The sequence below is a fragment of the Papilio machaon genome, chromosome 29 (assembly GCF_912999745.1).
Source record: "Papilio machaon chromosome 29, ilPapMach1.1, whole genome shotgun sequence".
Taxonomy (NCBI): domain Eukaryota; kingdom Metazoa; phylum Arthropoda; class Insecta; order Lepidoptera; family Papilionidae; genus Papilio; species Papilio machaon.
This window is the reverse complement of record NC_060014.1, coordinates 92,537-380,894: the sequence shown is the minus strand read 5'-3', so window position 1 is coordinate 380,894 and position 288,358 is coordinate 92,537. Positions and strand designations below refer to the sequence as shown.

Genomic DNA, 288,358 nt, shown 5'->3' with positions numbered 1-288,358 from the left:
TTGCATTGCATTACTCTAATATATTTCGAATTAAAAGCGCCTGTTTAAAGTTACTTACGACTATAATTAGTTAGAGTTACCAACCAGTTCAATCAGCGCCATATTTCGAAAATCAAATCGGCACAAAATATAATCTTTCTAAAGAAAAAAATGGTTATTGTGAGATAATTATAAAAGATAGATATATGCTATCGCGGACTTTTATTTAGCACATTTAAAGAGCTACAATTCGTCCATACATCATTTTTATGTAGGTCCTATAGTTTAGCCTATGTAAGCGCTGAAAGCAAAAATGTCCCTAATTTTCGCAACAAATTTTGAAGCTATATTCAAAATCTACTAGTCTTCTAGTTGTTTAAAAAACAAAAAAATGGGACCCATCTGCAAGCACTTCCTTTCGATTAAAATAATTTTTATCAAAATCTTACCACCAGGGGCGGAGATTCGCAGTAACACACATAAAAAAAAATACAGTCGAATTGATAACCTCCTTCTTTTTGAAGTCGGTTAAAAACGACTTATAGCCTGTCCAGTAGTATAAAGGTATAAAGGTGAATGTCAACTTCACTTGAAAATGTGTGGTGTCATTGAATTCATATTCCCCGGAGTGTCATAAGTCCGCTTTTGTTGGTTTTTTAATTAACGAATACGTCATCGGCTTTACATCAAAGTTAGAGATATATTTCCATACATTTGACGTTTCTAAGCATTTGTGCGGGAGCTAATTAGTCTACAAACTGGGTCAACACTTTCAACTTTTTGTTTTCAATTAATTAAAAAGAACTGTTTATTACGGATGAAAACATTTGTAGAGCCAGCTATCTCGATTATTTAGTTTGTTGGAAGTTTTTTTTTTAAATTTTGAATTGATAAGTGAATTATTTTTTTGTACCTTTTTCATTTTACTTAGTATTATTCCATCCATCCATACAAATATCTATATCTATATATATAAAAGAAAGTCGTGTTAGTTAAACTATTTATAACTCAAGAACGGCTGAATCGATTTGACTGAAAATTAGTGGGCAGGTAGCTTAGAACCAGGAATAGGACATAGGATAATTTTTACCCTGTTTTCTATTGGAACGAAGTTCCTTATCGCGCGTTGTGAAAGGGGGCTAGACGGAAAAAATTCTTACGAAAAGTTGTCACGACACTTTCTGCTATAGTAAGTATGTTAACGACGAATGAGCGCTACTTAACCATGGCAATGACGTGACAATATATAACGAAAATTCATAGAAATAAAATGTACTTCTTGTGAAGACTCAAATTTTTTATTCATAGAATAAACATTGGTTCCTTCACTAATTAATTGAAAGGAACTTCGTTCCATCCGGGTGTCCCTTGACACCTCTCAAGTTTCTTTTTTATTCCGCGCGGACGGAGTCGCGGGTAAAAGTTAGTATTATATAAAAAATAGTATACCACCGGCTACGGAATCCCATGACTCAAGCAACCAGTGTTGAGGGCTACAGAGACAGGAACCTCCTCACTATGCTCGCAGTTTCTAAAATAACTTTTGTATCATGCCCTTAATCCAACTATTTAGAGAGAGCTTCTTAAGATGTTAGTATTATTATAATTATTAAACTTTACATTATTTAATACTAGCTTTTTCCCGCGACTCCGTCCGCGCGGAATAAAAAAGAAATAGAAAACGGGGTAAAAATTATCCTATGTCCGTTTCCTGGTTCTAAGCTACCTGCCCACCAATTTTCAGTCAAATCGATTCAGCCGTTCTTGAGTTATAAATAGTGTAACTAACACGACTTTCTTTTAGATATATAGATTGTGAAATGTCAAGCAAAGGGACCACCTGATTTCACTAATAGCGAAGTAGTTGCGAACAGACATTACCAATAAATTGAAAGATGTCGAGGCGTATTACGATGTTTATTTTCATAGAATTAGTAATCGAAAATTTCGTGATTATTGTTTTTGAATTACTGTATAAATAAAATGAATAAAATTCCTTTCGCAATTAGTTAAGAATCCACCAAGCATGATAACTGGATTTATATAAGGCTGTTTGCTGAGTTTTGAGGGGTTTAGTCGGTAGGGGGTCATTAACTATGTTAAATTATCTGACTCCATCTTTAATTAGCTATCCTATCTCTTACATTTAAAGTCTTACGTCCGTATAATTATGAATTTTGTCACGTAACATATTTATCAAGAGAAATGTAGGTTAAAAAGATAATTGTAAATGCATTATTTGTACGTTTTTAATTTAACAATGTCTACAATTTTATGGTGACGTAGTTGAAAGTGATATGCAGAAAGTATTTTCAACTAAAACACAAGTAATTATTAATATCGACAATGTTTTACAATTCTATTAAGTTTTTAATTTATTTTTTAATAGGTTTTTTTTTTAAATCACAAGTTGATAAACGAGTAAGCTGTCACGAGAAGCGACCGTTGCCCATAGACATCCGTAATTACAGATGCGTTGCCTACCTTTAATCGACACAGAAGGGAATGCACAGAAAGAGTATATAGCGTCTTCCTATGTCTTATATCCTCCGTCAAATCCACTTCCCCTTCCTAAAATTAGGCCTCCGGCACCATACTCATCAAACTGTACGTGCAATGGCTTCCACTTGAAGTCTGTCTTCTGTGTGGTAGTGGTATTTCATCAGTCAAGGCCCATTCGTACACCCAACAAATATTGTTGTTACGGGATCTACAACTTTCCGTCTTTAAATATCACTAGTCAGTTTTAAAAATGTACATTTTCACGTAACATCTAATATATAAAATTCTCGTGTCACAGTTTTCGTCACCGTACTCCTCCGAAACAGTTTGACCGATTCTCATGAAATTTTGTGAGCATATTCAGTAGGTCTGTGAATCGGCCAACATCTATTTTTCATTTTGTTTAACTGCGCGCGGACGGTGTCGCGGGCGACAGCTAGTATTAATATAAATCTTAAAAATGTTTCCAACAAAAACAACTCAACCCAACCGGAAACATAGACCTTTAAATGCGCAGAGTCGGCAGCCTAAAAACTGGCAAATGTTACAATTATGAAGATAATTTCAACTTAATTAATGGCCCGTGGCAAGTCTAAATGAAGGAACTTCGTAGAGATATTACATCTTTTATACAATTTTATTCGCTTCGGGTAGTTTTGTTCGGTTATATACGTTTGGCAGACTTCTATGTACTTATTTTGGACGTGTACCATTTTGTCTAGTCTTGTTTAATTCATTGAAGTAGTTAAACGAGATTATATCATCTATACATATTCGTATATAAATAAAATTGGAATGTCTGTATGTATTATAAAAAAAAGTTTTTGCTTAACTTGTAATCTATATATAAAAATTTAATTGCTGTTCGTTAGTCTCACTAAAACTCGAGAACGGCTGTACGGATTTATCTTATCTTAGTCTTGAAATGTTCGTGGAGGTCTAGGGAAGGTTTAAAAGACGAGGAAAAATTCATACCGCTATTAAGTTTTTTTTTCCTGCGCGCGGACGGAGTCGCGGGCGATAGCTAGTGAAAAATATTTTTTTGAAATTTATATCTGTTTTGTCGTCCACAAATCAGCGTTTATTGTGAATAATCTCGGACTAATTTTGACGGGACTTCTACTGGATGTTAGCTTTTGTATGCGGAAGTAACTTAGTCTACTTTTTTATTTTTTAATTCTAGAGACAGGCTACAGTTAGTTTCACATAACAGAAATTTTGCTATTTAGTAACAGCGCCATCTATTGACAAAATTTATCCAGATAGTCAATCAACCAATCAATAAGTATTCATTGGGCATTCATTTGTACTGCACGCTTGTCGCTTGTCCCTTAGAATTGCATAGATCGTCAACCTTTATAGTAACAGTTCGCTCTTGGTTTTTCGATTTACTTGAAGTCAAAATAAAATAAAATGAAGTTGTGTGCAATGTGTAACAACAAATTCATTGATGGGGTTCAGTGTGGATCCTGTAAGAAGGTCCTTGACTTTGGGTGCGCGAGTATCTCTGAAACCGGGTGGCGTAAGTTAGGAGCGGAAAGAAGAGCCCAGTGGAGATGTGCCTCGTGTAAACTGTCCTCTCCCGCTACCAGTGTACTTCCGGCACAGATTGAGGCCCCTGATGCAGCTGCCTCTTTAGAAACCATCCTCCGCGAAATCAGAGATATGAAGCGTCAGCTTTCAAGTTTACCAGCTCTGGTCGATGACATAAGACTTATCAAAGATGAACTGTCGGTGCTAAAGATAGCCTGTGATTTCTCCCACGCGAAGGTAGAAGAATTCAATGCCAGGCTTATGGACGTTGAATCTAAGGTCTCACAGATTGACAATGCTGATTTAAGCACACTTCATGCCGAATTGGCAAAGGCAAAGCAAGATCTATCTGCGCAAGAGCAGCGATCTCGGCTAAACAATGTTGAGATCAAGGGGATCCCGCTTAAAAAGGGTGAGAACCTATTCTCAGTAATGGATGCAATTGGACGCAAGATCGGTTACGCATGTCCGAAGTCGCAAATCAATTATATATCTAGAGTCCCCATGTATAACTCTAATGAGAAACTAATTATCGTTAGTTTCCTCAACAGATATATTAAGGAAGATTTTATTGCTGCTGCGCGGTGTGTCAGGAACCTATCTACCACCGATTTAGGACTTCAGGGAGTACCACAACGTGTCTATGTTAACGATCATTTAAGCACGGATATGAAAAAACTGTTATCCAATGTTAAAAACATTGCTAAAGAAAAGCAATACGAATATGTTTGGGTTAAGCATGGTAAGATTCATGTTCGCAAAAATAGTACTTGCAAAGCATTTGTCATTGTTAACTCGAGTAATTTAAACAAAATTGTATAAAAAATTGCCAAAATGTATTAGGAGATTTTTCAGTTCACTATTTTTAAACTTATTTTTGTACTTATCTAAATCAGTCATTTGTTCTTGTTTTGTAAAAGGTTTTGCACGCCTGCCTCGTTAACTAATAGGACACCTTTCTTTTGTTCTCGCATAATACACTTTTGTATTCGATATCGCGCTGTTAACGCAACAACATTAACTAACAAAAATATAGTTTTTTCACTTGCACTTGCGCATACAGCGTTCTATTGCTTACCTCTTCGCGCTATTGTTTTTAACTATTAGTTTTTATTTGCCCTCAACCGGACCTTCTACCTTCATTTTATGATGTCTATTAAATATAATAAATAGTGCACGTTAATTTCGAATTGAATTTGTTTACCTTAATCATATCTGTTACATATACAAATGTTGTATAACATAACTTACATTGTTAAATATTATTTTATTTTAATAGTTGCGGCATTTGTTTGCTCATCTCAGATATAAAATTGCTATAAGTGAAAACTTGTTATTGGCTTTCAGTCATCCATTTTAGAGTTATTTAGATTTATATAGCTGTAAGTTTTCCATATCATAAATAAATAAATAAATAAATAAATAAATAAATAATTTTATTCTGAAAACCCAACATACGAATTATACGAAATACATAAAAGTAAATAAATGTAAAACAAATACAACTGTGGGAATTAAGTGCGCGGAATAAAGTAAATTTGCATAGTAATTACTGTCACGTACAAAGCGCGTGATGGGAACGAGCGGAGCAGGGAGGCGGGACTAGCGTCAGTTTCACACGAGGACAGAAGATAAAGTAGAAATTGCAGAACAGAAAAGCTTAACATCCTTTGTTTTGTCTATTAAAAATGGGTAAATAAGAAAAAAAACCTCGCTTTCTAACTTTAAAAGTCCCATCAAAATGGACCCAGCTGTTTCAAAGATAATCTAGAACAAACGCGGCCTGCGGAGGGACGAACACACAGACGAGCAGACAAAATTTCTGTCTGCCCCACAGACTGTCAAAAATGTTCGTGACATATTTTTTCGATGTTTCTTTAGTTTTCAGAATTTTTTTTTAATTTTATACATCTATGGGTAAAACAGTTGTTCGCTTGCTTATTTACTGTCTTGTACTATATAAAAAATGTCTACAGTTCTATTCCATTGTTTTACCCTCGTGAGTAAAAGCTTTACAGAATTTTTAAGTTATCTAGCTTCACTTTGTAATCATGTTTTGCATTAGGAATCTTAAATAGGTACTAATTCTTTTTGTTTGCATTTAAAATAAATAAGAGTCTGTTCCATGTAACATTTAATTTAAATTAAAAAAAATCTTTGTTTTAAAACGCAAACAATAGATGGCGCTTTTATCTATTAGAGCCTGAGTTAGTTTACGTTATTTTTAATTTATCTAAATCCAGATATCTATACGGTGTTATGTGCTAACATATATACATACAAAATTTCACATTTATTATATAATATTAAGTAAGATAAGTATTATTGGATGTAGTAATTTTGTGAAAATTAGCCACATCGTACACAAAGCAACGTATTCCGAAACTATTACATCCTTGCGTAGCGAGAATCGCGTTGCGTACGCTCCGTACACAGAACGTTGAATCGTCGACACACGTCGTCTATTCAATTAGTATAGGCTATATAAATTGCAAACCTGGTTTTTGGTGCAGCCAAAAATGCTTTTTATACGTTGTTAAAATCATTTATTCTAAAACTACTTATATACATAATAATTATTAGTTAATACTTCTTCACCTATCTTTTAGAAAAGACAAAAATCTTGTTGGCCACTATGCCACCAACTAATATACTGTTCGTAAGAAACGGGATTCTTACCACAATTATGCTGTGCGGATTTTATGTGCAGTGATAACGCGGACAGTTGTATTGGTCGCCGAAGCAGAAAGAAGGTAGACTGATACGGCTATCTTTAATATTTTTCACATTACCGCACAACACCAGTCAACCCGTGAACATGGCGCATGCAACTATGGTAAAAACCACCAAAGTTTGAAGTTATATGCCTTGTATACCAAAGATATGGAATACATCATCACACAGACGTAACAAGAACTTGTCTACTATATGCGCCGCCATCTTGAAAATTGCAGCGACTTTTAACAAAGAGGTTGATTTTGGTGCATAAAAAACATGTTTATGACGCCTGTCTGTGTACGTTCTACGGAACAAAATTCGCCGGTTTTCATAGATTACTAGTATAACGAAATCAGTTACAATTTTTGATAATTGAAAACATTTTACACTTCAAATCTAGAAAAGTTATTTTCTAGGCTTTTTCTCATCAAGCGAGTAAACGTCGCGTCGGCACACAAATTGAAATATTAATTAAAAGGGTCGAGGAAGTTTATTTTAATGAAAGCATTAAAATTCTGCAAATACGAGAAATAATTTGATAACTTCAGTTAAATAGAGAAAAGCCTACATATAGAATGCAAAATTTCCATTTATACTGAAAATTTAATTAAGCATCTATTCAGAAAGACCATATTTACTTTACAATAGTGTGAAAGAGATAACAATATGTACACAAGTTTCACTTTTAATTTTGGGTATACGCCTTTCTCTTTTGCTCTCCATCTACATTATATCTTGTATCTCTTTCATGTAACGAAATGAGACTAATTGATGGAGAGGGAGCTTAGAACTAGGAGACGGACATAGGAACTTTTTTATCTTCTATATATCTATATATATCTATATATATAAAAGAAAGTCGTGTTAGTTACACTATTTATAACTCAAGAACGGCTGAATCGATTTGACTGAAAATTGGTGGGCAGGTAGCTTAGAACCAGGAAACGGACATAGGATAATTTTTACCCCGTTTTCTATTTTTTATTCCGCGCGGACGGAGTCGCGGGTAAAAGCTAGTATATATATAAAAGAAAGTTGTGTTAGTTACACCATTTATAACTCAAGAACGGCTGAATTGATTTGATTGGAAATTGGTGGGCAGGTAGCTTAGAACCAGGAGACGGACATAGGATAATTTTTACCCCGTTTTCTATTTTTATTCCGCGTGGACGGAGTCGCGGGTGAAAACTAGTATGTTATATATCAAAGTACGTGTTAATAAAATATTGTAGTATGTTCTAATAATATATTAGAGGCGTAAAAACATAAATAGGTATGACAAATATGTCATTTAAACGCAAACATAGTCATAATTCAGTAATAAAGTACGCATTCATTCATATCTGAGGAATTCCAACACTCCCAACGTAATTCTTTATTACTAACGAACACGCGAAATTTTTTAGATTGTCATCAAATGAAAGTGTTTTCAAATTTTATTTGTGTCGCATGTTTTTATTAAGTTTTTTTTTTTGTAATTTAACGAATGAAAATTCAGTCATTAAGAAAAAATGCTTATAGTTTAAAAAAAATTAAGTTGTATTTTTTTTTATAATAAGCCCAGAAAGCAAAATTGTGCTTTTCATGTAGCATTTTTCGTTTCCGCGTAATTTTATTCTTACGATATCTCCTAAACTATTAGACAGAATTATATACTTTTTCAGGCAAATATAATCTACATTAAATTCTCTTCATAATCAAATCAAATCAAAATTAGTATTAAAATTTGATCATAGAGAAGCGTTCCAAAATATATTAAGGAACTGTTCACTCTTACGAAAATTCTTTAAGTTGTAAATTTATCACAAAATACTTCTCAACTTTGGTAATTTAATGTCACATTAAAGTTTTACAAAGGTATTTGCTAAGGAGAACATTTTAGGAGAGTATTAATTTATTCTAACTAGTAAAGATTATTTTAAAGTACTTAAAAATTTGTATCCGCCAACGTAACGGATAGTTCTCCCGCTTATTCTCTCTGAAAAACTGTGATACTAATATCTTATTTACAGAACATGGTAATTCAAAACAGTCTATTCAATATTATTCAAAACAGTATTAACGAAATAAATAAATAAGATACAAAAAATGGGACCCATCTGCAAGCACTTCCTTTCGATTGAAATTTTTTTGTTATCAAAATCGGACCACGAGTGCCGGAGCATCGCGGTAACACACATAAAAAAAATACAGTCGAATTGATAACCTCCTTCTTTTTGAAGTCGGCTAAAAATAACTTTTATTTCGGACAATTTACATCCATATAGTGCTAGTACAATAAAAAAACAGATCCTACGTCTTTGTTTTAATATAAGATAAAACATTTCATACAATACCTATATTTTGTTACCAGGTTATTGTTCGAAATTCATCTAAAGTCAATTTTTAGTAACAGCATAGAGTCAAATCTGTATGCTATGGTGCTCAGGATGGAGTTGGAGCTAGCTCTCAGTCTTTAAATGTTCTAATTTATACTTTTTACAATTACTTAAATGCTATTCATCTCTCTGGCCTTTTCCCACTCATGTGATCGGTACAATTTTTTATAAACCTTAAAGTTTTGCCTTAAGATTTTACAGCTGACCGCCTGCCTATCGCTAACCCTACTTTAGAGGAATATCTTAAAATTTAATATTATATCAACTAAATAATTTAAATTACTACTAAAATAAACCAAAAATAAAAAAAGATAAATAAATAACTCTTTAAGCTAAATGAAAGTTATTAAGTGTTTTTCTAATTATTATCTAGATAAAGCTATGAATAAAATGTATCACATGAACAAAGAAAAAGGTATAAAACATTGTATTAATCGAAGTAAAGATCTAACACAATCAAAGTACAAAATTCACACAAAATGTTAAAAAAAAACTCCAAAGGTTATGTACTAAATTTTGATAAGTATCGTAATACGAAAGATCGCGTGCGTACACAAAATAATGGACACTTACTTACTCGTTAGTAAAGAAATATAAAAGGAATGTTGCTTTTATATGACTTATTTAAAATTTTATCAAACACCATTGAAACATTGTACGAGTATTTCGTAGTCCGAATGTCATAATTTTTAATAAATCTTCTGATTTAATTCGATAAAAATGTATTTAAAAAAAGCGTCCAAGATTCTTTTATAAAATGTTATGTTTAAGGCATTCAGTGTATTTTTTTTTAGTATAGACAACCGACAAGCTGAAATACCGAAGTTATCGCTGCCCATAGACATCCAAAATTACAGAAGCGTTGCCCACCTTTAATCGACGCTTCTTACAGACCAAGCCATCTTAATTACTTGTGCAATGTTGCCACCCTGGCACACTACAATCAACCTTACATCCAATTATAATAGGAAAGTGTTGCCTTATACTACACACAGAAAGAGAATATTTTTCCTTTCTTATGCGTCTCTTCGTCTTTCAAATCCATTTCACCTTCACATCCTTTCCTTATAAAAAAAAATTGAGAGGTGTCAAGGGACACCCGGATGGAACGAAGTTCCTTTCAATTAATTAGTGAAGGAAACAATGTTTATTCTATGAATAAAAAACTTAAGTCTTCACAAGAAGTACATTTTATTTCTATGAATTTTCGTTATATATTGTCACGTCGTTGCTATGGTGAAGTAGCGCTCATTCGTCTATAGCAAAAAGTGTCGTGACAACTTTTCGTAAGAATTTTTTCCGTCTAGCCCCCTTTCACAACGCGCGATAAGGAACTTCGTTCCAAAAGGATGGGAAGAAATAGGGGTCTAAAATTAGGCCTTCGACACGAACACTCATCAGACTATGCGCGGAATTGCTTCCACTTCACAGCTGTCTTCTGACCGTGCAACAGTTGTTGTTGTATTCTTAAAGTGTTACAGTGGTTTTCGACTGTAATGACATTTTTATTGACACACATCAGGCTAGCGAAACTTCGAACAAAATTATTTTGTATGAGTTTGGCGGCGTTTTCATGGCTGCCAACCCTTCTCACTCCATCATTACGCGTTCTTTTTTATCACAACTGACATATTTGACTTAAAATCCTAACTTAACTAAATTATTTCAAAATTTAAATTTTTAGTTTTAATTGAAGATTGTATTTTTAACTTTAGCTCTAAATATTTTTGTTCTAAGTCCCGACTCTTACTACGAAGTAGTTACATACTCTTTGACACACATTATCATCCCTTACATTCGGTTTGAAAAAAAAATAGAAATAGTCAATTGAATTGTAAACTTATTAAATACATCGATGGATATAGGTCAAGTCAGATACTATTTATAAGTATCTGTTGTCTTTTTATAAAAAAAATAAGCCTGATTCAAGCATTAAATATGTAAATAGAATCCGTCACGCGACCGTTATATCGGGCGACACGTTACAATAGAAACAATTTGAATTTACAATCAGGTGACAAGGATCTTTTGTGATTCTCGCATGACATGCGACTATAACCTGACAATGATGTTAGTTCACAGCTAGGTATTGTAAATAACTAGTAATTAATTTTATAAACACAGAATTTTAACACGGCAGAATAAGCCGGCTAAAAGTTGACAGATTTTGATGATTAACCTGTTATTTGGTTCTGTACATACGAATATAAGAAATATTCACATATGTGTGTTTGTGAGCTCTTAGTCTTTAGTGCAGATTGCGTTGTTTAACTGAGACCTAGTCACTTAATTAGGCACTATCCCCCACAGCTCTTGTATTAGGTGATGGCGTATTATTCGATGCATAATTTTACTAAAATTACAGTTGAGGTTTTTTTGGATTTCTAATTAATTATTTAATTCTAAATACAATGCACTTTGTGCTTTTTTATAATCAATAAAACTCCTCTGACAGACAAACCTCAAAGTTTTATATACGGAACAATGGCGAGGAAATAAATCCAATTTAGTCCTTTATTGGAATCGACGATTTTATCCATGACTGCGCTCTCTGTGAATACAACTCTTTGTTATTCGTTATGGTATTAAACCATAAAGTTTTTTTTTCTATATTCCAATATTTATGGTAACATTTAAATTTAGAATTATATTTTACATTAACATAAAAAGAAAACATGTAAGCTATCAAAATCGCTGGACTGGTACAGATAAGACAAAAAAAAATAGTTATTTCATTAAAGACGAAGTTTTGGTTGAAATATGAAATCAATATTTTTTGGTTCTTAAAGCAATGACGTCATAATAGGACACGTGAACATGTACATACTTATTTGGAACGTAAGATATATTTCTTTAAATAATAAAAAAATAATTAATGGAAAGATAAATGACCAGTATCTATAAATAAAAGTGTACTCTGAACTCGCTCCATTGAGTTAGATGCTAGATAACTTGGACAGTGATGCATAGCTGTATAGTGCTATACAAACTTTATGGACGCTTGAAATTTAGCACGATTCAAGTCGCACAATTTTAGATACCAATCTTGTCTTATTCTATCGTAGTGTCTGCACAGTATGGATTCTAAATCATATCTGGATTTCGCTTTCTTCTCTAATATATCCTCTTTCACATAGTACATAATTTTTCAGTGTTTAAGAGAAAGTCAGTCAGTTCAGTGTTAAATAAATTTTTGTATTCTAATTTTAACAAAGCTCTAGGCTAGTCGTAACTTGGTACGACAGCTCTAAGCTAGTCATATGGTAGTCGCATGAAATCGAACTTAAGATCACATAATCATATGACCGCACTCTTAAACATTTGACTATTTGCATATCTTCAACGTTTCAATCACAGACTATTACCAACTAGAGCGAGAGTAGAAAAAGGTAACTTTTTCTCAAAGGCCTGCAATGCAACAGATTCTTCAAAATAAAGATGTCTTTGAGCATCAATAATCTTCACAATATCGTACATACTGCTCGTTTGATCGCTCATCATATAAAAGATAGGAATTGCGCTCGCACGAGCCGTCATAAAGTTTGAACATTATTATACAATTCAAAGATATTAATTGGGAACAGTTAAACCTTCCGTTCACTGGAGTTTTTACGTTCCTCCAATCAACCATTGATTAATTGACTGAACGAATAAATGACAGATGGAAAAAGTCGCGTGAAAACGCTGAGTTATGCGGAATTTGAATTGATGATACTGGCTGCTAATTTTGCTAACAAACAACAGACCGGTAAAAAAAATATATTTGAAATCATTCTTTAATGCTTCAATCGTTGATTATATATTCGGGTATGGAATTTACAGTGACATTTAGATAGATAAAAACTAAAAAAAAACTAATTTTAAAATTAAAAACACTATATTTAGAGGTAAGAATAACATAATTAATTTCGTACTTCAACAAAACTTTTTAACTGGTTTCAAAGTCATTCAATGGTCTTGTCAACAAATTTTTTAAATGTTAGTAATTTCTTGTACCGTTCCAATTAAGCCTACTCTATAATATGGTTTGCGAAGAGTCGAATGGAGGGTTCCGATCGACTATGAGCGGATCGTATTTTCAACCATAGACTATAGGCGCTTTAAAAACCACCACATAGACATAGTGTAGATTTTTACAAACGTTCAGTTTTAACAATCGAACTGTTCAGTTAAAACTGTGTATGTATAGGCAAATCTTTAACTGTCCAGTACAACTGACGTCTGAACATCTATAGTCTTCATCTTTAAGTGCATTCTTACTTTATCCATTCGTCTATCTATTCAATCTCATAACGCCCACTGCTGGGCATAGGCCTCCCCCAAAGATCGCCACGATGATCGGTTCTGTTCAACCCGCATCCAGAATACTCCCGCAACCTTGACCAGATCATCGATCCATCTTGCGTCACCCATTCATCACTTTACTTACTAGAGGTTTACAACAATTCAAAAGAAAGTATTAAAAAACAAAACTATCTTGTAAGCTCGTTGCTTACAAAGATTTTAGGTCTTGTTATGAATAGCTTTATATTCTGTGAGTAAGCACTACACTACGTACAGTCTGCAAATTTTGATTTGGTTTCATTTTGCTTTGAGTTTGATAACCGAGCGCGCATGAACATTGTTAATTACATTGCATCCGCATTGATGGTTTAGTATTCGACCTGCCTTTGACTATAGAGAAATGGACTAGGCAAACAGCCATCATTGTACTAAATAAAATACTCCCACTTTTTGCAGGGGGTTGAGGTTAGAATAACAATAATAAAAATCACACTGACACATTATATAAATTCTTTATTAACACAGATTGACTAAAAATAACACAAAAAAAACTTGAGAGGTGTCAAGGGACACCCGGATGAAACGAAGTTCCTTTCTATTAATTAGTGAAGGAACCAATGTTTATTCTATGAATAAAAAACTTAAGTCTTCACAAGAAGTACATTTTATTTCTATGAATTTTCGTTATATATTGTCACGTCGTTGCCATGGTGAAGTAGCGCTCATTCGTCGTTAACATACTTACTATAGCAAAAAGTGTCGTGACAACTTTTCGTAAGAATTTTTTCCATCTTTCACAACGCGCGATAAGGAACTTTGTTCCAAAAATGTGGATATAAGAAAACCAGTTTATAACTGTTTCTTTTTTAATTGAAAGAAATGAATGAGCGCGCTTGACAGATCCTGTCTATTAAAACTCAAAGAGACTGGCAAACGAAATTTCCCAAATATAACGTATCTCTCGAATTGTAAACGTAACTTCATAGTTCGTGGAATTTAATCACAATACCGAATGTTTCCGCAACTCATTAATGCTTATACGTTACATGGCACATACATTGATGCTTTAAAATAGATAGCTCTTTATATAAGAAGGCAAGCGGTCACCTTAATTCGCCAAAATAGATAGATAGGTAATAGACATCAGAAATTGCAAATATGTTGCCTATCTTTCTTCAACCAATGAGAACAATACAGTAAAAGAACATTTCCATTTACTCGTATAAGAATGGGACGGGAAAGAGGACAAATAAAAATTAAATGCGGAATAACTTCCACTTGACGTCTGTCTTCTGTGTGGTCGTGGTATTGCACCGGTCAAACCGGCCCGGCCTATTTCTGCACCCAAATATTGTTGCGGGATCTGGTTGACGTTAGTCTTTTAGTCGCGGTATTTTTAATGCTCATAGAAACAAAAAACTTGAGAGTTGTCAAGGGACACCCGGATGGAACGAAGTTCCTTTCTATTAATTAGTGAAGGAACCAATGTTTATTCTATGAATAAAAAACTTATGTCTTCACAAGAAGTACATTTTATTTCTATGAATTTTCGTTATATATTGTCACGTCGTTGCCATGGTGAAGTAGCGCTCATTCGTCTATAGCAAAAAGTGTCGTGACAACTTTTCGTAAGAATTTTTTCCGTCTAGCCCCCTTTCACAACGCGCGATAAGGAACTTCGTTCCAACATTAAAACATCTTGTTGTCTCTATTTTAACTAATTGTATGAGATGGATAGCAATGTTTTTGACAGTGAAAATTCACACGACTAATAAACCGAAACAATAAAAAAATCAACCGCACCAATGATATGTTTGCCCTCTGGACTGAAAAGCGCTCCCCCGACATTCAAAACGACACGACGCAAATAAATCAGTATCGTAGACGGATGTAAGCTGTGGTGCACTGGGAGCGTTTGATGGATGATACTACGTTGTTGCTTTTGTATTGCTCACAAACAGTACTGTGAACCTACTAGGGTCAATGATTGACCGATATGCAATGAATTAAATTTACGTAAAATTTTTATTAATTATTAAATATTTAATTATTATTTTTATTAAATATTTTTATTTTATTTATTTAAGTCACCAAGATTTATAATGCACTATGTTGCTATGACAACCTAAATGTGCACTCCAATGTAATCTTAGGAGATGCCTGGTTTTATACTTAGTTTAACTTTAAATTAAAAAAATGGTTATTGTGAGAAAACTATAAAAGATAGATATATGCTATCCATTTTATTTAGCACATTTAAAGAGCTACAATTCTTCCACACATCATTTTTATGTAGGTCCTATAGTTTAGCCTACGTAAGCGCTGAAAGCAAAAATAAAAGTAAAAAACCTCCTTCTTTTTGAAGTCGGCTAAAAAAAATTGGAGCCATGACATAATAAAACTTAAACAAAGTACTTATTACTGAAACAGTTTGTGTGATTTACGATAAAACATACTGTTTTAAAACCACGTTGAAGTCTATAGTATCAATCACACGATCAAAGAATAAAACACGTGCTAAAATACGGTAAGTAATTTTGTGTTTTAACATAAACAAATATATTTTTGTTTAAGATATAAAAAATTTAAGTTAATAATTTTATCATACACCAAGTTACATTTATTGTTTTATTTCTTTTATTTAATTTATCCAACGTTTATTTTATTCTTGTGATATCAACATCAACGTTCCAGCCACTAACTTTGTTGAAAGGAAACATTAAAAATAGAAGAAAATCTCGTCTAAAGGTTTTCCTTCAAAGAAACAGCTTTGTTACAAACATAAATACAACATAAGTACAACTCTAACTGGAAATAAACTTGTATTTTTGTATTCTTATAAAACAAACGTAATATTGACAGCGGAGAAAAACCTTTTGTGGATTTTGTATATACAGTATGATCTATACTACGTATTGTACGCGACTGTACGCGCAAAAATCTTACTAATATTATAAATGCGAATGTTTAGATGGATGTTTCTTTGAAGATATCTCCAGAACGACTAAACAGATCTTGATAAAATTAGTCACAGATGTAGAACATAGTTTGGAAGAACACATAGGCTACTTATTAAGTTTTTTTTAATTCCACGCGTACGTAATCGCGGGCTAAAGCTAGTATTAGTATAAATAAATAAAATACACATTGTAAATTTGCGTTATTAATAACAGTAAAACCAATCTTTTGTCTGTCTATTCGCAAGTCCGCGTTTGTTTCGGGTAAACTCCGAAACGAATGGACCGATTTTAACGGGACTTAAACTGGATGGTAGCTGATGAAAGTACAAATAACTGAGGTTATTTTTCAATTCCACACTGACGAAATGGCAAGCAACATCTTGTGATTAAATAAGAATGCTAAATCATATCAGTGCTTTTCATATCCCTATTGGACCCCTTTACAACCGTGATACCGTGAGAAGTTATTTTTAATAAATTTCTACATAAAAAAACCTATTCTCATAGACAACCCTGCAACATAAATTGCACGATAACTAGACAAAAATGCAGCCAACAAACCACCCCTAATAATCTATGATCTATTGCCGCACGCGTTACACACGTGACAGCCACGTGACTTGTCACGGATGTGTCATGGATATGTTAAGGGGATGTCTTGTACCCATTTATAAGGGGTCCTGTGAACCCATGATATAAGAACGTATGGTAAGTAAATGGTTGAATGATTAAAGATTTTATAACGTTACAATTGTTCAAAGTGTAATTAATAATAATAAGTATACTAGCTGTTCTCCGCGACTCTGTCCGCGCGGAATTATAAAGAACTTAATAAGTGATGGATCATGAACAAAAAACTGCATGCATTCGAGATAATTAGATTTATTTTGAAATAACAAAACATGAGCTAGCCAGTTACAAAAGGAAGAGGAAGAAAGCGTAACAGTGTTGCAAGTATTTAAAAAAATATAACACATCGTAAACTGACAGTTGCATGTCACTAATCATAAATGTCAAACTTAGAACATTTTATTATTTGTTTATATTTCTATCAATAATTAGCCTATGTGTTCCTCCAGACTATGTTCTACATCTGAGACAAATTTCATCAAGATCTGTAGAGTCGTTCCGAAGATACCTTCAAACAAACATCCATACATTCAAACATTCACATTACACGTATAATATTAGTAAGATTTGTAGAACTTAAACTCAACTAAACAACTAAACAGAACAAGAAAAGGTCGTAAACAAAATCTCAAGAAAAACTAAGCAACTTTAAGATAAACAGATTCGTAGCTTAAATGTCTTATTGTGTTTGACAAGTCTGAACAAAGTTATTTATAAGTTGTAACTTGAAAGCTCGAATGTTGAACGCAGATTTGAAAAATGTTGAAAACTTTTCCTGCACGGTTTTGAATACAATGTTTATTTGTGTGGGATGCGTTTTTTTATAAAGCGACATGACCTCGTTATATTGTGCAATATGTAAACAAAATATTCAGAAGCTCGCAACATTTGGTTCAATATATAAAATTATTTTTTAGTTGTATACTATTCAACTATAATTTCTTGATACATTTAAGTGGAAGTTTATATTTGTAAAAAATATTACTTTTATATTGTCTCTTTGTTTGTTATTTTAAATAATGATTGTTTCATACCTTTTAAAGTCTTCGTTCAGTATGAGAAACTTACATGCACCAGTATTCCGTACTACTTGCACTGCGGGCGACAGAGCCGCGCATTGTATCAATTATCTTTGACATTATAATTTATCTCTGAGATTCGTTTTCCATCTGGAAATGCAATTCACGAGATCAACTAAAGTCCTTTGAGCCGGATCTAAACACTCAAGAACTAGTTAGGATATAAACATTTTTAATGAAACATTTAAATCATATATCGCATTTGATATTTCACACACAATATTATAAAATGCTCTTAATTAATTAAGAACGGCTTAATTCCCGTATGATCGTCCGGTGATGGCACCGACTAGTTTCAAACCCGTCGGGGTCCAAGTCAAACTAGTCGGTGCCGTCACCGGACGATCACACGTGAGTTAAGCCATTCTTAATTAATTAATTATTATGTCGCACGAAAGTTTAAATAATTAAATAAAATGCTCCAATACAAATTAACCGTGAACTTCCACTGCCGTAACATTTCTATTCAAAAATATTACTATCTCAAAATTATCAAAAGAAAATTAAATGACAATATGTTTGAACACAAGTAATCAACAGTGGTAATATAACAGGACTTCGGAGGTATGTTCCGGTTATATAACAGTTAGTAAACCAACCCCTAAAAGCCTTCATCCCTTATCCGAGACGTCGTCCTGACTGTGAATTAGCGAAGGATGTAATTTTGCGGCAAACATGATACAAACTTTATGACATTTGGCTTAAACTTCAAGTTAAAGGCTTTACTAAACTTCATGCTAATAAGTTATATTACTTATATCAAGTTTTGGTTGTAATTTTATATAAATACTAAGTGTGGCTCCCGGCTACGTCTGCGCAGAAGAAAAAAAACTTAATTAGTAACATAAGTGTTCTTCCAGATAATTAATAGTTTTTAATAGTTTATTTGAACAAAAAACACTTACACATACATCAGTACAGTCAGATTATGTTGTACATTTAGGCCAAATATAAGAGAGATCCATATCCAGAAGATATGTATTAAGGAACATCCATCCATCCATCAAAACTTACCCATTTATGATATTAGTAAGATTGTGAGGAAATACTACGGAAAATTTAATTTCCTCCACATTCTTTCATAGAAAAGTAGCTGTCGCCCGCGACTCCATCCGCGCGCAATTAAAAAAACGTAATAATAGCCTATATATTCTTTCAGACTATAATCTACATCTACACCAAATTTCATAGAGATCCGTTGAGCCGTTCTGGAGATACCTTCAAATAAACATCCATCCATTCGTATTTATAATATTAGTAATATTGCGAGTATCCCATTCGATCGACTGAATCCATAGAATCAAAAAAAAAATCCCATTGGGTTGATTGAATCCATAGATTTGCCGAAGCAAAATTTCAATATTGTTAACCTTATGAGAGAAAAGAGTATATTCATTAACGTACATTCATACGCATATTTTTGTATGTACGTTTGGTTGTCCATTCCACAATGATATCAGATTTATATTGAATAATATAAATTAATGATGTAACAATTTCTAAATATTCAATTAAAAATCTACATCTTATTTCCTAACGATTATTTTAATAAAAATTACCTATAAATATAAAGCCAAAATGTTTGTCACCCCTGACTCATGTCACGGTCGGTCACGTCGAATACATTTCCACAGTTAAATAAATCACGTTACCCTAATCTTTATTCAAATCGATACAAATGTTAGAGTCGTAAATCTTGTAATAAATGCTTAAATAATACGAACATACAGCAGAGTTAATCTTCGTTTATTTATCAATTATACTTCTAATGGGTACTTAATAATGAATTGTAATCTTACTAATATTATAAATGCGAACGTTTAGATGGATATTTGTTCGAAGGTATTTTCAGAACGGCTCGAAGGATCTTGATAAAAGTCACAAATGTAGAACATAGTCTGGAAGAACATATAGGCTACTTATTACGTGTTTTATCCCGCGCGGTCAGAGTCACAGGCGACAGCTAGTAATTAAATAAATGGTAAATTATCTTATAAAGTTCTAGATTATTTCTTTATTTAAATACTTCATTTCTTTCTAATATATACTAGCTGTCACCGTCGACTCCATCCTCTGGTAATTAAAAATTTATCTTAGTGGCTTAAGTGTTCTTTTAGAATATGTTCCATCTAAACATTGGCATTTATAAAATTAGAAATATGAAGGTTTGAATGTAAATTTGTTACTATATAACTTGAGAACGGTTCAACGAAACTGTATAATATTTGACAGAGACATAAACTATTATCTGAAATAGTTCATAGATTAATTAAAAAAAAAAACGTACTGTTACTGTGAGATTTGTTTTTTTTTTTGCTCATACAATAACTTAGGATAGCATTAATAATTAGTTTTTTATTTCCATTCGTATGAAATCGCAGACTATATTTAGGATGAGAAAGATAATAGACAGCATTTTAACTGCTCATTTTTAACTCAAGTTAACCACACGTGTTGATATTAAGATTTAAAGTTTAAACGAAAGGTAAAAGTAGGGTAATTGCTAAAGCTACGAGTATGTCACAGTATACCAGAGAATCCCAAAGCGTATATAATTCCGTTCAAACTTCTGTCTAAAGGTGGTTTAGTTTAGAGATGAATAGAATAGTCATTCAGACTAAAAATATCATTTGGCATACTAGTGGTCGCCCGCGATTTCGTCGAATAAAGTAGTCGGACAGATATAAAAAAAAATTGGTTTTTCGTTTTAGGTAAAGTATTTTTTTTGTTCAAATAATACATGCAGAAAATCTTATTTTATTATAAATGCATTTCTAAATCATTTTTTTAAAAAATATAAAGAGATTTTTTTGTTTGATAATTAAGTACAACGCCATCTATGTAGGTTAAAAAATTCTAAAAATTGCTTATTTATAAAAATGTTTGTCACCACATACTTCCGTAATTTTTATTGATGTTATTAATTCAGAGCGAGAACGTCAGTAGCTCAGGAATTATACACTTGACTTGCAATCTGCAAGTCTTGGGTTCGAATCTCGCCAAGTACCAATGTGTTTTTCGATTTAAATATGTACATTTATCCGACGTTCTTACGGTGAAGGAAAACATAGTGATGCTGCACATATGTGTGAACTCCCGGGAGAAAAAGACGATGACGCGGCTCGCCTCCCGTCACGTTCTGTCTCGGCATTTCGCCGAAAAGTGGATTGCGGAGGTTCATTTGGCCACACCAAATGGAGGTCTGTGATCTCTGTCTACCCCTCTGGGTTACAGGCGTGAGTTGTGTGTGTAAATGGTAGTAGAAAATTCTGTCTACCTCAATTGAGTTCAGAGGGTTTAAAGTTAACCTCAAATACATCATACTACGAGCCCTTAGCCATAAAATGGATTAATCTTAAGGTCAGGTGTAGGAAATGGTTTTAGGAAATAGTTCATTAACAATTTAACACATTGTTCAAAATTAACTACGCAATTAGGATTATCAGGGTTGATGTACTTAAAGTTGAATACATAAGTAATATGTACAAAAGTTAATAAACTTTTTTTTTGTATAAAATATTAATTTAATACAAAAAAATCGCTTAGTAAAATAAAATGTGTTTCGTAAAAAAATTACAAAATGAAGAACACGACAACACGAGGGGAGGTCTATTAGTCAAAATTTCTTTTTATCCTAAAAAAATTATTTATCAAAAATAGGGTCAATTTTAATAATAACTTAGATAACTCAAAAACTGAAAAGTAGTTTTTGAGTTATCTGGGTTAGGCAGCTGTCCTCCTTCGACACCTCGCTCGTCAAAATCGGTTAAGTCATTTAGACTACAAGATTTATGGAATTGACATCGTAATAATATTATAAATTCGAATATTTAGATCTACTAACGGCTCAACGGATCTTGATTTGGCACAGGTGTAGAACATAGTCTAGAAGAACACATAGACTACTTACATTCTTACTACGCTGGCGCAGTAACCCAAACTGTGTCTTGGCCACACGAGAGATTGCTAACGCCGTCTGTCCTACGCTATCTCCTGCCAGTTCATTGCTTTACCGAAGTCGATAGCTAGTAAGTGTATAAAATTATGCAAGCGATAAAATAAATACTCTCCTAAAACAGATATGTCATATAAGAAGTCCAAGCCGATTGTCATTATTGGCAAATATCCCCATCTTAGGTACATTCCAATATTTAGACAATATGTTATTCAGTGAGTTGGATAAACACACAAACACGTGTTTATTGCTTGTAATATGTAACACATTCTTGGGGGTGATTTCGCGTGACTGACTTCACCCTTCAAGGGTAATATAAGGGGATGTTCGGACTTACCGACTTACGCTCGAATCGATCTCGAAACATTACATATCCGTGGTACTTATCTATTATTAAGAAGGCGATCAAATAAGTTGTACTGTACACAATTTTTGGATTTTAAATATGACTATTAGAAATACGAAAGTTTAGATAGATATTTGTTTGAAGATATCTCCGCAACGACTCAACGGATCTTGATGAAATTTGTCACAGATTTAGAACATAGTCTGGAAGAACACTTATTTAGATTTTTGGAACGAAGTTCCTTATCGCGCGTTGTGAAAGGGGGCTAGACGGAAAAAATTCTTACGAAAAGTTGTCACGACACTTTTTGCTATAGTAAGTATGTTAACGACGAATGAGCGCTACTTCACCATGGCAACGACGTGACAATATATAACGAAAATTCATAGAAATAAAATGTACTTCTTGTGAAGAATTAAGTTTTTTATTCATAGAATAAACATTGGTACCTTTACTAATTAATCGAAAGGAACTTCGTTCCATCCGGGTGTCCCTTGACACCTCTCAAGTTTTTCTTAATACCGCACGGACGTAGTCGCGGGCGAAAGCTTGTACTTTATAATTTAAAAAATCAGTATACCGAACTGACTGATACCTAGGCTTAATTTTAGTCACCTTTCTCACAACCTTTTCTTATAAGACAGAAAAGGGAAGTAGATTTGACGAAGAAGGAGACACAAAGGAAAGCAATTTATTCCATTTCAGTGCATTAAAGTCAGGGTCGTTTCTCTATTCTGGCGAATTATGATGACCGCTTGCTGTTTTATCACCTTATTGTATAAAAAAAAACTAAATAAACCTTTACGCGTATATATTAAAGATATAAATTGGGAGTGCAGACTTCCATTTGGAACAGTCTCGTCACCTGTCTCTTCTACAATTATATTAGAGCATTCTTTCTGTCTACCCCATTTACAAGCGTTCATAGTTCAATACTGCTTTTATAAGCAATTTTCCAACCCCCATGATTTAACCCCCGCCCTTACCAAATGGAATTACCGATAATCCATTTACAAATGTAAAATGCGATCGATTTGGGGGTTGCAAATCATTTCTGACAGCACCTTTCAATATTTAATTCTTGATTTTAAATTATAATACAACAAACATATCTGACCCGGTGGATTAAAACATAACTAGATTACTAAGAGTTCACTAGTGACTCTGTTAATGTAAACCTCACAAGATCCTTGATGTACGGTATAGTCAAACAAGGAAAAAAACTTGAGAGGTGTGTTGGGACACCCGGATGGAACGAAGTTCCTTTCAATTAATTAGTGAAGGAACCAATGTTTATTCTATGAATAAAAAACTTAAGTCTTCACAAGAAGTACATTTTATTTCTATGAATTTTCTTTATATATTGTCACGTCGTTGCCATGGTGATATAGCAAAAAGTGTCGTGACAACTTTTCGTAAGAATTTTTTCCGTCTAGCCCCCTTTCACAACGCGCGATAAGGAACTTCGTTCCAATATAAGCTGATGAGAGAGGCGCTGCTGTCGCGGTTAGTTCTGTCAGAAAATATAGTAAAACACACATGGGTATTGAAAATGGCATAATAGAATATACATCCAAAACCATTACAGTAGTAAAAGTATCTTTTGATGCTTTTTGACGTTTATAGGGTGGCCCTAATGAGCTGTCAATATTTAATCATCAATGTCAGTTTATAGTTGGCGTTGTCTTGTTTGTCATTGAGTTATTTGTTAAAAAAAACATCATCATCTTCCTGGCCTTTTTTCCACTCACGTGGGGTCGGCACAAGAGGTTTATAAAACCTTAAAGTTTTGGCTATAATTTTTACGACCGGCCGCCTACCTGTCGCCAACCCTACTTGGGAGGAATTTGTTGAAATTAAATATAATATAAAATAAATATATCAAAATACAGCAAATATAAAAATAAGTAAGAAAACATTATAAATAGAAAAAACTTTAAGTTCTTGCCGGTGTAGTTAAAAAAAATTATATTTTGCGAATAATCTAAGAATTTACGTACTATTTTACATAATGTATAATTTTTATTTGTAAAAAAGAAAAACTATTATGATTAATAGACTCATCAAAGTATATTATTCTAGTTTCGTTTATCTATTGTTTCAAAACCCTAATACTACTAAAATAAACTTAAATACATTTAGCAGTCCAAAGATTTACCACCCCTGCAACAACAGTTCAACACTGAGAAGCGGTGACCTGTGAAATAAATGGGGTTTGAATCAATTGAATTAAACATACAGTGGAATTCAATAAATCCTGCTCCGAAAACTCCAAAAAACCATTTTGAAAGTTGCATACGTAAGAAACTTTATCAAAGTAGGTGTAGTGTACTTATTATGTGTATGTAATAAACTCAAAAACTACTGATCAGATTTCAACATTTCTCTCACCAATAGAATGCTACAATATCCCCGAGTATGCCATATTTAATCTATATCGATGCATATAAATAAAAATTAAAATAAAATGTCCATAATAACAATAATAATTCATTTAATCCATTCAGAATGCAAACAATAATTATAACAGAAAACAAACATACTGAAAGGAGGGAAAATACACAAAAACTATAGAAAAAAGCAACAAGCATGTACATAGTAACAAGTATAAAAAAATCAAAGTTCCTACTAGGTTTGCAATGCTGAAAGGACAAGGCCTTTACTCAGCATTGTGCTTATTACTTTTCAGAAATAAGCGCTGATATTCTGCAAAAGCCTTTGCGTCAGTGCGTCAGTTACAGCAGTAAATGATTGTTAATCTATATATATAAAAAAAGTCGTGTTAGTTACACTATTTATAACTCAAGATCGGTCGAACTGATTTAGCTGAAAATTGATGGGGAGGTAGCTTAGAACTAGGAGACAGACATAGGAACTTTTTTATCTTGTGTGCATTTTTTTTATTCCGCGCGGACGGAGTCGCGGGTAAAAGCTAGTTAGTAATAGTAATAAAGTGTCTATAGTATGTAATACGTAGAAATCATGTAGCTGATAGCGAGAAACCAATATTTAAAATGTTTGTCTGTCTGCATGTCTGTACGCAAGGCTGTGTTTGTTCCGGGTAATCTCTGGAACGGCTGGATCGATTTTGATGGAACTTTAACGTGACGGTAGCTAATAAATGCGGGCATGTTATAGGCGAGTTTTTTCTTTTTTTTTTTTTTAATTCCGCGCTGACGAAATTACGGGCACAAATAGTATTATTATAAAATCGTTAAATATAAACAAACACCTATACAAAGTTGGGGGTTGCTAGTACGATAAAAATAACCATAAAACTTGAGAGGTGTGTTGGGACACCCGGATGGAACGAAGTTCCTTTTTATTAATTAGTGAAGGAACCAATGTTTATTCTATGAATAAAAAACTTAAGTCTTCACAAGAAGTACATTTTATTTCTATGAATTTTCGTTATATATTGTGACGTCGTTGCCATGGTGAAGTAGCGCTCATTTGTCGTTAACATACTTACTATAGCAAAAAGTGTCGTGACAACTTTTCGTAAGAATTTTTTCCGTCTAGCCCCCTTTCACAACGCGCGATAAGGAACTTCGTTCCAATAAAATTTACCAACTATTTCATGTCCGGTATAAATTAAACTAATATTAGGGTTGTATTTATTTGAACCCTGACAGCTATTTGTCAAGATAATCCTTTACACAATTAACAACCCTGAGAATATCAAAAAAAAATCTCGAATAAACGCTCCCAATATTTAACCAGTTAATCTCTATACAAAAGAGCCCTACTTTAAAGCATAAAACTCCAACCTCGTATTACATACTAGTGGCCGTCCGTGCCTTCGTCACAAAAAAAGTATCGTGTTACATTCCCGCATGCATCAGATACCTTCCCTTCAAAGTCCTGTCAAAATGGGAGCAACCGTTTAGGAGATTACCCGGAACAAACGCGGACTTGCGGACAGACAGACAGAGTACAGACTAGTTTAAGACAAGTACTCTAATTTTATTATATTGGACTGTCTCTGTTCTTTTAAATAGAGTAAGGATCGAGAACACAAGTATGACAGTGGAATACTACGGTTAATGGAACGATTTGTTTTATAATTTTTATGTCACGTGACATAACAAAAGACTTTCATCGTGGATTTGATAAACCAGTTGTAGCCCTCAGTTTCACACGCTTTAATTTTTTACTCGACTGTGTGTATGTACGCATTATGTATGTGGATTTGTGGTACAATAGCCTTCGTATCTTCATCGTAAATTACCTCAACATTAGAATGAGTCTTTTGGTGTACTTTACGCCCGATAGGAGCGCTGTCTTCTTCTTCTTATAGTGCCATCTTCTTTCGAAGATCAGCGATCATTAAGGCAACTTGCAACTTGAAAAGCGAACGGGTACTATTTCCAAACCACTGGCCTATTTTCTTAAGCCAGAATGTTCGTATTCGTCCTACACTTCGCTTTCCTGTCATCTTTCCTTGTACGATGAGCAGCAGCAGTCTGTATTTTGTGTTCCTTATTATGTGACCTAGGTACTTCAGCTTTCTATTCTTTATTGTAAATACCACTTCTGCCTTTTTCTTCATGCGTCCTAGCACGTTCATATTTTTAACTTTATCTCTACAGGATACCTCATTTTCCTGTATACCCACATTTCTACTTTCTTGGACAATCATTCTGTGAAGGTCCACACTTCAACGCCGTACAGGAGAATAGAGAAAATGTAGCACCGTGCTAACCGCATCCGTAGCTCGATGTTAAGCAGCAGACTCAAATACAAGTGTTCTCTATGACGATACAATGGCGATTGTCACAAATGTTTGTACTTCACCCACTGTAAAATAAGCGACTGAACCTACTTCGACGAAGTAACATGTCATTAGATTTATATTGTCTCCCGAGTTTCATAGACTCAAGAGATTCTTTTTAGTTTTTTTTATTAGGAAACAGTTTTTAATATTTTGAAATGTTGCGAAAGTTTAGAACAATAACAGAACAGATATGAAGTGTGAATCATATTATACAAGCATACCAGAATGTCAAGCATACCTCTACCTATTACTGCAATAAGCGTTCAATTGATTTTCGAGGCGTAGAATAACAACTAGCATACTAGGCGTATTCGTACTCAAGCATACTCAAGCATGCTTCGTGTTACACGGGAACTCAAGAGATACGATTTGCTTGTTTTGATATTTGGAATTCGTATTTACCAAACAGTTATGTCATGGATCAATTTTACATATCTTTAATTGATAATTTAAATAAAAATAAAAATCATTTAATTCAGACCAATTATGAGTCCATACTCGTATATTTTTAGTAGAGTAATACTTATAACTATGTTAGTAAAATTAAAATTGACAAAATTATTAAAAAATTTAATTAAAAAATCTGCGTTGATTTGAGGCACCAGGCACATGGGCATGTGTATGAATCCAGTGTCTCAAAACAGCACATTCGGGTTTATTACCTATGCAATGCAATGCAATATGCAGTGCAATGAATTGGAGTTTTTTTTTTATAATAATAATCAATTTATTTGCCAGAATATGGTACAAATGGTGTTACATGATGAGGTACAAATGGTGTCAAGTTTGTCTTGACACATCCAAGTAAAGTGCTGGATAACTAATTAGAAAATAAATCAACGTATACATAATATTTCCTGTCAAAATAGTCATCGTTCCAAAAGTTATTTGGAGATTAAAAACGTCAACGAAGAATTTATTTGACAAGTTCCAAGTAACTTATTCTGGACTTAGACATCGAGAAAAGGGTCCTAAATCTATTACACTCACCAATGTAAAAAAACAAAATTTTATAAACAACGGTAGACGCTAGCAAAAACGCCTGTTACATGAATAGGCCTGCTCGCCCGGTGAAATACCACGACCACACAGAAGACAGACATCAAGTTGCAGTAATTCCGCATACAGTCTGATGATTGTGCCTGCCAGAGGCGTAATTTAAGTCCGTTTTTCCTTCTCAACCTTTTAAAGAAAGGATGGGAAAGGGAAGTGAATACGATAGAGTAGGGAACGCATAGGAATATCCTCTTTCTGTGCGTCATCTCCGTCTATTAAAGATAGGCAACTAATCCGCAATTGTGGATGACATTTGGCCGCTTGCTAGTTTGTAGCTTATTCCATTTTATAAACTATAATTTGCAAGCAATCCTATTTATTTATTCAACAAAGGAAACTAAACAATTGAATGTATTCTTTGTGTGTTTGTGACATCTAACTGAAGTACTGCAGACACATGTGTACATACTATCATCTCTTTCATTATGTTAGAAAACAAGAGAGACAACAATATTAACACAAGTTACTGTTGTGTTCTACGTTAAAGAAAAACGTTTGGACATTTATAATTACAGAGAGCTTTGTTCTGTATTTCAAAAGACTTATAGAAAGCCTGTATTTACTCGGAAGTTTTTCATTCCTCAAAGAAAAGGTAGCGGTCAAGACATCCTTATCCTAGAAAAAGTTAAAAGGAAGTTTTTACTATTTGAACTAGAAATTCTTTTTAAACAAACTGTTTTTTTTTAAATCTGCCTATGTATTTAATCATACTTATATTATAAATGCGAATGTTTAGATGTATGTATGTTTGTTTGAAGGTATCTCCGGAACGTCTCAACAGATTTTGATGAAATTTGTCACATATGTAGAACATAGTCTGGAAAAATACATAGACTACTTATTAAGTTTTTTCTTTATTCCGCGCAGATGGAGTCGCGGTCAAAAGCTAGTAATAATATAGGAAAGACTAGACTCTTTGCTTGTTAATAGGCTTCGAAACTTCTCAACTATTTTTTAAAATCTTTCACTGTTAGGAAGTTACAAAAGAATTACTGGATTCCATTCGATCACTGGACTGGATTAATGTAAAACGGACAATAGAAGGCTATATTATCCCTGAATAACATAGCCTAGTTAATTTAAAAATTATTCCACACAAAAAAGAATTACTATTGAAAGGGACTGCAAGCAGTCTAACATAACACCTAAAAAAAAAAAAAAAAAAAACAACACCTAAGTTAGCTAAGCTATACTTATCTCTCTCACTCCTTTTAGGTATAAAAGAGATGAAAATATCAAATACCTTCATTGTGAAAATCACTCGTAATAAAGAACAAGATATCTTTAATGAAATATTTTCCATCTCTATTTCTCCTAATAGTGATGAAAGAGATGTACAATGAAGATTGTGGTCCATTTTTCTGGCAGTTTCAACCGCGCCGTTTTGGGCAGAGACTGGACCTAATATTACCCGAGGGAACGATAACACGGTATAGAATAGTAGATAGAAAAGGGAGCGCAATTTGTACTACGAAGAAAATATTCTATGTTTTTTTTGTAATATATTATTATATTACTTTGAGTCTGTACTAATCTATATATATAAAAGAAAGTCGTGTTAGTTACACCACTTATAACTCAAGAACGGCTGAATCGATTTGACTGAAAATTGGTGGGCAGATAGCTTAGAACCAGGAATAGGACATAGGATAATTTTTACCCCGTTATCTATTTTTTATTCCGCGCGGACGGAGTCGCGGGTAAAAGCTAGTCTATATATAAAAGAAAGTCGTGTTAGTTACACTATTTATAACTCAAGAACGGCTGAATCGATTTGACTGAAAATTGGTGGGCAGATAGCTTAGAACCAGGAATAGGACATAGGATAATTTTTACCCCGTTATCTATTTTTTATTCCGCGCGGACGGAGTCGCGGGTAAAAGCTAGTCTATATATAAAAGAAAGTCGTGTTAGTTACACTATTTATAACTCAAGAACGGTCGAACTGATTTAGCTGAAAATTGATGGGGAGGTAGCTTAGAACTAGGAGACGGACATAGGATTTTTTTTTTTTATCTTATGTGCATTTTTTTTATTCCGCGCAGACGGAGTCGCGGGTAAAAGCTAGTTATAGATATTTCAGTTTGTGTCGAGTAAACTCTAAAACTACGCGACCCATTTCAAAGATTCTTACACCATTAGAAAGCTTAATTATCCCTGAGTAACTTAGGCTATATTAAATATAGTCGAACCTAGATAAGCGAGAATTTTTTATAAGAGAAAGTCTTTGTTCGGTCCCGACGGACTAACTCCATAAGCGAAAAAAATTACTGATTCCTTGGACTCTCACTAATCCAGGTTCGACTGTATTTGCTAATTGTACAAAGGAATTTATTGAATAACTAAAATATCTTTATTTTGTGAATAAAATAAATTTTGAAACAATATTAAATGCCTTTAATAGATAAAAAAAGGTTGAAAAGGATATAAAGTACCATAAAACAAGGAAATAATTTAGGGGGTCATAAAAATTCATTCAATCTTTCCCAACCACGCTTAAGAGCTTTTATAAACCGAGCTTTTTCTTTGAAAGCTCTCCTAAGAGGAAATCGATTTGGATTTGAGGGTATTTTTAATTCAATTATGAAATCCCAGTGTACTTTAGACTTTAGTTTGAAAGGTGGGTAGTTGAATAAAGCCCTTATTCAACTTTACAATATTATAAATGCGAATGTTAAGATGGATGGATGTTTGTTTGAAGATATCTCCCGAACGGCTCAACGGATCTTGATGAAATTTGGCTCAGATATAGAACATAGTCTGGAAGAACACATAGGCTATTTTTTTAATTCTGCGCTTACGTAGTCGCGGGCGACAGCTAGTTGAACATATTATAACATACACTAGTAATATTTTGAAGGTAGCAATTAATTCCAGAGCGAATTAAATAATCTGGATTAAACTTGGATCAGAAATAGTTTACAGCTTGGATAAGAAAATAGTTATTTTTTAAATTCCACACGAACAAAGTCACAGGCAAAAGCTATAACAAACCTTGTAAAGTTAGTATGCATGTGTTAAGTTCTTTTAGAAGATAAAGTTAGGGTTCAGTTTATTATGTTAGTAACTTGGGATTGAGTTAACTGAGAGGTTACTTTACCTGATTCCGGTTAAGTTATCACAAGTAAATACAGGTTAAGTTAGAACTTAACTGTGAAACTTTATTCATAGTCCAATGCTATTTCTATGTAGAGTATGTTAGTTGGTATTTCTAAGTTACTGATGTTACCGTTCGATTGTGAACTTTGTCAGTTTATAATCTGACCGAGATCATTATGAAATTTAGCCAAATTTTGAATGGTAGAAATTATCTGAAAAAAAAAAACTTGAGAGGTGTGTTGGGACACCCGGATGGAACGAAGTTCCTCTCGATTAATTAGTGAAGGAACCAATGTTTATTCTATGAATAAAAAACTTAAGTCTTCACAAGAAGTACATTTTATTTCTATGAATTTTTGTTATATATTGTCACGTCGTTGCCATGGTGAAGTGGCGCTCATTCGTCGTTAACATACTTACTATAGCAAAAAGTGTCGTGACAACTTTTCGTAAGAATTTTTTCCGTCTAGCCCCCTTTCACAACGCGCGATAAGGAACTTCGTTCCAACAAACAATATTTAAGTGACAATTCAATCGACAGTTTATAAAATGTCTATCAGTCAAATTGTGATATGATTCTATCAGTAAGACAGTTTACGAAAATAATATAAACATGCGTGATTTCAGTTTACAATCTGACGCGTTTATTCCGTGGAATTATGAAAATACTCCCATAGAAATCAGATAATCGAAATGCTATTAAGCAAATTAAAAATGTCTACACAAAAAACATCCCTTGCGTAATTACAAGGGTTGATTATTAATTTGTACGACAAGGGGGTTGTAAATCAAAGGGGTAGCGATAGGGGCTGGTCGTAGCTCTCAATAGGGTGCTTAAAGTTGTGTGTGTTCACATTGTAAGATACGATACGAATAAAAACGTTAAACGTCATTTTAACGAAATTGTTTATGTAGATTTGTTTTTATTTTTCTACTTGATTATTTAATAATTTGGTTAATTCTAGTCAATTAAATAAACATTTCTAAACTGATTAATATTAATAGACGTAAATTATTTATTATATCCAATAAATGCTTATTTAAAATGCCTTAATGCATGCGTCATAAAACAAGAGAGAGGTCAAAAAACCTCATAGTTACAATCATAACGCATATGTTCTAAATCTCGTGTAACAATGGATACCAACACCAATATATCGTGGGAATATTGCTAATTTTAAAGATCAAAACGCGGCGCGATGTCCTCGCGTCGCCTAATTTGACATTTAACTTGATATGAGGGGTCATAGGGAGATCTCTACCCCGCTGACCTCACCGTCCCCTTCTAAACGTATCCATCCCTTTCTAACCTCAACATAACGCCTAACACACTAAAGTACGAAAGCGGAGCGGAATCGAAACATAAAACTACGACTGCGAAATACCTACCGGTAAATAAAGGAAAGGGGGGAATAAAATTCGGTCTTTAGATATTATTTTGCTGTAAAAAATTATCAACCGATATCACACTAAATGCCGATGCCAAACCAGGACACAAAGAAGATAAAACAAAAGATAGAAAACACACAGAAAGTAATGGAAAGAAGCATATCGGATCAGAAAAATTCTCAAAGTACGAAGCGAGAAGATAAGGCAAAAAACAAAGATTAAAAATGCACTGAGAGACGCACTATCAATAAAGTGGAAGTGGGCGGGTCACATAGCACGTTGCAAAGACAGAAGGTGGACAGTAGAAACCACCAAATGGAAAGGTCCATCAGGCGCAAGGAAAGTCGGCAGACCAAAACAACGTTGGGAAGATGATATAGTACAAGAGGTGGGAAGAGATTGGATCAAACAGGGAAGAGATAGGGCCAGGTGGAAAAGGTTGGAGGAGGCCTATACTCAGAAAGGGGTCCAAATATTGGAATAAAAAGACTAAATAAAATAAAAAAAACTTGAGAGGTGTCAAGGGACACCCGGATGGAACGAAGTTCCTTTCTATTAGTGAAGGTACCAATGTTTATTCTATGAATAAAAAACTTAAGTCTTCACAAGAAGTACATTTTATTTCTATGAATTTTCGTTATATATTGTCACGTCGTTGCCATGGTGAAGTAGCGCTCATTCGTCGTTAACATACTTACTATCAAGTCTATGACACGGTAATAATAATACCGTGAGTGAGAGAGATACAGTTATACCCAATTCCTGTGACGTGACAAAGACAGGGATAACTATCTTCTGTCCCTTTCTGCGTACCAGGCTTTGGAGTTTGTTTGGAACAAAGGTTGTCCCCTACAAACAACCTAGGTTGTCCCTAACAAAGTTTGACATTCGTGCTATTTTTCGAAAATTGTGAGTACTTAGTGGCTGTAATTGTGCAAAAATATTTTGATATTACAGTTTTAGTGAGATCAAGTGTATAAAACATGGTATACTGCTGTCTTGTTGGTTGTAAAAGCCGTAGTCAGCGAAAAGAGAAAAACATAACCTTTCAATCGTAAGTACTGAAACTACGCACTTATTCACATGTATTCATACAAAATAAGGAAGAAAATACAAACTAGTTGTTTTTTACAGTCTTTGTAATAACTAATATGTTAAAATACGGGTAAAATTAGCTAAAATAAAATAGTATTTTTCGAACATTATGCGCCCAAACGCAGATGTCATTTGTGTCAAATAATATACTGTAGATCTGGGAAACAAGCGGCCATATTAAACTTCTTTTCAAATTGGTTGGTTATTACCCGTAAAAATAATACCACCATCTTGTTGTAAAAATTACCCTGAATTTAGGGGAAATAAATTATAGTATGTATAATGTATATAAATGAAACAATTCACATTTTTTATACTATTTTCAACAGATTTCAAAAGGAGTTTTTAATTCTGGTATATGCTGTGTTTTTAAATATTTGATACTTTCTTATCCCGTTGATTTTAAAGAGTATGCTTTTTAATTTGTCCCATGTAAATTTTGTTTCTTAGAAATTACAATCAAAATAGTTTAATATTAAGTAGTTTTACATGTAGTGTTCACTGTAATGATATACAGAGTAATTTAAAATTATATGACTATAATATTGGTTTTTTTTTTTTTTTTTATAAGAGAAGGGGGCAAACGAGCAGCGGGAACACAAAGGTGTTCAGCGACGCCCATGGACATCTGCAATACCAGAGGAATCGCAGATGCGTTGCCGGCCTTTGAGATGGTGATACGCTCGCTTCTTGAAGGACCCTAAGTCGTAGCTGTTTGGAAATACCGCCGAGGACAGACCATTCCACAACGCGGCGGTACGCGGTAGAAAGCTACGCGAAAACCGCACGGTTGTGGATTGCCAGCCATCGAGGTGGTGTGGATGGAACTTGGCGGTCTGTCGGGTCGTCCGATGACGGAACTCGGCGGCAGGAATTGTTCCAAACAACTCTTCTGAGCACTCCCCGTGGTAAATACGGTAGAAAATGCAGAGGGAACTAACGTCCCTCCGCAACGCCAGAGTGTCGAGCCGATCAGTAAGACCTCTGTCGTTGACGATTCGAACCGCTCTCCGTTGTATGCGGTCAAATGGAAGAAGCTGATACTGGGGTGCTCCCGCCCAGAGATGCGAGCAGTATTCCATGTGGGGCCGAACTTGCGCCTTATACAGCTGAAGGCGATGGCCCGGTAGGAAATACTGCTTCGCTCTGCCGAGCACACCCAGTTTTTTGGAGGCCAGCTTGGCCTTGTCTTCCAAATGACCGCGAAACTGAACGTCGTTCGATATGTCAACGCCGAGAATACTGATACTGGCTGAGGCAACCAGGGGAGTGCCCTCGAAACGAAGATCCACGACAAAGGGTTGTTTTTTAGCGGTAATGGCGCATACTTGTGTCTTTTTGGGATTGAAATCAACGAGATTTCGTCGACCCCAATCCGAAACTTCACCCAGTAGGGTCTCCAGTTCAGACACAAGTTTGGTCCGGTTCTCATCGGCAGTAGCCCGAGAAACGTTAGCGCGGGACGTGTACAATGCATCACCCGTGCTATCGTCTGCATAACAATGAATGTTGCTAATTTGCAGCATGTCATTGATATGCAGAAGAAACAGGGTGGGCGACAGTACACAGCCCTGTGGGACACCAGCATTAATTGGTTTGGGGTCCGAGCATGCACCGTCGACAACGACCTTGATGCTTCGACCCTCCAAAAAGCTGGCAATCCAGGCGCGTAGTTTCTCGGGCAGCCCGTAGGAAGGCAGCTTCGAGATAAGTGCTCTGTGCCATACCCGATCAAAGGCCTTGGCCACGTCCAAACTAACCGCCAGGGCCTCCCCCTTGCCCTCGATCGCCTCCGACCATCGATGCGTGAGGTACGCAAGAAGATCACCAGCTGAGCGACGCTGTCGGAAACCGTACTGACGATCGCTAATCAGCTGATGCTCCTCAAGGTACCTCATGAGTTGGCAATTGATGATCGTTTCCATGACTTTCGAGAACAAGGTGGTAATGGCGATCGGCCTGTAGTTTGACGGGTCTGAGCTATCGCCTTTTTTCGGGATCGGGTGGATTATGGCAGTCTTCCATGATTTCGGGACAACGCCTAAGAAGTAGGAGAACCGGAACAGGCGCGTTAAAACCGGTGCCAACTCAGGAGCGCAAGTCCTAAGCACGATGGGGGGTATCCCGTCAGGCCCACTCGACTTATGGATATCCAGAGATTGCAGCGATTTCCGCACTGATCTCTGGATAAACTGGATTTCGGACATAGAGGTCTCACCGCGTGGGATTTTTGGCGGCGAGTTACCTTTGTCATCCAGAGTCGAGTTGGCCGCAAAAAGAGAGCCCAGAAGATCGGCTTTCTCTTTTGCGGTATGGGCCAACGAGTCATCCCCCCTGCGCAAAGATGGTAAGGACGGCTTACAGAAGTTCCCCTGGACAGCCTTGGCAAGAGACCAGAACGCACGAGTTCCCGAAGGAAGGTGCACTAGCCTCTCACCAATGCTGGCCACGTGTTCGGACTTTGCCTTGGCAATCACTCTTTTGAAGGACCTGGAGGCAGAGTTATACTTCTTTTTTAACTGGCTGGTATTTACATCCCTAGCTGCTGACGCCTCAGCCCAGGCTCGATAACAATCCTGCTTGTAGCGCGAGGCTAATTTGCAGGATTTACCAAACCAGGGTCGAGAACTGCCTCCGATGGGCACAACTGAAGATGGAATAAAAAGATCCATCCCCTGAAGCACCACATCAGCGACAGAATCGGCAACAGCGTCGGGATCATCCAGCCTGAAGCAAACTCTCTCCCATGGGTAGGATGCAAAAAAGGACCGCATCTCATCCCAGTCTGCTGACTTATAGTGCCACACTCGGCGAAGGCCATTCGGTTTAAACCGTGGGCGACGCGAGATGGGCACTGTGGTCCGGATCAGGCAGTGGTCTGACGAGCCCAAAGGGGCTTCGACGGAAACCTTATAGCTGTCCGGATGTGAGGTCAGCAGAAGGTCCAACAGGGAAGGTGTATGGTCTTCGACATCTGGGATTCGCGTGGGCGAGGTGACCAGCTGTGTCAGGTCATAAGACAAGGCAAAGTCGTGGACAGATCTCCCCGCATGATCGGTGGTACGAGAGCCAAGCCAATCGGCATGGTGGGCGTTGAAGTCGCCTAGTACCACGATTTCAGCGGAGGGGATCTGTGCCAAAACGGAATCTGTAGCCGTTTGGACTTGCTCCATGAGTCGGTCTGTTTCGGCATTACCGCTATGGGACCTATAAAGGCACGCATAGACCCGCGGATGGTCGTCGCCATCTACGCGCAGCCATAAAAGAGATAGGTCCCTACCTTCAAGAAGGCTGAGGCGACGAGAACAGATATCCTCTCTGACGTACACGCATACCCCAGCCCGGGACAAAAAGGACTGTTCTAATTTGTATCCGGGGCAGGACAGATACGAGGTGTCCGCCGGAGAGGATATCTGCGTCTCGGTTAGGAAAAGCAAGGCCGGCTTTGCCGTCCGGAGATGGTAGTGGACGGCTTCCAAGTTGGAATGGAGCCCCCTGATATTGCAGAAGTCCACGGCATGGGTGACAGGGAGTGCTGAAAGTGCCTTGCTTCGTTTGCCCCGACCTTTGCAAGCGAGCGGAATGGTGCCCCCCCCAGAATACGCGGGGCGGCCCGTGCGCTTACCCCCAGACTCAGAGCGGGAGTTCAGGCGTAAGCGCACGGAGGGGGATTCTCCAATACCAGGGGTATTGGTACCCCCCTGGGGTATTTTATCTTTCAATCCCACTGCCATGCTGTATTAAGGGGAGGGGGGGGTTTAGGCCTCCGGCACCACACTCATCAGACGAAACGCGGAATTTCTCCCACTTCACGCCTGTCTTCTGTGTGGTCGTGGTATTTCACCGGGCGAGCCGGCCAATTCGTGCAACAGATGTTGTTGTTGCTGGCGTCTACCACTGTTACGTTTTTGGTATGTTTTTTGTAGCTTTTTATGAAGACTTAGGGCTTCGTGCATATCGAAGAAAAATAGGACATCGTTTGAATGCTCGTCTAATGGACCTAAGACTGAAGAGATGCCGCGCTTTGTTGAAGCGGTACGCGGGAAAAAAATATCGGGAAATTCTTTTTTTGGAGTCACTCAAGACATCCTTGATTAAGGCAGCCGCCGATATTGACATGGACCTCGTTCGTGCTGTGATAGACGACTGGCCGAGCAGATTGAAGGCCTGTATTCAAAATCACGGATGTCATTTTGAATAAACTTTAGTGTCATAAGAATCTATGTTTTTTTAAGTTCAATTTGGTATATAAATGGTCACATAATGAATAAACTTATTTCAATTATTTTATATTAAACATGTGACAGAATTTATGACCTGACTAAGTATTACTAAAAAAATCTGTTTACGTAATCTTAGTCACATAAACAAAAATTACGCATTGTTTTTTATATTTATTACGTTTATTAATTACAATTTAATTAGGAATATATAAATTGGTCTATATTAAATTATATCGTAATTATTCATTTTCGGGACAAAACAAATAACTGGTAACCCCAATCCTTTTACTTATATATAGGTATAGTCTATAGTACTCTCTATCTGTCCCTTACGGGTGAACGCGCATGCCATATCTATATAATTCTTCATCTGAGCTTACTATAGCATAAAGTGTCGTGACAACTTTTCGTAAGAATTTTTTCCGTCTAGCCCCCTTTCACAACGCGCGATAAGGAACTTCGTTCCAATAAATCACACTATACATTAACTTCGGTAGTATCTTATTTCGGATTCCCGGCAGTGTGGTCGGGGCGTTAGGTTCCGTTATTGATGTAGCCTCATTTTGCACAACGTTGAGTGAAATTGTACGCATAAGTGTTTATATTTGACAGCTCGTTTATGGTACAAGGGTCTCTTTTAGAAGATTTACAAATTAACGTGTATTGTACTGAAGATTATGATTAACATAATGAATATTGTAAACTAGTTTTTACCCGCGACTCCGTCCGCGCGGAATAAAAAAAATGCACACAAGATAAAAAAAATCCTATGTCCGTCTCCTAGTTCTAAGCTACCTCCCCATTAATTTTCAGCTAAATCAGTTCGACCGATCTTGAGTTATAAATAGTGAAACTAACACGACTTTCTTTTATATATATAGATTAATTAATTGTAAATTAATTTAACAGAAGCACTTCAATTTCCATCATGGTGGCCAGTAAGATGACTGTATCTGGTGGTCTTGCTGTGAGTGTACGTATAGTCTAAGAATATCTGAACCGATGGGCATAAGTCAAACTAAATTATGACAGCTAACTAGCGCCCTCCTGTCAACGTCAAAAAAATGTTACAAGATCCTCTTTATACTATAACTGTCATGTAATTTTCTTCATTTCTGTCGACCAACCTCGATGGCAACACCTCTCTCACCGGTCCAGCATTCGCCTACAATGTCGTCGTCAATTTTATCAATATTAGTATGACATTTTTGGTGTACTTTAAGCACGGGCGCTGTACAAATCTAATACAATTGTCGATCGCGCTACGAACACTTAATGGCAAATCGTCCTAGACCCCTGTTGATGTGTAAAAATTGTGAGTTAAAGTGAAGTGTAGCGTATGTTATTTAGTTAAGTATGTGAGAAAAAGTATTTTTTCCACAAACATTTTGGAATTTTACAAGTTGTATCGAAAAATTTGTAGTTTTTATAAAAACTAGATTTTACATAGCATTTATTTTCGTGCAATTAATGTAAAAGGTATTGTAAAATATGTATTATATCTTACAAATATTACAAATGCGAATGTTTAGATGGATGTTTATTTGAAGATATCTCCAGAACGTCTCAACAGATGTTGATGAAATTTGTCACAGATGAAGCACATAGTCTGGAAGAACACTTAAGCTACTTATTAAGTTTTTTTTCGGAGTTTCGGACAGCTATTATAAATATAAGTCTCTAATTACCTAACCAGTAATAATTTAAGTTATAACGCTGGTTAAGTTCAAACTAGTTCCCAGCATGAACTAACTTGAACCAATATTGATTTGTTCGACTTAGGTAGCGTTAGCACCAAATGAACTAACTTTTCAACTAACATAGTTACCGGTGAGGACCTAGCACGAATACTCGTGAAAACATTTTGCGTAACTACATCGACAAAATTTCAACAAATCTTATACTGTTCGCGCCAATTCGCCGTTGGGATATGTGCCTGCCATTTTACGATGAGCAACGGCGTAATTTTAGGATCACCGTCATAGAATTAAGATTTGTTAATATAAATTAATTTTTAACTCTATCATTCTGTTCGCTGTTATCGATCAACTCGCATTACACGTCTCTTCCCTCTCTGGCAAAAATTTGTTTTATTCCGTAGTTTAAACTCACTAACTTTTACATATACATTCTCTTATTTCACAGAATTGGTTATCAGTTATTTCAGACGAATATGTTCTTATGACAACCTAAAAAACTAGTTTTTTTTGGTCTAAATTTTTTATTTCCGTCTGTCTGACTGTTCGCAAGTTCGCATTTACTTTAGGTAATTTTCGAAACTGCTGGGCAGATTTATGAAGAAAGGTAGCAGCCGATGAACGACATAACATGTTATTGGGTACTTTGTACGCAGGCAACCGCTAGTTTTGTTAATAAAACTATATTTTACCCGCGACTTCTTCCGCGCGGAATTAAATAAAATCTTAATAAGTATTCTATGTGTTCTTCCAGACTATGATCTACATTTGTATCAAATTTCATCAAGATCTGTTCAACCATTCGGGAGATATCTTGTAACAAACATACATCTAAACTTTCGCATTTATCTATATATATAAAAGAAAGTCGTGTTAGTTACACTATTTATAACTCAAGATCGGTCGAACTGATTTAGCTGAAAATTGATGCGGAGGTAGCTTAGAACTAGGAGACGGACATAGGAACTTTTTTATCTTATGATTTTTTTTTGTTCCGCGCGGACGGAGTCGCGGGTAAAAGCTAGTTTATCTATATATATAAAAGAAAGTTGTGTTAGTTACACCATTTATAACTCAAGAACGGCTGAATCGATTTGACTGAAAATTGGTGGACAGGTAGCTTAGAACCAGGAATAGGACATAGGATAATTTTTACCCCGTTTTCTTTTCTTTTTTTTTATTCCGCGCGGACGGAGTCGCGGGTAAAAGCTAGTTTATAATATCAGCAAGATGAAAACGAGTAGTTTTAATCAGCTAATTGTATGTTCAATAGATGGCGCTGTTTTCAAAATATTTATTTAACGTTGTTTTTCCTGTGTTTAAAACAAAATCATTAAATAACTTAATTAATTAATCGTCGGTTTCTGAAATCGAAACCTATCACAGAAACCTACGATAAAAATATTATTTTTATTGCATATATAAGAGTTAAACTTCAATCTACATATATAAAAGAAAGTTGTGTAAGTTACACCATTTATAACTCAAGAACGGCTGAATCGATTTGACTGAAAATTGGTGGGCAGGTAGCTTAGAACCAGGAAACGGACATAGGATAATTTTTACCCCGTTTTCTATTTTTTATTCCGCGCGGACGGAGTCGCGGGTAAAAGCTAGTTACATATAAAAAAAAACAAACCGAACCTAACTATTTACCTATTATCAGTCAGCTTGTGAAGTCAGAAGGGGATTGTAAGCTTATAAAGTCACACAATACTGAGTGGTTGCGGGGGTTGAAAATTACGACAAAAACCACCCTCGAAATCCAATTGATTTTCTTTTAGGGGACGTGAGACGTTTCACTTTAGATTATTTTATTTATTGATGAAATTTATAAATACTAAATGCAAGTCACGTTAGAGATGAAATTTAATATAATGGCCTTAAGAAAAAAACTTAGACAGTGTTACAATTACCTGTTGTGAAAGGGGGCTAGACGGAAAAAATTCTTACGAAAAGTTGTCACGACACTTTTTGCTATAGTAAGTATGTTAACGACGAATGAGCGCTACTTCACCATGGCAACCACGTGACAATATATAACGAAAATTCATAGAAATAAAATGTACTTCTTGTGAAGACTTAAGTTTTTTATTCATAGAATAAACATTGGTTCCTTCACTAATTAATTGAAAGGAACTTCGTTCCATCCGGGTGTCCCAACACACCTCTCAAGTTTTTTTTTTTAATTTCGCGCGGACGGAAACATTAGCAAATGCTAGTACCTCAATAAATCTTAACACATATAGGTTAAACTTAACTAGTTACTCGTAAATGTAATAAATAACTCTGAGAACGAATTATTTCCGATCTTGAGTACCAGGATAACATAAATTTAAACGTGTAACAGTTAAGTATACGAACATATCAGTGTTAATTAAGATCGTATCTATAAAATAGTGTAACAATTATTACTAACTAGCTGTGCCCGCGACTTCGTCCGCGTGAAATACTGTTTTCGGGCAGTATTTTTTTTGGCTTATTATTTTACCTAACCGTCGTACTATTCATTGATGTATGGATGAAGAAAAATATAGAGAGAGGTGTGCCAGGTGTTCATTAGTCTCTGCCTACCCCTCTGGGTTACAGGCGTGATTTTTGTTGTTGTGGTGGTTTTTGACTTAAACTTATAAAAAATACAGCAACATATTAAACTTACAAAACATTCACATAAATATAATATATTCTCATATAAACATTCATTCCCTATTCCCTTTTGTAATATTGCACCGTCGAGGGAAAATTTTTGCAAACTTTAAATGTCATATTTATTTATTTCAAATTAGCAGCCTTAAAAATAAGTTTCAAGCTGCTAACTGTAAAAATGACGATAATTCTATACAAATATCCACTCCCACTTTCAACCCCTTACAAACCCTTTTTCGCGTGGAAAAGTAGTCTTTGTCCTTTCTCGGGGTGAAAACTAAATGTAAGTAAGGGTAACAGCAAAATACATTAAACAAAACCTCACATATTCCCAAACAAAATTTCATCCCTTATTGTTATTTTGCACCCTTAATGGTTACATTTCTATAAAAATGAATTTCAAATTTTTTTTATATCAAATACGCAGCCTTAGAAAGAAGTTTCAAGCTTCTAAATGTAAAAATAACGATACTTACATACAAATTACCACCCCCACTTTCAACCCCTTGCAACTCATTTTTCGCGTTATAAGTAGACTATGTTCTTTCTGAGGCTCAAGCCTTAATATAAGTAAGAGTAACAGCAAAACATATTAAACAAAACATTCACCAAAATCTACAACATTCCCAAAAAAAATTTCATCCCCTATTGTTATTTAGCACCCTTAAGGGTAAAATGTTTTCAAACATTGAATTTCATATTTATTTATATCAAATTAGCAGCCTCAAAAATAAGTTTTAAGCTTCTAACTGTAAAAATGCCGATACTTCCATAAAAATTTCCACCCCCACTTTCAACCCCTTACAAACCCTTTTTCGCGTTAAAATGTGCCATATGTCCTTCCTCGGGCTCTAGACTAAATATTGGTAAGGGTAACAGCAAAACATATTAAACATAACATTCACCAAAACCTCATATATCGCTAAACAAAATTTCATCCCCTATTTTTATTTAGCACCCTTGGGGGTAAAATTTTTACAAAAAAATTATTTCATATTCATTCATATCAATTTAGCTGCCTTAAAAATAAGTTTCAAGCTTCTAACTGCAAAAATGACGATAATTCCATACAAACTTTCACCCCCCCCTTTCAACCCCTTACAAACCCTTTTTCGCGTTAAAATGTGCCCTATGTCCTTCCTCAGGCTCTAGACTAAATATTGGTAAGGGTAACAGCAAAACATATTAAACATAACATTCACCAAAACCTCATATATCGCTAAACAAAATTTCATCCCCTATTTTTATTTGCACCCTTGGGGGTACAACTTTTACTAAAATGTAATTTCATATTCATTTATATCAAATTAGCAGCCTTAAAATAAGTTTCAAGCTTGTAACTGTAAAAATTACGATAATTCCATTTAAACTTTCACCCCCACTTTCAACCCCTTACAAACCCTTTTTCGCGTTAAAAGGTGCCATATGTCCTTCCTCAGGCTCTAGACTAAAAATTGGTAAGGGTAATAGCAAAATATATTAAACAAAACATTCACCAAAACCTCACATATTGCCATACAAAATTTCACCCCCTATTGTTATTTAGCACCCTTGGGGGTAAAATTTTACAAAAAAATTATTTCATATTCATTCATATCAATTTAGCTGCCTTAAAAATAAGTTTCAAGCTTCTAACTGCAAAAATGACGATAATTCCATAAAAACTTTCACCCCCCCTTTCAACCCCTTACAAACCCTTTTTCGCGTTAAAATGTGCCCTATGTCCTTCCTCAGGCTCTAGACTAAATATTGGTAAGGGTAACAGCAAAACATATTAAACATAACATTCACCAAAACCTCATATATCGCTAAACAAAATTTCATCCCCTATTTTTATTTAGCACCCTTGGGGGTACAACTTTTACAAAAATGTAATTTCATATTCATTTATATCAAATTAGCAGCCTTAAAATAAGTTTCAAGCTTGTAACTGTAAAAATTACGATAATTCCATTTAAACTTTCACCCCCACTTTCAACCCCTTACAAACCCTTTTTCGCGTTAAAATGTGCCCTATGTCTTTCCTCAGGCTCTAGACTAAAAATTGGTAAGGGTGGTAGCAAAACAAATTAAACAAAACAATCACCAAAACCTCACATACTGCCATACAAAATTTCACCCCCTATTGTTATTTAGCACCCTTGGGGGTAAAATTTTTACAAAAAAATTATTTCATTTTTATTCATATCAATTTAGCTGCCTTAAAAATAAGTTTCAAGCTTCTAACTGCAAAAATGACGATAATTCTATACAAACTTTCACCCCCCCTTTCAACCCCTTACAACCCCTTTTTCGCGTTTAAATATAGCCTATGTCCTTTCTCAGGCTCTAGACTATCTGTGTACCAAATTTCATTTAAATCGGTTCAGTAGTTTTGGCGTGAAAGCCAGACAGACAGACAGACAGACAGACAGACAGACAGACAGAGTTACTTTCACATTTATAATATTAGTAAGGAAGTAAGGATTAGTTAAAATTTATAATATTAGTAAGGATTAGTTAAAACATATATTCTTCTCTTTCATTTTGCTTGAATAAAAAGGAGACAACTATATTTTAACAGTGTTTGTTACGAATAAATTCAAAAACTACTCGACCGATTTTAAAACTTCTTTCAATATTAAAAAGTCACATTATATCTGAGTACCATAGACTATTTTAATCTTACTAGTTTTATAAATGTGAATATTTAGAGGATGGATGTTTGTTACAAGATATCTCAATTGTAGAACATAGTCTGGAAGAACACATAGACTACTTAATAAGTAATTAAGAGTTTTTTTTTTATTCCGCGCGGACGGAGTTGCGGGCAACAGCTAGTTGCATATAAGTACAATTTATTGCAAAAATATTAGGGGAAAAATAATTATATTACAAACACTAAAAATAATCTTTTGATTTTATAAATTGGTTTAATTTAAGTATTAACGAATTTAACGATCCGTTTTTAAACAATTGCATCAAATAGTAGATCAAGTGAACCATCAAAAAAATACATTTTCGTTTAACCTTTATTCGATACAAAACAAATAATACCTCAAGTTGTATTTTCTTACCCCAAAATTCCAAGCGTTCAAAAGAAAATTGAACAAAAAAAAACTTCGCCAAAAGTTTCCAGTACCTACGCACATTCTTTTGATATACTAAGACGAGGGGAAGAAACGCTTTATCTTTTTATTTATTAAACAAAATTCCAAGAATTAAATGTTTAAAAATTCACACTCAATTCCTATTGGTATTGAAAGAGGCTGTTAGGTAATTTTTTGATGTGAAACATCTATAGGAATTGATGGCGTGGCGACGCTTGCCGTGGCGACGGGTCGCCAAGCTATACTAAGGTATACATATATATACATATATGCCAGGCGTCCCATGACGGCTCACAAGTTTTTTTTTTTATATCATAAGTTGACAAACGAGCAAACGGCCACTTGGATTCGCCACAGTAGCGAGGCGACGGAGAACGGAGAAGGGGACGCACAGAAAGAGGATATTTCTCCTTCCTATGCGTCCTCTTCCGCCAAATCCACTTCCCCTTCCCATCCTTTACTAAAGGATAGGAAGGGGAAGTGGACTAAAATTAGGCCTTCGGTACCACACTCATCAGACGAAACGCGGAATTGCTTCCACTTCACGTCTGTCTTCTGTGTTTTACAATAAGAAATCCACGATAAAGAAGTGAAACTTTATCTGAACTTAGTGTTCCCCTTCCTCTTAGTAAACTTATAACAGTGATAGACCTTAAACAACATCAGTTGCACGAATAGGTCGGGACAACCACTCAGAAGACGTCAAGTGGAAGCAATTCCGCGTACAGTCTGATGAGTTTGCATGGCGTAATTTTAAACTTCTTTCATTTCTCACAATTTTCTTGTATGAGAGAATGGGAAGGGAACGTAGATTTGTCGGAAGAGGGAACGCATAGGAGAAAGATTATCTTTCTGTGCGTCCTCTCTTCCGTCGAATAAAGGTAAGCAACTCATCTGTAATTGCGGATGTCTATTGGCAGCGGCTCATTCAGTGAACTTAAATGGCCTCTTGTTAGTTTTCTACCTTGTGATATAAAAAACACCTTAGTAACAATCTAAGAACTAGTGTGGTAATTTTCTACTTAAATTCATCCGTCTAAAGAGTATATTCTTTGCACGTACGATTTGTTCCAACAATGTACCAAGATTCGATTCTTCGAAATTCAGTTGCAAGATCAATACGCGAACGCCCGTTACAATCCAATATACTCGCTGTACACTTACTTTCAAAGTAAAACATTCAACCTTTAGGGAATACGGTTTCGTGAGATTTGTTGAAAAAGGCAACAAAGCTTTTCTTATTTAAGCCTCTATTTTCCAACGCTTAGGGATTTTCCACGCTTTTCTATATTAATTTCGAATTTAAATACAAGGCAACTACTTCTTTTTAGTTTTACGTAGTCCAATATTTTATTATAACAATACGAGCTGTCGACCGTGACTTCATCCATCCGAAATTAAACAAAAAAATTAGTAACCTATGTTCTATCCCGTATAGTAATCTATAAATCCTCTGTTTAATCGTTTTGGACTTACTTTCTAATAAACATCCATACATTTAAATCTTTCGCATTTTAACTAGTCCAGTAGTTTTCAACTTCATTAGAAACATACAAAAAAATATCCATGTTCAAAATAGTAATGAAAATGAAATTCCAACTTAAGTCAACTACACCTTTGTCTTGTAAGATAATTATAGGAAGGAGAAATAGATTTGTGGAAGAAGGAGACACATAGGAAGGGGATATATCCTCATACTGTACGTCCCCTTCTCTGTCGATTAAAGGTAGGCTACGTATCTACAATTTTAGATTTCTACAGGCAGCAGTCACTTCGCTATTTCGGCGAAAACTTAAAATATAAAAAAAGATTATAGACCAGTAAAATTCTCTAAAAAAACATTCACCATTATAATTGAATGAAACTACAACCCCTAGCACTCACCCCCTCAGGGGAGTCAATGGTATGGAAACACCCTTAGGGTGTGCGCGTGTTATTTCGTGCTAATGACATATTTATTTTTTTATTCAAACACCATGAAAAGATATGCCGCGGTCAAAGGTTGTAGGGAGAGTTTGACCTTTGAGATAGCAAGTTTTTTTAAATATTAGAAAACCGTAAATACTGGTTATTTTGAGTGCTTTTTTAATTTAACTAGACGTATATAAAGTGACGGAAAAATTTGAACTGAAGAAACAATTCACAATTTAACAAAATGTTTACGAATATTAGATGAGGTTCTTTAGGTTTTTTTTTTTAGTATATAACATTATTTTATAATAGCATTAGTTAACCTTTTCAATGCCATTGCTTCAAATTCCTTAAACCCTTAAATGCATAGTGTTAAAATGTAAAAATTGTAATAGCATTCAAAGTGTTAAACTCCACTGTCATTACGAGCTTCTTACAAAAAGCTTGAAGTCTTGAAATGTTCGTTGCAAACGTTCCTTCAGATAATTTATGTGCTTCTTAAGATATATTTAAAATTAGACTAAAAGCGAGCGAAGCGAGCTCAGAGCCACTCCCCCCGACCCCACCTTGCACCCCCTAGACCCCCTACAACCTCCAAACCAACCCCCAGACCAAAGTAATCCCATGTATCACTTACAGTTTTAGAGAATAGGTACACCATATATACCCGGAAAACAGGATAGTACTGCTAAGTTAGTCACTAGAGACAGACAATAAAGATTTCTCATATTAAATCTACACTAAGGGGAACACTTAAGGACTGTAAGCACGTTAACGGTAACCTCAGTTTTATAATGGTTAATTTGACAATCCAGTAGAGGTTAGAGTTTGGTTTTAGTGAAATTGATTATAAATGTTTTCGATTTTCTATGGTTCTTCTCATAGAATTTGGAATCTATAAGTGTTTTTGAATTACAATCGATAGGAAGTGCTTGCAGATGGGTCCATTTTTATAAAGATTTTGTGTTTAACTTCAAAATATAATACGTTCCGAAAATTATGGACTTTTTTGCTTTCTTCGCTTACGTAGGCTAAACTATAGGATCTACATAAAAATAATGTACGGAAGAATTGTAGCTCTTTAAATGTGCTAAATAAAAGTCCATGATAGCATATATCTATCTTTTATAGTTTTCTCACAATAACCGTTTTCTTTACAAATATCAATAGAGTTTTTTTTGTTCATTTAATTTTATTAAGAGGCCGATTTTTAATGACTCATAGTTGTTCATTATATGCGTACGTTGTATCACTACAATTCCGTGACTAAGGCCTAGTGACTTAAAGTGTTATGGTCACCCTATCGTATATACTGCAGTGCTTAAGAAAAGTTTTAAACAACATCTGGACATCGCAGACTAAAGTATGCGAAGCTTAAATTGAAAACCTAAAATACGATGCTTATAACTAGTAAACATTTTAAAAATAAACTTTGTTCACTGAACTAAGGTAACCTAAATGATGGGTTAGAATGTTTTATAAACTATTTTTATATAGGGCCTTACCTTAAAAAACTTAGACAGTGTTTCAAATACATTTTAGGTTAAACATACGTCAACCATTTTATACTGTGACTCCAGCACAGTGATTGTCAAACTTTTTTCTTTCACCGCCCCCTTTGAAAATCAATTATATTTCAGAGCGCCCCTAATTTTTATTCAGCCCTAAAACTGAAAAACCACAACTTCATTACTTTAATTAATTTCAATTCCCCCCATTTTTTGGGCCTCTTATCGCCCCCTCCTAGGTTTCAAACGCCTGTAAGGGGGCTTATCGCCCACTTTGGGAAACACTGCTCTAGCACCTGGCGAAGATTTTTGATCATAGTCATTGAAACATTATTATACGTAGCCTTGAGAAATGAGATCTTTATCAATAAATAATGATGTACTTATACAGAAAGTATTGTTGTGATATAGATATTATATATATATATATATATATATATTTCACTGTTTCAGTGTTACGTAAACTAGAAAACGGGGTAAAAATTATCCTATGTCCGTTTCCTGGTTCTAAGCTACCTGCCCACCAATTTTCAGTCAAATCGATTCAACCGTTCTTGAGTTATAAATAGTGTAACTAACACGACTTTCTTTTATATATATATCAGATATAGATTTTCTTTAATAAAAAAAAATAATTTTTACAGTTGGAAAATGTAACAAAATGAAATATAATACCTATATAATACAATAAAACGTACAAATTAGTTTTCAATTACAGTTTTATTCATATTTTATCTACTATACCCTTTATTTTATTGCAAAAAAAAAAATTATCCCCGTCCCAACAATCCGCTTCGTTAACCCTAAAAAATAAGGCGAAGGGATGATAAGGGTTGGCTATTTTAGATTATCCCTTCAAGACATTAATATGAAGCAACATATGAATAAATCTCTGCTAGTGTTGGGTTATTTTGAAAGGATTGGGTCTTCTTTTTAAGGTAACTAACTCAATGGAGGACGGATTATTACATGTTTATTTTATTTTGAATAACTGTTGCTTGCGTCTTGAATTAACAAAAGCGGTTCTATGGAAGGACTCCTGAAGCTTTTTTGTTTTGTCATAATTTTACATTATATAAGGAACGTATGCTATATTCTTTCTAGAGCGTCGGTAGCTCAGTATTAAGGAACTTGCAATCTGCATGTCCTGGGTTCGAATCCCGCCATGTACCAATGTGTTTTTCGATTTACACATTGTACATTTATCCCACGTTCTTACTGTGAAGGAAAACATCGTGATGCTGCACATATCTGAGAAGAAATTCAATGATATGTGTGAAGTAAACCTGCACTGTGCCTGCATTGACTATGGTCTAGTCACCCCTAACTTGGGGTAGGCTCCGAGCCCCTCAGTGAAGACGTATACTGAGCTGATGATGATGATGATAATGCTCTTATTCAAGTAGATACAGTTTTATGATGCAAGTCTTCCTACTAAATGAAATGTTGAAATGAACAAAATGCTTTTGCAGATTAACTTTGGTTCGCTATTTTCCAATCTTAACATTAGAAACCAAAATTTTGTACTCTTTTTTTGTACAGTAAAAGACAACGTTAAAGTTTATGAAAGGAAGGGCATACAGTGATTTTTTTTAATATTTATAGTCGACTTTCTACCAATTTGTAAAAGCAGTAGTTCCATGAATTTTTTACTTTTCGAATAGCAATATCGCTAAACGTTAATTTGTCTAAGGGGTTCTATTAAGGCGCGCTGCGTCGTCGACCACGGGACATCGACTTTATCGCATTAGTCAGATTGGTAAGCAAATTGTTTCAATCAAATTTTTGCTTTAATAACAGAGAGCTACAAAGCTTCGGTACTTCAATACCAATTCAATTTGCGATACTTCTAAACTCGTACAGCTGTGCAAATCGAGCTCTCCGCCATCTGTGCGCAAACAGTCAATCAATAATATCGAGTTTGTTCGAATTGACGTATAGGGTCACCATCATTTCAACAATGGAAGTCCACTGTATGTCTCTGCACCAATATCTCGCTCGAGCGATGCAACACAAACACATAGACAATACCTGACAAATGACAAGCCCTCATATTCTTTTTTTAACTTTAAAAAGAAAAGGAGCATCTACTTGAATCTCCGCCAACGCCAACGACAAAGCTATAGAGATCCGCAATTGCAAATTTACCTTTAATCGACGGAGGCACATAAAGGGAATATTTTCCCGTCCTCTGTCAAATGCACTGCCCCTTCATGAGAAGTATGAACTTTCCTTATAAGCAAAGAATGGGAAGGGAAAGAAAACTATAATTAGGCTTCGGTACCCGCACTCATTAGACAAAACGCGGAATTACTTCCACTTCACGCTTGTCTTTTGTGTTTGCATGCTATCCACCAATCGAATCCTACCAATCTAACCGGCAAAGTCGTGCAAGAGATGTTATTGCTGCTTTTAGAAAGTTCTCCCAACATTCATCCTTCACAAGGATTTCTTTTAAGGAAAGTATAGGTATAACAAGTGGATTTGGCGGGGGAGGGGACGTATAAAAATAACACATATTTCATTTCTATACATTGACTTTCCATTAAATGCAACGCAACAGAAAGCATTCAACTTTTTATAGATAAATTCGAAAAATAAAAAAAATCATATTTTTCAAAAAATCAATTATGAATTTTTTTGATATAAATATTTATTTGTTATGAATATTAAATATTACAATAAATCGACTTTAAATGACTATAAAAGTTTTTAATTTTTTCATAGATGTAAAAAAATACACAAAACCATTGTCACCCTACAACCTGTGTTTATTATTCGTAATTCATTTTCGCCAAAACCAATCAAACATGCACATTAATTAAAATTTTGTCACAGCAGCGACTGAACGGTTAACCGGTTACGGCCGGCTAGGACCGGTTACAACCGGATATATCAGGATAACCGGATAATTGAAATTGAACATCGACGTATTTACATTTGACGTTATTGGTCATAGTATCGGTTAAGTTAGGTTAAATTTATTCCAATTCATTTTGCTGTCGTCATACTTACGTATATATATTTTTTAATTATACCAATAGAATAAACCGCATACTATGACCAATATATGGAATGTTTCGTACAAGTTTGACTTATCGACAGTCGATTTTTCGAAACATCATTTTGTACTGTAAATTATAACTATTATTAGATATTTGATCCAAAAGTATTTTAAAAGAAATAAACTAACAGCTAAATAATGAATTTAACTCTACTTCTAAATAATCCTCGCAATAGTATAAACTCAAACCGAACGTAAACAAAAATGTTCCGCAGTGACGACGTAAAGAGACGGCCTCGAGCAGCAGCGCACGCTTCCTTATAAAACCTTTTGTGAGACTACCCTCAACAGTCCTTCCGTTCTTAACACTATAATAATGTTAATGATAAGGGGGGATAATATAATGACAAGCAAACAATCACTTGACTTCGCCGAAATAGCGAAGCGGCCACTACCCATAGACATCCGTAACTGCAGATGCATCGCCTACCTTTAATCGACAGAAAAGGGGTCGGATAGAAATATAATATTTTACCTTCTTATGCGCTCCTTCTCTGTCAAATCCACTTCCCCTTCTCATCCTTTCCTTATAGGAAAATGGTGGAAATGAAAAGAGGACTAAAATTAGGCACGAACACTCATCAGATGAAACGCGGAATAGTTCTATAGGTTATATATCTATATTATATATTTTTTTCTACATTTTCTCTCTTCCAATACACTTAAATTTTAACGAATTCCCTTTACACCTGCCACATGGAATTTTTTGGAACGACGATTTAAAAATCTAGAGTAATTCATGTCTTAAATCCAAATGCCACATCTAAAGTCTACGAAAACTAATACATAAATAAATTTTTTATATAGAAAAGTTTTTATACACCGACTGTAATATTCCAAACCACTTCAATACTGTCCTTGTCTCGCACGTGAGGACAATATTTTTTACTCCGACTGATACAGAAGAAAGCAATTATGTTTTCGTGCGTACGTACGCTGCTAAAACTCCTCTATTGTAAAAATCAAAACCAGTTTTAACCGCTTAAAACCAGTTGGAACCAGTTCAAAACAATTCTTTCTATCTTTACAGATGTGGCTATCGTATAGAGGAAGCTGAGAGAAGATGGCGGGCTGCTGGCTCCTGCTCGCTCTCATCGCCGTCGTACACGCGCAGAATAATCGCAGTGAGTTCTCTTATTACTTCTTTTTAATTCTTTACCATTGTTGATATAGGTCATTACAAATATCTTAGCGACTCAAGGTCATGTGCGTGCTGCACAACTTCTCCTCGCATCGTGCGTTGCTAGGCGTCAGAATAAAGCCGGATAGGTAGGCTTTTGATTGTTTGTCCGGCCAAAATGAACTGTATCCGGGTTGTCTGGCGTTATTAGACTATAATCTACATCGGTGCCAAATTTCGTCGAGATCCGTTGAGCCGTTCTAAAGATACCTTCAAACAAACATCAATCCATCCACCAAACATTTGCATTTATAATATTAGTAAGACAGGGACCCCTTTTAATGATATATTTTAGTTTTTATGTATTATATTTAATCTAATATTTTAATTTTCTATATAAATGAATTTTACTAACATAAGACTAGTCTTAAAATATCCATAGTCCGCTGAGTTGCCAATGTAATGTAAGACAGTAAGATCTGAATGTCGAGCAGTTAAAGTGACAGATCAACTGACTTTATAAAAAAAATTAAATTGACATACGCGGTTATTTGTTAACTGTCAGAAAAAAAAAAGTATTGTAGAATATATAAGTATTAAGTAGTATTGTATAAGTGTTAAGTAGTATTGTAGAATAATAAAGAAGCTGGAATATTTAGGCCACATAATGAGAAACAGAAAATATGAACTGCTGCAGCTCATCGTCCAAGGGAAGATTCAGGGAAGGCGAAGTGTTGGACGAAGAAGGATTTCCTGGCTAAAAAACCTACGCCAGTGGTTCGGAAAAAGTACCCGTTCGTTATTCAGAGCCGCGGTTTCGAGAATGCAGATTGCCTTAATGATCGCCGACCTTCGCGAGAAGATGGCACCGTAAGAAGAAGATTGTAGAATATATGTAAGATCTTAAATGTCAAGTTATTATGTTTTTCACTCATCAATAAAAAAGTTATTAATTGGAACGAAGTTCCTTATCGCGCGTTGTGAAAGGGGGCTAGACGGAAAAAATTCTTACGAAAAGTTGTCACGACACTTTTCGCTATAGTAAGTATGTTAACGACGAATGAGCGCTACTTCACCATGGCAACGACGTGACAATATATAACGAAAATTCATAGAAATAAAATGTACTTCTTGTGAAGACTTAAATTTTTTATTCATAGAATAAACATTGGTTCCTTCACTAATTAATAGAAAGGAACTTCGTTCCATCCGGGTGTCCCAACACACCTCACAAGTTTTTTTATTATGGACACAATAGTATTTAAAACAAAATACTATTATTCAAAATGGCTTTTTCCGTTGCGGGGTGAAATGATTTAGTGTAGATTAGGTGCAATTCATTGTACCTTTTTATAAATATAAACCGACAATGGTATGTGAACCGGTGTGCATAAGACAAACTAAATTGTCACAGCTCACTCACTAGCGCCCCTCTACCAAAGTAAAAAAAATGTAACCAGTTACTCTTTGTACTGCAGTTGTCATGTTTTTTTTCTTTAAAGTAATGTTCTACATCTAAGTAGGTTTTATATATATTCAGAAAGAACAAACCGCGATAGTAGCGCCCCTCTCACCTGTTCGAATATTCTTGTTTTACTAAAGAATGTACGGAAACTATTATTATAAGCGTTACCTTTGTGTGTGACAGATGTAAAAGAGATATGTAGCGGAAATATACACGTTAAGATGGATGTATGGATAAAATCAATAAGATACGAAACGAGTTTATTAGAGGAAGTCTGTTAATAGCTTCACTGTTCGACATTCGTGTGTAACTGGCTTTATATCTCCACTACTTTATATACGTAAAACTAAAAGCGTACTAAAAGGCTTGATTTTTCTCGCAAAATTTCCTTTTAAATGATCACGTGCCCGGTCGAAATAGTCAAAGTTACTTGCACCAGTTCAAACCGGTTCAGACCGGTTCAGACCGGTTCGGAGTGCTTCAAAGTGGATTTATCCTGAAACTAGTTCTAGTGAGACGTGACTAACGAATCTGACAGCTTTGATATTGCTTCCTTTGATTCCTGATTTTGTTTATGCTTGTTTAAGCTATGGAAGTGGAAATTTCGTAGACAAGATTTGAAAATAGATATAAAAAATTTGAACGTCTTGAAATTAAAATGGTGTATATAAAGTTACAGATTGATAGAGAGCTGGATATACGTCGAGTCTTTTTTTATAAGAGAAGGGGGCAAACGAGCAGCGGGAACACTAAGGTGTTCATCGACGCCCCCATCTGCAATACCAGAGGAATCGCAGATGCGTTGCCGGCCTTTGAGTTGGTGATACGCTCGCTTCTTGAAGGACCCTAAGTCGTAGCGGTTTGGAAATACCGCCGAAGACAGGCCATTCCACAACGCGGCGGTACGCGGTAGAAAGCTACGCGAAAACCGCACGGTTGTGGATTGCCAGTCATCGAGATGGTGTGGATGGAACTTGGCGGTCTCTCGCAACATTGTTATAGTATAACGAAATATTGCCTTCCTTTACATTCTCTATACATTAAAAAGAGATAACTTTATTCCTAGACAAATTTTACAATGGAACTCGATTGCCTAGATTGCATGTGACACTTGTATAAAATCATAGTTTATAAATAAACAAAAAAAAACATTCAAACATCATTAAATAGTTATTACATCAAACGATAAAATAAACTACCAAACAACTTAACCGAGAAACATATTTCTTAGCCCAATATTGGGGAGAATAAACTACAGCCTGGCAACACCGGAAGAGGCGACGCGGCGCGTTTATGCCGACTTCCGGCGGCCATTACCCCACGCCCGAAACGTTTTCCCGCCTTATTTCATTTTTATTTTTTTCGGTTCACCTTTGTTGCTTTATTTTATAGTAAACTCTATTTATTTTTCGCTTCCTCACACATTAATGTTACGATATGCAAACGTAGAAATAATGTTTTGTTGTGAATGTCAAAGTTTTTACAGGCTTTGCCATTAAATTCAGTATTTATCTATACGATAGGTACCTCGTGTCCTTTTTAAGAAAATTACGCGAATTTTTTTACTGATAAACGTGAGACATAAAATAGAGATAAATTGAAAGCTCTTAGTAGATGGCGCTAGCGCTAAGAGTCATCTATCATCTGACATCCGTCAAAGTTTTTATACGTCATTCTAGCGATTAAAAAAAAAAAAAAACTCTTTTTTTAATTACGGCACATTCAATAAAGAATATATTGAATGCGCCGTAATTAAAAAAAGAGTTCTTAAAACGAAATGCAGCAACGGGTGAAAAAAAAAAAACATATTTAAAAATTGCTTATTTTTGATTTTTTCGAGTGATATTTATCGGAAGTCTTTACTGTGACTACCGTTCACAGAGTATTTTGTATATTAAATAAAGCAACAGTCACTGTTGATAATGCAAACATCTATAGTGAATAAGACAGTCCTTTGTCCCTATTATAATTAACTAGTTGTCGCCCGCGACTCCGTCCACGCGGAATTAAAAAAACATAATTAGTTACCGATGTGTTCTTTTAGATTATGTTCATCTTTGCCAAATTTCATCAAGAACCGTTGAGCCGTTTCAGAGATACCTTCAAACATCCATCCCTCCATCCATCCAATTATTATATTAGTAAGATTGTCAAACGAAGCGATTGAAGCGCCCTCTACTATGTGTCTTAGGATGCATTTCTTAATTTATGTTTTTTTTATAATTCCGCGTAAACGAAGTCGTGACCAACTTCTAGTATTAGAAATACATTATAAATTTTATTCTTATATCTACAAAATAGACAAATATAAGTTATATAGTAATACTTTGTATAGAATAACACAAGAAACATTCTTCCGATTCCATAAATAATAACGAAAGGAAATATGTTCAAATCGAACTTTCCAGAAAAACTCTTTCAAAGATTCAACTTTGGATATCGAGTACAAACGGACAATACACTCTTGTATATTATTGTACATTTAAATATTGTATTGTATTGTATAAGAATAATGTGGCTATGAAATAAGTTCGTTGTTCGAATGTTCATTACTCTCACATTAAAACTTCTGACAGGTTACATGTGAGAAATTATTATAAATGCGAATGTTTAGATGGATGTTTGTATGAAGTTATCTCCGGAACTCAACAGATCTTGATGAAATTTGGCACAGATGTAGAACATAGTCCGGAAGAACACATAGGCTAATCTTTAAGTGTTTTTTTTCCGCCCAGACGAAGTTGCCGGCAGAAGTTAGTTATCAATAACTTGAAAAATAATACTGTCTTGGTTATAAATAACAAGAATTTAATCTTCGTTTCGTTTACCCAAATAGAGGTCAACCGTTTGGTTTACAAACTCATCAAAGTTTGTTTTTAAAATAAACAAAAACGTAAATTGGTTAAATTTCGAATAAACCGTTAACAAATACTATAGGACTTTAATATCTGTTTATGTCACCAATCATTTTTGAAATCCGAACATTTGTAATTTGCCTAAGCTAAATATAACGAGTCGGTAAAATTGAATATAGCACAAATTCATTCACTATTTAGACAATCATACATTGATAATATGAAGTTTTAGGCCCTTAGTACACAAAACAACGTAATCGTCGAAATTTTTTGGTTACGTCGCGAGTATCGCGTTGCGCACACTTCTTACACAAAACATTGAATTGCCGACGCGAATCATATTCGGTCAATACAGACATAGCGACTCATTTCAACTGTATATATTTGCTCCGCCATCTTGAAAATTGCAGCGACTTTTCTCACGAAGATCTTGACAAAGAATTTGCGAGCGACTTTGTCGATGACATATAGAAATGTCGGCGACGCGCTGTGTATGAGCCTCTATAACTTTGGTATGTGTAAGTCGTCTAGCGATTAATGTCGACAAGTTTCGAAGATTTACATTACTTTGTATACTTTCAGCAATTTAAAGCACCAAAGACTGAAAAAGTTACACTGTCTTTTGTGCCTGGAAGGCCCACGATTCTTTATTCGGTTTACAAAAAATAACAGCTAATAATCCGACACATTTATAAACGTCAGTAAAATTCATTCTATATACAGTCAAAATCTGTTATAACGACATCGAAGGGACTACTCATATTGAGTCGTAAAAACCGATAGTTGTAACAACCGGTGACAGGTATTAATAGGAAAGATATGTATATAACATTCAGCCAGGACCTTTGATTTTGGTCATTTTAACCGGTATGTTGTTCTAAACGATGTCGCCATAAACGGTTTTGACTGTATTAGGTTAGACATATTATAAATAGCCGGATTTGCCGATTTGCCGGTGACATTGAAACGATCCTGGGACGTTTTACAATTTAAATGTTGGAAAACCCTCGGGCTATCAAATAGAAGTTAAACTTGGAATTGTTATTGGCACAGATTAATCTGTTTCATTACGTTTCTAGATTACAAAAATTTCTCTATTTCTTAAATACTTAGTTACTTACTCCGCTGGCGCAGCGACCCAAAGTGGGTCTTGTCCTCCGACACAAGAGATCGCCAGAGTTGTCTGTCCTGTGCCTTCTCCTGCCAGTCCATCGCTTGTAGCTCCAGCAGGTCTAGCTCTACAGCGTCACTCTAGCGGTATCTACGTCGGCCAATAGGTCGGCGGCCAGTCGCGGTCCCGAGATACGCTGCTTTGGTATTCCGATCTTCCCCCATCCTCATAAGGTGGCCAAGCCATCGGAGTCTATGAGCTTTGGCTTCGCCTAGGATATTCCCCATTCTTAAATACTCTGTTAATTATAATAATACTATATGAATGGGACAACCAAATATTGTCCTCGTGAAAAGTCATAACCAGAAAATTCCCGTTGTTTTTAAATCTTACTAATCTTACTTAATATTATAAATGCGAAAGTTTAGATGTATGTTTGTTTGAAGTTATCTCCGGAACGTCTCAACCGATCTTGATGAAATTTGTCACAAATGTAGAACATAGTCTGGAAGAACATATAGACTACTTATTATATTATTTTTTTAATTTTAATAAGTTAATTAAATTGACGGAGTCGGGGGTGACAGGTAATTAAAAAACAAAAGAAATTTAATTTTTTTATAAAGTGTACTAGTAATTTTTGGCGTCTAGAATACTTTGATTGTATTATTGGATCTCTCGATACAGGCTGCGCCTAGTGCGAGGATCCTGGGTAATTCATTGTATTTTTGGATGTCAATAAATAATTTTTCAATTTTTCAATCTCTAGCAGAAAATGTTATAACAAAAGAAGTCATAAAAATTTATCATTTTTTATTTATACACTATCTTAAATTAGAAAATAAGGGGCTCAGCGTACCTAGTAATATTTTGAATGGAGTCTGCTATAAAATAAACAATTATATATCTGGTTTAAGATTATATATTAAACAAAACAAAATAAGAGACAAATTAATCTAAATGATTTATTTTCCAAAAGTAGCCATAACGTAAACTGCTATAAGTAAGAAATTTTCATTACTTGCCAACAAGAGAAAATTTACAATTTCCGACTTACCCCCCCCCCCCCACCCTAACCGGAAACATCCCTCCCACCAGACACGTAAAAACAAATCCCTACAAAAGGGGTGGCGGATTGTAAAACCAATTAACCCATACAATTTATTGTCGTTCCAAAGAAAAACAAAATATAACGCAATTAACGCGGGAATCTTAAGCCAGTGCCGGAAGTGACGTAACGAGCGGCTCCCGACTTCCGGTGGTCGACAGACATATTTACTACTTCCGGTACAGAGCTGATCCTAAGCTAGCGGCACAAAAGGGACTGAAAACACTGGTTGTATTTTTTGCATTTGTAATGCCAAAGTAATTATTTAAAACCATCTTTATATAAGACTAGCTGTCGCCGGCAACTATGTCCGCACTTAATTAAAAGAAAAAAAACTTAATAAGTAGCTTATGTGTTCTTCCATACTATGTTCTACATCTTTGACAAATTTCATCAAGATCTGTTGAGACATTCCGGAGATAACTTCAAACAAACATCTATCCATCTAAACATTCGCATTTATAATATAAGTATGATTATAAAAATAAGCTATACATGTACAATCACATTTCTTAAACTGCTTTTTACAAGTAGAAGTCGCCAGCGACTTTGTCGTGGTATTAAAAAACATTATAACCTAACCAATAATATAAAGATCCTAGTCTGGAGGCACTTCAATCGGCTTTTTTATTACATCAGTCAACAGTGGTAAATCCCGCAAAAACAATATATTGTTGCGTGCACGCTCGGAATAGGGGACGCAAAGGAAGGGGAAATATGCTCTTCCTGTGCGTCCCCTTCTCCGTTGATTAAAGGTAGGCAACGCGTCTGCATTAGCGGATGTCTATGGGCAACGGTCTAGAGAGGTTAGAGATGACTAGATCATAGTCAACCACAGTCAAGTGCGAGTTGACTTCACAAATATCATTGAATTTCTTCTCAGATATTTGCATCACGGTGTTTTCCTTCATCATAAGAACGTCGTCTTATACTTATTATTTAACGTAAATAAATAAAATTACATAAACAACATTTCTAACACAAAGGTCTGTAATATCTCTATAGTACCCGCTTCAAAGCTTCCCTCTTCAAGAATACTAAAGCTCTTTGTTAAATGTATTCTTGAATAAATCCCTTTCCTTTGCAAAGCGCTGAGGCACATTGTCACCGGCAAATCTTGAATAAAGACTATTTGTAATTTGTCTAGGTTTGAAAGATTTCTTTACCAAATTAAAACTAGATCCGTTCAATTGTTTTGGAATTACCTACCATCAAAAATTCATTCGTTTCGCATTTGTAATATTAGTAAGAAGTTTCGTTGGCGCGCTATATTTCTATATACAGTCAAACCTGGATAAGCGAGAACTGAATAAGTGTGAAAACTCTATAAGCGAGAGTCATTTTCTGTTCCCGACGAACGACCTCCATAATCGAAAAAAATGTGAGCCGTCATGGGACGCCTGGCAGATGTGAAACATCGTGTGTGTACAAGTAATCATCATCAGCTCACTATACGTCCCCACTGAGGGGCTCGGAGCCTACAATAAATTTGGGGTAACTAGGCCATAGTCAACCACGCTGGCCCAGTGCGGGTTGGTTGACTTCACAAGTGTACAAGTAATATGCTTAAATTATATAATACTAATAACAGTATAGCGTGGCGACCCGTCGCCACACCGTACACTCTACTACACATAAAATATATATATGTACACCTTAGTATAGCGTGGTGACCCGTCGCCACGGCAAGCGTCGCCACGCCAACAATTCGGTTTACAAGTGAGCCTATAGATGTTTCTCATCAAAACTCGTGTAAAAGAGGAAACTTTATAAATATCTCGGTTCCTTTGACTGTCGCTTATTCAGGTTTCACTGTATTATTAAAGGTAACACTTCTTTGGCTGTCATTTCTGCGTAGCCAATAAAGTGTTATCGTGGGCTTCTGAGACCAAAATCCCAGTGTAAAACATATCGTAATCTGTGTTTTTTCAAAGATAATGACAAGGATGTGAGCAACTGCCAGTGTCATCTTTACAAGATTTCGAAACACGTAATTTTGTGAATTTATTCTTTCAATATGGATTTTTTAGGCAAATTATAAACGAGCGGTATTCACGATTTACCTGTGACTTATATAACCAAATATAAATATAGAGAAAGATACTGTAACTAGATAAATGCTTTGACAGTTCTTACACATTGAAATCTTAAATAGGTTCCATCTAATCCATCCATTTAAAAAGTTGTTATGTCCCTGTCTATTTCAAATAGAATGAAAAGAACAAAAATATTTTTGTATAAGTGAAAAAAAAAGCTTTTACTATGCTCTCTTCAATTAAACTACTCGTCATGACGATTCAAATGTGTCCAAACTCTATTAGATTGTATTTAATTGTGAAGTTCCTATGACCACCTTCCAGTTCCATCATCAGATCAGCGACATTTCATCATTATATTGTATTGTCATCAGATTTATAAATGTATACAGAATTTCAAATCAATCAGTTAACGGGAAGTGATTCAAAATTTGCATGATTTAATGACAAAGATCAGGACAGAAACTACATAAATCCCGCCTATCCTTATCCCGCTCATGTAACAACGCATCGTGTTATCTCATTTTTCGTCCTTTTTAGTTATTAGCCCCTTCTGAATCATGTAACCTTTAATAATCCATCATATCCTAATAAAATTACTAGCTGTCAGCCGCGCCTCTGTCCTAGAGGCATTAAAAAAACTTAATAAGTAACCTATGTGTTCTTCCAGACTATGTCCTACATTTGTACCAAATTTCATCAAGATCTGTTGAGTTCTGGAGATACCTTCAAACATCCATCCATCTAAACATTCACATCTATCTATCTATCTATATATATAAAAGAAAGTCGTGTTAGTTACACTATTTATAACTCAAGATCGGTCAAACTGATTTAGCTGAAAATTGATGGGGAGGTAGCTTAGAACTAGGAGACGGACATAGGAACTTTTTTATCTTGTGTGCATTTTTTTTATTCCGCGCGGACGGAGTCGCGGGTAATAGCTAGTCTATATATATAAAAGAAAGTCGTGTTAGTTACACTATTTATAACTCAAGAACGGCTGAATCGATTTGACTGAAAATTGGTGGGCAGGTAGCTTAGAACCAGGAAACGGACATAGGATAATTTTTACCCAGTTTTCTATTTTTTTTATTCCGCGCGGACGGAGTCGCGGGCAAAAGCTAGTTTATAACATTAGTAAGACATAACAATGAAATGTACAGCTATGTCGTAACCATTTGAAAGTTTTAAGAAACTTTTAAAAGATAAATGCACTTCGGCAGGCTGTTTCTAAACTTTTACGTAACTTTTACACCTGATAATGGTAAAGGAAAGATTTGAAAATAGTATTAGGTTAGATAATGGTTTTAAATCTTTAGAAATTATTGAATTGAATTGAAAACTTTTATACATATCATATAAATGTAAAAATTATTTAAAAAACACCTTAATTATAATAAAAAAAATCTGTAAATTTAGTTTTAATGCGTTTACCTTAAACACCAATATTCGTATCTAAAAAAATAAAACTATTTTCATTTAACAGTCTTTTTTTTAATATTAAATTTATAGATATTACATATATATATTTCGTGAGAGAATATATGTTCTAAAAAAAGGTCCTTATTCTTATATAATAAACGCGGATGGATGGATGGATGTTTGTTACAAGATATCTCCAGAACGGCTTAACGGATCTTGATGAAATTTGGCCCAAATGTAGAACATAGTCTGGAAGAATACATAGGTTACTCATTAGTTTTTTTAAATTCCGCACGAACGAAGGTATCTTAGAACCAGGAGACGGACATAAGTTACTTTTTATCCTGTTTCAGATTTTTTTTAAAGTTTTTTTTTAATTCAGAGCGTACTATTTTGGGGGCAAAAGCTATTACTTAAATCCGTACTTTATTAGCCTACTTCAAAAAGAAGGAGGTTATCAATTCGACTGTATTTTTTTTTATGTGCGTTACCGCGAAACTCCGCCCCTGGTGGTCCGATTTTGATAAACATTATTTTAATCGAAAGGAAGTGCTTGCAGATGGGTCCCATTTTTTTGTTTTTTTTTAAATAACTAGAAGACTAGTAGATTTTGAATTTTCTAACTTTAATGCTTTAAAAATGAAATTTAATTCCAAAAACATCACAGCAATTTTTGAACAACCTATATAATATTGCTTATACTAATTATACCAACTTTGTACAGTGGTAAATTTAATGAAATCATTTGGATTTTCCTTATTAGATAACCTGTATAATATATCTGAGAATAAAATATCTAAGCTAGATCTAGGAATTAACTCTTGCAACCGGAAACGCCACAAGGAATGGTATTACTTCCGGTCTAGTAGACATATTTATTACTTCCAAAGCAACGAATACACCTGAAACTATTGTTTTGTTATTAAGGCGCATGTTACAGTAAAATTGTAAAGTTAGTCAGTTTATAATCGTACTAGTAATTCAAAGAGATTTGTCAACTGAAATAATTAAAATAGTGTTTTGTTAATTAATACAGTTCGATCATTTTTATAATCAAGGGAAAGATTTTAAATGGGTATTTTTCTTCCTTCATTTTACAATATCGCCAGTGAAAATGTAAACTAAGTTGTTACAACATGGTGTTAACAAAATCGAAATACCTACAGTGTGTTCTAAAAAATATTTTACATTTTCCAACTCACGTTGTTGGCTTGAAAAAGTGTCAGATAAATTGATTGTCACTTCGAACAACACGCGAAGCGACACGCTATGAAAAATTACATTTTTTTGTACACGTTGCTTTTAATTTTTCATTTTAGAACAAGTCTACGCGGCACAAAGTTTGACATTGTTTTACATTCTAATTTAAGTTTCATAGATGTAAAATATACACCAATCTTTCTATATCATATGGTGACAACTAGCTAGCGACCATCAGATTTTGCCAAAACAGCGAAATGACCGCTGCCCATATACATCCGGAATTACAGATACGTTGCCTACCTTTAATCGACAGAGGAGGAGACTCTCATCAATTCCTTTTAAAAAAAAAGTGTGGGAAAGGGAAGAGGACTAAAATTAGATCACCGGCAAATTCACTCATCAGACTATCTGCGGAATAGCTTCCACTTGACGCCTATCTTCTGTGTGGTCGTGGTATTGCACCGTGCGAACTGATTCATTCATGTAAACAACAAATGCTGTTGCTGTCTACTATAAACCTGCATATTAAACCATTTAAAATTACATAACAATTGGAAAGAAAATATCACAAGAATCTTAAACAATAAAGTAAAATATACCAATAGAAAATTGTCAGATATGTTATTGTGCAAAAGTTTAGTGACAAATAGCTACGGAAGACAGTGCAAACGCTGCCACAAAAATCTTTTATCTCTCGTTTCCTGTTGTTTAAAGAAAATAGTCATAAAATACCTTTTCCACTGTCTCAATAATCGCACGACGTTAACCGCATGAGTGCTGACTACTATAGTGCGACACACTTATCTGATCCGGTGGGTAAATAATTACAACGTCTTAACTCTAATTCAAAAGTCATTAAACTATTTTTTAAGCATCATATAATATCTTACTAATATTATAAATGCGAAAGTTTACATGTTTGTTAGAAGGTATCTTCAGAACGTCTAAAATCAGCTTAAGTCTTTCTAGACCAGTGTTTCCCAAAGTGGGCGATAACGCCCTCTTGGAGGCGTTTGAAACCTAGGAGGGGGCGATAAGAGGCCCAAAAAATGTGGGGCATTGAAATTAATTAAAGCAATGAAATTGTGGTTTTCAAGTTTTAGGGCTGAATAAAAATTAGGGGCGCTCTGATATATAACTGATTTTCAAAGGGGGCGGTGAAAGAAATAAGTTTGACAATCACTGTTCTAGACTAGAGATCTATTCCACATACATAGAGTTACTAATGAAGTTTTTTTTTTATATTACGCAGAAATAGTCGCGGGTGATAACTAGTAATATCATAAAATCGACATTTTAAAAAGAATATCACAATTTTTATATCAATATAAGTAGGTGTTAAATAAATAAATTTCCGTGCCATTTACTTCAACGTAAGCACTAAATCTCTTCACAGAACTTTCCAGAATAAATCTTAGTAAAATGGAACCGTCCAGAACTTTGCACATTCATTAAAAACTGATAAATAGTTCTCGAAATCAATTCTTTTATCATTCAGTTATTCGTTCGTAAAGTCTTTTTCATTCAGTTCCAACGAAGACATAAGTACTAATGAAATCTTATGTTTTAGTAATAACAGTATTTTTAATAATAATATTTATTAATAACTTTAAAAAAATAGATGAACGAAGACTTAGGTATCCAAAACGATCCAGGTTATTTTTTAAAGGTCACAGTGAAAACATTAAACAAATCCCACGTGTGAAAAACAAAAATCAGTCGGATATTTTCATACCAATTAGTGACAGTTCAATGTTTTTTTTTATATATTTTTTTTATATCATAAGGTGGCAAACGATTAAGCGACCTGAATTCTTAGGAAGCGACCACTGCCCATAAACATCTGCAATTTCACATGTGTTGCATAACTCGAATCGATGGAAGAGGGGAAGTACAGAAATAAAATATTTCATCTTCCGATGCATTTCTTCGTAAACCTAATCTATCCTCTTCCCATCATTACCTTATAAGAAAAGGGTGGGAAGGGAACGAGAATTATAATTAGGCCTTCGACACCACACTTATAAGACTATACGCGGAATTGCTTCCATTTGACGCCTGTCTTCTGTGTGGTCGTGGTATTATACAACAAATATTGTTGTTGCGGGATCTACTACAGTAAAAACTAATTTTTGTTCCCTATTTCATTGATTATTTCAAGTAGTTTTATAGTTTCTTAGTCTATATCAAACTTCAAACGTTCCCCCTTTCAATTCTTTTGAATTGTTCTCGAACATTCAAAGTTCTTGCATAAATCCTTCTAACAATAGTCCAAAACTTTCTTTTCAATAATGGATTCAGAAATTCGTAGAAAAAGATTTAATAATAATAATAATAATAATGTTTATTTAATTCAGACTACAAAGATCCATATTATTATACTAGGGTTAGTAAAGACTTAATAAGTAATGTTAGTAACAAAAATAAAGAGAAAAAATAAATAAAACAAAATAAAATAAACTATAGACTATTCGTGACCGGGATATGGTTGTTACTCAGTGATACAAGAATACGCTAGTCTACATGTATATTTATCCAGCGAGCCAGCATCACTGAGTCCCACCTATCCAACAAAGCATTCAGGATAACGTTATGGCTGTCACGCATTCGGCGCAGTAAGGAGGCGCAGCGCTTTCGCATGATGGCATCGAACCCATCTGTACGAGCCTCCGCGAACATGCCGGAGGCGCTGCAGTAACGTGGCAGCCCCATTAACACCCTGAACGCGTTGTTATACTGAACCCGCAGATCGCTGTATGCCCTCCGCGTATAGTCAACCCACAGACCGCAGGCATAGAAAGATTGACAGTATGCCTTAAAAAGAGTCAACTTAACATGTTTGGTACATTTGGCAAATCTGCGGGCCAACATATTGCAGCGAACAGACAGCGATCTACGTTCTTTTTCAATATCTAGATTATCTTTCATATCCTCAGTGATCCAGTGACCCAAATACTTAAATTTGTCCACCTTTTTTAATTGAGTTCCACAGAGCAAAATGTTTGGCACGTTAGTGTAGCGTTTACGATCCGGACAGAAAATCATAAATTCGCTTTTCACTGCATTATATTTGAGTCCATGTGACACCGCATAGGATTCACAGATCTTAATAAGCTGTTTCAAGGCCCCTATCGATGGGCTCAGCAGTACCATATCATCGGCGTAACTAATATTATTAAGACAAACTCCGTCAATATGACAACCGATTCCCGTACTGCTAAGCTCATCGATCAATTTGTTCATGTACAGATTGAAGAGCGTGGGTGAGGTCAAACCGCCCTGCCGCACTCCACACTCCAATCTATACCCTTCCGAGAATGCACCTGCCCATCTAACTTTATTATTTTGATTATTGTACCAAAACTTAAAAAGTAGTGTTACATCATCTGTCAGATTTGTTTCGGTTCTCATTTTATTCCAAAGAACATCATAAGCTACAAGATCAAACGCCTTCGACAGGTCAAGATAACAGGCATATACTGGCGTTTTCCGTGCAGTATAGTATTGGACAGTCTGCTTGAGGCACATGATGGCACTCTCAGTAGACAGACCTGGCCTGAAACCGAACTGCGCGTCGTTGAGCGAGAAGGTACCATCCATGCGCTGGCCAAGCAGACTGTCCAACACCTTTGCAATAACTGTAGCAAGTGATATTGGCCTGTAATTGGACAAATCGGATGCATCGCCAGTTTTGTTTTTTATGATGGGTACAACAACAGTACGCATAAGTTTCTCTGGTAGGTATGAATGACCCACACATAAGTTAAAAAACAATGACAAACATTCCGGCAGTTGCACGCCAGCATGCTGCAAATGTTCAATGCTGAGACTATCAAAACCAGGTGATTTACCTCTCACCATCCCCTTTATTATTTTCTCAACTTCTGTAGAAGAAAAAATCACACTTCGTTTTGGAAAACATGTGTCAGCATTGCGCACATTGCACTGGCTTGGACCAAGCGGCGATTCAACTTTAAAATGCTGCCTAAAAAGATTAGCTATTTCACCTGGCTCGTGAACACCCGAGACGCTCACGGGGGGGCCTGCCCTAAGATTTAATTTATTAGTTTTTTTCCAAAACTGACTGAAATTTTTACTTTTATGATGCTCTACTAGAATGTCCATTTTTATTTGTTCTTCATTTTTTTGACACCATTTTAGTTTAGCTTTAAAAATATGCCTTGACTTAGACATGTCGTCGTAAAACCTTCCACAACTAGGCTTTCCATGTAATTGCCATAACTGAAAATATAGTCTAGCCGTCTCGTGAGCGTCCCGGACATGTTTGTTCCATCCAGGCAAATATTTACGCTTACGCTTTTCTTTCATACAATAACTATGTATTGCAGCCTCCGATAGAATATTAATAATATTATCATACATCTTATCAATTAATGTATTATGCGAATCATTACTACACATACTTTCATAACATTTCTCAAGTTCCAAAGGAAAATCTAATTTAGTTAACCTATTCTGACATTCGTTACGATACCCTGATATCTGGTCACCATCTCTTTCTCCCCATACAATTTTATTTATATTTTTGCCGGGATTAATGATTTTTGCTGTTAAAACATTAAAATTACATTCTATTAGTATTGGAAGATGATCAGACCAATAGGTGTCATAAAGAATGGATGCTGAACACACAGACGGTCGACCAGCACTAGTAACTATACAGTGGTCGAGCCAGCGCCGACAGCCATGCGCGTCACTTACAAAAGTATAACTATCCGACGACAGAATGTCCGTGTCTATACAAGACCACATCTGTTCTGCGCAAAAAGAATTAAGTTCTTTGTGAAAAAACTCGCCGGGATGAGCATTGTAGTCCCCAAGCATAAAAACTGAGCTCACATCATTATTGTCTATAATTGCAGTCATCTCACTAAGACACTCGGTAAATTCAATTAAATTTTCACTTGACTGTGTCGGCATGTACACTGAGAAAAACATAGCGCAACGATCACTGAGAGTAGCCTTTATCGCTGTAAGTCTTACATTGCAACATTTGACGACAGTTATATCAGGAAACATTGCCTTTCTCCAGAGTAAGGCTACACCTCCGTATGGCCGCCCATGCAGAACGCCGGTTGAAGTATCGACGGCTGATGTGCCCGTAAAGGCGAAGTCCTGGTCGATGCTGCCAAGAAAAGTCAGGTCATGAGGCAACAACCATGTCTCCTGTAGCGCGATTATATCAGCTGAGCGACATAGTCTACGCACACAGTCCACCGATCTAATTATATTTTTACAGTTGAAGCTGACTAATTTAACTTTACTTGTCATTATTTACATTATTTTGGTTCTCGCTTTCTTTTGGGACAATCCCTTTCTCACGGTATTTAAAATTAACAAATCGCCTATAAGCAACTCCCTCCGGCCAAAATTCTTCCGACAAGAATATATTTAATTTTTCCTTAGGTACAAATATCTTATAAGATTCATAATTTTTATTTATTTTCATATTCATTTTTTCTATGCTAACCTCCATATTAGTCTTGGTTTTAATATAATCATTGATGTCACACATGGTCACATCCTTCGCCACATTGTAAACGTAAATAGGTATTTTAATTTCCGCCGCCTTGAAATTATTTCCAGGTTGTATAGTTGCTCTTCCTGTCTTCCCCATAAAACGATTACGCATCCTTTTTCTTTGAACTTTTATCCAATCATCACTATGTTTTTGCTGCTTCCATTCGCCTCCTTTAACGACTTCAGCTGTCGATTTAATTTTCTGAGCATTACACTGTTCGCCGCGCGATGCGGCCGTGTGTCTCGAATTATCGGACTTGCTTTCACATACAATAGGCGGTGGCAGTCGCTCGCTCGACTCGTTCGTGTGAGTCATCGCTGTAGTCGCCGCGACGTTATTTTGTTTACAAAATTCGAGCTGCGGCGAGTTGTGGCTACCCTCATACGAACAAATATCATGATCAATATTGCAATAGTTTGTATTTTGTAAATATAACTCATGTTGTTCATTGTCGGTTCTCGTGACAGGAGGCAATCCCATAGGACCACTGTGTCGCTCAAAACTGTCAAGTAAACAACCCGCGCCCCTTCTTATATTCACATTACGATCGTAATTATTTAGTGCGCAAGATTGTTTATGTATATTCAGTTCAGATTGAAATTGCTTTAAATGATCCATAGTTACGTATCCCTGTTTGATATCTTTAATATCTTGCTGCATCTTCACGATATCTTTTAAAAGTCTAGTGACGTCGACGTGATCAAATAACACTGGAGGTAATTTCTCCAGATCCTTTGCGACGAACACGGGAATCTCCTCGGGGTCGGTATCACGTAGAAGACACACTATATCGTCTATATCTCTAAGAGATTTGCCACTTTTTTTGCGAATTATCTTACGTCTTCTTTTTGGCAGAGAATCGAATAGTAGATTTTTTGCTACCACTATATCTTCCTCAGAGAAGGAACTAGTACAAATCTTGATTATACTTTCGTCATCCATTACAGCGATCTTATTGTTCACGAAAGCAAGGAGCTCATTAATTACAACATTGCAATTTACACATTTTACCACATTGGAGGACATTTTTTATCACATGACACACCCTCACGGTACGCGGGCGGACGCGCAACTGGGATTTGCTTTGACGCCTCAGCCAATGTCGGATTTAAGAAAATCAATTCCTGCATCGTACAGCTTGAGAGATTTTTAAAAAGTTTTCATATGCTCCAACTGTTGTGGCCGATCAATTTTGAATTCGGTTATTTTATAGTCGGTCTAAGTCGGTCGTACGATACGAATATAAAACCAACCAATCGAACCTTTTCTATTTTTTTATTATTTCATTTGTTATTTAGGTGTCGCCATTAATATTTTATTTATAATAATAACTAGCTCTAAGAAGGTTCGTGAAGATTTGAACCTTATCATAATTATTTAATAATTAAAATAGTATATATAGATTACTAGTTGTCGCCCGCGACTCCGTCCACGCGGGATTAAAAAAACTTAATAAGTAACCTATGTGTTCTTACAGACTACAATACAATAAAATTAAAATGAAAGAAGTGCAACACAAAAATTTGAACATTGTACGACGTGGGGGGCCTTCAAGAGTAGAGTGAAAAGGCATTTACAAAGCTAGCATGTATCATCTTTAGACCACATCATCACTTCATCGGATCAAGCGCTAGCTTATTCAATATAAAAAAAATAGTATAGGGCTGTCTACTCTCGCCCTAATTTGTAAAATAAATGGTCAAAAGATAAATCTATCTTTGATAACTAACACTTCATAAATCTTTAAAACTATCTGAAAAACTTTAGTTCATAAATCTTTTAACAATCGTCTAAAAACTTTTCATTTGCACAAATAGATTTATAGAAAAAGTTTCCCGCTTTCAAATGCATTCATTCAATGTAGATAAGAAAAAAATGATTAATTTCTTTGTAAAACAATTGATTGACTCTTCCTTATAGAGTTCAAGCATTTACTCTATACATCCCGCCACAAATCTTACTAATATTATAAATGCGAATGTTTAAATGGATGTTAGAATGTATCTCCGGAACGGCTTATTGAATTTGTTACAGATGTAGAACATAGTCTGGAAGAACACGCAAACTACTTTTTTTTTTTAATTCCGCGCGGATGGAGTCGCGGGCGACAGCTAGTATTATATATGACGGCGTATCCGCCAAAGTCAAATGACTGGTTGACTTTTTCAGCCAAGCGAAGCGTCACTGTCGATGGTTGTGAGGGCGGCCATTGAACAGTGTTGTTCGAGACGGCGCCCGCGCACCACGCTTGCGACGAATCGCTTAGCATCTAATTAACAAATTAAATCTACCGCTTAATTAAGTTGATGTCGCGTTGGTTAGACACTACAGTGTTCATTCCACTGTGTATTTTTGGTTACCTAACCCTTATTAAACAACTGCGATTGCAACAAGGACTCGTGATCTGTTCACGCCCACCTGCCGACATACCCGCTTTTATACTCGCACAATATGATTTCTGATGAAGGCCCTCCTGCCCCTTCATATACGCGAATGTTTGTATTGATGGATGGATGTTTTTTTTAATACCGTCGGAGAAAGTCGCGGGCGACTAAAATGTTTGAAATTATTATCTAATATGACAACCAAGCACAGGGTGAGCTAAAGCTACGAGTAAGTCGAGTACACCAAGACCAAATAAAAATAACATCCACGTACCCCTTTTATAACATGTCAGGTTTATTTATTCTATTTAAAGTGATAAAAACACTTAAAATCTTTTGACGTTAACGGACGCGTTCTCTGATATAATCTGTCAAGCTTTCCCGCCAAAACACGAGTGCGAAATAAAACAAAATGGCGCTGTCAGTAATCATATCACGAGCTTTTAATATTATCATATTAGAAATATGTCTTAAATGTGAATTATTGAATTTAAAATTGATTTTGTATTAAATAAAGTTTCATTTTAAATTGAGATTAGATTTAAAGAACATTGGAATTTTATTGATAAATATAATAAGTTATTTTATAAAACTCGCCATATTTCTGTCATTATACATTTGTAATTTTTTGTCATTATTGCCTACACAGATTATAAATTCGAACAATTCATATTTTATCTGTTACATTACTTAAATTACAACTAAAAAAGGACACTACATTAAAAGAAAATTCAAAACAAATTAGTTTCAATCAATCTGTATTTGTAAATCTTTGAGAATAGTTTGGGACTGTACGTCAACCCTTGTCTGGAAAAGGGATGCTTCGATTTTCTCGTTTAAGTAAATTGTACAATTACATAAATCTTTATGCAAATCTATATTTATATCACACTAGGTGTCGCCCGTGACTCCGTTCGTGTGCAATTAAAAAAAACTTAATCAGCAGCCTATGTGTTCATCTACATCTATGTCAAATTTAATCAAGATCTGTTGAGACATTCTGGAGATAACTTTTAACAAACATCCATCCATCCGTCCACACATTCACAATATTAGTAGGATTAAAAAAATAGATTTCGTTGTAATTTTTTTTATGTAACTTTTAAATATTCCAACTAGGACCTAGACTTGTACAGCAGTAAAATGTTCGTATTCGAACATACGACATGCCTGATAACTTACACTTAACCACAAGGTTGCTTGCAATGCTTCTTCAAAATAGATTCTGTTCTTTTCATTCCAGATGACGGGCCGCGATTCCTGTCACGTGGCCACTCTTTCAGGACTGTTGTGGGTGACACACTGCTACTGCCATGCCAGGTCCAGAACTTGGGTAAGTCAGTCTACTCTTTCTACTCGGCTTACTCGGTCTATTCGATCTACTCGGTCTACTCGGTCTACTCCTTTAGTAACAGATACAGTCTGACTAAGATCTTGTGAAACTTTTGACGTCTCTGCCCACCGTTTCGGAAAAGGTCACTCTAAATAACACTCTCTCCTTAGGTTCCTTGGTGTTGCTGTGGAGGCGAGGACCTGCTGTTCTCACCGCCGCCAGTCTGATGGTGACCAGAGATGAGAGGTTCAGACTTGTCGATGGTTACAACTTGCAGATAACTGATGTTGGGCCTCAGGTATGTGTATAGCTTCTAGAACTTTTGTTGTAAACCTAAGATTCATATAGTTAATGATGCATTTATTTAAATAAAAAACTGACGCATAATTTAATAGAAGGGCAAACAATAGTTAAAAGCAATCGTACAAAAAACCTAAAGTTAATCGTGACCCTACATAATATTAAAATAAAATATAACAATAACATATTTTACACCGCGAAAACCGCAAAAATGCTAAACACCACCCTAAATGATAATCATCCGACAAGGAAACCATAATTGCCATATAAAATATACCAATTATGGTTTCCTACCAACGCTCGTTATTTTTTATATGCGGCAACACTGAGATACGGTTCCCGCGCAATTTGCCACAGACATCTTGTGACATTTCGTTCATCTTGATTTTCGATATGTGCCAGCAATTGCCTATAAATACAAAAAGTGGATTATTTTGCGACAGAATCAGCTATTTTACTTCGTACTATCTTACTAATATTATAAATGCAAATGTTTGGATGAATAGAAGTTTGTTAGAAGGTATCTTCAGAACTGCGTAACAGATACCTATGAAATTTTGGTAGCGATGTAGAACATTTTTCATGTTTAATTTACTCGATAACATCGCACACCATATTGAAATTTGTCTCTATGCCTTTTTAAAGCACAAATCAGATTTTTGCAGTATGTTTCAATAGCATAATCCCATAGTTAGCCTTCAATACATTATCCAAACCGAAAGGAATTAATGTTCCAAAAGGTCTATTGTTGCGTGAGAGTACACTCAATTCAATACATATTGTGGCTCCCTCTAGCCGAGTCTAATGGGGCAGAGGAATTCTGAGTTCTGACTGTACACACAATATGCCCCAATTGGGACAATGCGTATCATATTGATGTCACCGGAAAATTGTGTTTACCCGTTTGTTACTTATATATATATGCTTATGCATATTAAGTAAAGTCGGAAAAGTTCATATCCAATTCAATCCCAAAGTGACATTTCATCAATTCGTAAAGGTGATATTTCATTCGCCAATCCGCCATTTCTTATTGACAGCTGAGAATGATAGCCAATGAAGTGTCACCTTTACAAGTGTCAAAATCTAACAGGACAACTTTTACATAAACAAGGATATCTGAACCATCTGAACCGATGAGAGAGGTTAGTTCTGCCGTAAAATATGTAAAACCTACATAAGATTAGAAAAAAGAATAAAAGAAAAACATGACAGTTACAGTACGAAATGGATTTTGTTACACTTTTTTGACGTTGACAGAGGGGCGCTAGCGAGCTGTCTTAGTTTAGTCTAACTTATGCCCATCGGGTAAGATCTTTATCTATATATATAAAAGAAAGTCGTGTTAGTTACACTATTTATAACTCAAGATAGGTCGAACTGAATTAGCTGAAAATTGATGGGGAGGTAGCTTAGAACTAGGAGACGGACATAGGAACTTTTTTTATCTTGTGTGCAATTTTTTTATTCCGCGCGGACGGAGTCGCGGGTAAAAGCTAGTTGGTCTATAAATGATTCGTTCGAAATGAAAACGCCAATTGCCTAATGGTTAAGGGTACAAACTATTGATCTAGCGGCCGCGAGTTGGAATCACGCCATTCAACTATTGTCGTAAATCAGATCCTAGCATCAGCTTCGAGCATTCAAAATCTATCTAGTGCTTTACAAACCCATAGAGGACAAACATGTAAACATATTTTTACAATTAAAAGATAGACCATAGACACAGTGAATTGTTATTAGTCTCCAACAATATATGTATTACATAACTTCCTCATACATACGATACATACGAGCGAGAAATTCATAATTTACTTGTTCAAGCATATGGTATTGAACAAATTTTATCACTCCTTTATATTTCCCGAGGATATTCTTACATTTTTCTCTTAACAATATAATCCAGTCAAGAGCTATTTTGACGGCAATAAACTGAGCCGCCATTTCCTCGAAAAATCAAGATGGAAGACACTTCCTGACAAGATGGCCGTCACAAATTGCTTGGTTAAGGGATGGGCGAAAGACACGAACAATAATAACCGTTGAACGTTAAGCTTATCAAGCGTTAACCGTTTTTATTTTAACCAATTGAATTCAACGAATTAAACAGTTACACCATAGACAAAGTAAACTTTACACTTAAATTCGTAAATTGAAAAATAAATCTAGTTACACAATTTTATTCGTATAACATTATAACATTTTTACCTTTATTATTTACAAATCGCATGTGTAAATTATAACGATGCTATTTCGATGGCTCCTACGAATAAGGGCCAATGTGCAAGTTAACAACTTAACTGGAGAGGATCTCAAAGTTTCCATAGAAGAAAATAGACAGCAAAGGCCCTTTTACTTCAGCAAAAAAAAACACGTTTTCACGTATAAATGTGTTTAGCGCATGTTGCTAACTAGACTAAGAGGTAGCTTTTAACAAAAAAAAGTAATAACCGTCAATTTGTTACTTTTGCGCTTATACGTATGACCCATCGATCTATGAATTTTTTTTTTTGTTGACATAATTTCGGCGTTGAATCGAAACGGAATATAGTTGGCAAAACAAACTACGTTTATTCCTTATGTGTCTTCGTTCACGATAAAAACCGTCAACTTCCCATCCCTACTGACAAAATGGCTGTGAGAAATTGCGCGAGAATCGTACTGCAATGTTACCACACGTAAAAAATAACGAGTTGTTTTTTATACGCCAATTACGGTTTCTTCGCTGCCAATTATCGTTTAGGGTGTTGTTTAGCATTTTTTCTCATGCAAAAAATATTATAATTGCGTTTTAGAATTACGGAATTTACATTTATAGTGATATATTTAATTAAGTTGTTGTAATGACAACATTTTGAGGTTATTTTTGTTTTTGTAATCCTATGGATTTAAGGCATGCTTTCTTTTTATTTATTAACCAAAATTGTGTGATCTCTTTTCATATTAGATTATTTAAAAAAAGTAAAGTTTTAATACAATGTATTTATAACCACAAAATTCAATAAATCAGCAAAAAAAAAATGGCAGTCATAACCAAAAAGGTAAAAAGCAATTCAATCATTTAGGAAACCGAAAAGAATTTGATAAGGTTATAAGAGAAATATTCATCTTTTATTAAAATCTGAAATCTGATTAATTAATGAGGTGGAAGTGGTTCTTGACTTGATATTTAAACGAACCGCTCTTCAAATATTATTTGTGCTCAGGGGAAATTTCTTTCCGTTCATTCCTTCATTGAAAGAATTCTAATATATTTAAAATCACTTCACATTGTTATAAATATTAAGATTTTTCTGTAATTCATCATAAAAAAAATCGTGCACTAAACCAAACCAAAAACCCGACTGACTGAAATCCTACGATACTGAGGTTCATACTAAGAGAATGAATGACACGTCAAAATCAGTTCAGTAGCTTAGATTAGTCAGAACTATTCACTTATCGGAGCGTCGGTGGCTCAGGAGTTAAGCACTTGACTTGCAATCTGCAGGTCCTGGGTTCGAATCCCGCCATGTACCAAGGTGTTTTTCGATTTACATATGTACATTTATCCGATGTTCTTACGATGAAGGAAAACATCGTGATGCACATATCTGAGAAGAAATTCAATGATATGTGTGAAGTCAACCCGCACTTAGCCACCGTGGTTGACTATGGCCTAGTCACCCCAAACTTGGGGTAGGCTCCGAGCCCCTCAGTGGGGACGTATAGTGAGCTGATGATGATGATTCACTTATATCCAAACCTAATTTTAGTCCACTTCCCTTTTCTATCCTTTTCTTATGTAGAGAAAGTATGGGAATGGGATCGGGATTTGTCGAAGGGGGACCCTATAGAGGATATATTCTCTATTCTGTGAGTCCTCCGTCGATTAAAGATAGGCAACGCATCTGTAATTACGAATATCTATGGGTAGCGGTTGCTTGATAAAAAAACCAAAATCGAAATAAAATACATTTAATTAATTTTTCTTATTACAATATCTGGTAAGAAATTGTCAAACCCAAAGTGGTAACGATACGACGACATTTAATCTTTAAAAGGGGACCGAAATTAATAATTGAAATTGATTTTCAAGTTAAATAGGCCATAAAGCATCGCTTGCTGACCGTACTTAGGCTATTACGTCATTGTACGGTCAGCACATTAATCCGTGTAATTACGAGCATTATGAATGTGGTATTATCCATATTGATCACGTCCGAGTTTATGCTCGCCTGGTATTTGTTAATTCATTTAGCATAATATTGTCCATACTCTGACTTTCCACTGCTTTATCTTCTAATTCTAAATACATCTTACTAATATTATAAATGAGTAAGTTTAAATGTAGTATGTTTGAAGGTAACTCCGGAACTGCTCAATGGATCTTGATGAAATTTCACACAGATGTAGAACATAGTCTCCATAATTTCAATGATATGTGTGAAATCAACCAAACCGCACTTAGCCAGCGTGGTTGACTATGGCCTAGTCATCCCTAACTTGGGGTAGGCTCTGATCCCCTCAGTGGGGACGTATAGTGAGCTGATGATGAATCGAATAACACATCGGTATATGACAGGGATTGAACCCGGATGTGTTGATTTCTGTCCGGTTGTATAGTCTTGTAAAATAGGTCCTGTTGGTTTATGCGTACTTAATAAGATTTCAGTACGTATTATTAGAGGCTAAACGTTAACCAGATTATACTTATCCAATACAAAGACCTAAATCTGTTGTTTACTAAAAAAAAAGTCATAACCTAATAAAGCTAATTTTAGTCCTCTTTTCATTCCCATCCTTTTATTATAAGAAAGGATGGGAAAAGGCAGTGGTTTGGACGGGGTAATGTACGCATAGGAAGGGGAAATATCTTCTTTCTGTGCGTCCCCTCCTACATCGATTAAAGGTAGGCAACTCATTTGCAATTACGAATGGGCAGCTTCACAATTTCTGCGAAGTCAAGTGACAGCTTGCTTATTACATTTTATTATATAAAATAAAATACTTTATTAGTATGAGAAATCACTAATAACGAAATAAATTGTTTGTAAAACAAATCACTTACCTTTTATATCTATTCTCTCCAAAACACGGACATAATCCTCTTACGTTTTCCATTAGTCGATAAATTACGATCACTCAAGGACCCAGTTAATGGCTCACATTAAATGTACAAAAGATAGAGAAATAAATCATTTTATTTACCACACAAGATAAATAATTATACTTTATATACTTAGTAGTTATCATGATGAAGAAACATTAACTTTTTGTCCGGCTCGGAGGACCAATTTATTATAATAATGGAGCTTTTTGCCTAATTCTTGTTAATGTTTATTATATTTTATGTATATTTCTGTAGATTAGTTTCTGAATATCTATATAATTCTTATAGTAGCTGTCAACGCGACTTTGTCTGCGCAAGATTCAAAAATGTAGCATACAACGACTTTCTCGTCAAGGTCCTGTCGTACCAGAGATTACCCGGAACAAATAGACAGAAAAAATAAAAAAATTGGTTTATCCTTATCAACAACGCAAACAAGATGTATACAAAATTTTACTATTAATACTAGCTGTCGGCCGCGACTCCGTCCGCGCACAGTAAAAAAAATGGGGGGGGGGGTTAAAAAATAGATGTTGGTCGATTCTCAGACCTACTGAATATGCTCACAAAATTTCATGAGAATCGGTCAAGCCGTTTCAGAGGAGTTTAAGTTCGAACCCCGTGACACGAGAATTTTATATATTAGATATAGACACTTCAATTGTATAAATATGTATAGATAGTCAGTTATTTGAAAAATATTTTAAAAAAAAACAGACTCTGAATTAACTGAGTACTTTATACAGTTATAGGACGATATGAGTGTAATTATAAAAAGAAAACCTTACTTATTCTATTATTTTACAGGACGCAGGCGATTACGTGTGCCAGATCTCGGACCGGATATCCAGAGACCAAGTGCATACAGTTGAAGTGCTGGTGCCGCCGAGTGTACGCGCCTCGCCGGAATCTCGCCACGCGGCTGCGAGGCGCGGGGGCGCTGCTGTGCTAGAGTGTAGAGCTTCGGGAAATCCCGTGCCCAGTGTTACATGGCATAAAATGGTGAGTGATTTCATTGTGCGACTGTGTTTTCTAGCCCAGTGAAAGCAGTACTGTTAATTTAGGTCAGGCGTAGAATAAGGCATAGTGACAAGACAGCTACAGTAAGACTTTATCTTATCACCCTTTAGTCTAATATTATAAATGCGAATGTTTAGATGGATGTTTGTTAAAAGGTATCTCCAGAACGGATGCACATATTTCGGTGTTTGGTAGAGATGTGGAACACAGTCTAGAAAAATACATAAACTACCTATGATCCGGGGGATAACTCCGCAACCGTTCAACACATCTTATTCAAATTCAGCACACATCTAGAAAATAATCTCGAGTAACACATGAAAAATTCACGAACGAACGAAGTCGCAGGCAAGAGCTAATTAACAAATATTGTTTGTTATTTAGATCGACAGCTACAACACGCATTTGAACGAATCCAATCTCCGTCTGGCAGACGGTCCCCAATTACAGTTGTCGCGTCTTGAGCGCGCGCACAGCGGCCGCTACGCTTGCACTGTCGATAATGGTGTCGGACCCCCCATGGTTACTGAGTTCCAGCTGCAAGTACTATGTAAGTACCTTTATAACCGTAGTTTATGATTACTACATTAGTCTATAACAATCGAATCGTATTATGTGCCTTTAAATAAATTATTACCAAAGTAATCTAGGACCCCCTGTAGATACAGTTAACCCGGCCGGTGATGCGTTAGTCTAAATATCGCAATGTGAGGCCCTTTTAATCAATGAATTCCAGAATAATTCAAGACCCCCAGAACCCCCTGGGTTACTTGAAAGACCCGGTAAGGCAGTGATGGTGGTTACAGGTGTGACACTTTAAAGAAATGTAACAGCAGAACGTTGACAAAAACCAGTAAATAAAAAAAATAAAAAAGTTGTCTATGAGAAAAAGGCATAAACAAATCTTAGACTGCAAATTGAATATCGAACGAATTCATTCAAATATGAATTTTGACACTGAAGTTGACAGTCCTGTCAGTCGAATTAAAACCTAGAAATATAACGTGTGATTTAAATCCATTATCTCTGCTTACCTCTTAAGTTTGCAGGTGTGAGTATAATAGATAAATAACTGAATGTCATTGTGAACAATATTTTAAAACTATAATTTTTTGCATAACCTCTAAATTGAAATAATTTTATTTAACGACAGAAATAAAGATATATCAAAGTGTTAAACTAACACTTGACAAATTACATGTTAACCAAACTAAATTGAACTAAACTGCAATTTATTTCAACGCGGGAAAGGTGTGAAAGGGTTGAGGGTCAGTTACAAGGGTAAATTGCTTACCCTTTTGTACACAAAATCTAGATAATTGATGTAAAACATACGGCATGTAATTAGACTGGAACATTATTAAAACTTTAAAAGTAACATTTCTATATTTCTATTCGGACTTTTAACACATCTGAAAATAGGTAATATTATTTTAAAATGAAAAAAATCGTGTCGTATCATAGAAATCCGCAATGGCAGATGCGTTGCCTACCTTTAATCAACGAAGAAGACCCACAAATTGGTATACATCTCCTCTTTCGCCAAATCCACTTCCCCTTCCCATCCTTTCCTAATAAGAAAAGGGTGGGAAGGGAAAAATGACTAAAATTAGTCCTCCAACACGCACACTCATCAGACTGTACGCGGAATTGCTTCCACTTGACGCTTATCTTCTGTGTGGTCGTGGTATTTCTCCAGGCGATGCCCATTCGTGCATCCAACAAATATTGTTGTTGCAGGATCTAACACTGTTAATATGTATATTATAATGAAATAACTACTGTCCATTTTTACAACAAAAACTAATTTCATTCATAAAAAAAAATTCCACATGACACCTCACTTGTTAAAATCGATTGTCGTTTACTGAACATTGGGTAACAAATATAAAGGAACTATTAAACATTAGCCTTTTGTCAGTCAGTCGGGTTTAAAAAAACATGTAGCAAGAATGGGGCATATTATTATTTTAATTCGATGCCATAATTCTCGTCTCCCATCTCGCGGATTCGTGAGAATTTAATTTGTCGTTGCAAATCCAATTTCCGTCTCCGACAAACACTCGAGCTGCGACTTGATAAGATTAAAACGTCCCCCAGGTGCTCGTGAACATTTTTATATGTTATACTGAACGTATTCTAGTGATGTAGTATTTATAAATATTTTTAAATAAATTGTCGGTTCTTTACTTTGTGAGTCGCTGCGTAGAACTAAATTTTACGTGTAGCGGGGCGTAACGGGCTGCGGGGGGATACGCACCGCGTCGATGACCTTTGACCGCCATGTTATTTGAAAAAAGTTATACCAAGAATTAAATTTTCTTCCCACTTAAGATCGAATATCTAATACAGTAGAAACTCGATATCTCTAATGTCAAGACAAATGGAAATAACTAATTTCAGAGTACTTTTAAATACGACTTTCAGAGTATAAATACGTACTAAAATGTCTACGCAGAGAAATGACATTTTTACCAGATAAGAAGTCTAAAAAATTCAAGATACCGAGTTTTTTAGGGGTTCAACGGTAGAGCAGCTTGTTTAGTAGGTCTAGTGTTGTACCCATATATCGGTACAGTATCGTTTTTTTTTAACAATAGATATTAAAAATATTATAATACAATAAAAAAATTACGTTATGATTTAATTGCAGACCCTCCAGAAATAACAGTGGAACGATCTTGGGTCCACACAGGGGAAGGGTTCAGAGCTGAGCTGCTTTGTACCGTTCTTGCTGATCCTCCCGCTGAGGTAACAATATATATTGAGTGATATTATTTTCTTTGAACAAATCTTTGACCGCATCATAAATATCCGACTAACAATTGTTTTTAACTATTTTTGGCGTCTACCACTGTTAACTGTCTCGATTCATATTTAATTGATTGTCAGTCATAGGCGGACAGTAAATAGATATTTTTAACTGAGACATTAGTGTTGTTCAGTCATAATTCCTTAAGTCAAAATGACAAACTTTCAGGTTTCGTGGTACCAAAACTCATTCCCATTGAGTGCGTCGGAGCGGGTCACTATGTCAGCGCGAGGGAACAACCACACCTTGCTTATAGCTAACGTGCAACCTGAAGATTTTGGTAACTATAGGTAAGTTTAAACATACCTAAGCATCTACATATTATCAAAGTGGTCCGAAACTCCCTTAGAAAATAGAGTTCCACGGAAAACTCAGGAGGGGTGTATGTGGCGCTTGAGCTGCTCCACCCAAGACCTACTTTAGTTGCATTTCAATGGATATCTTTGTAAACAGTTGCGTGGCAGACAACAGTCTAGGTCGAGCGCGTCAGCACGTGGAGGTGTCTGGAAGGCCGGGCCCCGCTCGCTTCACATCACCGCCAGTCGCGCGACGCCCTGACGCCTACACACTCGCCTTCGCTGTAGACAGTTATCCCCCACTTGATGAACTGAGACTGCTGTACAGACAGTTAGCGGTAAGTATGATGGAAAACATCGTGATCCTGCACATTAGTAGCCTGTTAATGTCAAAGAAGTGTCAAGTGGCACAATTAAAATCAATGGAACTGAAAATTATTCAATTAAAGTATGTCGTCATCATCTCTATGGTCTTATCCCACTTACGTGATGTCGGCTGTCTAGGTTTTATTGCTTTAATGTTTTGGCTTAATTTTTTACAGCTGGCCGCATGACTCTTGTCAACCCTACTAAATTAAATCTTTACTTCGAACTTATATAAACATGTCTTTAATACGGATGTTGATTTGACTAGTCGAAAATAGTTGATTGATGCAGTCTTGCGCTTGACATTCAGTTGCATTTCGAACATGTTAGTAAACGGACGTTCCTTGTAGTTCAACGAGTCGTACCAGCAGCCGGGGCGTTGGCACGACGTTGTGATCCCCGCGCCTCAGCCGGCGGGCGCGTTGACACACCGCGTGGCGCATGAACTACGAGGTCTACAACCCGGAGCTGTGTATGAGGCTATTGTTCAGGCTAAGAACAGATATGGATGGAACGAGGTAAATAAACGAACTTGATGATCGACATTTTATTTTTTATAGTAGAAGATGGAAAACGAACAGTTGACTACAAAAATTGGGTGAAAAAACGAAGAGACCTCTGTCTATAGTCTATAGAAATAGAATATCTCCTAATCCTCTTTCGTCAGTTCTCTCTTCCGCCAAATTCTTGCCCATACTTTCTTAAATGAAAATGGTGGGAAGGTAAAGGGAACTAAAATGTATCCTCAAACACACAGACATAACACGAAATTACTCCCTATTCAGACCTGTCTTCTGTGTGGTCGTCAAATTACACCGGGCGAGTACCCACTCTACAACTGTTGTTTATAGTGCAGATTGAATGGCATATTAGGCTGAAAAGTAGTCTTTTTTCTGACATGCCAAACCAAATATAAATCTAGAAACTATTAACCATTTTAACCATTAAATTCTATTGTAAATACTTATTTTTTTCTTTCAGGTCAGCGATATCTTTCAGTTCCACACCCTGGGTGGTGAACACACAGCGCATGCGGGGGAACTGACACCTATGTTCTCTGGTCAAATAAAAACCTGTTATAATATTTATACAGTGGTCAGTCTGACCTACCTTACTCTATGGAACCTCGTCCATACCGGTTAACCGGTTTTATATTACTTAGAGAATTGAAATGACTTTTTTATCGGTTTTATAACATTTTTACACAATATGACAGGTCAGTTACTATGGCTATTAAATAAAAAGAAAAAAATATGGATAAAATCGACAATCGTACAAATTCCGGTTTTTGTACAACACTAGTCATAATTGATTGACTATTTAAAGCGTCCTGTCATTTTGTGACATTAGGAAAGCAATAGAAATGAACACCAACATGATCTAAAATATTATAGTCTATTATTGTACGTGACCGATGTTTTAGTTTTATAAAAAAAAACATATTTCTTTTTGTTTAATTAAAAAAAAAAAGAAATAGAGATATTTTTTTTTCATTTATGTGTTTTGAATTGTAACATTGCTTCATTCTGAATGTATAGATGTTCTTTATTGTTGACCATAAATCTTATTTCTTCTCTATTACTCTTCTTCTCTATTACTACATATTTGTTTAAAATATAATTACTGTTTCAAATATGTAATCCCACCAGAAATAAATTTTTATGAAAAAATCAAAACGCTATATAATTTTAAATACATATTTTATAAATATTTATATCAATTTATAGATCGTGAGCGCTTAATAGATATAAAATTGTAAATAACGCTTCATAAGTATGTTTAAAACTTTTAAACCCGAACCAACCTAAAATGTTCAAGGAATGAACACGCCTTTTTTATTAGTTTTATATATACATGGCCTTAATGTATAGTCGGTAAATGTTTTTTGGTATCTCTAGTATTTACAAATTTAAGAAACATTTTTAAATAATGCCCCAATAGAATTACGTAAGCTTTTTTAAACACATAATCACATTGCCCACTAATTAATCATTCTGTATTGCCATGCCAAATAACATTTTATTATTTTACACTTTTCAGACACACAGTGTATTAAATTTTTTTTTCTGACAGTATACATTCTTACAATATAGATATAAATCTTAAATTATTTATTTTTTAATTTACAGTAGAAATCGCATAGAACATATTTTTTATGGCGATCTAAACTGCCTCGTTATATAAACTACTACTAAATATTATCCTTTAGATATATTGAGTTTAATTTAAAGTAATTTTATATTTCTTAATAACATAAAACTTTACTTTTTACATTTACCGGTAACTTATCGATAAAATTCACAACACTATTTTGCATTGCCCGCCATCTTGTATTCTCCGATATTTTAATAATCGCATGACATCCATATAAATGAATTTATTATTAGCAGTAAATTATTATATAAGCAATAACTCGTGTTAGTGATAATGCTATTTAGAAAATAATATAGTCTGTATTTTTCTCCTTGATGTAATTCTAACCTATAATTTGATATTTTGGCGCGAAATGTGCAATAATTATGACGTAATCCAAAAGCAATATGTAAACACATCATTAATTTATATTTTTATATAAAATTAAATTAATTCTTTTTAAGTATTTATTTAAAATATAATTTGTGATTTCATAATGAGTTGTATTAATTAGGTGTAAAATTTTCTAGTCAAATCTAGTCTGAATGGATTTTGTATAAATTGAATGGTTGTAGAAATCGCGAATTTCATTCGACAAATGTTTCTTGTAAGTAGAGAATAAACGAGTTTATTACAAAATATATTGTCGTTTTATTTTTATTCACGATTGACGATCGTCCGCGACTTAGTCAGTGCAGAATTTATATAAAGGTATTGTCTAAACAAGAACATAAAAAATGGCTCAACGGATCTCGATGAACACATGGGGTAAATATCACGCTTTTTTTATTTCTGCGCAGACAAAGTCGCGGGAAAAGCTAGTTCATGACATATTTTCGAAATATGGCGAGTATTTCTATTATTAGAAAACAAATACATCAGGTACACAAAACATTTTTTTCGACATTAAATGCAGATAAATAAATAGATTTTAACAGTGGTAGACGTCAGAATATTCTCTTTCTGTGCGTCTCCTCCGTCGATTATGATGTCTATGGGCAGCGGTTGCTTCGCCATTTCGGCGAATTCAGAAAGTCGCTTGCTTTATAATATAAAACAGATCGTACAAGTACTAATTTTAATTCATTGTGAATATTCTTACAAATCCGGATTGAGATTTGATGAAGTTAATATTATTTAAAAAAGAAAGTTCAAGATCAGTAATCACTCGAAAACTTTGATATTTTGAAACAGTAAAAAATAAGTGGAAAATTTCTTTAAATAAGGTTTAAATAAAAAACACACTTTTTTTGTTATAAATATTGTTATATTTTCCGTGTACACTAATCTTAAATAACTCTATTGTTTCAAATAAACAGAACTAATTTCATTTTACTAATTAAAAAAAACAAGCAACAACATACATATATAAAATCTAATTTAAAAAAGACAAGTTTTAATTTTTATAGAAATTCAAGTATAAATAGTTGCAAATTAACAGCATTTTTGTATTAAAAAAAAAAGTTTTTACTTGTGATAAAGTGAGGTTATATTGAAAAAAAATCGTGTTTTACCACAATTTTGTTTATTTTTTATATGTAACAAGATTTAACATAAATTGAGTAATATAATGTAAGGCTTTTAATAAGATACATGTATACAAACTTACGTAGTAAAACTAAAGTCAAACCTGGATGAGCGAGAAACCTCCAAAAGCGAGAAACTCATGTTGGAGTGAAACCTCTATAAGCGAGAAAAACATCACAGTCCTTTAAATTCTCGCTTATCCAGGTTCAACTATATTTATACTTGAATGAAAAATCATTTATTACTAATAATCTTTTTATTTGTGTAGATTAGTATATGTTTTTATAAAAGAATTACATCAGTGGAAATACACGCTAATACAGTCAAAACCGTTTATAGCGACATCGTTTAGAACAACATACCGGTTAAATTGACCAAAATCAAAGGTCCTGGCTGAATGTTATATACATATCTTTCCTATTAATACCTGTCACCGGTTGTTACAACTATCGGTTTTTACGACTCAATATGAGTAGTCCCTTCGATGTCGTTATAACAGATTTTGACTGTATTAACATTATAAAGTTTCTAGATTCAGCCACGTTTTCCTTGACGGGGGCATTGCCACGCCCACAGATAAGAAAACAACATAACTTCGCTTCTAAACTTTTTAGAAACCACATTTTTAACCGACTTCCAAATATATAACACAATGTTTTTTTTTTCATAGCCCATAAATAAAAAAAAAATCACAATTCCACTTCATAAACCTCTTCATACAACTCTTCAGGTTTCTCCAATTTGTACAAATTAGCTTCGGGATTATCAACAATTTCCTCGTGGTACAAATTATCTTGAAACACCTCGTGTAAAACTTCACCGTCTTGAAAATAGAAATGTGCCATCTGTTCTTGATTACCTTCAACGAGAACATCACCCTCTTGATATTCAATAATTTCAGCTTTAATTTCAGGCTGCAGTTCAATTTTTATCTCCTGTTGGTACATGTCTAGATCTTGAGCTTGCATTATCTTCATTTCTGGAATTAAACAAAGATTTTTTAATTCTAAGACCAAAGAAAGTATGTATGGATTGTGTAAAAAAGGATATATGTAAGAAGGTGGTGTAGAGATGTATGGAGGAGTACATACTGTGCCGACCCTCCATAGGGATAAGGACAGGTTGATGATATTACTAGCAATAAAAAAAACTAGTAATAAATATAGCCTATATCACCTAAGGATAGTGTTTTTCAACAGGGAAAGAATTTTTCAAATTACATCAGTATTTTTCTACATACAATCAAACCTGAATAAGCGAGAGTCTAAGGAACTATGATAATTTTCTCGCTTGCAAAGGTTTTTTTTTTAATACGAATTTCTCGCTTATCAAGGTTCGACTTTATTTCTATCAATTAGTCCATACAATCATTTACGGCTGGTTTCTAAAATAAAAATCTCTACATAAAACATCTCTATCAATATCTTTGACATGAGAGATAAAAAATATGTCTAAAACGAGGAATTTAGTCTCAGAAACTAATAATTAATGTTAAATTTAACTTAAAGATAGTGTTATTTACATACCTCTAGTCTTATTCCTTCTATTCTTGCTCTTGTACGGAGCTGGCATCTTCAGATGTACAGTCTTCACGTGTAACTTCATAGAGTTTGATTGTGTAAATGTTTTCTTACAATGCGGACACATGTAAGGTTTTATACCGGTGTGTACCTGAAATTATCAAGTTATTTGTGATCTTAGTCATTTTGTGAACTGACGGTATTTTGTGAGAATGAGTTGTGTCACAGTGAGCGATATTAAGCTTATTCAGGTTTTTAAACATGAAGCGTATTTAAATGGCTCAAGGGTTAAGTACTTGACTTGCAATGTGCAGGTCCTGGGGTCGAATCCCGCTATACCAATGTGTTTTTAGATTTACATATGTACATTTATCTGACATTCTTAAGATGAAGGAAAACATCGTGATGTAAATATCTGAGAAGAAATTCAATGATATGTGTGAAGTCAACCCGCACTTGACTGTGGTTGACTATGACATAGTCATCTCTAACTTAGTGTAGACTCTGAGACCTTCAGTCGGGATGTATAGTGAGCTGATGATTAGATTTTTACACTGATAGTAATTTATTATTATATTGTTATACTAATATTATAAATGCAAATGTTTAGATGTTTGTTAGAAGTTATCTCCGGAACATCTCAACAAATCTAGATGAAATTTGTCACAAATGTAGAACATAGTCTGGAAGAACACATAGGCTAAGTTTTTAGTAAAGGTAACTGCTAGTGCATTATAAAAAAAAAAGAAATATTGTACTACAGTAGTGTGTACAAGCAGTAGTCCGGGAAGAGTGGAGGCGTCTAGTCAAACGGGTCACGGCACCTACTTGATGACCACGACCAGTCTGTAAAGACTGAAGTGACTGAGAAGAAGAAGTGTGTACATTATATTATATAGTTTTAATACATACCCGATCATGTCTGAGTAATGCAGCCTTGTTACTGAATGCTTTGGGACAACTGGTGCATTTGTACGGCCTCTCTCCTGTATGTGTTCGCAGATGGATCTGAAATTAACATTATTTACAGTGATAACTGCTGAAAAAACAAACATTTACATGAAACTTTTTTTTATATATTACAAGATGGAAAACAAGCAAGCGACCACTTGAATTCGCCGAAAAAGCGAAGCGACCACTGCCAATAGACACAATTGTAGATGCGTTGCCTATCCTCAATCGACGTAGGAGGAAACGCACAAAAAGAGAATATTTAACCTTCCTATGCATCTCCTCTACCATCAAATCTACTTCCCCTTCCCATCTTTTCCTAATAAGAAAAGGGTGGGAAGGGAAAAAGGTCTAAATTTAGGCCTCCAGCACACAAACACATTGGGTTTTAGACAGTATTGCTTACACTTGACTTCTTTGTGGTTTTGCACAAGTTAAGACAGTAAATTCTTCCAACAAATGTTTTATAGCTCTATCTCTGATATATGTCATATTTATAAAAAAAAGCATTGCTATTAATAATTTTGTACTGAAAATTCAATTCACAACAAAAAAATGTACTTGTAAATTTAAAAATAAACTCGCTGTACAAATATATTGAACACATTGTCCCGAGATAGATGTAATAAAAGAAAACGTACAGGAATAATTAGAATTTTGAATATCTAACCTGTAAGAAGAGTGGCATGGTGAATGTTTTGGGACACTCCGTGCAGTGGTATGGTCTCTCTCCAGTGTGGACTCTCTGATGATAACGTAGGGCTGCGTTAGACTGAAATAAGTGTAACATAGAAAATATAGCATATTTGCAAATATTACACTAGAATCTCGATATCTACAATGTCAAGTGGAAATGCAAAAAACTTCCAACTTATTGCGTCTTTGAGATTGAGAGACTTAACAAGAAATTCAGGACGTGAAGTATTTGTTGGGGATAAGTTATAAAGTTACAAAGTACATAATTCAAGATATTGAGTATTTCAGAGTTCAGCGGAAAAGAACAGCTATTAATTTCGACTTACTAAGGATTTTGACATAACAAGTTTCGAATTAGAGATCCCACTGTTTACATAGTCAATTTCATAATGCGTACAAATGAGTAGAACTAGTTTCCATAATCTGTGCTTCCCTCTAATTATCTGCCTTCCAGTGTAAGGTAAATAGGCACTTATTAATCTAGTAATTATGTTAAACTCACCGCATATCTCTTGCCACAAACTTCACAAACAACATTCTTCGAGTTGAAGTAGTCCTTAACAGCTTGTTTCTTCTGGCGCTTCTCTCTCTCTCGTCTCACTTCTCGTTCTCTCTTCACTTGTTCTCTCTCTCTTCTAACTACATCTCTCTCTTGTTTCACTTGTTCCTTCCAATTAACTTCATCAATGTCACTTTCTTCCCTTTCTTCTATGTTGGGCAGGGTATGGATACGTTGGTGGATGATACAAGCTTTCTCTGTGGGGAACACCTTTTCGCACTGGAATGGAGGGCAACTGGTAAAGATTAATTTTATACTCAACATTTGTTAGACGGCTTGCCTGTAATTCAAATGTATAGGCAGACCAACTTCCATTTGACATGGTTTTGGTACACCTTCCCCTTCTTCTACTTTCGTACAAGTGACAAGTAATTAAGCAAATTTCGTACTGATAAGTCAACTGGGTTGATAATTAAGTACACCAAAACTTTTTTTTTTTAGCTAGAATGTACAAAATTGAAAAGTACTATTATGTAAAGTTAGACATTTTTCATCAAAATTGTTATCATTTAGTGGACATTTGTATAGAATACAGATAAATTTCGTAATTTTTCCTGTCTAATTTACGCATTTTAGCTTTCTATTTCATTGTAAATTTAGAGTTAATACATAACCTACCAAGTTTTTCATTTTAACTTACACTTTTAATTACTAATATCCTACAATAGGAACACTTTCAAAATCAAATTAAATAAAAAAACACAAAACAAAAGACGTATTTTTGAAAAGTTCTAACAAATAATGAATCAAGTAATATTTTTTATAGGTTTAAGTTATAGGCATGTGTAACTATATTTCATATTTACATTTTCAAAGCGCGTAATTTTTGCACAGCTATCACAAAAATTCAATCCTAGCACAGACTAATGATTTGTAGTAGACTATTGAAAGGATCGAACACAGTTAATATACATTTATATTTCCACAGTAACTTACTGTTGCGCAGGAGAATTCTTCAAGTTTCTCGACCTCTAATTTCTGATTATGCTCCTTTTCTAAATGCTCTTTTAACGCGTCTTCAGTTGGAAAAGTATCTCCACATTCACAGATAATATAATGTATACTAACAAATGAGCAATAGAACATTTTTATTTTAGGGTTTAAATAAAGGCACAGATTACTAAGTTATCCGCTATTTGATATCTGATATGAAATGATCTTATTTTTCTATGCAATACGTAAAACCGCCATGACAGTATCTGTGGACAGGACGTGCGTTGTGTAACGCCTAGTGTTGTCACTTGGTTGTCATTGTGGAACAAATGAAATTAATCGATTCTCCCAAAAAATCGATTCATGGACCCGAAAAATTGACATTTATTTTATGAGTACATTAAAGTTAAACAACAATGAATTCAAAATACAATTTTGGCGACCAAATGAAAATTGTTATGCTTCCGTACGTAAGAAATAATCATGTGTCGTGGTTTTAAAATGAAAGTTTTTTTGTTTTTAATCATAGCTTTATCTTAGTGCTGTGAAAAGTTTGACAGATATTGATTCAAAGTGGGTTCCCTTAAAATCGATTTGTCAATTTAAATCGACTTTCATTCGTTTAAAAATATTTTTAGACAAATGAAATTTATTTCATTTCATGTCTTTCATGACTTGCCAATACATATGCCGTGCCGCGCCGTGAAGAATGTACATTGTAATGCGAAGTACTGGCTGTATAATACTAGGACCGAGTATTCTTTATCTGAGATATAATAAGTGCCACTTTACGCCAGTAAGTGCAGTGTGGCATATAGTTGTGGAACTATTAACAAGTATTTGGTTTAAATAAAAAAAAAATTGGTTAAATAAAATAATTTTATCTTACAGTTTTACAATACATTTTTCTACTGGATCAGTAGAGTTTTCGTAATTAACATATACAGTAAGACCCTTCGTATTCATACACAAGGCAACGTAAATCTTCAAAACTTAGAGTTCAGTCGCTAAGCGACGTACCCAATACAGTACAATACAATATCATAGACGACCATTAGGTTCGTACACAGCACGCGTTGCCAATGCGTTGCCGACGTTTCTATCTGTCGTCGCCTGAACCCGTCGCTCGCAACCTGATTGTTAAGATCTTTGTGAGAAAAGTTGCTGCTATTTTCAAGATGGCGGAGCAAATATATACAGTTGAGTTGACATTTAGTCGCCAAGGCTGTACTGGCCAAAAGGACGTTGCACTTCGACACTTAAAACTGGTATATACAGAGCACGCGCAACGCTATGCAAGCAACGCAACTGTACAACTTTAGTTTCGACGATTTACATTGCACTGTGTACGAAGGGCCAAGATTCAAGATTACGTCGTGAAGAAAAACTTTCTTTCCTCAATCAGCTTAAAAAATAATTTGATAAAATATTAATTCCTTTTTTAATAAAATAAAATTCTAGTATTATTTTATTTTAAAATAAAAAACTAAATGGCACATTGTGGGTAGGTTAATTTTTAATATGATCGCAAGTCAAAAGGTAAATTGGCTGAGGCGCCGCTAACACGTACACAGGTGGATCTGAAAACAAGTAAAATAAGATTTTATACCCTATAAATAAATCAAATATACAAAAATAATGAGATATTTCTTACCACAAGCTGCGATGCAGTTGGATTTAAAGTTTTCTAAAGAGTTGCTATGGCCGCCATTGTTGCAACTAAAATAAAAAAAAATAATGAGACAAAAGTTACGCTATAATGTGGTACAGCCACTGATGCTGTATTTAAAAAAAATTTAACACTTACCATTGATTTCCTAAGCTAACATTATTTAAAGACTTCGAGAGTGAACATGTAGAAACTGGCGTATTCTGCAGATCCGCCATAGAACAAGCCTGTCTTAACTTCGTTACTAATTTATGTTGTATAGTTTTATTACAATTTATTGTACAATTATTATTATCAACCTCCGTATCTTCTACAAGAATCTGTGGCATATTTATTTGTTGTTGACTTCCGTCACTATTTAATCTGTTGTGACAGTTGCAGTTGACATTACCAATGTTGCCAGCAGATAAATAATCTACTGATTTAGTAGGAATTGTTGGCAATGTAGAATGTTTGTTGCTAAGTGTACGATGAATATTAGGGTCTGATGGGAATTTATCATTACTCTGTATATTTCTTTTGCTTCTATTCATCATTGAGATTTGGTATTGCCCTCTTCTACTTGTAGTTGGAGATATATTTGGAGATCTTTCTGGTGATGTGTACGCGGAAACACATTTAGAAGTTCTTCTATTCGTATCTTTTATTTCGTATTCTGTTGCGATCGCTTCGAATACCTGAAATTAAATAATTACTAAAAGATCTAGCATTATTATTATAAATCTATAGAACAATACTATGACTTAGTTTACCTGTTCAGCTACCAAATTCCTTGAATACGGAGAATCCTTTGATGGTAAATTCTCTCTACATAAAGCGCAGCGCTCTAATCTGCTCCAACAGGCTGCAATATCAAATTTATAATGTACAAATCAATATTTTAACGTCGATGGGAGCTTATAAGTGACATGTCTCTTAAATTCTCAACTGTACGTTGTATTCATTTGAAGAAATAGATCCTCGTAGAAGTCTTCTATCTCGGAAAAAAGCTAACAATAATACTCTTATGTTATTATTTTCGACAGAGGAGACTTGTTGACGAATCACTCACCTTCACAATATAAATGTGATCGTGCGCATGTGAGTGCTTTAGTTGCGGTGGCGGCGCACACGCAGCACGACAGAGCTTTGAGAACTCCGGCCAGCGCACGTCGCGATTTCTCCCCGCGGGAACCACCACCACAACTCCAGAGCAACTGGAATTATTACAACAATTCAAAGTTTCTATATTTATCTTGAAAAAAAAAACGGAAGTGTTCGTACCACTAAAGGAAACCAATTTATCTTAGTTTATAACAGTCAAATAAAAAGGTACAATATCATCAGCTATCTCATCACAAGTTGTGTAAGTAGACGCAAGTCACAATTTCGTATAAAATTTAAATGATGAAAACAGCTACACATTGTTACCATCTGACTAGAATCAAAACCTATAATATTAGGCATAAAAATATTGCCAGATTGTAAAAAGTCAGTTCTACTAACCTCTGGATCATCATTTGGATCAACGCCGCAATTCCACACAAGGAGTGTGACTCCGCCCCCAGTACCATCCCCTCTGATCAAACCTGCTACTTGACCTACCTGTCAACCATATATTAATAAACTGACTATTCGTATTAACGAATTTGCACGCTTTTAAATTAAAAAAAAAAAACATAAAAATCCAACTGACTGGAGCGCTATGTCAATTGGAGGAAAATTACACCTCAATCGTCAAAATACTCTCACAGTGGAATTGACTGTATACAAAACAAGAAACATACACGCAAAAACATAACCCTCAGTAGTCAATTGAACAAAAGCACCAACAAAAAACAATTAAAAAATGATAGTAGTAAATTTTTACCGGCATCCCCAGTAAATCCCTTCCATCAGCTTGTAACAAGCAGTCACCAGCTCTCAATCCTGCTAAGTCTGCTCTAGCTCCAGATGTCACTTCACGAACCTTTAACACATAAATGAATTTTTTGTTCGTTGCAGGTGTCTTTGATACGCTTAAACTACGGTTTATAGTAAGAAATATAAAGTGCACATCATTATGGAACTATGTCAGAACTCTGCCCGCTGCCGAACACACTAGCGCCAAAACAAAGGAAGGATCTTATATAGTCACTCACAACATTTTACTTGACTAAAAAGTAGCTATATCTTATTTACAAGCTGTCGTCCGCGACTTCGCGCGGCAAACAACGTAATAAAAAGACTATGTGTTCTTCCAGACTACGATCTACATCTCAGCCAAATTTCATCGTGATCCGTTGAATCGTTCTGGAGATACCTTCAAACAAGCGTCCATCCATACATCCACCCAAACATTCGCATTTATAATATTATAATATTATATTAGGATTATTACAGCTTCTAAAAGAAATATGTAACTTACCCAAGGATATGGATCCCAAAGAGTCCTAGTCAATCTAAATCCGAGACCTTCGCCTTCGTCCTCTGGTAGATTCAGCTGAAAATTATAATCATATCTAGAGACATTAAATTGTTTAAACTTTCGTGAGACATCATAATTAATTAATTAAGAAACGGCTTAACTCACGTTTGATCGTCCGGTGACGGCACCGGACGATCAAACGTGAGTTAAGCCGTTTCTTAATTAATTAATATCTAGAGACATTTTAAGCTGAAAAAAACTTGCTTAATAAATAAAGTAATAATAATTCCTTCACAATTAAAAGCTCACTTAGGAACTGTTTAAATTATTTTGAATAACGACTAATTGAAGGTAGATTTAAACCGGCCATCATAACCATAGATTAAGGTTTTTGGCACTTCAAGAGGAAACAAGAATTTGAATAACGTACAACAACAACTCTGACGCCCGACGATCTCTGTTCATCTCCACTGGTGCATGGCTCGTTTATACACGCCTCCATATTTACTGCATATGAAATCATAAAAAAATTAATAAACAATTATATTGATTATTTAACACTTTTGTTATAATAATTGGAACAATAAAAACATCGTAAAAACAATTAAATATATCAATTAAAATTAATATGGGATTAGATTAGTAAATTATATCATCTGTTAATAGTATAGACAATTATTAAGTGACGTAAGATTGGGCGGGAAAGTTAACTTTTTAAATTATGAAAGTTTTTACGAAAAGATGTTTTTTATATTCCGATTCTTGTTAAATTAATTAATTATAAACTTACTGAAATTTTGTCCAATTTTGTTTATTTTAAACAAACATTTTAAACATTATTTAACACGTAAACAGTTTAGAGTGGAGCTTTATGTTAAACTTACTTAATCGAACTGTTGCTTTCAATATTGCAAAGTTATCGTAACTTGATAAATAGGGAAGTTTTAATAATATCGATAGTGTTTAATTAAAATAAGTTTTGTACTTCACTTGTAGGTTCCATTTTCCAGTAATAGTCACTTTTTGAATTAGGTTAGGATAGATGATTAGTATTTAGAGCTATCTAAATCAAGAAATGAAAATAAACTTTCTATTTATGTATATAAATTTATTATACAAGTGTAAATATATTCTTAAACTAGCTCTCGCCCGCGACTCCGTCCGCGCGGAATTTAAGACTTAATTAGCTGTCTATGTCTTTTTCCAGATTAAATTCTACGAAATTCATCAAGATCCGCCGTTCTTATATCAAACACCATCAATTCAAATTTTAGCATTTATGATATTAGTAAGATTGAATTATTTACTTACTACACTAAATTTTTTATTTGGTCCATTTATAAACCACTCAATATCTGTACCATGTTTGTTCTATAATGTCGATATTTGTAAGTAATGTTGATATTTGTACATCACTAAAGCAAACACGTTAGCCTCTATCCTCACGGTCGGCGCGACCTACAACATGTCGATTGCGTTACAACATCGCCTTTCACAATATACGATGATCTCAAGATTTTATAAATTCTCAACTAATTTTGATTATTGATTTTGTTTGGCAAGAAGCCAAGTTCAAGGTTAGAAATGTTATTTCTACTTTAATTTAAATACATATACTTTTAAAAATGTTTTTTGTAACAATATAATTGAAAAGTTAAATGAAATCAGTGTTTTTATATTCGTTAAGTAACGACATTTCTTAAAAACTATGTTATTATAATTGTAATACACGACGCCAGATGGAGAAGGACAAATTTATACCGCAGAAAAATATTCTTTGTAAGTAAACAGTAAAAACTTATTAATAATAAAAAAGCTTTTATTTTAACTTCTAAAAAACTACAAACAACTTTACTGAGTAGGTGTATTGGTTAATAGGTGCCTATTTTTTTTTAATTACTCGGTCTTTTTAGGATTGTCATATAAATTAAGATTTTTTTAACTAATTTCGTTTCGATTCAAGACCCTATAACAGTGAAATGATGTCAAATTTAACATATATCTAAATATTTTACTATATCTAAGCGCCCGAATATTTTCTTTGCAACGTATTTTGTAAAAAGCTTCTTCTGTCTAAGCAAAATTCCGAAAACGTATTTTTTTCTCCCTTTTTAAACAAAAACATACTTTTTGTTGTATAGCGTCATCTAACAGAAATTTAAATTAACAACTTTTGAAAATGGTACAAAAGATGGCGCTTTTTTAAACTAATGTCTTTTTTCAAATTTAAAAATATTTTTTTTTAAACTCATGACAAGCTGTCAGTTGACATCACGGATGGATTACAAAATTAGGTTAAAAAAAACACAAATAAGAACATAAATATTAGTTTATTGAATACATTTATAAGTTTTTCTTCCGCCTATTCCTGTAAGGGTCGGGCATTTTCAAATGCACCGTATTGACGTGTAGTTTCATAGAGTTTGATTGCGTGAAAGTTTTCCCGCAATGAGGACAAATGTACGGCTTCACTCCTGTGTGCACCTGATAATATGAAAATTATAATAACCTTACTATATTTGGATGTATGGATGGCATAAATGTAGAACATAGTCAAGAAATATATAGGTTATTTATTAAGTATTTTTTTAATTCCGCGCGGATAGTGTCACAGGTACTAGACTGGCTATAGCCTGTGGTATTTTGTGCCTATTTGATTATCGCCATTTTGGCGCTGACGGCAGCGGTGAAGATACACGGTACTAATAATGGCGAAAGAGAGTTGAAATTGTTATATCTAGTCTAGTAGACATATTAGGTTTATCAAAGTAATTTTAATGTCTAAAGACTATAAAAGGAACATGGAAGAATATATTTTAAAAAAATGTGTAAAAATTAAAATTTATATCAATAAAAAGTTTTTTTTTCATACAAAGACTAGCTTTTACCTGCGACTTCGTCAGCGCGGAATAAAAAAAAAATAGAAAACGGGGTAAAAATCCTATGTCCGTTTCCTGGTTCTAAGCTACCTGCCCACCAATTTTCAGTCAAATCGATTCAGCCGTTCTTGAGTTATAAATAGTGTAACTAACATGACTTTCTGACTATATATATATAGATAATAGACATACTAGGTTTATCATAGTAATTTTAGTGGCTAAAAATGTGTTAAAATTAAAATTTATATCAATAAAAAGTTATTTTTTCATGCAAAGACTAGCTTTTACCTGCGACTTTGTCCGCGCGGAATTAAAAAAATGCACACAAGATAAAAAAAAGTTCCTATGTTCGTCTCCTAATTCTAAGCTACCTGCCCATCAATTTTCAGCTAAATCAGTTCGACCGATCTTGAGTTATAAATAGTATAACTAACACGACTTTCTTTTATATATATAGATAAGTATTCTCACCCGGTCGTGCCTGTTGAGAGCGGCTTTATGTTTGAACGCTTTAGGACAATGTGGACATTTGTAGGGACACTCTCCTGTGTGGATACGCATGTGGATCTAAAGGGAGATATAAATAATTATTTAAAAAAACAAAAAAATCAACTGACTGTATGACAATAAGGAAAAGAAAACGTATCAAATGACACCGTATTCGTTAAAATCAATTTAATATATAACAAATATAATATTACGAATTTATCTGGTCTGATGCAAGCTGTTATTGCTGTTCTGATAGAAAATGTATAAAACTTACACAATAATAAAAAAGATATAATAATAAAGCTACAATAGAACAAGAATGATGTAATATTAACATTGACAGGGGGGCGCTAGTGAGCCGAGTACAGTATCACTTGTCTGGAAAGTTGGTACAGATTATAAACTCACCGTCAATTGCTGCTGTAAACCAAACTTCTTCGGACACTGAGAACATTGGTAGGGTTTCTCTCCAGTATGGATCCTCTGATGATATGTCAAGATAGCTTTGGACTGGAAACAAACAACTTGAAGTATGGAAAATATCGTATAATAGAACAAAAAATTCACTTAAAAGATAGTTACTTTCGCATTTATTATATTAAGTAAAGACTATAGTCCAGTCGCGGAGCACGAAGAATTTCGTACATTGAACTCGCATTACCTGTCTCTGTCACTCCCGCGTATATACAATGAGTCTCGTTCGCACAGAAACAAAGGCCGCCGTCCTCAGGGATTGTAAACCTTTTATTGGAGACTATAAGTTTAATTTTTAATAAGAGGAATCGAAATTAGCTAGACTAGATGATAATGTTGACAAAACTGTTGATTCTTTTGTAATAAATGTGACAGGCGAGACGTCTTTGGAAAACAGTTACTCCGAAACAGAGGAATCGGATTCTGATTTTTTATTTTTTATTATTAGATACTTGTCTAGATTTTTATTACTTGTATTATTAAATCTAAATAAATAATTTATATAATAATAATAACTATATTTTATAAATTGGTAAATTTTCTTTCTCCTTCAAATAATTCATGTAAATCGCACTAAATACAAAAATGTTTGTAACCTCTGTCAGTAGGTAGAGTTCATTGTACGAAATTCTTCGTGTTCCGCGACCGGACTATAGTAAATATTGATGAACTTTAACGTATTTTCCTTTGTCTATGGTTCAGTGTTTGGCTTGTGGTATACTCACGACACACTTCTTGCCGCAGACCTCACAGACGGCGCTCTCTGCGGCGTGTTTGAGCGTGGGTTTGTTCTGGCGCAGTTTGAGGCCGAGGTGAACGCGCTGGTAGTGGGTCGCCTGAGAGCGCGCTGTCGCGAATGTGCGCGGGCACTGCCCGGACAGAAATATTGCTATTTATGTGACACAATGGTGGATTTATGGAGTTTTGACACACATTTTATGAGGCTTTAACACATTTTAAGACGTTTAACCTACATACATTTTGAAGGGTGGTCTGTGGTACGTTTCAAATTGGGGGGGGGGGGTGTGTTAAAACTAATTTTTTGTTGTTTATCTTTATTTTACTTGACTTTATTTTGGTGGATATGGACTACATTTTGAGGGTTGGTCCTATGTTAAAGGTTTTATGTCCATAACGCAGGGACTTTGTAAGTCGTAACGTAACACATATATCAAGAAGATCAAGAAAGAGTAAAAAAAAGTTTAAAGAATGTTTAAAAAAAACAAAAATGCTTTAAATAGTAAAACTTGACATATAGAAACATCCTGTAAAAATCAAACTTACATCTTGACAGGGTACGATTTCTTTTGGATGTACTTTGACATGTTCATTGTAGGTTTCCATTGATTCCAAACCCAAACCACAATATGGACACCATCTGTAATTATGTAACTAGTATATTTAATACAAGGATCTAATCATAAACAATGGACCCAAGATTTTTTTTTAAATCATTCAAGAATTTATTACAATTACTATAAACATGCATTAATATCTATTTAACATTATACATAAATTCAGACAAAACAATATAATTTGCTCTTAATTACAGAAAAAACTAAGTCCCTCCGTACACAAGACAATGTAAAACTTCAAAACCAATATTAACGTCCCGAATATCGAGTTTCGCGCACTCGAGTTGTCTTTGGATTGTTCCGCCATCTTGAAAATCGCAGCAACTTTTCTCACAACGATTTCGACAAACAGGTTGAGAGCGGCAGTTTTAGGCGACTAAACAAAATGTATACGAACTTCTGTCACTTTGTATTTTTTAAAATCGTTGGATTTCTTAAGTTCACGTTGTCTTTGGTACGAAGGGTTACATTGCAATTTTTTTTAAATGTCGCAGTGTAAGCCCATACCTTAGATCAGTATCACATATACCATTCTTTGCAACATCCAAATGTCTCTTCATAGCATCTAAATTGAAGAATTCAGCGGAACATGTTTCACAATGTGATAACACTTTTGTTTCTTGATCCTGAACGAAAAAAAAAAAAACGAAACAGAGTAAACAAGCAAGTTGCCACGTAAATTCACCAAAATAGAGAAGCGGCTGATGCCAACAGACATCTGCATTGCCTACCTTTAATCGACTGAGGAGGGGATGCATCTAAGGAAGATATTTCTCCATCAAATCCATCTACCCTTTCCGTCCCCCCTTTTCAAGAAACTATTGACAAGGGGATCAGGTTTAAATTAGGCCTCCGTCACACATTCATAAGACTGTAGACGGAATGAGGTCGTGCAACACCTTGTTGCTGACTTTTCTTATAAAAAAATGGAAGGTTTAGTGAATTTGGCAAGTGGGAATATTCTGTCTCTATTCATCCCCTCCTCTGTCCATGAAGTGTAGTCAGTTTTGTTGTCAATGTAATAATTACCTGTTCATCTCTATGAGCGCGTCGTTTATGCATTTTAAGTCCATGTTCCCCAATGAATGACTCCCCGCAAATATCACACGAACTATTTGAAGGATGTTGTAACCTCATATGTGTTAGATGACTTGTTGATTTACTACAACAAGGTGGAAATATTTTGGGATTGCGTAATTTTCTTCTATCCATTACATTGTTAGTTAAAATATTGAAAAAACTTACACAAAAGAAGCCCCACATATTTTACATATAAATGAAAATCCTTTATGCCAATTTGAGTGTTCCTTAGCTTTGTAACTGCAAACATTAATTAATTAACTAATTAAAGATTAATCAATTAAATTAATAAAAAAAATACATTAAATTATGCGTTACTACATAATTTTTCTTCAACAAAATAAAAAAAAAAACAATAACCAATAAGAGCTGTTTCTGATGTTAATTAGAAGGCGTTGTTCTGAAGTCAAAAATAAAATAGTTCCTAGAGCAATGAACTTCATAATCCATTGGACAGGCTATAAACCGTAGTATTTTGTGCCTATTTGACTTCCTCCATTTTGGCGCTGACGGCACAAATTGGTAGCGGAGAAAATTCGAACTAATAATATCGATAGAATAACTGATAGTAACTTTTAAGTCGGAATGAAGCGAAAACTGTCTTTTCAAAGCGGCGACCTGTCCAGGGATTATAGAGGTACTGTCAGTACCGAAATGACGAAAAATCAAATAAGCACAAAATACCACTGCTTATAGCCTGTCCAGTGAAACAGAAATCAATATCCCAAACACAATATAAACGAACCTTTCTCGTGAGACATGTCCGCATATCTTGCAGATGTATTTGCGCGCGTGTGAGGAGAGCACGTGCGCGCGCAGCAGCCGCGCGCTAGGCCGCCGCGCCCGGCACACCTCGCACACGTAATCACCATTTTTCTTAAATAAAACTCAAATTAAAATATCTAAAATAGAGTCCACAGCAGCACTACCTAACATTTAAAAGATATTAAACTACGAACTATGTGTTTCCTTTAATATGTGTACTTGTCGGAGAACTTTTTAATTCTCCCATTCCCTAGATTTTTTTAAAGGGATGAGAAATTGATTTGGCAAGGGAGGGAAATTATCTTTTTTTTTTGTCCCTTCTGTCAATTAAAAGTAAGCAACAAATCTACAATTGCAGATTTTTATAAGCTGTGGTCAACAAGCAATTTTAGCAAATTCAGTTGACTATTTATTTACCCACAAAGTATTATAAAAAATAACTTTGTCTATGTTCCTAACACATTGACTTTAATTGGATCAAAACTCACCGGATCATATTTTGCCATATGATTCCTAAATGTTGATTCAGTTATAAAACCTTTGTAACATTTATCACATTTATAAAAGGAGTTTAAATAATTCACAGACGTCTTCCTCGCTTCCACTTCATCTATCTGTTCTTGTTTACTTAATACAACAATTTCTACATCCTGTATAACTTCTGGTATTTCCGCTGTATCTGTCACCGTGAAGTCCAAATCATCGTAATCAAAAACATCCTCTTCTTTCTTAACTATTACATTTTCAAAATTAATAACTTCATTATCTCTTTTCCTTTTCTCTTTTTTTATTTTCTTTTTACTTACAACTCTTGTATCTTCAACTAATGTTTCTTCATCTAAAGTATCTTCTAATTTTATCTGTTCTTCCTTATTGTCTACGGTTAATGTGTCAGTTTTAGTTATCTGAGAGAAATTTAAATCTTTGTTAAATGTATGTAGATAATTAACAGATACCTGAAAAACAAAATTATATCCTATTAAATTATTACCAAGATATGTTTGGTACATATAAAAAGACAATATAACAGAATTGAGTAAATTCAAATTAATATAAATTTGTACATGGTCAATGTGACCATATGTTACACAGATTAAATTATTTCATATTCATATCTTATTATATATTTTTATTAGAAATTAGAAAGTGGAGAAATATAGAGTGAGTAATACATCAAATTAAAAAATATTAATTTAACATTATATTCAAAAGCTAGTGCTTTAACATTTTAACAGTGTGTATCTATGACTTGGACATCAGCCAACCAATCCTTTGCCTGCTATTGAAAAAAAAATCAATGTCATTACCATTCCATGTTCTAGCACAGAGTATTTCAGAAATTCATGACTGCTCAAGCATTTTTCTTTAAAAGTCACACATTTCTGGAGAAGAGTACTGCAAAAGCTGCATATCTTATGTGGCAAACCATCACATTCGGATATCTGAAATATTAGAGCATTTTTTAGTAAAAAAAACAGTAAGTTAAAATCCTAGCTTGTAAGAGGAAGGAGTATAGTTAGGAAGAGAAGAAGAATAAGATTAATTTTTTGGCTTTCATTAATCATTAAACTTTATTATTAAATGAAACAGGAGTTAATTATAAAGAGAGAAAAAATAAAATAAAAAAAACTTTAACATCCATATATTTACTTCTATATGTACATGTAGAGTAACAATATGATTTAAATAGATTGAGCCTAAAAAAATAAATAGTACAAACTTGTATTCCAGTAAGAATTTCAAATGGCTCCGCCAATTTGTTTTTAAATAAATTAACCAACTTCTTGTCTTTCGACAAACATATACGGCATACTAATATGTCTGCCATGTTAACAAAAAAAACTGTTTGATTTATAACTTAGCCATGCCCGGCATTTAACAATAAATAACTTAATATTTTGTGTTTACAAATATTTCAATGCACAGAGCAAGGAATTACAGAGACTTGTGAATTGATATCTCTTGAAGTTACACTACAACAATATGGCGACAGGAGGTGACTAGGGTTGACAGAATTTCCGCATTATAATTCCTTTAAAAACACAAATCTTGTTAAAATTTTATTAATCATGTCCTGGCATCAAAATTTGGAAACAAAATAAAGCTAAACTCTAATTGATACAAATTCATTGTTGTTTCTTGTTTTTTAATGAATGCAAAAAATAGATATAGTTCGAACCATTCGATTAATCGCAAAAATTGTTTTCTACATTAAAATGGATTTACAACCTTGTGACATTGTTATTTTTTGGATAACTCTTTACTGTTTTCTTTAGTTTAAATTTAACAAACACGCAATGAAACAAGATTTTCTGGAGATATTGTTAAAACACGATTTACAGATTAATAGAAAATTTAATTTATCTGTGCCAAAATTGACATTGACAAAGCGGCACGCCATATTGTTTTCAAACCACCACAAGTTGATATTTTTAGCTGTGTTTATATTTTCCTCGTTCTAACTTAAATGATAAAAGATGGAAGTTGATATTTTAAAGGATAACCAAGATTTAAAACCAGAAATCGAAATGCTGAATACTATTTGCCGCTGTTGTTTATCTAAAAACAGAAATGGGAATAATATAATGATGTATAGTGGACTATTTTTTGATTTGGCTGAAATAACTGTGAGTAAAATTTTATTTATTTAAACATAAAATACTAATAAACAACTATATTGTGACTGTTATAATGTACCAAGTTTATTTGTACATATGTGACTCTTGTCACGTTCAATAATTAAACACACTTGTGTACTTGGATAAATTACCACGCAGAATACATATATATTATTATATATATAATGATAAATTTATGTATGAATACTTAGCCCGAATATTTATGACAATCATCATGGAAGAATTTTGTATAGTAATGTAATAAAAATTTGTGCAATGTAAAATATCGGGGGTAAAGTACACCAAAAATCCAAGCCAAATCTTTAAGCTTTTTTTTTATATTACAAGGTGGCAAACGAGCAAGCGGCCACATGAATTCGCCGAAATGGCGTAGCGACCGTTGCCCATGGACATTCAAAATAGCAGACGCGTTGCCTACCTTCAATCACATACACACAAATAGAGAAAATTTAACCTTCCTATGCACTTCCCCTTCCCATCCTTTCCTTTGAGTAGGGGGGAAGGGAAAGAGGACTAAAATTAGGCCGCTGGCATCACACTCATCAGACTGTACTTGGAATTACTTCCATTTCACGCCTGTCTTTTGTATGGTCGTGGTATTTCACCTGGCGAGCCGGCCAATTCATACAACGGCTTTTGTTGTTGCTGGTGTCTACCACTCTTATATTATATTATTATTATAAATATATGGTTTATAATACCTTGTGTGATGACCTCATGTGAGTGGGATAAGGCCAAGGAAACGATAATGATGATACAACAACGATTGTCATAAATATCCGTGGTAAACCCAAAGTAATGACGATCAAAATGTATGGATTATAATACCATGCTGATACTTCATAAGAAATAAAAAGTACAGTTTTGTTCTATTAGACATGGAACTAACATTATTTATATTATTGTCTACAGGTAACAGAATCAGATGGTTTACCGCAATGGCTGTGCTGGGAATGTATAGCGTTGCTGCATAAATCTGTAAGGTTTAAACAAAAGCTGCAGAGATCACACATATTATTGTACGAATATGTAACTAGATGTGCACCGGTATGTATACACAGCAGAAAACATTAAAAAATTACATCCTGTCCTGGATTAACACCTTAGCCAAGCTTTATGCAGTATTGATAAGAAAGGCTTGCTTATTATGACAGAACATTGACAGTCTCTTCAATAATGTTGTAAACAGATTTGATTTTATTTCTCATTTCTTTTCATAAACAAAAACCCTTGATAAGTGTTTTTTGTATTAAGGAAGACAACAGTGTCGCCAGTCGATGAACAAAGGGCTTTGTAAAAAGTATTTTTGTTTGTCTCAAAGAGAATGCTTTGTAAGATGTGGTCTATTTGTTAATGAAAAACTTACTAACCATTCTTGAGATACCTACGCAAGATTGTAGGCACCTTAATATTTCAAAATACATACAGTAAAATCTGGATAACTGTGAAAACTCTAAAAGAGAGAGTCAATATTTGGCCTTGATGGAAAACCTCCATAAGTGAGAAAGTAAGGTTAAAGAGTAACTTTTATAAGCAAGAAAAAAACGCGGATCCTTGGACTCTCCCTTATCCAGGGTCAACTGTTTATCTATTCTATAGGAGTGTGGATAAATGCCCACCCATGATAACAATGTCACACGGATTTGACTCTAATTATTATCAGAAAAATAATACTGTTAATATGATCTACTACATATTCTTTCCAGTTCCCTATAGATGGTCAGGATCCGGAACTAACAAAATATGAGAGTCCACAGCTAAGTTCTACAACAACACTAGTCTTTGATAATGATACCAGAAGTAAGAATGGATTTCATAGAGTACTAGAGGTTAGTAGAATTTAAAAAAAAACTTAGTATCCTATGTGTTCTTTCAGACTATGTTCTATATTTGTGCCAAATTTCAGCAAAATCCGTTGAGTCGTTCCGGAGATATCTTCAAACAAACATCCATACATCTAAACATTCACATCTATATATATAAAAGAAAGTCGTGTTAGTTACACTATTTATAACTCAAGAACGGCTGAATCGATTTGACTGAAAATTGGTGGGCAGGCAGCTTAGAAGCAGGAAGCGGACATAGGATAATTTTTACCCCATTTTCTATTTTTTATTCCGCGCGGACGGAGTCGCGGGTAAAAGCTAGTTTATAATATTAGTAAGATTGAGATAGACTTACAAGGCTTTTTGAACTGGTGGGCATATGTCAAAGTAAATTATGACAATTCACTAGTGCCCCCATCTAAGAGAAAAATTGTCGTACGATCCTCTTTGTACTGACATACTGTAGCTGTCCTGTCATTTTTTCTTTTGTTATTTGCTATGTCTAAATAGGTTTATATATATTCTGACAGAACCAACCGCGATAGCAGCGCCTCTCTCACCGGTTCAAATGTTCTTGTTTGACTTTAAATTCTTGTAGTAATTTTAATGTCGCAAATTTACTTTACCGTGCATTTCCACTGTAGAATATAGAATTTCCACTTGCATTTTTTTATATGAAAAGGTGGCAAACGAGCAAACGGCCACCTGCATTGTTGAGGCGACTGTTGAACAGAGATATCCGCAAGTGCTGATTGCCTACCTTTAATCAATGAAGAAGGGGACGCACAGAAAGAGGATATTTCTCCTTCCTATGCGTCCCTTCTTCCACTAAATCCACTTCTGCTTCGCATTCTTTCTTAATAAGAAAATGGTGGGAAAGGAAAGTGGACTAAAATTAAGCCTGAAGCACCACACTTATCAGACTGTACGCGGAATTGCTTCCACTTGACGCCTGTCTTCTGTGTGGTTATGGTATTTCACCGGGCGAGACTCATTCAAGTTGTTATTTTTTTTTATTTGTAGCATGAAAAGCAGATATTAAATCCAATTAAGGAAACAATTAATGTAATTGTTGAAAAAATTGAGGATAATATTAAAGAAGAAACTAACTTTTCCGATTTTGAAGACAATTTGACATTAGAAGAATTTAGGTAATAATTAAATATAAATTTTATTTATATAGAATATAGAGTCAAACCTGGATAAGGGAGAGTCTCATTATTATCGGCTCATTATACATCCTCAATCATGGGTTCGGAGCCTACCCTAAGTTAGGTAATCTGTAGGTCCTGGATTCAAATCCCGTCATGTACCAATATGTTTTTCGATTTACATATGTACATTTATCTGACATTCTTAAGATGAAGGAAAACATCGTGATGTAAATATCTGAGAAGAAATTCAATGATATGTGTGAAGTCAACTCGCACTTGACTGTGGTTGACTATGACATAGTCATCTCTAACTTAGGGTAGACTCTGAGACCCTCAGTGGGGATGTATAGTGAGCTGATGATGATTTTTTTTCTCTTATAATTGTGTGGTAAAAAATGTATTTGTCTTTATAATAGTACAGTTTAATATTTTGTTATTTATATATTTCCAGATCAAATGTAACGAAATTAAAAGATGACGTGAACGTAATATTTGAATGTGAAGAAATTACAGATACATCAATAGAGAGGAAAAGAAAAAGGACAAAAGATAAAGTGGAAAAAGTGAGAAAGAAAAAAAAAGTGTTGGTAGATTTTTACTAATTTTTATATGAAGCCACACCGTGTGGCTAAAAAAGTTAATGTAACATCAACAGTCTAAAAAAAATAACAAAAAAATCTTACTGGTTTCAGAGAACATAATTTCAGAGATTTTTTTGAACTTTTTTTCAAAATCTTTGATTTTTTTTTTCTTTTTATGTTCAATCAAAATAATCTATACAAAGATGAGAGATTTGTCTGTTTGTTTGCATTGAATAGGCTGAAAAACTACTAAACCGATTAAAAAAAAATACTATTGAGAAGTGACATTATCTGCGAGTGACATAGACTATATTTATTAAAAGATTTTCTTTTAAATTCCGCGCAAAGTCGCGGACAAGTGCTATATAATTTCACATTGAAATATTAGAAAAATAAACTGTTTTCCACAGCACAGAAGTAACCAAAGCATTAGATGGTAGTGATGAAAAAAAATCTCGCAAAACTTCAATAAGGAAGCCTCCGGAACTGGATCCTAAGAAAATAAGAGTAATTATTTTAAATCCGGAAGAACAAATTAAGATGAAAGAGGTGAGTTTGATTTAAATTAGCTATTTCTTTAATTCACAAGTTTATCTGATTTTTTGTTTGTCTAAAAATATTGTAAATTTCAACAACTGTCAATCAACCCGCACTTGGTTGTGGTTGACTATGGCCTAGTCACACCTAAGTTAGGGTAGGCTCCGAGCCCCTTAGTGGTGACATATGAGCTAATGATGAACTTTCACTGTGAAAGTATACTATCTTACTAATATTATAAATACAAATGTTTGGATGGATGTATGGACATTTGTTAGAAGCTATCTCCCGAACTGCTTAAGGGATCTGCCTAAAATTTGACACAGATATAGAACATAGTCTGTAAGAACACATAGGCTATTAATTATTTTTAATACCTAGCGAACGAAGTCGCGGGCAACTGCTAGTTCGTTATAAAAAGGTTACTTATTTAGCTTTCTTTTAAATTCCACGCGGACAGAGTTGCGGGTGACAGCTAGTATTAATAAATTTGTTACACAAAAAAAAACATACAACACAAAATTAGCAACATGTTTCATATTAAAATTTCTACAATGTACATATTAATGTTTGTTTTCAGGAAGAAAGTAAAGCGTCAGACAAATTTCCCTTCCAATGTAAACTTTGCTTCAAAGGTTTCAACTTTGAGAGCAAATTGCAGAATCACATGTTCAAGCATAGCCCCGTAAGTTATATTTAATTTCGCATAAATTATATATAATAAATACTTTTCATTTTTTTTAAATAAGAGAAGCGGCAAACGAGCTGCAAGAATTGTTTCATTCTCAACATATCTATTCTAAACATGTTCCATCATTAATTGTAAACATGTTCCATCATCAATTGTAAACATGTTCCTTTTTAATTCACAACATGTTCCATCATCAATTTTCAACATGTTCCATCCACAATTTTCAACACGTTCCATCATCAATTCTCAACATGTTCCTTCTACAATTTTCAACATGTTCCATCTACAATTCTCAACATGTTCCATGATCAATTCTCAACATGTTCTATCATCAATTCTCAACATGTTCCAGTCTCGGGGTACATTCGAGTGTTCCCTGTGTCACATGTACTTGCCGAGCGCGTACAGTGCGAGTGTACACGCGCTCATACACACTCGCAGATATGAATGCCTCGAGTGTGGACGTAGAATGATTGATAGAGCTTCTATATTGGAACATTACAGGTATGTTTTTTTTAATATATATATAACAATGTTACAAATAAGCAAACGGACATCTGAATTAGACTATTTTTGATGATTATTAGATGCTTTGCTTTTGCCTTAATGTTTCCCCTTTCTTAAGTGTCTCCTCCTCTGTAAAATCCCTTTCCCCTTACGTACAAGGAAATTAGACCTCTAACACCACAGTTACCGGACTGTAGGCTGAATTGCTTTAACTTGAGGCCTGTTTTGTCTATGGTTGTGGTATTTCACCGGACAAGCCGGACAATTCTTGCAAACAGTGTTATTTATGGTTTAAATGATTCTTTTTGGAATTCTTGATATTTTAGCGCACAACATGAAGGTATCGTGAATCAATACACATGCAGTCAATGCGGTAAAGTTAGCAAGTAAGTCTATTTTTATGTCTTTTTAATGTTATAAGCTCACTGTAAGTTCCAACTTAGGGTCTCGGAGTCTACACTAAGTTAGATGTGACTATGACCTAGACAACTACGGTCAAGTGTGGTTTGATTTCATATATATGTTTGAATTCCTTCTCAGATATTTGCAGCATCATAAGGTTTTCATCTATCTATATATATAAAAGAAAGTCGTGTTAGTTACACTATTTATAACTCAAGATAGGTCGAACTGATTTAGCTGAAAATTGATGGGGAGGTAGCTTAGAACTAGGAGACGGACATAGGAACTTTTTTATCTTGTGTGCATTTTTTTTATTACGCGCGGACGGAGTCGCGGGTAAAAGCTAGTTAATTATAAAAATACATTAATATAATGCGGGATTCGAACCCAGCACATGTAGATTGCAAGTCAAGTGCAACTTATGCTCTGTATAACTTGTACTATCAGGGAATCTGATGGTATACCATTATTATAGTGAAAGTTGTACAAATTTTTTTTAAGTATTCACACAGAGATTATGTAAGATGATGTTTTTTTATTTATATGTATAGGAAAAATATTTTGCTAAGTAATTGTTTATTTTGTTAGAATGAGTGGAATTTGTTTCGTTGCAAGGAACGAGGCAAATTTTTCTGTAAATTGAACACCGCGAAATGACGTGATTGTACATATGTCTTAAATTTTTACCTGTAGCTTGAACGAATGAGTTTGACGAGTTTGGTGTCATTCGATTTATATTCCTCCTTTGAGTGTCATAGGTGTATAGCCAGTTAAGTTTTTTTTTTAAACTTATTAATTTTATAAATGCGAATGTTTGAATTAGATATCCAATAAGACTGAATGGATCTATGTGAAATTTGTCACAGACGTATAACATACTCTGTAAGAGCACATAGCCTAATTATTCAGTTTTTTTTTAAATTCCGATCGAACGGAGTCGCGGACGATAGCCAGTTAATTAATACAGTCGAAACCGGATAAGGGAGAGTCCTAGGAAAAGCGATATTTTTTCGTTTATAGAGGTTTCTCGCTTATGTAAGTTTGAATGTTATAATTTGAACATATTTATGTTTGTCAGTAATAAGAAAACACATCGTAGTCATGTTCGCAACCATCATGAGTCTGACAGACCTCGTTGTGACCAGTGCGGCAAGAGCTTCGTCAATAAGGACTCCCTCGTTGAGCACATGCAGTGAGTACCTCACACCACCTCACACCACCTCACACCACCTCACACCACCACACACCACCTCACACCACCACACACCACCTCACAAGACTAAAGACAATACCGTCTTACACGACCCACATAACATCGCTTACTGTTGTACTGTCCTACTGTTCACCTCACACGTGTGAGGCCATTGCGACCTCACATCAAATTATTTAAATACAGCTTACATCATAGTAGACCGCTTCAACCTACATCTAGCATTATATTATTAACACCTCACACGACCTCACTTCGAGTTATTTTATCTAATACATTTTGTATGCCTTCAACTTAACTAATGACATCTAGAATTATAGTCACATCACTTCATATGATTTTACTTCCCAAAGACCTTCTTACATGATCTACCTAACGTTGCTTACTTCGCTCACCACCTCACACGTGTGAGGTAAATGTATGACGACACACGACCTCACATCAAGTTACTCTATCTATTACTGCTTTACACAATTTTAGACCTCTTCAACTTATCTCGCACTTACAGCACCTCATACTGCCTCACATGACCTCACACGACCTCACCTCCAGTAACTAACGCCGTTTTACACCATTTTATCCCGCATCAACGTAACTCATGACTTGTAGGATTTTATCACCTCAGACCTCACATCACATCTTACGTCGTACCTCATCTCAGTGACAGAAAAGGGATGACGTTTTACCTTAAATGGATTTGAAACACTCTATTTTTTTAATGGTAACACTGTAAGGATGTTCGAAAAATAATTTCAAGTCTGTTAAATGTCCTACCTTAGTATAAATTGCAATTTGAACTCTACACAGACACAATAAGGTACATATTCCAGGATACATGATGGTGTGAAGAACTACGTATGTCCCGAGTGTGGAGCTCGCTTCAGGACTAGGACACAGATGAGGGACCACAAGAGGAAACATTCCGATGAAAGGGACTATTACTGTGTCGAATGTGACACTAGGTGAGTGTTACACACGAGATATATCGGTTATAACGACTCAAACCTGCTTCGCTGATTTGGCTTTCTTTTGCTGTATTTTTATATCACGTTTTATGCCTTGTATGTGTTTAAATCCATTTTTTTGTTTCCTTCTTCCTGTTTTTCTTTCTTTCTGCCTTTCTTTATTTCAACTTTTCTTTCTTTCTATCTTTCATTCTTTCTTTCTGCCTTTCTATCTTTCATTCTTTCTTTCTGCCTTTCTATCTTTCATTCTTTTTTTCTGCCTTTCTATCTTTCATTCTTTTTTCTGCCTTTCTATCTTTCATTCTTTCTTTCTGCCTTTCTATCTTTCATTATTTCAGCCTTTCTTTATTTCTTTCGATCAGTTTGAGTTCCTGCTACGTCGTTATAACTGATATTGATTGTATTGCTAGTTACAAACATATGCACATATAAATGCTCCTATAGTGCGGGCTATACGGCTTCTTAATATCGTATCTAGGGATATAGATATATTTAGTTGCAGCGAGCCGAAATTCACAGAGGCCGCCTACAGATGTGTGGAAGACGTTTGAATTTTAAATTTATTGATTATTGATTAATAATATTGATGTGTAGTTACTTACGCGTTGATATATTCTTGCACTGTTTATCTATGTATTTTTTTTATTTTTTTATTTGCTATTGTTATGTGTTTTTACTGTTATTATAAATATTATCGTGTAAACTAGTATGTATAGTGTCAAATTGGTTGCCTACTGTAAGGATGCTATGCAGTTGTTTTTAAATAAATAAAAATAAATAAAAAATAAAATATAAAATTGTTATATATGTCTGTTATTTGTATATTTTCAGATTCAAATCGCCCAACAGTTTGAAACAGCATTTGTTGAAAAGTCGAAAACATGTCGACTCTCACAGTCTAAAGTAAGTAAACATAAAAAAATCGATTATAACAACATAAATAACACTCTTAATTTTCAGTCGTAATAACCAGAATTAGTTTTATTATATCACTGTAACAGATATGATGCGATATAGCTTTAAATACTACGAAGAAATCTAGCTAAATATCGCCGTTACTTTCATTCTATCTATATATATAGTCAGACTTAATATCCTATGTGTTCTTTCAGACTATGTTCTATATTTGTGCCAAATTTCAGCAAAATCCGTTGAGTCGTTCCGGAGATATCTTCAAACAAACATCCATACATCTAAACATTCACATCTATATATATAAAAGAAAGTCGTGTTAGTTACACTATTTATAACTCAAGAACGGCTGAATCGATTTGACTGAAAATTGGTGGGCAGGTAGCTTAGAACCAGGAAACGGACATAGGATAATTTTTACCCCGTTTTCTATTTTTTATTCCGCGCGGACGGAGTCGCGGGTAAAGGCTAGTTTGATACAAACAAGGACGGCAATAGTTTGTATACAAGTGTGACGTCACACTGTACAGATACTCGTGCATGTGCTGCGACAAACGTTTCCCAACTGAGCGCGCGTTACGTCACCACATCGGAGTGCAGCACGAGGGTGTGCGCGCGCATCGCTGTGTCCAGTGTCCCGCAGCGCTCGCCACGCGCAACTCACTCAACAAGCACGTGCGCGCCGTGCACGCCGGAGCACGACCACCCGCCAGGCATGTCTGCGACACGTGCGGCCGCGCGTTCAGGGTGAGTAGGGTTTACACCACACAGACACGCGTCTGTACAACACATAGATACGTGTCTGTACAACACAGAGACACTTGTTTGTACACCACATAGATACGTGTCTATACAACACAGAGACACGTATCTGTACACCACATAGATACGTGTCTATACACCACATAGACACGTGTCTGTACACCACATAGACACGTGTCTGGACACCACATAGACACCTGTCTGTACACCACATAGATACGTGTCTATACAACACAGAGGCACATGTCTACGCCACCGAGATTCGTGATGAGTGTGAGATGATACTACTGTATTCAGGAGACACATGCGTAATACAAGTCACCACCTAGAGAGCACATTTACTCTCTTGTGTACAGTAAGCACGTGTCCAGTCAATACTGAGACACTTTCGGGAGAGAGTTATAGTAAAAACAGTACACAGTAAACATTTGTATTGTATTTTCTATATGTTAAAGTGCCTTCTTGTGTCTCAAAATTTACTGAATAGCACAGATATTTTGTTATAATTTTTTACCCGAATGACTGAAGCTTAAATGACAAATTATTTTGAAGAGTGATGTATCCTTCGATGGGAAAATAAACTGTCTTTTGCTAAATATAGATGTCAGCATGATCAAGAGTGTCAGTAGCAATAAATATTCCACAGATTGTACAAAAATATAATTTATTTTATATAAAAAGTACTCTGTCATAGCATGTCGTCTGTGACTTTAGGCAAATTTTAGTCGAAAAATTCATAAATGAGTATTTTTTAAAATAGTTCATAAGTTAATGAAAAAATCACAAGCATGACTTATCAAACCTTTAAGAAATGACATTAAATTCTTGACGCTGGCGTCACCTGCTTATAGCTCTCAATTTTTCTTCTCATTCGTATTCTAGCTCCTAAGTGTCGAAGAGATAGCTATGTCGTTGGTGTCCGTTTCGTTTTTTCAATGAATTAACAATTTATAATGTTTCTTGTATAGGGTAAAAGTGTACTCATGAACCACGTGCGCACTCACACGGGCGAGAAGCCGTTCTCGTGCGCTGAGTGCGGCCGCCGCTTCACGCAGCGCACCGCCATGCGCACTCACACGCGTCTCGTACATCTCAAAGTGCGCCGCAACGCCAAGGTGAGTGTGTACACAGACAGACACGTGTCTACATGTACACTGTACTCGTGCGCTGAGTGCGGCCGCCGCTTCACGCAGCGCACCGCCATGCGCACTCACACGCGTCTCGTACATCTCAAAGTGCGCCGCAACGCCAAGGTGAGTGTGTACACAGACAGACACGTGTCTACATGTACACTGTACTCGTGCGCTGAGTGCGGCCGCCGCTTCACGCAGCGCACCGCCATGCGCACTCACACGCGTCTCGTACATCTCAAAGTGCGCCGCAACGCCAAGGTGAGTGTGTACACAGACAGACACGTGTCTACATGTACACTGTACTCGTGCGCTGAGTGCGGCCGCCGCTTCACGCAGCGCACCGCCATGCGCACTCACACGCGTCTCGTACATCTCAAAGTGCGCCGCAACGCCAAGGTGAGTGTGTACACAGACAGACACGTGTCTACAGGTACACTGTACTCGTGCGCTGAGTGCGGCCGCCGCTTCACGCAGCGCACCGCCATGCGCACTCACACGCGTCTCGTACATCTCAAAGTGCGCCGCAACGCCAAGGTGAGTGTGTACACAGACAGACACGTGTCTACATGTACACTGTACTCGTGCGCTGAGTGCGGCCGCCGCTTCACGCAGCGCACCGCCATGCGCACTCACACGCGTCTCGTACATCTCAAAGTGCGCCGCAACGCCAAGGTGAGTGTGTACACAGACAGACACGTGTCTACATGTACACTGTACTCGTGCGCTGAGTGCGGCCGCCGCTTCACGCAGCGCACCGCCATGCGCACTCACACGCGTCTCGTACATCTCAAAGTGCGCCGCAACGCCAAGGTGAGTGTGTACACAGACAGACACGTGTCTACATGTACACTGTACTCGTGCGCTGAGTGCGGCCGCCGCTTCACGCAGCGCACCGCCATGCGCACTCACACGCGTCTCGTACATCTCAAAGTGCGCCGCAACGCCAAGGTGAGTGTGTACACAGACAGACACGTGTCTACATGTACACTGTACTCGTGCGCTGAGTGCGGCCGCCGCTTCACGCAGCGCACCGCCATGCGCACTCACACGCGTCTCGTACATCTCAAAGTGCGCCGCAACGCCAAGGTGAGTGTGTACACAGACAGACACGTGTCTACATGTACACTGTACTCGTGCGCTGAGTGCGGCCGCCGCTTCACGCAGCGCACCGCCATGCGCACTCACACGCGTCTCGTACATCTCAAAGTGCGCCGCAACGCCAAGGTGAGTGTGTACACAGACAGACACGTGTCTACATGTACACTGTACTCGTGCGCTGAGTGCGGCCGCCGCTTCACGCAGCGCACCGCCATGCGCACTCACACGCGTCTCGTACATCTCAAAGTGCGCCGCAACGCCAAGGTGAGTGTGTACACAGACAGACACGTGTCTACATGTACACTGTACTCGTGCGCTGAGTGCGGCCGCCGCTTCACGCAGCGCACCGCCATGCGCACTCACACGCGTCTCGTACATCTCAAAGTGCGCCGCAACGCCAAGGTGAGTGTGTACACAGACAGACACGTGTCTACATGTACACTGTACTCGTGCGCTGAGTGCGGCCGCCGCTTCACGCAGCGCACCGCCATGCGCACTCACACGCGTCTCGTACATCTCAAAGTGCGCCGCAACGCCAAGGTGAGTGTGTACACAGACAGACACGTGTCTACATGTACACTGTACTCGTGCGCTGAGTGCGGCCGCCGCTTCACGCAGCGCACCGCCATGCGCACTCACACGCGTCTCGTACATCTCAAAGTGCGCCGCAACGCCAAGGTGAGTGTGTACACAGACAGACACGTGTCTACATGTACACTGTACTCGTGCGCTGAGTGCGGCCGCCGCTTCACGCAGCGCACCGCCATGCGCACTCACACGCGTCTCGTACATCTCAAAGTGCGCCGCAACGCCAAGGTGAGTGTGTACACAGACAGACACGTGTCTACATGTACACTGTACTCGTGCGCTGAGTGCGGCCGCCGCTTCACGCAGCGCACCGCCATGCGCACTCACACGCGTCTCGTACATCTCAAAGTGCGCCGCAACGCCAAGGTGAGTGTGTACACAGACAGACACGTGTCTACATGTACACTGTACTCGTGCTCACAGACACGTGTCTACGTGTACACTGTACTTGTGCTCACAGACACGTGTCTACGTGTACACTGTACTTGTGCTCACAGACACGTGTCTACGTGTACACTGTACTTGTGCTCACAGACACGTGTCTACTTACACAATGAATGTGTACATGTTTAGTTACGTTATTTATAAAATTAAATAAAAATTTTATTTTATTGTGACATAATCTTACTGTTTTTTTTCTTTCAAATAGTTTTAAATATTTTTCAATTTATGACAGATAAAACCAGAACCGGATCCATCAGAAGAGATCCAACTCAAGATAGTGGAAACGTACACTAAAAAAGAGAACCAACAAATTAAATTAGTGGAAACGATAGCTAAGCGAGAGAATAATTTAGTGTTCGAAGATTGGCAAGGACCTGTCAATTCTGATGTCTACTTCCATGTCACTGCTGGACCCTGACCTTAGAAAGGAGATGAAAGAAGATAACAGAAGATTAGCGTCATAGATGAACAATTCTAGAACGCTATCTCTTCTCACTATTTCTTAATAAAGGATGGCAAAGAGACAGTTTTGGGCAGAGGATGGATTGTAAAAGACGAAATTGTTATACCAAATTATTTAAAAAAAATACATATATTCGATTTCTGTTTTTTTTTATTATTTCAATGTCCTCTTTCTGATATTTTTTTAATCTAATAAATAATTTTGTGTGATAATAATTTGTTTTATTTCTTAGTGAAAACGTCTCCATTACTGATGGTAAAAACCTTTTTTTGACATGGAAAGGATATGACAACATTCTCTTATAATAATACATAGTCTTTCATCTATTCATTACCCTGTCTTTTATCATGTAGGGTAAAAGTACCAGTTTTCGTCCTACAGATCTATCTAACATCTCGTACTTGGCCTACTTCTGGGTATCTATATACCCTCTTACCTTCATATTAAGGATCACCGGCTCCGGAGGCCTAATTTTAATGTTCTTCCCCTTCCGATGTTTTCTTATTAGGAAAGGATGGGAAGGGGAGGTGGATTTGCAGGAAGAGGGGACGCATAGGAAGGGAAATTATCCTCTCTGTGCGTCATCTTCCCTGATGATTAAAGGTAGACAACGCATCTGCAATGTCTATGGGCAACGATCGCCTCGCTAGTTTGGCGAATTTGATATAAAAAGAAAATTACCACAAATTTCCTTCCTTTTTAAATGAACTCTAATTTATCTACCATTGGTTATTTCAGACATATTCTAATACTTGTTTCGTATCTCGTCCGTTTCGGTTAACCCAAATATTCATCTTAACGCATTATATTATATCTTATAGTAAGTCTTTGTTAAAGTTACGTGTTCTTCAGGAATCTAAGCTTTTGGTTGCTATAACCGATGTATTGATTTCCTACTGTATAACAAAAACATGGGTAAAAAAAAGCCTAATTAAAATTGAACGATGGAACAAAACTCATGTTAATTGAAATAAAAAATAAATATACCAAATAACCGTTTTTTTTGCACAATTTAATAAAAGATTTTATATTTACAACAAAATATTAATTTTTACAAAAGTATTTTACGCACAGTTTATGATATTTGGAAACAGTATACCAAAGAGTATGTAACTACTTCGTATGCAGTTTACGAACAGTTTTTTTTCTGTCAGTTTAGATTTATTATTACCGTAAAATAGGTTGAATAGACACAAAAATCAAACATAGAAACAGTTTTACATCGTAAAATTTAATGATTTTTCATTAAATCAACTATTTACAATTCAAAAACCAGTCGCTAGCAAACTGTTTATCAAGATCGTCGTGAGGAAAGTTGCTGCGATTTTCAAGATGGCGGAGCAAATCTATAGTTGACATGTTGTCTCTATGACTGTACTGACTGAAGACTCGGGTCGGCAATTCAATGTTGTGTGCGCGACGCCATAAAATATTAGTTTCTATGATTTACGTTGTCTTGTGTACGAAGAACTTTACAATATAAAGGCTTTTCAAGATTTGTCTATTTACTCCTTGAATTCAATTTCCCCCGTTATACTGTATAAAAGTTATTAATTTTAAAAAAAGAACTCTGCATTCCAAAGTGCAATAACTTTAATATTTTTATTATATTAAAGCTCTACAATAACAAACACCATAGTTTTCATCATCAAATTTTTATTAGAATAACATATAAGAAAGAATATAAGCTGAAATACTTTCTAATTCTAAAGTAACAATATTATACAGGGTGCATATTATTGCTCATATTTTACGCACATTCCGAGACACCTATATCTAAAGAAATTTTTATTCAATATCTATAGTCCCACAAAGATATTATGACAGTTCTTTAAAAGTGATAGTTACTACAAGTTTTAAGAGTTACAAGTGAACAAAAATTTCCTAACTTCCGAAAGTCGTCCATGTTGCAATTCCAAGCATTTGATTTGCAAATTATGATCTGAGTTCTCATAGTAATTCCTTGACAAATAAACCTACATATCATAACATGTGTGTTTTTATAGAATTTGTAAAAGAAAATGGCAACATTCAAACTGTACAGCTAGCTCCCTCATTGGTTAAAATGTCGCTGTCAAAATGACATTATTACTTCACATATTTTGCAACTGCCACAAAATCCTTGTAGGACTACAAATTTATTTCCCGATGACAGGCGACTTAAAGTTTACAAAATCTATATCAAAATTTATAAAATCCTAATATCTTCTAATTTATTTTAATTGTTAATTTGTAATATTAAACATTGCGAGTTAAAGAAGCAAATATTTCTTAAACGAATAACATTCCAGTCTAACAAAACATTTACAACAATTTTGTTAAAAAAAAAAAAAACATATTAACAAATTGAAAAAAGTGTGGTAATTAATTATTTTAGCTAATTATGGAGTAAAATAGTTGAATATTAGATTTAAAAAATGTACCAAACATTAACCACGTATTTCTGAGACCAAGATCTGCGTTTAAAACATATTGTTAAAGATAATGACAAGGAAAACGATGTTTTATACAGAGATTTTGATCTCGTAACCAACAAGTAGTGTTTTCTGCACTCGCGAAAAACTTATACATAAACATGTTTCTGTACTGGTCTTCTAACCGTGGTAACAGTAAAACTCAACATCAAAGAATGCAGCATAGATCAAATAACTACAAAGAGAGAGGAAGAGCTAAGAAAGTATGAATAGATTGAGTGAAAGAGGACATACTAGAGATGGGAGTGAATTTAGACATCTAATGGAGATGTATGGCAGAGTATTGTGCTAACATTACAAATAGCAAAGGGCAGGTTTAATAATTTGCCGAAATAAGGAAGTGACCACTGCATTGCCTATTTTTAATCAACAGAGGAGGGTACGAACTGATAGGACAATTTTATCGTATGTATCCCTTATTTGCAAACTTCCCTTCCCATCCTTACCTTATAAGAAAAGGGTGGGATGGAAAAGGCGACTAAAATGAGGCTTTCAGTTGGTGACTTAAAAGCGTATGTACATTTATCTCAAAGCATCCATACGTATGAAAACATTTATCTAAACTACTTTATATATTCTCTAAAATAACTAACACTTAAAATATATATCTAATTAATAAAAATCCCCGCAATATTATGTACAGAAACAAATTATTATGACCCTTTTACTACAATTGACAAAATTCACTTTAAAATAAACCTCGGCAAAAGTAATTTCAACTTTAATAATAAAAGCAAAAGTTACTACGTATTTCAGTTCATAATATAACTAATTAGTTAGTTATATTACAAACTGACTGAATACACAACTGATTAGTAACAATTAAAAAATACACCACAGAAAAGATAGATGACAAGTGTAAAATTTTTACACTTTACATATTTTGCCTAAACTTTTCAAAACAAACTTAATTTGCAAGTTTGTACCAACTTGAAAATACAACTAATGCCAAACTCAGAAACGTTAATTGGTCACTAAGGGGCCATGAGATTTCTATCTATCTACAAGAATTAAGGAAAGAAGATCTCTTATACATAAAACAGTCAAACCTGGATAAGCGTAAGTTAGGACATAGGAGGTGCTTATGGAGGTTGTCTTATGGTACTGGACAACTACTCTCGCTTATAAAGGTCTCCCGTTTATCCATGTTCAACTATAACCCTAAATTTAATATTAGACAAATCTTATTGCACTGTTAAAAAATTATTTCTCAAATTACTTCCGCAGTTCCTACTTATTTCACATTTGAAATATTAGCAAATAATTTATTATTTACTAACCTTGTAACTATTCCAACAAATTTCTAGAAACATGACTGTATGTGTGCGCTTAGGGCACTGGGAGTGTGTTCACTGAGGCCTACGCACTGACTTGAGATAGGATCCAGCGCCCACACACCCCACACATGTTAGCTGATGACAATAACATGGCAGTTTCCATTTTCGAAGTAATTTCACTCAGATTCTGTCTCAGTATCTTCGGATTCCGATTCGGAACTACTAACAGGTTCACATTTGATAAATTCAAATTCTTTGTGAACTTTTCTCGGCCTACCACGTCTCTTCGGTGGATTGCCTGCCTTATGTTCATCACCCATCACCGTCTTCACCATCTGTGATATCCGTTTCAAATGTTGTTGCTCATGTCGCTGCAAATGGTTGTTCAAATATCTTTTAATTTTGAATTTCTTATTGCACTGAGGACATTCGTGTTCATATTTAGTTTCATCAACGTCTAAATGCACAGAATTATTGTGCCTTTTCAAATAATGAGCGTGTGCAAACTCCTTGTCGCATTTCTCGCAACGTAACTTCGGTTTATCTGGATGTACTATCTTCTTATGCTTCTTTAAACGTACAGCTGAATGAAAATATTTGTCACATTGATCGCATTTCACTTTACTTTCAAAAGACGTATGAACTTGCATATGCTCTTTTAAGTACTGATCGTTCTTGAACTCTTTCAGACACTCAGGACATTGTACTTTAGATTCTAACGGAGGATGTATATTTAAAATGTGCCTTTTCATATGATGACGTGATTTAAATGTCATCGGACAGAACACACATTGGTGTCTTTCAACTTGAGAATGTTGAAAATGTAGATGTCTGTTTAAATTCAAATGTGTTTTATAAAGTTTTTGACAAATAGGACACTGATATTTATCTTTGTCATCTATATGACAGGAATCCATGTGATGCCGAAGTTTGTACGGCACACTGAACTCTTTACCGCATACAGGACACTTAATTTCAGGTAATGTGGCGGGGTGGGCACGTTTAACATGCATATGTAACGCTCTTCGCGTCCTAAACTCTTGAAAGCAGAACTGACAGTAACATTTTTCCGATTCAGAGTAATGTTTGTTCATTCTATGCATATATAAGTAGTGTTTATTTTTAAATGTTTTAACGCAAATGTCACATATAACCGCAGAATCTTCTGAAGAGTGTACTCTCGTGGTATGCAGGTACAAATTTTGGTAGTTTTTGAATTCCTTACTACACTTCTGGCAAATGTACTGTTTGGTACGTTTCGGAAACATGACTGGCTTCCATGTTGATAGGACAGATTCATACATTTCACGTTGTTCTTCTGTGAGCATTGAACTTGTTACGCTGATGAATTTGAGAGGTCCAGAGGGTGCTGGAGAATCTGTTGGTGTCTCCTCACCCTCCTCATTCTTTTCAGCTTCTGATTTTATTACCGATTCCATTTTTATCTGGAAAACACATTTAACGAAATTTAAAGATTATTTGTTACATTTTAATATGATTTTGCTCAAAAAATAAAATGTTCATAAAGTGGTATAAGTGGTGTGGCTTTTTAAACTACCCTGTATGGATGCTTTTTGAAGTCACAGAAATAGAGCATTTTTTAGATTATAGACAGTAATAAACCTAAAATTCTTACTATTTTAACAATAACAGAATGTAAAATTTTCTCAGATTACTTACGTATCAAGACAATCTCTACACTAAAGAAATAAACCCTCACAATACGTCATAAAGTTTATCATGTACGATCACAAAAGAATTATCAACTTTGACACGAAAATATACAAATTTTCCTGCAGTTTAACAATTTTACTACGTTAAATTGATATCCAGACATAATTACACACAAATAAACTGCACGAAAGTATGATAAAGAATTTAAAATTATTTATTTTCTACTAATAAAAAACTAATCGATTTTCACAAAATAAAATATTCTATTTCTATATGCGAGTTTTTTATTGACAGATAACATTTCAAAGAGTATGTAACTACTTCGCATTGTATTTGTTCACAGATTATAGTTAGTTACTAATGTAGATTATATAAAATTACTTTTTTTGTTTCAAACAAAAAAAAAAAACACGAATTTTAAATTTAAACAAAAGCTTTTACTTTTCTCTCTTATTTAATTAATTTAAAGAAAACAATTATTTAACTGGCACCACTTTAGTTATAGTTACTTTTAGATAATACACAATACTATATTTTGTAAAATAAGTACTTCCTGAATGCTAAGTATGTTAAAAAATTTATGAATTCACTCGTAATTTTAATGAAATAATATTAGGGCATACTTTATTTATAATTAGACATCAAACACGCATCCGACGTGCCATCTTCTCTTATAATAGTACCACTAGTTATCATTTCTTGCTAACAGATAGTTTATAAAAGACTTAAAATAATGCGTGAGATAGTTCATCTTCAGGCTGGGCAATGCGGTAATCAAATAGGATCGAAGGTGTGCTTTTTTTACGTTTCATTTGTATAAAGACGCAAATAGAAGTGGAATTCTATTTATATTTGTGTTACGCTCTACTTATTGTGAGTCGCAGGATCATGGTTGAGCGACTGGGAAAAATGTAAACTATTAAATAGGTATATAAATGTTGGGCTGGATTAAATGTTATAGAACGTTATTTTGCAATATTAACATTTTTAAAACATTTAATCTTCATATTACGTTAATTACAAAAAATAATGAAAAGTTAATTTTATCTCTATTTTATTTATATTTACAAATAATGCATCGTTTTCCACCAGTATTTTATAAATTTTTTTATTCGCTTTTACCTTAACAGCTTATATTGGTTCAAAATGGAGGGAAAAAATTAGACATACAACTGAAAAGGGCCCGAATTAGATTGAATTTTGAGATAGGAATCGAATGACGGTGATTGAGCGTAAAAATAATTTTACCGCCATTTATCATCAAACGAAAAAGCGTCATTTTTTCGTTGCATCTAGTCGTATAGCATATCGCACGCTTGCCTACAAAAGTTTTGTAGTCTAAATAAACTATTTATCCGTACTCAGTTCTGGGAGATAATATCAGATGAGCATGGGATCGATCAAACTGGCCACTACAAAGGTGACAGCGATCTGCAACTGGAAAGAATTCAGGTTTATTACAATCAAGCGGCAGATGGTAAGCAAAACCTTCGTTTGAAGTCCACTAATGGGCGTGGATTCTAAAATGAACTGATCCGTCTCTTACTATCTTTATCAAATGATCTTCGACGACTTTACGATCAAAAAGAAGACTGGTTAGTGGAACCTTCTAGTCTTAATCCGTGAACACTCCATCGATCCTATATTTAAACAGTATCGTAAAGCTGGTCTTTGGTATACAATACAATAGAACACTAACGCCATCTATTGTATATCGACTCTTCTTAGAAAAGTAGCACCAACTTCATCTACTGTTGATTAATTCTAGGTAACCGCTATGTCCCGCGCGCGGTCCTGGTTGACCTGGAACCGGGGACAATGGACGCCATCCGTTCCTCCAGCTACGGCCAGCTGTTCCGACCTGATAACTACGTGTTCGGACAAAGTGGAGCTGGTGAGGAACCGAACCCGGATCTATGAATTACAAGTATAATGTTGCGCCACTAACGCTTTTTTATTTCATAGGAACTAATATAATTATCTGTTATAGGCAACAACTGGGCTAAGGGTCACTACACAGAAGGCGCGGAGTTGGTTGAAGCCGTCATGGACGTCGTGAGGAAAGAGGCTGAACCCTGTGACTGTTTGCAAGGTTATATTTAGGGCTAAGATCTTCACCTTTTCCTAAGTCCTGAGATAATTTCCAAATAAACAAATAAAATAATAATAGTTCTTTTCCTTTGCAGCTTATCGTACCATAAGTTGCGCGTAACGAACTCAAAATGTGATATTTTTCTTAAAAATAATAGCTTAATAATATGATATATCTAATTTTACTAAGCCAATAATTGAAGGCATCATCAGATTTACCTTAGTTACTAAAAAAACTGATTCATTCTATCGTCAGCCACCGTAGCGTACGGACGTGTCTGTAGGGTTCCAGCTGACGCACTCTCTGGGCGGTGGCACGGGCTCCGGGCTAGGGACTCTGCTCCTCGGCAAGTTACGCGAGGAGTACCCTGACCGCATCGTCAATACATTCAGTGTTATGCCCTCACCTAAGGTAAGGGTAGACAGTAACAGGAAAATACCTTAGGAAGTTAGGATAATTAGCGTGAAAGATTTTTCAATCCGACTAACAGTAAGCAGTAAAGAAGACGAAGTCGTTTAAGCTGAAAGAGATTACAACGGAATTAACTCATATATCTATAAACTTCTTCTCAGATTCATTCGTTAAAAAAAGAAAAAAAAGATTTGAGAACTTCTTGTCTACTCTTGTGCTTGTTTTACAGGTGTCAGACACTGTAGTAGAGCCCTACAACGCTACTTTGTCAGTTCATCAACTTGTAGAGAACACAGACGAGACCTTCTGTATAGACAACGAAGCTCTCTACGACATCTGCTTCCGTACGCTTCGCCTCGCCAGCCCTACATATGGAGACCTCAATCATCTTGTCTCTGTGAGATACTTAAAAATTATTAATAACTTAATAGCAGTTCAAAATAAAAAAAACTGAGTTTTAATAGTTTAGTAGTCTAAACACTATCCGAGACTGTACTTTATCTGTTTCAATTAATCTTTATTTTATCGAGATTCGTTCAGCCCTTCTGGAGTTGATAATTTTTACTTTTTTGTGTTAAAACCTACGTCTTTGTTTAATTAACAACATACACTAAACAAAATACACATTTACAGGTGTTGATGTTATTTTTTTGCTGAAGTAAAAGTGCCAATGCGGCTTATTTTCCCATATGGTTGAAACTTTGAGAGCCTCACCTGAAAAGTTGTTAATTTATACATTGGCCCTTATTCATTTTATAATTCAAACTTTCGCCATTAAAATATCAACTAAATATTAAAATGTTTTGATTTCTTTATGTTGTCAGCTAACGATGTCAGGAGTGACCACATGTTTGCGGTTCCCCGGCCAGCTGAATGCAGACCTTCGCAAGCTGGCTGTCAACATGGTGCCATTTCCTAGACTCCATTTCTTTATGCCAGGTCTATGATTTAATGTTAAAAGACAGATGGTTGCAAGTGAACAGCTTTTTTATTGATGTAGAATCTCTCAATCTCTAGGGTACTCTGGTTTCTCTTCAAAAGGGTACTGGCACTTTGTTAACTGGAAATTAATTATTGGTTCTGCTTTGTATAGGTTTCGCGCCGCTGACGGCTCGCAACAGTCAAGGCTACAGAGCTTTAACAGTGCCAGAGTTGACTCAGCAGGTATTAAAATTCATCAATAATATTGTTCCACTGCTCACTATTATAAATTACTCAAAATTTTTTTTTTTGAATTCATGGAAACTTTGGAGAGAAATGTTTGCGTGTTCTATACTGTAGAGTGACGCCATCTATTATCACGGACAAGACATATGTTACTTTTTCAAGGTTAATTACAAATTTCAGAAATTGTTTTTAAAATTTATTTCCAGCCTTCGATAGCGCTTAGGGAATAACATGAAATTTCAGATGTTCAGTCCAGTAAACATGATGGCGGCGTGCGACCCGCGGCACGGGCGCTACCTCACAGTGGCGGCCATCTTCCGCGGACACATGTCTATGAAGGAGGTCGACGAGCAGATGCTCACAGTACAGGACAAGAACTCTAGGTGAAAAGACATTGTGCATAGTGGATTTTTTTTATATCACAAGATGAAAAACTATCAACCGGCCACATGAATTCGCCGAAATAACGAAGCCACCACTGCCCATAGACATCCGCAATTGCAGATGACTTGCATATCATTACTTGACGGATCAGGAGATGCACAGAAAGAGAATTTCCCCCCTCCCCAAGTATCTCCTCCTCTATTAAATCAACTTCCCTTTCTAACCTTTCCTGTAAGAAAACGTTGCGAAGGGAAATAGGACGAAAATTAGACCTCCAGCACGTATATATATCCAGTGGGTATTTCAGTTTTACCCAAGGAAAGGGAGCGCCTTTCCTCTTTTACCGTAACTTTTGGGGTAGGAGAGCTAACAGGGTTACGGAGACTGTTCAATTCACAGACCTGTGGAGTCCCTTTCTGTCCAGGGCCCCGGACAGTTCAACTGCGCCATACCGACTATAGGTATTGATAACTTCACCTAATATGACCTTTACGTGTTTTACTCAATTCTAGACAATAGACATAGGCCACTTCTCTTTCTATGAAACGTACTAAGGTAGTTATTGTAAATTAATTTGGCGGAAGAGGGGGAAATATCCTCTTTCTGTGTGTCCCCTTCTCCGTTGATTAAAGGTAGGCAACGTATCTGCAATTACGGCCGTCTATGGGCAACAGTCGCCTCGCTATTTCGGTGAGTTTAGATTGCCGTTTGCTTGTTTGGCTTTAATTCAATGCGTACATTATGGATTCTACAAATCCTTTTGCGTTTTTAATAACGAGTTTTATCAGATTTTGCTACGTGGTGTTTAAGTAAGTGGTAAGTTTCAAAAAAAGGTATTTACTCGTAATATTATATGCTGTTTGCAGTTACTTTGTGGAATGGATCCCCAACAATGTAAAGGTGGCTGTATGCGACGTTCCGCCGCGAGGGCTCAAAATGGCCGCCACCTTCGTTGGCAATTCCACCGCAATACAAGAAATATTCAAACGAATCTCAGAACAGTTCACGCTCATGTTCAGGAGAAAGGTAAGACTAACCTAAATTAAACACATAATTTTACCAAGGACCCCAGTTGACTATATAAGGGCCCTAAATAGATATTTAGAAAACTAAGGGCCCTAACTAACGACTAAAAAGTCAGAGTAAAAGCCCAAAAATAAGGATAATAAAGAACCGATGATCGCTAGACCCAAATGCTTTACTATGATTACACTTTCCTTAGCAATAAATCGAACAGAGGAAGGGCCCTAATTATTACATAGTCTACTGATTAGACTCTAATCTCTAGTTTAGACTAGCAATTAAACATCTTTAGGGCCTTCCTAAAGTGTCTATGTGTTCTTCCAGACTATGTTCTACATCTGTGCCAAATTCCATCAATATCCATTGAGATGTTCCAAAGATACCTTTAAACATCCATCCATTTGCATAAACAGGCGTTCCTGCATTGGTACACGGGTGAAGGTATGGACGAACTGGAATTTACTGAAGCTGAGAGCAATATGAATGATCTAATCGCAGAATATCAGCAGTATGAGGTAACTTAAAGCCTTTTTCTTTTAACTGACACTCCGCAGTGACGTTACATTATAACTGTTCTTACAGGAAGTAGGTGTAGAAGAAGGGGAGTTTGATGACCAAGAAGAAATACCCGGAGATGATTATCCTGAAGAATAACTAACTAACACTTTCAAAATTTTAATGGTCATCTTGTCTTCTGCTATACAACAAACATTATATTCTAAACATGAGACAGCTGTAGCCAAGGACTTTGGGAATCACTGAGTTAGACGTATTTATAATGTTGCCAAATGAAATTATTAGATTACTAAGATTATTTATTTTAGTTAGTTGTTTTTCCCTCAAATGTAAAAAAAAAAATTGTTTATTTTATTGTTGAATTAACAAATAAAACACGTTTTCATTAACTTTTTTTATTTAAATTGAACACAATCTTATTGAGAGGTTTATTTTTAATTTTTCTAATATCTTCATTACCAAATTTATCATAACTCAAATGTTCATTTATATTTGTTATTATTTCTGTCTCCGTAGATGTACAATCTACAATTTGTACTGGAGTTTCTATTTTTTTTAATACGGGTTCTTTTTCTATAACTTTAGGTAATTTTTTATCTATACTTTCATTATTTGATTTATTAACATTGTCTATGGTTTTCTGATCAGCAATAAAGCATGGTTTATACTTTTTTATGACTTCATCAAAAGATTTTTTCCTTTTGTTATTTCTAATTGATTTATTACTTAAAGTAATTGTATTTATTTCTCCCATGTTTAGTTTTTTAACATCTTTTTCCTTTGATATTTCTAAATCTAATGTCTTTTTTGGTTTTTCTTTATTTATTTGTAAATTACGAAGCCTGTATAAGACATCTCTTTGTCTTTGAAGTATTTTCTCTTTCGTTTCTTCAATAGTTTCCATTTCCGGTGCGTAACATATATGTAGAGATCCACCGTAGAAGTTTTTGGTATCCAACATTCTCTTAGCGATCCTAGATGATTGTATTCTTTCATATTGAGCATGATATGTTTCAGTAAATGGTTCTGCGGGATGTTCTGTTGATATGTTAAACTTTAAAAGTTTACCAAACTTCATGAATAACGCTTTAGTCTCTTGTCGAAGATTTAGGCTTGGTACTCCAAATATTAGAAGATGATTGGATTCACTGGCTATTGTGTATACCTTAAAAGTGGAAGAAAAGTGAATTACGTGTAGAAAAATAATGAGCACAATTATATTTGGTTTCGTAAATTCTTTGAAATTTGTAAGTCTTAAACAAAGAAAAAAAAATACATCATTGCAGCAAAAACAAAATACAATAATTTGACATCTAATAACATTTGTGAAGGCTGCAAGGGTTAAAACCTCTTAGTTTAGTTAACAACATGCACTTAACAAAATACATATTTACAGGTGTTAATGTTATTTTTTTGCTGAAGTAAAAGTGCCTATGCGGCCTATTTTCCTATATGGTTGAAACTTTGAGAGGCTCTCCTGTAAAGATGTTAATTTGCACATTGGCCCTTATTCGTAGGAGCCATCTATTTACATGCACTTCTTAATTTAATTCAAGATTTAATAACTTACCTTTACAGCAGTTAATTTTCGTCCTTGTCGGTACGGTAGACGATTTGTACAGAGCGGTTGTTGTTCGTGATGAGGTAAAACTATTTTGTTTTCGTTTTCAGTTTTATTTGTCTGCATAACTAAACTATTTAATATATTAATACATCGGAAGACACCAAATTAGTGATTTTGTTATTGTTTGAAAATAAAATAAATGTCTGCTGGCTGTCAGTAGAGAAAATGTTGCCATCCAAAAAAAATTTTTATAATCTCTAGATATTGGTATTTTGATCAATTAATGCAAATTTCAACGAACTTACGGTCATTCAAGTAACTTATCTGAATAATGAATATTGATAGTTTTCTATTAATTACCCACTACAGAGTTACATTATTGGCGACATAAGTTTACTCTAATTATAAATCCTTACAGTTTTGTTTTACAATTTTTAACCAACTATCATCTATCGCCCGCGACTTCGCGCGGAGTTAAAAGAGAATTAATAGAACTGTGTTCTTCCAGACTATAACTCTACAAATTTCAAATTTATGCCAAATAACTACGAGATCTATGGAGCTGTTTTGGAGATAAATTCTAACCTTCCCTATATTTAGTCCTCTTCCATTCACAATCTTTTCTTATTAGGAAAGGATGAGAAGGGGAAGTGGATTTGGCGGAAGAGGGGACACTTGGGAAGGGTAAATGTCCTCGTTCTGTGCGTCCCCTCCTCCGTTAGTTAAAGGTAGACAACGCATCTGCATTTGCGGATGTCTATGGGCAACGGTAGCCTCGCTATTTCTGCGAATTCAGATGACTGTTTGCTCGTTTGCCACATTTTCATATAAAAAAAACACCATAGTATAAACATATTTTATTGAGACGTTAACAGAATTTAAGCAAAATGCGTTAACTGTTTTAATTAGCTTATGTTTGTTTTTTAAATAAATAACATAGTTATGAATAAAAAAAATATGTAAAAGTAAATAAACAAAATAATTCAACATATATTTACTTTCTTAAAGCATTAAAATGTAAGAAAAAGAAATTGTTACAATCCAACCATAAAGCTCTCTTTTTTCATAGACATTGAGAGGTACATGTTGTTATACAAGTATCTATACAATGTGAACGCACAGCTATGTTTCCACGTCGTAACCTTCGGTCTTCATATCATTAAGACCAAGTTCATCATTTTGTTCATAAGATCTCTCGTAGTGAGTCACTTTAAGACCTGGTGATAAAATTTTCAATATAAAATTTAAATTATCAACTATTTTATTAAACAAGTAGTTATCTATATATATAAAAGAAAGTCATGTTAGTTACACTATTTATAACTCAAGATCGGCTGAATCGATTTGACTGAAAATTGGTGGGCAGGTAGCTTAGAACCAGGAATAGGACATAGGATAATTTTTACCCCGTTTTCTATTTTTTATTCGCGCGCGGACGGAGTCGCGGGTAAAAGCTAGTACAAGTATAATTGACCCGGTGATAAAGACGCTCCTATCGAAGTTGCCATAAAACAAAAATACAAGATAACACTAACATTACGAGGGGGGCGCTAGTGTGCTGTCATAATTTAGTTTTATTTTCGTTACTGGGTCAAATAGCCTTATTAGTCACACAAGGATCTTGTGATAGTTTTTTTTACATTGTCAGGGGGTGAATACAAGTTTTAGGGTCAACAGTGAGGAAAAATTTCCTAATTTCTTCCAAAATATATGTATGCTGCAACTCAAAGCATATAATTTGCGTTTAATGACCAGAGTTCTAGTAATTCCTTGGCAAATTAACCTACATATCATAACATGTGTTATATTTTATAAAATTTGTAATGAAAATGGCAACATTCAAACTGTACAGCTCCCTCATTGGTTAAAATGTCGCTGTCAAAATGACAGTTATTTCACATATTTTGCAATTGCCACAAGATTCTTGTACAATAATTTTTATTTATAAAGTTTGGAATATTTTCTGAAATACTGACCATCATCAGGTACTTGAGGGTCATCAGAGAGGCTCTGTACATAAGAATTTCCAGCCGGGTCGTCCAACACCAGTGTAATTGCTCGCTTTCCTTCCAAAACTTCTTCTAATTTCTCTAAGAAACTGTAAATAAATATCTGTGAATATCGTATTTCTAATTTGTCTAGACAAATTGTAGACTGCTACTAAAAATTGTCAATTTCGATCTTTTTACTGAAAGAATTGAAAGCTTTAAGTAGGTAGTGCTAGCAACTCTCCTTTCAAATTTCAGCCGTTCCGGATATTGTCCGGAACAAAGACTACCTTGCGGACAGACATACAAACATTTAAAAAATTAGTTTAAATTATCATCAAGTGTATATCTGTCGTTGCTGATAAAAAAATACAGTTTTTAAAATGTTTTTCTCTCAATATGTCTGGTAAGGTAGTGTTTGTTCCAGGTAATCTCCGGAATGGCTGCATAAATTTTGACAGAACCTTGACTAGAAGGTAGCTGATGCTAGCTCAGATGTCACAGGCTATATTTATAATTATTTTCTTTATTAAGTGAAGCTTTTTCATCTATATATATATATATATATATAACTAGTCTGGCCATAAATACTGTTACATAAAAACATTTCTTTTTTTCAACTTTTTAATTATTTTTAAATTTGAACACGTATATTATTTTAAAAACTTAATTCGTTTTTGCGCCATTTCACATATTTTTTTGTGTTCATTATCAAATTACAATATGGAATGGGGTATTAAAGAAAATAGGATTGCAGTGATCGCCTTGCACAGAGTGGGTATGGAGCCGTCGATCATATTCCAGACACTTCAAAAGCTTGGTATCAGCCGTATGTTCGTATATCGTACTATTAACAGATACAGCATCACTTCGTCTGTCGAAGACCAGAAAAGATCGGGGCGGCCGCATGTTATTAGAACTACAAAGGCTGTTGATGCTGTTAAAGCCAAAATTCGTCGAAACCCCATTAGGAAGCAAAAAATCTTATCGCGAGAAATGAAGATTCCCGCTAGAACTCTGTCGCGAATTATAAAACAAGACCTGAAGCTCGGTGCTTATCGCCGATATACAGGACATGCCCTAAATCAATCTTTACAATTAAAGAGAGTGGATCGATTAAAACGCCTTCTGTCGCGATACGCAGGAGAAAGGCACAGAAATATCCTCTTTACCGATGAAAAAATTTTCACGATTGAAGAACACTACATTAAGCAAAATGATAATGTGTACGCTCACAGTTCTAAAGAAGCTGCTCAAGTTGTCGGAAAGGTAAAACGTGGTCATCATCCTGCATCAGTGATGGTTTGGTGGGGCGTGTCTTATCAAGGAGTCACAAAACTACATTTTTGTGGAAAAGGAGTGAAAACTTCAACCAAAGTATATCAAGATACAGTCTTGGATAGTGCAGTGAAACCTCTCAGCAATAATATTTGTAAAAATATACCGTAGACTTTCCAGCAGGACTCTGCACCTGGTCACAAGGCACGAACTACCCAAGGCTGGCTTGAAACCAACGTTCCGGACTTTATAACAGTTGAAGACTGGCCCTCATCTAGCCCAGACCTCAACACTTTAGACTTCAAATTATGGTCAGTTTTAGAGGACATGGCCTGCTCTAAATGACACGGCAGCATTGAGTCTCTTAAAAATCTTTGGAGCAAGCAGTGGCGAAATTTCTCTTGGATACAGTGCGTAAATCCATAGATTCGTGGCCAAACAGATTAAAGGCCTGTATAAAAACTAAAGATGGATATTTCGAATGGAATATTTTTTTTTTTTTGCTGAGACCTTAATAAATATGTAGGTATAAATTTTATTAATGTTACATTACTTCATTTAAAAAAAAAATGCATTTTCATTTGTAACAGAACTTATGGCTGGACTAAGTATATATATATAAAAGAAAGTCGTGTTAGTTATACTATTTATAACTCAAGAATTTTTACCCCGTTTTCTATTTTTTATTCTGCGCGGACGGAGTCGAGGGTAAAAGCTAGTTAATTATAAATGTATATACCCGGAGAGCTTTGCCTGTGCGAGTCCTGGCGCGTCTCCCATCAGTCCCGGCGCCTCCCGCAGCTGCTGCACGGCCGCCTGCAGCAGACCCTCCGGTGTACTGAACCTGCCCCCCAGAGCTCTGCCCCCCACCTCGAACTCCAGCTCCGGAATGCTCATACTGCATGTCTCCGACTGACATACAGAACATTGTATTCAAACTTACTATCGTTGTATATAAGTGAGTCTTACATAAATTATGTGATAAGTTTTTTATCATTTTTTTGATACCACCCCCCCCCAATTTTGCTTTTGTTGTCAATTTACACATTGACCCTTATTCGTTAAAGACTTACCTTCAATATATCTCTAGAGAAGTCATCTCTGCTCGCAATACGTACTTCATACTTCACACCTTTATCTTCAATACCACCACCAGATTTCACCTGAAAATATTCAATCTTTTATAACAACATAAATCAATATCGGTTACTACGACTTAATATAGTCAAGTTTTTTTCAGAAATAATTTAACACTTTAAATACCACTAAAAGTAAAATTTCACCTCATTAGTTCTGTGACCGCAAGCGTCACATACAGTCGCCATTATCACAACCTGCTTGAAGTGAGGTATACCTGAAAATAACAACACTATAGTAGCACTGATCATTAAAAAAAAATATCCTATAACATGGCCGCGTACATCAGCTACCTTCCAGTTAAATTCCCATCAAAATCGGTCCAGCCATTCCGGAGAACCTCCAGAACAAACAATACCTTGCGAACAGACAACTTCGCATATATGGTCATAACAAATAAACATTCAAATATTTTGTCCAAGTCGTTGCATTAAACACAATTTTTAGATATAGAAGGGTAGGGGAGTAGAAAGACACAGAGGGGTAATCATTTAAAATATTTACACCAAGCATTTGACTTGACACATTGGTAACAAGTGTTCTAATCTATCTGACGTGCCAACTCAAGCGATGGCTCTTGTCTTTTCTATAAAAAAAAACTTGAGAGGTGTGTTGGGACACCCGGATGGAACGAAGTTCCTTTCAATTAATTAGTGAAGGAACCAATGTTTATTCTATGAATAAAAAACTTAAGTCTTCACAAGAAGTACATTTTATTTCTATGAATTTTCGTTATATATTGTGACGTGGTTGCCATGGTGAAGTAGCGCTCATTCGTCGTTAACATACTTACTATAGCAAAAAGTGTCGTGACAACTTTTCCTAAGAATTTTTTCCGTCTAGCCCCCTTTCACAACGCGCGATAAGGAACTTCGTTCTAAAAAACAAGAAACCTAACAAATCAAAACCAACAGTTATCTAACCTAGTAATCACAAGTTAAACTAAATTGTGACATATCCTGTCAATGTCAAAAACAATGTCACAAAATCCTTGTACCTCGGGAAAGGCTTTTCACAACAATTGATAGCAGTAAAAGTGTTAACTCACTTGTTAATTTCATATTAGTCTCGGCAGGTGCATTACAGTCCGGACAGTTAGTTTTGAATTGCATCACTTCTTCCGATACCATTTTCTCATAGAAGTCTGCCTCCGCTTCTATCTTGCTCTGAGCTAGACCGTTCGTTATACCATGTATCTAGGAAAATATAAACAAACTTATGTTTTATTTTATTAATATTATAAATGTGAATGTTTAGATGTATGTTTGTTTGAAGTTATCTCCGGAACGTCTCAACAGATCTTGATGAAATTTGTAACAGATGTAGAACATAGTCTGGAAGAACACATACACTATTATTAATTTTTTTTTTATTCTGCACAGACGAAGTAGAGTGCGACAGCTAGTATTTTAAAATCATTATGAGCTTAGATAAAATAAAAAAAACAATTGCACTTTAAGCTTAAATGCGTTAACTAAATAATTTAGCAAAAAAGACCAGAAACAATTCAATTTACGCCTATAAAAAGATTACATTAAGCGGAGAAAAATTAAACAAAAATATTTAATATAAATTTGATTCACTATAATAAAGCTTTAAGCTTCCTATCATGTTTTTATGACGTTAGTAAAAGACAGCGATGGCCAGGTTTTTTTTCACAATCTAGACATACTTACCTCTAGCAACTCTAAAAGACTATCTGGTGATTCGATAGGTGTTGGCTTGGAAAAATATTTATGTATTTAACATATATCACTTATTTACTAATCTATATATGTATATAAAAGAAAGTTGTGTTAGTTACACTATTTATTACTCAAGATCAGTCGAACTGATTTAGCTGAAAATTGGGGAGGTAGCTTAGAACTAGGAGACGGGCATAGAAACTTTTTTATCTCTTGTGTGCATTTTTTTTATTCCGCGCGGACGGAGTCGCGGGTTAAAGTTAGTTATATATATAAATAGTCTTATTTCTTGTCATATCAAAGTTAATATGATCAAAAGGTCAACTTAATTACATAATATTTTACATGAAAACTTATAAATTAAATCTGTTTTCAGTAAGATTAGTATAAGAAATTTTACTGAAGTGACTCGGAAAGATCATTTGTGAAAAATTGAACAAATTTTGACGAGTGAGGTACCATTGAATTAATTCCTGAGTGTCATAGAAATACAAGCAGATATTAAATAATCAAATAAAGTTACTATCTTACCTCTTCTTGTTCAAATATACCAAGTGTATGATTTTGTTCTTTACTCCGTGTAAAATCTGTTCTGTCACATCGAGGATCTTTAGCTGGTGCTTCAGGATTCTCTACGAAACAGTTACCTGCCAACAACAGATTTAATACTTAACAGGATATTCCCTTTATGCACATCTTCTTGCCAAACACATTTTTCCTCAACCATCTATTTTAGGGTTCTGTACAAAGGAAAAACGGAACCTTTATAAGATAACTTTGTTATCCGTCTGTCTGTCTGTCAAGACCCTCTCATGAATGGGTAGAGATATCTAGCTGGAATTTATATCAAATAAACAGATATGCTGTCTCTTGAAGCAGTGAAAAAGTCAAACTTCTAAGCCAACGCAATCAAAAGATACGGCCGTCTTTGCCGCAATTTTCCTCCAGTTTTTGGCGATCGCAAGCGAATCAAAACCTAAAGGGTACTTCCTACAAACTCAGAATCTTGTAATTTGGTACGAGGCAACGTCTTATAGCACAGATAAAGGAAAAAAATTTAATTACGTAACATAATAAAAATATCTTACTAATATTATAAATGAGATATACTTTAGATGGATAGATGGATGACACGGATGAAAAACATAGCATGGAAGAACACATTGTCTACTAACTACGTTATTCTTTTAATTCCACGCAAACAGAGTCGCGGGCGACATCTAGTCATACAATAAAAATAATTTTAAACTTACTACCTATTTCATCATTAAAGCGTAAATGTACGGAACACTCGGTGCATGAGTCCGACTCACACTTGGCCAGTTTTTGGAACGAAGTTCCTTATCGCGCGTTGTGAAAGGGGGCTAGACGGAAAAAATTCTTACGAAAAGTTGTCACGACACTTTTAACGTCTACTTCACCATGGCAACGACGTGACAATATATAACGAAAATTCATAGAAATAAAATGTACTTCTTGTGAAGACTTAAGTTTTTTATTCATAGAATAAACATTGGTTCCTTCACTAATTAATAGAAAGGAACTTCGTTCCATCCGGGTGTCCCAACACACCTCTCAAGTTTTTATTTCTTATTTAGGTACAAAAGTAACTCACCACTGATATCTTCAAGCTCCAACGTCCATGGTGTATTTACAGTTTTGAGATCTTGTAATCGAGTAATAAATGCATCAATTGTGGCCGCATCCTCTGGATGCTCCTTTCTCCGTGTCTCCTGGTCTTGTTGCAGACCGGATATAGCCCGAGCTATTATCCCCTCCACTGTTGTAACCTCTGGATAACAATGTTTATGTATACTAAAGCTTTAATAGTATAAAAGAATAACTATATAAGTTGAAGTCTATAACATTTTGTCTAGATAGTCAAAAATAACATAATTCATTCATTCAACTGCCACTTCACTAAAATAGTGACATGGCCTCTTTCTCTAGCCATAGACGTGTTTGTCTACTTATTTTGCAGTATCATTTGGAATGGACTATAGGTATAGACATAAATCTAGAATTTATAATTATACTTTATCTTTTTTTTAATTAACAAAAGACAATAACAGTGGTAGATCCAACAACAACAATATTTGTTGGGTGCACGAATGGGCCTCGCCTGGTGAAATTACACAACCACACAGAAGACAGGCACGAAGTGGAAGCAATTCGCGTGTCGTATGATGTGTAGTTCTGGAAACCTAACTTTGGTCCTCTTTTCCTTCCCACCATTTTCTTATTAGGAAAGGATGGGAAGGGGAAGTGGATTTGGTGAAAAAGGGGACACATAGAAAGGGAAAATATTCTCTTTCCATGCATCCCTTTCCCTGTTGATTAAGGGTAGACATCACATCTGCATTTGCAGATGTCTATATGCAACCGTCACCTTGCTATTTCTGAGAATTCAGGTGGTCTACCTTTTGATATTTAAAAAATACATGCATGCTTAGGTTGATTTATTTTTTAATATACAAGTTTTAGAATAAACAAAAGGTATCATATAAATTCTTAACTATCATGCAAAATGCCAATTTGCACGATTTCACTTATGTACGGACAAATCTGACTGATGCGGGTTGCACAGGACCGATCATTATGGCGATCTTTGGGGGAGGCCTATGCCCAGCAGTGGGCGTTACGAGGCTGAATGGATGGATGGACAAATCTAATCAAAATGGAGATATAGGTGATGACTACTTGTTGTAAGACTAACCTCCTTTCTGACTCTGTGCAGGTATCTCAAAGTCCAACTCTGGTATCCTCACTCCTGTGTAGTCACTCTTCACCACTTGTCGGTTCAAGTCCATCTGACATTCAACCCTCAGTTTCCATCTGTAAACAAAATTATTGACATCAATTAAATAATTTTAAGAGCTTTATAAACTTATGACTTGCTTATATTAAGCCAGTACAGTAGAACAGTAATGCTGACCTGGCATGGTATATTGGCTCATTGGTGCCATTTAGTTCCAATTATATGCCAGTAATAATTTTGAGAAATACTGTCTGTTAAAGTTTAGAAATCATTGACACGTTGAACTTTGCTGGTTCACTTTAATATTTGTACATTGTTTAGAGTTCAGAGGCGGTTATAAAAGAGGACTATTATTAGGCCTCCGACAAACAGACACGGTTATGTGTGAAGTCAATCAACCCGAACTAGGCTTGAGGTTGACTATGGCCTAGTCACCCCCAACTTAGGGTAGGCTCCAAGCACCTCAGTGGGGATGTAAAGTGAACTGATGATTAATTTAATGTCTAACAGTTGAATATCCAATGACATGGTATCATAAAAGATCAGTCTCACCTTACCCCAAGCTCTGCGAAGGCCCCACCCGGCTGAATCTCATTGTTCTCGTACCCGCAAGCCTCACAACTGAATGACATTATCACCACATTCTTATAGTAAGGAATACGTGTCAGAAGAAGACGAGTCATGCCCTAAAAACAAATGTAAAGTAATTTCAAGTATTATGACATTGTTTAAAATTGATTATTTACGTTAAAAGGTGCTTTGACGTTTATTACGTAACCAAAACAAAGTATTTTCTAGTACTGAAATCAAAAATTTATATAAAAACACGACGTTTCAAAGGTTATGATTTCATGTAAAAGTGTAGAAAATATTTGAATAACAAGATTTACTAATGTAGTTATCTAATAAGATTTTAACGTTCTAAGATATGCATGAAAAAAATTGTTTTTCTAGAATAAAACAAAATAACAAAGAATTCCGGCGATACTTCTAGAAGTATCATAATTAATTACCTACATTTGCGTGGCAATTCATACAAAACGACTCGATTTCAGTGACTTCTGGTTCCGGATCATCTCCAGCGAGATCACGGAACATCGGTTTCGTTTCTGAAGTACTCATTTTTCACTTAATTTGATAAAAAATATCAATGAGTTGCGCACATCGACAAACCAAAACACCAATTCAAAGTGAAATACGATTTGACGTTTAGTTTTCTTAACTACGTTATCATTTTTTGATGTCATTGTCCTGCTTTGAATACTAGCTTTTTGCCATTTTCTATGAAAATTTTTCTTCACAGAAATGACGCTTTTAAATAAAATTAATATTTTTGATGGAATATTTTAATATTAGTATAATTTCAAGTCGTCTTTTTTTTTTAAAGAAACAACAATCAATAATACTTAAATTGATAACACAAAAATCCATAATCTTTTTACATAACACTACAATTACAACGAGACTTGTAAATAGTTACATCAATATGTGTTTTGTATACAAGGTTTTGTAAAGTCAAGGGCAGTAGATAAATTACAAAATATAAACGCATTGACTTCGCGTGATGTCATTAGGGAGAAATAACCCGACCTTGGACTACCAAAGCAAACTCAGCTCAGGTGACGTCATGCCGTTATTTTTGTCGATTTGTAGTTTCCATTTACTATCCGACCAGTTTAAAATCTACCTGGAGCTTTAACACAATGTTTTTATAAAGTGATAATCTAAATTTCGTCGGATTAAGAATAAGTTCCCGCTTTGCGATATAACATTTGAATTCACTGCCACAGTCAAAGATTTCATTCGAAGAAGCGTACCTTACATAAAAATAAAATAGTCATTACAAAAACACGTAACGTTTGTGATAGTGTGTCTATTTTGTGATACTAATTGCGGTTAAGTGTAATAACTTTAAATGTAAGTACTAAAAACAGTTTGTGGTAAAACTTTACAATAGCTTATAATGACGAATTTTCATAAAATTAATTTTAAACGATAGGAAATGATCTCTTGTACACTGTTTCTTTTTTTAAATTTGTTTGCGGTATTTTAAACAATTACAAGCAGATATTTTTTTTCTTAAGCACCATTCCAGCCAGTATAATACTTTAATTTCTATTTACCATATCTATTATTACAACAAATATACATCAATCTTTGTCTATTGTTTGACGATAAGGTCTTGCTTTAATGTATACCAAACAATATTTCATCCAAAAGAAGTATTTCAGTCATAACAGAACTTGTTGTTAGACAACCTAAAAAAAAACTACTATTATTGTTATTACTGACTTTTTCAATAGTGTTAAAAATCAAAACATCATACGAAATTTTAAATTGGTGAAAAACATGTGTTAGTTGTCATAATTTTCAACAGTTACCCGGGTTTTTAGGTTCGCCGGTTTGTGCCTTCATAAAAAAAAAACAACCGGACTTGTTCATTGTGTGATTGCGTGACGAAAAACAAATATTACCTCTGTTGCTAATTGTTTTTGTACACCAAGTCAGCATATAGTCGCACTTTCGTCTGGCGTGTTTTTATCTTGTTATGTTTATTTTTGCGGCAGTCTGTGCGTGTTTTTATCTTGTTATGTTTATTTTTTACGCATAGAAATAAATTATTCAAATAAAGTCATGGCTTTTAAGAAAAGTTTGTACTAGAACGTCATATGGTCAATATGACCATAAAACTCTAAACAAATAAAAGCCGACTGTCATTTAGGCAAATATAAAAATTAAATAAGGTTACAATAAAAATTAGAAAATTATTCGGGAATTATATTTGCCTTCAGACTACCTGTATCTTACGTTAACTGGTTATTGTTATTAACGTCAATATTTCTCCAAAACAAACATACAAATGCCTACACAATTTTAAAAATCCGTTTGCATAACAAATCACCATTTGACATGTGTTTTGTTTTGATATTACATGCCAGATTTTTTCTTTTTTTACGTATGGCGGCAAACGAGCCAGTATTCGACCAAATACATAACTATAACAAAGGAAATAACAAAAAATACGCTAGCGTTCGATACGAAAGTATTGTTTAATTTTATTTAAATTACGTACATCATCGTGGCAATGGGCCGGTCACATCTGTCGGGCCAACAACGCCAGGTGGGGAAGGAAGGTCTTAGAATGGATGCCACGGCAGGTGACCAGGAGCGTCCTCCTTCCAGGTGGACCGACGACATAATTCGCACGGCGGGAAGTTGTTGAAGACCGCGTACTGTGGAAGGCCTATGCCCAGCAGTGGGCAGATAAAGGCTGATGATGATGATGACGTACATCATTAGAATTCGGTAAATGAATAGAATGGACGTATGCTTCATTACAAACTTACAAACATGTCGTTTTCGTAACTAGCTATAAATATCTATATGTTCAGTAACAAAAATGTTTGTTAGTATTATTACAAGATCGATAACCTCCCGCCCTTCAAAGATTAAGTTAATACTTAAATCTTTCATAATGATATTATCTAATGCCAATTAATAATGTAACCTAAAACAAGTACCTGTATGTTATAATGTTTTACCTATAATCGTGAATTTCAACTATCGTAAATTATTGCTATCTCTGTCTTTTCAAACGGAATGAAAGAGATGAGTTGTATTATAGATGTTAAAGATTCAACGTAAATTCGGCCATCATCCCAACACGTATACGAAATAGCTACGCGTCGTCACTCGGTCAGTGATTGTTTGCATTTAAATATATACAGCGGCGCCAGGAAGACCGCAATTAGGGTTCTCACTAACTTTTTATTATTTGTAACTACGTAAAAATGATACGACCAGGGGTTACTGTCGCTAAAGACAAATTGAAAAGAGGTTTAGAATTTTGCAAATAAGTGAGAATAAAAAAATAAAAAACCTTACTCGGGTTTTTTGTTGCAATAGTGGTTGAATATATCTGAGAAACTCTCTCTCTTTTCTCAAAAAATTACCTAACTATTTTAACTGTTTCTAACGCGTACAGGGCATATCCAATAGCATTGTATCCAATGAGTTTCATAGATTTGAAATAAAAAACTGTCAACCCTATTAAGTGGAACACGTGCGCTTTCCTAACGACCCACTTTCGGAGGATTTTATATCTGTTGAAAGATCTAATATATTTATTTAGCCCTTTTTGGTATTTTACGTTTTAATTTTTATAATATAATTATATTTTTAAAATGTGCGTCATCTTTGTTTCGGTTGTCTTCCTTTACCTCTTTCTGTCATCAATAAAAAAGTAACTGACGTAAATGTCATTGCCGTTCGCGCCCACTTCTTGTTGTTACAAAAGTGCGGGAGAAAATTGAAATGCGAGAATTTTCGGAAAATAATCTCAGGATTGTCATGTTTTAGTGTTTTCTTTTAACAATTACCCTTGGAGGTTGTTAATTAGTTTGTAACGCCACAATCATCGTACTTGTGTACGTAAATACACTCATTGTTAGTAAGTTTTTTAAATATATTTAACGCAAATATTAGCTTACGTATCAAAGACTATCCTTGAATTTATTGCATTCTTAAATGTGTTTGGGCAGGTGACGCGGCATTACATCACCATGTTTCCCGCAAAACCAATAATGTATGCGGCGTAGATAATAAAATGTACATCTTTAATTTGATTCGCCACTGAAAATACAAAGTAAACATGTTTCCAAGGTTTTTCAGTCTGGTCACGAAAATTTATGTCAAATAAATTCGCTGACAAATTAAGTAGGATCGAATAAAATCTAATAATCAAATTTTTTGACTTAAATGCAATGTGAGCTTCAACACTTCACCTTCAGGATGTACTTCCTCGACCTTATAATAAAAATTATATGTTTTTAGAACAATGGGCAAGGAGGAAAAAGAAGACTCTGGCTTCGGATTCAAGGATAAGGCGAAGGCTGAGGAGACTCTGCGACTATTGGAGGAGCATGACCCCAACTACAGGCGTCTAACTGTGCGCGGTCTGCTAGGAAGAGCTAAAAGAGTACTCTCAAGTGAGTATTGAACCTCTCTCTCTTATATAGAGGCTAGGGGTCTTTCCAGAATCTGTTTACCTCACTTTCCTACCATTTTGTATCGTATTTGTCTCTCTTTTACTCTTCTTTTGAAAGACGTCATAATCGAAGGAAAATATCGATTTCGGCAATTTGTTTAAGCTATTGTCGTCCATTGTACTGCATCACAATGGGTTATGGTTCAATTCAATTATATTTGTTCAAACTTGAGATAAGTTCAGACAATTATTACGATTGCACTGAGAATAAGTCTGTGAATACGCGGGATAATGTAGCGCGGGAATTAAATATGATAGTGGCTCTTTTAGTTTAACTATTATAGTCCGATGCAGAAACATATGTATACATAGTCATCTCTTTTGTTCCATTTGAAAAAAAGAGACAACTATATGTTTCGTTCAAGTTCAGTAATCAAGTGAGTAACTTCATATTATAATAATTTTATTAACAGTGACAAAAGCGGAAGAGAAAATAAAGAATATAAAAGAAGCGATGGAAGTGTTTGAGAACTGGCTCGCGGAGCTCGAGAAGAACAAGGAAAAGAAGACTGACAAGAAGGAGAAAGAAGAGACTAAAGAAAAGAAAGATGATAAAGAAAAGGTAAGCTATAGAAGGTAGATAAAGTGAAATTATATGTTATTTAGTTATTTAACTTGAATTTTATTATATGGCGTCTAATGTCTATTGTTAAAATATACCACATTTGTATTGAACTGAAGCATTAATTAATATATTTCTCTAGGATTCAAGTCCCGATGTAGAGATGGAGGATAAAACAAAAAAAGAAGACAAAAAGGATCTTCCGGCAGACACAGTACCAGGTTTAGGTTTCAAAGACAAGGCGACAGCGGAAAATACGCTCAAGGAGTTAGAAGGAAGAGATCCTGATTACCAAAAACTTGCTGTGAAGGGATTAATTGGTAGAGCTAAGAGAGTATTGACATGTAAGTCACAATTACAAATTATAATAATTATGTTAGTTAATTAAAAACAAAAAATCTCTCTCACTGTAACCCTGTGATACCGCACTTGTCAAAATCAGTACAGGAGGTGACAATTGATACGAGAACCCACAAACATAACCTTCCTATAAAATTGGATAAAAACATAGTAAAATATAGGTAAAAAGAGTCTCCTATCCTGTCAAGTAAAAAGGAATGACACCATCTGATTAAGTGAATGTACAGCACATTCCTCTTTTCAGGTTCCAGGTTCTCAATTACTCCTTTGCCTGTTAATTTCATCATCATCAGCTCACTGTACGTCCTCACTGAAGGGCTCGGAGCTTACCCTAAGTTAGATGTGACTATGTCATAGTCAACCACAGTCAAGTGCGAGTTGACTTCACACATATCATTGAATTTCTTCTCAGATATTTACATCACGATATTTTTCTTCATCTTAAGAATGTCAGATAAATGTACATATGTAAATCGAAAAACACATTGGTACATGACGTGATTTGAACCCAGGACCTGCAGATTACAAGTCAAGTGTTTAACCCCTAAGCCACCGATGCTCTCAAGTGTGTTAATTTAGTGCAATATTTATACTCCAGGTACAAGAGATGAAACAAAAATATCCAACATCAAAGAAGCGATGTCATTATTTGATAAGTTTCTTGACGACTTCGACACAATGCATCTCAGCAAACAGAACAACCCGTACATAAGTCTAGGTATTGTGAGGACATGTGTTGCTAAAGCTGAGGGACTGATCTCTGAGCAACAGGTTAGAGACAAACAAACTGACCGTAATATAAAAGCCATTACGATAAAGTTTTTTAATAGTTAAAGTGTGTAGACCGACAAGGCTATCTGAAATGATGGGCATAAGTCTAACAGCTCACTAGCTGGTAGCTGCAATCAAAAAGTATTTGACAGTAATGTTTTTTTCTTTTTATGTCAATTTGTATGTCCAAGTAGGTTTTATATATACTGACAGAACCAACCGCGATAGCAGCGCCTCTCTCCAGTTCAAATATCCTTGTTTAACTATACTATGAAATAAAACAATCAACAGTTCTACTTATAGCTTTAGATAGACGCAAATATATGTACTTTATAAATAAATAAGATAGCACTAACGCTAAACCTTCTTTTTGACAGAAATCATTCATAGAAGCATACAGTAGTGTGAACGGCGAGTACAAACGTCTGCGAACTGTGACTGAGAAGGAAGGAGGGAAGACTTGGGACATCGTCAGAAATGCTGCCTTAAAAGAACTGAAAGAGAAGGTAGGTAATAAAATATTAATATCCGACTCCAAGGATCAGAAATATAGGATTTTTTTAATAATTCTGTACTTTCTACAATAATAGTATAAAAAATTTAGCTATGATCTTAAACCAGTTAAAGTCTGTGCGGAAAGAGAATGGGTGTGGCGAAAAATGGAACTAACATTAATAATTTTATATGGCAATCCAACCCAGCCATCTGTTAAACGTCAAAATTTTGTATGGATACGGATTTGTTGGTTAACGTGATTTTTTTACGGTTTTTTTGTATTTATTCATGTCTAAAAGGGGTAAAACCTTACTACAACAAAGCACTACTGCGCCCTCAAATCTAAATACCATTTTCCCTACTTTATTATTGAAAATATCATTAACCTTTTTATTTCAGTATGCAGATGTAAAACTTTTCGATGAAAAAGATGAACCTACAAAGGAGCATTTAGAAATGTTACTCTGGGCTTACTCTCCGGAGCACGCTAGAGTGAAAAAGACAATACAGGAGACAGAAGAGGAAAGCGAGAATAACAAGAGTGAAGAGGAAAATAACAGTAGAAAGAGAAGAAGTAGCGCAAAAGATGAAGAATCTCCTAGTAAGAAGAAGAAGGAATAAAAAAAACAGGGATACCATGTTATTTGTAAGATATATATCTGAAGCATCTAATGCATTGTGCATTTATAAATTGTTTAATTATATAAATAATTAAATTTCTTTGTTTCATTTTATACTTACGTTCCTTTGCTAAATGGCAACAGAGAATTCATTAAAAAAATTATTAAAAAATAGATGAACTGTGAAATACAAGTCAGATATGAATAAAATAAAAGATTATTTGCATAATCCAGTTAGAGATATTCAAGTAAAATTAAACAGAAAAGATAAAAGAATAGGTAATTTTTACTTTACTTTTATATTCATAATAGCACTGCACTAGCAACACTGAACGACTTAATGTGTGCAGTCTAAATTCAAGAAAATATTTTAATTTTAAATAAATTAAAACAAAACTTGGGAACTATATTAACCAAAAACGTTCTTCGTAAAAAACATATTAATCCGAATTTCATTTATACCATTTATATCACAAAATGCAAATCAGACAAGAATTTATAGTCTGTAGTGGTACAATTTCCGGTCCATCGATTTGACGTTCCATTGTAAACACCGAGTACATTGAACTTTTATCTATTTATCGGAAAATATATGTTTTTTGAATAAATCATAAATGAAAGGTATCTTATTTGGTACACGGCAATAATTTACCGCAACTTTTATATATTTCCTATGCGTAATTCATACAAATTTCGATAGTTCTAAATTGGGCGTTAGTTGTTGAAAAAAGTGTAAAATGAAGTGATTTACAATGTTATAAAATAAATTAACTCTATATTAGTTATTTAAGAGTGTTTATAACATTCTTGTTATGTTTCACGAGACTTGTTTCATGAAATTTGTATTTTATAGAGAAGTTTCAGTGCAGTGTACGAGTAAAATTATAAACTCGAATTTCCACTGTTTATTAAAATAAAACGTTGAATGTGAACAAGTTATAGTAATTATTAGTGCGTTAAACAGTGAAATAGTTTATTAGTTTAAATAATACTGTTACATTTATGTCACAATGTGCGCAAGTTTATAATAGTTCAAAGTTAAAAATGGAGCCAAGGAGCGAAGCTAGTTACTGTAAGTATTTTTCATCTTTATATTTATAAATAAATAAAAAAATATAAAAATTATTTGTAGATCCTCATTAGACTGAAGTAATTTTTGTATTCCTCTATCCTTCCTCTATTTCGCAAAACGCGCGAAATTTAAACATAAAGTAAAGCAGTTTTGAATCTTCTAAAAATAAATTTAAAAACACTCAAAAGCAGCCATAGATTATTTCTGATAGTATAAAGAAATAAAACACATTCATTGACCACCTTGATGGACAAGATTTGAAGTCAGTAAACAATTATAGATATATAAGTTACTAGCTGTCGCCCGTGACTCCGTCCGTGCGGAATTAAAAAAGTAATAATTAGCCTATGTGTTCTTCCAGACTATGTTCTACAATTGTGACAAAATTCATCAAGATCTATTGAGTCATTCCAGAGATACCTTCAAACAAACATCCATCTAAACATTCACATTTATAATATTAGTAATGTTTAATACAATTTTGATGTCTATAATCTAAAAAATATATTAGGCCCTTGATAGAGGTGCTACTTCTGTTAGTTAAATTATGAAGTATGAAAAACCTATTTAGGCATAGAAAATATCATTAAAGAAAAAACATGACAAGATAGCACAGTACCAGTACAGAGTACAGTAAGATCTTTTGACACTTTTAGAGATTGACCCCTGTCAATGTGGCATTGCCGCCCCCTGGTCACTGACTAGTGATTTTTCACTATCATAATTTAGTTTATGCTCATCAGATCATATCATGGTTATACAATCTTATTTGGATTGCAGATCAGTTTCTTGATTATGGCTCTCCCTTAGGGAATTGGGCCATCTGTCGAGTGTTTATAGTTTTATTCTTGTATTAAAGAGACTGGCAACACTCTGCTTATGGATCTCGTGAGCACACAAGTGGTACAAACTCTAAAGTTATCTAAAAATGTTAATTCATATTTGGATTACTTAGTCCCAAGTTAGGTATCATTTATATCAATAAAATATTGCCACTCCTTTTGTTTTTTATTGAATACTAGCTTTTACCCGCGACTCTGTCTGCGCGGAAAAAAAAAATAGAAAACGGGGTAAAAATTATCCTATTTCCTTTTACTGGTTCTAAGCTACCTGCCCACCAATTTTCAGTCAAATCGATTCAGCCGTTCTTGAGTTATAAATAGTGTAACTAACACGACTTTCTTTTTATATATATAGATTTACATACAAACAATAAGCATTATGTATAACTCGTTTTTTTTTTGCTACAGGTGAAAGGGAATTGTGGGATGAATGGGGAAGTCACTCCTCTCTCAGCCAACAGGAAGAGGTAAATTGTCTAACTTATATTTATATAGCTATTGTTGGAGACTCTTTCCATATGGAATTTAAAAAAAAACTATGTTTTCTACCAAGATATGTTCAACATCTATGCTAAATTTCAGTGAGATCCTTGTAGCCGTTTTAGAGATATCTTCTAACAAACATTCCTCCATACATCCAAACATTAGTATTTATAATATTAGTAAGACATCTAAATGTTTCCCAATAAAACTGAATTGTAAGGAATGTAGGTGGCTCAGTTGTTAAACATCGGACTTTTTAATCTACAGGTTCATTCCCCGTTAATTACTAAAGTATCTAGGATTTTATGTGTACAGTCAGAGACTTTTATTTCCTACCCGTTCTATTGGATTCGTGTTCAACATGTCAAAACCAGGGTCGGCGTTAGGTAGGGCGCAGTTGGGCAACCGACCACTGTCAAATCTGTGTCACTGTGACAGCATCATTGACATAGTCATCCCTAACGTAGGATAGGTTGGGATTCCATCCTAAGTATGAAGTGAAATGGGTAAGGAATAAACGTTCTCGACTATAAATGTACATGGAATATAATATGTTACGTCATGATCTCTATATGTTGAGATTACGCAACTCGTCCCGACTCTTCTTAGTTTTATTTAATTGACCCGGTTATGTTTTACGATAACGTGGATTTAACTGCCAGTTAAGTAATATAGGTTAGACAGTTGTAATACTCGGTGTTAACTGATTTTACTTTACTTTATTATACTACAAGCTGTTGCCCGCGACTCTGTCCGCGCGGAATTAAAACAAACTTAAGTAGCCTATGTGTTCTTCCAGACTATGTTCTATCTGTGACCAATTTCATCATGATCCGTTTAGCCGTTTCGGAGAACAAACAAACATCCATCCATCTAAACATTTGCATTTATAATATTAGTAAGATTAGAATGCGGGTTTCCACTGTTTGACAACTTGTATAAAATATATGTCGCTTGCGACTTCGTCAGCGAGGTATGAAATAGATAGCCTAAGTGACAAAAAAAAATCTTTTCGCTTATGATTTTTTAACTGCAACATTTAGTAACTAATTACCTGTATAGATAAAAAAAACTTGAGAGGTGTGTTGGGACACCCGGATGGAACGAAGTTCCTTTCAATTAATTAGTGAAGGAACTAATGTTTATTCAAAGCATAAAAAACTTAAGTCTTCGCAAGAAGTACATTTTATTTCTATGAATTTTCGTTATATATTGTCACGTCGTTGCCATGGTGATATAACAAAAAGTGTCGTGACAACTTTTCGTAAGAATTATTTTCCGTCTAGCCCCCTTTCACAACGCGCGATAAGTAACTTCGTTCCAAAATTCATTCCTCTCATTTTTTGAAAGACACAACATATCTTACCATCTTACTAATATTATAAATGCTAAAGTTTAGATGGTGATGTTAAAGGTATCTCCGAAACGGATAAACGGATCTTAATGAAATTTGGCACAGATGTAGAACAGAGTATGGAGTGGTCGCGGGCGATACCTAGTTATGTTATAAATGTTAGGGCAATCGAATTTCGTTGAGATATAAAATACACGTCGTACTTTAACCGGGTTTTAAGATGGCGTGACGCCAAATCAGTGAACTTGGCTAATATTAAATAGAGCATTGGGACAATGCGTTATGCAGTTTTGTTTTAAAAAGCAAGCCAACAAATACTTTTTAAAATTATATATTACCCTTCTTTAATGAAGAAAGATATATCTGCAGGGCGATAACCTATTGCGACCCTACATAGAGTGGGGGCCCTATATAGAGTGGAATCGTATATAGAATGGGACCCTAAATGGGAACCCCCTGTCAAGTATGTCCCTGGTAAATAAGGCGGTATTTATCAGTCCTTTTTTGTTGACTTCAAGTTCGATTTCTCTAAATAAATCTACGCAGGCAATTAATGAATTATGTTTAAATTTAGACAAATAGAATAGTTAAATCTAAGTACAGTCGAACCTGGATAAGCGTGGATTCAAGGGAACGCGTTATTTTTTTGCTCTCTTACCCGAGTTTCCGAAGTTCGATCTTCGAGATCGGATAGTGACTCTCGGTCGTATAGGTTTCTCACTTATCCAGGTCCAGGATTCACTGTACTTTAAAATGCAAATCTCTTTATCATTATAAGAGTCGCCGCAGCATCGGGTTTGCAATATATTCGGGTTATAGGTTTGACATCGATGTATTTGAGTCAGAATTATTGGGTGTCTTTTTTTGGGCAAGGGTGGATGCTTTACTTAGTTTGCAAACTGCAAACTTGTTCGGATCTACTTCTTTTTATGACATAAGGGGCAAACGAAAAGAGACGACATTTACACCAGGTTTTTTTAATGTTGGTAGTCCAGAATGTTAATCCAGAATATTTATTTCTGTACTAAACCATTTTAACAGTTGCTTGCTATGTTTTTTTCATAAAAAAAAGCTACATGTCATGAAGGAGACCTTCTCAAGCACGTGCCCTAAATTCACTGTACGTCTCGCCAACTCTGTCCTTCCGACCTCTATGTCGAAATACGCCATCTTGTTAAGATTCGGTTAAAAGAATTTGTCCATTATTGTGTTGGTCATAGAGTTTAAATCGGTGCGTTAGATGTTTTCCCCTACTGTGGTAATTCGAAAGGATTTTTATATTCTCGATGGTATTGTTTTTGTGGCCCATTTAATATCAGAAATCCCCTAATCTAATGTAATATAATAAATACTTTATATTTTGGCGTTTGGTTTCATAACTTAAATATCTTACTTCTTACTAATATTATAAATGTGAATGTTTGGATTGATGGATGGATGGGTAGATGTTGGTTACAAGGTATCTCCAGAACGGCTCTCCGGATCTCGATGAAATTTGGAATTATTTATTCCGCGCAGATGGAGTTGCGAGCAATAACTAGTTTTAAATAAATTCACTTTCTCATTTCATTCATCGATTTATTTCAATTAAATACTGGAAAATTACTTCATTTACAGTGAAAATGAATGTTAAAAAAAATAAAACTCGAATTTATTTTATGACAATGGTAGGGGCGATACACTAAACTTATTTATTGTTTTAATATAATACGTCTACAAAGAAAATTACATATAATAGTTTATCATCTATATATATAAAAGAAAGTTGTGTTAGTTACACTATTTATAACTCAAGAACGGCTGAATCGATTTGACTGAAAATTGGTGAGCAGGTAGCTTAGAACCAGGAATAGGACATAGGATAATTTTTACCCCGTTTTTTTTTTTTTTTTTTTTTATTCCGCGCGGACGGAGTCGCGGGTAAAAGCTAGTTAATAATAAATATTACCAACCAGCTGTCGCCCGCGACCCCGCCCGCGCGGCATGAAGAAACCTAAAAAGTATCCTATGTGTTCTTTCAGACTATGTTCTACATCTGTGACAAATTTCATCAAGATCTGTTGAGTTGTTCCGGAGATATATTTAAACAAACTTCCATCCATCAAAACATTCACATTTATAATCAATATACATAGTATAAAACAAAGTCGCTTTCCCTGTATGTCCGTATGTATGCTTAGATCTTTAAAACTACGCAACGGATTTTGACGCGGTTTTTTTTAATAGATAGAGTGATTCTTAAGGAAGGTTTGTATGTATAATAAATGCATAATATAGTAGAGAAACACTGATAAATTTAAAGTTTTCTAATGTGATGTCGTAAATAAGCACGTTTTTTTGCGCTTATATTGCAAACGCTGGCTGAACCCTACGAGATAGACCAAAATAATGTACTACAGTATTGTTCACCTTAAAAAGTTCAACAAAAAAGTCCGCGATGGTATATGTCTATCTCTTAGGGATAACCCAGCATAACCATTTTTATTCTTTTACGAAGTGATTTTAAACAATACAGCATTAATCCTTATCCATTTAAGTACCTTAAATAAATTGTGCATTTATTATAGATCAATATGCTTTTTACAGCATGTAATTTAAGTGAATATTACCGAAGATATTACAAATTTAAAATGCAGGGTCGTAGTTGTTTGCGCCGTAGTAGGTATATTTTGCATTGCACCCGTGCGAAGCCGGGGCGGGTCGCTAGTATCTATATATATAAAAGAAAGTCGTGTTAGTTACACTATTTATAACTCAAGAATGGCTGAATCGATTTGACTGAAAATTGGTGGGCAGGTAGCTTAGAACCAGGAAAAGGACATAGGATAATTTTTACCCCGTTTTCTATTTTTTATTCCGCGCGGACGGAGTCGCGGGTAGAAGCTAGTTAGTAATATTTAAAGCTATATTTTAATGCTCGTGCTTTTCGTTTCGTATCTTGTTACTATAGACAAGCGGGTAATGTTTTTCTCTCGTATGTAAGTTTGTTTGTACGTATGCAAATTCCATTGTGACGATCTAGAGCCTAAACGACTGAACAGATTTTGACGAGTGAGGTGCCGTTCGATTCGTCTTCTTCCCTGGAGTGTCTGAGGGTACATAAGCACAATACACGTAGAGTGGACGTAAGTGATAAATTCTAAAAAAAATGTGAAAGAACCGCTACTACTTTTTTAAATTGCTAAGTTTTTTTTAATGATATTTTCGTGTATATCTTACTAATATTATAAATGTGAATGTTTAGATGGATGTGTGAAGTTATCTCCGGAACGTCTCAACAGATCTTGATGAAATTTGTCACAGATGTAGAACATAGTCTGGACGAACACATAGCATACTTATTACGTTTTTTTTTATCCTGCGCGACGGTGTTGCAGCCGACTTATTATTTTATAATAAGAAAATGTTACATATTACATTGTAATTTATTAAGCGATAATTACATTTTTGTTTTAAAAAACAGACACCAGGTGGCGCTATTTCATCTATTAGAGTCTTGGTTGTTTTTTTTTTAATTAATGTTACTTTATTTTATCTTTCTAAGTGCGAAGCTGTGGCTTGGTAGTTTATTTATAACTACGTAGCCTACTTACTAACAATAGTAGTTTAATATTGTCTCAATTAGTGACATTTTTCACAAGAACTTAATGCACTTCGAAACCACCGCAACAGTGTTTCGATGTCGATTGGAAATTCAACTTTATGCGTTGGTGATACGATATAATATTGAATGTAATTTAAAATTAACCTCGTTTTAATTACGAAATTAACCGAACAGCGTACACGTGCCGGCTTTTATAGAATATCTTCACGACTGTCTCTAGTTCCGGGGTGGATTGTATTGTTTATTGTGTGCGTTGATGTATAAGTAACAAGAGATGTTTCAGGTTTAGAATCAACTATCTTAATCTTACTTATATTATAAATGGGAAAGTTTAGATGGATGTATGTATGAAGGTGTCTCCGGAACGGCAGAACAAATTTTTATGAAATTTGGCACAGATTTAGAATTTAGTCTGGAAGAACACATAGGCTACTTATTAGTTTTTTTTAATTCCACGCGAACGGAGCCGCGGGCGACATAGCTGTCGCTAGTAGTGTAGTTGATTTGACTATTCTATAATGGATCCAAAAATTTATTATTTAAAAATAATTGTATTAATGCAAGCAAAATTTCATTAAATAATTTGAATTCGTTAACTTACAAAATTCTTAAATTTGTTGGTTAGTAAGATTATGGATTGACTATATTTAAAATTGAACGGTGACATTAATTATAAATTAACGCATGACATGTTAGAGTGCAGTCTATTGCCGTAATACAAATTTTATGTAACATCTCTGTTTGTTACAAAGACGACGAGAGAGATGGTAATATATAAAGATTTAAGGGCAGTGGAGATTCTGTACTACGAATGTTTCAATCCGCGACATAAACGAGACAAACCTTTAAGTTTGATGTTATTTATTCCGTACTAGTTAAAAATTTAGAGTACAGCTCAGAGTATATCCCCTACCATTGTAAGTTCTCGAACGATAATCGCTGCGTATTCACTTATAATTCACCATAGATGAACTGCACATTTTACACTTAAATTCATAGGGTTTTTTTTCATGTATTAATACAATATCGTTTCTCTTCATCACACAATTTTTATAAAATTATCTACGGCAAAGGGATATAGCTTAATAGGTAAATTTTTGAAACTGAGAACACAATTTTAGGAAAGTTCGTGATCGAGTTAACAAATGGTACTGGCCGGAATCTCGTAGGTGTACAAATGACATTTCTTTAGTGCTGCCAGTATCAAATAAACGCTCACATTTCGGGACAAATATATTTTATGTTGATTTTTAAGATTAATTTATAACCTTGTAAATTTTGGATACTTTCTGGATCTTTATGAAAGCTTCGCTGTCAGTATCGAATAATAGTTTCTGATTATTTAAATTATTTCTAAATAAGTTAAAATATTAACAAGCATTAAACATACGGAGACGTTTGACTTGATAATTCTGGTACAGAAATATAGTTATTAGAACTATTTTATTATTACAATGTAAATGAACTATGTCAAATAAAGATAAGGATACGTTTTGTTATTTAATTGCTGAATTTGTCCAAATGCAAAGTGACTCAGGGACAATGTTAGCTTTGTGATGGCTAAATAATTTTTGAAATTATAACAGTAGTTTTGAACAAGGTCTATGATTGTCAATTATTTGATATAAAGATGATTTTAAAGCATTAAATAATCGACCTCAATAGTATAAACATTTTCTCACCCTTTTAAATATCATATTGTGTCGTTATGATATTTACAAACACACAGTCCGGAAGATAAATGTTAATTATATTACAGGCTAAATTCCCACGATGGCAACACTCAGGAAATGCGCCATTCCGCGCCGCGACAGCGCTGCTGCGCTCGTGTATATACTCGCGCCAAGTACTTGATTTAATAAATAAACAGTGAAAAATTAAAGCTTTTGTAGCTCGCTTGGATAACCGTTGCAATTAGACAGTGATTTTAGAGATAATTAAGTTATTAAATTGTGTTAATTTAACTAATAATACGCAAAAAGTGGTGTTAAAATTAGTTTTTGTTGTGGCAATTTAAAAGTTTTGACACCAATTAAGTGGTATTTCACTTTGTGTTGGTAGTATTTTATTAAGTTGAATAGTTTATTAAAAGTCAAAGCTTGTCGAAGCGCTTTTCGTGGCCGGTTTGTGAGAGTTATGAAAAAAATGTAGTTTGGTTCTGAGATGGGAATGTGTTGCTACGCAGTTATAAATGCATCTGGACAAAAGTAATTCTTTAACTAACGTTCTCTCAACAAAAAAGCTCTTAATTAGTTGTTATGAATAATTGCGAAGATTGTATAAAAATTTCTTATTAACTCAAATTTAATTAATAAAAATACTTGAACGTTAATAGCTTTATTTCATTCTACAAATGCAATTAAGTATACAAATTGAAACATAACGAAATAAATGGTTAATAAAACATATGTAGTTAATGAAAATCAGCTGTTGTAATATAACGGTTAACTGTTAAATAATAGGTTATATTATGCCCATCTCTTTTAACGGTATATTTGGTGACCTACTTATGGAGTGCAGTGTGACGTCATAGTATTTGTCGGAATTTCAGTGCCCTTTTCACCCCCAACGGTAGCACTTCTCGTTTTAGTGTGTTTATATATTTTTTTTAAATGCTAGTGAAAGGTAATGTGTGAATATTATAATTTAAACGAATTTGTTTATGGTTCGTTTTTTTTCATCTTTACGCAATTTGGCGGTAAAAAATTTGATATATTTTTTTTGAATGATTTAAAATTTATATTATAGTTTTGGGTTTAAATTAAAAACTCGTCTTCGAATATTAAAAATAATTTTAATTTAATTAAAAATAATATAAAAAAAAATTAAAATAATTGAACATTAAAGGAAGAAAAAATAACTGGAGTAATCTAAAGGAATATAAAACAGAAAGTGAAATTAATAAAAAAATAGCAAAAATAAAAATAAGTTTTTATTTGAATGTAGATAAAATTATATCTGCATTTTAACTTGTACTTGAAGTAGGCTAAAAAGAGGATGGATTTATATGATTGTGTCAATAAACTCGGAGACTACTAGAGCCATTTTTAAAAAAAAAATCACCATTATAAAGTTACATTATCACAGAGTGACATAAGTTATATTTAGTATTGTTTATATAAGAAATAACTGCACAGCTAATATGAAAAAAAAAAAAATTCATCACCATACATCCGTACCGAGGGTCTCGGAGAATACCCTAAGTTAGGCGCAACTAGGCCATAGTCAACCGCAGCCAAGTGCGGTTTTGTTGACTTCACACATATCATCCATGATCCTTGCACTAGGCGCAGCCACTGTATTTCACTGTATTTTTGGATGTCAACAAAAATTTTTTTATATTAAAATAATATCTATATATATATCAAAGAAAGTCGTGTTAGTTACACTATTTATAACTCAAGATTGGTCGAACTGATTTAGCTGAAAATTGATTGGGAGGTAGCTTAGAACTAGGAGACGGACATAGGAACTTTTTTATCTTGTGTGCATTTTTTTATTCCGCGCGGACGAAGTCGCGAGTAAAAGCTAGTTTTATATAAACATGAAAATCAGAGGAGTTATATCTTTGTTAATTTAAACTGCACCAAATATTCTTTGGAAGGATTCCAATTTGCTAGTTTTATTGTAACAGTATAGGTAATTGATTTTATTTTTTATTGCTATTGTACTTTGAGTTCTTGATACATTCTGCGATATATAAATACATTGGAGTTGCTAATGGAAAAATTCTACTGCAGTCGCACTTTCAGCCTACTTTTAATGTAGAGTAGACATATGTACTCTTGCATATATCTCTGTAGTTCTGTTTTCTTTTACACAATCTGCCGCAGAACTTGTATATTGTCTCTGGTTTTTCAACGAGACGTGACATATTTTTATAGTGTGTCTTATCTCTCAATTATATTTCTGTATTAATATTAATGTTTAATAGCCTTCATATATCTGTTTTGGTTTTAACATTGTTTATTGTTAAGACATTTACACCTAACGTAATATCGTAGTCGTATCGTATCCGTTTAACATATCTATTTATTATATTTGACTAAGAGCATCCATGGCTCAGGGGTTAAGCACTTGACTTACAATCTGCAGGTCCTGAGTTCGAATCCTGCCATGTACCAATGTGTTTTTCGATTTTAGATTTACATAATGTACATTTATGCGATGTTCTTATGATGAAGGAAAACATCGTGATGCTGCACATATCTGAGAAGAAACTCAATGATATGTGTGAAGTCAACCCGCACTTGACTGTGGTTGACTATGACATAGTAAACCCTAACTTAGGAGATTTATAGTGAGCTGATGATGATGATATTTGAGTGTTTCCATAAAAAAAAAATATTATAAACAGCCATGTTTCTATTCACGTAATTTAGCTCATAGATGTGACCACTGTGGAGGCTGGAGCCTGTCCTAAGTCACACATGAAATACTGTAGAATCCAGATAAGTGACAGTTATTGTCATGTCCAGACGGACAACCTCCATAAGCGAGTAACTCGCGTGAGAGTGATACCTTTACAAGAGAGAAAAATATCTCCCTTGAACTCTCGCATATCCAAATTCGACTGTAATCAATTTATTAAGTGCACCAGCGTACTGGTATGAAATAAGTCGTTACCATTACGTCGTCGTGTAAATTAAAGAGTTCATGACGTCAGTATACCATATAATCATTGTAATGGCGCATTCTTTGTATTCTTTATATGTTTTTATGCACAGTCAATGCGTTGACAAAAATAGTTATGTGCATGTTTCTTCCGTATTTAGATGGTCAGTCAACACGTATGGTAACAAAACTGTTATGATAAGGTACGTTGCATACAGTTTAAATTTAATTTCGTACGTATTGTACGTACAGTTAGAACTGTCCCGCGATGACCTTAGTTTCGGTATAGCGCTCTCTTGTATTCCCATACGTTTCTCGCTTTTAAATGAACTGCCGAACGTTGGACGTACGATACCGGCTTATGTCTAAATGAACCTTATGGAACGTGTGATTTCATCTGGTCTTAATGCCTGGTTTACATTATTCCAGTATAGTAGGACAGTAGCGCTGGCATTCAAGTGGCATAGTGTAAATCAGGCATTTTTTATATTAAACCAGCTTTTACCCGCGACTCCGTCCGCGCGGAATAAAAAATAGAAAACGGGGAAAAAATTATCCTATGTCCGTTTCCTGGTTCTAAGCTATCTGCCCATCAATTTTCAGCTAAATCAGTTCGACCGGTCTTGAGTTATAAATAGTGTAACTAACACGACTTTCTTTTATATATATACTAGCTTTTACCCGCGACTCCGTCCGCGCGGAATAAAAAATAGAAAACGGGGTAAAAATTATCCTATGTCCTTTTCCTGGTTCTAAGCTACCTGCCCACCAATTTTCAGTCAATTCGATTCAGCCGTTCTTGAGTTATAAATGGTGTAACTAACACCACTTTCTTTTATGTATATAGATAGATGTGGTTATGTTTTGAAACTTAGACTTAATTGTGGTTTATATTTAGGTCATGTGACATGCATTGTGAATTCATTAACTACAAATTGCCTAGACAAATTACAAACGGACATTATTGTTGAATAGGTGAAAGCATATAACAATATAAGCTTTGTTTGTCTGTTCGTAATCGATTTAATACGTATACATGATATTGATGCAAAGACAATTCTTTTGAAAACATTACCCTACTGTCAGTCGGGCAATGAATACATCCGTTATTCATAAATAGACAATATTGGTTATTATATATATGTGGATTTTTTTGCACTTTATGTACTTCTCATTCTGGGCAAAAAACACAGGTAACATTGTGTATTTAAACGACTGACAAAGTGGTAATGTTTTTGCACGTATGTATGTTTGTGTAAGTCAATTTATGACTTCGTGTAGTCTAAATGACTATATCGATTTTGACGATGGATGTGTCGTTCGTTCGTATTCTTCAGCAAAGTGACAGACTATACACTAAAGATAGGCGTCAAGTGGAAACAATTCCTTGTTTCATTTAAATTTTAGTCCACGTTCCTTTCCCACCCTTTTATTGTAAGGAAAGGATGGGAAGGGAATGTGCATTTGTCGTATAGGAAGGAGACATATTATCTATCTGTGTGTCCTCTTCTCCGTTGATTAAAGGTAGACAACGAATCTGCATTTACAGTTATACGAATTCAGGTGGCCACTGGTTCGTTTGCCATCTTATCTTACTAATATTATAAATGTGAATGTTTGGATGGATGGATGGATGTTTGTTTAAAGGCATCTCCATAACGGCAACAGTTCTCGATGAAATTTGGCATAGATGTTGATCATAGTCTGGAGGTTCAAGGCTGCTCACTATGTTTTTTTTATTCCGCTCGGACGGCGTCGCGGGCGATAGCTAGTGATATATAAAAATAGAGTTTAATAGTCTGTCGGGTTTCTCAGCTCTTTTGGCGGATTATACCAACAGTTAAACGTAAAATTCAACAACCGTTAGATTCTAGATATTTCAGCTTAAAATCTTACACTTGACCTTTCTCAGTTTGGTCGATACTGCGTCTCCCTGAGACCTACATCTAGTGCAGACGAAACCAGACCTAACCGCCTAGGTCTTACAAACGATTTACTATGAGCTAGTGAAAGTATTTGATAGACTAAATTCAACTTTATAACAAGGTATTAAGAATGTTATGAAAGATGGCTTAGAGAAAGTTGCGTCATAAGAAATTTTGGTCAGCTTTAACACAATTTTAGACTTTATTTCAAAGTGATAAGGTTTAGTTTAGTTCGTATATTTGAATAGGGCTTAAATAATACCTAGTCTTTGTGCCTGTATGCTGGAATAATCTTTTCAGTGTAACTCCTTTTGATTGCTGTACGCCTGGTAATTCTGGAAGGTTTGTTTTTTAAAAACCTTGTCTTTTCTTTTAAAATACTTTTTCACAGACTTCTTTTTTATCTTTTTGTTTGTAGTCTTATATACTTACTTGTATATATCGATGGGTACCGGGAATAAAGCCGCAATCGTAAAAATGAAAATGTTCAGGAAAAAATATTTAATGAAATTATGGAATAACTATAAAACCACTGAATATCTTAAAATAAATTATATGTCACCTTGTTCGTTATTTTTTACCTAAAGTACTGTTGCAGTTACAAGATTGTATATTTTATCCAAATAGGAAAAAATCGGTAAAGATCATATTGCTACTATTTATGTCGAAAGGTTGTTCCCATAATAGTCACTTACAGCTTTGTTCCACGAAAAAAAAAATGAATGTTGATACAGTAATAATATGTTACAGCTTTTTTCAGTGTATTATGTGATACACGATGGATACAGTAACCATAGTTTGTGTTCTTATTCCTTGAACTTGATGAGCTTTTTGTGGACGGTATTCATATTTTACTGTATATTCATCGTTGTATGTTTTTTTTTAAATCTTTTATTTTTGCGTGAATATCTTATTTTGATTGACAGTGCTTTTATTATTATTATTTTTTTACTAGAAATATAAGAATGGATCATTTAAAGTGGTAGAAAAAAGAGCATTATGTTATTATTAAACAATCTTTTATTGAATCAAAGTAGCATAATTAAAATGACAAATTCGTGACTTTATAAGACTTTTTTACTTATATTATCCATGAAAATTAAGAATTCCTAATAAAAAAGGTACTTATGCTTAACTTTAAAACTTGTGCTATTTAAATTAAATTATTTTATAAAATGTACCTACTCTAATTATAATAAACTAAGACTAGTTTATTAGGAACTGTAGGAAATAAACTCATCTAAACCAACATTCGTATTATCTTAACATAATAAAAAATTGGGTACCAAAATATTTAAAGCAAAATCACGTCTAAAGACTTGACTCCTGTAGCGGATCCTGTACCTCAGCAGCTTCGTGGGTTCCACATGCCAAAGATTTATAGAAATCGTGATAATATTGTGGAATATCATGACTGTTACAAAGACTCAGTAGATCAGAGTACAGAGCTTTCGACACAGGAACCGGTTCGTTGTAAGCTCCTTGTAATTCAGGAAGAGTTGCAGATTCAGCTGTAGAATACGTAGAAACAACGTCTAAACGTGTAAATTTCTCTAAAATGTCACCATTATGTTTTACTCGTATTTCGGTGTTAATAAATATATATTATCTGCGACATTTAAGTACATGTCATTTACTAAGAAAGCCATCGCAACTGCTAAGGCACAGGCACAAGATAAATTATATGAATCCCTGAACAGCCCGCCGGGACAAAAACGCCTGTTCCGTATAGCAAGAGAGAGAGAAAGGAATGCAAGAGATGTAAACCACATCAAGTGTATTAAAGACGATGAAGGAAATGTATTGGCGGATGATAATGATATTAAACAGCGTTGAGTGGTGTAGGAGTTCGCTGGTGCCAATTTTTAAAAACAAGGGTGATGTACAAATCTGTAACAACTATAGAGGAATAAAGCTCATGTCAAACAGTATGAAAGCTTGGGAGAGAGTGGTGGACGGAAGAATAAGAGAGGAGAATGAGGTAACTCGGAACCAATTTGGGTTTACACCAGGACGGGGGACTACGGATGCCATTTTTGCTATTCGCCAACTTTGCGAGAAATATAGGCGTGTGCATAAAAACCTGCACATGGTGTTTGTAGACCTCGAAAAAGCATACGATAGGGTTCCGAGGAAGGTTTTGTGGTGGGCTTTGAAAGTGAAAGGAGCTGCAGCTTATTCGTGCTATGTATTGTCGAGCCAATACACACATCCAGTCCGCTGTTGGCGATAGTGACAGGTTTGGTGTCTTGGTAGGCCTACACCAGGGTTCGGCTTTAAGTCCGTATCTCTTCCTCCTGGTAATGGATGCGCTAACATCAGACATACAGGAGGAAGCACCCTGGTGTATGCTTTATGCTGATGACATCGTGCTTGTCGGGGAGGATGAATGCGAGGTGCAGAGCAGGTTGGAAAAATGGCGAGATAAATTGGAGAGAGCTGGTCTTAAAATCAGCAGAACCAAAACTGAACATTTGTTCTGCGATTTTGGTGGTCCGACCAGCTTTTCTCCAATCGCTTTAAATGGTGTTGACCTACCAACCTGCTCCGATTTTAAGTACCTCGGTTCACTCGTCCAATACGATGGTGGTGTTGACCGGGATGTGAAAAGCCGAATAAATGCAGGTTGGATGAAATGGCGACAGGTCACCGGTGTGACTTGTGATCCAAGAATGCCACCCAAGCTTAAGGGACAGATCTACAAGTCAATCGTAAGACCTGTCTTATTGTACGGATCTGAATGTTGGGCCACCAAGGTTTCGGATGAAAGAAGATTGCATGTAGCTGAGATGCGTATGCTAAGATGGATGTGTGGTGTGACAAGAAAAGATAAAGTTAAGAATGTGCATATCAGAGGAAGTTTGAAAGTAGCGCCAGTTATCGAGAAATTGAGGAGCAGAATTTTAGCGTGGTTTGGACATGTTATGCGGAGGGATGATAATCATATAAATAAAAAAGTAATGAGATTGAATGTGGATGGCTATAAAGGTAGAGGAAGACCAAAGAAAGTATGGATGGATTGTGTGAAAGAGGATATGCGTAAGAAGGGGGTAAATTCAGATATGACGTCTGATAGAGATGTATGGAGGAGTAGTACATACTGTGCCGACCCTCCATAGGGATAAGGGCAGGTTGATGATGATGATGATTTAAGTACATGTCATTTGTAAAATATCAGAAAACAAAAATTTTGACACAGGTACATTAATTCGAATCATGAACAGATGACTATAAAATTGTAAAATAATTATTGTAGATTATTATCTTCAGTAATACAAATAAAATAACTATAGTTTGGTAGTCTTGTGCGTGATTTAATATTTGCTGCCATTGAGTAACGACTCAACGATAGTTTAGTAGGTACAGCAATGTTTAGTGCGAATCTGTTAACATCAAAGTAGGTACAGTAATGTATAGTGCGTTTAATGTTTACATGTTTTATTCCCTGGAAGAAAGCCGTAATTACAATTGCTGGTCTAAAATTGAAACAAAAATTTCACTTTCAACATAACCGTATTGTTCCAGTAATATTTTTCTAAACGTTTACCAGGAACAAACAATTAATGTACAAAGTGATTTTTCTATTTTTGTCATTTTTCATCAGAATTAAGTAAAAAAAATATATAAGGTGTATTTAGGTCCGTAGATACCGAATCTGACTTAACCCGAAGACTGTCGCAATATCCATTGCGACATTATTCCAACTACCCATCGATATAGATAGTTTCCTTATTAACCATAAATTTTTATTTAATAGGAGTAAGTTTTTTTAAAATTATAAAATGGAAAACGAGCAAGCTGCCACCTGAATGCGTTCTGGTGTCTACCAATGTTTGAGATTTCTAGGTATCAAACTAGTGTATTGTTACTGCGTAAAACATTTGTAAAGACGCAGACAAACCTGTTTTAAACACAAATATAACGATAGTGATGCGTAAGTTTGATATCCGAAGCTGTAATATATCGACGCTAGAAAGCGTAAACGCTGTAACCCCGAAAGTATGAACTTTACAGGAGAGCCAAAAAATGATAACTCGTGAGCTGATACGCCTACAAGCATGCGGTATTTAGCAATGTTGTGTAGTTTGTGCAAACCTATTTAATTTATCGTAGTTTTTTAACTTTACCAGTGGTCACTAAGAGCCCTCTAGCGCTGTAGAAATGTAATAGACTGGCACAGGTCTAAAGCAATGAAAAAATAACACGGCAATTAAAAGCGAGGCTGTTCGTCTGGTCGGTACTGTAGGCGTTACTTTGCCACTCTCCTTTGATGTTAACTCTAATAGACTAGGGTGACTATGATAATTCGAGATTTTTTTTATATTTGAGTGCTTTGAACATCCCATCTGATGTTGATAACTTGATGTTGACTGCAATGTCAAATTGTATTGACCGACATACATAAAATATTTTTAACTAACTGTAGCACGCGACTTCGTCCGTGCGGAATATAAAAAAACTTGAGAGGTGTCAAGGGACACCCAGATGGAACGAAGTTCCTTTCAATTAATTAGTGAAGGAACCAATGTTCATTTTACGAATAAAAAACTTAAGTTTTCACAAGAAGTACATTTTATTTCTATGAATTTTCGTTATATATTGTCACGTCGTTGCCATGGTGAAGTAGCGCTCATTCGTCGTTAACATACTTACTATAGCAAAAAGTGTCGTGACAACTTTTCGTAAGAATTTTTTCCGTCTAGCCCCTTTTCACAACGCGCGATAAGGAACTTCGTTCCAAAAAACTTAATTAGTAGTCTTTGTGAATTCATCCAAATCTGATGATACGTTTTGGACATAACTTCTAACAAACATCTAAGAATTTACAATATTAGTATGATAATCGAACCGCATAAGTAGATTTAAAAAAAATTAAAGACAAAATTAAATATTCAAATTGGGACACATGATAATTGGTGAACCTAACAAATTAGTAAAGTGACATGTAGGTATGTTGTAAAAAAACGCGTGAAGGTCGTTTAGGTGTTAATTTATATTTCCTAATGGATTGCTTTATAGACTTATAGGGTGAGTATGTATCACTAATGTTCAGAACAAGAGTACAGCTGTAATAAGTAATTAAACTTAACTAGTCCATTTCTTTCGACCCAATCATTACTTAACACTTTCATCAAGCGTTATCTTGGATGTATGGATGTTTGTTTGAAGATATCTCAACTCTCAAGGAACGGCTCAACGGACCTTGATGAAATTTATCATAGATGGACATAGTGTGGAAGAACACATATGTTACTCATTATGTTGTTTTTAATTCCGCACGGACGGAGTCGCGGGTGATATCTAGTTTTGTTCATAAAAATAATAGAGCAATAAATATAGATTAAAAATGCCCTAAAATGACTTAACATTATTTAAAAAAATGTGACAAAACTTTATGCCATTTTTCGAAAAGTCCAAAATAAGGAAAATTAACCGACTACAGATTTTAATGAATAATTATAATAATTTCGAGTTACTGTTCGCTAAAATGGTGGAGTTACCGCTGCCCGCTGTTATCGATCATCCTTTAGTTGGATAGTACAAATCCCTCAAGTAAAAAAAAAATTCAAAACCTTTAAATATATAATTTCTTCAATTTAGATTCCTTGTAAAATGAAATTGGATTCTAGATATGTATTTTTCAAGACTTATCCATACTTTATGAATAATCCTTGTCACCTTGTACAGTCAGCTGGGTCCTAATGGCAACAGCCTTGCGGCTAACGAGCCGTCTGACTCGGTCTGGAACTTTGAGGTTCTCTACAATAACAGTTTCAGAATTATTTCATTTCGAACTGATAGTTGAAAATAACACATCTGGTTCACATTATTCCAGTACAGTAGCGCTCAGCATACAAGTGACATATATACACTAACTGACGCTGAACTTAAGCCAGGCCAGCGCTACTGTCCAATTGTACTGGCTTAATATTAAAAGGGATAACTGATGTTTAAAATATCAACTTCCACTGATTATTTGTATTAATGAGGGATGATAATATTTTTTTTACAATAAATAACTAATACTTTCCAACCTTTTTTTTTTTTTTTTTTTTTTTTTTTTTTTTTTTTTTTTTTTTTTATAGTGTGGAAATGCGTTACGCATACCACCGCGCCCTAGAGGGGAAAGGCGCGGTGGTTATGTCGGACTCCCTCCTACAGAAGACTACCGACTAAAACCCCACTGTTTCCCTCAGCTCACCGAGAACCAGGGTGTGGGCACGCTTAAGCATTCATCACACTCCCCGGTGGTAATACTTTCCAACCTAGATAAGCGAATATGCAAAGGACAGCGATATTTTCCTCGCTTATCCATTTTCGAGTGTATATTGTACACTATACCTTACTATGCAGCGTACATTTTGAAATCAAACAAACATTTTCTTTGTAACGCAGGATCTCAGTAATTACGGTATATTTTTGAATAATTATTTTTGTAATAAAAAGCCCTTTACTTAAGACATGCTTTAGGCTATATATTTTCACGTAATTAACATTTAAGGGTGAGTAAATTTAAAAAATATGTTATGTGAGAAAGGGACAAAAATTGCAAACAAATAACAACAAAGATGGTTGCCATGGTAACGGCAATTCTCACCCAATAGAGATTTTCGTTGTCATTTGAGCATTTGAATTTTTAAATTTGCTGTTGAATTTATTACGCAATGTGAATAATAAAACAAAGTTTTTCTGTTTGCCACAAGTTAATGGAATTTCATACAAATGAAGTCGCATTTGAACAGCAAGTTTTTTTTTTGTAATAAAACGCTTGTTCCGATTTTATTCTTAACCAATAAGTAAGATGGGTCAATAAAAATTCTATATAAAAGCAAACGAGTAAGAGGCGATCACGTCGCTATCGTCGCAAACAAGACACCCCTCTTGGGTGAGGGGTGCGACCCCCTACTTCGCGCAGACAAGGCCAAGGTCACAGCCACCTCCCACCGCTCGATTGGTTGCAATTTGTAAAAGTTAGTCGCAACGTATAGGAGAATCTAGTTATATCTTATATCACAAAATGTTTGTCTGTCGACCCATTTTTATAAGATGTTTTAGCAAATATGATTTGGCTCAAGAGAATGTTGCGTAATTTTTTTTATCTCTTGTCTATAAATTTATAAGTCTACAACCTACAATGTAGACTAAATAATATGTAGACGTGTATTGTCGCTTTTGCTTCTACTAAAAAAATAATATTTAAAATCTCTGTTTATATGTTTATAACTCTTCATTCTACAATGTAGATTTATAAACATTTAGACACGTTGTCGTTCTTTTTTCTAACTTGTACCACAGATACATTTTGATTGGCACGTACAACCTCTAGGCAATTTATAGGGGGTAGGTAATTGTGGCGGTGGGGTTGCCTCCCCTTACACCGTTCACGAGTTAATTCTAGAATCATTGTTATGATTCTGTTATCTTGGGAAATTAATTTTGTATTTTGTTTGTTGACCTTGAACGACTAAAGTTAAACTAACCGTAATTGTCATTACTTCAATGACTAGGTTGACTAAATATAAATGGGTAAAAAGTATTTGACGAAAGAAAATAGAAAGGACTAAAAAAATCTAAACAACTTCGTATAATTAATTAATTAAGAAACGGCTTAACTCACGTTTTGATCGTCCGGTGACGGCACCGACTAGTTTCGGACCCATCGGGGGTCCATCTTCGTATAATATTCGTTTTCAGTACTTAAATCTCCGTTTTTGATTTTTTTGTTCTAAATTCCTAATTAATACATTATAGTTCGAGAAATATGTAAATTCTACATTTAAATTATAATATTCACACACAAAGAAAAAATATGTGCAATTTGAAATAATCGAATCCAAGATGGCGGGCACTAGAACACAATCCACTGAGCCGCCGCGCTCCACCGCCTACTATTACGCAGATCTAGAACGAATCAAGAAGAAGAACGAAGAAATAAACCATCCGATTGAAGAAAATGACTATGTCGAGACAACGGAAGTCACTAACGATGAACCTGTCGCTGAAGTCCCTCCATTACGGGATAGGAGATACCAAGAAAGAAAAACTGAAGAGACTTATTCAACTGCTGGAACATTTCCTATGCCAGAACCGAAGGAAAAGGAACCACTACTAGCAGAGTTGGAAGTAGTCGGTCGACTCCCTTTAACTCAACTCGATTCATCATCAGGAGTAAGAAGAAGTAGGAGTTGGTACTTATGTTGTCCTAATGTAGGAGAAGAAGAGATTTCGAGGGAGTCTTCTTGGAGATATTCCAGTTTACGACCGGTCACAGCGCCCCCTATAGCAGGGCAGAATGGCTTGCATTTGGTAGGTTTTTGACTGATAGTTCTACTTCAAATAATTTTGAAAAATTATTTCATCGAAAAAAAAATAGATTGCGTACTTTAGATGGGTTTTTGAATGGATTTAAAATTGTCTTGGATAAATTTTGTCAGATCGCACGATGTGGACCATTATCTATTCTAATATTACTAAAAGGAAATATTTGATTGTTTGTTTGTTTGCATTAAATAGGCTCCGAAACTACTGAACTGATTTGAAACATTCCTTCACTGAAAGCTACACTATCCCCGGGTGACATAGGCTATGTTTATCACTAGATTGTTTTTTAATTCCGCGCGGATAAAGTCGCGAGCAATTGCTAGTATTTACACAAAGATGCATCTTAACCTCTCTGAAATAACAGAGCAACAATGTGTTTTTACCCGACTGACTAGGTAATGTTTCTCAACTTATTTCGGCAGTGAAAATACGTCCGCTGACATGTTGGTTTTAACAACAGAAATAGCTTTTATGTGTTTGTCAACACGCTCCAGATCGTAAGAGATTTTATTATTTGACAAAAGTAAGGATAGAATCTAATTGGATGCTCGATTTTTTATCTGTGACAATTTGCGACTTTAGATAATAAGCCGATACTTATTATATGCTAGCTTTTGCCCGCAAATTCGTATGCGCAGAATTAAAAAGATGTAAAATGTATCTCGTGTTACTCGAGTCTATGGTCTACTCTCGGAGTTATCGAATAAATATGTATATCAACGTATCCCACGCAACTGTTACTGAAATCAAAGCCTATATGTTTTTCCAGACAATGCTTTACCCTTATGCCAAATTTAATCGGGATCCGTTGAGCCGTTCAGAGATACCTTCAAAGAAACACCCACTTATCTATCCATCTAAATATTCGCAATTACAATATTAGTAATTAGTAGTAGTGATTATTGTCAACCGGTTGGAAACCCACCACAAACCTCTACAAAGAAGTTATACAGGGTTGTAGTTATACAGGATGTTTACTAAGGCTTCCAATTAACGTAGAGTACACAGAACACTGGCGATGAAAAAAAAACAACGACCACTGACCGAAGAGGTGGCAAGTCGTAGTTTATTATAATGCCACCTGCATATCGTTGAACACAGTTCGTTTGTGACTTGCCTAGAATTGTGTGCAAGAAGATATGCTAGAGATGGGAGTGAAATCAGATATGACGACTGAAGACAGATGTATACACACTATTTAGGGAAAAGGGCAAGAAGATGAGTTGCTAAAAATGTCCTTATTTAACTTGCAGATAGCGACGCAAAGCAGTGGTCAAGACGACATAATCACTCTACGTAATGAAAGAGACGCGCTCGCCCGAGCCCTCGCGGCAGAGAAGCAACGAGCAGCCAATGAGGCAAGAGCTCACGATGCAAGACTAGCGGAGCTGCATGGAGTCATAGCCGAGCTGGTCAGGCGGCGGGCGCAGGATAAGAGCGCGAGAGCCATTCCTGAAGAGGAGCAGGAGGTGTCAGGTATGTCACAATTTTATTACAACGCCATAATTGTTTAATGGTACTTCAAGTAGATTTCTTCTGAATCAAACTAAAAGGTCAATTCTTAACGCTAGAGTAGAATATTGGTTATTATAACAGATATTTTTCGACCCCTTCGATGTCGTAATAGCCGGTGTTCTCAGTTTTTTTTAATGTTAAATGTGGCAAACGAGCAATTGCAGATGCGTTGCTTATCTTTCATCAACGGAGGAACCACACCTCTATCAAATCGCCGTCCCCTTCCCATCTTTTTATAAAAGAATGGAAAGTTAAAGAGGACTAAAACTAGACATGTACTTGTATTTTTAGATGAGTGTGAATCCACTACACAGCCGGCTGGAGAGCTGGATAATGATGCTGACAGGTCACGCACTGACCAAGTAAGTGATGACCAGAGACACGCGATTCTTAGCCATACGAAGAGACCACATAAATAACTTGATATTACAGAATGACACGTCCTCACTAAGTCCTGCCGAATTGGGCAGTCCTCACCGGCAGGAGATGCAGGAGCGGCAGGAGCTGGATACAGACAGCAGCACGCAGGAGTTACCTGCCAGGTGAGATACATTGAGGTATGTCAACAAAATGACATTGACTGACTTGATTGACTTTACCACTGTGACTTGTGTAGCCTCGTGTTTGCATCGCCGCAAGGCAAAGAAGACTTAGATCAATTTGTAAAAGAATTTTAAATGTTTTTTTTTTAACATTAGACACACAAATTGCAAATCTCTCTCTTAACACAGCAGGTCAGAGCCACCTCCCGCGGAGAGTACGCCGCCCCCCACAGAACCTGGAGACACCAGTGTCAATTACTCTGAGCGGGACTCAGAGATATGCCTCACTACTGCTAGGTATAATCTATGGTCTAGTGCTAATAGTCTAGTATTTATCTTACGATCGTGGGTTCGAAGCCAGAGTCATATTTTAACATAAACTTAAACCTCAGTATGAATAGCTGTCGCCTGCGACTCCGTCCGCGCGGAATTAAAAAAAACGCAATAAGTAGCCTATGTGTTCTTCCAGACTATGTTCTACATCTGTACCAAATTTCATCACGATCTGTTGAGTCGTTCCGGAGATATATTTAAATAAACATCCATCTAAACATTCGCATTTATAATATTAGTAAGATTTAAAAAATTGCAGTGCCTGTGTGTAATATGGACTATTATCATATTTATTATATAATTTGTCTGTCTGTGTGTCTGTCAGCAAGGTAGTGTTTGTTGCGGGTAATATCCGGAACGACTGGACTGATTTTGACGGGAAGGTAGCAGCTGATGCTCGCTGGAATATTATAGATTTTTTTTTAATTCTGCGCTTACAAAGTCTGTATATAAAACGAAAAATAAACTATTAATTGTATATGTAGGTGTTGCCAGTTCGCGCGAGGAGCGCATTTGTTAGAGGGTTGCCATGTGCCGGAAGGCCTGCTGCCACCCTCGCCAGGTACATTAAATATATTATGTTAGTTTGTACGTAAGTTTCTTTGTAACCACTTGGGAGTCTAAACGACTGAACTTATTTTAACGAATTGGGTATCATTCAATTTGTAACCTTTCCTAGTGTGTCATAGGTGCAGTTATTTGGGCTTGTTGAAGTTTTTTAAATCAATAAATAGTGTTAATAATTTTTAATTTTTAAGACAGCAAAGAAAACTTTTCCGTCACAGGTCGTTGTGAGTCTCGGCAAGCCAAGATCGCCTCCCGGGTTCGCTTGCGGCGCGCCACTGACTCCGACTCAACCAATCAGCTCAGTAACGATGAGGTAACACATAAATTTTCATACAAAATGGCCTACAACTCTTAAAATTACAATATAAGTCGAATAGTACGAAATATTTGAGTTGGACCATCGGGCACAAAATTTTGTTGTTAACATTTTCATAGTTCAAGATTCAGTAGAACAATTCAGAATTCAGTACTACAACAACTTACATTGATACGATGTTACTCTACAACACAGCGTGACAGGTTATCGTGTTTTCGCGGAATTTTGAATTTTTGACAACTTCACGCAATAACTTTGACACGATTTCTTACAGCATTTTCAATATATGGTACATACACAAATCTCTTTATAGTAAGTTGTCAATGGGGAAGTAAGATGCGAGGTGTTTCAGAGTCGCGCGATGTGCGGAGAGTCGCGGCTACCGGGCGCGCTGCTGCCATGTGACGACCTGCACCACGGTACTCTCACACATACATTACACAGCGTTTTGTTTACGTCATACAACACAATACATACACGTTACATGTGTGTGACAGAGGAGGCGGGTGCGCTGAGTGCGGGCGCGGCGGTGTGGCGCGCGCGATGTCTGCGTCTGCAGGCGGACTGCCGCGTCCTCGACTGCGCACTCGCACGCGCACTCGACACCGCGCACAGGTACACACACACCCCCCACTCCCCTCTACATACACCCACCACTCCCCTCTACACACACCAACCGCTCCCCTCTACACACACCAACCGCTCCCCTCTACACACACCAACCGCTCCCCTCTACACACACCAACCGCTCCCCTCTACACACACCAACCGCTCCCCTCTACACACACCAACCGCTCCCCTCTACACACACCAACCGCTCCCCTCTACACACACCAACCGCTCCCCTCTACACACACCAACCGCTCCCCTCTACACACACCAACCGCTCCCCTCTACACACACCAACAGCTCCCCTCTACACACACCAACCGCTCCCCTCTACACACACCAACCGCTCCCCTCTACACACACCAACCGCTCCCCTCTACACACACCAACCGCTCCCCTCTACACACACCAACCGCTCCCCTCTACACACACCAACCGCTCCCCTCTACACACACCAACCGCTCCCCTCTACACACACCAACCGCTCCCCTCTACACACACCAACCGCTCCCCTCTACACACAACAACCGCTCCCCTCTACACACACCAACCGCTCCCCTCTACACACACCAACCTCTTCCCTCTACACACACCAACCGCTCCCCTCTACACACACCAACCGCTCCCCTCTACACACAACAACCGCTCCCCTCTACACACAACAACTGCTCCCATCTACACACAACAACCGCTCCCCTCTACACATTACTGTCAACTACTGTCATTTATTCTATCTCTATCATTAATTTGAGCTTCCAAAACTAACAACAACTATCAGTTGCAAAAAATAAATAGGCACAAAATGTCACAATTTCAAAAAGTCCAATATTTCTGTCCACCTCAATGAGTTACGGAGGTGCGTTGTATTGTTGTATATTGTAATGTATGTCCGTGTTAGGTTGTCGTGCGCGTGCGCGGCGCAGGAGTCATCAATGGTGGCGCTGTGCAGCGCGCTGCGAGCTGCAGACCGCGCGCTAGAGACGTACGACGTGCTTCTAGCCCTCGCCGAGACTCAGCCCTCCGCACCCACCGCACCCCCCGAGCAGCGGCTGCACGAGGTACGTACCCAACACGGACCCACCACACTCAGCTGCTATATACAGCATGCATTATATCGTACATACACTACAGACCTCCAAATATACGACATACAGCTCTCACACACATTACATACAGACCCCTTGTTTTGTATCAGTAGGTGGCAAATGAGCTAGCGGTCACATACATTCGCCGAAATAGCGAAATAATCGTTATAATAGATGCATTGCTTAGCTTTAATTGGGGGTGGGAACACATAGAAAAAGGATGTTTCCCTTTCCTAGGTATATTTCTCTGTTGACACAACTTCTCCTTCCTTCTTGACTTTGACGGTTAATGTTTGCTTCAAACTAATTTTTTTTCAAGTAATTTTTTAAAGTAAATAAATTCAATATAAATGGGTGGTATAAATTAGTTGTCTCTGTGACACCAGAGACAAGCAGCGGAGACAGTAGCGAGGAGATTGCTCGCGCGGCTGGAGGCTGCGCCGGCGCTGGGCGAGCCCCTCCTCTCTCCTGGACCCTGGCTCCCTCCACACCAACACCAGCTGGATGACACACTGTGAGTTCAACATTCACACTAATAGAGATGTTTCTAATGACAAAGATCTATATATATAGTCAGAAAGTCGTGTTAGTTACACTATTTATAACTCAAGAACGGCTGAATCAATTTGACTGAAAATTGGTGGGCAGGTAGCTTAGAACCAGGAAACGGACATAGGATAATTTTTACCCCGTTTTCTATTTTATATTCCGCGCGGACGGAGTCGCGGGTAAAAGCTAGTTATTTATAAATTAATGTTTTCTTTTATTAGTAAAGAAGTTGACAGAGAGAAGGAAATGTGATGTAAAACTTTTGTGTATTTTAGGGATGAAGATGTGGAGGGGTGTGTATCTGTGGGCGATATGGGCGATGTGGGCGGGGCCGAGGTAGTTGTGGGCGGGGCGAGGTCGGGGGCGTGGTCAGAGCAGCACGAGGCGCGGCTGAGGCGACATGCAGCAAGACTCAAGACGGAGACTGTCGCGTTACGAGCTCTGCCAACACCACCACAACTGTTCACATATCACACGGGTAAAGTTCACATTGACATGACACTCAGGGGAAGAATGACTATTTTATGACACCCCACTTGTTGGTATTAGTTTATTGTAGAGAAGGTGACAATGGAATTGTTTGTTTCTAGATGACGAGGATGGAATATCAAAGTCAGGTGTCAGTATGGTGGAGATGGAGGCCGCTGTCATGATGCAGGTGAAACTCTATATTGTACTTTAATTAAATAGAAATAAATAAATATGTGAGTATTTTAAGATGTTGTTATTTCATAATGTATTTTGTGTAGGAGCTGTTGTCTGTGCAGGAGACGCGCGCGGCGGAGCGGGCGGCGGCGCTGCGCAGCGACACCACGGTTATACTTTACCTGACCACATATTACCTAATTCTTTCAACATACAATTTTACCACTTCCTACCAAATTCTACCATTTCTTACCAAATTCTACCACTTCCTACCAAATTCTACCACTTCATACTAAACTACCACTTCCTACCAAATTCAAACATTTCCTACCAAATTCTACCACTACATACCAAATTCTATCATTTCCTACCAAATTCAACTACTTATACTAAATTCTTCCACTTTATACCAAATAATTTCTACCATTTCCTACTAAATTCTACTACTTTTATACTGATTCTTCTACGTTCTACTAGATTTTTTTACCAAGTTCTACTTATTATAATTAATTTCATAAGAGTTTATATTGAAGCTCGTGTCAACTTTCAGAGCGGATCTTGTCGCAGCAGAAGAAGAAAGGAGAGGGAGAGACATTGGCTCGACTCCCGCGCATCAGAGACAGACCTCTGAGACATACACACTGATACAGTGTGGATATACCAGGACTAAATGTTTACCCTACTTCACCATAGGAAGGGGAGGGGACTCTTACTTATACTTCCCTGTTCAATGAAGTAACAAATCTACGGTTCATCTGTTGTTGGTGACATCTTTAATTCAAAGTCAGTTTATTTGTTTATGAAAGAAAAGAAATGATTCAAAATTATTAATAACTTGTTATGTACAAGTAATGTAGTATATAACGTGCTATGTAAATGTGCGCACGCGTCGCTTACATAGATGTGGGCGGGGCCTCGCAGTGCTGGGGGCGGGGCCTCGCAGTTCTGGGGGCGGGGCCTCACAGTGCTGGGGGCGGGGTTTGTATTACATCAGAGGAATTCTTACCATTTTAGTATCATTTTGAGTATTATAATATAAAACAATTCATTTATGAATTAACTATCATTGAAATTTATTTTATTTGATATAATTGTGAATATAAATATGAAATAATGTCTTCCCTTTTTAATAAATATCGCTGTTTGAGTTTGTTTTTCTGATGATGTGGGCGTGTCCGTGTGAGGCCCCGCCCCCAGCGACGTGTACAGAGATGGTGCTAGGCGCTGAGTTGACTTGTAGCAATTATAATATTAATATATACAATACTGTCTTTCATTTCTCTTACCTTTTTTCTTTCGGGGGGGGGGGACTTCAAAAGATACCCTGTCTTTTGGGGGAAAGATAGGGTTCTGTGAGACTTGACTCACTAAAACCTCTTGGGTGGCCATCCTCAAGTGCAACTGGTAAGAGTTCCGGGATCTCCAAAGGAACGCACCCGGGATTTACATTTCTCTTACCCTAGTTGAAAAACTCTCCTTTTTTATTATAAAATGGCAAACGAGCAAAATGTTTCAACATCTCAATGATTTTGATGTGTAACTTCAAAAAAAAGGACAGTTTATTTACAATTTGTATTAAAATTCAAAGCTTTGAACGCAAATTAAAATTTTGGAAACAGCATTTTTGCAGAATAATGTGTTTAAGTTTCCACATTTATATGAAAACGTTGCTACATCTAAAAGATAAGCACAATATATAGAAATTTTAGTTAGCGAATTTGAATTACGATTCTAAATATTCAAAACTAAGAAGACGGCGGTTTCTATGAAAATGTTTTCCTCATTACTGTATTAAATATCGATGTGTATACAGTTCTCGAAAACATTTATTTTGTAAAATATATTGAAAAATGACCAACGATCAAGATTAAATGATGGACAACTAGAAAGCTGAGTACATGTAGCTTACCTCATACATTCCGGCTTATATTGAGAAAAACACTGCCAGATTTCTCATTAAAAATTTCAAGTAAATTCGTTTTTCTATTCTTTCATCTTGAATTATAATTTGTATGTGAAATCTTTACTTTTTCTTAATTTGATATTCTTTTATTGTAATATTTATACGCGTATCGTTCCTTGTGTGTACTGCTGAGGATTGGAATAAGTTACCGGCGTCAGTTTTTCCGTCCAAGTAGAGTGAATAGGCATTTACAAAGCTAGCGCGTACCATCTTTAGACTACATCATCACTTCATCAGGTGGGATCTTGGTCAAGCGCTAGCTTATTCAATATAAAAAAATAATAATAAAGTTTCGTAAATTATTAATAAGAGTTAATGTAAGGCCCTTTTGCTTTTTTTCATACCAAATATTATATGAAAAAAATATATTGAAGTCTATAAAGCAAAATTTCAACATTTTTTATTGAAATGACACACACAAATTAGTTTTCGTAGAAGTAGCAATTTTGTAAAGTAACAATCAGTAGATTCGTATTCTTCCGCGGAGTCAGGACAAGTTTGGATTACAGTCAGTAGTATCTTTTAATTTTTAAATAAACTATTGTTGTTGCATTTTTAAGTGATAAATGTAATTTCAAATTATCATTTCTTTTGATTTCGTCTTCAGAATTATTTCATCTTTCACGTTGCCTGTGACTTTGTTAGCGCGGGATAAAAAAGTAAGTAGGAAATTAATATTTTTTTCTCTATATTACATAGAGACACTTCAATTTTTATTAGTCTTACTATTTCATATTCATTTATTCTCTTATTATTTTTATAATACATTTTATAATATTACTATTTTTTGTTTAGTTTTACTATTATTAAAGTTTTGATGTATGTTGTTTGAAGTTATCTCCGGAACATCTCAACAGATCTTGATGAAATTTGTCATAGATGTAGAACATAGTCTGAAAGAACACATAGGATACTTATTAAGGTTTTTTTTTAATTCCACGCAGACAAAGTCGAGGGCGAAAACTAGTTGTATATAAATAAAAGCCATATATTTTGAATAAATATTTAATTCATATTATATAATATTGTTCAACAACAGCCGGCCAAATGAACACATGCAGAGCGCCCGACATTATTTACACAACGAGAGATATATAACACAACTGATGGAAAACTAACAAACACACAAACAAAATTAATACGTTAACAGAACCCCCCCCCCCTACCCGGTGACCCCACTACCATGTCTGTGACCCCACAGTGGGGTCATGGTTTCTATATTTGGAATAAAATATGTAATAAACACTCATATTTTTACTGTTTAAAAAAAAACATCCTAATTGATTTCATTTCATATTTTGCTTTTTTTAATGAAAACTGTCAACGTATTAAATATTGTTAATGTGATAAAATAATATACAAGAAATATTTAATCTATTTTAACGGACCTCTGTTTGAAAGATCTAGATATTTGTTAGACTACGATAGTGTCAAAGATCAGCCGAATCTTTGACACCATGAAGGTGATCAAAGATCTAGAATGTGGCATTTATATAGTGTCATAATGACACACCATTTCAAAATAAGTTGGGATAAAAGATAATTTAGCGGAATACGGATTTTTTTTGTGGAATACGGATTTTTTGTGAAATAAGGAATTTTTAGTGGAATAAGGATATTTTTTAGTGGAATATGGTTTTTTTTTAGTGGAATACGGTTTTTTTTGTGGAATACGGTTTTTTTAGCGTAATAAGGATTTTTTTTGTGGAATACGGATTTTTTGTGGAATAAGGAATTTTTTGTGGAATAAGGATTTTTTTAGTTGAATATGGATTTTTTAGTGGAATATGGTTTTTTTTTAGTGGAATACGGTTTTTTTTTGTGGAATACGGTTTTTTTAGCGTAATAAGGATTTTTTTTGTGGAATAAGGATTTTTAATGGAATACAAAAATGGAAGAATACGGTTTAGTTAACATTAATTGAGGCCCATTGGCTCTTATGAGCCTAAATTAATATTTTTTAACCTTTTTATATCAAAACAGAGGTCCGTTTATCATTTAAAATGTATAACATATTTAAAGTATAGTAAGGCGGAGGTCGGCCGGCAACTAACTTATTATTACTTAACTTGTATAACTTAGCTAAGTGAGATGTGAGACAACTTTACAAACTCTGGTATTTACAAAATTATTACGTTTTTTTTTTTTAACATCTGTTTCAAGTGAAAATTGAGACAAAAAAGAGTGAAATTAATTTTATATTTAATATTTTAAACAGAATTAGTATTTTTTATGAATCGGTTATAGCGACTGAATATTTTCTAGTTATATTAAAGTCGTAATAAGCGATTTTAATTGAAGTATATTTCGTGTACATTTGTTAACACCAGAGATGTTTCATATCAAAGTATGTCCTCACATAAAATTATAATACAGAGCAAGCGTTCAGTCTTACCCGACCTTCACCGCGCACGCACGACTCCACTTTACCCGACCGGTAGGGTAATGTCTACCTTATATTATTAGCTGACTTCAAAAAAAAAAAACAAAAAAATGGGACCCACCTGCAAGCACTTCCTTTCGATTAAAATAATTTTTATCAAAATCGGACCACCAGGGACGGAGATTCGCGGTAACACACATAAAAAAAAAAAAAAAATTCAGTCGAATTGATAACCTCCTTCTTTTTGAAGTCGGCTAAAAAGAAGGTTATCAATTCGACGGTATTTTTTTATGTGTGTTACCGCAAAACTCCTCCCCTGGTGCTAAGATTTTGATAAAAATTATTTTAATCGAAAGGAAGTGCTTGCAGATGGGTCCCATTTTTTTTTTTTTTTTTTTTTTAGTATAAACTATTTGTTTAGTATTTTTCATAGTTTTATTATTGTTCATTTATTTTATAAAAGTGTTAGTAATGTTGAGGGTAGTCACACAAAAGGTATTATAAGGAAGCACCTGTCATTGCGGAACGTCTGACATTTTTGTTTATTTACGTTCGTTTTGAGTTAAATATTATTACGAGGATTATTATGAAGTAGAGTTAAGTTCATTATTTTACTGTTAGTTTAATTCTTTTAAAATACTTTTACATCAAATCTATATATATAGTCAGAAAGTGGTGTTAATTACACTATTTATAACTCAAGAACGGTTGAAACGATTTGACTGAAAATTGGTGGGCAGGTAGCTTAGAACCAGGAAACGGACATAGGATCATTTTTACCCCGTTTTCTATTTTTTTATTCCGCGCGGACAGAGTCGCAGTAAAAGCTACTATCTAATAAAAGGTATTGTTTCAGTTTTTTAATGGCAAGATATAATTAAATAGAGATAAATATCTCTATTTATTTGATTCTCATTTATCCAGGTTTGACTATATCAATGAAGTATATTGAAGTCAAATTTATATGACTTATGACAATATATGAAAGAGGTAGGCAATATACGAATGTAACGAGTGAGAAAGAGACAAGCCATGACTTTGATATTCGATAACCAGATACAAGGTAGAGAGGAGTCACAACGGCGCAGTTCAGAATTACGTACAAACTCATCGCTTTATATATATATATATATATATATACATGTAGAGGTCCGTGTGTGGTGGGGGGGGGGAGGGAGGAAGGGGAGATAATTTAACATTAAAAGAAACAATTTGTGCCCAAATACTTGTGTTATGTGACTGGGGAGAGGAGGGAAGTTATTAAATACCTTGATATTAGCAATCTGGTGTTGGATTTTAATTTAAGGTTACCCTTAGTGTAGTTTTAGTGTATAATTTAGACTAAAGGCTTCCTTTAGCGAGAAATTAACACATTTGATTGTAATGCTGAGTTCGTTATATATTTTTTGGATAAATTTCGGTTTTCTAAATCTTCCCATCCTTTTCTTGTATGGAAAGGAGAAGTGGATTCGACAGAGTAGATAAGATACATAAGAAGAAATATTCTATATCTGTGCGTCTCCTCCTCTGTCAATTAAAAGTAAATCACGTATCTGCAATTACGAACAGTTGCTTCGCTGTTTTGATGAATTTAGGTGACAGGTACACTTAGGGTTTCTCTTAGTAAGAAAGTAACAACTGTGCGTGCGACAGACAACACTCATAGATCAGCTTTTTGATCTTAAGTTTATTATCTATTGACTTCTCAAGGGTCCAGTCGACACATGTCCCCTACCCTTCCAAAAGTCCCCTCCCCTTACTCGAGCAAATAACTTCCCTCGTCACCCACTATACAGTCATCCCCTCCCCTTCCGCAAGTCTCTCCCCTTCCCGTATCCCCTACCCCGACCTCCCATACCGTGACCGGTGAGATCATCTCAATGAACAAGATTTACATATACAATGTTACAATGTGTGTTACAGCTCGATGTGACACGACAGGGGACAGGTGACAGGGGACAGGTGACAGCAGACAGGTGACAGCGGACAGGCGACAGTCGACTCTATCTGTAAATGAATAAAGTCTACATCACATCTGATACAAAACAAAATCAACTTGAAACAGTTATATTAGAGACACAATAATGAGTTTTGATTGCTGTTATACATGTATAGAAACATATCATCAACAATATGTTTGATCAAAAACTGTCAAATATTTCAACACAAGACGTCAAAACTAATTCACGTACAAAATTACTTTATAAATAAATAAAATGCACCTAATTTATAATAAAACAAAACAAATTAAACCTTATCTTACACATTTTAAGGTTGATTTTAGCAAAAAAACACAGAATAATTGAGTTTAATTACAACGCCATCTATCAATGACATATACGAACATCCAAGTTACCTGTAGTCTCTATCTCTGTCTCTGTCCCTGTCCCTGTCCCGCGGCCGGTAGAGGGAGTCGACGGGCAAGGTGCGGGGCGACGGAGTGCCGCTGCGACTGCCGCCCACGCGCCCACACTCCGCACCCAGCGCGCCCACGCCCACGCCCACGCCCACGCCCACACCTTGACTCGCTGCACACATACGACATTAAAAAATTACACATCACATTTTTATATTTCCCAACATGTTCCCTTCTCATTATTTAATTATAAGAAAAAGATAGAAAGGAGAAATATTCCTTTTTCTGGAAGTGGAAGGGGGAATATATAATGATAAAAATCTTGCTTTACTTCTTGATAAAGACATAATCACCAGAATTACAGCATCACAAATAAATCGTTGTTTTATTGCTTTCTGTATCTCGTTACAAATTAAAAAAAAAAAAAAACAAAAAAAATATGACGACTTTCATCAGGGTTATCTGAAATCTTCGGGAGGGCGTGGACTTGCGGGTATTCCAATAAAATAACTGTTGTAATAATTATCACAATTATAACTATCGATGATACAGTCAATGTCATTATTAAACTAATTTAAGATTGTTAAGATAGAATTGGATTTAAGTACAGTAACGTCCACCGAGCACGTGGTTGCGTCCGCATCTTATGACGATTCAAACCGAACTGACAGATTTGTCAAGATGGCCGCCCTACCAGTGCTCGGTGTTCGTTATGGGTATTGACAGCGCCAACAAATAATTTTTCAACGATAGTTCATAAATTACAATAATAATAAAAAAAGCTAGACTGACAGATGACAGCCCACTGTTGACACTAGCGCCATTTACTTAGAGCTTTAAATTTTTCTCCACATCAATTCAAATAAATTGCAATGTTAATCAACATAAAATAGAACATGTTGCTAAGAAACAAACTCCAGTCCCACAAGTGGGCAAATCATTTGATGTCACAACTCACCGGAGAGTCGCGGCGGTGGTGTCAGTCTGTCGATACGCCTGCGGGCCAGCGCCGCGCCCGGCATGCCCACTCCGCCCACGTTGCCCACACCACTCATACTGCCCACGCTGCCCATGTTGCCCACGCTGCCGGCGCTCACAGATGACGGGCTGGGCGTGGCGCGACTCCGTACACCCCCAAAGTCTATACACAAATATTAACTTTACCAACACATGTTATGTATATCTGTGGGGGTATATTAGGAGGGGAGAGGGGGGGTATATGTTAGGTATGTGGTGGGGGTATAGTACTGTACGCACTCACCAGGGGGCAGCAGATCTGCGTAATGTCTGCTCCGGGCTGCGCTCGCTCCCGCCAGCGACGAGTAAGCTGGTAACAGTCATACATTCATACACATCCATACATTACACACATGTAGTCATACAAACAATGATATAATACAACTCACCTCGTATAACTGACAATTCTATGGCGGCTCTTAACTCATCATCATCATTGCGACTTCTGACACACGACAGCGCCTGAACAGGTCATAAATTAGTTCACATTACTTATAGCATTTATATACATGTTTTTTTTTTATATTACAAGGTGGCAACATGAATTCGCCGAAAAGGCGAAGCGACTGCTACTCATAGACATTCACAATTGAAGATGCGTTGTCTACCCTCAATCGACGAAGAAGGAGACTTAAGGAGGAGAGAATCCATTTCCCCTTCCCATCCTTTTCTTCTAAGGAAGTGAAGGAAAGGAAGGGGAAGAGTACTAAAATTAGGCCTCCAGCACTACACTCATCAGACTGTAGGTAGAATTACTTCAACTTGAGGTCTGTCTTCTGTAAGGTCGTGGTATTTCTGCAACAGATATGGTTGTTGCCGACATGTTTTCTGATGACGTAATACATATGATGTTATTGTGTTCAGGTAGTATACCTGATTGTTATCTCTGTGTTGTCGGGCGCTGTGTGCGGCCGCGCGCTGCGCTCGAGACCCTGCACAGTTAGTACAGGTTAGTGTTACATGAAGGGGGGCGGGGCTTGACAAGTACACGCCCACTCAACTATACAATGACGTCACAATATCTAAAACCGTACCCGGAGCGAGTGTGACGTCACAAGTCTCTAAAATCAATCCACATATCACAACAAAGGTGACAATTCTTGTTGCAGCTATCTTATTTATATACTAGCAATAACCCCCGACTTTGTTAGCACATAATTAAAAAAAGTATCCTATAACATGTTCGCATGCATCAGCTACCTTCCAGTCAAAGTCCGGTCAAAATCCGTTCAGTCGTTCCGGAGATTACCCGGAACAAATACTACCTTTCCAAACATACAGACAGACAAACATTTTAAAAATAGGTTTTTCGTTTTCATTACATATAGAAACTAGAATTTAATTATATCTATATATAAAAGAAAGTCGTGTTAGTTACACTATTTATAACTCAAGATCGGTCGAACTGATTTAGCTGAAAATTGATGGGGAGGTAGCTTAGAACTAGGAGACGGACATAGGAACTTTTTTTACCCCGTTTTCTATTTTTTATCCCGCGGGAATGGAGTCGCGGGCAAAAGCTAGTATGTATATATATATATGTGAGGAGAACTGACCAGGTCTGGGTGTATGTGTGGCGCCATCACCCAGGTCCAGCTGCAGACCGCCGCCATACTCTGAGAACATATATTTTTTTAAAAATTTGAAATCAATAAATACTCTCTTACTTCAATATAAATTACAAAAGTGAACCATACCCGTGTGTCTCATGTGATGTACCGGCGCGGGGGCGGAGGCGGAGGCGGGGGCCGGGGCCGGGGCGTGGGCTGGGGGCGGGGCGAGGTGTGTGGGCGGGGCATGTTGCGCGGGCGGGGCGTGCGCGTTGTTCGCGTACATGTAGTCGCGCGCAGTGAGCAAGTGCGTGTTCGCGTTCGGCGCCATTGCTACATCCGGCACGCAAGCGGACAGACGACCTCGCACTGATCTGTAAATACATACATACATACATTTAATACTGACTGTAGCCCGCGACTCTGTTCGCGTGGAAATTAAAAAAAACTTAATTATTCTTAAACACCTTCCAGACTATGTTCAACATGTATACCAAATTTCATCAAGATCTGTTAAGCCGTTCCGAAAATATCCATCCATCCATTCATCCATCTAAACGTTCATTCGACTTCCGACTTTTTTTATTTAAATAAATTTGCAATTTTTTTAAATAATTAAAAACCCAATTGGGATGAACTTAGACAAAAAATATTATCACTGTATATCACAAGAAAGGTGCAGTGTAAGGAATTATTATTACAAAACTAGATGGCGCTGTTCGTTAATGAAACACGATATGGTTTAGTGTTACCATTGTGAAGATAAAATGTGTATTAATTTAATATTTTGTGTATTGTACTTGCGAGTACTAAATCTCTAATGCTTCCTCCTCCAAGCAGACAGACAAACAAACAGACAGACATACCTGTGCTGGTCTGGACGCGGTGGTAGTTCTTGTCTGCAAGTACTGGACTCGCGCTCTGGAATAACAAACAGAATATCAACAATTACTATTCCAGTGTTACTTTTTGTTAAACAGGAAAAAATACTAGAATTACTGTTACCATGGCAACCATGTTTATTGCTTTTTGTTTGCAATTTTGGTTCCTTTCTTGCATAATATTTTTTTTTTTCAATTTACTCACCCCCAAAGGTTAAGTGCGTGAAAATATATAGCCTAAAGCATGTCTTAAGTAAAGGGCTTTTTATTACAAAAATAATTATTAAAAAATATATCGTAATTACTGAGGTCTTACGTTACAAAGAAAATATTTGTTTATGCTTTATTATTTTAGTATAGATAATAAATTTAATCAAATTATGTCAAATTTAAATAGAAACTAAATCATTTTTGATTAGTTTGTATGTTACATGGTCCTTCGAGTCGGGATAAAGTTAAATACATCTGCTCACCAGCTTGCAGGAAGACAGCAGCAGCTCGGGAATTGCCCGACGACCGCAGCGACCCACTGCCCGACCTTAAATATAAATTGGGCATTTTGTAAAAATAATTTAATATACGATACTGTAGATGGCGCTGCAATCAAATTGTAGCAAGTTTTTTTTTTCGTTGCGTTTAAACAACAACCATCATCAGCTCATTATAAGACCCCATTGAGGGTCTCAGAGTCTACCCTAAGTTAGAGATGACTATGTCATAGTCAACCACAGTCAAGTGCGAGTTGACTTCACACATATCATTGAATTTCTTCTCAGATATTTACATCACAATGTTTTCCTTCATCTTAAGAATGTCATATAAATGTACATATGTCAATCGAAAAACACATTAGTATATGACGAGATTCGAACACAGGACCTGCAGATTACAAGTCAAGTGCTTAACTCCTGAGCCGTTCTTGAGTTTAAACAATACAAATATAAAATCTGCTAATTTTAAACATAAGAAGGTTGTATAAAGAAAAAAATTACACTTCCAGTAAAAAAATTATAAATTAGTTTTCTACTAGACACGTAATATATAATTAAATAACAATAAATATATCTATATATATAAAAGAAAGTCGTGTTAGTTACACTATTTATAACTCAAGAACGGCTGAATCGATTTGACTGAAAATTGGCGGGCAGGTAGCTGAGAACCAGGAAACGGACATAGGATAGTTTTTATCCCGTTTTCTATTTTTTTATTCCGCGCGGACGGAGTCGCGGATAAAACCTAGTATATATAGACAGACCACAGACTTATATATATATATATAAGTCTGTGGTTGCCGAATGAAAAGAATGTTATATGGATAAGAATGAGATGTATGAACGATTGAATGATTACAACGAGAATGGATGTATGAGAGTGAAAGGGAGCGAGAAAGACGAAGACAACAAGTGAACGGCAAGTGTTTTAAAAATAGTGAATAAATTTAGTAAGTGAAGAGAAATCTTTTATTTCTACCCACCATTAACACCACATATATAAAAGTTAAACCAACCTGCAACAATCATCTACATCTGGCAGGTCTGGTACATCATCAGGCAGACGGGGCGGAGCGCCGCGGGGCCACGCCCCCGCCTCCGAGCTGCACGCCCACTCCTCCTCCACACACAGGCTGCTGCCCCCGCACTCTCTGTTACATTAATAATACTTTAACTATAGCTCTCTGAGTACTAAATCTTCATTTAAAACTAATTAAAATAAATATACAAGCAAGAATAATACATAAATTGATTGGAGATACTTTATAATGTATACATATAGATTGTATATTTACTTGTCAGATGTATCATCTAGGTCCAGCAGCAGTTCTGCGCATGCGTCAGGCAGCGACATCTCGCGGACAGCACGCAGCGCTATCTGTTGTACAATACATACATATATCTCTATACATTGTAACATGTTCATACGGAATTTAAAAAAAACTAAAAAAATAGTCTAAACATTCTTCCAGACTGTGACAAATTTCTGTTGAACCGTTTTGGAGATATTTTCAAACAGACATTCATCCATCCATCCATCCAAATTTTCATTAAAATACAGTTAAAGATGGATGGATAAAAGTATTTTTGACAATATAAAGAGGGACATCAAAATATAAAAAAAACATACAGACAAACGAACATAGTTAATAATAAAAATTATAAAGAAGTTTTTCTTTTAAACATATTAAATCTATCACTATGTCAATGTAAGGTGTCATTTCGTGTAGATGGTGTCATACCTGATGATGCACCAGTTTAGTGTCAGTGGCGTGTAGCAGCAGCGCGCGCTGTGCAGGTGGCGCCGCTCTCAGTTCACGTACACGCGCTCTCAGCGCCGCCAACACACGCGGAGATACACACGCAGCCTCCGCCCCGCCCACTGCCCCGCCGGCCCCGCCCACAACACTCGCGGAGCTCGCCCCACTGCGAGCAGCCGCCACCTGCAGGTACAACAACATTGTCCTTCATTTACTTATCTTATTCATTACTAATATTATATACTAGTTGTTGCACGCGACTCTCTTCACGTAAAATTTAAAAAAAAAAAAAAGATTTTTATCTCTATGTGTTCTTCTCTATGCTAAATTTCATCATGATCTGTTGAGCCGTTCTGGAGATACATTGTAAATGTACGGATGGATGGATATTTCTTACCACAAAAGTCCAGAACAGTTCAACGGATCTTGATGAAATTCAGCACAGATGTAGAATATAGTCTATAAAAAATATAGACTACTTATTAAGTTTTTATTCTTAAATTCAGCACTTTACAAGCAAAAACTAATTTATTATAAATGAGATAGAAAAAGAGAGCATCTTTATTCATCTTTAAATGTAACATTTATGTTTTTCATTACGACCACTAGATGGCAGTGGATCTAAATGTAATCTAAATGACTCTGAGTATGTATTAATGTATGTACTGACCATGTAAAGTGTGTCAGGTATACGATGCAGGTATCGAGCTCTCCGCACTCGGGACACCTCCGCCTCCGGCACCGCCTGGTCCTCCAGCAGAGCCTGACAACAACCATCAACAGATATAAACTTCAATTATACATACATACATATTATTTTTATCTGTTCAAAGTAGCCTATGTTATTTCTGAGGCTCAAGATTAAATATTAGTAAGGGTAAGAGCAAAACATTTACCAAAATCTAAAATATTCCCAAATAAAATTTCATCCCTTATTATTTAGCACCTTTGAGGGTAACATTTTTTTAAACATTGAATTTCATATTTATTTATATCAAATTAGCAGCCTTAGAAATAAGTTTCAAGCTGCTAACTGTGAAAATGACGATAATTCCATACAAACTTTCACCCCCACTTTCAACCCCTTACAACCCCCTTTTCGGGTTAAAATGTAGCCTATGTCCTTCCTCAGGCTCTAGACTATCTGTGTACAAAATTTCATTTAAATCGGTTCAGTAGTTTTGGCGTGAAAGCGAAACATACAGACAAACAGATCTCACTTTAATTTCATCCAAGTAAGGCAGGAAGCAGCGCGGCGGCCGACTGGCGCCGCGGCCGAGCCACGCGTCTGCGCCCGCGCCGCGCTCCAACATCTGCGGCGGGGGCTGCGGCACTGCGCCGCGACGTACTGCCTGCACACATCTCACATTGTGGCCGTGTAACATGTCTGTGTCGACATAACGTGCTATGACGATGTAACATGTCTGTGTCGACATAACGTGCTATGAGGGTGTAACATGTCTGTGTTGACATAACGTGCTATGACGGTGTAACATGTGTGTGTCACCTGGTGCAGCAGGTCGCAGTCCGGGGGCAGATGTTCCAGACGCACTAGAGGCAGCAGCGCGGCGAGCACCTCGCGCACCGCCTGCTCCCCGCTCTCCCTCCTGCGCGCTCCTCTCCGGGACACAGAGTGCGCAGTGTGCCAGATCACGTTCGGCTCTGACATACATACATACATACATACATCTTATAACTTTTCAACAGAAGTCGCTGTTAACAATCTCAGTTATAATGAGAAGAAAAATTGTTTTACGCTCTTTGTGTCGCAAATAAACTGTTCTGACGCTAAAAGTATATCTCTGTCGTGAAATAAAAGTAAAGATATCAAGTGTTACATTGATTAAGAAGTATTTAATTAGTAAGTTTCAAATTTTTCTCCTCATTGTGTTACATTATCACTATATATGTTACAACATATGTTGCAAATAACACAAAACTCACTGGTAAAAGTAATTTCAAGTTAAATTTGACCTAATTTTTTCATTCCTCTTTCTCTTTTAATGAGTTTTTATAAATGGGAAGGGACTTTTATCTAATTAATATTATAAATACCAAAGTTTAAATGTATAAATATTTTTTTGTAGGTATCTCCAGAACAGCTTGGATTTTGATGAAATTTGTCATAAATATACAAAACTAGTCATTCCGGGATTCCGTATACAAGAAATTTAAAAAAAAAACAATAATTAGACTATATGTTCTTCCAGACTATGTTCTACATCTGTGATAAATTACATCAAGATCCTTAGAACCATTCCGGAGATATCTTCATACAAACATATCTAAAAATTCACATCTTTATATACATATATAGTCAGAAAGTGGTGTTAGTTACACTATTTATAACTCAAGATCGGTCGAACTGATTTAGCTGAAAATTGATGGGCAGGTAGCTTAGAACTAGGAAACGAACATAGGATAATTTTTACCCCGTTATCTATGTTTTATTCCGCGCGGACGGAGTCGCGGGTAAAAGCTAGTTTATAATATTAAGAAGACATATAGATAGTACACCTCTAGTATCGTGTAAGGCATGTTTGGGTGCCGCCGCTCTCTCAGCCCAGCGCAGCAGAGCTCTCAGCGCCTGCGCCTCGCTCGCCTGCAGGAATGGTGAGCTGAGAGCTTCAGCAACAGCACTGCGCGGCAAACGCACCGACGACGTCTGACACATTATTGATGGGAACTCATCGCGCAGGTAACGCATCGCCTGTCTGTCGAAACATTACACATTACACACTATAACGTGTATTAGTGCATCTGTGTATAGTGTGTAATCATTCAAATATGTAAACAGCCTTTAAAATGCTTCTTCAGCACTACTATATTGTAATTAATTATACAATTTTACACAATAAACTGAACCTTGGAACTAAATGGACGTATTATATCCAATCTTGTGACCAGATTACACCACAGGTGTACACGTGTACAAGAAGACTGATGGAGAAGAAAAAAAAAAGACCACAAGTGGAGTAAATTTTCATTGAATTCAACTAATTAAATTAAAAAAAAGGCCAAAGTAATCAACGCTCATCTCTATTGTGAATACTGTTTTTAGCGACACTCGTGTATTAGTATACAAGTGTATCCGTGTACTTGTGTAATTGTGTACAGTACACATACCTGTGCACCCATTGACTGGCGTGTGGTGCTGCGGCCCAGCGCAACACATGTGGCAGAGTGTCAGCTGAGAGCGCCTCAACTATGGCATCCTCACAACCTTGCACCACTATTGGCATCTCCAGGAACCTGATGACACCACATTATATAACCAATATTAATGTAAAGAAAAAAGGACCTTCAAGTTGATACTAAGTATTTTTGGAACGAAGTTCCTTATCGCGCGTTGTGAAAGGGGGCTAGACGGAAAAAATTCTTACGAAAAGTTGTCACGACACTTTTTGCTATAGTAAGTATGTTAACGACGAATGAGCGCTACTTCACCATGGCAACCACGTGACAATATATGACGAAAATTTATAGAAATAATAAAATTAATAGAATAAACATTGGTTCCTTCACTAATTAATAGAAAGGAACTTCGTTCCATCCGGGTGTCCCAACACACCTCTCAAGTTTTTTTGATGTTTTTCTTGTCTTGCCAAAATGACAGATTTAAATTTATTAATTTTATTATTTGATTTCTAGTTAAATTAAAAACCTTTTTCAGTTATTTCTTTTTGTTATCAGATTTAGACCGCAATGTATTATCTGTACAAATATAAATCCGACTGAATACATTCTTAACATTCAAAAAGAACAATAAAAATTAAATGATACGTCAAAATCAGTGCAGTAATATAGAATGGCAGAGTACAAAATTTACATACATACATACATACATACATAAAAATAATCTGTAAATTTTTCAACACACCTAGCTATTTCATAAAGTTGAAAGGCATCGTCTAATGTGGATGTGTTGTTCGGTCTAGGAGAACTACGAGATACACCTGACCACGTCTGAAAATATCAAACTCTATTAGTACTCACAGTTAAGTCGTTATGTAACATTTAATGTAGATTAAGGACATTTATACACAAGACAACTTAGATCATACATAAATATGTCAACAGTATAGTTTTTAACTTAACTTTTATTACGACGATTTTTTTTGTGTAAGTCGTTTAATGATCTTACAATCTAGCAAACGAGCAAGCGGCCACATGAATTCGCCGAAATGGCGAAGCGACCGCTGCCCATAGACATTCGCAATTGCAGATGCGTTGTCTACCCTCAATCTACGAAGGAAAAGAACACACAAAAAGAGAATATTTGACCTTCCTATGCGTCCCCTCTTCGTCCAAATCCACCTCCCCTTCCCATCCTTTTTTTATAAGATAACAGGACAGGAAAGAGGACTAAAATGAGTCCTCCGGCAACACACTCATCAGACTGTAGGTGGAATTACTTCCACTTGTGGCCTGTCTTCTGTGAGGTCGTGGTATTTAGTTTTTGAATATTTAAGTTGCTTTGTGTTCAAAGTGTATGGATATACTATATGTGTGTAATGTTGGGGGTATAGTGGGGGTATAGTGGGGGGGGGTATACTCACAGTGCCGACACTGGGCGCGCTGCCGGTGGAGGCGGGGGAGGGGGAATTCCTACCTATCAGACCTAAATCCACCTGCAAATTTACAAACAATAACAATATTTGACATGTTTGACAAACATCTTGGACAAACATTCATAGTACTATTTCAATGTATCCTATGTATATTGGCCTAAGTAATAAATTGATGATTTTTACTTTTTTTTTATATTAAAAGCTACCTCTTAGTTTAGTTAACAACATGCATGAAACAAAATACATATTTACATGTGTTAATGTGTATTTTTTGCTGAAGTAAAATGGCCTCAACGGCATCTTTTCTTATATGGTTGAAACTTTGAAAGTGTCTTCTGAAAAGTCGTCAATTTGCACATTGACCCATTATTCATAAGAGCCATAGATTTTATCAAAAATATCACAAACAACACATTTGTATAGTCAAAAGTATTGCATACAAGGAAGAAGTGTGTTGTAATTATGTCTGACTATGACACAAAGCTAACAGAAGAAAGAATTAAAAAAAAAAGCCAATTGATAGTATACCTGGTCTGTGTAGGCGGCGTGTAGCAGCGCACGCGCAAACCTGCGCGGCAACACGCGCTCGTCCGCGCACACCGCCCCCGGCACGCCCCCAACGCCCCCCGACACGCCCCCAACGCCCCCCGACACGCCCCCAACGCCCCCCGACACGCCCCCGCAGCACCCGCCACTGATACCTCGCGACAGCACGCTCCTGTCATGTTGTATGAAATTGTCAATGGGTTCCTACAAGTTTTACAAGTTACCAGTGAAGAAAAATCACCTAATTTCCTTAAATAATCTTTCATGTTGTAACTCAAAGCATTTAGCAATTCTTTGGCAAATTAACCTACATATTAATATATAACAACAAGCGTGATATTTTTATAGAATTTGTAAACAATGAAATTGGCAACATTCAAACTGTGAAGCTTCCTGCATTGCATTGATCAAAATATGACGCTGTCAAAATGACATTGTTACTTCACATATATTTCCTATTACCACAAGATTTTGTTAATTTCCTCGTGTGTTAGGTTGTGTGGTGACATGTTGTGTGTCATGTGTGTGTGTCATACCTGAAGAAGCGAGACCTGGCGGCGAGCACGACGCGGTGACAGGGCAGCTCGAGTGCGGCGCGGAAACCGTACGCCGCACCTCCACCCTCCAGCCTGAACACCAGCCGACTGTCAGACTGCTCGCCTGCAACACAACACCTCACATCATACACTGCGGAGGTGGAGGTGGAGGTAGCGGATGTGGAGGTGGAGGTGGAGGTAGCGGATGTGGAGGTGGAGGTAGCGGATGTGGAGGTGGAGGTAGCGGAGGTGGAGGTGGAGGTGACTCACCGGAGTCGAGCAGATACTTCATGTCCCTGTGCAGTGTGTCGAGAGAGAAGCCCAGCAGGTCCGCCAGACGGCGCAGCAGCCGCGTCTCGCCGCGCCCCCTCCCCCGCCCCCCACACGCACACCCCCCGCGAGCTGCACACACACACACACACACACATACATACACACATGATGACAAAGTTTGCATGACATTTGGCACTAAATAGATTACAATCTGGAACATTCTGTAGGAAACATTTTATTCCAAAAAAAAAAAAATGATTTTTCGTATTTTTATTTCGTATGGTTTGTGGTATTTTTCATATAATAAGTAAACAACGAGAGGTACATAGTTATTAAATATATATTTAAAAGACATAGTAATACATAGAACACTCACATGCTGTGTTTTCTCCGCTGATGATGTCCAGGTCTGACTCTGAACACACAACAAACACTTTAATTAACATTTACTTGTAGTAATTTAAATTTAAAAAAGAACGCGCCATTCATAGTAAAATGTATGTGCATATGAATGAGAGGTGAGATGTACGTACTGTTGCAGAGGTCGCAGGGAGGTCGGCGGACGCAGCTGGGGCCGGCGTAGAGCGCCCCCACCACCGCCTCCATCTCCTCCCGGCACAGCCCCGCCGCCGCGCCCTCCAGCGGCACGCGGCACACGCTGCAACATCCCACATCTCACACCTGCCCTCGCCCTTGCCCTTGCACCACTCACACATACACTGCTGCAGCCTCTCTCACCCGGGGTATCGCTGCAGCAGCTCCCTGAAGTAGGAGCATCTCGCCGCGAGGATGGCGCGGTGCGCGGACACCGACCAGCCCGCGCCCACCAGCTCCACGTCGCACATCCATCTGACGGCGGGACCCGAGGTTACATATAAAGCTACAGGTGACGAAGACTCGCAGACCGACTCCGCCTGGGCGTGGACCTCGTACCTGTCCCTGTAGGCCTGCGCGAGGTCCTGGTGCAGCGCGGGCGCGGGCTCGCGGGCCAGCTCCGCCTGGGTGACGAGGTCGCGCAGCGCGGCGCCCGCCTCCAGCTGCTCGCACAGCACGAACACCTCCGCCAGCCGCCACGAGCTCACCACCGACCGGATGAAGCGCGCGTGCTCGCAACCTGCAACCGCGTCCCGTCACAACATGGCATACGTTGTAAAGTATCAAGTGCCACTTTACATAGTTCCACCGTATTCTTTGCCAATTCACCTCTGTCAGGTCGGGAGTCCCTCGGGCGGCGGGTAGCGGCGGCCAGGCGCCTCCGCAGCGTGCCCAGCGCAGCACCACCCGCCTTCTTCTTCCGCTCCCTTAACAATATAACATCAAATTATTTCTCAATCATTACGCAAAGTTTGTGGAAAGCGGGGAGGGACGTGACTCACCGTATGACGTCGGCCATGGTGGGCGGGGCGACGTGCTCCGCGGCGCCGTCGCACGCCTCGCCCTCCTGCGACAACAACACGCTCTCGTATCAATATTGATGAGTGAGGTAGTGTGAGCTAGTGCCTGTGGGGGAGAGGTACGTACCTGTGGCTGCGCGGGGTAGAGCGCGGCGCCCATGTCTTGTCGGCGCGCGCGCAGGCAGCACAGCAGCCGGCTCATGTGCGGCGCCGCATCGCCGCCCTCATCGCACCACCACCCCCGTGCCCGCCGCCCCCCCAGACACCCTCACACACGCACACCCTGCAATGTAACATACAAATTTTTTAATACATTAAAAATACAATAATTCACAAAAGAACAAACTTAAAAACAACAATTCTTAGCATTAAAATCATGCATTGTATTTTTTAAACAGCACTAACAGTTGTCCACGATATCGTCCGCGTGAAATTAAGAAAAAATACTAGTAATAAATAACCCATGTCACCCAGACATAGTCTAGCTTCCCAACAGTGAAAGAATTTTTCAAAACAGCTCCACAATTTCGTAATCTATTCAATACAAACAAACAAACAGAGCTGTCCTCTTTATAATATAGATTGGAATTAATTTAGAAAAACGTAAAGTGTGACTAAGGCAAGTGGAAATACGTAATCTACCTCTCCACGTTGTTAGAGTGAGTCCTTTGAACATTAAATACACAGTGTAGTTTAAATATAACTTGTAGAATTAATTAAAAAAAATATTCATAAAGCGCATAAAGTAAACTAGGTCGCGACTTAACGAGTCATGAGTGCGCTCTGACGACGCTAGAAGCGCCCGTGGTGCACACATCACGACTAAGTTAACACTTCTATGGTGTAGGCAGAGAAACATAAAGTTTACAACCAAGTCATTAAATTAAAAAACAAAACAATTCTTAACACATTTACTGCCACCAACTAGCTCGAACCTTTTTTTGTGTAATTTTATGACTAAAAATTTTAGCAGATTAACTTAAATCTCCTAAAATACTTTGTAACCGTGGCAGATCCGAGATAGAGACCGTTTAACAGTGGTAGATCCCGCAACAACAATATTTGTTGGGTGCACAAATGGGCCGGGTGGACCGGTGAAATACCACGACCACACCGCAGACAGGCGTGAAGTGGAAGCAATTCCGCGTTTCGTTTGATGAGTGTGGTCCCGGAGCCCTAATTCTAGTCCTCTTTCCCTTCCCACTCTTTTTCTATTAGGAAAGGATGGCAAGGGGAAGTGGATTTGGCGGAAGAGGGGACGCATAGGAAGGGGAAATATCCTCTATCTGTGCGTCCCCTTCTCCGTTAATTAAAGGTAGGCAACGCATCTGCATTTGAGGATGTCTATTGGCAATGGTTGCCTCGCTATTTCAGCGAATTCAGGTGGCCGTTTGCTTGTTTGCCACCTTTTGATATAAAAAAAAAACAAAAAATACTTTCTAACCAGCACAATTAAGCTTGTATATAATTTTGATGTTTGGTACTAGATATATCCAGAATATTTGAACGAATTGCACTGAAATTTGGCAGATGTAGAACACATAGGTTTTTTAATAGTGTTTTTTTTTAATTCCACACAGTCCCCAGTAAAAGCTGGTACTTTAGTAAAAAAAATGTATTGACAGAAAATTTGTTAAGTCACTCATAAGTAATAATTTTTTCTTATGACAAAAGGTCATTACGCAATTGAACATTGTACTATTACTTTACAGAGGTGAGCAGAAAAAGTTTAGCAGACGTGAATGTCAGAAAATCCATATTTCCAAGCTTAAATTCCAATTGCAACTAAGACAAGCAAAACCGCGGAACAATTAGTAAAGGATAAATATTGTTTTGAGTCTATACAAATATAAATGTAATTCAAGTGACAACAGAGATAAGAACGGACTGGATTAGTTTAACTGGAACAAAGTAACAAAGTAAATACAGATAGACATGTAATTATGTTATTCCTCAGCCATTATCTTACTTATAATATAAATTCAAAAGTTTAGATGGATGGATGTCTGTTGGAATGTATCTCCAGAACCGCTGAACAGATCTTGATGAAATTTGTCACAGATGTAGAACATAGTGTGGAAGAACACATAGACTACTTATGTTTTTTTTTTAATTCAGCACGTACGGAGTCGCGGGCAAAAGCTAGTATATCATATAATTATTGTGTGATAGAAAAATGTAAAAGCTGTTACTATATATAATTAATCTTATATATATAAAAGAAAGTTGTGTTAGTTACACTATTTATAACTCAAGAACGGCTGAATCGATTTGACTGAAAATTGGTGGGCAGGTAGCTTAGAAGCAGGAAACGGACATAGGATAATTTTTACCCCGTTTTCTATTTTTTATTCCGCGCGGACAGAGTCGCGGGTAAAAGCTAGTAATTAATAAAATCAGAGTGTGTATGTAATATATGAAAAAAAAACCGCAAACAAGATATATTTGTGTTATTAAAAATTGGTAAACAATAACTATATAAGACTAGCTGTTGCTTGGATTCAGTCCACACAGAATAAAAATAACTTAATCAAAAATCAACATGGTATTTCAGCATGTAATGTATGTGAAAAAAATCCAAATTTCATTCAGATCTGTTTAGTTGTTTTATAAACAACTAAATTGTATGATTGTATGATGTAAGTAAGTAAGATTGTAATCATGTTTTTGTCAATAAAAAAAAACTATGTCAATACTTGATATGCTGTTCTATCTGATTATATAAATGTTTACATTTTAAAATGAAACCATGTCATTGCAAAACATGTTCACATATTATTTTGACATCAATACTTGTATTGTAACAACAAACTACATATTAAAATTGATAAAACATCATCAACCTGCTGTTATCCCTATGGAGGGACGGCACAGTATGTACTCCTCCATACATCTCTATCAGCTGTCATATCTGAATTCACCCCCTTCTTACATATATACTCTTTCACAAAATCCATCCATACACACACTCACACAGTCATGTCACATTGATAAAACACCTGCAAAATATAAAAATATGGAAACTCACATTTATTTATTGCAAACTACTGACAATATTAAATAATTAGCAAAAACAGTCAAATTGCAGTATTATAAAATTGATATTTTGAATTTTATTATCAATTTTATATTTAAATTTAATCTATATTTATATTTAAATATAACTGAACAAATTCTCTACATAACAAATATATTAAAAAGGGGTCTTTATCAATACTATGGAACTCAAAATGATAATAAAATTTTTATTTGTTTGTGTGTTTGTTGAAATGTCTATTTGTGAGGATGTGATCACTAATCTCAGTAATCATTATTGTTAAATACTAAAAACAAGAAATAACATTACTAAAGTTGTGAGAAAAGATGGAATTATATATAGGAAGGTAATATTCATGAAATTGTAAAAGTCAACTGTATTTACTTAGGGTTGATACATAGGATATTAATGATACATAATTTATACATGGTCTAATAAACTGACACACAATATACTGAAAGGGAATCTGATTGGGGTGTGAAGCGGTTAGGGGTGGCTGTGACGTCAGAGGGAAGTGCGCACGTCGGCTCGCACCGACTGACCTAGATTCATCCCTTGCGACATCGCGGTGCGAGGCTATTGCTAACTGAAATGTCAACAGGCCAAGCTCCACCCTCTATTCAACAATATCTGCCTAGATACAGTCGATTATCACCGAAAAACTACCAGAAACATCGCAAGTTAACAAATACAAATTTGATAACATCAAAGCTCAATGTATAATTTAAGCTTAAAAAAAATTATACAGATAAATATAAGTCTTAAGAATGAGGATTATCATACTGACCAACAATGCCAGGCATCACAATTAAATCCACAATTTAATTTTCTGGTATTCTACACAAACACATCACAGTACTGTCATGCACCGCCATTAGTATCAAATCACGTCACTTAAAATTAAAATCACTAATCCAGGCGTATGTTATGCCGTTTAATTTATGTTTAATCTATCAAACAATATTTCTTTATAACTATTTTACATAAATAAGTCACGGATAAAAGCTCTTCGAGTGATAAAAGTAAAAAACAGAGGCCGATTCAACCCCGTTACACTTCCTTGGTATGTCGGGTATGTCGCGATTCGAACAATGCTGCCAACTCCACGATATAATAAATAAATACTAGGCTTGCCAACATTATAAATATTAAAATTCCGATACGCTGATTTAATTCATTAAAATCAGAAGAGGTGAGTAAAATAAAAGACTTTAAATAGCCTTGTTAAGGTTTTCAATCTTATCAAATTGCTAGGCCTAATAATGTTTTAGAAAAATATGATTATGTTTCAAGAAAATGATAAACTTTGACATTCTTTTTCCGATGACTATCTTACTATTTCAATCTTGCGTTTACATTTGTTTCTTATTATCTTCAAATGATTGTTTTATAAAATCTAAGCAGGAAAAATAAAACAATAAAATCCTTTCTCCTTTCTCTACAGATCCCGATGTTTCCTGCTAACTTTTGGCAGTGACAACCAATGACAGTGACACTGGCAGTTGGCTGGCTGAACTTTTGACAAACATGTTTGACTTTGTTGAAAATTTAAAAAGCGCATTCACTTGAAGGTGGTTTCGATTTTGTTTTCAGTGGTTCCCACTTCGTCCATTAAAATTATATATTTATCTGACAAAAAACGTAAATCTTGCGTGAATTACAAAATCTACAGTCTACGAACTTCGTGATTAGTATCTTGAATTCATGATATAATTCAAATAATGGTCGATTAAAATGTAAGTAAACAACACAATTCTATGAATCTTAAAACTTGAATAATGTGATATTTAGCATATTTGTAACTATCGTAATAAGATGGGTGGTCTTCTTTTTATTTAACATTTAACACGAAACAAGTTCGGGTTCGTTCATTACCAGTTACATTTGAATATTATATCAAATAGTTGTCGCCCGCGACTCTATCCGCGCGGAATTAAAAACTAAAGGTAATAAGTAGCCTATGTGTTTTTCCTGACTATGGTCTACATCTGTGCCAAATTTCATCAAGATTAGTTGAGCCATTTAGGGGATAGCTTAGAGATATGTTTAAACAAACATCCATCCATCTAAACACTTGCATTCATAATATTAGTAAGATGTATTCTTTGCTACAAATGTTGTTTTAGTAATCAAATAATAAGTAACAACTTTTTCTATAACTATATACAACTATTGTGATGACAGCTACAAGAGGCAAAAAGAACTGAGACAATTTGTGTATTCTTAACTTCCAATAAGTAGAAATAATGTTTTTGAATGATTATGCTAAAATCTGCATATATAAATCTTACTTCAAGTCATTTACATACAAATACCTCATGTACATATGTATGGTTATAAAAATTGCGTTTTTTTCTTGTAGTATTGATGAATCTCACGGTTGAAGCACACAGGGTCTTTTTTTTTATATCATAAGATGGCAAATGAGCAAAGTGGTCACCTGTATCCGCCTAATTAGAAAAGCGACTTCTGCCCATTGACACCTGAAATTACAGATACATTCAGATACATACTGAACCATTCCTTATAAGAAAAGGGTGTGGAGGGAATATGGAGTAAAATTAGACCTCCGGTACGCACACTCATCAGACGAAACGTGGATAGCTCTCACTTCACGCCTGTCTTCTTGTTTTTGTATTATAACTATTATCCACCTCTTACAAGGCCTATTGCTCCCGGTGTACTCCTCCACATTCATATTTAAAGTTTTTGTGGTGGTAGGTATGTGGACTAAAATTAGGCCTCCAGCACCACACTCATCAGACTGTAAACTCATGACTGTCTTCTGTGAGGTTGTGGTATTGCACCAGTCAACAAAATCTACCTCTGTGAATCTCATAGCATTTCAATGAGTATTAAATTTTTTAGCTCTAAATCTGTCACAAGCAAGTAAGTTACATACAAACATTGTAAGATACACTTCACAATGTAAATAATGTAATTATTATTGTAGATTCAATGTGAGATGGGCGATTCTTCGTCCACACCATCGCTCTCGCCCACCGAGGCGGAGCCGAGTAGTCCTAACTTATTCGAGGCGGAGTCCCCGCCACGAGCACCCCGCAGGGCCCGGCGCGCCCGTCGCCTCGCCGGTAGTCCGGGCACGCCGCCCGGCGCGCCGCCAGACGCTCTCGCCCTCGGCCCTGCCAGCGAGGACTCACTGGTCAGCACCAACTACGACACGGAGGTCACACGGCCCGACTTGCCTCCCACGATAGCCCCATACGACCTCGCCACACTCGATGACAACTCGGACTCGGTGCGGCCGCAGAGCTCGCGCTCCGATCATGTCACCCCCAACTTGACCAACGAGGAGTCTAACAGTTTGATGTCTCTGCCCGACTCCAAGCAAGATGACTTGGAGGAGCCGCCCGCTAAGGTGCGCAAGCTCTCATCGCCCAAACTAAACGACGACACTGACGGCGAGACGTGTCCCATCTGCCTCGATACGTGGGGCAACTCGGGCGAACACCGGCTGGTGGCGCTCAAGTGCGGTCATCTGTTCGGGGCGCAGTGTGTCGAGCGCTGGCTGAAGGCCCAGCCCTCGCGAGAACGCACCTGCCCCACCTGCAAGAGCAAGGCCGCGCTCAAAGACATACGCTTCATCTACGCCAAGCGCCTCGTCGCCGCCGACTCCTCGCAGATCACCGCCCTGCAGAAGCAGGTCGATTCGCTGCAGACCGAGAAGAGCAGAGTCGAACTCGAGCTGCAGAACTGCAAAATAGCGCATCGCGCGTGCATCATGCAGCTGGAAGTGCTGCGGAGCTCGCTGATGAAGCCCCAGGTGGCCAAGGAGCAGCCCGTGAGGAAGACGTGGCGCTTCGCGCTCGAGAAGAACCTGGAGATATCGAAGGACGGCGGCTGTCGGGTGATGACGTACAACTGCCGCACATACGAGCTGTACGTGTCGCAGAAGAGCGTCAACTACCTGTTCCCCGGGTACGGCATCCGCAAGGTGAGCTGCGTGGACAACAAGGCGGGCCAGTTCGTGCACCTTCACCCGAAGCCCATCCGCGACCTGACGTACTCGCAGCCGCGCGACCTGCTGCTGAGCGCGGGGCTGGACGGCGCGGCGCGCGTCGTGGAGCGCGGCGTGCCCGGCCTGGCCGTGCATTGCGGTCTGCCACTCTGGTCCTGCTCCTGGGACCACCTGCGCACCAACGAGTTCTACGTGGGCGGCGTCGGCGGCGTCGTGCACCAGTACGACGTGCGCAACCCCGCCCACTACATCCAGCGGCTGACGGCGCCCGGGGACATGTCGCCCGTCGTCTCGCTGCGCTCCACCGAGTACGGGCTGCTCTCGTGCCAGCTCAACTCGTGCTGGCTGTGGGTGGCCAACATGCGGCAGTGGGAGCCGCGCGCGCTGCCGCTGGAGGGGCCCTTCATGTCGCTGAGCTACGACGAGGAGTCGCACCGCGCGCTGGTGTCGTGCCGGCCGGGGGGCACGGAGCGGGCGCGGCTGGCGCTGTGCCGGCTGCGGGCGAGCGCGCCGGGCGGGGAGGTGGCGCTGGAGCCGGAGCAGAGTTTCCCGGGGTCGGGGCGGGCGACGCTGATGTCGCGCGCGGCGTGGGTGCGGGCGCCGGGCGCGCTGTGGGCGGCGGCGCACTCGGAGGGCGAGGCGGCGCTGCGGCTGCACGGGCTGGAGGGCGCGCGCTCCGTGTCGCTGCCGGCCGCGGAGCCCGCGCTGGACGTGTGCGCGCTGCAGCTCAACGGGGACACTGTGCTGGCCGCGCTCTCGGAGTGGCGCCTCAGACTGTACAAGGCCATCACCACCACCACGTGATACAAGCCCGACTTCTAGCCACTCACACCGACTGACAAGTGCTGACGTTGTGAATGTTTGACAAATTATGTGACTACAGTGCATGTGAAACAATAGTTGTGTCTATGGTTATAATGTTGATAGTGTTACTAGTTGTGTTATTGACAAATATTTGTAACGTTGGTGTGATTTGATTAAAGACTTGAAGATATTGGATATTTTAACCAGTGATAATTTTACCAATGGACAAAAAATTGATATTCAAATGTGCCATGGATACAGTTAATTTAAATAAGACCTAATAAAAATAGCTTTGTTCAAATAATGTACAGGTTACATTAAAAACACAATTAAATAAAAAAGGGATAAATTCCTTTACAATAATTTGTACGATTGAAAAGCCACAAAGTACAGAAAACAACTTCATGTAATTTAAAATTAGACTTTACATTTGAGATATAAACTTTTTACTTTTTTTTAAATTAAAAACATCATCAAATTAGAAGTTCATTAAAGTTTCTGGTTTACATGTTTTCAGACAGAGATCACATATTTTGATTTGAATCACATCTGAATATAACTTACGAGTTCTCCTCATTATATAGCGGAAACATTGAAAATTAAGCAATAAAAAATATATAACATTAATAATGTTGCCAACTTCTAAAGAGGTCTTATGTAGATAATATGTTAATAATAAAAATTAATGTTACTGTTGATGGCCCGGTGTCTAGAGATAAATAAGAAATTGTCAATTTGAATTATTATAATGCATTTATTTTGTAGAAATTATTTAATATTTCTATTGTATTTGTAATGTTTTGTTTTATTGTATATTTCATAGTAATGTACTGAAGATTATATGTTTTATTGATGGATCTAAGTAACTCTGATTAACTGACTGACTATAATAATATACATAACTAATATGTTGATATATAAGTTAGTGATTTGAATTATCTTAAACATTCATACCTCATTTTTTTTTTTCAGTAAGTAAAATTGTGACTTAAATATATTGTTTTATTTGAAGATATGTGCAGATTGAATTGACATGATTTCCTTTATCACAAAGAGTACGTAAGTGGCAAAGGAGCAAGCAGACCTAAATTTGCAAGAATAGCGAGGCAACCGTTGCCCATAGACATCCTCAAATGCAGAATCCACGGGGGAGGGGACACACAGAAAAATATTTCCCCTTCCTATGAGTTCCTTCTGTAAAATCCACTTTTTTGAGGATTAAAATTAGACCTCCGGTACGCACTGACATATAATGACCGTCTTCTGTGTGGCCCTGGTATTATACCGGCCGAGTCGGACAATGCTTACAGATGTTTTTCATTGATGTGTTCCTAAATGTGAAAACACATTAGAACATATCGGGAATCGAACCCGAATCTTTAGATTGCAAATCTGGTGCCTTAACAACTGCACCATCGTTCCCGTCAGTGGACGGTCTTTTTACGATTTGCATTTTAATTTTCAATCGATGCAAAACTTTCAAGTGGCCCATTAAATTCTCTATTCAGAAATCGCAATTTAAATTAAGTTATATCAATATTCTTGCGGGTTATTTAGTTATTTTGATTCCCCGCATTGCTTAATTTATTTATCGATTATTCTTAATTATTGAGTTTTTTATTCCCAGTTCACCCAAAATTAGTAAAAACAAAGCATTCATTGTAATCGCCTTAATTACAAGTACTTCTTCAAAGGTTTTAATATTGTGAGTTTCCGGTATCCGCTAAAGTTTCTACTGTCACAACATATTGTCATCCCTCTCATTCTTTTTGAAAAAAAAGAGATACCAAGACATTTCATCAGTGGAATTTACCGGAAACGCACAATGTTAATAATCTATTTACAATTTCACAAAATTATAAAGAAATTTATAAATTTTTAGTTATAAATTAGCCAAAAAGTACGCGAATTTCAGTATGTTAATTTTATCCTTGTTTTATACTAGCATCTTTGTTCAAACGTCAAACAAAACTACGAAATAGGATTGCATACTCTTTGGTCAAATAAAGAAAAAAAGGTTTGACAAGTAATTTAATTCGCGAAGTTTACAAAGATTTGTAAACAAAAGTTATTTTCTCAAAGTTTCTGATTAATTAGAATTGTATTTTTTAAAGTAATTCAAAATTTCACATCTTTTGATATAATCAAAACATTTTCTATTGCAGTAGAGAGGTAAGTGAAAGAGTTATTACTGTTTTGCGTAACATGTGTGCGGCGCATATATGAGGTCATTGTCTTGCGGTTTATTTTAACAAAACTTTCAAAATAAAACATGTATCTCCAAGAATAATAATAGCATATAATACTTCGATTAAGAACAAATTAGTCTACAGAAGCAGTCAAACATCTCTGTTAGGTCAGAAAACTTTTGCGTCTCAAAGTTTGAGAACCGGACAACTTTTAAAGGGATGGGCAGTGGGCGTTTTTCATTATAAGCCAATATATCTGTAGAAGTTTCACATCATGTTCAGTATCACTACGATTTTCACGCCAAAACAAAGATTTAAATACAAAGATAGACATACTATCTATTATATGCAAATATGCTTAAGATATTTGAAGGAAAGTGCTTTTAATGTCCCCTCTATAACTTATATATGGATCTGTAGTAAAGTGAACTTGCATGGTGAGTTGAATAGTGAATTATTGACAAGTTTTTATTGTTTCAGTATTTATCTTAGCAATGGAGCAAGTTCTGCAGCATGTGGCCCAGACAGTGGAGAAGCAGCTGGACAGTGAGCTGGAGAAGTAAGATCACATAGAATATGTAGTGAAACTGACTTAGATGGAGATATAATTTACTTCATGTTTCTATCTTGAAATCTGCCTATATCAAAAAAAAAAAAAAAATTTTTACGTTTCCAAAAAGATGCATATTTAAATTTTTATCATATATACCTGGTGTTGTTTTTAATATCATGTACTGCAATCTGCGTTGTATTGTTTTTATTTATTAGCATGTGTACTGTTTGTGTCTGTGCAGACTTGATGCAATGGACAGCAATGATCTAGAGGCGATCCGGAGACAGCGCATTGAGGAGATGAAGAAGAGAGCCAAGTTGAAGCAGGAATGGCTCGCTAATGTATGCAAATAACAAGATATATGTCTATATATATAAAAGAAAGTCGTGTTACATTATTTATAACTCAAGATAGGTCGAACTGATTTAGCTGAAAATTGATGGGGAAGTAGCTTAGAACTAGGAGACGGACATAGGAACTTTTTTATATTGTGTGCATTTTTTATTCCGCGCGGATGGAGTCGCGGGTAAAAGTTAGTATATAATAAATGTAAATAGTACATGAGCCATCTTGAAATCAATGTAGTATCTAAATGATAGCTACATTTCTATACTAGCTTTCGGCCACTACTTCAGCCGCCTGAAAATAAAAAAAGACTTAGAAAATCACCTATTTGTTTTTCCAGGCTATGTTCTACATCTGTGACAAACTTCATCAATATATATTGATCTAATAACATAGTTTTGTAGATAAGTAATAATTAACATTCATCCATCCAAACATTCCCATTTGTAATATTAGTAAGATCTCTAAGACATTCATAGTTTTTTGAAACAAAAATTGAATTATGCTTTGACCAAAGGCATTGACAACCATTTAACTTGTTAGCAATGTCTATGGGTATAGTTACTGCGTTATTTTGCCACCTTCCATTACAGAAATAAAATATTTTTCTCCCAGGGTCATGGAGAATATACAGAGATAGACGGTGAGAAGGAGTTCTTTGGTGTTTGCAACAAGAGTGAGAATGTGGTCTGCCACTTCTACCGCTCGGACACGCCGCGCTGCCGCATCGTGGACATGCACCTGCAGGCCCTCGCCAAGAAACATGTCGAGACGAGGTTCATCAAGCTGGATGTGGAACGAGCACCGTTCCTTACAAGTTAGTGGAAAAATAATACAACACAATTTCATGCTGCTGTCATTTTTTTGTGTGTGTATGTTTGGATGTATGGATGGATATTTTTTTAGAAGGTATCTCCAGAATGGCTGCATGGATCTTGTTGAAATTTGGCATAAATGTAGAATATAATCTGGAGGAGGAGATTTTTTCTTCATTTCTGTGCAGACGAAATCGCGTTCGACAGCTAATTATTTTCATAGCTATGTTAACCTAAAGTTTCCAGATAATAAAAAAGCTTTTTTATTTATTTAGTTTTAAGTTATACTATATTAAATGTTGTTAACACTTATTTGCAGGTCGTCTCAAGATCCGTGTGCTGCCCACCATAGGGCTGGTGAAGGATAAGAAGACCAAAGACTTCATTGTGGGCTTCACTGACCTCGGCAATTGTGATGATTTTACAACTGAAGTACTGGAGTGGAGGATAGCCAGGTATTACATATTATATTTATACTTATTCCCACTACGTCTACCGATTTATTCTTTTTGGAAGGAAGTTTCTTATCGCGCGTTGTGAAAGGGGGCTAGACGGAAAAAATTCTTACAAAAAGTTGTCACGACACTTTTTGCTTTAGTAAGGGCGTTCATGTTTCTCTGTCTGTCTCTCTCTCTCTTATAGAAAGCAAGCCAGATATTTTCATTTCTATTTCGCATTGAACAGTGTGGTATCGCGACTTAAAAAAAAATTAAAAAAAAAATATTACAATTCCTTCACTAATTAATCGAAAGGAACTTCGTTCCATCCGGGTGTCCCAACACACCTCTCAAGTCTTTTTCTTTTTTTTTTATATCATAAAATGGCAAACAGGCAATTGACCATAGACATCCGCAATTGTAAATGTTTTGCCGATTTTTAATCTATGCAGAAGAAGATGCACAGGAAGTGGAAAATATTTCTTTTTAATATCCATTTCCATCTGTTCCATAGGAGAAAGGACTAAAAGTAGGTCTCCGGATCGGATCCAACCTTGTCCTGTAATTACCTTCTTCGATAACTGCTCTTTTTATAGTTCTTTGTCATGTTATAACAGGGCAGATGTAATTGAGTACTCTGGTGACTTGTTGGTGCCGCCGGCGGAGGCGCGACGTCAGCGCGCTCTCACTGTACACTCCAAGATGACCATACGAGATAAACAAGACAGTGACTCGGATCTAGATTTCAGCGATTGATCAATTATTATTATATTCCATTTTATAATACGCTTACAAATTATTGTGAAAAACTACTAAATTGGTAGTTTTTTTTTTAATGGCAACCTTAGTCATTCTATAAGGAAATATGTGCCTTTTTTTGTTGATACTCTTTTGATTTTATAATTTAATTTATGCAAAACCACGTATGAAAATGGTTTTGTATATGCACTTGCTTTTGTCCGCGACTCCGTCCGCGCGGAATTAAAAAAAAATTAGTAGACTAAGATTTCTTCCATACTATGCAAACTATGTCTATCCAAACTTTCGGGTATATAATATTAGTAAAATTTTTAAGTTTATTCAGTGAATTATTTATAACATAGTACATGTACATCTTACTTATATAATATTATAAATGCGAATATTTAGTTCGATGTTTGTTTGAAGTTATCTCCGGAACATCTCAACAGATCTTGATGAAATTTGTCACATATGTAGAACATAGTCTGGAAGAACACATAGGTTACCTATTATGTTTTTTCTTTTTAATACCGCGCGGACGGAGTCGCGGGCGACAGCTATTGTACCTATAATTTGTGAGATAAACTCGGAGAGATGTTACGAGCAAAGGGAAATTATATTCAAAAAATAAGTCATTTATTATTTTGATTTTTTACTTTGATTTGCAAAAAAAAAACATATAACTGCTGCTGTATTTAATAAATAATGTTTCATATCTAACTAAAGTTTTTGATTTTGTTCCTCTTCAAATCCCCTCAGATCTAAGTCCCTAGAAAATAAATAAATTACTACGAAAATAATAATGCTCAAAACAAAACTCGAACACATAAGATTGTGTTTTTTTTTTATGACTGAGTAGTCACTGTTTGTCTTGAGGCATTTCGAGCTTCGTACTTGAGGTGGGCGGGTAAAGATGGCGCTAAGCCTTAACCTCGGTGTGTTTTTTCTAATAACTGTTCAGGTTTTATAGACCCATGTCTTACGGTGTTTTTTTTTTACATTAACGTATTCAAGTTTCAATGTTACCAGTGAGGAAAAATTTCCCAACTTCTTCCGAAAGTAGTCCATGTTGTAACTCCAAGCAAATGATTTGCAATTTACGACCTGAGTTCTGTAGTAATTCCTTACTATTTAAATAGATAACTCTAAATACATTAGCAAATTAACCTACATGTTTTACCACCATTTGTGATATTTTATGGAATTACGAAATTATGATAAAGATTCGGCAGCTCCCTTATTGGTCAAATAAATTCCTTCCATGTATGGTTCCTTTTGGAACCATACCTGGAAGGAATTTATTAAAAATGCTTACTAGAATGTTAAATGTTTTTTACTTGTATTTTGGTAGAATATGAAAAAATCTTTATGGCAATCTTGTAACATCAGACAGCTACTGTCAAAAAGTTACATAAATTTACTATTTAATCTGTACTTCACTCAGTTTCCCACACTCTCGCGATAGGGATAGTATTTTCAATTATTGTTTAATTAAAATACGTAAACAATATATTTGAATTATTTTCGTTTGAGAAAGTATAAAAAGTGTTTGTGTGCTATACAAGATTATTAAAGTGCAACTTTTTAGTTAGAAATTTAATCTTTCAAGCGTTCAAAGTTGTTCAAGTATTGAATATCACTCAGGAATTTCAAGTAAGTCGTAAAAATGATTTTGTTTGTTCACATAGGGCTGTCTAAATATAGATTTAGTTGGTTATTAATGTATATAATCTTAGAACCTATTTCAAGGTTGCGACCTAGACTTTGTACCATCTATTGCGTACATTTAAAAACAAAACGTTTGAGATAAGAATTTTAAGGTTTTGTAAATATGCAAATGATTGAATAATAATGCTTTTTAGTTATTATAAAAACATTTTATAAATATTATAATAATGTTTTTATAAACTTGAAAATAGCTACTTACTTAGGGAAGATATTAATTGCAGTTTTTTTGTTTTATAAATAACTTTTGTTTTCTTACAAGATTACCTTGAGATTTTATATTACAATTATAATTATTTAAGATGTTAGAAAAGATTAGTTTGATTTTCATTAATAATATATTATTATTTATAATCACAATAAAACATCTAAAACAATCTTAAACATGAACATTGTTTGTTTTACCTTTTTTTTTTAAAAAAAAGATCGTATCATTAAAATTACTTTGTTTTTATACCAAGTTCAATCTAACAAAAGATGGTTCATTAAATATTAACTGGAACAAAATTAACATTTCAATGAATTTTATCTTAATACTAGCTGTCGCTTGCCACCCTGTCCGCCCAAAATTAAAAAACTGAATAAGTAGCCCACGTGTTCTATCAGATTATGTTCTACATCTGTTTCAAATTTCATCAAGATCTATTGAGCTGTTCCGCAGATACCTTCTACCAGACAACCATTCTTCATACATCCATCCAAACATCCTTAATAATAATATTAGTAAGATTATAATTTACATATAAAAGATCATTAACATCTAAAATATGCTGTGTCATAAAACATGACAAATTGATAATAAATTTAGGTCAGTCTTTGTAATAAACTCTTAAAGTAAACTGAAGTAGAAATGAATAAGTTCTACTATTATTTTTATGTTCCCTACAGTTAAATTAAAACTTGAGAGGTGTGTTGGGACACCCGGATGAAACGAAGTTCCTTTCAATTAATTAGTGAAGGAACCAATGTTTATTCTATGAATAAAAAACTTAAGTCTTCACAAGAAGTACATTTTATTTCTATGAATTTTCGTTATATATTGTCACGTCGTTGCCATGGTGATATAGCAAAAAGTGTCGTGACAACTTTTCGTAAGAATTTTTTCCGTCTAACCCCCTTTCATAACGCGCGATAAGGAACTTCGTTTCAATAACATGAAATATCAATTATAAAATGAATAAAAGTAACTGACCCTTTATCACACTCCGGTGAAGTGTACAATGCAAATGACACCTCACTCTTCAAAATTGGTTCAGTGGTTTGGGCTGTAGACAGTCACAATGGAATTTACATACATACAAACCCATATACATAACAGCACTTTTAACAGTGGTTGATTCAGCAACAACAATATTTGTTAGGTGCACGAATGAGCCTTGCCCGGTGAAATACCACGACCACACAGAAGACAAGCATCAAGTGGAAGTAATCCCACGTACAGTCTATCATGCAGTGTGCATGCGGTAGGTATAATTTTAGTCCACTTTCCTTTCCCACCCTTTTCCTATTAGGAAAGGATGGGAAGGGGAAATTGATTTGTGATTGATTGAAATATCCTCTTTCTGTGCGTAAATTCTCCTTTGGTTAAAGGTTGGCAACGTATCTGCATTTGCGGATGTCTATGGGCAACGGTCGCTTCGCTATTTCGGTGAATTGCCGGCCGTTTGCTTGTTTGCCATCTTTATAATCTTACTTCTTTTCTAATATTATAAATGTGAATGTTTAGATGGATGGATGGATGTTTGTTTGAAGGTATCTCCAGCTCAACGGACCTTGATTAAATTTGGCACAGATGTAGAACATAGTCTGGAAGAATATATAAGCAACTTATAACGTTTTTTTTTAATCCCGCGCGGACGGAGTCGCGGGTGACAGTTAGATAGATAGATAGATAGATAAAGCCTTTATTCACTGACAGTTACACTTTACAATATTTATAACTTATATTCTAAGAATACTTTACACATAGAATTTGTATAACAATATTTGGACAGTTTTAGTTATTCCGCATCCAGTTGCGTGTCAGGATGTCCTTCGACATAGGCCTCCCCTAGTTTCTTCCACACCTCTCTATCGCGCGCTAATCTTCTCCATCCTTTTGGGAGGTCATCTTCCCATCTTTTTATTTGTCGTCCTCTTTGCCTTTTCCCTTCTCTGGGATACCAATCTATGATGTCTTTAGTCCATTTTCTTTTGTTTGTCCTAATGATATGCCCTGTCCAATTCCACTTAATTTTTTTAATTTTTTTGGAGACATCGTTTACCTTTGTTTTTTTTCTTATTGTTACATTTCTCCATCTGTCTTGTAGCTTTATGTTAAGCATGCTTCGTTCCATATGCCGTTGACAGTTTGCAAGTTTTAAGTTATTTTTGACTGTGGAAGGCCAAGTTTGACATCCGTATGTAAGGCATGGGAGAACGCATGTATTATATATTTTGGTTTTGATTGATATCGGCATAGATTGATTTTGCATATTTCCCTTAGTGTGATAGAGATGGTGATAGTTTAAAGTTCTTACTTCAAACATCTGATTATTGTCTATCTTGTGATAAGAGTAACTACTGTTTTGCTATAAATGTAATTGCTTTGTTATCAATATTTTATCTGAATGTAGAATTTCTTTTATGATTCAGGAGAGGAATCGCGAATATTTTTCACTAAACGCGAGTTCGCGCTGCGCAGAATTAAAAAAAGATTTTGTTAAGTGACCTATGTGTTCTGTCAGATATTGCATCTACCAAATTTCGAGATTTAATTTGCCGTTCCGGAGATACTTATTCATAAAGATCCATCCAAATATTCGCATTTATAAAGTTGGGACTTCTATAATAGTAAGGGAGGCGAAGTAGGGATTCTTGTATTTACTCAAGCGTGGCTGTCAAATATAAAGTTCCTCATCTTGTAACTAACCAGGTTATCCTACCACATATGTCACATATAGAGCCCTCTGTGCTGAAGAGAGAGCTGTGGAAGGTGTACTTAATTGGGTGCAAGGTTCTCCCCCTTAAGTTTTACTGTCCCAAAATCTCTGCTTCGCCTCCCCTACTATAATTAATTGAACCTATTTTGACGAGTGAGATGTCATACAATTCGTAGTTTTAACGATCAAGTAATAATGATTAAAATGATAGTATTTCTTATCGATATATGTCTTTTTAATGATAAAAGATGATAATTTTAGCAACTGTCAATATCACAGATGATTAAAAAATGGCTACAGTTTCATTGTGAAGTTATGAAAATCGTGACACGGTATTTGGCATTTTAGTAGGCACGTCGGTGATGAGAGTACGCCTTCGTGTGACATGCCAACTGAAACCATAGTTAGCAAAGTTTTTTTAACTTACTAATGTTTTATTTCTTTTAACAGCGACTTGTTGCGGACAATTGTGTAAAATTATGATTAATTCTCATTATTATAATAATTGTTAAAAATCCATCTTATTAATATTACAAATGCGAATGTTTAGATGGATGTTTGTTTGAAGGTATCTCCGGAACGTCTCAACGGATCTTTATATATTTTGGTACAGATGAAGAACATAGTCTGTAGGAAAGCGTAGATTATTTAATAAGTTTTTTTTTTAATTCCACGCGAACGCAGTCGCGGGAAAAGTTAATTCAACAATAAAGTTTTTACATTGGTACATAGCTATAGTATATATTTTCTCAGAATATTATAGATATACAATAAAAAAACAGCGTCGAAATTTTTATTTTTAATTTTATTTTCGCTAGACATCGCCGTCTACAATCTAAAAACCGTTTGTTAACGATGTCCTTAGATAAATGAAAATAAATTGAAAGAATTATTCATATACTTATATCTATATCTATATCTATATATATAAAAGAAAGTCGTGTTAGTTACACTATTTATAACTCAAGAACGGCTGAATCGATTTGACTGAAAATTGGTGGGCAGGTAGCTTAGAACCAGGAAACGGACATAGGATAATTTTTACCCCGTTTTCTATTTTTTTTTATTCCGCCCGGACTAGAAAAGCTAGTTTTTATATATAAAGGGGTTAAACGGTTTGTAGATAACATAACAATATGTTGCAGAGGAGTGGTTGTCAATGTGAGTGGTAGATAGTGACCAGCTGTCCAACATGGGCGGCGGGGCCATTGCTGTGGGCGAGCGCGGCAGCTTCCTACAGGAGGACAGGACCTCGCATACCAGACGTCAGTATACTACAGGCACAAATTACCTAATTGAAAATGATACTGGTTTCGGCAAAAACCCTAGATGCTAGATCAAATTTATATCCTGCCATTTTGCAGCCACATATAATGTTATAAAATTGGCAATATAAAATTCATTCCATTTAAGTTAATAGTAGTAAAAATACGTTACAATGTTAAATCAAAAACACTTCATTTGTGATGAAGTTTGTGTTTTGTGAACAAACATTGAAAAGATTGCTTTATATCAAAGAAAAAACTTTTTCTTTTAACAAATAGGATAAGTTCTTAGTGAATTAACTTTGTTAAGTTACATTACTTTAAGTATATTGATTTAGAATTTTGGAAAAATACACTATTGTAATTACATACTAATAAAACAAATTGATTTAATTATATACATACATACATACTGAAGTTTTCAAATTTAGAAATATTTAAGTGATAAAAAAAGTATACTTTTCAAACTACTTTTTAAAATTATAATTTTTATTTATAATGCACTAGTTTAGTCAGACATATATCTCAATTCTTGAAATTATTAAATTGTAACAGAGACCCCCCGACAAATGAACGGGGGGTTGCTGTTGGTGACATCACTTGCGGCGGGGGCGACGGCTGGCGCGGTCGCAAAGACCGTGATCGCGCCATTAGACCGCGCCAAGATCAGGTTCCAGACCAGGTGAGAGACGACACGACTTATACACACAATTGAAGAAGTCAAAAGGGAAATTTAGATCATTTGCAAGACAAAACTGAAGAAAATATAGAAGACTCATCAATCTCGGACTTTTTTTCCTTATTCATGGTATTTTTAAGTAACATTTCTAATTAATTTGTTTGAAATTTAATCCATCTAAAGATCGAAATCATTTCGAAAAGCATAACCTATTTGTTTAGTGGACATAGGTCTTAACTCCTTCCATAGTGCGGTCCTCAACCTTCCGCATCTGGGACAATAAATATTTTTTGTACTCTATTTTACACAGAGTCAGTTGCAGATGTACCTCATGAAGCGAATATGTATAACTCTGAATAATTTATTAGTGACATCCCGTACTCAACCCGAGCGGCGGTACAGTTCCTGGTGACAAGTGCGAGGACGGAGGGTGTCATGGCACTATGGCGTGGCAACAGTGCCACCATGGCGAGGATAGTGCCATACGCGGCCATACAATTCGCCGCTCACGAGCAGTGGAAGAAGGTGTTCGGAGTTGATTCCCCGCAGGCTGCCAAGTTAGTTCATTACAACCACCCCCAATCTCACTTATAAAATATATAGATATAAATAAAAGTCGTTAATAGACGCCCCCTAACAATAGGTACCTCCTACTTATCACTTAGAGACCTCTCTGTTTTATTTAAGAAAAAATCTAGATGTTCGTTGATCGACTTCTGCAACAATAGGTGTAGGGGGTACCTATTACTTTGAGACCCCCTATCTTATTTATGATAAAATATTGTAGATTTATTTCGTTATGTGCAAACTTACTTTAAATAAAAAGAAATAACGTTTTTGATTGGCCCTTAGTTTTTAAATTAAATAAGAGTGTCACTCTAAAGATTTATCCTTCTAAATTACTAATTAAGGGGGCTCTTAGCGTCTCTGAGTGATTCTGTATTTCACTTAGGGAGCACCCCATCCGGTTTCTGATCGTGGGTTCCCTGGCGGGGGTGACGTCTCAAAGTGCCACATACCCGCTGGACCTGGCGCGGGCGCGCATGGCTGTCTCCCCCAAGAGTGAATATGGCTCCCTCAGGGTTGTTTTCATTAAGGTCGCAAGGGACGAAGGTATAAGGACATTGTATAGGTGAGTGTTTTTAATTTGGTTTATTTCATGTAATATGTACAGTGGCGGTGTTTCGCGGTGTTGATGTTAAAGAAAAAATAAATACAACCTAAAATCTAAACTTCTCCCTTTCTTGTAAATAGAAATAAAGTGTTATCGATAGAAAAACTCTTGACCTTTGGCTATTATACAGCTTGGACTTATACAGGGTGTTCGGAAAATACATGTACAAAGACATCAACAGATTCCTTAGCCAAAAAATATGACATGATAGGCTCGAGCCATGACAGTGTTTACAGTACATTACATTTAGAAATTTATATGAATTTATAAGTATATTCATTGTGTAGAGGCTACCCGGCGACCATACTGGGTGTGATACCATACGCCGGTGTATCTTTCTTCACATACGACCTGCTGAAGAGGTGGTACACTGGTAAGTTTTACTTCCTTTAACTAAAACTACAAACTTTTATACTTACAGTGAAAGAATTAAATTCGCTTCCCACTTTAGGAAATAGTTACTCGTAAGTTGTATTGTCTGTTGCTTTCACCGAAATGGGTTTGAAATATTCGTCCAACGTCTGTACACGAAGAGTCTTCAATATCGACCGATTAATCCATTTTTAAAACATTTAATTGAACATTTTCAAAGCTATACTGTTATTATAGAGTACTTCGGCAGCCCAGCAGTGGGCCTGACCAACATATTGCTGGGCGGGTGCGCGGGTGCGCTGGCGCAGACCGCCTCCTACCCGCTGGACATAGTGCGCAGACGCATGCAGACTGCGCGCCGCAACGCTGATAGTAGTTACCCTTGTCCTAACATGGCGCAGACATTGGCTCACATATACAGGTACGTTACAATCATAAATTACAATAACACAACTCCTGTAAAAGAAAATCTTAACTTTATATTCAATTATCTTTTACTTTGGAATACTCTATTGTTACAAATAAATCTACCTTTGAGAAATTGTAAAAATAGTTCTAAATTTTATTTCCTCAAAAGCGGTTCACCGCCAACTAACCGCACTGTACCTAAATGCTTTATTCCAGTAAACTCCTTACTGCTGTACTCAGAATCAAAGGATCACAGTCCCTTAGTGTACATTTATTAATTCAAAACTACATTAAGCGACAGATTTTTTTACTATTATAGGACCCTGAGTGTGACACTACAAAATTCTATATTGCGTTTATAATTTTTTTGATATGAATAATGAGTTTTTATTATTTGTCCCTCCCCCCCAGGGTGGAGGGATGGCGAGGGTTCTTCAAGGGTCTGAGCATGAACTGGGTGAAGGGCCCCATTGCGGTGGGCGTCTCCTTCGCCACATACGACTTCACCAGAACACTTCTGCGCAACTTCACATTCAATGTAAACAGTTCCTGAACTCTACCAGTTAAATTACTGGATTCACTTCAAGTGGACGCCGTCTACTTTATATCTACTGACTCTGAGTGGACGCGGTTGCCTCTAAATGGACGCTGTTGCCTCTAAATGGACGCGGTTGCCTCTAAATGGACGCGGTTGCCTCTAAATGGACGCTGTTGCCTCTAAATGGACGCGGTTGCCTTAAAACGGATGCGGTCGTTTACAAATGCTAGGTTTGCCTTTAAATAGACAAAGTTACCTTTTATTGGACGCGTTGTCTCCAAATGGACGCCGTTATATAATTAGAGTTAACTTTAAATGGACGCAGTTTGAAATAAAAGTGATATAAATGAGTGTTTTTGACTGTTTTAAAGATTTGGAGATTGTTGGTGATTGATTTTTTGAATTTATATACAAAAAAATATATAAATAAATTGAGATCTCTCATAAAATGTTATGTATTTCAAAGTTTATAGGATTTTTCGTATTTTCATTGTCTTTTTTATTTATTTATATGGGATGTGTTTATTATAAATAAGCTTGTCTTAATGTTGAGTATTTTTTTTTATATAAGTTTTTAGCTTCTACGAAGTTATATTACATAGGATGTACCAAAAAAAATGTGTTAATTTTTTAAATGTGTTTTTTTATTTGTTATCGAAAGTTACAGCTTCTGTGATATATAGTTGAAAAAAATATTAAAAAAATAATAATTATAAAAAGGTGATATGTAAGCAATTTACGATCTTATTACAATTGGAATAAAGTATGAAATGGTATACATTTTATTTATTTGATTGAATTAGGTTCAGGGCTTTGTGCAATTTTACTCTGTTCAAAATAAAAATAAAAACTCTGTAAATAAATATATATCAAACTACAGTCCAACCTTCATGAGCGAGAGTGTCATTGTTCACTCCATGAGCGAGAGAGTCATTGTTCACTCCATGAGCGAGAGAGTCATTGTTCACTCCATGAGCGAGAGAGTCATTGTTCACTCCATGAGCGAGAGAGTCATTGTTCACTCCATGAGCGAGAGTCATTGTTCACTCCATGAGCGAGAGAGTCATTGTTCACTCCATGAGCGAGAGAGTCATTGTTCACTCCATGAGCGAGAGTGTCATTGTTCACTCCATGAGCGAGAGAGTCATTGTTCACTCCATGAGCGAGAGAGTCATTGTTCACTCCATGAGCGAGAGAGTCATTGTTCACTCCATGAGCGAGAGAGTCATTGTTCACTCCATGAGCGAGAGAGTCATTGTTCACTCCATGAGCGAGAGAGTCATTGTTCACTCCATGAGCGAGAAACTCGTGTTAGAGAGAAACTATAAGCGAGAGAAATAATTCATTCCCTTAGACCAGTGATTGTCAAACTTATTTCTTTCACCGCCCCCTTTGAAAATCAATTATATTTCAGAGCGCCCAAAATTTTTATTCAACCTTAAAACTTAAAAACCACAATTTCATTACTTTAATAGTCAATGCCCCTCATTTTTTGGACCTCTAAATCCCCCTCCTAGGTTTCAAACGCCCCCAAGGGGGTGTTATCGCCCACTTTGGGAAACACTGCCTTAGACTCTCGCTTATAAATAAGTTCAATTATATTTGATATTTTCACATATTTTCATCAGAAACATGATTTCATGAATATTATGTGATAAAATGCAAAATTAATGTTTTTTTTTCTTAAGTGTAGGTATTTTTTTTGGAACAGAGTATAAATTTAATTTATGTGGTGGAGATCTATACGTAATAGAAATAAATCAAGCAAATAGGCAAATTTATTAGAGAAAAAAATTAACTTTACATACAGTCTAACCTCGGATAAGTGAGTCTAATGACCGCGGTATTTATCTCGCTTATGGAGGTCTCTCTAACACGTGTTTCTCGCTCATGGAGTAGATAATGTTTCTCGCGTATCCAGGTTCGATTGTAAACGCTTAGTTTGAATTTAAAAAAAAATACGACAATAATTGTATAATAGTGATAGTTATTTATATCTTAACAAAATGATTGTGAACTCCGTCAGTTTATAATCTCACTAGACATAATTATAAACTGTTAGCAAAAAAAAAAATACAAAAAAATCCTTAAAAAAAGATTGATTAAATTGTGAATTTATAAATTTATGTTTTGTCAACAGTTTATAATGTGCCTAGTTAAATTGTGTACTGTTAAAGTTCAAAAACGATGACATTTTATATTAATTATGTATATTTTTAAACAATAAACAAAAATTCAATAAAATAATTTCCATATTTATTTAAAAAAATACATTTAATAAACACTCAAGACAATTGTAATTGTATTTTGTATACAATGACTTATTAAATTATTCAGACTTTGGTGAGACATTATCATTAACTTATATAGAAACGGTTAAAACACTCACGTATATATATTCTTAGTCGGCACCGACTAGTTTCGAGCCCATCGGTCATCGGGGCCCCAAACAAGTCGGTGCCGACACCTGATATAAGTGCGTGAATGTTTTAACCGTTCCTATATAAGTTAACAATGCCTTGTGTATTACACATTTCCATTGAAAAATATATTGTTTTATTTACTAACTAGCGCTCGCTCGCGACTTCGTATGCGCGGAATTAAAAAAAAAAGTATCCAATAACATTCCCCCATTCAACTGCTACCTTCCCGTTTAGTGTTGCCAGACGTCCGGATAAAGCCGGACATAGGTAAGCTTTTTGATTGCGTGTCCGGCCAAAATAAACGGTTGTCCGGCTTTTGTTAGGCTTTTTACATTTCCCAAACGAGATTGTACCTATTAATACTGAGACAAAATTCTTAATAATATAGAGTGTCCGACCTTTCTACCCAAATGTCCGGCCAAACTGGCTGGTCTGTCCGGCTAGCAGGTTTGGCGACCTGGCAACCCTATTCCCGTTAAAGTCCTGTCAGAATCAGCTGTTCCGAAGATTACTTGGAACAGTTCTTTGTAAAATACATCACATACAAGAATTATGATTTGTTTTCTAATATTACACTAGCTGTTGCCTGCGACTTCGTCGGCGCGGAATTAAAAAATAAATTAATTAGTAGTCTATGTGTTATTCCAGACTATGTTCTATATCTGTTGCCAAATTTCATCAAGATCTGTTGAGACGTTCCGAAGATAACATAAAATAAACATCCAACTAAACATTCGTATTTATAATATTAGTAAGGTTACATTTTTACAATATATTTAAATAGGTTAAATGTCAATAAAGAAAAATATTTAAGCATTGATTGAATAGGTTTTGAAACACGTAGATGTTTCCAGAAACAATGTTTCGGCAACTCAGACGTCCGCACAGTTGACTGACATATCGTCCGAGGACGTAAACTATGGTTCATACATTATCTTACTAATATTATAAACTAGCTTTTACCCGCGACTCCATCCGCGCGGAATAAAAAAATAGAAAACGGGGTAAAAATGATCCTATGTCCGTTTCCTGGTTCTAAGCTACCTGCCCACCAATTTTCAGTCAAATCGATTCAGCCGTTCTTGAGTTATAAATAGTGTAACTAACACGACTTTCTGACTATATATATACACAGGTGGGCACAGTTAATCGAAAAGTTAACTTCGTTAATCGTTAATTCGTTAATTAAAATTTTAACTTCGTTAATCTTTAAAGCGTTAAATTCTCGAAAATTTAACGCAAGTTAAAGTTAATCGTTAACAGTTAACCATACCAAAATTATACATACTAATTTCACACTTATGTGGCGACACTTGTTTAAAATAGTAATTTGACTATACATTCTATAACACATTAGTATTAGAGATAAGTATGAATGCATTATAGTATATTTCATTACGAGTGCGGAAACCCTGTCATTGCAAAGAGTTCCGACAAATGTCTACCCGAGCCGAGGCGCAGCCGAAGGTGAGGTTTGACAGTTAGAACAAATTGTAATGACAGTTCCGCACGTGTACTAAACAACTATTTTTAATACAGTTGCGAAAAAATTAAGCAATTTATTAGAATAATAAAAACACAATAAACTCAACTAACTAAAATGTTTGAAAAATGGCGCCAACCGTAAAAGAATACAAACAGAGATTTTTTTGTTTTCTTCACCCATTCTGGGTAGGCAAAGGGAACTATGGCCAAACGGCCAAGACTTCAGTAGATTATTTTTATTGATATGAAATGAAAATTAAATTTAATGAGATGAAATAAAATGAAACCTAACCTAATTCATTGAATCAAATCATTAAATCTGATATTGCAACAAATTAGGAGTTTCTTTTTAGAAACATTTGCATGAATCATAAAAACTTCTCTTCTTTTTTTTGTAAAAACTTCGTGGTTGGTTTTTTCTTTTTAATAGACATTATTTTGACAGTTGGGAAAGAGAACGCAGGAATTTGGAAAAACTGTTTTAATACAGTTGCTCAAAAAGTGGCGTATTACAGGGACGAAGAGCGATCGGAATGTGGGCTATTACATACTCTTGCTTTTATATACTCGTAATGAAATATACTATTTCGAACCTTCTTTTAATTTTGTCCTATTGGTCACGTCTTTCCCGGACGCTCTGATACATCACACTTGCACGCGAACTTCACATATATCAATTATCAACTCGTTGGTTCACCATTCGAGTCGCCGACAGCCGTCCAACATAGTTGAACTAAGGGAACATACCCATACTACGTGACCTATTTTTTAAGATTTTTCGACCCCTCCCTCCCCTCGGTGACCATTCGTAGTATATGCCAAGACCCCCCCCCCCCCCCCCCTTTAGTTTTCACGTAGTAATTCATAATTATGATTTTTAATCATTTCACAGGCAAAAATTGAAAAAAAAAATAATTTGACTCATACTCGTCTTTATTGCAGTCTTATGCACAAAACACATAAAACTTCTTGTAGCCTCCTGGATAGAATCCGCAGAGGTCGCACGCGAGACAGGTTGTCCACTGCACCACCATGCACCAACTGTGAGTTTACAAAGCGCTAAACACCGCCCTATATTCGAATATAGGTCGAAAAAATACGAGATTTCTCTCATTAAAATCGACTACGTGACAAAAAGCTGAACCACCCCCCCCCCTCCCGTGACTGACCGTAGTATTTTAAAGACTCCGCCCCCCCCCCCCCTAAACGGGTCACGTAGTATGGGTACGTTCCCTAACGAGCGTGGCGTGGCACGTACTTTAAACAAAATGACAGCACGTCTCCAAGTTTCTAATTTAACGATTAACGGACTTTTATTAACGGAAGTTGAGTTTAACGGAAGTTAACAAAAGCGTTAACACTTTTTAAAGTTAACTTAAAAGTTAATCCGTTAAGCAAAATGTTAACTTCGTTAATTAACGATTAACGGATTAACGAGTTAATGCCCAGCTCTGTATATATAAGATGCGAATGTTTAGATGGATGGATTTTTATTTGAAAATATCGCCGGAACGACTCAACAGATCTTGATGAAATTTGTCACAAATGTAGAACATAGTGTGGAAGAACACATAGGATACTTATTACGTTTTTTTTTCAATTCCAAGCGGACGGAGTCGCGGCCGATAGCTAGTTTTACATAAGTCCATTTCTAGTTAAGAGAAAAGAATAACTTAACCTTGAAAAAACACGACTGTGCTTTAATGGACAGCGCCATCTATTGGACGCCTTTTAAAACACAGATTTTAAAATTAATTCAAAGTAAATAAACTTTTATTTGATTATAATAGCGATAATTTGATTAATCAATGTAAGAAAAAATTATTATTTTCTTTCTACGTCCACTACGTTTACGTCCCCACTGAGGGGCTCGGAGTCTACCCTAATTTAGGAGTGGTTTGGCAATAGTCAACCACGCTGGCCCAGTGCGGGTTGACTTCACACATATTGAATTTCTTCTCAGATGTGTGCAGGTTGCATCACGATGTTTTCCTTCATCTTAAGTACGTCAGATGTACATATATGTATGTAAATCGAGACTTGAAAAACACATTGGTAAATAGCCGGATTTGAATCCAGGATCTGCAGATTGCAAATCAAGTGTTTAACCCCTGAGCCACGCTCGATATCATGTCACGCTCATATAAAGTCAAAACCGTTTATGGCGACATCGTTTAGAACAACATACCGGTTAAATTGACCAAAATCAAAGGTCCTGGCTGAATGTTATATGACCGCTTTATCGAAAACATTGGTTTTTACGACATTGTTTACTACGACATACCGCATTAAGCGACCACATTTGGTTAATGTTTTCGGAGAATTATATCTGTAGAACGACCGGCTCAGCTGTATTGTAAACAATTTGAATAGGTAACAGTATCCACATCTGGCACAGTATAATAGTCAATGGCTATTATCGTAAAAGTAAACAAAGTTTAGGGTCTTTTGTAATTCTTAGAAACAAAGCACATGCATGCCGTAGCCTCAAGGCCCGCTTCGTCATATGTCTTAAGTCCAGTGTTACCAACCCTACTGTTTTAACAGTAGATTTGCTGTTTTCACATTGATTTCAATGTTTTGTGTTTCATTCCTATTTTCTACTGTTTTTCAACTAGCGTTCAGCGTCACCTATTACACTGCGTGTAAAAATTACGACCTGCTTTATCTACTACTGAAACACATGAGTTCATTGATGTAGATCAATCTATTGCAATTTGTGCACCAGCTACGGAGGATTATCATCCTCCGTAGCTGGTGCACTACAATGCTCGCTGCTACGGTACAATATCTTGTACGTGAAGTTCAAGAGGAAAATGAAAAGACTCGGGAGAACAATTTACAGTGCCAACTTTGATTGACGGTCTTAATGCTGTTAGTGTATTACGAAAGATTGTTCTTTTAATGATGAAGAGTTCCACATGCAGGGAAATTGTGACGATACGCTGATTAAAATCCAACGTGAGTTACAAAATGTGTGTGCACGACAGAAGTGTTTCAAACAAACTAAAATTACAGATTTTATGCATACAAAAATGATGGAAAAATGATATTGTTCTTTAATATTATACGTTTGTATTGAAGTAAACAAAGTGCGGTTTAATTTCCTACATGAATATACATATCTTTCCTATTAATACCTGTCACCGGTTGTTACAACTATCGGTTTATACGACTCAATATGAGTAGTCCCTTCGATGTCGTTATAACAGATTTTGACTGTATTGTCATGTTTAGGCTCAAGTTGTTACACTGGATTTTACATAGATACAAACCAACATACATAAAAAGTCTCTCTTTTAGTCGGTTGAAAACAGTTCCATTGTCCCACACTATCGTAATATTTATTAATAATGTTCAGACGCGTCTACAATCGCATAGAACAACTTGTGTTTTGTACAACAGACAGAAACATACCAACAAACACATGTGTTTATGAAAACTAATCTACCTGTTTCTGAAACATGATTATCTGTTTCAGAAACACGTAGATTTTGTTTCTGAAATAGAGTTTATAAACACAAACAGCGACTACGTCCGCGCGTAATTGAAAAAAAAACTTAATTATTAACATATGTGTGTTCCAGACTATGTTCTATATCCATACCAAATTTCATCAAAACCCGTTGAGCTGTCCTGGAGATATCTTCTAACAAACATCCATACATCCAAACTTTCGCATTTATAACAAACATTAGTAAGATACAGAGCTGGGCATTAACTCGTTAATGCGTTAATCGTTAATTAACGAAGTTAACATTTTGCTTAACGGATTAACTTTTAAGTTAACTTCAAAAAGTGTTAACGCTTTTGTTAACTTCCGTTAAATTCAACTTCCGTTAAAAAAAGTCCGTTAATCGTTAAATTAGAAACTTGGAGACGTGCTGTCATTTTGTTTAAATTACGTGCCACGCCACGCTCGTAAGTTCAACTATGATGGGCGACTGTCGGCGACTCGAATGGTGAACGAACGAGTTGATAATTGATATATGTGAAGTTTGCGTGCAAGTGTGATGCATCATCAGAGCGTCCGGGAAAGACGTGACCAACAGGACAAAATCAAAAGAAGGTTCGAAATAGTATATTTCATTACGAGTATATAAAACAAGAGTATGTAATAGCCCACATTCCGAACGCTCTTCGTCCCTGCAATACCCTCCAATCCCTTTTTGAGCAACTGTATCAAAACGATTTTTTACTCGTGCTTTTTCTTTAGCTTTTCCAAACTCGTGCGTTCTCTTTCCCAACTGTCAAATAATGTCTATTAAAAAGAAAAAAACCAACCACGAAGTTTTTACAAAAAAAATCATTGAAGTTTTTATGATTCATGCAAATATTTCTAAAAAGAAGTTCCTAATTTGTTACAATATCAGATTTAATGATTTGATTCAATGAATTAGGTTAGGTTTCATTTAATTTCATCTCATTAAATTTCATTTTCATTTCATATCAATAAAAATAATCTACTGAAGACTTGGCCGTTAGGGCATAGTTCCCTTTGCCTTTGCCTTCACCCAGAATGGGTGAAGAAAACAAAAAATCTCTGTTTGTATTCTTTTACAGTTGGCGCCATTTTTCAAACATTTTAGTTAGTTGAGTTTATTGTGTTTTTATTATTCTATTTCTTCATTTTTTCGCAAATGTATTTAAATAGTTGTTTAGTACACGTGCGGAACTGTCATTACAACATGTTCCAAATGTCAACCCTCACCTTCGGCTGCGCCTCGGCTCGGGTAGACATTTGTCGGAACTCTGCAATGACAGGCTTTCCGCACTCGTAATGAAATATACTATAATGCATTCATACTTGTCTCCAATACTAATTTGTTATAGAATGTATAGTCAAATTACTATTTTAAACAAGTGTCGCCACAATAACTGTGAAATTAGTATGTATAATTTTGGTATGGTTAACTGTTAACGATTAACTTTAACTTGCGTTAAATTTTCGAAAATTTAACGCTTTAACGATTAACGAAGTTAATTTTTTAATTAACGAATTAACGATTAACGAAGTTAACTTTTCGATTAACTGTGCCCACCTGTGGTAAGATAGTTGCTGAGTGCATGCAAAGCTAATTAATGGCTTTAGAGATAGAATATTAATTTCGGCCTCTACAACAGACAGATCACAATAAAACTGTCATGTGACCTTATATTATTAATTATTGATTTTATCAAATTATTTATTGAAAAATTTAAAAGTTAAAAATTTCGTATTTGCGTTTTTTTTAATTAAATAACTGTTGCCCGCGACTTAGTCACTCTCGCAAACATCATCTAACTTCCATTAAAAGTTTTTTTTTTTAAATTATAGTGTTGTAAACGAGCAAACGGCTAATTGAAATCGCAGAAATAGCGTAGCTTCCGCTGCCCATAGACATCAGCATGCAGATGCGTTGCCTACCTTTATGCCAAAGGCCTGCCTCCGCTGCCAAATCCACTTTCTGTTTCCATCATTTTCGTCTAAGTAAAGGGAGGCCGACGACAAGTCCCGTCAAAATTTCTCCAGTCGTTTCTGAGCTAACCCGGAACAAACGCAAAACATCTTGTGTATGAAACATGGTTTTTTTTTCGTTATTACAAACAGACATTCCTATATTTATTATTATGTAATAGATTATATACGATTCATCAATTTATTTACTTAGTTATTTACAATTAAAATTATTAGATTTTCGTCACCTTCACGTTATTGACAAAATATAAATTATTTGGAATGTAGAAAAACTAACAAATGACGAAAGTTGATTGAAAGTAGTGTTTGAAAAATTATAACCTCTGGTCCGTCATATTGTAATCTAACTAACAATTTATATTGTTCATTATATGGTAAATTGTGAGTTTATCGGACGATAAGTTTAGCAAGAATAAAAAATAATAATAAAGAAAAAACATCTCGTTTCGATGAAATTAACATGGCCGCCATTACGAAATAACACTTTTTGAGTTATTTTGTGATAATCGTGAGAAAAATTGAAACAATATTGTAAAATAAGTGTTTCTAGTAATGTGAAAAAAAAGTTTTCCAAGGATTATTTCTCTAGTAGCTGTGACCCGCGACTTCTTCAGCGTGGAATTAAAAAAAAAACTTAATAATTAATCTATGTTCTATAAGTGTCAAATTTCATCAATGTCCTTAGAGTAATTCCAAAGATACCTTTAAACAAATATCCAACTAAACTTTCGCATTCATAAGATTAGATGCAAGATAAATATTCCATTTTTAGCGCCAAATGTGTTTCTCTATGGCTGAAAATACTTCTGTTTTTGATCTTAATGAAGAATAAAAAAAAAACAAAAGTTATAAAGTTAGTTTTAGTTGAAACAAAAATAATGAGGTTAAGAAAATTACCGTAAGAATGACGACAAAATGAAATGCACATTTACTTTAATGTATTTATTTTGATAAATTTAATTTAATAAATAACTTATTGTTATTGTGATAATTTATTGATATTAATATTTATTAAGTTATATTTACATTTATTAAACAATATCTTTGTGTTTCAGCTGTTGGTTGTCTACAAAGACATGGAGTGACAAAAGTTCTAAGAGGAGCTTATAATAGAGTTTACTAAGGACTAGTGACAGTGCGTTGTTCTGAATTAAACACACCTATTTAAGTTCATTACAGTTAATTCTATCTGTATAATTAGTTCATGGGTATGTTCCGATATACACTGCGGGCACTGCACAGTGCTATCACTGTAGAAAAATTCGTTCCGTTATGGACTGCCAGTAAACTGCCGCAGTACCCTAGGGCAATATATGACGTCATAAATCGCCGCCATATTCTACTGTGAGCACTGGCGTTTTCGAGGTAAGGTACTTGCAGTACTTTGATCACGTGATCAGTCAAAACCACCCGAGTGCCTGACATCTTATAAACAAAGCTACAGTTTAATTAGAAAATGTTAAAGTTCTTTAATTAGTTTGGATTAATAAATAAAACAATGAGAAACATATTCTTTTTTATGAAAAAGTACTTATTTTGTTTACATTATAAATTCAATTTATAATTAATATTAATTAAAATATTTTTAATTTGACAGTACTCCAAAACAGTTTTTTTTATGTACTAGAAAACTTGAATACACTCATTTGAATGTCGCGTTAAAAAAATGCGGCTGACAGTATACGAGATTGCGTTCCGTTTTAAATCGTAACCAGTATAACTGGCTATAAAGGAACGGCTTCACAGTATACTGAATTGACGTCACACTCTACAGTGGTCGCAGTGTATATCGGAACACACCCCATATCTTCACCACTACGAACTACAACAGTCAGCGCTAAAATGGCGATGATCAAATAGGCACAAGACGCCAAGGTTTATAGCCTGTCTATATATAGATAAAATAAATAAAATATAAAACTCGTTTTTGAAATGCTGGTCATTCTTTATTAAAATAAATGAACAAAATAAGTTTTTATGTACTTCAATATTTTAATTAAAATAAAATATGGAATAATAAATTAAAAATGTAACAATGAGTTACATGTAATTTTATTAATTTATACAATAAATATGCAAAAGATCATTTTGTATTGTGTTTTTATATTATTTGCTGCGTTTGTCGCCTTAATTTAAATATGTTATATTTGTGGTATTGTTGATATGATTTCATTAATTAATTATCACTACAAATAATTTACTTAATAATTAAACTTTGAGTAATTCACAAAACTGTTTCAGTTTTACATTTTTGTGGAATTTTTCTATTAATTTTTATGGAAAATTTTATTAGAATGTAGTTTTCGACTGCAGTGACAAATGTTGTCATCTCTTATTTTCTCTTTTAAAAAAACAGAGACAGCAAGAAGAAGCACTGCAGTTGAAACTTTAAATGTAAGTTTAAATCTTGAAACATTTTCTGTGTTTTGAAAAAGTTCCTTTGCAAAGTATTTAATTTACAATATTACTAAATATATACTTATTGAATAAATGTACAATCTAATTCACAATATCTTGAGGAAATGTACAATCTATTATTGCCTATTTGTTTGAAATAAATATCCGATTTTCTATACGACATTTGATCTAAATGGGAAGAAAATTTAATTTGACTGTACAACGAGATATGTTACGAATGTAACAATTTCAAGCACTAGATGTGTCGTAATGTCCGTCATAGTATCGCCTGTAGTCGGGGGGTGCGGGGGGTGCGGGGGGTGCGGGGGGCAGACACGGGGGGTAGACGCACCCCCCGTACAGTTGAGACAGCACGTCGTAGGGTGCGGCGGGGGGTGCCGGCCGCGCCATGCTGAACAGCGCCTCCGGGTCGCACACGAACTTGTACACGTATCGTTCTCCTACATAGAGTTAAATAATAAATCACAAAAAACTACGTAAAAAACTGCTTAGTGTACAATCACTGATCTCTACACATGGACAGGGTATAAACCTGGCCTTTTTGTGCCTATTTCATTTACACTATTTTAGCGCTGATTGTTGCAGTTACTAGCGAAAGTTTCGGATGAAAGAAGATTGCATGTAGCTGAGATCAGAGGAAGTTTGAAAGAAGCGCCAGTTATCGAGAAATTGAGGAGCAGAAGGTTAGCGTGGCTTGGACATGTTATGCGGAGGGATGATGATTATATAAACAAAAAAGTAATGAGATTGAATGTGGATGGCTATAAAGGTAGAGGAAGAACAAAAAAGTATGTATGGATTGTGTGAAAGAGGGGGGTTAATTCAGATATGATGGTTGATAGACATGTATGGAGGAGTACATACTGTGCTGGTCCTCCATAGGGATAAGGACAGGTTGATGATCTTGCTGTTACTAGCAGTGGTGAGGATTAGAACTAATAATAGAGGTAGCATTAACTGTCAGGGATTTGAACAGTCGCGTTTAAGTTGGAACAAAGCAAAAGTTGTCATTTCCAAGCAACGCCCTATCCATGTATAGAGAACAGTGAGTGCAATACAAACTGCTTATTCTTTATGCGTTTTCATTGCCGAAACATTTGCATTAACATGTTGTTTTCTAAATAAGAACGAGATATGTTTTGATACAAGTGTTGCAACAGTGAAAACGCAAGTGAAAAATCAAATGAAAACAACAAATATGATAAAGTACCAGGATAACATAAGAATGTAGAACTCACCGGCGACTTTCTGCATAATGCCTTTCTCATAGTAATAGCGCAAAGAGCGAGACAGCTTGTCATAGTTCATAGCTGGTCTGTTCTTCTGTGCGCCCCAACGTCGCGCAACCTGAGAGAGGAAGACAGATATATACAACACGTATAAGTTAAAAATAGATAGACATATGATACTGACCTCCTCGGGCTCGTGCAGTTTGAACTCGAGTCCTCGTCCTGTCCATGCGACGCAGCGCGCGCCCTCAGCCAGCAGAGACACCAGGAACTGCCACAGCTGGAGAGCGCCGCGACGTCCCCCGCCTCCAGGAAACCATAGTTACCAATAGTTACCAAAAGTTACCAATAGTTACCAATAGTTACTAAAAGTTACTTATAATTACTACAGTAAGCTAGAGTGAACATTATTTATCGAGATTTACCCGACCATAGAAAGAATTATATATTCTTCGAGAACATAATATGTTTGACGTATTTTTTTAAAATATAAGGTGATAAACGAGAATTGACCACTGACCATAGACATCCGTATTTGTAGACGCTTTGCCTAGAGTTTTAATCAGCAGAGGACGCGCAGAGAGAAGGTATTTTTCTTACCAATGCTTTCACTCCCCCTACATTCCACTTGATTCCACAAGATGGGAAGGGGAAGAGGATAAATTACACTAGGCGGAATTACTTCCACTTAACGTCTATCTTTTTTTTATATCAAAATGTGGCAAACGAGCAAATGACCACCAGAATTCGCCTAATAGCGAGGCGATCGTTGCCCATCCGCAAATGCAGATCTGTTGCCTACCTTTAACCAAAGGAGAAGAGGACGCACAGAAAGAGAATATTTCAACTTCCTATGCGTCCCCTCTTCTGCCAAATCAACTTGTGTATAACCTTGGTACTTCAGCGGTCGAGGTTCTAACCTAACACTATTAAAATTGTGCCAACAATTCCATTGTATGAAGCATAAACTCCTAAACCAATTTTGATGAGTGAAGCGTCATTCGATTATAATGCTTTCCCTCAATTTTGTAAGGGAACCTTATTTGTTTTTTCAATGTAATAAATGGCGTTGTATGTCTACTTACCGGAGTGCGTTGTGGAGACGTGGTGCGGAGGTGAGGCTGCGTCAGCTCGCGCGGGGCAGAGCGAGCTGCTCACTGACATCACACAGTACACACAATTTCAAATGTATGTACACAAGCTTTGTAAAAACATATTGAAGTAATCTTATTGTCTTACTAATATTATAAACTAGCTTTTACCCGCGACTCCGTCCGCGAGGATTAAAAAAAAATCACACAAGATAAAAAAAGTTCCTATGTCCGTCTCCTAGTTCTAAGCTACCTCACCATCAATTTTCAGCTAAATCAGTTCGACCGATCTTGAGTTATAAATAGTATAACTACCACGACTTTATTTTACACTAGCTTTTACCCGCGACTCCGTCCGCGCGTAATAAAAAATAGAAAACTGGGTAAAAATTATCCTATGTCCGTTTCCTGGTTCTAAGCTACCTGCTCACCAATTTTCAGTCAAATCGATTCAGCCGTTCTTGAGTTATAAATAGTGTAACTAACACGACTTTCTTTTATATGTATAGATATATAGAGACTAATGTTTACATGTATGGAGATTAGAAGATATCTCCGGATAATTGTAGCGTCTACTCGCTTTCATCTCGATCGGGTATCGCGTAGCTTTGAGTTCAAGTGAGATAGACGTATAGTTTTGTTTGTAAATTGAGATCTTTATCCCGCTCATTTTTCAACGTTTAGTTAGTCAAAATTGAAAGTGTATAGCTGGCTTTATAAAGTGACGTATTGACAAGTGAACGAATTAATTATAGTCTACTAATTGTCAAAGCAAATTACAAACTGACGGAGTTTATTTTGAAGATAATTATACGAAATCTCACCCATCTTGTCTCCCCAGGGTTGTTCCGAGCTGGAGACGGTCTCCTCGCGAGGCTCCTCCTCCCCGCACTTACTCAAAGAACTGCATCTAAATGTGGCGCATTGGTCACAGTTTACATATTATTTTAATTTTAATTTATATGTTTTATTAGACCTTATTTTGTTCAGTACCTGTGCAGATTGTAATGTTCCCTGTAGTCAGGCCTAACTTCATCATTGTCACTTTTGCAGCTGAAACAGTCAACAATATCTATAGTATTAGCTGACTAGAAATGTCACATATACGTTTCACTTGAGTTAAAAAAAAGAACTATTAAAACGTAAAATATTTATATAAACCTTTTTTTATACTTCTCCTAACTTATGACTGCCATTTTTATGATTTAAACTATTTGCTATTAACATCTTCTAGGAGTTTTTCAATATCATTGTGACAATATAACCTCAAAATTGAACAAAGAAAAAAAAAATTTACTACACAAATACAGGAGAAAAAAATACACAACACAGATTTCTAAGAACAATTAATAGAAAATTGTATCCAAAAGGAGCCAGCTTAGCGTATGTAAGGACGGCCTAATAAGTCCTTGCGCTAGTTTTCAGTTGGCTCCTGTATTACTAACTACAAGTCTAAATTAATGTTTATATATATTTTTTTTACTAAAGTATGTCATGATTTATGCAAATAAAACATGTGCAATAAATAAAACGGTTATCAAACATGATTGTAGGTTATTGTCTTATTCTGTGTTTATTATTGGGTTATTACCCAACTGACAATGGAGGGCAATGTTTTTCATACGGGTATGTTTGTAAAATATGTACCCATTGTTGAGTGAAGAATTATGTATCACATCTCTTTGGTAGACAAGAAGTTTGTGTTCTGCCAAAGAAGTGGCATACTGACCAACAAGACCTTTGTCTTTTGTATTAGAAAAAGATAGGTGAAAATATAGTAAGAGAATAGCGCGGGAAATTAACAACGAGATGTAGGAGTGAATAAAGTTTAATATTATTATTGTAAATTATGTTTATAGTGTGAGAATAAGGATTTAAACGACTGAACTGAGTGTCAAAGGTATAAGGAGAGTATAAGACGTAGGGATTTTAAATGTAAAAGATAATATATCTTACGGCAAGTGCGTATGCGGCTCGTAGTGCGTGTGTCGGGGGTAGAGGGGCGGCTGTGCGGGGGTGCAGGGGGGCGGGGCGTCACGCCGCACCCCCGGCCCCGGCCCCGGCCCCGGCCCCGCCACACCCGCACTATCCCTGTGTGAGAAATAATTACTGTGAGATATGATACTTATTTCTGAACGATAATCTGTCATTAAAAGATTTTGCTGACGTGTTCTTCCCTTCACCCTTTTATCGTTAGATTATGAGTGGCTATATTAAATAAAATTTATTAATAACTTAAGTGTTTTACTATATGTAACCTCACTTTTAACCGCACCTTTACAAGGCTTTTTTGGTTTTGTTAAAGCTAGTTAAACCTTTCATACAAAAGGAAATGTAAATCTTTGAAACACGGTGACTGTAGTCGTTCAGTGACTATTGCAATATCAATTTTTTTATGTCAAAAGATGGCAAACAAGCAAACGGCCACCTGAATTCGCCGCAATAACGAGGCGACCGTTGCCCATAGACATCCGCAAATGCAGACGCGTTGCCTACCTTTAATCAACGGAGAAGGGGACGCATAGGAAGAGAATATTTCCCCTTCCTTTGCGTCCCCTCTTCCGCCAAATCCACTTCCTCATCCCATCATTTCCTAATAGGAAAAGTGTGGAAAGGGAAGGAGGACTAAAATAAGGCCTCCGAGACCACACTCATCAGACGAAACGCGGAATTGCTTTCACTTCACGCCTGTCTTCTGTGTTGTCGTGTTATAGAGGTTCGTACAAAAGCAAGCTTAGCCGACATTTTGTTCTTTCTGCGCTAAAACCAGTCGCTCACAACCTATTTGTCAAGTGTGAGAAAAGTAGCTGCGATTTTCAAGATGGCGGAGTAAATCTACTCAGGGTCCTAGTTTACCTGTGCTGGTAGTGTATGCCCCAGGGTAGGGCGTAAGGCGGCTGCGCCATGACGATGTTCAGGACATCGCGAGGATACCGGCTGACACCAGCTAGTATCAGAACACTAGTTGCTACTGAAACAATGTTGTTTTAATGTTAACAGATGTTAAACAAATTGTATATTCCATTTAAGACCGATTTCTGAGATTTTATTGAAATTTAAAACAGATTTAACACAGTTCAGGGTTATGTAACGGATTTTTGTAGCATCTGAAAATTAAATAACAATTAAAAACTTTGTGAAGAAATTAACAAATATTTCTACTTAAAAAAAAAATAGAATTAATGTACACATTTAACGTTACTCGGAAGAAGCACCATCTATTGATGAAAACCGTAACTTTAATCTAAACCGTTAGTTACTGTTATACAAAACCCATTCAAACACAACGAGCTTTATTTTATAAAATGGTTATCAAACTGTATTAGTACTGATCACCCTTCTTTGAGTCGTTCTGTAAAACTTCGTTGTCCGCAATCGAATTACGCTTCCTTTCAATCCGCTAACCGCATTCTCTGCTGATCCTGTTAGCGCGCGGCGTGATGGTTTCCTTTTTGTAGGCAGGAGATAATTTCCTGCGGAAATACTTTCAATACTTGAGTATTGCTTAGTTGAAAACACGATTTAGAAATAAATCTAAACACTTTATTGAGATTTTTATTTTTATTAAAAACTTTGATATTAATTCTTGAGGTTCACAACCTTTAGTATGAAATTATTTATTTAATTAATTTGGAGGACATTTTAAAATATTTCGCAAAAAGCGCCTGTCATAAACGAATAACTAATAATGCGGCATGAAGATTCAATATTAAATACAATCAGTCTTTTATTTTGGGAATGAAAACAATTTTAAAGCAGTCCTAAATTGTCTACTCTATTTCAGCCGTTATATCTGAATTCACTCCCTTCTCTATATCCTCTTTTACACAATCCATCCATACTTTATTTGGTCTTCCTCTATATTTGTGGCCATCCACATTCAATCTCCTTACTTTCTTATTTATGTGATGATCATCTCTCCGCATAATAATTTCCCACCCTTTTCTTGTAAGGAAGGGGGAGTGGATTTGACAAAGGATGGAGCCCATAGGAAGGGGAAATATGCTCTTTCTGTGCGTCCTGTCGTCCGTCGATTAAAAGTAGGTAACGCATCTACAATTGCGGATGTCTATGTGCAGCGGTCGCTTCGCTATTACACCGAATTCATGTGGCCGCTTACTCGTATATGTAAATGTCCATACCACGCTAACCTTTGACGTTGTCTAGTTCCATACACGGTACTAAAAAATCAATAACCTATAATGTTTCTTGTCAATAATTATTGATACAAAGTTATCTGAACTGCGGCTGCCCCCCGGCGCGCCTCACGTCGGCCACCGCTGTGATAGTGATGAACTTCCCTCTCCCTTGCCCTCTCTTCCCCTGTCATGGCCATGCACCCCCGATACAGCGCATGATATCGATGTGTCTGTCATCACATATTTCATAAGTTACTAGCAATTGTCCGCGACTTTGTCCACGCGGAATTAAAAAAAAACTTAATAAGTATGTGTGGTTCCAGACTAGGACTAGACTATCTACATCTATGCCAAATTTCATCAAGATCCATTGAACCATTCCGGAGATATCTTCAAACAAACATCCATCCATCTAAACTTAAGCATTTGTAATATTAACAAGATCGTTACACTCACAAAAATTCAATTTAGTTCTGTAGTTGAGGAAGCTATTCAATGCAAACAAACAATCAAATAATTTTATAAATTTAAAACAGCAGTACGGCAGCCAAAAATTAATTATGCGTTGGTAAATTCACTTATACTAAAACTATTTACGTATTTACACTAATTATTTCAATGTAACTATCTATAATTCACGTTCATCACGTTGTTATTACTTCCCGCGCGATTCTCATTTCTTTTCGTCTATCTTTTTCTGATTTAAAAAAGGCAAAGGTCTTGATGGTCTGTCTGCCACCTCTTTGGCAGAATGTTTAATTCTGCACTGAACATAAGTCAAATAAGTCTGACTACGCACGGACATATTCCTACTGCGATAGTTGGTCTAACATCTTCTGCAACAAATTGTTTTAAATTTTATCAAATTTAAATACTTTTCCCTTAATACATAATATATACAAACATTTTGAACATATTTGCTTTTCGCTCGGGAAGGCTGAAGACACGTCTTGTCTCAATATCCGGTTTTAGGGGAATGGGAGGGGATGCGGGATGAGCAGGGAGGCGGGAGAGGAGAATTTGGTTAACAATCAATCTCCTTAAGAAACTGACAAAAAAATTAATAGAATTTCACTTCAGAAACAGTCGAAAAATTTAACAGGAAAATGACTACGTAAATCTTTGAAATCCGGAGAGTTTAGTCGCTAAGCAACTTACGCAATACATTGTCATAGAGATTTGTACATACTTTGACATTTTTATCTATCATAGCCAAAGACAGTCGCTCCAACTTGTTCATCAAGACCGTTGTGAGAAATGTCGTACGGTTTTTAAGATGGCGTAGCTTTATACAGTTGACTTCTAGTTACTGTGCCTGTACTGATTGAATAGACGACTGGCGTCGACGATATAACGATGTGTTAACGGAGCGCGGGCAACGCGATACTCGCGACGCAACCAAACGAAATTAGTTTCGACGATTTACTTTGTTTGTGTTCGAAGGGCCTAATTAATTCCATTTGTTGATAATGTTCTATGAGTTTTTAATATAACTAGTCATATTGTAAATTATAAATCTTGCAATTGGTGGAAGACATACAAAGAAGTCAGAAGTTGGAGGCTGAAGTCTACCTGAAGTGACTAGGCATCAGTCAACACACACATAAACGAACATTTGTTCATCGGTGGCTCAATGGTTATGCATCGGACTTTTAATCTACACATAAAGGTTCAAACTCTGCGATACATCAACGTGTTTATTGATTCTCGAATTTCAAATGTACAACAGACTTTCTTACGGTGAAGGAAAACAAAAACATCTAATATATAAAATTCTCGTGTCACAGTTTTCGTTCCCGTACTCCTCCGAAACGGCTCTCATGAAATTTTGTGAGCATATTGAGTAGGTCTGAGAATCGGCCAACATCTATTTTTAATTTTTTTATTTTTTTTTAACTGCGCGCGGACGGAGTCGCGGGCGACAGCTAGTCTTTATATATAAAAGAAAGTCGTGTTACACTATTTATAACTCAAGATCGGTCGAACTGATTTAGCTGAAAATTGATGTGGAGGTAGCTTAGAACTAGGAGACGGACATAGGAACTTTTTTATTTTGTGAGCATTTTTTTTATTACGCTCGGACGGAGTCGCGGGTAAAAGCTAGTTTGTTATAAAAGCATTGATTTCTTGTGAATGATGTAACAAGTATTACCCCACACATAGCACTAGTGTCGCGCCCCGGGTGGCGCCGCGTCGACAACACTATGCGGGGTAGACAGGACAATGGACGAATCATTAGCTAATTGCACTGAGACTTTAGGGTTGACAATAGATAATTTTATTTTTATGTAAAACTAGCTGCCGCCCGAGACTCCGTTCACGGGGATTTTAAAAAAAAAACTTAATTAGTAGTTTATGTGTTTTTCTAGACTATGTTCTACATCTATGACAAATTTCATCAAGATTTTTTGAGCTGTTCCGGAGATAACTTCTAACAAACATCCATCTAAATTTTCGCTTAAATAATATTTTTCTAACTCTGTGTTTAAAAAAAAAATGTCAATTTTCGTAACTGAAACTGGTTTAACCTGTAAACAAATAAAAAATTTCGATCTATTCAATGCAATGTCTGTATTTTAAATAAAATTATAGAAAATTTATTACATTTTTGTAATTTTTTTGTACCAACCCTATTTGTTACAGGGCGTGAAGTTGTCAGAATAGTAGAGGAAGTATCGATGTATTGTCATCATTCTACTATTTGTTTTGTTATTACCTTATGACTCAGTGGTTGGTAACCTGTTAGGGAATTTTGAAACAGGTTCAAATTTAATTTTCTTATGTGAGCTGTTTTTAATAAAATAAATATATTTTTCGTAACCGTTTTGTGTTACAACGAATTAAAAAAAAATGTTTGAATCTCTTAAATATGAGTTCATATTTTATTCCAAGTTGCCATTAAATAAAAAAACGAAGTTACATGTCAGTTAATCTTCCAATTTTAGTTTTTTTATTTGCGTTGTTTCCGCTACGTGATAATAGATGGCTTCGCCCGAGTGACAAAGAATTAATCCAAGGCTCCTACGTAAACTATCGTATGTTTGAAACGCAAATTTTTCAACACAAAACTTTATTAAGGTAATTTAAAAAAAACATACAACGGGGGTAAGGGATTTCTTCTAAAAGCAAAATTTTGACAAACGATAGTCTACGTAGGAGCCATAGATATACCTCTTTTCTCTCATACCCGGTGATAATAATAATAATAATAATGTGAGGAGGTTTCTGTCTCTGGAGGCCTAACCGCCGGTAGCTTGGGCCCAAGGCTCCGCTGCCGACGTATCTAGATTTTTTATATTTTTTTTAATATTGTTTTAGTTTGTATTAAGAAATATATATAAAATTAGACAGTAAATAAATATGTGGAATAATAATAATAATTCATTTCATGATGTCCCGTCTATTAGTTAAAAACATTGTAAAAATGCGCTCATCTCGTGAGCTGATTTTTTGATCCCGCTTATTTTTTTTTAATCATGATATCTTTTAAACTATTTGTCAGAATTATATACTGTAAAAAAAGAATTTTAAACTACATCTACTTCTGATAACGAACACATTTATTCGATTTATTTGGAATTTATTAAATATTACAATGAAAAAAACTTAAAGAAAAAAATTCAATATCTAGGGGGTTCAAAACTTTAATTAAAATGAAAACATATATATTGTATAACCTACATAATAGTGTAAAACTGTATTTTAATCCATTTTGTGTCATAGCAGAACATAGAAGCGAAAAAGAAGACACGAAAAACGACTTTTTCATAAGATTTATTAAGATAGATTATAACAATGCTCAGAGCTATTTATTAATCATAAATTGTTTTGAACTGTTCACCCCTTTACAACACCGGTGTGATACAACAACAAACTGTAATGTACAAAGGTATCGGAAGTGCAGCTAATGCCCCAGTTAAATATTAAAACTCCCAAAGGAGAGCGTGGCTCCCTGCGGACATTACTACTGTTGCAATTTAATAACAAAGGAAGAAAAAACTATTTTTTTCTATATAAATAATTTCAGCATGTTGTTTACTGGTGTGAGTGTCAAAAGGAAACTTTTACATGTGCTTTCTTAGAGAAAAGAACAGAACCTGTGCTGAATAGAAAAAAACTAGCTTATAAAATGGCGACGTACATCAGCTACCTTCAGGTCTAATGGTTAAAAAAGAATTCAGATTAATAGTTTTTGAGTGTATTCAACACACATAAATAAATGAGTTAAGCAAATATTTTCGATTATAAAATTAACCCTAAGGGTTGTTTGTGGGAGGAGTTGCGGGGTGGCATGGAGTTGCGCCGGAACCGGAAGCCCGGGGCTGTTGTCGCGCTGTCTGTTTGTTTATCGACTTGTCTTTTTCATTTATAAAATTGAACAATATCTTTTATGAGTGAGTAAACTTTGCCCTTCGACTATTTCCGAATTTAAATTATCAATTTTGATCAGCAAAAATCGGTGTTTTAGCTATCGACATTGTTAAATTTGTAAAATTTAAAGATTTTTATTTTCACACACATTTGCTTTTAATAATTTTCAAACAGATGGCGTTAGAAAGACAATAAATTTTGATTAAATTAATTTTATCTCTATTATCTCTTTTGTTTTTTTTCTAGCATAAAGTAAAAATTTTACGATTGATCTAGAAACTGATTGAAATTACTGTGCCAAAGTCTAAATCTGAAAGAGCAATATATTCTTTGTAAAGTGTTCCACAAAGCAGTATGCATTGTGACATAGTACAGGACTCTCTTCTCTCGCACAGATAAAATCGGGGTTTTTCGTATTTAATGAGATTTTTTCCTTGCATTGACATCTTTCATAATATAGTTTGAGTTTACTGTACTGCGACGCGAGCTCTAAAAATGCGTGCTTATATACTACAAAAAAATGATCTGTACGAATTTTCCTCACGACCAAAACTCGAATGGTGTTAAAATTTCGCGGTTTTTTTGGTTATAAATAATTCAAAAGTTTGGAATCAATCGAGTGAATTATAGATGCAAGGATCATTTCAGTCACTTGTCAGGCAGTGGGGGCACGGGGGTGGGGGCACAGGGGCACGTGTCGTGCGGGGCTAGGGGGCACTGATTGAATGGAGGTTTTAATTTTTTGCCGAAAGGTGTCGCATGAATAATACATAAGACTAGTTACATTTTAAAGGGCTCTATCTTTTTTCTAAAAAAATTGTTTTTTAATTGATATTTATTTTTCGACGGATTAACGTATTCCGGCTTCATGTCCGTTACACTATGAACTTTTGTATCGTATAAAAGAATTTTGAAGAGTTAAGTCGGCTTTATTTGATTTTAAATAAACCAAAAAAACAACGTTTATTTTTCTTGCTGTTATCGCGAGCGAAACCGAAATTGGTTATAAGACATCGACATCGAAATGTGACGGAAATTACCCAGAAACGAGTTTATAAATTGTTTGACTCCGAGACGAGATCTACTGAAGTGTTTCCGATGTTTGGTTATACAATCAGAATATCTTGGAGTAGACTTACTTTATAGATTTGCAGAGTTTAAAGTTTTAAAAAGCATCGGACTTGTTATCTACAGGTTCTAGTTTGTCCCGGTAAAGGAAAACAATTTAATGGAACTTGATAAAACTGATGAGAGGTCTAGTAATTTAGGGTAGGGTGATGCTTTAAATGGGTTTAATTAAACCAAAGGGATTACAAAAAGGAACCATTTAATTTCCGCTATTAACCAACTTGTTAAATATTTGTTAACTGCCAGCTATTTTCCGTTTAAATTCACTAAACCCTTGGGGTGGGGGTTGTGATGTACCAGGGTATCAGAAGTCGAGTGTTCAATAATGCATTGTGTTATATTAACTTTAACCCTTTAACAAAACAAAGGGTTGTTCATTTCAAGCGCCTTAATTGAAATTGATACACTTCGTACATTTTTATAATTACTTATATAAATACTAGCTTTTACCCGCGACTCCGTCCGCGCGGAATAAAAAAAAATGCACACAAGATAAAAAAGTTCCTATGTCCGTCTCCTAGTTCTAAGCTACCTCCCCATCAATTTTCAGCTAAATCAGTTCAACCTATCTTGAGTTATAAATAGTGTAACTAACACGACTTTCCTTTATACATATAAGATTTAACATATTAGAGAACAGTACACGCTTTGTATCAGTTTTTTTTAGTATAGCCTACTAGTTACTTCTTTAAAATAAGCTGGCAAACGATGATGCGACCGCTGCCTATAGAAATCTGCAATTGTAAACACGTTGCCTACCCATAATTGACGGAGGAGGAGACGCACAGACAGTTATTTCCATTTCCTATGCGTACTCTCCTCCATCAAATCCACTTCCCTCGACTGTGCGCTGGATTAATTTAACTTGACGCTTGTCTTCTGTACGGTCGTTGTATTTCACCGAGCGAGTCGACACATTCGTTCATCAGATATTTTTGTTGCTGACGTCTGCTACTGTTAAAATCATTTATCAATTTATAACCGATCATATTAACAACTCTTTACATTACACTCAGACCTCAGTTTCCGGACGTGTTCGTGACGTCACCTGTCAGCTGTCAACGTGACAGGCGGCAATAAAACCTCCTTTGTGAGTTTGACAAGTTGTTGCGGTTCATAAGTTCGAAATAAATTCGTCGGTTTTTGGAATCTGCGGCCGCACAGCAGCAGCAGCGGGGTGTCCGCGCGGGAAACCAACGACATCTGATGATTTCTATTTTATGTTATTACATTTTATAATCGATGTTTCAAAAGCAGAAGACGATCTTGTCTCTATAATTATATATTTATAAAGTTTGTTTTTTATCAACTAGTATTTTCATCCGGTTTTTCCTGAGTACATTTATAATCAGTGAAATGAGAGACAATTTATTAGGACTGTTTCATTAAAAAAAATACTATCACGCCCGTAATGAAGATAGGTAAACAAAGACTACAAGTTCGTTGGCTCATATATAGTAATATTATAAATAGGTAATATTTAATTGTTTGTTTGTTTGAATGATATTAAAAATTATTTCACTGTTGCGAAGCTCTTCGAGTGACATACGCTATATTTATTACAAGGTGAATATTAAGATTAGGCTATACTTTATTCTGCGCAAACGAAGTCACGGGAAAAGCTAGTATACAGTAAAGTGGAGAACGAGCTAGACGTTATTAGATTTCGCTAAAATAGAGAAGTGTCTGCCTATAGATTAAGTTAAAAGTTTGCTGATGCGTTACCTTCATTTAACAGACAATGGAAGACAGTAACAAAAGTACAATAAGGTGGCTTTTATTTTTCATGTGTCTAAGAAGCGTATTCGGGCCAGTTTCTTCACCAGCTCAATTACGTGCCCCATGTCTGTGCTCTAGGCTACAAGTTAGTGATTATACATCAGTCAACCACGCTGGCCCAGTGCGGGTTGACTTCACACATATATTTGGAATTTCTTCACAGATATGTACAGGTTGCATCACGATGTTTTCCTATCTTTCATTAGGAACTTCGGATAAGTGTAATGTCGAGGAATCTGGTTGTATTACAACTTAAAAACGACTATCGTTTGAACTTTTCGTAAGCGTTTAAACGCATCTTTTAAAGGTGTCTGTATGAAAAAAAAATTGGACAGTGGTAAACGACTAATTGCTTTTTAATGTTATGCCAACGTTTTGTAAGGTGTGGAGTTTGTCTCCTTTCAAGGTATAAGGCAATTCTTCTGAAAGTGGAACAGAGCAAAAGGCCGTGATGTGACATGAAATTACATTGGTACGTGGTGGGGATCGAATCCGAAATTATAGATTACTTGCTTTTGCCCGCGACTCCGTCCGTGCGGTATTAAAAAAAACAGCCTTACAAAGCGACTCGCGGAATTAAAAAGAAACTTGATAAAAAGTCTATGTGTTCTTTCAGACTATGTTCTACATCTGTGACTAATTTCATCAACATGCGTTGAGCCGTTCTGGAGATACCTTTAAACATCCATCCATCCAAACATTCACGTTTATAATCTTACTATCTCACTAATATTATAAATGCGAATGTTTGGATGGATGTTTGTTTGTTTGAAGTTATCTCCGAAACGGCTCAACGTATCTCGATGTAACTTGGCACAGATGTAGATCATAGTCTGGAAGAACACATAGGCTACTTATTCACTTTTTTTTAGATCCGCGCGGACGGAGTCACGGGTGACAACTAGTATTAAATTAGATTAGTAAAAACTAAAATCTGATAGATATTAAAAGAAAATAATCCGACAATGATATGTGAGCTATAATTTAACATTGTGTTCTGTTATAATTGGTAAATGTGAACGATCAGTTGTTTTAATTCGTCAATTTATAATCTAACGTCTCATAATTACATTGTAATTTCGATTGCCTTTCGGAATGTTGGAAGTCATATTTTTTTACGCAAAACCGGGATCATTTTCAATCTCTTTAATATTTTGTATCGAAATGTTTGTTTGCAACAACGTAACTCGTGACTCCAGAACTGTTCACTGACATCTGGATGAATTTTAAAATATAAACAACCGAAATAGTGAAGCGTCCGCTGCCTATAGACAACCGAAATTACAGATGCGTTGTCTACTTCTAATCAACGGAGGAAAGGACGCACAGAAAGAGGATATTTCTCCTTCCTCAGCATTCTTTCTCTAACAAATTCATTTCCGAGAGGACTAAAATTAGGCCTTCAGTACGCTCACTCATCATAATGTACGAATTGCTTGTCCGTGTCTCAGAATACAGTATGGAATTCTTTTCAACGTGGAAAAACATGCAGTTTCCGTGTTACAGATTTTTTTTAAAACACCACATCGAAATTAACTCTTTTTTTAATTCTCCACAGACAAAGCCTCGAGTGACAGACTAGTGTTACATATTATTGTTACTTACCTTATTTAAAAAATATCAATATACATCACTACACAAAAACTGGGTCACACCAATATTTTAGAACAAATTAACAAAATCCTGAGCTTCCGTGAAAGGTTTGTATCGAACTGAGGGTGAGTTTGCTAATGGGTGGGGCGTGGGGGCGTGGCACACACCCTCTAGACAAGGGCGGGGCGTCGTTAACATACGCCCACCGGATGTAGAGGTCTGCAGATCAAATATTTAGGGACATTTAACCCTACAGAGCTATCCTGGAGGTACAGAGATTTGTGTCGATTGAATTAAGTATTTAAGTACGATATATACCTATAGTTAAAATACTGGTTGATTTATGAATCTATCTTAAGGATAGATTATTGAATTCAGTTGTAAGCATTTTTCTTGAGATAACATTAAACGTTAGGATTTCCTTACAATGGTTACATTCAAATCACGTCGATATGTTCTCCGCAATATGATTTTGCACAACACCCTGGGGGTGAGATTTATATAATATTGTTACAGCAGACGTACCTGTTGTATATTATAAGCCCCAATAGCGTAGTGGTTAAGAACTCTGATCTAACCGTGTGTTCGAATACCGAGATTCGATTATTGAACCATGTGTTACAAGTCTTCACCTTGAATAATTAATAATTGTATTGGAATATTTGGAATACATTATAAATGCGAATGTTAAGATGGATGGATGGATATTAGAAAGTATCTTCAGAACGGCTCAAAAGATCTTGATTTAAGGTATACTCGTAGATGTAGAACATGTAGGCTACTTTAAAAGTATTATTTTAATTTTGCGCGAACAGAGTCGCGGGCGACAGCTATCTGTGCTAATATTTTTAGAAAAAAAAAGTTATTTATACGTGTGAATCTATACTAATATCATAAAAAGTAATGATTTGATTGTTTTTAGTTAGCATTTTTATATATTTTTTAATTGACATATTTTAGTTTTTATATATTATATTTAAATTAAATTCTTTAAATGAGCAATGCAAATCGTTATGAATCCTTGATATTTAAGTTTACCAGTGAAGTAATAAATATTAAAAAATAATTTCACTGTTAGGAGGCTACACCTAACCTATCTCTGGGTGACATAGACTGTATTATTACTAGATTTTTTTCAATTCCGCTGTTGTGTGCAACTGCTGGTTATTAAATAAAATTAGATATGAAAGTGTTTGGGTTTTCCAAGTGATTTGAAATTGTATAATCACGGCTTATATTGTCATCGTATTTTATTTATAACTCAACGTATACGAACAATTTGCTTACAATCTTATTAGTTGATGTCACTCGCGACCTCGTACTGCACAATAAAAAAATACAACTAAGTATCCTATGTGTTCTTACAGACTATGTTCTACATTTGTGATAAATTACATCAAGATCTGTTGAGTCGTTCCGGAGATATCTTCAAACAAACATTGAAACATTTACATCTATATCTATATATCGACGCTGGAAAGCATAAACGATGTAACCCTTCAAATCAAAGGATAATGATTTTATTATAGGTTAGCACAAACTACACAACATTGCTAAATACCGCATGCTTGTAGACGTATCAGCTCACGAGTTATCATTTTTTGGCTCTCCTGTAAAGTTCATATTTTCGGGGTTACAGCGTTTATGCTTTCCAGCGTCGATATATAAAAGAAAGTCGTGCTAGTCAAGATAGGTCGAACTGATTTAGCTGATAATTGATGAGGAGGTAGCTTAGAACTAGGAGACGGACATAGCATAATTTTTACCCCGTTTTCTATTTTTTTATTCCGCGCGGACGGAGTCGCGGGTAAAAGCTAGTTTATAATATTAATAAGATAGAATATAATTGTAATTTAAAATATCAAATATGTTACCTACATATTAAATGAGAAATATCGACTCAACCAACAAGCTCTCCCGCCGCGGGGTGGGGGTGTGTGTGGGGGTGGGGGGGGGGGGTCACCGGAAATGACGTAGCTCGCCGGATGTGCTCGTGTTTGTGTTTCAAAACACGTTCTATTTTCCTGTTCATTGAGAATTGTATTGCAAAAATGTTTGAATAACATTTTCTGGTGTTTCAATTTATATTTATTTGTGAAGATTTCACGTTTTTCGTCGAAATTTAGTAAAATGTATATTTTTTTAATTAATAAATCGTCTTGTACGTAATCTTTGATTAACTAGTTAACAGTAAGCCAATTGAAATTTAATAAATTAATTAATTTATACATTTATGGAATGGAATTAATTTTGCGTCATAAAATTATTAAATATTTGTATTCGTGTGTCAATCAATGCACCCCGCGCCCCCCCAGCGCCGGGGGGAGGCAATACGTAAGCAGCTTTTGTTCAGTTTAATATTTGAAGTTTAGGGTGTGTCCGCCCCGCGCCCCGCCCTCTGCCCCCTGACCCCTACCATTTGCCCCCTACCACTTGCCCCCTACTGGTCACTTCACATGTAACCCTTTACACATACCTTTGTTTCTATGAAGTCTAGTGTCTATTTCACACTACCTGAGAGTGAAGGAGACAGCATTAACTGCGCGAGTTAAAGTGTTACCCAAAGAGAGACATTAAAATAAACATTAGAGCGGACATTCAACAAATTTTCTTATAAACACTTTAATAATATTTAACGTTTGTTACGTTACGAGTGCCATCATGTAGACATGCAGGAATGTTGGGACTAAAATTGTTACCTGGTGGCAATAAGTCGTGCATTACAGTTTTATACGTATGTTTTTTATCAGATAAGATTGCCCTTTTTAAATGTATCTGTTTACCCTAAATCAGTAAGAGGGTAAACAAATAGATATCAAACCTATTAGCTACCCCCAGGGATGTACGCGACCCCATGGGAGCTAACATCCCCGGGGTTTGGGGGGGGGGTTAATATTTAAGGAGAGCATTGTCTGCTATATTAAGGACTAGCTTTCGCCCTCGACTCCGTCCGCGCGGAATTGAAAAAAAACTTTATTAGTAGCATATGTGTTCTCTTCCCGACTATATTCTACATGTTTGTCAAATTTCAGCGAGATTCTGAAGATACCTACTTACAACCATCCATCCATTCATACATCCAAATATTCCCATTTTTATTCCGCGCGGACGGATTCGTGGGCGACAGCTAGTGTTTTCTAATTGCATTGTGGACGTTAGAAAATAAACGTCCTCAACTGTAAAACCCGCTCTTCGTATCAAATCATATCGTCGTATCATATACAATTAATATACTAATATCGTTATTTTTGCAATAAATTAATTATAATTTTAAAAGATTATAATATAATTATGATAAGAATATGGAGCGATGTCGATTGCGGGATAATAATGAATTAATCAAGCCAAAGATAAAATTTGAAGTTTAACCTTTTACTAGCGGTCGTCCACGATTTCGTCGGCGCAGAAAAAAGTACCCTATAACATGCATGCGAGCATCAGCTACCTTCACGTCAAAATCAGTACCTTACGAACAGACATACACACAAACTGTAAAAATTATTTATGACTAGCTTTTACCGGCGACTCCATCCGCGCGGAATGAAAAATAGAAAACGGGGTAAAAATTATCCTATGTCCTTTTCCTGGTTCTAAGCTACCTGCCCACCAATTTTCAGTCAAATCGATTCAGCCGTACTCGAGTTATAAAAAGTGTAACTATCACGACTTTCTTTTATATATATAGAAGATGGTGCCGTAATAAAAAAAAATGGTGAAAAGTATGTCATATGTTACTAGTCTATGTTCTATATCTTTGCTAAATTTAAATGTGTTTAACCGTTGTGGAGATATTTTATTTTATATTCCTGGATCCTAGGTAGCCATGTTCTTCCAAACTGTGTTCTACATCTATACCAAATTTCATCGAGATCCATTCAGCTGTTTTTCATTCATACATACATCTAAACATTCACATTTATAATATTAGTAAGATAATAAGCCAGACAATCGAATTTCGACTGTATTTAAAACATAATGTTATCAATAATAATAACAAGTTTAATCTAAAAAAAGATTAACAAGATATTTCCAAATCTTAGGAAATACCCAAAAATTAATAATTCAGATAAAGATCAAATAAACTTAATACTTAATTTCTTTTATACAAATTGCATAATATTAATTTTATGTATATTTGAAAAAATTATGAAGGTAAAGTGAATTTAACGGAGGAGGGGACGCTTAGGAAGGGATAGCATCCTCTTTCTCTGCGTCTTCTCCCCAGTCCTCGTCGATTTAAGTAGGCAACGCATCTGCAAATGCAGATATCTATGGGCATAGCGTTGCCAGACGTCCGGATAAAGCCGGATATAGGTGGGCTTTTTGATTACAGGTCCGGCCAAAATAAACGGTTTTCCAGCTTTTGTTAGGCTTTTTACATTTTCCAAACGAGAGTAATACTGAGACAAAATTCTAAATAATATAGGGTGTCCGACCTTTCCACCAAAATGTCCGGCCAAACTGGCTGGTCTGTCCGGCTAGTAGGTTTGGCGACCTGGCAACCCTATATGGGCAGCGGACGTTACGCTATTTCAGCGAATTTGATGGCCGCTTGCTCGCTTGAAACCTTATGATATAAAACATGTACAGGTGTCCGGGAGTGACCTGTGCAACGGAGTACAATAGTAGGAAAAGTTCTACTGACTCTTAAAATGTTTTTATTCAAACTAGATTATTTAAAGGTCGCAAAAGGTTAAATAGCGAAGTGACCGCTACCTAAAGCCGTTGTCTCTTTCTACGCATCATCACATCAACCATCCCTTCCTACCTCTTCTTATTCGACAAGAGTAGGAAGGGGAAGTGGAATAGAGTTTTGTTTCCAGAAAACAATCATCAGAAGAAATGCGTAATTACATCCCCTTTGAGCGTTTTTTCTATCTGATAGTGTTGCTAAACTAGTTCATTTTTATATGATTTTCTATCGATTATAAAAAAATTAATAATAGAAAGGTAATTTTGCTTCCTACGATACCAAAGTCCAATTATTATCTGTCAAAATTACTGACGTTTTTGTTATCTTGATAAATTACAATAATCTTTAACTTGACAGTTTTTTTTTTATTATAAAAGGTTCAAGTGTTAGTAGCCAGTATCCCTGAAAGCCGTCATAATGAAGTTGTTAGTTCTTGCTGTAGCCTGCTTGGTGGCGCTGGTTGCCGCGGAGGAGCCAATCGTGCTCCATTACCATGAGAACATTGGCATCAAGCGCGCGGAGCAGATCCGTCTAGCCGAGCTGGCGGCGGACTTCGACGGCAGCAGGATCACCGGCGGATCCACGGCCTCGCTCGGCGAATACCCCTACATGGTGATTATATACATCTTACGAATCTGATTGTGATTTTGATTGCAGTGACACTTGTCTTGCCACGTAATGTCTTTCAAAGTTTATATAATACCGTTCGTAATTCAGGGCCGCGATTTCCAGAAAACACATTCGAGTCGTAAATGCTTTAATAGAGGTTTTGTGTGTCAGGGCGGTTTGGTTATTGCTATGACCACCGGGCAGACCTCCGTCTGCGGTTCCTCGCTGCTGACCAACACCAAGCTGGTGACCGCCGCCCACTGCTGGTGGGACGGCCGCAACCAGGCGCGTCAGTTCACCGTCGTGCTCGGCTCCGTCCGCCTCTTCTCCGGCGGCACTCGCATCAACACCAACAGAGTTCAGATGCACGACAACTGGAATCCCAGGAACGCCAACAACGACGTCGCTGTCATCACCATCAACTGGGTCAACTATAGCAGTGAGTTTCAATACTTTAAAAACAACTTGTGGAAAATTTGTTGTAATTTCCACATTTTCTACTCTTTTTACCTGACTAACTGATATGACCTGATCTTGGGCAACGTTAATTCGCTCAATATCAGTGGATGTAACTAAAATTGACCTGTTTGTTTAGTTTTTGTTGTTGTATTAGCTGTTTGTATTGAGATAATATTTGAATGTAATTTCAGACAACATCCGTAACATCGGCATGGCTTCGGGCAGCAACAGCTTCGCCGGCACGTGGGCCTGGATTGCTGGCTTCGGTGTCACTGGGGACGGTGAGTCACCACCACTATTAACTATCGATTTAACAGCGGCGAAGCCTGATGCAGCATTGCCTCGACCACTCAGAAGACAGTTGTGAAAAGAGTGACATTCCGCGTTTAGTCCTATGTGCGCGGCGAAAGTCTAAGCTTTACAGAATCAAAGCACTAGAATTAGTTCCAATTTCACCCTTATCTTATATGAAAAGATTTGGAAAATAAAGTGGATAGTTTTATGTTTTGCTCATTTATCTTATACACACATATTCCCGCTCTATTGACAGGTCACAACATCGGCAACAACCAGGCGCTGTCGCACGCCCGCGTACAGGTCATCACCAACGACGTCTGCAGAAACACGTACGGCTCCTCAATCGTGGTTGCCTCAACCATCTGCATCAGCGGTGCCAACCGCGTCAGCACCTGTGGTGGCGACTCTGGTGGCCCGCTTGTCGCCAACAACCAACTTGTGAGTATCCCTTTCTTTTTGTTTCTTTTCTTAAACAGGCGTTAAACAACGACAGAGTCCACAGCAACGTGTCGCTATCGCTAGAGAATGATTATCTCTGTGCAAAACCATGATAGAATACATGCCTCAAGTATGTACTATAACTGCCTTTGTTCTGATATTTTTATATATATGCAAAAGAAAGATAGCAGTTTCTGACAGAACCGGGTGAGAAGAATTTGTCGCGATGTTGATCTAACGTGATATTTGTCTTTTCCGCAGATCGGTATCACATCGTTCGGCTCCCCGCGCGGCTGCCAGCAGAACCTGCCCGCTGGTTTCGCTCGGGTCACCTCCTTCAACTCCTGGATCTCCGCCCGCCTTTGATCGCCTTCTTCTGACAACTGCCTAATAACTCAATAAAATTGATTCCTAAAATATTTGTTGATTCAATTAACTACCGAAACTAATCGTTACAGACGAGATCGTTTATCTCCTACCAATTTCGATGAAATTTCAACTGTCGTTCTGGAGGATACCTTATGTAACAAACATCCATCCAAGTATCTAAACATTCGCATTATTTACAGGTCTTTACTATTTACCTATGAAATTGCCGATTTTAGCCGACTTCAAAAAGAAGGAGATTATTAATTCGACTGTTTTTTTATATGTGTTACCGCGAAACTCTGCCCCTGGTGTTCCGATTTTGATAAACATTATTTTAATCGAAAAGAAGTGCTTGCAGATGGGTCCCATTTTTTTTTAAACTAGAAGACTAGTAGATTTTGAATTTAGCTTCAAAATGTGTTGCGAAAATTAGGGACATTTTTGCTTTCAGCGCTTACGTAGTATAGTTTATAGGACCTATATAAAAATGATGCATGGAAGAATTGTAGGTTTTTAAATTTGCTAAATAAAAGTCCGCGATAGCAAATATCTATGTTTTGTAGTTTTCTCACAATAACCATTTTTTCTGTAGAAACATCAATTAAATTCATGTCCTATTTCCGACGCTATTGTTCGAGTTCAGTATTAACCCTTATGTATATAAATATGTTATTTAATGTAGATTATATTTGCCCTTGGAACTATATCATTCTGTCTAATACGAGGTCAAAGCAGCTGTAGACGCATATTTTGACTCTAAGGAAGAAACATTTTTTTTCAACGGTCTAAATGCTTGGAAGGGGAGGTGGCAAAAGTGTATTGAACTTGATGGTGATTATGTAGAAAAATAAAAATATAACTGATTTAGTATGTGTTTATTTTCTTGGTTAGGCCGAGTACTTTTCAATCCACCCTCGTAGTTTAGGAGATATCGAAAGAATAAAATTACGCGCAGACGAAAATTGCTACATCGCGTTACAATGAAACGCACAATTTTGCTTTCTGGGCGTACGTAGGTAAAACTATATGACCTACATAAAAGTGATGTATGGAGTAATTATAGCTCCTTAAATTTGCTAAATAAAAGTCTTTGGTGGCATATATCTATAATCTATGAATGTCTCACAAAAACCATGTTATAGTGAACAAACGTCGATTAAAATGCACACGAAAAACAGAGTCGTACGGCTTACGACGCTATTGTATTATATTCGATATGAATCCTTATCCAAATAAATATGTTTGAAGGCTAGAGTATTAAATGCAGATTACATTACCATTTCAAAATATATAATTCTGACCAATAGTTTGGAAGATATGATTAAAAACTACGCGCATCCGAAAAATGCTGCTGCGGCGCGCGGCTGCACAGAATTAAAGGCACGCTACGATATACTATATATTCGTATACCGATTATATAGATATATTCGTGAATTTTCAATTAGTATACCGATTTTGACAATTATTTCTTTGTTTAAAGGATAAGTGGTTATCTGCTGTATTCTAAATTAGTTTTTGCATTGAAGTACACACATATTAAATATGAGAGTCCTTTTCTTTATTTGTCCTATTTCCGTCCTCATACGTATTAAGGAAATTTGTAAACGAACTTCAAATTTACTAAAAAATGAGAAATAAAGCCCAATTCATAAAAACAATCTCAAACAAAATGCACTAAAAAGTTACAAAATAATGTCATGAAAACCCTCTAAAGAAAGTTCTCTTCTTTCTTGTAACATGTCTATATTGTATAATTATTGTTATTTTGGAGTCGGTTTCGGCCTAATTAGGGACATAAACGTAAGTATGTCTAATACATCTCAAATATAAAATGTCACCTATTTACTTCGGCCGACACCGACTCCAAAATAACAATAATTATATAATATAGACATGTTACAAGAAAGAAGAGAACTTTCTTTAGAGTTTAGAGGGTTTTCATGACATTATTTTGTTACTTTTTAGTGCATTTTGTTTGAGATTATTTTTTTATGAAGTCGGCTTTCTTTTTTGTATGAAATTAAACGAATTTTTTTCATGTATTTTTATATGTATTAATCGAAGTCAATGCATCTTTGCCAACGCAGTGGCAGTTTATTGATGCCCTTCTTAAGATATCAGCTAGACGGGAGGCAACAAATTCTTCAAAGGCATTTTGCACTGCCTATCGGGTACTGAATTTTTTTCCCTGATATGGATAATGGAAATGGAGACCGTCTGCCGTGCAGTATGAGGTCGCGCGTTGTCGTGCAGGAATAGCGGAGACGAGCGATTGACCAATGCTGGTTGGAGATGTGCCAGCTTCTCCATCATTGTGTTCAGTTTTTCACAGTACACATATGCAGTAATGCTCACCGTGTTTGGGAAGAAGCTGTGGTGAATCTCACCGGCGCTAGATCACCAAACAGTAACCATCACTTTTCTAGGGGTAAGTTTTCGTTTAGGGCATTGTTTAGGTGCTGAACTAGGATCCAACTAACTTGCTGAGCGTTTGCGGTTATCAAACTGAATCCGGTTCAAAATTCCTTCATTTGTGTGTCTGTCGAGCAGTGCAAGGCACGTCTCGATGCGTTCTTCGCGCTGGCGATTATTGAGTTCGTGAATCATTTGATGAATCATTTTGATTTGAAATGGCCAGTACTGTAGAACGACAATTTCATAGGTTAATGACCTATTATTACTAAGACAGTAAGATTAACAACAACACAAATAATATGAGATGTTACTACATCTCATATTATTTGTGTTGTTGTAGCATCTATCTGTAGCAGTTATCTACTGATAGTGCTACTAGTTTCAGAACACATCATTGTGCTGCAAATTATAGTGGATTTCTGAGACCAAAATCGCAATTTAAAATATATCTATATATATAAAAGATAGTCGTGTTAGTTACACTATTTATAACTCAAGAACGGCTGAATCGATTTGACTGAAAATTGGTGGGCAGGTAGCTTAGAACCAGGAAAAGAACATAGGATAATTTTTACCCCGTTTTCTATTTTTTATGCCGCGCGGACGGAGTCGCGGGTAAAAGCTAGTATTTAATATCTCTGTTTTGTCAAAATCAATGACAGAGGTGACACTACATTTTATCACGAGATTTTGGTTCTAGAAACCAACAGTAAATATTTCTACATTTCATTGTTGTTGTTCGTTAGTTGTCAAAGCGTCAAGCTGCTTGGTTGCCTCCATTTGAGTTAGATTTTACGCTTACTACGCATTGACTGTCGAGTATCTAAGAGACTAGGTAAAAAAAACAAATTCAAAGAGATTTGTCACAACTACAGAAAAACGGATTCCATCGTACTGATCGATATCGTACGGATACAGCGTATGATAACTATTTGAGCACTTTGACTAGCTCCCAGGGCAATTTTCTGCAGCGCCCTCTTTTTTTACTTTTCTTTGGGGAGGGGTGGGGGGGATTAAACAGGGTTATACATAGTCTAATTCGAAGACCTGTGCCTGCCCGGTGTTTAAGACGCCCTGGGCGGTCGCCAAAACGCACCTAACGCCAGCCATGGTGAGGATTCAAGGAGAAATCATCTTTGGGATAAATTAAAATTGCTTGCTGTAGAAAAATAGACTTTATTTATTCCGATTAAGAATCAGATTGATTTACATGCGGGCCCTGATCCAGGAGTTGAAGGAGGTGACACGAGCGAAGCCGGCGGGCAGGTTGCGCTGACAGCCGGAGTTAGAGCCGAATGAAGTCACACCGATCTGAAACAGTGACATCACGAGTTAGATAAATAATGTCTTATAATATTGAGGACATAGTTTTATGAGTATTTACAGGACATAATTCAACTTCATATTTAACTTTATCTGGCGTTCTTACAGTGAAGGAATGTTGCAACCCGCATACATCTGTGAAGACACACGATGTGTTTGCGCGTACTTAGAGCAGTAGAGGTTTTGTCTGAGGCCTAGTCATTGACTTTGGTCGAGATCGAGCCAAGTTTACGACGACGTTATTCTACTGACCAGCTGGTTGTTGGCGACGAGCGGGCCGCCGGAGTCGCCGTGGCAAGTGCTGATGCCGCCCGCGCCGCTGATGCATAGTGTCGAGGCTACGATAACCTGTGGTCCGTAAACTTGCTGGCACGCAGCGTTTGTGATCACCTGCACACGCGCGTGAGCCAGTGTCTGTGTGATGCCCACACTGCCTCCTGCAACATATTAAAGAGTTTCACTTGCCGAAACACGTGTTTTCAACATATCGTTATAAAATCACGAAAGACTGTTCAATCAATTTTTATTTATAATAAGTAACTGTGGCACTGAAAAAAAATGAGGTTCTCAGATAAGGAGACATTACTCGTTTAGTTTCTGTTTCTCAGAGTAAATCGACACTACGACGACATTATTAAACACCTGTTTGATTGTCATTAAGTATCTGGAGATGATATAACAGATAATAGAAGTGCAGTAACATTTTAGTGATATCTGACCGTCTCTGGTGGCGCCGAAGCCGACAGCCTGCGCCCACTGGCCGGCGAAGTCGTTGCTACCTGACGCCAGTCCGATGCTGTTGATGTTGTCTGAAACAATCGCCAACCAATTATTTGAGTGTAATTAATACTTACTTAAAATTAGTAATTGTTTTTTCTATATTAAACTTTTACTACTTCAACTAATGTCTCCGTTTGTGCTAAGATATTATAGTTCACGACAATAAAATTTCGAGATTCGAACCATCTGTTTTAATTCCGCAACACCCGTTAAAGGTTCATCGTCCCTTTTATTATCTCCATTGTCAGAATAACATATGTTAGGGAAGTACCTTCTTTAAACAGAAATTAAACAGAACTTGAATTTTTGTTGGTTCATTGAATACTTCACGATTGATTACTTGCTATTTTACATGAATGCGTCTGCAAACAAGACAATTTCAATGAGAAGGATGACTTGATGTTTTTTTTTTTCATACTCACTATTGAAGCTGACTGAATTGATAGTGATTATGGCGATATCATTGTTGACTGTGGAAGGGTTCCAGCTGCCGTGCATCTCCACTCTATTGGTGTTGATGCGAGTACCGCCGGAGAAGAGGCGGATGGAGCCGAGCACGACGGTGAACTGGCGTGCCTGGTTGCGACCGTCCCACCAGCAGTGAGCGGCGGTCACCAGTCGGGTGTTGGAGATCAAAGTCGAGCCGCAAACTGACGTCAGGAAGTTGGTCAGAGTGATGACCAGACCACCCTACAAGAGCGAAAAGAAAGAAATGATATCACAGTCGAAATTCTGTACCATGATTCCATGATTTGACTCGTTCGTTCAATGTGCATATAAAGAAGAGAAACCAGTTGCCGGCAGCAGTGTTTCTAAGTATGAAGAGTTCGTGGTTAATTCTACACGCCCGAGACAACACAGTTACTTGGATTGAAGGACACAAGGATCTTTTGGCACTTCATGTCTGGCAGTGTTTGTGCGATGATGTACTTAAGTTTCGCAATGAATCCCACTAGACTAGATAAATATGTCGGACTATAGTACTCGTACATACCATGTAAGGGTACTGTCCAAGCGCGGCAGGAGAGCCGCCCACAATCCTGCTGCCGTCGAAGTCAGCCGCCAGCTCAGCTTGCTTGATCTCCGCCGCGCGCTGGATGCCCACATTCTCGTGGTAGTGCAGGAGTACCCGCTCCTGCGCACCCTCTGCCTGCGCCAGGCACGCAGCTACCAGCAAACATACAGCAGTCAGGAATTTCATTTTTTTTATTATCTCGCTCAAATAACTGGTTATTACCTTTTTATACCAATATACCTTCTTATTATTCTAGATTAATGTGATATTTCAAGATAATGTCCAAATTCTGGATCCTATTTCCATTGATAAATAACTGCTAATAATCATAATTATGATAGTATAATGAGATAGGGCAAAAATAATTGATTTTTGTTGCCATACACTTTTTTTTGTTTGCAAATAGATGTCCGCTGGACAGGTCGTTGCAGATAAAGACAGCTCTTGCTTTGTTCCTTATTAAACGCGCCAATTGAATTTACTGTTTCTATTCTTATCATCTCTAAATTGACGTATTTCATATTGGCACAAAAATCATAGCTTATAGCCTATTCAGTTGTATATAGAGGTCAGTTTGCTTGTCAGATATTTTGAATTTGGAACATGAATTTATAAAGCGCGCTCATATGCCTTTTTGGAACACGATGGTTCTCAGCGCACACGATTATCAAATTACGTACTAAAAGCACCGAGTGTGTACTTACAGTTTATTTTATCAAGCTGATATTAATCTGGGAATATCTCGTCTGGAGATCAGTTGAAACGGTCAATTATTGCAGTACGCAAGGTGCACATTCGTACTGGTTTGACAGCGACGTCATGGGTTTAGAATTATTGTAGTATAAACTGGTTCGTAACAAATCATTGGATGACGTGACCACAGATTCAAGTATTGACAAGTCGCTGATTGTTTTTTTTAAATGACGTTTATTGAAAGATTGCAATCCTATTTACAAAGTAATTTTTTCGTAACTATTTCTTTAATAAATCAATACCCAAATTACATTTTATAAGGAATTTTTAAAAACTAAGAGCCAGTCAATGTCTGAGAACACTCGTACAATGTACTCATTTATGTCACCAGGAGGTTACATGCATTTTAACCCTTGTTCTCTCTCTTCTCTATACTCATTCATCAGAAAATCTATTCGGAAGAAATTAAAAATTGACATCTTTTGTTCTACTGAACGGCTGAACGATACTTCAATTTGTTTTATTTTGTTTAGTTTCGCCATTAGTCACAAGATGTCACAATTAAATTGAAAGTGTCAAAATTTAATAAGAGATGTCGCCAGGTGTGATAGTGATGCAACGGAAGTGTCTTAGCGGAACCATTTCTGGTTGTTGGAAAACAGATGGTTGGGAAACAGATGTCAAAAATAAATTTTAGCAGAAACGGAAACAGAAGCGGATGCGGAAACAGAAGTGTAAATATGTGCAGCAATTATATAATGACTAGCTGTTGCCCGCGAGTTGGTCCGCGCCTAATTAAAAAAAACTTAATTATTAACCAATAATCTTTCAGACTACGTTCTGAATCTATGCCAAATTTCATCGAGAACCGTTGATGTGTTCTGCAGATACCTTCTAACAAACATCCATACATACATACAAACATTCGCATTTATAATATTAGTAAGATTTCCTATTATTAATGCACGAAACATAAATTCGTGAACAATTTGTTCTATAAAAGATTAGTTCTAACTCTGAGCAATTTATTAATGCGAAAGCTTGTATTAGGACGTTATTCTCTCGTCGGACGTTTCTCAGAAACTAATATGAATGAAATTTGGCACATAGATTGATAACAGCCTGAAATGTCACATAGACTAATTCTATCTCGGAAAAAGGTACAGTTTTGTTTTTTATTTTCATATTATAAATCGGCAATTAAATATTTTATATGAAATTAACTGACTCAATAATAGTTGTTTTGCCAAATATATTATTTCTAGAGAATGTCTAGTGTAGAAAAATATAACTAACTTAAAGTAAACTAAGTGTGTAAGTATGTGGTATATGAGTGAAAGAGGCATGCAGCGCTGTGACTGTGAAAGATGAGGGAATATAAAAATAACCTAAATAAAAATAAAAAATCCATAAAATTTAGGGACATTTATAATTATAATTACATACATTAACATTATTAACGCAACATTATTAAAAAAGTATAAAAAAAAGGTTAGGGATGGACCACCCTTATCACTTAGGGGTATGAAAAATAGATAGCAGCCCATTGTCAGAACTTAGAACTACTGAATATAAATATAAAATTTCATAAAAAATCAGTCAAACCGTTTCGGAGGACTATGTTTATTAACATTGTTGCTTAACTGTTCAATGTAAACTTAAACTTAATTTTTTGGATTGCAATAAATTATTTTTCATTTTTTTTTCATTGTGACACGAACATTTTATATATAAGAAAATAAAGCAACGCATCTGCAAAACTATTTTTCTTTTTTAAATATCGAGTGGATGAAGTGTTCCTCAATGAAGGCTAAAAGATATAATAAAAAAAACTTGAGAGGTGTGTTGGGACACCCGGATGGAACGAAGTTACTTTCAATTAATTAGTGAAGGAACCAATGTTTATTCTATGAATAAAAAACTTAAGTCTTCACAAGAAGTACATTTTATTTCTATGAATTTTCGTTATATATTGTCACGTGGTTGCCATGGTGAAGTAGCGCTCATTCGTCGTTAACATACTTACTATAGCAAAAAGTGTCGTGACAACTTTTCGTAAGAATTTTTTCCGTCTAGCCCCCTTTCACAACGCGCGATAAGGAACTTCGTTCCAATAAAACAGACAATTTTTGTATTGTAAAACATCTTTTATTTTGATCGCAGCGTTTTGTAGTACATGTTACATGACATGTACAGTTCACAGGCGGGAACTGATCCAGGAGTTGAAGGAGGTGACGCGCGCGAATCCGGCAGGGTGTCCGCGCTGGCAGCCGTTGGGCGATCCGAAAGATGTGATGCCGATCTGTAACACAATTAAAGAACTGATTGATGATGACCGCGCTCAAATAGAAATCTTCAAAAATTCCTTTAACTAAATATTCTTTAATTCAAACAATTTGATAGCACGAGAAGGGAAGGGCAATGTCCTCTTTCAATAAGTCCCCTCCAGAGTTCATTTAGAGACTATGTACAATGTTTTACCAAAATCATGTGGCTGGCTCAGATGGACCAAAATCCTATCTTATAATGTCATCATTTATGTGGTGGAAAGATTAGCGCTGAGTGCTTTCGGAACTCTTAAGTAAATTAGCTTGAGCAACCATCTGTTGTTGAATATAAGAAACATATTTTTCTAACGCACTCAAGTATGGCCGCTGAGTTTTGGCGGTATCTTTTAAGTTAACTCAGAGAGCCATCTATCGTTGGATACATGAAACGTGTTTTCAAGACGCTGTATTAAGGATAGTAGTGTAAGTTGGTAATGATGAATGATTTTATTTGCATTCCAATTTGTTTTTCGCAGACTATATTACGTACGTATTACGTAATAAGATATCTGGAGGTATATATGAGATTAAATTCCGTTCTTTGTACAAAAGAGGGCGCTGTAACAAACATTAGTCGAGAGTGCTTTTCTGCTACATAGAAACATTTGCACACATTACGCATGGCCTAACCGGCATGAAAGTAGAACATCATCCCAGTTATCGTACTGGCTGGCTTACTGGCTTCTGTGGGTGTCTACATTACGCCAGTTGTATGTCAGCGCTAATTTCGAGCGCTACTGGCACACTGGGCTGACCTAATGTGAAGAAAGCGTTAAGGGCGCTAAGAGCTACTGACCAGTCTGTTGTTTGCGACGAGAGGACCGCCGGAGTCGCCGCCACAGGTGCTGCGGCCGTTGGCGCCGCTCGTGCACAGCGTGGAGGATACGATGATGGAGGAGCCGTACGTGTTTCTGCAGACTGCGTTGGTTATCACCTGCAGACGGACGTGCGACAGCGCCTGGTTATTTCCGATGCCAGCGCCTGCAAACCATACGACATTAGTAACATATACCTTTATTTGAACTGTACTCCAAAGTTAAAGAATTAAGAAAATAATGCCATTTCCCTTATGTTAAAACATTCCTCAACTCAAATGTTATATGCCATTTTTTTTGAACGAACAATTAACTAAAGTATCAATTTGTTTCTACTAATTTATACTTTGTTATTAATTGTTTTTTTTTTTATTTTGTGTGATAACAACATTTCTTTCTTTATCCTTGGGTCAAGGTATACATACAACAAGATTTATGACCAAAGATTTGAATTTGAATATCTTCAACTGAACGCACGGTACAAGAGCCACTGAGCATGAACAGTTTTAAGAATACGATGTACTGTAGGCAGCATACTGCTTGAGACAGTCCGTTTGTGTTGACCTTTAACTGCACTATGTTAAGTTGGGTTAGTTCGCGCATAGTTGGTACGAACGAATGTGAGCTGCAGTAGATCCTGTCGACGAGAGCCCGACGGCTAATGTGTCGTTATATTAGCTGGGTGAGAGACTATTTAATAGTACCGACCATCCCTGGTGATGCCGAAGCCGGCGGCGTCCGCCCACGTGCCCGCGAAGTCGCTACTGCCCGACGCCAACGCTATGCGGTTGATGTTGTCTGCAACACAAACATCTCTCATTAGTAATGCTAATTAAACGCAAATGCCAAAATTTGCTCTTCATTGTATTCTAGGGCGTATCTTCCGTGGACTGAAACTTTTTCAGATTCATTATGCTGGAGGAACAGTATTCGATACACACTATGTTTTCGGCTGTCGTCCATCAGTATTAACACTTACTGTTGAAATTAACCGAATTGATAGTGATGACAGCGACGTCGTTGTTGGCGTTCCTCGGGTTCCAGCTGCCGTGCATCTGAACTCTGTTGGTGTTGATGCGAGTGCCGCCGGAGAAGAGGCGGACGGAGCCGAGCACGACGGTGAATTGGCGCGCCTGGCTGCTACCATCCCACCAGCAGTGGGCGGCGGTTACCAGCCTCGTGTTGGACAGCAGCGAGGAGCCGCAGACTGAAGTTCGCCCGTTGGTCAAAGTGATAACCAGACCACCCTGCGTTATACAGCATATTACATACCAGTACAATTGACAAGCTTTTTTCAAGTGATAACACATTTTTCATATTGGATTTATCAAACAAGTCTGTATCCATTATCTGCCTTTAATTTTCATGTTGAAATATGTAAGTAAAACTGTTGCTTTTCTCGGGGTTAGGTAATAATTGTGAGTAGAACAGAGACCATACCATGTAGGGATAAGCGCCGAGGTTGGCCTGCGATCCACCGACGATTCTGCTGCCGTCGAAGTCCGCGGCTATTTCCGATTGCCGGATTTGCTCCGCTTTCTGAATACCCTCAGACTCGTGGTAGTGTAGCACGATTGGCACCTCCGCGCCCGCGCACCCCAGCGCGACCACGCAGCATACGGCGACCAACAACAACTTCATGGTGACAATTGATGTCTAAATCTGACGATGCGGATATACCGACCGTTTTTATACCATGTCACCTCTCAGATTACTGCTGTAACGATAGTGTCATCCAGGATTAATGTATGATGGATATCAGTAATTATCTCCATGAAAATTATCAAATTTAAATTCGGATTTTTAAAAATTATCTTTTGAGATTTTCACTTTTAATTGACTCGTGTTTTGTTATTTTTATAGCATCAAAAATAATCTATACCAAGTAGAATACAGATTACATCTGAGATAGATTAGATAGGTAAGTCAATATTTCAACAACAAGTCATTATACTTGGAGGACGACGAAAAATTCGAATTCGAATATTGTGGAGTAAATGTTTACGTCACAAAAGATATTAGAATTAAAGCAAATATGAAAAGCCCTTTCATTCGATTGTGATTACCGAATGCGACTGCCGTCAGGTGCGACTATAGGAGCCGCTGCCGTTCTATGTTTAGTTAACTTGGATAAACCAAACTAACAGTTGTACTAATGCATACAGTCATCCCTTTCATTATCTTTGATAAAACAGAGACAGTGCTAATGTAAGTTACACTGCGGTCGAGTTCCGCAGCTTTACATAATGAGAGTGACGTCACTGTTATTACTATTTAAATACTATCTATTTATTACTATCTCTCTCCTTATCCAAATATTTAATTTAACTCAAATAACATGTTACCGTCGAAGTGACTGATCTGCCAAATAGAAAATCAATCAATCGATGAAAGTTATTTTACATAATTTCGCGCGAGTCGCTCCGCAGAACATAATGTTAGGTGTAGTGTGGTGTAGCCCGGCGGGATGCGGAGGTAGGGAACTGTGCAGGGAACATGACCTTGACTCGCCAAGATATATTTTTACTTATTTGAGAAGAATAATACTACTGTTAAATTTCTTATCTATCCATACATATTAATAAAATTGGAGTGTATCTATGACATGTCGAAAAAAAATCATACTTAGTACACATAATATGTAATCTCCGGAACGACTGGACCGATTTTGATGGGACTTTAACGTGAAAATAGCTGATGTACGTGGGCATATTAAAAGCTACTATTACAAACCACTTTAACACAAAATACTCCCGTCAATTGACTATACCTTAATTGATTCTGATGTCCTTTTGCCGTAGGAAAAATTATTTAACTCTTTCTCTTCTTTATTTTCTCTAATAAATAAGATAGGAACAAGGTAATGGACTCTGCACAGAAGGGGACATGCAAAATATCCTGTCTGTCCGAGTACATATTATGTTAAAATAGGGACAACGAATCAGCAACATTTCAAATTATTGTACATGTCAATGAGCGGCGTTCGCTACGAAATAGTAGCACATATCTGTGCATTTTATATGCTGTCGTATTGTTCGCGTGATCTGTAACATAATTCAATGTAGGCAGCTAACTTATCTAAGTTTATAATCACATGAATTCAATATTAATCAATTATGATATGTAAAGATAAAGTATTTAAACGTTCAATATTATCTACCAGAAAATAATCGTTACTTACGTTGCTATCTATTACATACGTACGTACACATATATATATATATATATATATATATATATACACTAAAATATTTGTGACTTTCGGCATTACCCACATTTGTATTGAAACACTAGCTGTCGCCCGCTACTCCGTCTGCACAGAATAAATAAAACTTAGCCTATGTGTTAAACTATTTATATGTGTTTTCGTGTTTAAAAATTTTATATGAAATTGATCTAGTCAGCCAAAAGTATTATTTAATTATTTCTCTAACATTGTAAATTTAGGCCTCGAATTATTTATTAACAAATTTATAATTGGGTAATAGTCATGTTCATCCTGAAAAATGGGACATGGATCCAAAAAGGTTGGGAAACACCTCTCTAAACTCTAAAGAAAGTTCTCTTCTTTCTTGTAACATGGCCGAAGTAAGTAAGTGGCATCTAATATTTGAGATGTTTTAGACAGTTACGTTTATGCATGTCCCTACTTAGGCCGAAACCGACTCCAAAATAACAATAATTATACAATATAGACATGTTACAAGAAAGAAGAGAATTTTCTCTAGTGTTTAGAGGGTTTTCATGAGATTATTTTGTTACTTTTTAGTGCATTTTGTTTGAGATTGTCTTTTTTATGAAGTCGGCTATTTTTTTTTCTTAAAAGTTTTATTTTATTTCTAAATTTTTAGTGAATTTGAAGTTCGATTACAAATTTCCTTAATACGTATGAGGACGGAAATAAGACAAATAAAGAAAAGGACTTTCCTATTTAATATATGTTTACTAATAACTTTATTTAATATAAATTACATAACATTATTATGTAAAAACTATAAATAATATGTTAAAACTACTAAACTAAACTATATAATTATACCAAACTAAAAATAAAACTAGATTATGTAAAAAATCGACCCCAAATCGCTGCGCTCGCAGGGTAAGGTGCCCAAGAGACTGGCGGCATTTCCCCGTTGAATGGCCAGGCTCAGCCTTTGTCCGAAATGCGCGCCTGCCCTTGGATCCCCTGAGACGTCGATAAGGCGTACGGAAATCTCCTTGAACAGCTGACGGGCTTCCGCACCCCAAGGCCCCAAGGTCTCCACGGCAAAAGGCACAAATATATACGGCGCTCCCAAAGCTGCATATTTACGCCTTTTATTGGTGTCGGCTGTCGCCGCAGCTGCACCGGCTTTGCGAGCGGTCGCTCTCACGTGGGATGGGGCAACAGTGTCCACGCATGTGGCATCCCACACTAGTGACCGCCCGTTTTTCCAGGGGATGAGCGTCATACCATCGGGCCTCTTGCCATCGTCCCGGGCGATGCCATTAGGTTCGAGCACTGCTGGCACCCCGAAAGAGGCAAGGGCGCGACGGATGAAGTCATTTAAGGCGGCATGACGCGGAATGCGTCCTGCACTGCGACGACATGCTAAACCGTGATGACCTAGAGGATCCACGTCTACCCCACAACGACAGCGATGGGCTTCGTTCGTCCGGGCCCCTAGCCGTAAGCTCACCGCCAAACTAAATGTAATCCTCTCCAAAAGGGTACCTACGCTAAACGATGGAATGGCATTTAACCAGTATCCTGATTCAGGTTCACAGCTGGCCAAGAGACAAGACCGCTCCGCTTCGTTTTCTGAAGACTCTAACAATTTTTTTCGGGTCTTCATGCAGAGTGGCCCATTCCACTGCCGCTGTGAAGCCAGGTTCAGGGGTAGGTCCGGACCGGTTGCACTGAGCCAGGCATCCCTGGCCTCGGCTAAACAGGCAACCTCTACGCCGCAGAACGACGGGCCTAGTATGCTACCAACGAGGTTAACCGAGCTATAAACCGAGGACAGAAAGGCTGGCAGTGCTACACATGAAATTTTCCGTATTCCAAGACCACCATGGCGAATCGGCAAGGTTGCTTGGGCCCAGCACCTATCATTCAAACGACAATTGAATGTGCTATTTAAAACTACTCTTATTGTCTCATCTAAGCGAGAGAGAAGGTCATTGTGGGCCCAAAGCGGTGTACAGCGAAGCATATAGTTAGTCTTGGGAACAAAGAGACAGAATTTTATAATAAAATAAGCCATGTGAGGATTTATGTCTTTTAGGCGGCTGGAAGATTCCTGAATTTCCTGAATTCATGTTTACTTCAATTCAAAAACTAATTTAGAATGCAGCAGATAACCTCTTATCCTTTAAACAATGAAGTAATTATCAAAATCGGTATACAAATTGAAATTTAACGAACTAATACATCGTAGCGTGCCTTAAATTTTATCCAGCCGCGCGCCGCACTAGCATTTTTCGAATGCGCGTAGTTTTGAATCATTTGATATCTTCCAAACTTGATCAGAATTACATAGTTTGAAAGGCTTATGTAATCAGTATTTAATACTCTAGCCTTAAAACATATTTATTTGGATAAGGATTCATATCGAATATAATATAATAGCGCCGTAAGCTTACGACGCTATAATCGGCGATTTTCACAATAACATGGTTATTGTGAGACAACCATATATGATAGATGTATGCCACCAAGGACTTTGTTTTAGCACATTAAAAGAGCTACAATTCTTCCATAGGTACATCATTTTTATGTAGGTCCTATAATTTAACCTACGCAAGAGCTGAAAGCAAAAATGTCCCTAATTTTCGCAACAAATTTTAAAGCTAAATTCAAAATCTACTAATCTTCTAGTTATTTAAAAAAATATAAAATGGGACCCATCTGCAAGCACTTCCTTTCAAGTAAAACAATTTTTATCAAAAACGGAGCACCAGGGGCTTAGCATCGCGGTAACACACATAAAAAAATACAGTCGAATTGATAACTCATTCTTTCTGAAGTCGGCTAAATATCTATTTACGTGACGCTATTTGTCAATATTGTAATGAAATAAAATAATCTTATCATCAAATCAATTATTTAAATATTATTTAGACATGTTTTTATTTTATAAAAGATAGTTTGTATACTTATAATGAGTTGTTATGATCATGTGACGTGGCCGATCAATATCTGATATATTTTTTATCGCTTCGTGGATTTCTTCAGGAGACAACACTAAGCGGATGCTCTTCCCAAATTATTATTAATAATGATTTAAAGGTGTTTTTACTGTGTGGTAACTCTGAACAAATTATAAACATTAAAGATGTTGTTATATTTATCAAAGTATCGAAGGATTAAAATCACTGGAGCTGTCTTATAAATGGTTTTATTTATATACCGCCGCCGGCATCTACTGACACATTTGACATAATGAACATTGCAAGTCACAGATTGTGGATCGTGTAGTACTTTTACGACTTCATAAAACCGCATCTTTATTTTTTGATGTCGTTAAAATATTCTCGATTCATTTGTACGTGTTTCACGTTTCATGAACTTCTTCTTCGTGTGAACACGTGCTTTTATATTATAAAGTGTCAAACGAACAAGCAGCCAAATGAATTCACCCAAACGGCGAAGCAACGGCTGTCCATAGACAACTGTAATGGCAGTCGCGTTGCTTACCTTAAACCAATGGAAGAGGAGACGCACAAAAAGATAATATTTCCCCTTCCTATGCGTCCCCTCCTTCATCAAATCCACTTTCCATTGCCATCATAAGAAATCCTAAGAAAAGAGTGGGAAGGGAAAGAGGACTGAAATTAGACCCCCGGAACGTACACTTATCAGATTGTACACGGGTTTAATTCCACTTGACGCTGACTTCTGTGTGTTCTTGTTCTTGGTATTGCACTCGAATTTTCGAGTCGAGACATCGTCATAATAGGTCCATGTAAAACTATATACAGAACGTTGGGACACAATTGCCCTTATCTCATATATGTCCCCACAGAGGAGATCAGGAGCCTATCCAATTTAGGGGGTGACTAGGTCATAGTTTACTTTTGTTGCGTAAACACATATCTTTGAATTTCTCCATGATGTATACATATGAAATTTGAAAATCGCAAAACACTTTGGTACATGGCGGGGATCGAACCTAGACTGGTTTGGTACAGTCCGATCAAGCATCAACTGCGTAATCGATCGAACACTACACAATTATGAGTAAAATATTATGTGCACAATGAAGTCCCTCTCACCGCCGCGCCGCCGCGTCGCCGTGTACCCACCAAATGATTTATCTGACAGATTTATGACATCAAAATGATTCGTTTGACATACGGCTTATTTCATAGATTTCTATCTATCTTCTATACAATTAATAATATTATACTGTCTGTATGTAACATCGAAAAAATAATTCACATGCGATGTAAGTATTTGAACTACTTTTAAGGAAAATCTGTTTTTTTGGAACGAAGTTCCTTATCGCGCGTTGTGAAAGGGGGCTAGACGGAAAAAATTCTTACGAAAAGTTGTCACGACACTTTTTGCTATAATAAGTATGTTAACGACGAATGAGCGCTACTTCACCATGACAACGACGTGACAATATATAACGAAAATTCATAGAAATAAAATGTACTTCTTGTGAAGACTTAAGTTTTTTATTCATAGAATAAACATTGGTTCCTTCACTAATGAATCGAAAGGAACTTCGTTCCATCCGGGTGTCCCAACACATCTCTCAAGTTTTTTATTCATAGAATAAACATTGGTTCCTTCACTAATTAATCGAAAGGAACTTCGTTCCATCCGGGTGTCCCTTGACACCTCTCAAGTTTTTTTTTGTCTGTCTACAAATTCGCGTTAATCGCTGGTAATCTCCGGAACGGCAGAACCGATTTTACCTATACTTTTACTGAAGGTCCTTTTTTTTATTGTAAGCGGCTTAAGCTGGTTTGTTTTAAATTCCGCTAGTAATCACATAAACTTCAATGATTTATCGTGTGACGAGAGATAACTTTATTAATTACGATCTTCAAAAAAACGCTAATCCGATTTCGGACACTATCATAACAAATTACAAAAATAATCGTTATCTTGTATTATAAAAACTGCGACTGGATCTTTAGTGGGCACATCACGTCAAGTATCAAGATGAAGCTGTCTCTGGTCGCCCTGTCCTGTCTGCTGCTCGCCGCCGCCAACGCGTACGAGCCTATCGAGCTCAACTACCACGAGAATGTGGGCATCCCGAAGGCGGAGGCCATCCGCCAGGCGGAGCTCGCCGCTGACTTCGACGGCACCAGGATCGTAGGGGGTTCCACCGTCAACAACATCCAGGAGTATAGATTCATGGTGAGCTTTATACTTTACTTTCTATATAATACATGTGATACGGATCATCGAATCGAACGACTCACATACATCACATTTCCATCATGACCAGATAAATAGCAGGTGTTAGATTTAGCCTTTGTAGCGTGGAGAAGGATGTTAGCTAGGAACAAGTGGGAGTGGCAGTTTGGGTCTGCAAGTTTTATCTCAATGCGAAGCAGTAAAATATCCCGAACTGCTGACTCTATTGATGTTTTGGTCCTGAGTATTGATAATATAACGCTTTCATTATAATTTCGTCACAACGATTAGTTTTAGTTAGCAAAATTTCTAATCAACTGTTCAATTCTAAACAATACATGTACCTTCGTAGGGAGGTCTCGTGATCACTCTGACTACCGGCCAAACCTCAGTGTGTGGCTCCTCCCTGCTGTCGGCGACCAAGCTGGTGACCGCTGCGCATTGCTGGCGCACACACAACGCTCAGGCTCGCCAGTTCACCGTTGTGCTGGGCTCTACGCGCCTCTTCTCCGGTGGTACCCGCGTCAACACCAACCGCGTCGAGATGCACGGCAGCTACAACATGAACACCTTGGCCAATGACATCGCTATGATCACCATCAACAGGGTCAACCTCAACAGTGAGTGTGTTACTGTTCTACTACACAGATCTGGTCACAGAAGTTCATCTCTGTGCGCTTGTACAAAACTCAATGTACAAATAGGATTAGTACGATTTGATAACTATGCCAATTATCACGTCAACCTACAACATGTTTAAGTAAACAATGTGTAGGATTGTGCAATGTTTCGATCGCCATTTAACATGTGCGGATATATTCCGTAAATAAATGATGACTTTATTTATAGAAGTACTTAATAAAGACTGTATTCCAGACAACATCAACACGATCGCTCTCGCCTCCGGCAACAACAACTACGCCGGTTCCTGGGCGCGCGCTGCTGGCTTCGGACTGACCAGAGACGGTGAGATATTCAATTCGAATTCTACTCGCTTCACTCACTTACTTCTGATATTCTACCTACTCTGATCGCTTGGTACTAGTTATAGCTGACTTATCATTCGAACCACCCCTCGGAAAGGGCGACACTTTGTAATTCTGTACCAGAGCTCTTCTTACGGGATGGATCAATTTTTTTGAGATATTTTCGTGTTGTTTGATGGTGATGTAGGATTTATCGTTGAAATTGGATAGGTCGCCATCTATCCATCATCAAGACTGCAAAACAATATCTTCAAGTCTTCTACTTTGACACGATTCTTTGTGGTTGGCAGGTGGTGGTATTAGCAACAATCAGGCGCTGTCGCACGCCCGCGTGCAAGTCATCACCAACGATGTGTGCCGCCGCACCTTCGGTAACACCATTCAGTCCTCCACGCTCTGCATCAGCGGCGCCAACGGCATCAGCACTTGCAGCGGCGACTCCGGTGGCCCACTTACCACCGACAACAGAAATACTCTGGTAAGTAGTCTACAGTGGTAGTACTCACAGCAACTGCTGCACGAATATCCCGCTCGACTGGTGTAGTATCAGGACCACATAGAATACACACGTCAAGTGAATTCATGTGCCGTAGGTCAATACTAGTCCTCTTTCCCTTCATTTTATTCATAATAAGGAAATGATCGAATGCGCAAGTGGATGTGGAGAGTGTAAGGGAAAAGGAAACATTCTTTTTCTCTGCATCCACTCCTCTGTAGACCCACCTGAAACGTTATAACCTATTATACTGTTCGTAAGAAAAGGGATTCTTACCACGATTAGTATATATAGTAACTAGCTTTAACTCGCGACTCCGTCCGCGCGGAATAAAAAATAGAAAACGTGGTAAAAATTATCCTATGTCCTTTTCCTGGTTCTAAGCTACCTGCCCACCAATTTTCAGTCAAATCGATTCAGCCGTTCTTGAGTTATAAATAGTGTAACTAACTAACACGACTTTCTTTTATATACGAGTATATAGATATACGAACAGTATATTAGTAAAAACCACGAAAGTTTGAAGTTATATACCTCCTATACTATGATCTATTGTCGATGTCGGTGGCCAATGGACCCTGATTTATTGATAAAGAATATAAAAAAATGAGATACAAGACCATGTTAATAATTTTCTCGTACTACAGATCGGTGTGACTTCATTCGGCTCTGCTCGCGGCTGCCAGCGGAACTTGCCTGCCGGCTTCGCTCGCGTCACTTCCTTCAACTCCTGGATCCGGGCCCGCATGTGAACACTTGATATCAAATTGACATTTAATGAATAAATAAACGGTATATCTATTATTCACTTGAGTATTATTCATTCTACACGTACATATGTATCACCAATAATATAAAAGTTACTTATATTTTAGTACTTAATGTAACGTATACGACTATGTCCATTTCGTGACACAAATTCGTGTGAAATGCAAACTTTCAAATTTATAATATTAGTAAGATGGAGATGTGACAATTATTTAACATCAATAATTTTACACTCAAGATAGTACGTACGATATTAATTTTACTTTTATAGCAGAGTGTTCGCGCCCGAGATGCGGGCAACACTATAAGCGGGGGGAGCGGCGTGCGGGGAAAAAAAAGTCACTCAAATTCGCGACCCGGCCGATGCATACGCGCACCGTACAATTTTTTTTTTGCAACTTTGTAATCCGAAAATAAACCATTACAACCAAGCAACTGTGTTTGGCATAAACAAATGGTCCATCGAGCCTCAACAATCAACAACGAAAATACAGTCCACTCATTTAATACGTTTGGAGCGAACGAAGTGCAGCAAATTATCGCGACATCGGCTCAACGGCCGCCGGAGTCAAACTTCAGACATCAAGACAAAGGAAGTACCGTGTGGACAGGGGAAGATAAAGTGAGTTCGTTCCATATTTTTCCTTCTAAATCCTCTATAATTGGCTGCTTATTGTGTTAATTGTTTTTAATTGTTCAATTTCACGCTTATGCATTTACGAGCGCCTAATTACCATATAGTGAAGTACCCACATTTTTTTTCTTTTCTCTTCGTAATTCTTATCGATATTTTTTTCCTTTAATTCAACAATGGCCCAGCTAGATGTTTTAATTCGCAAATCGCAAACGTAGTGGCATGAAAGCCAAGCTTACAAATTTCTCCAATTATATTAGTTCAATTGGCGCTGCCGGCATAATCTCCGAACTTCAACATGAATTACAATGTCGATTAAATAAATACGAGGCATTATACGATCAATTCGATGAATTACAGGTGGAGATTGAGTGAGGTGTGTTCTGACAAGCCAGAGGACGAATACGAGGAACGTTCAAAATTCGAAGAGCGTTATTACGCGCTGATGGCGCAAGCGCGCAATCTGCTGTGCAGCGATGGTGCAGCAGATGACGGCCGCTCTGTTGCAGGTTCGATATGCAAACAAGCAGGTGAATCATTCCAACACAATTTTATTCGCTTACCCAAAATTGATTTACCTCGCTTTCATGGTAGTTATCAGTGCTGGCTTGAGTATAGGGACACATTTTTATCATTAATTCATAGTAGTGCTACTATCGATAACATAAGCAAATTCCACTATTTACGCGCCTCGCTCTCGGGTGCGGCGCTCGACATTATCACGAACATAGATTTTAAAGGTGACAACTATTTAATGGCGTGGCAGTTGCTATGTGATCGATATGACAATAGTCGCCTATTAGTGCATAATCACGTGCAGGCATTGTTCAATGTTGAACAGGTTGTCAAAGAATCGAGTCTTTGTTTACGTCGTTTGCTTGATACAATTAATAAAATATTCGAGCGTAAAAAACATTGAACGAGCCGACGCAATATTGGGATACGCTTGTAGTTTACATCATGTCAAACAAATTAGACGTAGTAACCGGTAGACATTGGGAAGAATATCGTAATGGCTTATCGAAACCGCCTTCTTTACAACAATTTTGCGACTTTATTAGTAACAAAGCTGATTTATTGGAAACAATTGAAAATAAACAGAATACAAATGTAAATAAAACAATTTCGAAAAATAACAGTTACATAATAACAACTAACATAAATAATAATCGTTCCTTTGAACAATCAAAACATAACAACATTAAATCTTATAATTTGTCATGTCCCTTATGTTCAAAAAATCATCTTTTGTTTACATGTGAACATTTTCGTAATTTAACGGTTGAAGAAAGATTAAAAAAGGCGAAAGAGTTAAAAATATGTTTTAACTGTTTGCGTCCCGGACATGGTACTAAGCGATGTAGATTAACGCATTGTAAGTATTGCAATAGGAAACATAATACGCTTTTGCACACCGAAGAGTCAAAGCCTACTTCATTTCAAGACAAGTTCTAGTGTTGCGTTGCCTATTAATCATTCATCATCATCCATTGCTTTCGCCAAAGAAAATAATATCGTTTTATCGAGTAATGCTCCTATACAACTTACTACTTCTACGCATGTTTTACTGTCCACAGCTACGATGAAAGTGATTGACGACAACGGCAACAGCATGGACGCACGGCTTCTACTCGATAACGGCAGCACGGCAAATTTTATAACGCAGTCGCTTTGCAGTAAACTAAAATTATCTACACGTTCGGTAAGTTCTGAAATTAGTGGCATTAATAATCAATCGTTAACTAGTACACAAGCTTGCAATTTAATTTAAAATCGCACAAATATTGCGTCGGAGCACAGTCGCGCGAGAATTGCCGGCGCACGCATCAGGCGCTTGTGTATTTTTTATACAAATCGGTCGCGAGTTTGTCACTTGTCCCGAGATCATTGTACCGTTAACATCTATTTTTTAATTATATTATTTTTAAAGTATCTGGGCGTTTAACTCAAAACACCATCTATCCACTAAAGATAGAACATGGTGGCCCATGAGGGGAACAAAGAAGAATCCGCGAAATAATAACAATTAATACGTAAATACGACGAGACACCGGTTAGCGCGGCGACCTAACGATCTTCAACATCACATCAAATCATTCCTGTGGATGGAGCCTTGCAGTCGATATTTCTAAAATCACGGGCTGTATTGGGAAGCAGAAAAACAAAGAAGATTCGAGCAGTGAATCAGCTAAAGTTTCACATCGAGCAGTTACGAGTTCGTCCGCTAAGATAAGTGTCCTTCCTTAACTAATTCCTAAAAAACCTAATAACTAACAAAATAATATTCAAAATCGTTCGTCATTTGTGTAAATTAAGTGTTTTAGACAAGTTTTACAGCGTTTTATGCACGTAAATTGGTTATTTAGTGCAAAATTGCATCATTTTTTGTTACCTACCCTTATGTAAAAAAGTGAACAATTCAATTAACTTTAGTTATTTATCGCAATATTATCTAAATGAATACATGAATCATTCAAATTTATGTTCACTATCCCGTAAAATTGTTCAATGGAAGTATATTAAACAATAAAAGGTCACTCAATTGATATAAAGTTAAATTATTTTACGAAGTAACGTTAGCTTCGTATTTTATGTTTTCTCGTTTCGTATTGTTTATACATACAATATTTAGCGTATTTGCCGAATATTCCAGGCTAATATTCATCATCGCCGTGCGCCGTTCGCAAGTACATACATACTTATCCCGTTGGAATACCTTGGCCGGCCGCGGCTCCTGCACCGGCCGGGAGCGAATTGTTGAGCGTGCGCAGCCGGCTTCCCTGAGCGGCAAGTACCACCAGAACGAGGAACGTGAGCCATTTCAATTTAATAACGTAGGAATTGCATTGCTATTTAAATAAAGAGATTCAATATTTAGTTAACTGACTTCAAAAAAGAATAATTTAAATTATATTGTTTTGTTGTTGTTTGTTCGTAAGTGTTATAATTAATGACAGAAGAAATGAATAAACAAAGTTTACGTGATTTAATCACTAGAAGAACGTCCGCCAAGGGACAAATTACAAAATTTAAAAATTATTTAAATAGCATTGCTTGTTTAACACGTTAGCTGCGAGGCCATTTTGGCGGAACTTTCAGCCAGTGCGTTTGAGGTCTGTTCGTGGCAAAGTTGAACTTTTTTCCAGTGCTATTGAGGCCTCTCCTGCCTCACAAAATTATGTTTTCGAAAAACATTTTTAAAAAGTCCAAATTAGACGATATTTGCTTGAAACTTCACTCTTATGAACTTAAATATGTGCATAATATGAATCTAGCTTCGCCTGGAGTTAGGACGTTTCGTTAATGAATAAAGTAAAATTAAAAATTTGTCATCGGTTCTGCCTCAAATCGCACTGAAAGGAAGGTCAATTAATGCCTCGACTAGTGATGGGATTAAAAGAGAGTTGTAGTTACGATAAATGTTTATTGAGTATTAATCACTGAAAATGTTTTTCATTAAAACATGGTAAACAAAAAGATTTGTCACACTGGACACAAAAAGTCACAATTTTTTTAGTTTTCTTAGCAGCTTGCGTGCCATTCAATGTCAATCTTAATTTTTCGTAGCAACCTACGCAGCGCTTTCTTTGACCACCTCTTTGGAACAAATTATCACCACATCTGCCGATAGGAAATCATGAAATAAAATATATATTTTAGATCTCTTGTGTGTGTGTGTGTGTGTGTGTGTGTTTGTGTGTGCGCGTGTGTCTGCGTGTGTGTTTGTGTGTGTGTGTGCGTGGCTTTGTCTGTGCGTGTACTTATCCGTTCATCGATTTTAGGCATATATGGTACAAATTATGCCCTAGCGCGTAGTTATTTTACTATACCTGAAAGGAAAGGAAATTTCCTTTTTTTTAATTTGAGTTTTGTTGTTTATTTTGGATTTCGTAAGTGTTTTTGCGTTTACTTCTTTTTTTTTTTACTCACAAGTGTTGTCTAAACATCGTATGAGGGAGCATGATGATTGTTGGTTGCTCGGTTTTCTTGTAGAGGTCGCCTTTGAACAATGCCACCTCGCACGCAATAATCAACTTTGCTACCTAGTAGCATAACATACTAATATATGTCTTGTTTCTTGGTCTCAGCGAATAATCAGCAAAAACATTCAACGTTCTCTGTACAAAAACGATGATCAGCACACAATGGTAAAAATTGCCACTATGGACTAAACTTCGAATGGAACTGTGACTTGCTTAAAATAACAGTGAAGAATAATCCACAACTGAGCACATATTTTAAGGCAACACCCATGTGCAAAACAAAATAATGATGATAATTGAGTATTGTTAGTGGTGAATGTGCGTGCGTGCGTGCGTGCGAATATTATATTAAGTATAAGACGTATTAAGTTAGAATTAGTTAATAGTAGCTTGGCTATTAGTGTTGTGTTTCTGGCTCGTAAATACATTCTGTGTCCGATTTATGCACTTTTGGTTCCTCATAGACACAGGCCACCCCCTTAAAATTCAAAGTTGCAGTAATTTAGATTTGTATGGTATAAGTAAAATTTTTACCGAGGTCAACATAGTTTCTCATAACTCCAATAAACATTTTCAAATAAGTCAGATGAGTACTTCATCTGACTTATTTGGTATTATTGGTTTAAAACGTTAAGGATTTTAAAATAAAGTTCTACGCTCAATCTTTAATAAATCCTGCCAAAACGTCCTCGAAACTCGAACCGTTATCGAAACTTTCCACAACACTAAGCTAGGATGCGCGGCGCCCGCGCCGCCCGCGCTTCGTGCAGTGCGGCCATGAGGCCTACAAATTTTGAGATAGATTGGACCTCAATCCGCACTAGGCGTAATTAATTTCTTTTCAGTGCGTTTGGGGCCTGTAGGACCTCATTTTTATCTAATTACGCCATTGGGCTAGATATCGCAAGAGAAACATTTCTATATATTTGACTTTGTCGTACTCATAGAAATACTGATCTAGTAGCCTCCCGCACAGAGCGAAACAACCCGATTTTGACTGCCGCACCAGCGAGAAGTCACGCTTTGGGCCTGTTCTGCCTCAATCCGCAGTTAACGTGTTAATAGAACTAAACAACGTTCAATTAACGGAGTTAGATTTAAAACTCACTAAATTTGAAGCGTTGTCTATGAAGGTTGATGATTTGCAAAGTGAAATAGAGGTTTTAAATTATGAAAATATTTCGACTGAAATTGAGGAACGCGATAAAATTGAGCAAGATATAATTATGAATATAGCACAGGCCAAAACTTTAGTGGAAAAATTTTCCAAAAAATTAGAATGCGAAAAAAGGCGCAATTCAGGTCACAACGCGTCATGTTGCATAGATGATCCTAATCACCCCCACGAATTAGGGTTGAAACTCCCTCAAATTCAAATAGCCAAATTTGATGTCGCATATTTCCGTTGGTTGGAGTTTCGGGATACTTTTGAAAATCTTATACATAAGAATGATCGCATATCAGACATTCATAAATTCCATTACCTCGTTTCTTATTTGCAAGGTGACGCGGCCAGGATCATTTCAAATTTAGAGGTGTCAACCAACAATTATGCTGAAGCGTGGAAGATGATTTGCAATAGATACGACAACAAAAGAATATTGATTAATCATCATTTAACATCATTATTTAATATTAAACAGCTTCCACGGGAATCAGAGCGATCTCTACGATTTTTGGTTGACCACGTGACAAAAAATTTTCGCGCGTTAACAAGCCGTTAACAGCCCACTGACAAATGGGATGTACTAATAATATTGATGTTATCATCTAAGTTAGATAACAATACGTTGTTAAAATGGGAGGAATATCGCAACAATTTGGAAGGCGACGTACCTACCCTCGAACAATTTTATAAATTTATGATAGACCGTGCTGATGTGCTCGAGTCATTGAATCGTAATAATCGGTCTGACGTTAGTAGCGTGTCAAAGATGACCAGTGCCCCTGTGCGTTCTATAGCTAATAATAATTATATTCAAAGGCAAGGTCAAAATCAAAACAATGTCGTAAAATCGTTTGCGAGCACCAGCAATAATTGTAGCAAGAAAGCAAATACTACGTTTATGTGTATTATTTGCAATGAGCGTCATAGGATATATGATTGTCTAACGTTTAAAGCGAAGGGGGTTGACGAGCGAATGATGGAAGTGATGGAAGTATAAATTGTGTGTTAATTGTTTGAGACAAGGTCACCCCGAAAGCGAGTGTCGCATGGGTCCATGCCGTGAACGCGGCTGCACCGAGCGTCACAATAGTCTGCTCCATCGCCCATCATCCTCCTCAAGCCACCTCGCTCTCATTGATGAACAAGATGAAAATGAAATTATCGTTAACTATTCTAATCACAATACAAATCAGGTGTTATTATCTACTGCTATCATTGAAGTATCGAATCCAGTTGATCATCAAAAGGTCAAAGTTCGTGCTCTTTTAGATTGCGGAAGCCAATCGTCATTTATATCTGAGTCCCTAAAGACCAGACTGTCATTAAAGTCTCGCCACATTGACACACTAAAGGTCATTGGTGTAGGCAATACTTCTTCAATGAATGTAATTGAAAGTTGTAATATTCAATTGAAAGCAACAAATAGTAATTTCAGTGCAATGTTATCGTGTTTTGTGTTAAATGAGCTCACCGGTCGTTTACCAAAGACGCCGGTTGTCATCAAGTCAATTAAATTACCAGAAAATATTCAGTTGGCTGACCCTATATTTTATCAGCCAGCTCCCATAGATGTACTAATAGGTGCTGATCTCTTCTGGGACATTCTAGGCAACGAACAACGTTCTCTAGGACCAAACAATCCTAAGTTAAGGAGTTCACAGTTAGGTTGGATAATCTCTGGCCCTATAAATTCAGCAGTATCTATGAATAGGATACACTGTAATCACGCCATTGTCTCTTCATCACAAAACGAAAATATAGAACAGTTAGTTTCTAAATTTTGGGAGTTAGAAGAAGTTCCGAAAAAGTCAATCATAAGTGAAGATGAAAGCGAGTGTGAAAGGCACTTTCTCGCTAATACCATTAGAGATGAAGAAGGTAGGTTTTGTGTCAAATTACCTTTGAAAGAATCAGTAGTTTGTTTAGGTGATGGCTACAATCTTGCGAAAAAACAATTTATTAATTACTTACATCCGAATACACAGAATTTATAAGAGAATATGCAGAATTAAGGCATCTCTCTGTATCTAAATATAATAGTTCACCTGTCCCTCCCCCAGCGTACTACTTGTGTCATCACGCGGTCATACGTCAAGAGAGCGAGTCTACCAAGCTCCGTGTAGTATTCGACGGCTCAGCCTATAACGGAACTAACTTAGTAGCAGCCGCAAGGGAGTTACGATCATTTATCAAGCAAAATCAAAACTCTCTATTTGATTTTGCAAGTCAAAAATCTGTCCAGTTTAAGTTTATTTCGGCTTACTCGCCTCATTTTGGTGGTATATGGGAAGCCGGCGTTAAGTCGGCTAAATTCCACTTAAAACGCGTCGTTGGCAATAGCCACCTTACTTTTGAGGAACTTAATACTTTGTTTACACAAGTGGAGGCGATTTTGAACAGCCGTCCCTTGTGTCCCCTATCATCCTCTCCTAATGACCTCCTTTCCCTTTCCCCAGGACACTTCTTGATCGGGAGACCGTTAACTGCTCCACCGTCGCAACATTTGGGTGACTCTAAGGAAAGTACACTCCAACGCTATGAACGCTTAGAAAAAATGCAGCAACACTTCTGGCAAAGATGGCAGCGTGAATATCTGTCTGAGATGCAGCAGAGAACAAAATGGAAAAGCAGTACATCAAAGCTGGACATAGGAGATATGGTACTCTTGGCAGATGACAATGCTCCTCCACTATCTTGGAAGCTCGGGAGAGTACTACGCCTCATCACAGGATCCGATGGAACAGCGAGAGTGGCAGACATCACCACTAATAAAGGCTGTGTGTGCCGATCTCTAGCAAGGCTGTGCAAGCTGCCGACAGCCGAGGAACTTCAAGTTGAAAGTGTTCTTTCAACGGCCGGGAGGATGTTCAGACTAGCGCCTGCACAAATATTGCGTCGGAGCACAGTCGCGCGAGAATTGCCGTCGCACGCATCAGGCGCTTGTGTATTTTTTATACAAATCGGTCGCGAGTTTGTCACTTGTCCCGAGATCATTGTACCGTTAACATCTATTTTTTAATTATATTATTTTTAAAGTATCTGGGCGTTTAACTCAAAACACCATCTATCTATAAAGATAGAACAGGGACGAGTCACCAAAATTTATCCTGGCGTCGATGGAGGCTCAAGAGTGGCAGAACTAAAGATGAAAGGAAAAACTGTTCTACGGAGCTACAAAAACATCTGCCCTCTTCCCTTGGACTAGAACCTTCTCGTCACTCTGATACCACAACTCTTCCATTACAACCACTTTCATCTGTTTATTCACAGCCGTGGGCCCATCACACTGCTTCTTTGAACAAAGGTGTTCAACCCGGGAAGGATGTTCGCGCCCGAGATGCGGGCAACACTATAAGCGGGCGGAGTGGCGTGCGGGGAAAAGAAACGTCACTCAAATTCGCGACCCGGCCGATGCATACGCGCACCGTACAATTTGTTTTTTGCAACTTTGTAATCCGAAAATAAACCATTACAACCAAGCAACTGTGTTTGGCCTAAACACAGAGGATGGCAAAAAAGTAAGCGGTTCATTTTCATTGTAAAAAGCTGTGTTTCATGTTTCATGAACTTCTTCGTGAGATCACGTTCCTTTATATTATAAAGTGTCAAACGAACAAGCAGCCAAATGAATTCACCCAAACGGCGAAGCAACGGCTGTCCATAGACAACTGTAATGGCAGTCGCGTTACTTACCTTAAACCAATGGAGGAGGAGACGCACAAAAAGATAATATTTCCCCTTCCTATGCGTCCCCTCCTTCAGCAAATCCATTTTCCATTGCCATCACAAGGAATCCTAAGAAAAGAGTGGGAAGGGAAAGAGGACTGAAATTAGACCCCCGGAACGTACACTTATCAGATTGTACACGGGTTTAATTCCACTTGACGCTGACTTCTGTGTGTTCTTGTTCTTGGTATTGCACTCGAATTTTCGAGTCGAGACATCGTCATAATAGGTCCATGTAAAACTATATACAGAACGTTGGGACACAATTGCCCTTATCTCATATATGTCCCCACAGAGGAGATCAGGAGCCTATCCAATTTAGGGGGTGACTAGGTCATAGTTTACTTTTGTTGCGTAAACACATATCTTTGAATTTCTCCATGATGTATACATATGAAATTTGAAAATCGCAAAACACTTTGGTACATGGCGGGGATCGAACCTAGACTGGTTTGGTACAGTCCGATCAAGCATCAACTGCGTAATCGATCGAATACTACACAATTATGAGTAAAATATTATGTGCACAATGAAGTCCCTCTCACCGCCGCGCCGCCGCGTCGTCGTGTACCCACCAAATAATTTATCTGACAGATTAATGACATAAAAATGATTCACTTGATATACGGCTTATTTTATAGATTTCTATCTATCTTCTACATATTAATAATATTATACCGTCTGTTTGTAACATCGAAAAAAATAATTCCGAATATGAATTATTTTTGTTAAGTATTTACACTACTTTTAATGAAAATCAGTTTTTTTTTGTCTGTCTGCAGATTCGCTTTTGTTCCGGGTAATCTCCGGAACGGCAGAACCGATTTTACCTATACTTTTACTGAAGTTACGTTAGTTAGAGTAGCTATTGTGTGCGGAATTAACTTAAGCTGTTCTTATTTTTTTTTTTTAATTCCCCTAGTAATTACATAAACTTCAAGGATTTATCGTGTGATAAGCGATAACTTAATTAATTATTATCTTCAAAAAACGCTAATCCGATTTCGGACACTATCATAACGAATTACAATCGTTATCTTGTATTATAAAAACTGCGACTGGATCTTTAGTGGGCACATCAAGTCAAGTATCAAGATGAAGCTGTCTCTGGTCGCCCTGTCCTGTCTGCTGCTCGCCGCCGCCAACGCGTACGAGCCTATCGAGCTCAACTACCACGAGAATGTGGGCATCCCGAAGGCGGAGGCCATCCGCCAGGCGGAGCTCGCCGCTGACTTCGACGGCACCAGGATCGTAGGGGGTTCCACCGTCAACAACATCCAGGAGTATCCATTCATGGTGAGCTGTTTACTTTCTATATAATACATGTGACACGGATCTTCGAATCGAACGACTCACATACATCACATTTCCATCATGACCAGATAAATAGCAGGTGTTAGATTTAGCCTTTGTAGCGTGGAGAAGGATGTTAGCTAGGAAAAAGTGGGAGTGGCAGTTTGGGTCTGGAAGTTTTATCTCAATGCGAAGCAGTAAAATATCCCGAACTGCTGACTCTAGTGATGTTTTGGTCCTGAGTATTGATAATATAACGCTTTCATTATAATTTCGTCATAACGATTAGTTAGCAAAATTTCTAATCAACTGTTCAATTCTAAACAATACATGTACCTTCGTAGGGAGGTCTCGTGATCAGTCTGACTACCGGGCAAACCTCAGTGTGTGGCTCCTCCCTGCTGTCGGCGACCAAGCTGGTGACCGCTGCGCATTGCTGGCGCACACACAACTCCCAGGCTCGCCAGTTCACCGTTGTGCTGGGCTCTACGCGCCTCTTCTCCGGTGGTACTCGCGTCAACACCAACCGCGTCGAGATGCACGGCAGCTACAACATGAACACCTTGGCCAATGACATCGCCATGATCACCATCAACAGGGTCAACCTCAACAGTGAGTGTGTTACTGCTTTAATTCACAATAGTCCATCCCTTTGCGATTTTGCAGAACTCGAATGCCAATTATCACGTCGACCTTACAATTTAAACATAAGTAAAAAATGTATAAGATTGTGCAATGTTTCGATCACCATTTAACATGTGCCGAAATATTCCGTAGACAATTGAAGACTTGATTTATGGAAGTACTTAATAAATACTGTATTCCAGACAACATCAACTCTATCGCTCTCGCCTCCGGCAACAACGACTACGCCGGTTCCTGGGCGCGCGCTGCTGGCTTCGGACTGACCAGAGACGGTGAGACATTTAATTCGAATTCTACTCGCTTCACTCACTTACTTCTGATATTCTATCTACTCTGATCGCTTGGTACTAGTTATAGCTGACTTATCATTCGAACCACCCGTAGGAAAGGGCGACACTTTGTAATTCTGTACCAGAGCTCTTCTTACGGGATGGATCAATTTTTTTGAGATATTTTCGTGTTGTTTGATGGTGTTGTAGGATTTATCGTTGAAATTGGATAGGTCGCCATCTATCCATCATCAAGACTGCAAAACAATATCTTCAAGTCTTCTACTTTGACACGATTCTTTGTGGTTGGCAGGTGGTGGTATTAGCAACAATCAGGCGCTGTCGCACGCCCGCGTGCAAGTCATCACCAACGATGTGTGCCGCCGCACCTTCGGTAACGTCATTCAGTCCTCCACGCTCTGCATCAGCGGCGCCAACGGCATCAGCACTTGCAGCGGCGACTCCGGCGGTCCACTTACCACCGACAACAGAAATACTCTGGTAAGTATTCTACAGTGGTAGAGGCCACAGCAACTGCTGCACGAATCAGGACCACATAAAAAACACACGTCAAGTGAATTCATGTGCCGTAGATCAATGTTAGTCCTCTTTCCCTTCACTTTATTCATAATAAGGAAATGATCGAATACGCAAGTGGATGTTGTGAGCGAGGGAATGTAAGGGAAAAGGAAATATTCTATTTCTCTGCATCCACTCCTCTGTAAATGACCTATCTGAAATATTATAATCTATTATACTATTTGTAAGAAAAGGGATTCTTACCACGATTAGTATGTATAGTAATGTACGAACAGTATATTAGTAAAAAATTTGAAGTTGTATACTACGAGTATAATCTATTGTCGATATCAGTGGCCAATGAACCTTGATTTATTGATAAAGAATATAAAAGATAAAAAAATGAGATACAAGACCATGTTAATAATTTTCTCGTACGACAGATCGGTGTGACTTCATTCGGCTCTGCTCGCGGCTGCCAGCAGAACTTGCCTGCCGGCTTCGCTCGCGTCACTTCCTTCAACTCCTGGATCCGGGCCCGCATGTGAACACTTGATATCAAATTGTCATTTAATGAATAAATAAACGGTATATCTATTATTCACTTGAGTATTATTCATTCTACACGTACATATGTATCACCAATAATATAAAAGTTACTTACATTGTAGTACTTAATGTAACGTCTATGTCTATTTGTGCAAATTTCGCTACAACACAGCTACAGATTAGGACGCAAGATCCGACCGAATCCGCATCTATGTCGTTAATGGTGTTCTCGGTTGGTTGATCATATCTCTTTATGGTTCCAAAATATTCGACACATGACCATGTAGAGTAAGCGTCCCGCATTCCGTCCTCTACATGATATTAAAGGCAGCCCGCAGTATGCCAGATACTGAACGTCCCGCAGTCCGTTCAATACCTTACCTACGACCTACGACCTACGACCATGCATTTATTTTCACGAAAATACAAACACAGAGTGAGCAAACTGGATAAAATCACGCGGATCCTATCCCACTTCAATAAAATAACAGCGAAATAATGAATTTAATTCTACTTCGAAATATCTCGCAATAACATTTAGCTCAAATCGAACGTAAACAGAAATGTCAGTCGTTCCACAATGACGGATGGAAACAGACTGCCTCGAGCAGCAGCGCGTGCTAATATGTGTAAGACTACCCCCAACAGTCCTTCCATTCCTAACAATACGTTATAGTAAGAATAAAACGTCATTAGTTATTTTGAAAGCACGATTGTTTATTGAACTATTAATTTTAAACTTAATTAACGAAAAAAAGACGATTCCAGATTTTACGTTAAAACTACATAGTTAGGTCTCGGCGACGTCCCGACAGGATGCGCACGCGCGTGTTACTTGTTTAATGGCTCGCGGCTAACTGCCGGTGCGGGGGAATTTCGACGGGCGCGCAGTCGGGCGGATTGTCGGGATGTCCCCGGAGCGCGTCCAATCCGAGAGGTGGCGTGATTTGAACGCGGTGCTATAACCTCCCCCCCAAGTCACTAGCACGACCCGTCTGTGACTTGGCCGGACGACCTCGTCGACGCCCATGTTCGATCGCGGTCAATTCGCCTACGTAAGGAGTCAGAGCACTGGCGTGACACACACTTATCTCTGTTTGCTTTCAGGTTAAATAGACGGAGTCGTTCGAAGACCTGCTCTAGATCCTTCATGTGTGCAGCCGGATTGGACGAAATAATCAGCAAATCATCGAGGTAGGCTAAGACGCAAACTTCCTTTAATCCAGACCTCATCCGGTCTATTAAGCGCTGGAACGTTGATGAAGCGTTTTTAAGACCAAAAGCCATGCGACGAAATTGGAACGTTCCAAACGATGTGGTAAAAGCGGTTTTGTCTGTCCTCTGGAGCTACAATCGTTTGCCAGTAACCAGCCTTTAAATCGATCGTAGACATGACACAGCCTGGTTTTGTTCTCTTCAGCAGCTCATCAATCACCGGAAGTGGATACTTATCAGTACGGGTGACGCTGTTCAGCTTGCGGTAATCGACACAAAACCGAATCTCACCATTCTTCTTCGGAATCAACACAACAGGTGAGGCCCATTCGGATTCAGCGTCTTCCAACATCTTCTCAATCTCCTTCCACATCACCACTTTCTTCGCAGGATTAACCCGATTCGACGGGCTAGCAATTGGCGTGGCATCTCCAGTATCTATACGGTGGACAGCGAATTGAGTAGGTCCTCCCCCCGGCGTAAAAATGTCCTCGTAAACATTCAGGAGGTCAGTTAATCGCTGACGTTCATCTGGAACCAGATGGGTACCCTCGTCATCACGAAGACCCACAGACGAACAATGAAGTGGTTTTAAAGAGCGAGCTTCAAAAATGATAGGTTGAGGATTCCTATCATGTCTCACAAACCACAGACCGAGATCAAAGTCGAGTATCACGCCAAACTATAAAATCAACTTCTCGCGACACCCCTCGGACTGTCACGCTCACGTGTGCTAATTCCACAATTTGCGCACACATGTGTCCATCCGCAAACTTAAGTTCTACATATACATTTTCAAATTGATGTCCATACTTAATTAAGTGAGCTTTTAAACTAACACTTCCTATAGAGTGCTTAGCACCTATGTCCACAAGCACTGTACCTACTTCACCATAAATTTGTATTTTTAATACAGGACGCACTCGCGAATCTATTTTGTCACACGCGGAGACCGATTGGAACGAACTCGATACGGGTTCTACCGATTTCTTGTCTTTACATTAGTTCTGCAAATGAAGTAAAACTAAAGCGAGGCACCTTCTCGCGTATTCTTTTGTGTAATAAGCCATACGTCATATCTAGTTGTATATTTTCCGTTAAAGAATGTGGCGGAAGTTGCGCGAACAATGCTCTGATATGACAAACGAATAAATCGGTTGTTTCGTTAATCCGTTGTTCGCGTTCAAAAATAATTCAGAAGATTCTATGCACAGGCAACCTAGGCCCGAAAGTCTGCCGTAGCGATTCCAAAGCTGCTTGCCATGTCGGGGTGCTGTCTTTGACGCCCTGCCACCAAGTAGCGGCCAATCCCGTCAGTAACATAGGCAAACCTCGCAGCGCGACATCGTCGCTCATATTGACGCACGACTTGTATACCTCGATAGCATCTATGAATGCTAATACATCGCTGGTTTTAAGTCCATCGAAACGTGTAGAGCACTTCGCAAAGTTGCCGGAAATATGTGTAGCAGTACTTACAGGAACTGCGGGACTTAGCCTGTTTATCAACAGCAGCAGCTGCTCTGTGGTCATGGTGATCGAAGCCGCAGCAGGATTTGCAGCTGGCGGCAGCGGCAGGGCGTGACCCTGATCCTCAATAACAGCGTCACTGTCACTCGATACAGCCGATGGTGGCGCCGGCGCGGCCTCCAGGTCGCGCGGCGTCGACTCCGGCGCGCTATCTACCGGTAACAACAACGGCGGCACTACGTTCGCAGACGAAGCGCCGGCCGCGGCAGATGCGGGACTCGCAGCACGTGATCGCGTTAACACCATAATGTAACACAGTCAATCACAGGTCACAGTTCTTGGACAAAAGTACTTTATCGTAACTCACAGTTAGTCGGCATACACGTAAGTATACAAAATAGTTCACACATAACAAAATATAAATTTTCTTTTGAGTTAACCGCGTCCATAAAACTAAACACGAGAGATAACAAAAAGTTTAAACAATAATTGTTATTTGTTTCCATTAATAATCGAACTTTCGGCGAATAACGCAACAGTGTTAAATATTACACAATAACTATACGCGCGCGGATGACGCAATAGTCGTTTACACACACGACAACACAAGAAAAAAAAAAAAAAAAAAAAAAAAAAAAAAAAAAAAAAAATACGACCATCCGAATTTGTCACCGAGGTATAGGTACAGTATACCCGAAGTAATACCTAGCAACAGTTACAACGCACGTCGAAATATGTTTCCAAAAAGTACACTGCACTACACGAAAACACAGTTAATAACTGTTGAAATTTAAACTGAACTGTTTATAATAACAATATTTAAACTGAACTGTTTATGCTCCACGTTGGG

The 288,358-nt window shown here is 36.3% G+C and overlaps 23 protein-coding genes across 26 annotated transcripts; 12 read left to right on the top strand and 11 right to left on the bottom strand.

Annotated features, from left to right (window-relative positions):
* Nucleotides 1-69,444: 69,444 nt before the first annotated feature.
* Nucleotides 69,445-70,809, bottom strand: LOC123722704. The gene is made up of 2 exons (XM_045685182.1): nucleotides 69,733-70,809; nucleotides 69,445-69,462 (listed from the first exon to the last, which is right to left on the bottom strand). The coding sequence occupies exons 1-2, from the start codon at nucleotides 70,807-70,809 to the stop codon at nucleotides 69,445-69,447; spliced, it is 1,095 nt and encodes a 364-aa protein (XP_045541138.1).
* Nucleotides 70,810-72,453: 1,644 nt separating this feature from the next.
* On the top strand, nucleotides 72,454-84,702 carry LOC106708178 (lachesin). Its single transcript, XM_045685181.1, has 10 exons — nucleotides 72,454-72,460; nucleotides 73,411-73,500; nucleotides 73,671-73,798; nucleotides 79,700-79,894; nucleotides 80,297-80,462; nucleotides 82,566-82,663; nucleotides 82,893-83,014; nucleotides 83,178-83,358; nucleotides 83,737-83,904; nucleotides 84,368-84,702. Exons 1-10 carry the CDS (start codon nucleotides 72,454-72,456, stop codon nucleotides 84,527-84,529), a joined length of 1,317 nt encoding a protein of 438 aa, XP_045541137.1. The 3' UTR covers nucleotides 84,530-84,702.
* Nucleotides 84,703-87,632: 2,930 nt separating this feature from the next.
* Nucleotides 87,633-91,986, bottom strand: LOC106708169 (zinc finger protein 501). Of its 2 annotated transcripts, none has more exons than XM_045685354.1 (6): nucleotides 91,709-91,986; nucleotides 90,716-90,991; nucleotides 90,188-90,289; nucleotides 89,479-89,574; nucleotides 88,573-88,717; nucleotides 87,633-88,025 (listed from the first exon to the last, which is right to left on the bottom strand). In XM_045685354.1, the coding sequence occupies exons 1-6, from the start codon at nucleotides 91,856-91,858 to the stop codon at nucleotides 87,736-87,738; spliced, it is 1,059 nt and encodes a 352-aa protein (XP_045541310.1). In that variant the 5' UTR covers nucleotides 91,859-91,986; the 3' UTR covers nucleotides 87,633-87,735. The 2 variants fall into 2 exon arrangements, with proteins under 2 accessions (XP_045541310.1, XP_045541311.1); XM_045685355.1 differs by lacking the exon at nucleotides 91,709-91,986 and adding an exon at nucleotides 91,391-91,426.
* A 1,217-nt stretch (nucleotides 91,987-93,203) lies between these two features.
* Nucleotides 93,204-96,638, bottom strand: LOC106708167. The gene is made up of 10 exons (XM_014499645.2): nucleotides 96,551-96,638; nucleotides 96,191-96,267; nucleotides 95,761-95,835; nucleotides 95,224-95,322; nucleotides 94,860-94,958; nucleotides 94,426-94,570; nucleotides 94,127-94,218; nucleotides 93,513-94,051; nucleotides 93,360-93,424; nucleotides 93,204-93,285 (listed from the first exon to the last, which is right to left on the bottom strand). The coding sequence occupies exons 2-10, from the start codon at nucleotides 96,260-96,262 to the stop codon at nucleotides 93,215-93,217; spliced, it is 1,257 nt and encodes a 418-aa protein (XP_014355131.2). The 5' UTR covers nucleotides 96,263-96,267; nucleotides 96,551-96,638; the 3' UTR covers nucleotides 93,204-93,214.
* A 1,456-nt stretch (nucleotides 96,639-98,094) lies between these two features.
* Nucleotides 98,095-104,757, bottom strand: LOC106708166 (zinc finger protein 2 homolog). Its single transcript, XM_045685353.1, has 12 exons — nucleotides 104,523-104,757; nucleotides 104,110-104,244; nucleotides 103,291-103,758; nucleotides 102,783-102,913; nucleotides 102,203-102,277; nucleotides 101,987-102,119; nucleotides 101,465-101,583; nucleotides 100,887-100,980; nucleotides 100,328-100,471; nucleotides 99,537-99,638; nucleotides 99,111-99,206; nucleotides 98,095-98,244 (listed from the first exon to the last, which is right to left on the bottom strand). The coding sequence occupies exons 1-12, from the start codon at nucleotides 104,628-104,630 to the stop codon at nucleotides 98,104-98,106; spliced, it is 1,746 nt and encodes a 581-aa protein (XP_045541309.1). The 5' UTR covers nucleotides 104,631-104,757; the 3' UTR covers nucleotides 98,095-98,103.
* A 446-nt stretch (nucleotides 104,758-105,203) lies between these two features.
* Nucleotides 105,204-118,817, top strand: LOC106708165 (zinc finger protein 585A-like). 2 transcript variants are annotated; one of them, XM_045685428.1, is made up of 15 exons: nucleotides 105,204-105,429; nucleotides 106,354-106,488; nucleotides 107,148-107,270; nucleotides 108,291-108,418; nucleotides 108,873-109,004; nucleotides 109,413-109,551; nucleotides 110,120-110,224; nucleotides 110,583-110,734; nucleotides 111,064-111,123; nucleotides 112,218-112,331; nucleotides 113,180-113,311; nucleotides 114,146-114,217; nucleotides 114,757-114,973; nucleotides 115,957-116,103; nucleotides 118,484-118,817. In XM_045685428.1, the coding sequence occupies exons 1-15, from the start codon at nucleotides 105,280-105,282 to the stop codon at nucleotides 118,667-118,669; spliced, it is 1,992 nt and encodes a 663-aa protein (XP_045541384.1). In that variant the 5' UTR covers nucleotides 105,204-105,279; the 3' UTR covers nucleotides 118,670-118,817. The 2 variants fall into 2 exon arrangements, with proteins under 2 accessions (XP_045541384.1, XP_045541385.1); XM_045685429.1 differs by lacking the exons at nucleotides 105,204-105,429; nucleotides 106,354-106,488; nucleotides 107,148-107,270; ... (8 more) ...; nucleotides 114,146-114,217; nucleotides 114,757-114,973 and having other exon boundaries at nucleotides 115,950-118,173.
* Nucleotides 118,818-121,274: 2,457 nt separating this feature from the next.
* On the bottom strand, nucleotides 121,275-124,336 carry LOC106708172 (zinc finger protein 30). The gene is made up of 2 exons (XM_014499648.2): nucleotides 124,146-124,336; nucleotides 121,275-123,910 (listed from the first exon to the last, which is right to left on the bottom strand). Exon 2 carries the CDS (start codon nucleotides 123,902-123,904, stop codon nucleotides 122,642-122,644), a length of 1,263 nt encoding a protein of 420 aa, XP_014355134.1. The 5' UTR covers nucleotides 123,905-123,910; nucleotides 124,146-124,336; the 3' UTR covers nucleotides 121,275-122,641.
* Nucleotides 124,337-124,748: 412 nt separating this feature from the next.
* LOC106708180 (tubulin beta chain) lies at nucleotides 124,749-129,870 on the top strand. Its single transcript, XM_045685425.1, has 12 exons — nucleotides 124,749-124,929; nucleotides 125,505-125,616; nucleotides 125,908-126,033; nucleotides 126,130-126,231; nucleotides 126,515-126,642; nucleotides 126,872-127,039; nucleotides 127,467-127,581; nucleotides 127,736-127,806; nucleotides 128,053-128,192; nucleotides 129,060-129,219; nucleotides 129,630-129,731; nucleotides 129,799-129,870. The coding sequence occupies exons 1-12, from the start codon at nucleotides 124,873-124,875 to the stop codon at nucleotides 129,868-129,870; spliced, it is 1,353 nt and encodes a 450-aa protein (XP_045541381.1). The 5' UTR covers nucleotides 124,749-124,872.
* A 247-nt stretch (nucleotides 129,871-130,117) lies between these two features.
* LOC106708164 (RNA-binding protein 48) lies at nucleotides 130,118-131,506 on the bottom strand. The gene is made up of 2 exons (XM_014499641.2): nucleotides 131,303-131,506; nucleotides 130,118-130,897 (listed from the first exon to the last, which is right to left on the bottom strand). The coding sequence occupies exons 1-2, from the start codon at nucleotides 131,417-131,419 to the stop codon at nucleotides 130,118-130,120; spliced, it is 897 nt and encodes a 298-aa protein (XP_014355127.2). The 5' UTR covers nucleotides 131,420-131,506.
* Nucleotides 131,507-132,351: 845 nt separating this feature from the next.
* LOC106708163 (zinc finger protein ZPR1) lies at nucleotides 132,352-141,324 on the bottom strand. The gene is made up of 11 exons (XM_045685299.1): nucleotides 141,160-141,324; nucleotides 140,695-140,828; nucleotides 140,101-140,219; nucleotides 139,000-139,176; nucleotides 137,916-138,031; nucleotides 136,748-136,895; nucleotides 135,846-135,916; nucleotides 135,636-135,725; nucleotides 135,302-135,474; nucleotides 133,273-133,394; nucleotides 132,352-132,513 (listed from the first exon to the last, which is right to left on the bottom strand). Exons 1-11 carry the CDS (start codon nucleotides 141,262-141,264, stop codon nucleotides 132,419-132,421), a joined length of 1,350 nt encoding a protein of 449 aa, XP_045541255.1. The 5' UTR covers nucleotides 141,265-141,324; the 3' UTR covers nucleotides 132,352-132,418.
* Nucleotides 141,325-141,830: 506 nt separating this feature from the next.
* LOC106708176 (microtubule-associated protein 1A) lies at nucleotides 141,831-148,063 on the top strand. The gene is made up of 7 exons (XM_014499651.2): nucleotides 141,831-142,059; nucleotides 144,976-145,130; nucleotides 145,603-145,751; nucleotides 145,894-146,095; nucleotides 146,710-146,882; nucleotides 147,260-147,388; nucleotides 147,777-148,063. The coding sequence occupies exons 2-7, from the start codon at nucleotides 144,980-144,982 to the stop codon at nucleotides 147,996-147,998; spliced, it is 1,026 nt and encodes a 341-aa protein (XP_014355137.2). The 5' UTR covers nucleotides 141,831-142,059; nucleotides 144,976-144,979; the 3' UTR covers nucleotides 147,999-148,063.
* A 9,256-nt stretch (nucleotides 148,064-157,319) lies between these two features.
* On the top strand, nucleotides 157,320-177,437 carry LOC106708162. Of its 2 annotated transcripts, none has more exons than XM_045685252.1 (16): nucleotides 157,320-157,405; nucleotides 169,644-170,198; nucleotides 171,467-171,689; nucleotides 172,020-172,090; nucleotides 172,161-172,270; nucleotides 172,463-172,567; nucleotides 173,089-173,165; nucleotides 173,389-173,483; nucleotides 173,839-173,905; nucleotides 173,984-174,101; nucleotides 174,994-175,153; nucleotides 175,567-175,694; nucleotides 176,005-176,207; nucleotides 176,320-176,387; nucleotides 176,479-176,544; nucleotides 176,925-177,437. In XM_045685252.1, exons 2-16 carry the CDS (start codon nucleotides 169,731-169,733, stop codon nucleotides 177,003-177,005), a joined length of 2,040 nt encoding a protein of 679 aa, XP_045541208.1. In that variant the 5' UTR covers nucleotides 157,320-157,405; nucleotides 169,644-169,730; the 3' UTR covers nucleotides 177,006-177,437. The 2 variants fall into 2 exon arrangements, with proteins under 2 accessions (XP_045541208.1, XP_045541207.1); XM_045685251.1 differs by having other exon boundaries at nucleotides 157,321-157,405; nucleotides 172,460-172,567.
* A 5,254-nt stretch (nucleotides 177,438-182,691) lies between these two features.
* Nucleotides 182,692-200,200, bottom strand: LOC106708159 (BTB/POZ domain-containing protein 7). Its single transcript, XM_045685248.1, has 31 exons — nucleotides 199,923-200,200; nucleotides 196,226-196,381; nucleotides 196,081-196,145; nucleotides 195,908-196,005; nucleotides 195,638-195,818; nucleotides 195,443-195,553; nucleotides 195,238-195,362; nucleotides 195,081-195,119; nucleotides 194,702-194,833; nucleotides 194,432-194,555; nucleotides 193,878-194,067; nucleotides 193,338-193,409; nucleotides 192,659-192,744; nucleotides 191,905-192,030; nucleotides 191,296-191,492; nucleotides 190,286-190,440; nucleotides 189,999-190,130; nucleotides 189,449-189,541; nucleotides 188,761-188,961; nucleotides 188,314-188,396; nucleotides 188,035-188,169; nucleotides 186,998-187,062; nucleotides 186,510-186,564; nucleotides 185,791-186,017; nucleotides 185,650-185,709; nucleotides 184,967-185,025; nucleotides 184,483-184,555; nucleotides 184,338-184,403; nucleotides 184,035-184,217; nucleotides 183,077-183,248; nucleotides 182,692-182,727 (listed from the first exon to the last, which is right to left on the bottom strand). The coding sequence occupies exons 2-31, from the start codon at nucleotides 196,298-196,300 to the stop codon at nucleotides 182,724-182,726; spliced, it is 3,384 nt and encodes a 1,127-aa protein (XP_045541204.1). The 5' UTR covers nucleotides 196,301-196,381; nucleotides 199,923-200,200; the 3' UTR covers nucleotides 182,692-182,723.
* Nucleotides 200,201-202,219: 2,019 nt separating this feature from the next.
* LOC106708179 (E3 ubiquitin-protein ligase RFWD3) lies at nucleotides 202,220-204,208 on the top strand. The gene has a single exon (XM_014499657.2). The coding sequence runs from the start codon at nucleotides 202,464-202,466 to the stop codon at nucleotides 203,916-203,918; it is 1,455 nt and encodes a 484-aa protein (XP_014355143.1). The 5' UTR covers nucleotides 202,220-202,463; the 3' UTR covers nucleotides 203,919-204,208.
* Nucleotides 204,209-206,181: 1,973 nt separating this feature from the next.
* Nucleotides 206,182-209,361, top strand: LOC106708158 (thioredoxin domain-containing protein 9). Its single transcript, XM_045685373.1, has 6 exons — nucleotides 206,182-206,274; nucleotides 206,588-206,666; nucleotides 206,902-207,001; nucleotides 207,621-207,822; nucleotides 208,140-208,275; nucleotides 208,875-209,361. The coding sequence occupies exons 2-6, from the start codon at nucleotides 206,602-206,604 to the stop codon at nucleotides 209,011-209,013; spliced, it is 642 nt and encodes a 213-aa protein (XP_045541329.1). The 5' UTR covers nucleotides 206,182-206,274; nucleotides 206,588-206,601; the 3' UTR covers nucleotides 209,014-209,361.
* Nucleotides 209,362-210,460: 1,099 nt separating this feature from the next.
* Nucleotides 210,461-218,459, top strand: LOC106708177 (mitochondrial coenzyme A transporter SLC25A42). Its single transcript, XM_014499655.2, has 8 exons — nucleotides 210,461-210,651; nucleotides 214,790-214,909; nucleotides 215,465-215,591; nucleotides 215,957-216,145; nucleotides 216,541-216,720; nucleotides 217,050-217,135; nucleotides 217,372-217,555; nucleotides 217,954-218,459. Exons 2-8 carry the CDS (start codon nucleotides 214,837-214,839, stop codon nucleotides 218,093-218,095), a joined length of 981 nt encoding a protein of 326 aa, XP_014355141.2. The 5' UTR covers nucleotides 210,461-210,651; nucleotides 214,790-214,836; the 3' UTR covers nucleotides 218,096-218,459.
* Nucleotides 218,460-230,049: 11,590 nt separating this feature from the next.
* LOC106708157 (ETS translocation variant 4) lies at nucleotides 230,050-235,090 on the bottom strand. Its single transcript, XM_045685180.1, is given in 9 exon segments — nucleotides 230,050-230,248; nucleotides 230,250-230,304; nucleotides 231,103-231,211; nucleotides 231,278-231,399; nucleotides 232,179-232,250; nucleotides 233,009-233,094; nucleotides 233,178-233,237; nucleotides 234,141-234,275; nucleotides 235,041-235,090. Coding segments are annotated over 9 exon segments (888 nt in total).
* Nucleotides 235,091-250,276: 15,186 nt separating this feature from the next.
* LOC106708170 (collagenase) lies at nucleotides 250,277-252,098 on the top strand. The gene is made up of 5 exons (XM_014499647.2): nucleotides 250,277-250,499; nucleotides 250,668-250,935; nucleotides 251,147-251,236; nucleotides 251,506-251,690; nucleotides 251,952-252,098. The coding sequence occupies exons 1-5, from the start codon at nucleotides 250,305-250,307 to the stop codon at nucleotides 252,054-252,056; spliced, it is 843 nt and encodes a 280-aa protein (XP_014355133.2). The 5' UTR covers nucleotides 250,277-250,304; the 3' UTR covers nucleotides 252,057-252,098.
* Nucleotides 252,099-255,635: 3,537 nt separating this feature from the next.
* Nucleotides 255,636-263,115, bottom strand: LOC106708156 (serine protease 53). Its single transcript, XM_045685179.1, has 11 exons — nucleotides 262,869-263,115; nucleotides 262,408-262,675; nucleotides 262,137-262,226; nucleotides 261,410-261,594; nucleotides 260,488-260,588; nucleotides 258,376-258,439; nucleotides 257,573-257,845; nucleotides 257,001-257,268; nucleotides 256,518-256,607; nucleotides 256,051-256,235; nucleotides 255,636-255,786 (listed from the first exon to the last, which is right to left on the bottom strand). Exons 1-11 carry the CDS (start codon nucleotides 263,067-263,069, stop codon nucleotides 255,682-255,684), a joined length of 1,830 nt encoding a protein of 609 aa, XP_045541135.1. The 5' UTR covers nucleotides 263,070-263,115; the 3' UTR covers nucleotides 255,636-255,681.
* A 6,433-nt stretch (nucleotides 263,116-269,548) lies between these two features.
* On the top strand, nucleotides 269,549-272,075 carry LOC106708175 (collagenase-like). The gene is made up of 5 exons (XM_045685178.1): nucleotides 269,549-269,787; nucleotides 270,140-270,407; nucleotides 270,664-270,753; nucleotides 271,064-271,251; nucleotides 271,917-272,075. Exons 1-5 carry the CDS (start codon nucleotides 269,587-269,589, stop codon nucleotides 272,019-272,021), a joined length of 852 nt encoding a protein of 283 aa, XP_045541134.1. The 5' UTR covers nucleotides 269,549-269,586; the 3' UTR covers nucleotides 272,022-272,075.
* A 945-nt stretch (nucleotides 272,076-273,020) lies between these two features.
* On the top strand, nucleotides 273,021-280,841 carry LOC123722703. Its single transcript, XM_045685177.1, has 3 exons — nucleotides 273,021-273,201; nucleotides 278,846-279,700; nucleotides 279,793-280,841. Exons 1-3 carry the CDS (start codon nucleotides 273,021-273,023, stop codon nucleotides 280,839-280,841), a joined length of 2,085 nt encoding a protein of 694 aa, XP_045541133.1.
* Nucleotides 280,842-282,631: 1,790 nt separating this feature from the next.
* Nucleotides 282,632-284,856, top strand: LOC106708174 (collagenase). Its single transcript, XM_045685427.1, has 5 exons — nucleotides 282,632-282,844; nucleotides 283,186-283,453; nucleotides 283,669-283,758; nucleotides 284,069-284,256; nucleotides 284,718-284,856. Exons 1-5 carry the CDS (start codon nucleotides 282,644-282,646, stop codon nucleotides 284,820-284,822), a joined length of 852 nt encoding a protein of 283 aa, XP_045541383.1. The 5' UTR covers nucleotides 282,632-282,643; the 3' UTR covers nucleotides 284,823-284,856.
* Nucleotides 284,857-287,044: 2,188 nt separating this feature from the next.
* LOC123722702 (activity-regulated cytoskeleton associated protein 2-like) lies at nucleotides 287,045-287,814 on the bottom strand. Its single transcript, XM_045685176.1, has one exon. The coding sequence runs from the start codon at nucleotides 287,812-287,814 to the stop codon at nucleotides 287,233-287,235; it is 582 nt and encodes a 193-aa protein (XP_045541132.1). The 3' UTR covers nucleotides 287,045-287,232.
* Nucleotides 287,815-288,358: the final 544 nt, after the last annotated feature.

Bases quoted from the DNA above. Each gene is read 5' to 3' on its own strand.
- LOC123722704 (XM_045685182.1), bottom strand. From the start codon at position 70,809: ATGTCCTCCAATGTGGTAAAATGTGTAAATTGCAATGTTGTAATTAAT.
- LOC106708178 (XM_045685181.1), top strand. The intron at 83,015-83,177 runs GTAAGTTTAAAC...CTTTGTAAACAG, and splicing joins GAAGATTTTGGTAACTATAG to TTGCGTGGCAGACAACAGTC. The intron at 83,905-84,367 runs GTAAATAAACGA...TTTTTCTTTCAG, and splicing joins ACAGATATGGATGGAACGAG to GTCAGCGATATCTTTCAGTT.
- LOC106708169 (XM_045685354.1), bottom strand. From the start codon at position 91,858: ATGTTCTATTGCTCATTTGTTAGTATACATTATATTATCTGTGAATGT. The intron at 90,992-91,708 runs GTAAGTTACTGT...CCTCCATTCCAG, and splicing joins AAGAATTCTCCTGCGCAACA to TGCGAAAAGGTGTTCCCCAC. The intron at 89,575-90,187 runs GTTAGATATTCA...TGTTAATTTCAG, and splicing joins CCATGCCACTCTTCTTACAG to ATCCATCTGCGAACACATAC.
- LOC106708167 (XM_014499645.2), bottom strand. From the start codon at position 96,262: ATGGAGGCGTGTATAAACGAGCCATGCACCAGTGGAGATGAACAGAGA. The intron at 94,219-94,425 runs GTGAGTGATTCG...TTGATATTGCAG, and splicing joins ATCACATTTATATTGTGAAG to CCTGTTGGAGCAGATTAGAG. The intron at 93,286-93,359 runs GTAAGAAATATC...ACTTGTTTTCAG, and splicing joins CAACTGCATCGCAGCTTGTG to ATCCACCTGTGTACGTGTTA.
- LOC106708166 (XM_045685353.1), bottom strand. From the start codon at position 104,630: ATGGCAGACATATTAGTATGCCGTATATGTTTGTCGAAAGACAAGAAG. The intron at 103,759-104,109 runs GTAATGACATTG...TTTGTTTTTCAG, and splicing joins CTGTGCTAGAACATGGAATG to GTATCTGTTAATTATCTACA. The intron at 101,584-101,986 runs GTAATTATTACA...TTTTTCGTTCAG, and splicing joins GCGCTCATAGAGATGAACAG to GATCAAGAAACAAAAGTGTT.
- LOC106708165 (XM_045685429.1), top strand. From the start codon at position 115,972: ATGAACCACGTGCGCACTCACACGGGCGAGAAGCCGTTCTCGTGCGCT. The intron at 118,174-118,483 runs GTGAGTGTGTAC...AATTTATGACAG, and splicing joins AAGTGCGCCGCAACGCCAAG to ATAAAACCAGAACCGGATCC.
- LOC106708172 (XM_014499648.2), bottom strand. From the start codon at position 123,904: ATGGAATCGGTAATAAAATCAGAAGCTGAAAAGAATGAGGAGGGTGAG.
- LOC106708180 (XM_045685425.1), top strand. From the start codon at position 124,873: ATGCGTGAGATAGTTCATCTTCAGGCTGGGCAATGCGGTAATCAAATA. The intron at 124,930-125,504 runs GTGTGCTTTTTT...ATCCGTACTCAG, and splicing joins GTAATCAAATAGGATCGAAG to TTCTGGGAGATAATATCAGA. The intron at 125,617-125,907 runs GTAAGCAAAACC...GATTAATTCTAG, and splicing joins TTACAATCAAGCGGCAGATG to GTAACCGCTATGTCCCGCGC.
- LOC106708164 (XM_014499641.2), bottom strand. From the start codon at position 131,419: ATGCAGACAAATAAAACTGAAAACGAAAACAAAATAGTTTTACCTCAT. The intron at 130,898-131,302 runs GTAAGTTATTAA...TCCACTTTTAAG, and splicing joins GAAAATTAACTGCTGTAAAG to GTATACACAATAGCCAGTGA.
- LOC106708163 (XM_045685299.1), bottom strand. From the start codon at position 141,264: ATGAGTACTTCAGAAACGAAACCGATGTTCCGTGATCTCGCTGGAGAT. The intron at 138,032-138,999 runs GTGAGTTACTTT...TGTTGTTGGCAG, and splicing joins GGAGCTTGAAGATATCAGTG to GTAACTGTTTCGTAGAGAAT. The intron at 135,475-135,635 runs GTAAGTCTTTAA...TCTGTATGTCAG, and splicing joins TCTCTAGAGATATATTGAAG to TCGGAGACATGCAGTATGAG.
- LOC106708176 (XM_014499651.2), top strand. From the start codon at position 144,980: ATGGGCAAGGAGGAAAAAGAAGACTCTGGCTTCGGATTCAAGGATAAG. The intron at 146,096-146,709 runs GTAAGTCACAAT...TTTATACTCCAG, and splicing joins AGCTAAGAGAGTATTGACAT to GTACAAGAGATGAAACAAAA. The intron at 147,389-147,776 runs GTAGGTAATAAA...TTTTTATTTCAG, and splicing joins TAAAAGAACTGAAAGAGAAG to TATGCAGATGTAAAACTTTT.
- LOC106708162 (XM_045685251.1), top strand. From the start codon at position 169,731: ATGGCGGGCACTAGAACACAATCCACTGAGCCGCCGCGCTCCACCGCC. The intron at 173,484-173,838 runs GTAACACATAAA...GAGGTGTTTCAG, and splicing joins ATCAGCTCAGTAACGATGAG to AGTCGCGCGATGTGCGGAGA. The intron at 176,208-176,319 runs GTAAAGTTCACA...GTTTGTTTCTAG, and splicing joins ACTGTTCACATATCACACGG to ATGACGAGGATGGAATATCA.
- LOC106708159 (XM_045685248.1), bottom strand. From the start codon at position 196,300: ATGAGCCGGCTGCTGTGCTGCCTGCGCGCGCGCCGACAAGACATGGGC. The intron at 195,120-195,237 runs GTACGTACATCT...TTGTGTGTTCAG, and splicing joins TCCCTGCGACCTCTGCAACA to AGTCAGACCTGGACATCATC. The intron at 184,404-184,482 runs GTGAGTTGTATT...GACTGTTACCAG, and splicing joins AGAATTGTCAGTTATACGAG to CTTACTCGTCGCTGGCGGGA.
- LOC106708179 (XM_014499657.2), top strand. From the start codon at position 202,464: ATGTCTCTGCCCGACTCCAAGCAAGATGACTTGGAGGAGCCGCCCGCT.
- LOC106708158 (XM_045685373.1), top strand. From the start codon at position 206,602: ATGGAGCAAGTTCTGCAGCATGTGGCCCAGACAGTGGAGAAGCAGCTG. The intron at 206,667-206,901 runs GTAAGATCACAT...GTGTCTGTGCAG, and splicing joins CTGGACAGTGAGCTGGAGAA to ACTTGATGCAATGGACAGCA. The intron at 207,002-207,620 runs GTATGCAAATAA...TTTTTCTCCCAG, and splicing joins AGCAGGAATGGCTCGCTAAT to GGTCATGGAGAATATACAGA.
- LOC106708177 (XM_014499655.2), top strand. From the start codon at position 214,837: ATGGGCGGCGGGGCCATTGCTGTGGGCGAGCGCGGCAGCTTCCTACAG. The intron at 215,592-215,956 runs GTGAGAGACGAC...ATAATTTATTAG, and splicing joins AAGATCAGGTTCCAGACCAG to TGACATCCCGTACTCAACCC. The intron at 217,556-217,953 runs GTACGTTACAAT...CCTCCCCCCCAG, and splicing joins ACATTGGCTCACATATACAG to GGTGGAGGGATGGCGAGGGT.
- LOC106708170 (XM_014499647.2), top strand. From the start codon at position 250,305: ATGAAGTTGTTAGTTCTTGCTGTAGCCTGCTTGGTGGCGCTGGTTGCC. The intron at 250,500-250,667 runs GTGATTATATAC...TTTGTGTGTCAG, and splicing joins TCGGCGAATACCCCTACATG to GGCGGTTTGGTTATTGCTAT. The intron at 250,936-251,146 runs GTGAGTTTCAAT...ATGTAATTTCAG, and splicing joins CAACTGGGTCAACTATAGCA to ACAACATCCGTAACATCGGC.
- LOC106708156 (XM_045685179.1), bottom strand. From the start codon at position 263,069: ATGAAGTTGTTGTTGGTCGCCGTATGCTGCGTGGTCGCGCTGGGGTGC. The intron at 262,227-262,407 runs GTAAGTGTTAAT...TTTGTGTTGCAG, and splicing joins CAATTCGGTTAATTTCAACA to ACAACATCAACCGCATAGCG. The intron at 260,589-261,409 runs GTCAGTAGCTCT...ATTGTGTTACAG, and splicing joins TCGTCGCAAACAACAGACTG to ATCGGCATCACATCTTTCGG.
- LOC106708175 (XM_045685178.1), top strand. From the start codon at position 269,587: ATGAAGCTGTCTCTGGTCGCCCTGTCCTGTCTGCTGCTCGCCGCCGCC. The intron at 269,788-270,139 runs GTGAGCTTTATA...GTACCTTCGTAG, and splicing joins TCCAGGAGTATAGATTCATG to GGAGGTCTCGTGATCACTCT. The intron at 270,408-270,663 runs GTGAGTGTGTTA...ACTGTATTCCAG, and splicing joins CAACAGGGTCAACCTCAACA to ACAACATCAACACGATCGCT.
- LOC123722703 (XM_045685177.1), top strand. From the start codon at position 273,021: ATGAATTACAGGTGGAGATTGAGTGAGGTGTGTTCTGACAAGCCAGAG. The intron at 273,202-278,845 runs GTGAATCATTCC...GTTTGAGACAAG, and splicing joins TTCGATATGCAAACAAGCAG to GTCACCCCGAAAGCGAGTGT. The intron at 279,701-279,792 runs GTAGGTTTTGTG...ATTAATTACTTA, and splicing joins TACCATTAGAGATGAAGAAG to CATCCGAATACACAGAATTT.
- LOC106708174 (XM_045685427.1), top strand. From the start codon at position 282,644: ATGAAGCTGTCTCTGGTCGCCCTGTCCTGTCTGCTGCTCGCCGCCGCC. The intron at 282,845-283,185 runs GTGAGCTGTTTA...GTACCTTCGTAG, and splicing joins TCCAGGAGTATCCATTCATG to GGAGGTCTCGTGATCAGTCT. The intron at 284,257-284,717 runs GTAAGTATTCTA...CTCGTACGACAG, and splicing joins CCGACAACAGAAATACTCTG to ATCGGTGTGACTTCATTCGG.
- LOC123722702 (XM_045685176.1), bottom strand. From the start codon at position 287,814: ATGGTGTTAACGCGATCACGTGCTGCGAGTCCCGCATCTGCCGCGGCC.